General features: G+C 39.6%; 3 protein-coding genes and 1 pseudogene across 8 annotated transcripts in view; 1 reads left to right on the forward strand and 3 right to left on the reverse strand.

The window, feature by feature from the left end:
* Abhd10 (abhydrolase domain containing 10, depalmitoylase) overlaps positions 1-3,958 on the reverse strand; it is a 10,317-nt gene extending 6,359 nt beyond the window's left edge. Inside the window, exons 1-2 of the mRNA XM_070030265.1 lie at positions 3,788-3,958; positions 2,169-2,352 (exon numbers count right to left, since the gene is read on the reverse strand). Of these exons, the coding sequence (XP_069886366.1) occupies positions 2,169-2,352; positions 3,788-3,932 (329 nt within the window). The 5' untranslated portion in view covers positions 3,933-3,958. The remainder of the gene's footprint in view (positions 1-2,168; positions 2,353-3,787) is intronic.
* A 4,191-nt stretch (positions 3,959-8,149) lies between these two features.
* Positions 8,150-204,782, reverse strand: Phldb2 (pleckstrin homology like domain family B member 2). Of its 6 annotated transcripts, XM_070030266.1 has the most exons (24): positions 204,575-204,782; positions 137,424-137,482; positions 116,063-116,196; positions 112,047-112,176; positions 88,370-89,715; positions 69,259-69,642; positions 62,634-62,777; positions 61,041-61,178; positions 49,786-49,914; positions 44,318-44,473; positions 40,815-40,925; positions 37,988-38,077; positions 33,804-33,953; positions 32,992-33,174; positions 31,266-31,406; positions 29,527-29,626; positions 27,373-27,387; positions 26,342-26,362; positions 20,797-21,001; positions 17,443-17,533; positions 16,256-16,402; positions 13,896-14,115; positions 10,075-10,160; positions 8,150-9,199 (listed from the first exon to the last, which is right to left on the reverse strand). In XM_070030266.1, the coding sequence occupies exons 4-24, from the start codon at positions 112,129-112,131 to the stop codon at positions 9,059-9,061; spliced, it is 4,083 nt and encodes a 1,360-aa protein (XP_069886367.1). In that variant the 5' UTR covers positions 112,132-112,176; positions 116,063-116,196; positions 137,424-137,482; positions 204,575-204,782; the 3' UTR covers positions 8,150-9,058. The 6 variants fall into 6 exon arrangements, with proteins under 6 accessions (XP_069886367.1, XP_069886368.1, XP_069886369.1 ...); XM_070030267.1 differs by lacking the exons at positions 112,047-112,176; positions 116,063-116,196; positions 137,424-137,482; positions 204,575-204,782 and adding an exon at positions 105,055-105,216; XM_070030268.1 differs by lacking the exons at positions 26,342-26,362; positions 27,373-27,387; positions 32,992-33,174; positions 116,063-116,196.
* Positions 35,056-35,393, forward strand: LOC138832628 (large ribosomal subunit protein eL31-like; annotated as a pseudogene).
* Positions 204,783-212,485: 7,703 nt separating the features above from the next.
* Positions 212,486-260,634, reverse strand: Plcxd2 (phosphatidylinositol specific phospholipase C X domain containing 2). The gene is made up of 4 exons (XM_070030272.1): positions 259,899-260,634; positions 231,244-231,704; positions 225,185-225,426; positions 212,486-218,920 (listed from the first exon to the last, which is right to left on the reverse strand). Exons 1-4 carry the CDS (start codon positions 260,059-260,061, stop codon positions 218,761-218,763), a joined length of 1,026 nt encoding a protein of 341 aa, XP_069886373.1. The 5' UTR covers positions 260,062-260,634; the 3' UTR covers positions 212,486-218,760.
* Positions 260,635-288,358: the final 27,724 nt, after the last annotated feature.

A 288,358-nucleotide genomic window follows, 5' to 3' on the forward strand; every position in this document is an offset into this window, starting at 1 on the left:
GATGTTAGATTGCCAATTCTCAATTTGTTAAGAATTCAGTGTCTGTGTGAGGTGCAATAAAATGAGGTATGCCTGTATAAACTTAGTGATGCTGATGATTTATAAGTTAAAAATTGAACAGTTCACTCTTGCTAAAACTTATTCTAAAGAAAAAAGATAAAAATTTGAAACACATACAGAGCCTAGTACCAGTGGTTCATGCCTATAGTCCTACCTACTCAGGAAGATGAGATCTGAAGGTTAAAGCCAGCCCAGGCAGACAAATCGGAGATAATTATCTCCAAGTAACCAGCAAAAAGCCAGAATTGGAGGTCTGACTTAAGTAGGCTGAAGTGGTACAGTGCCAGCTGTGAGGGAAAAAGCAAAACCAGAGCTCAAAATTCTAAGTTTAAGCTCCAGTACAAACACAAAACATGCATACACACACACTTTTAAGACTTAAATAGTAACACAATTCTATTCTTTTAGTCTCTATCCAGGAACATAGTTCCAATTAAGAAATAATTATGAAAGGATATTGGCCTTATAAATGTGGCTATCTTCAGGAGCTCCAACAAAAATTATATTTTAGGCAAAGTAACAGGATGTTAAACTATTTTCATTTGATTATATGTATCTTTTTTTGTATAATACACTAGTGATTTCATTGTTAAACTCTACATTTCATAACAGTAATCAGTACAAAAGTAAACAGAATGAGGCACCAGGGTCTCATGCCTGTAATATTAGCTTTTCAGAAGACTGAGATCCAGAGGATTGGGACTTGAAACCAATGAAGGCAGAAAGTCTGCAAGATTCCACCCCCAATTAACCTACAAAATGCCAGAATGGAGGTGTGGCTCAAGTGTAGAATATCAGCAATGGGCAAGAAAGTTGAATAAGTACATGAGGCCCTGAGTTTAGCTCTGATGTGATGTGTGTGCAGGCACACACATGCATGTATACATATGCACACACACGCACACACATGCGCGCGCGCACACACACACACACACACACAAACAGATGAATGGGCTGTTAGTACTACAAAGAACTCAGAAGTTAAAATTACCTTTAATTTCCTTTTATTGGATGACAAAATGATATCCAGTGTTTGTCTTGTCAGTTACTAAATTTATTCTAGAGTCCATAATTCTTTTTCTAATATGTATTTTTTATTGTAAAGATTCTGTAGAGAGGGGTTAGTTACATGAGTGAGGTAATGAGTCCACAATTCTTTAATTCCAAAGCCAATTCTGTTTCTATGCTATATAGTGAGTGTGTGTACTTGTGTGTTTATATGTGCCCTACTACTATACTACTATACCCTACTTCCTTCTGGCAAATTAAAACACTAAATAAATGGCTTACAGATAAACCTGCTGAAAAAGTGAACAAGTGGATTTACTAAGAAAAAGTAACTATCAATATGAAAAATTAGGAACTGTCAAATTAAGTTTCAAACACAAACTTCTTATCCTTTATGCTCATATATTTACACAAGGGAGAAGTCAATTACACAACATACCTTTATAGTTTTTAAAAGTACTATATTATCTTTTTTTTTTTGGTTGTGGTGCCTAAACTATGGGCCTGGTGCTGTCCCTGAGCTCTTCAGCTCAAGGCTAGTGCTCTACCACTTGAGCCACAGCACTACTTCCAGCTTACTCTATTATCTTTAAATATATTTTTTGGGGGGGGCATGGTACTGGGGACTGAACCCAGGACCTCTGTGCATGCTAAACATACTCTACCATTGAGCTACACACTCAACCCTAAATACCCCTAAATACACATTTTTAAAAGGTAATAAAATAGTGGTCAAGTAAAGCCTTACAGCTTTATTGGGACCCACAATGTAATTGCAAGAGACTATAACAAATCCAAATAGCATAGGTTTTTATCACATATTTTATGTAAAGATCTTAGCTACCATTTGCTCCCTAACAATATATCACAATATTATTTGGAATAATACTTGTTCCCAGTATTGTCAATGTGGCACAAGGACTTTAAGATATTGTAAAGTTTGCTTTTACAAAGACTTAATCATAAGAATATTTACAAATGATTAAAATAAATTAATCTACAAAAATGCTGGCATTTATTTCACCTGGTTAGAGCAGAAGTAATTCTTCATTGCAAGTCTAACTAGTAGGGATATGTTCTCTGAAATGTATTTTTCCTACCTTATATAGGCGTGACCTACAGATTTGCAAAATTCCTCAATGGCCAATGCTTTTGTACCATTCATAGTAGAAAGATAACCAGGGATGAAGATAATTCCTGGTGTTTTGCCTTTTAAACTCTTGTATGCCAGGTTTGGAAGGTCGGGTCGATTAAGGAAAGAGAGTGATGCCATTTTCCTGCAAGCTAAACAAAGTATACAAAACACAAATTACACTTTGCAAATGGTTTTTGGAAACACAAACATTTTTAGTCTTAGCTTTCTTAACTCTCTGATGTGACAAAGTATTTCCAAACAGGCACTGGTGGCTCATTATTTTAATCCTAGCTACTCAGGAGGCTGAGATCTAAGAACTGCAGTTTGAACCCAGCTCAGGCAGAAAGAGAGGCAGACACTTAACTTCAATTTTAACCAGCAAAAATCTGCAAATGGAGGTGTAGTTCAAGTGGTAGAGTGCCAGCCATTGGGATGGGGAGGGGGGGTAAAAAGCTGAGCAAGAGCTCAAGGTCTGTGGAGTTAAATCCCCAGTACCAGCACCTAGATTTTTTTTAAAATTCATTTGACAGGAAAACCAAAACAGACTCCGTTGACATTCAGATTTAACACAACAGTGTTAACCCTGTTGTCTTGTTTTGTGGGATTGCCTTTTTTGCTTTATAATGTTTCAGGAATTTCATATCCTCTCCTTTTTGGAACCTGGGGAGAGGGGTTTGTTCTTCCTTGGGGAAATTATTTCAAAGAAGTGCTGACCCCTTTTACTACTGATTCCCACTCACCTATGAAATTACAAGCCATGGTAACAGACTCAAACTTTTACATCAACTGGGAAGGATCAACGAGCAACCGCTTTACAAATAACTTCTCATAGCTTGTAGCAGCATGGAGACAAGGTCTCCCAATACCATTCCAAGCACCACGCGTTTGACAGCTGTGTGCGCAAAACACCGAAAAGTATGATCCCAAGATTAACTACTACACATTCAGAGAGAAATCATTTACGTAGAGAAGATTCTGATTTGGGTCCCCATTTGAATTTCCTTTGTAAGAGTCATGACTATACTTTGTTGGTTTTTTTTTTTTTTTTCGGTAGAAAGCATGCGTTCTGTAATTCCAGTTACTAGGGGCAGGGCGGGGGGTGGCGGTTGATGAAGAGCCTCAAGGGGTGGTGGTGGTGGAATCCACGGCCGAGGGCAAGCCTGGAAAACGAAACCACAGAGGGCCTGGTGGTCGCTCCAGGGTGGAGCGCTGGCAGTCCCGAAGTTTAAAGCCCGGTATCCCCGAGGCAGGGGCGGGGAGAGAGGTGACAGGGCCCCAAAGCGGGGCTCAGGTCGTCGGCTTCCGTCCCTCGGACAGGCCCAGGCCCGCGACGGGAGCCATTGGGCCGACTCCGCGCAGGAACCGCGCGTCGCTGCCGAGGGCAGCGGGCGGAGCGCCACGGACGCCCGGCCCGGCCTTCCGGAACTCCGGAGGCGCCCTGCGCCAGGAGCCCCGACGCCGCGGGCAGCGGGGAAGGCAAGGCAGCTTTCCGAGGGCAGCGCCCGGGGCGGACGGGACGCCCGGGGCGGGCGGGACGTGGGGCGCCGCAGCCAGCGCCCCGCGCTCCAGCCACGCCACACTGACCTGGCAGCCGAGGCGGCGCCCGCTGGGGCTTCCGAGCCAGGAGCGTGCCCACATTACCGTGGGGGACGAGAGACGCGAAGACCCGGCCCCAGCTCCGACACGGAACCCAACCCACGGCGGCCGCCGACAGGCCCACGCCCGCCATCTTCCCGGCAGCCCTCGCGTCCCTCACCCGGCGACGAAGGCGCCGGTCGCAGAGCTTCAAGAATGCGCATGCGTCGCCCGCTGGGGGGCGGGGCTTTCCCAATGCGTCAGCGTTCCAGGCGCGTGCGCGTGCGCGTGCGCTGCAGCGCGCGCTTGCTGGTTCTGGGGTGGTTGAAGCTGTACTTTTCAATGGTTATTAAGTCGTTATACAAAGGAGTAACAGTTCCGTCAGGCACGTTAGGCGCACAAGGCTTCTCGGTCAATGTCGCCTTTCCTTTCTCCTACGTGGAACACCAGCTCATCATCTGGAAGGCTCTCCCGCAGAAGCGGGGATCCAGGCGTGCTCAGTCCCAGCGCCAGTGACTCCCACTTTTAACCTGTACTGGAAATGCTTCCAAGATCTGCCCTTTGTAAGGGCTGACCTTCCTATCTGGAGTGGAATCAGGTGTTCTCCACTCCCCAGTTTGTGTTCTAGTTGCTTCTGTGACCTACTTTTTTTCTTTTTTTCTTTGTCGGTTGTGGAGCCTGAACTCTTGGGTCCTGGGCGCTTTACCACTTGAGCCACAGCACTTCTGGCTTTATCTGTTTATGTGGTACTGAGAAATCGAACCCAGGGCCTCATGCGTGCAAGGCAAGCTCTCTACCACTGAGCCACCTTCCCAGCCCGAGGGCCCTACCATTGAATTCTGAGACTATTCTGACTTTTGCTTCTTGCAATATGCAGTAGGTAAATTATACATTATATGAACTTTAGGAGATTATTATACAATCTGGGAATCAAAGAGACCTTTGCTTTCCAAAAGTGTCAAAGAAAAAAAATTACACTTGACTATAAGAATTTAAACATTTCAATGGCAAAAGTCAATGTAAAACAAGAACCTGGGAAAGCACACAAGACAGCATGCATGCATTAATTCTATTCAGCTGGCTCTTAGAAATAAAATAATAATCCCAATAAAATTGACATGAAGTCTCACTAATTGAAAAGTAAAACATGGACTGGCAAAAAGTAAAAAGGGAAACTTCGCCAGGACAATGGTAACTGTCATCCACATAGGCTGCCATTGACATATTGATTTGCAAGTAATCTGGCCACACTGATTCTAAGTTACAGTATGCATTATTTTCCAATGCTGTTTGAGCTCATGTCTCCCTGTGTGGTTACAGAAGAACACAGCTTCCTAAGGATATGTTATCCTCTACTTGCAGCACTATTTTTAGAGGAAAACAGAAGAAAAAATGGAATGACAATACAAAAATAATAGAGCACATCGTAATACGAAGGTTTCTTGGGCTTTGCTTCTGATATACTCTGAAGTAATTCTTTGGGAGCCTCAAGATTCAAGCAGTAAACCTTATGTAGAATTTTATTCCTACAAAGTTAGTACAGTTAGTGGAATGTAATACTTTGTGCAAATCTCTACATCACTGGGCAATGATGGTTGCCAAGGTTATAGGGGCAAGTTGGACATTGTATCATTTTAGGAAGCAAGCATTTGGAGTTGTGCAAATCTGTTCTTTTGGGAACGTTGTAAGAGCAGGAGACATTTCCCCCTCAATGGGAAAAGATTGAATAGATCTCTTTCTTGAGGTGTATAGTACCTGTTAAAGAAGCTGATGGGTGGGTTACCTCACTCCTAGAACTAGCAAGTCTCCCCTCCTTTCTCTATCCTTGCTCTCCAAGAAATTAACTAATAGTCACCCTTCCCTGGAAAAAAAAAGGAGCACATTAATAAAAAAAAAAAAAACAAAACTACCCAGTCACAGGACCTTTCTTTAGGTGTACAGGAATGTTTGGTAATCTAGAGACTACATTGAAATCATGTAAAAAAAACTGATTAAGAACTTATGACTTCTTGGGCAGCTGTGGCTTGTACCTTACCCGAGTTACTCAGAAGCCTGAGATCTGAGTTTGAAACCAGCTGGGACAGTAAAGTCTATGAGACTTTTATCTCCAGTTAACCACCAGAAAATCAGAAGTAAAGCTGTGGCTGAAAGTGGTAGAGCATTAGCCTTGAGCGAAAAAGCTCAGGGACAGCACCCAGGCACTGAGTTCAAGTTCCACCACCACCAACAAAGGAACAAATGACCTTTCAGCAAACCCATAAATTGTTTCCTCATTCTTTTTTTTTTTTTTTTTGGCTGATACTGGGGCTTGGACTTAGGGCTTTTTATGCTCACTTGTTTTTTTCACTCATTTGACTTGTTACCTCTTTTTTTTTTTTTTAATAAATGGGCCAGAAATTTTAACTAACAGTTCATGAGTAAAAATCATTCCACTCTATTGATGAGATAAACTAAAACACTATAACCTAGAAGTCAGCAGATGAACAACATTAGGATTGCTTACAAGAAATGTATTCTAACACCAGATAAAGACTATGAACAAAAAATAGGAAATACTTAGTTTTGGCTTGTTACCTCTTAAGCTACATCTTTACTTTTGGCTTTTTTTCTTTTTTTTATGGTTAATTGGAGATAAGAGTCTCATGGACTTTCTTGCTCAGACAGGCTTTCAGCCCTGATCTTCAGGCCTCAGCCTTCTGAGCTAGGATTTCAGGTGTATGCCTGGATTTTCTCTCAAGTGTTAATAGTTTAAAGTGATTTTACTGAGAGTGATGGGCAGGCAGTAGATCAATTTGTTTCTTCTCTGGTCACCTGGTGTCCATATTTCTTTCATGAAGACACAAAAGGTTAAGACACACACAGCTGCAGGCAGTTTCTCTTTCTGAAATCTACAGACAGGGAATTTAGGGAGACAAGTGGGGTTCCCATATGTAAAGACCTTGATTTCACATTTGCATTATTTCCTCCTTTCTGATAAGGATAGACATAGCCCTTCCAATCCCTAGTAATAACAACATGACTGCAAAAAATATCCCCCCAAAATGACAAGTGGGTTTTCTTTGTTTTGTTTTTAAGTTCTGAGACTGGGATTTGAACTTGATATCTGATGCTTTCACTCATGACTAACACTTTTCAGCTAAGCCACACCTCCAACCCCCAGGTTTTTTTGTTTTGTTCGTTGTTTGTTGTTTGTTTTTTTTTTTAGGGTCTGCCTCATTTCTAAGTAATAGGAATGGTCCCAGAAATAGCTTCTATTTTAAGCCTATCATGATGTGAGTATATGACAACCTGTGTGTGGATTCAACAACTCATTTTCTTGTTGATTAATCCATGTCCCATCCTCTTACAGATATGTAACTTCTAAGGAAGGGAACAGTTTCTCAAATATGAATCAGGTCCAAATTCCATGTATTTTAATCCAAACTCAATATATTTCATACACACACTTAAAAGGTTTGTAACATGCAAATCGATTAGAATACCCTTACAATCCTATAGAAAAAGTACAGTACAGGAAAGTTGTGTCTTTACATCAATCAACAAAATCTTGACATTTCATTTGCTTATATCAATACAAGTATTAAGGGTCATCTCTTGCAAAATCAGATTTTAAAAATATCTTCTACAATCATGACTTTTGTCCTTCATTGTTCAAGTAAAATCTTATGTTATCCAGTTGCAAAATCTTATTATGGGTGATTTGTATACATGTATTAAAAACTACACAGCAATTTAAAAAATAGGTTGTATCCAGTCAGGCCTCACAACATTTTATAGGCACATCCAATCATTTCACCTTGTAAGGAAAGCATCATTATTTTTCACTTTCATTCATCTGCCACGTTTCAGAAAGAGTACATTCATACTTACAAACACACAAAACATGAAATCATGAGTAAGTGACATTTGAAAAACCATTATAAAAAAGAAGACTTTCCGGAAGTCTTTTGTTCAACAGAAATTAATTTAACTCTAAAAAACAAATACTATTTGTAAAGAATTACATAATAAGATGCAATAGATAATATGATGTTTGGTGTTGCTTGCTTTTTATAGGACTACACCATTTCTGAGAACATGTATTTTAATGGTTCTGTTCTTTGATGAAAACAGACAAGTGATTTCATAGTATTGTATGTGAGAGTGTGATCAGCAGGTGTGCTTCATAGCAAAGAGAGAAATCAGACAATTGAAAGTACACTAGTTATGTCTGCCTTCTTTCTCAGCACCAGAAATGAAGAAATATTTGGCAAAACTTACTAACACCAAATATTTTAAAATTGCACAGTGTGACAGGATATTGTCTAACATGGCTTTCCCTTAGTACCCACAGACTCCCCCCTCCCGCCCTCCCCCCCACCCACCCCCACCCGCAAATACAAGAAAACAACCCAACCATCTTGAACTCAGGGCCTCACACTCTTGAGTGCTTAGCTTTTTCCATTCATGGTGATCACTTTACCACTTGAGCTGTACTTCCACATCTGGCTAATTGGAGATAAAAGTCTCCAAGATTTGTCTACCTGGGCTCACTTTGAACAGTGATTTTCAACTATCAGCCTCTTGAGTAAGTAGGCTTACAGTCATGACCCACAAGTGCCTGATTATTCTTCTTATACAGAAGTGGTTTACTACACAGGCATAGTAGCTTATGCTGGAGATGACAGAGCAGAGCTATTTCCTGGGTACTTCATGACATCAGAATACCATTTTAAAATATAGAATAACACAGTGCAGTCCATTACTTGAAACTGCTGCTAAACAGAAGTCACGCCAAGTCTTTAGTTTTTGGTGCAGTATTTGAAATTTAAGGCAACATTCCTAAAACATATTTTCCTTAGAGTCCTTATTTAGTTATATTTATCAACTGCTATTTTCTAAGGGGGGGAAAACAACAGAAAAAAGGCCACGAATACTGTCAATCTAATGATTTAGGTGTTAACATATTCCCATATTTCCAAATACATATATACAGATATTTTGTAAACTGTTTAGTTGATTTAATCACCACCCATGGATAAAAAATAGGTTATAAGAAATGTTTGTAGAAGTGATGCAGTTTCTCAAAACAGTGTTTCTCATAGGAGCTTCAATTCATTTGCTCTTTATGATTAAGCTTTTTTTTTTCTTTTTAATAAAAGCCTTCTCAATGCAAAAGAGTTCCGAGTGCATACAGTTAAAAGGATGGGCTCTTAGGTCTTCCACCTGGGATTGACTATGGCTTCACTTTTGTGAGAGTTATTGCAGTCTGCCCTGAAGTAGGACTATTGCTTCATTTTATTACAATAAGAAGTGAGTGTAACCTTCCGCCCCAGTAACAATAACGTCCATCCAAATCCGCATGGCTTCTGGGGATGGGGCCACCATATAATAGATTCTGTCGTGTGTCTTGACACTGAAGGTGAGTAATGGATTAGGACTCTGAAATGCAAAGAGGAAAAGACTGTCTAACAAACATCTTGAAACTAGAACATTAAATAACATACACATGTTAAAGTTTCTTTTTTAATAGTTCTTCACTGTTAAGTATTTTTATGTAAGTATTATTTTTGCTCTACTATAAGGCCTATCCCTGGCCCTCAATACTTTTCTCAAGACTGACCATCTTTCTTGCCTTTTAGAACAAGAAATCTCACCCAGAGCTCCCTAATTCTCTTACTGGCTAGTCTGTAAAGCATAGTACCTAGACAATAAGAGGTATTGAGTAAATTGTAGCTGTTACTTTTTGCCTTATAACTACTCTCCTATGGGCACTGGAAGATAACATGTGTACTCCTAGCTAATAAAGAGACTTGAGATCTGAGAATCCTGGTTTGCCAGCTCACACAGACAAATCCAAGAGAATCATATGTCCAATTTGCCAGCAGAATGTGAAGTGAAGGCACGGTTCAAGTGGTAGGGTGCCAGCCTTGAGCAGAAAAAGCCAAAGAAGAGTGGGAGGCCCTATGTTCAAGCCTCCAGCACCAGCACACACACACACAAAATTATATTTGAAAGTTCTACTAAATTATGACCGATTCATAACTACAAAGTAGCTTCTGTTGCAAACACTTGCAGAGTCATTTTGTAGCATCTCTCAAACTTATATATCCAGACGATTTTCTCATTTCACCAGGACTTTTTTTGGTTTCAGAAAAATCAACCACTGGACCTATTTCAATGTTAATTTCCCAGTGCCATTCTGATCAAATCTGTTATGCCAGAACACAACATCTAAATTGCTTAACATCCCCAACTAATGTTTCCCTAACTTCATTTGCCTTCTAATTGCAGATATTTACGAAACTGATGTTTACCTTATTAGCATTCTTGAGGTGGTCATAATATACTTCTTCAATGGCTTGAAAGTATATCACTCCTTTTAATTTAGCTTCATGCTTGTCTGCAAAAATAGATGAATGTTAAATATTTTATCAGCACTGATAGGCAAGAAAGTGTAATTTCATGCTCATCATCATCATTAAAATACCTATCCACAATTTAAATTATCTAATAGTTAATTTAAAAAGCCTAGGCTAATGTATTAGTCTTGTTTTGTTTGTTTTTTTTAAAGAAAGAAACTATTTCCAGCTCTAAACCCAAGAGAATAGATGACTTTGTCTAAGACTCTTTGGTGAATTTATAGCAGTCAAAACAAAACCCACAAATGGAGCTAGAGTCAGGGTCAAGTTGTAGAGAGCCAGTTATGAACAAAGCAACAGCATAGGGCCTAGAATTTAAGCCTTATTACAGGCACACACACACAAAAAACTCCATCCAAAAACTTCAGGTTGTCTAATTAACCTTCAAAATACAAATACTACTGGTACCTGTACAAATCATTCCCACACATTCTCCAAGACTGTCTTTTTTGATCTATACTTTATATTTTCCTTACATTTCTTTTCTGTAAAACTTGTGTAGCATGCTTGATTTCCCCCATAAAATTAAAACAGAGTTTTGAACTGCCAGTAGTTATGTCTTTAAACATAGTATTTTCTATTTCATTTCCAAAGATTTTATCTAGTTTACCAAATGAATAAAACATACAAAACAACCAACACTTTAACCAAGCATTACTACATGGTGATCCTCTTAGTTCTTGAAATATTTTATGATTTAAACTTTGCAAGGATCGTAATGAATAATCAAAAGGACAGGGAGAGAGCAGCAAAAGAGACTATTGTAACAACAAATGGCAGCCCTTGTTCGAAGGCAACTAGTAAAACAAGAAACATTTGAAGTGCAAATATTCTTTCAATAATTCCACTTCAAAACTTTATTGTATAAGATTATTTATGCAGCCAAGCAATGGTAGCTTAGGCCTGTAATCCTACCTACTTAAGAGGCTGAGATATAAGGATCTTGGTTCAAAGCCAGCCTGGAGGAAAAGTCCAAGAGACTCTTATCTCCAATGAATCACTAAAAAGCCAGAAGTGGAACTATGGCTTAAGTGGAGAGCACTAATCTTGAGCATAAAAGTTCAGAGACACAATAGAATCTGAAACAACTGAGCTGTTTCTGTATAATCTTAAACTGGGCATGGTGGTGCAGTCTCAGCACTAAGGAGGCCAAGGCAGGAGGGCTGCAGACCATCCTGGGTTACATACGAAGTCCCAGCTCAGTCTGAATAACCATAAAACCTTGTTTCAAAAAGAAAATAAAACCAAAATAAAACAATTTTGAGATATGGTTGTGTAAAATAGGGTATGAGGAGATTGAATAATTTTGGCCCTAAGCTGTATAAAAGTAACATATTATAACATATAAATGTACACATATTATAACATAATTATTAATTACATTTATGTAACATAATCATATATTAGAATACATAACATACATATTATTAATATATGTAATGAAAAACATAAAAATCAATACAGAAAATCTGAAAGAATATTTCAGCCCTAATGGGGGAATAAAGGCAGAATTTCTGATAGGAAAGAGATTTGACTTTCATTATATATTTTCTCATCTTTGAATTTTTTATTTTGTGTAGGTTCTGGGGCTTGAACTCAAGGCCTAGGCACTGTCCCCGGGCTTCTTTTGCTCAAGGCTAGCACTCTACCACTTGAGCCACAGTACTACTTCCAGCCTTTTCTGTTTATGCTGTACTGAGGAACCAAACCTAGGGTTTCACACATGCTAGGCAAGCCCTCCATCACTCTGCCACATCCCCAGCCCCAGACTTGGTATATTTAATGGCAATGAACGCAGCATCTCCCTAACTCATTGGACCATGGACCATATTTTTGTGTGTTTGCTCTTGCTTTTCCTTGGGAAACATTGCTTCAATATCATATTCAGGGGATTCCAGCCAGTTTCAGTAACACAGCAGGTTGTGTATCTATTTTCTGCAGTCATTCATGAGAATACGGTAATACTTTTTATCTCCACACAGGTGCAAACTAAGATCTGGAGAGGAAAGTAAATGCCAGTTTCAAGCAGGCAGAAAACTGGAAAACAAAGCTTTTGTTTGCAGAACATTTTGCTGGTTACAAAGCAGTCTCAAAGCCTTACAAGAGATCAATGATGCAGTTATGCATTGAGGAGACAATGCCAGCCAGTCATTCTGTCTCACAACAGCATTATCCCTTCCATTTACACACCCACTTCCTGTGCCTCAGCAGGAGACTCTCCTCAAGTTCCCAGTTAATGTATTGGAGGTCAAGGCCAGAGGCCAGGGTCCAGTACAACACAATAGATTTGAGCACAGACAAGGCCATTGACTTTGTAGACAAGCCTGAGCTGCAATCGGGAGGGCTTTGTGGGGACTCATTTGGCCCTGTGCATGTTGGTATTTAAAGGGGATAGTTGGGGCATGGGGGTAAGTGCAGCCCCAATAGGTGATGGCCCTGAAGAGAATCCGTTGGGCAGCATTTATTACCTAGGTCTCTCTGTTTAGTTATGTCACACGTAAATGATTAAAAAGAAAAAGCTGATGGAATGTGAGTGATCTTTCAGAGTCCAAATCATGGCTTGATATTTAAGATAAAATTTTAAATAAAACCCATCACTGCAAACTTTAATTTGCAAAAGGCATTTCCTTGGGTCAGAAAGACATAGGCTAGGAAAATGAAGACCCATGGCGGTATTAGCCACATGGCTGATGGGTAACAAAACGAAGTTTACAGAAAAGAAAGTTACAGAAGTGTGCAACAGGTTGGTCTGAAGGTCTTTAAAACTTTTACTATAACATCTTTGGGTGAGGTGGTCTGCAGGGATGAGCACAGTGCAACATTTTGTTTCTGTATTTGAAAGAGCAACTGTAGGAAGTGGCACAGTGGCTCAAGTGGTAGAGCGCTAGCCTTGAGCTGAAGAGCTGAGGGACAGCATCCAGGCCCAGAGTTCAAGCCCCAGGACCGACAAAAAAAAAAAAAGGGCAACTGTAGTTGACAAACCACAGTTTACTATCAGTGACTATTGTCACTATCAGTGGCTATCAGCCTGGGCAGCTTCGTCATGTGGGATTTAAATAGAACATATAGAAAGAAATAATAGTGAAACTCCTTTTCTGGCCATATTCTGGCTATATTTTAATTTAAAAACATAAATTCAAAATAAGTAAAAATGCAAATTTCTACTTACTACATATTTGAACTCAGGTTATTTCAGAACGTGAACACACTAATTCATATATTTTATTTCATCTTATTCATTCTACTTTTTTGATTATTTTTAGTTACACAAAGGGGTTTCAATTCAACATGTCTGTTTATGTAGACAATTCACATTCTGATCAATTTAATTTATCAATTTAATTCATATTGTTTAAACTACCACAATTTTAATTTGGGTAGAAAAGAAATTCCTCATATTAAACTCTATAATCTAAATACAAAACAATGCACATCTATGAGGCTAATAGCTCCACTAACTTATGACTTCCAATTATTTATACTGAATGTCTACTGCATATATTTATTTTTTGCTTCTGTTCCTTAGAGTTTTTTTCTATTTTTCTTTTGGGAGTCGGGTGTTTACTGCATTGCCACCTAGGCTGGACTCAAGTTGGGCTCACATGATCCTTCTGTCCCAGATTCTTGAGTAAGAGGAACTACAGGTATACTGAATTTTAATTGTACTTGCTTTGTAATAAATTTGAACATACCAGTACAACATTTTTATCACCTACCTGCGTAATATGAAAATGTTCGTTTATTCCGATCAAAAACAAACCAACGTTTTTTCCAAGTTTTAATCTTTCCACCCATTTTGATGAGGAATCCTCGACAGGTCTTCTCTGTGATTGACACATGGTAACAGGTGTCAATATTGTGGCCAGCGGTCTCCACGTGGCTGCGCAAATCAAAGTCCTCCTTCCGGACAGGCAGATAGCGTGTCAAAGGACGAGCCTGGAAAAGTGCAAAAGGCATGCCATCTAGAGCTTTTAGGTCAAAACTGTTTAGAAACAGGAACTAAATGTCATTCAGGGAGCTCATGATAAATGTCTCAAGACTGAGAAGCAGATAGTAAAATGTCATTTTCTGGACTTCAGAGAGATAGCATTTTAACAAATGCAGGGAACTGAAGCTTGAAGTTGTCTGGGCTGTTCCATGAACACAAGATTCCATTACTGGGAAGTTTCCAAGAATTCTCCCTACTATAACTCAACAACAGCTCTTCTTAAGTAATTCCAGATTCACATGGTTTATTGAACACTGTTGAACAAGAAGAGACCCCATGAGGACCTTGAAAGTTGTAAACATCAACTTTCTATCAGCTCTTATCATCTTGATAGAAATTGAAGGTAGAGATGAACATTTTGAAAAAAAAAAAAAAGCTAAAGTAAGCTGTAGCATCATAGCTAGATCTAATATCATGAGCTGTTTAGGACTAGAAGCCAAAAGTATGGACTTAGATGTCTTTATTTTATGAATGGGGAGGGCTAAAGTTCATCTAATTTAAAAAGCATGTATCATCACCAAAGGTGATATTTTTAAAATGTGTTTATTTTATACAGTTAAACAACCCTACCGTTTTGTTCTGGGGAAAATGATCTAATCACTTACTGCAAGTCAAACTTATAATCAGTATTAAAACTGCTTTTGTTGTTGTTGGTGGTGGTGGTTGTGGGGCTTGAACTCAGGGCCTGGGTGCTATCCCTGAGCCTCTTTGTGCTCAAATCTAGCGTTCTACCATTTGAGCCACAGTGCCACTTCCAGTTTTTGAGTTAATTGGAGATAAGAATCTCATAGGTATCTTTCTTTTTGGGCTGGCTTTGAACCAAGATCCTCAGATCTCAGCCTCCTGAGTAGCTAGGATTACAGCTGTGACCACCAGCATCCAGCTTAAAACTGCTTTTTTGGTTTGGCTTTAGATTCTAAATAGGCATGGACAACCAACACTAAGAATTTGGCAGAGGTTGGGATAATGAATGAATGAACAAATTTTATGTTCCACTTTTACTCACTGTTTTACCTGTGGGACTTGATTGTAAACAGGTGCCCACAGGCTTACTGACACTTCACAACACACAAAGACAGTCCCCAACTTCTATACTGTCAAATAGCTACAAGTAGGAAGAATTATGCAATTATTCCTTTGCCTTTGAGTAGCTAACTCTGATAAAGCTAATGTGAGCTTTAAATTGTGTCATATTGAGCAATATTTTACTTCTGTTGTTTTAAATAAAATGTAATACTTTTCTGTATTATCTTTAGAAAAATATGTATCATGTAAGAAGCTATAGTAATAAGGACAGACATTGTAAATCTCTATGACCAAGATAGGAAGTTAAACCAATGAGTGACCAGTGTAATAATGGTTATACAAAGGAAAAACAACCCAAAACACTAACAACACAATCAAGAAACGGAAGGTAAATATCAATGCTTCAACCTACGCAAGAGGCTGAGATCTAAGGATTGTGGTTTGAAACCATCCCAGGAAGACAAATCTGAGAAATTCTTATTTGCAATTAACCAGCAAAGATCTGTTAGTGGAGATGTAGTTCAGGTAGTAAGGCTTGAGCAGGAAAAGCCAAGCAAGACCATGAGGCCTTGAGTTCAAACCTCAGGAGGGGCAAGGGGAGAGGAAGAAAGAGAGGGAGAGGGAGAGGAAAAAGAGGGAGGGAGGGATAGAGACAGAGAGATAGACAGGGAGGGAGTGGGAGAGAGGCAGATTTACTATTTAAGCATTGCATTTGTTTTCAGCAGCCAATGCAGTGGCATTTTTCAGAGCCATTGAAAAATATATTCCTTTAAAGGTAGCTTCAAGAAAGAATATAAGAAAAGTTGTTTCTCTCACCAACAGATTGCCTGTGAGTAGTGTCATTTGATTGATCGCTCCCTAGAAGTTGTGAAATATACTCATTTATTATGTGAACACACATCTTTCTCTTAATCAGTCTGTCAGGTACTAATGGAATAAGGAAGAAGGCCTTATGGGTACCTTTAATTGGTAAGGAAGACATTCAGACATAAAATGGCTGTCTTTTGTAGAATGACCACCAGGGGGCATACCATGTTTATGAATTCGAATTAAATGACAAACCTGTGCTCTTTGTTTCTCCCTTATTTTTACTTCCTTTTCAATTAACTTCTGCCTCTGGCTAGTTTCTTCCTGCAAACGTTTTTCCAGGATTTCTCGTCGCCGTTTTTCTTCTTCCAGAGCTCGTTTTTTGGCTTCCATTTCCCGTTCCTAAAAATTATTATGCAAAACAATTATTTTAAGACATACTGATTATAATTCAACAACTCCAGCTAATACCTAACTCAAAATTCTCTCAGGATGATTTCTGGTTTTGCATTCTAGTCTCTTAAGATAACAAAAGCTAACAAATCTCATAATTGCCTTCAGCATACCTTTCTAAGCTTCAATATATGCAGAAACACAATGATTACATTTAATTAACAATTCAATATTAGTCTTAAGTCATAAGTCCTGCTTATGATTATATGTAGTCATTATGTAGTCATTCTGTACCGGTGACTACAGCTTGTTCTTAATTAAAAGCCTCACAAAGTGTTATGAACACTAGTCATGAGGTTCAGTCTTTCTTAGGACCATGGTCTTCTATCTGAGGGCCATAGGTCCCTCCAATTCCTGCTGCTGCTCTGCGAAGCTTATTGGCTGAAGTTTGCAGAGGAAGTATGGGGGAAGTTAGGAGAGGAAAGGAGGTGCCCTTGAGGCAGGATGCAAAGGCATTTGGGGGATTCCTCAGGAAGCTTAGATTTTCGCCTTGAAATACATCAACAATAACATGGAGTTTTAAAATATTAAAATAGTGCAGTTAGCACAAACTGGGAAGGAAGGGAGAAGGCCTAAAGACACACCATTCTTCTCTATTCCTTGGCCCAACCACAGAGCAGCCATTCCAGGCAAAGTACAGTTCAAAACATCCATTTCAGTCAATGTCAACACTACATAGTCTATGCCAAGACATTTCTTAAGTGATAGAAAATGGTGTGGTAATGAGCCTTTACTTTTCAGGTAAGAAAGGAGCCTGAGACTCAAGTGGTAGAGCGCTAGCCTTGAGCTGAAGAGCTGAGGGACAGCGCCCAGACCCAGAGTTCAGGCCCCATGACTGACCAAAAAAAAAAGAAAGGAGCCTGAGAAAGGCTGAGTGGCTTCAGGGTCACAACACTAATTTAGGCTCTTGAAGGAGAGATGCTTTCTGAAGTCAGGAGCCAGGCTCCTTATACCAGCAACACAGGCTGGGATGAAGATACAAGGCTTACCCTGGATTCAAGCAGCCGGGTCTTTTCTGCATGAGCCTGTTTCAACAGTCTCTCCATTTCTTCTATTCGGGCAATATTAGAAGTGCTGGCACTGAATCAATAAAAAGACCTTCTAAGAATACTGGTTCAGACTGCTAAGTTCTCTCTTTTTCTTACACAGACACAGACACAGACACAGACCAACACACACACACACACACACATACACACACACACACACACACACACACACACGAACAAGGGAGGTGTATGACAAAACTCAAGCACACACATTTTAAGCACACACTAACTAACAAGTCATTGACCTGAAGAGGCAAATCAATTCAGCTCTGAAAACTCCAAGTGACATTGGCTTACAGCCATTAAAGAGACCAAAATAAGCTAGCAAAACAACATTAGTGTGAATGGCTTTTCTCAAAAAAAGCTAAAGCCAAATGCATCCTTCAAGGTCTAACAAGGGTAGCCCGTGAGAGATAGGCCTGTTAGTTTAAAGATCCACATCCTAGCCCAACAAGATCCCCAATGAAGTTCGATGCAAAAGACACCAAGGTCTGATGTCATTTTATTCTCTTGGGAATGTATATCCTCTAGCTCTTTCCATTATGAATTTAGATGTGACCATTTTACTAAATGATGATATAACTGAAAAACGACTCCTATAGGGGCAATAGTCAGTAAATGGCCAGTTTTGTAAGCAGCCCTCACCTGTCATATTAAAGAGGAAACGGCACAAAAGGATTCAGGGGAATCAAAATCCATGGTGAAAAAGACCTAAACCAGCAGAAAAGAAATTTATAAAAGTATAAAAAATGTATATATATATATATATATATATATATATATATATATATAAGAAATTTATAAAAGTTGCTGTATTCCTAGCAACTCAGGATGCTGAGATCTGAAGATCAAGATTTGAAGCCAGATTGGGCAGAAGAGTTGAAGTTACTCTTTCTTCAGTTAATCAGCAAAAAAGGTGGAAGTGGAGGTGTGGCTTCAGTGATAGACACTAGCTGTGAGTGGAAAAAGCTACATAAAACAGTGAGGTTCTGAGTTCAAGCCCCAATTACCAGTGCATGCAGGTGTGTGCACACCCCCCACACACACATTCTCTCTCTCTCTCTCTCTCACACACACACAAAGTATACATAAAAATAAATAAGCGGAGTCTGCTTGATTATAGATAACCTTGATTATAGATAACTTGATCAAATCAAGCCCAGGATGACTGAAATCTATAGCAAGACTGTTTTGACAAGATAAATGTACAGTAACACAGAGCATGTGGCTAATAAAGTCAGCACTGTTGGCCCCATTACAAAGCCTACTCTGGACAACAGGGGCTGTTTTAGGAAGACTGGATCCTTACAAGCTTAATAATGAAGCTGGGCTTGATAATGTTATTCTGTGGCTATTTTTAGCAAGGCATTTTCTCCTGAGAAAGAGGAAACCATGATTTCTTATTATTGTTTTCATTAGCTACTGGGAGAGGTTCAAAAGAGTGAGTTCTGTTCTGTTTAGCTATCAAGAATTAAAAAAAAAATCTTGAATTTATGTGGAGAAATCTTACTCCTCTTCCTTGGTAATGCCAACTTCTTCGATGGAATAGGCATAAATATCATTAATCTAATGAAGAAAGCTGAAAGTATTATGTGGCTGGAGGTCAGATAATACCACAAAATTATGTAGCTGTAGCATCATATATATGTCTTACATCCACAATGACTCACTGTTAGGTTGTTTAAAAAAAAATCACAAGTTAAAAAATAAAGTTGGGCTGAGGACGGAGTTTGATGGTAGATCATATACCTAGCATGTATGAGGCGCTGGGTTCAATCTCCAACACAAAGTCATCAATAGCCTACCCCTATTGGACACATTTTTGGTACAGTCCACATTGACTTAGATACTACTGTTTTACACATTATCTTTATCCATTGAACCTTCCTGAAGACTGTCACAAAGGACTTAAAATTCTACTGAGCTGAAATTTATTTTCATGATTTTACACTAAAATATCCCCAAATTATGAAAGAAGTAATACCACACTGAAATTCTAGCGACACCAACTTGGTTTTGTGGCTTCTTATGGCATCAAAAGCCACTTGCAGAGTGATACAATTGCTTAGTTATGAGGACATGTGCCTTTCCCTTTTGTGTTGAAACAATATTATTGTGACTCCTGGAAAGTCACGAGTCAGACATTGGTTTTGCTTTGTCAGCATCTTTATTTACACTGTAAACAAAATAGGTCTTAAGACTTAGCAAACAAGTAACTGAGGGTAAATTCCACACAAAAATCTCTATTCTGCTTAAACTGCTGGGTCATGTTATGGAATAATCCTGTAAATGCAATCTGAAGTGAAATCTACAATTTCTGTTGCCTTTATTAGCACTGATCGGCTTTGATCTTGGGCTCATGCTCTGAGACATGAAGAAAAATTATGGTCAAAGACTCGTACTGAGAGAGGTGCTAAGCCTGTCATCAGTAAGAAGTCCTAGATGAGATGGAAGGCAGGGCTGGGTCTGGAAAGCAGCATCTGGCTTTGGTTTTATAAACTAGGGGTTGGGGCATTCATTGGCAGAGCTCCAGAAAAGGAGAAACACTAGGACCCGTTTGTATTCAGATGTGGCTCTAACTCCCCAACACTGCTTTGCTTGCACTAGTGTATGAATAGAAATGTGGATGGCTAAATCCTTAAAAATATTTTAATATACAGAAGAGCTAAAGCTTTCCTTCTACTCAGGCACAAGGATTTAAAAAAAAGAACCCAAAAAACAAACACTGAAGGTATGACTCTACTGTAAATGATTTCTTCATTTAATCAAAAGCAGCGCAAATGGAGCTTGGAGTCCACTCACAAAGGTGCTTCATTATTGAAGCACTGCATATCCAAATTCAAGTGTAAAGAAATAAGATTAAGTAGAAAAATGAATCATATAATATCTGATTAGCTAAGTCATACAAGCTTTAAATTACTATGATTGTTTCCCCCTCACCCCCATACTGGAGATTGAATTCATGGCCTCATGAATGCTAGCCAAATTCTCTACCACTTGTGTCATCCCTCCAGATCTTTTCGGTTTTTCAGCTAAGGTCTTGCTTTTTCTCGGGCCACCTCATCTTACAATCGTCCTACCTCTGCCTCTGGGATAGGGGATTACAGACAAACTTTACCTTGCCCAGCGAAAAGATACTATGTTTAAGGGTCTCCTTAATAGTTTGTCCTCTTCTGACTCATATCTTGTGTCTTAGAAATTTGGTTTTGCACAATGTCTTAAATTGATGAGTTCATGTTGGAAGCCAGCTGGGGCTTTTCTAAAGCAGAAATTCCACCCATCAGTAAATCTTACCTAGAGATATTGTCAGGTGAACAGGCAGAGATGCTGGTCTCCATGCTATCTGAACTGTCCAGGCTCAGCGTGTCAAAGGCCTGGTCCTTGTAGCTGTGATCTGGGTAATGGAAACTATTCAAGTAGACATTTGACTCTGAGGCTGTGCGGTTGTAAAATTCAGATTTCTGCCTTTGTCCTTCACTCATCTGCTGGTGATTATAACCTAAGGAAAGAGCCATAAATATGTAAATATGCCTACATTATCAGACTTAGAATCTTGTAAGTGTGCAGACTCAAAACAGCAACCAGAAACATCTGCATTTGAAATTGGGGCCTTTGCTTCACTTTGTTTTGAAGCCAAGCAGATCAAAGGAAACAGCAAGCAAGAGTTCCTAAGAAATGGTCTTGTGTGCTAGTGGGATCATTTGGCACACATTTATCTCATTTCTAAGACTAGCAGCCCAACTGTGAATAATACAGCAGCACACACCCAAATTTAAAAGAAAATGAACCAGAAACCCAGTGAAAGCCTTGAATCCTCTTAGAACTATGTTCAAGTGTAGGCACAACCAGGCCTAGTGCAAGCAACAGCAGGTCAAAGGTCAGATACTTCTTCAATGCTCTTCACATGTCAGGAATCAGGAGTGCTCAATCTGGCCACTAAACAGCAAGTGGAGCTTTCTGGCACAGGAGTTGAGCGAAGTGTGTCTCATACTGTTCTGACTAATTGGTTGGGATCCAAACTGCATTCATTCTTTCTGTCTGTCTCTTCCTCTGTCTGTCTGTCTGTCTGTCTGCTTGCCTGTCTCTTTCTCTGTCACTCTTTGCTTGTCTGCTCTGTCACATGCTGTCTCTGTGTCTCTCTCTTTCTCTTTCTCTCCCTCCTACCTCCTTTCCACATTCCCTCCTTTCTCCTTCCCTCTCTAGCAGTTTCTCTACAAATCACTTATTTAAAAGATTCAGGCCTATCAACCCTTCAAATGGTTGAACGTTGTCCCCCTCTGCCTCACTGTGTATCATATAACTGTCTGTTCCCCATTTTAACATTCACCTGTTAGATAGGTGGTAATAGCTGTTGGAAAACATAAACATCAATAGGATCAAAAGCACCCTAAGTGCCAGGCCTTTTCTTTACCCTTCTTAGCAACATTAAGCAATGGGCCTAAATTGTGGCCTGCTCTCTGATAGCTGGTTTGGGCATTACAAATCAAATTGTCTATTTTTCAGTTCTCTTTATCATATACTCACAAAGCTGATACTCATAAACAAATCCCCAATTCATTAATTTTCTTTTCTTTATAATTTACTTCTCCTTAATAAAAATTTTTTCTACCTAAACAGGTATTATTATCCAGGGAATCAGTACCAAGGATATTAAGAATTTACAATTAAGCCATTTCAATTTTGCCTCTTCTCTTTTGCTCTATCTTTCTTTCTTTTTTCTTTTTCTTTTTTTGGCCGGTTGTGAAGCTTGAACTCTGGACCTGGGAGCTGTCCCTCAGCTCTTCAACTCAAGGCTAGTGCTCTACCACTTAAGCCACTGCACCACTTCCAGTTTTCTGGTGGTTAATTGGAGATAAGAGTCTCATGGACTTTCCTTGCCTGGGCTGTCTTTGAACTGCGATCCTTAGATCTCAGCCTCCTAAGTAGTTAGGATTACAGGCGTGAGCCCCTGGCACCTGGCTGCTCTATCTTGCTATGAGGCTTTTAATTAGCAATAAAATAGTCCAAAAAGCGGGCTAAGGACAGAAGGGAAGTAATTCTAATCTATCTTTCTGATTATTTGGACTTTGCTAGAAAACCATGCAGACATCGAGGTACAGAGATAAAAGATTTATTGCTGGTCGGCAAAACCCCTTCTCACAAGGGAGTAGTAAGAAGAATCACTTGCTATTGTGAGTGACCCATATAACCTAGGAGGTTTAGGAGAGACTAGAAAGGGCTAGGAGGCAGAGACCATGGTGTGGACGAGAGGACCAGGGGCTTCATCATGGCGGACTAGGATTTATGGCTGCTATCCAAATAAGGGATCCTGCAACTGCCCAGACTTGAAGGTCACTCTAAGGGGCTCTTGTTGCCTTCTATGGTGGTAGCTGCCCCAGAGAAGTGCCATCCCAAGGTAAGGGAGGTTGGAGACTGATTATTTATTGCCTTTACTAAATGGGCTTAGTGTTGCCTAGGAAGGGAGCATGTTAAGCTTTGGAGAGGGGAAGGAGTGTACTAAGCTATGGGAAGGGAGTTCATTTCTGTCTGTCTGTCTATCTGTCTATCTCAATTGCTTCCTCAGCAACTGATTAAAGGTTTTCTCATTCCTGGTGTCTTAACAAAGCATTATGGGACCACTGTTTCCATAGCTTCATACAAAGTTTCCTGCCATTAGTGTTTGGAGCAGTTTTAGAAATTTAAGTGAAACTATGATATTTCAGATGAACGTGTTTCTGGAATTTAAATTTCCTTTATTAATCTGCCATTATAAATTATAAACACCTATATGTTAAAGCCATATATTACTTAGCTGAAGAAAGATGCAAAACATAAAAGTACATTGGGAGACTGGATTGAAGATCATTATAGTAACATAAGAGGCAAGCCTAAAAGATGCTTTAGTTTAGCCTGTGAATTAACAAAAAGTCCCCAAACTCTGTATCTGGACCTTTCATCTGTGTTAGTCTCTGCTGAAGTTTCTTTGCACTCACATTGGGCTTCAAGAAATAGGAAATTCAGAGCTGGGAAGGTGGCTCAGTGGTAGAGTGCTTGCCTTGCATGCATGAGGGAAGCCCAGGGTTTGATTCCTCAGCACCACATAAGCAGAAAAAGCTGGAAGTGGTGCTGTGGCTCAAGTGGTAGAGTGCTGGCCTTGAGCTGAAGAGGTGAATGACAGCACCCAGGCCCAGAGTTCAGGTCCCACTACCGATAAAAAAAAAAAAGAAAAAGAAATAGGAAATTCACTGATAAGCACCTTATGGAAGGCAAACTGCTCTTCCCACTGATAAGGTCTTATCTTACAGAGAAAGCCGAAAATTTGGGAGACCATCTCGATCCAGTTCCGTTACAGTAATAAAGTGAAAACAACTGCTCTGGAATTTCTCCAAGGACAAAGACTGAGATAATGGCCAACTAAGCCACTTTGTGATTTGGAACTGTTTTGATAATGCTACCTTTCTCCTTGCCTTCCTCCAGTTTTCCATATTCATTCTAAAGTCCATGATGTACCTCAGAAGATGGCTGAAAGATGTAACTGAAATGCTATTTTCCCATGGCTGCAATGTAAAAAAAAAAAAAAAAAAAAAAAAAAAAAAAAAAAGGCCCTCTCTTTCTTTTGCCATGTCTTTATATTTGAGGATGACTTTGGGTTTTGGTTCTAAAAACTCATTTCAAGAAACTATTGTTGCAGAAAGTTTACATCAAGCCAGTGTCTTCCTAAGCTTTGTGCTTTTATTTTTTTTAAAGGCAAAGTAAATAATTATTCAAATATTTACTTTTTATAGTTGAACTCTTGGAATTTTTAATTGCTCTTTTCAAATTGTTTCCTAATACTCATTATGAAAAGAAGAAAAACAGACATTGTTTGAAAAGGTTACATGTGAATATTTCCGTATGATTTTGAGGCTGTGGCATAAGAAACTTCCATATTGGGAAGAACTACATGGGAGACATTTCCTTGTTGGAATATGAAAAAGAAAAAGAAAATCCCTCAAAGACAGTGTGAGGATTTATATCCCAGGCAGCGACCTGTGCCTGGCCACCATCTCCTCAGCTTTGTACAACCAGAAAAAGCCTGTCCCAGGGGTTGACTAATACTGAGGTTGGTCGAATGATAGTGAACATTTTTCTTCAAGTAACTGCATATATATGCTCTGCCTCTCAGATCTTCTAGAGCTGTGGTTTCTCTTTGTTTTGTTTTCTTCAAAAATATCACACAATAAGAAAATGACATCCGGTGAGTGTGACAGCCAACCAGGAGTCCAATGTGTCAGATTGCACAAGGATGTCCCAATGTATATGGTGAACATAAATTCATCACACCAACTTGCTGTGTGCCAAGGTTTGCCTCTACATCTGCAAGAAACTTCTAGTCATTTTGGTAGCAGGTCAAGCACCTTACCTGGTTTGGCAACTTAATTGACAGCTCCTATGGCTAAGGAGCTTATCTATCAAATGCAGGACTTCTATCTCCCCTAGATCCAGTGTGAGAGGAAGGTTTGCCTTAAAGGTCCAAGCAAGAAAACTGAAAAAGCAGATAAACTCCCCTCTCCTAGCATATCTCCTTCCTAATGTTAAATTACAAGATTAGGAGATAGAGGAGGGACTAGCTACATCTGTCTTACTGAAAGAATAAAAAGTATGTCTGTCTCCCAGAAGGGAGTCTGGAAGGCTCCCTGTTATTTTTGGGTGGGCTTCACCCATTTTATCCACGCAGAAGCCATTGTCTAATGGTTGAGATTGTTAGAAAGACATGACCACATGCATCCTGTCCCCTGCCCGCCCCCCACCAGCTCAAAAAGAATAAAGGCAGCAAATAACAGTTGTCCCTTTGAGTCTTTAACTCCTATCTTCTGTATGGGAAGCAGGGAATGCTCTATTTATCCTTCCTTTCTCCTTTTATACTTAAATCCTTGCTAAAACTTTCACCCAAAGTGCTTTACATAAATGGATCCTAAGACTGAGGGAACACCTCATCCATCCTTCTATAACAGGGGCATGGCCCTCACATCTGCATTCTGAAGAACTTGTTTTGGGATTTGGGCTCTGGCTTGGTCATCCATAGGCACAACAAATTGCCATACAGGAAAGACCACAGAAGAGGCTGGGACTAAAGAAGGACTTGGCTGGAGTTCTAGGGAGGAAGCAGCTACAGGCCTAGAACCCCACTCTGCTAACTGTCAAGGAGGATGATTTGAAGTCCTACTCACACAATTTATTTGGCATGTAGAGTCCACAAAATTGGCATTAATGGAATACACTCTTCCTCTGTAAATTCCAAAGATCCTAGTGGCTAAATAAGGAAATGGAATGCATCGACTGTTTGGAGTGAGGCACAAGAACAGACTTAAAAAAAAGGACAGCCTTCCTCTCCCCAACTCTACTTGGGTTTTGTTTTTATTTTTATTTACACGAACAGAATAATGTTCAGCAGAGTAAAAGCAACTACAAAATCAAAGCAACCTTGAAAATGCCCCAAATCCTCCCATTCTAATAGAGAGAGCTGCTTGAGAGAGCAATTGATAAGATTTATAAAGCAAGACCTTATATCTAAAGCTCATCTCATAACACTCTACAAAACAAGACCAACTCTCCTCCTTGCCTGAGAGAGCCAGCAGTTTAGATTCACAAGGTTAATTTATCATCAGTCTTATTTCTAAAGCTCATCTCTACGAATTCTGGACCCAAAAGGGACTATATAAATTAACTATTGTAAGATATGTAAAGTTTTGTCAATGTATACCAAATGTATGTTTCAATGGTTATCTGGGCCTTCATATAGAAAGTGCGAGGACTTAAAATCATAACCTAGGCTTAAAGAATAAAACTAACCAGGGTTTGTGACAATTCGGCCTCTCACCTGCTGAAGAATTCGTTCTTCCTAATGATAGTCCATAGAAGGATGAAGGCCAGGACAGGTCAGGAATGAAGGGAAATGATGGAGAAAGGAAAAAGTTACAAGATCAGAAAAGATGGTGAGAGGACAGAAAAATATATAGTACTTCCAACATGCAGTCTCTGATGGCTTTAACATTACCAAAAGAACCACTGAAGGATGCTCACAGGTTTAGACTCAATCTAAGTTTCAAAAAATAACTGAAGGAATTTTTTAATGACTTTATGATACATGCATAGTTAGTTAAAAAAGAAAGATTTGTTATTACGGAAACATTTTTTACTGTATTCATCCATCAGACAATCCAAAGCATTAAAAACAAACTTGTGTCCAATGAACACTTCTCTTTTCTCCACGCAGACAATAGCAAATAGTTTGTAAGAGCCAACGCTTGAAAAATGCCATTCTGTTATTTGAAGCACAGTCCATGGAATTTTATAACAAGTTTTTAAACATCCTATAGATAACTACCTAGCCTCAGTCATCGCCAGGATACAGATTTAAGACAGTCATTTAAACTTTCTTCACTGTCCTCTAAAACTGTCTTATTAAATAAGTTTCAATGGAAAGAATAAACAGAACGTTCTTAAAACCTTCCCTCGTCACGCTTGTCCCCTTCCTCATTTACTTCTACCTGGCCTTCGTGAGAGAGGGACGTTCAGTTTCACACTTAGCCTGTACACACCCCACTGCCTACTGTTCTTATGTAGATGCTAAACCTTCCAAGTTCATGCTTTGTATTTCTTGCATGGTGTGACTCTGGGATAGAAACCCAAAAAAGGAGAGTCGTGCAGCTGTCAGGAGAAAACAAGCAGCTGCCCTCAGCATTGTGTTTCTCACAAAAGTACAAAAATATTTTCTTTATTGTGTCAAAGGAACTAAAAAAATAATCCACCATGGTAAAGCATAAAATCTGATCACTTCTAAAGATGACTTGACAATGACCTTTTCATATTTGCTGGAAACAAAAACACCACACAAGGAGATTATCATACCTTTCCTGGACCTTCCTGCATTTAACAACAACAACAACAACAACGAAGAAAAAGAAAGAACAAAGATTGCATTCATTCTGAAATAGTTGACAAGCTGTACAAAAGCCAATGATCGTTGCAACTGCTCTCTACTTTTATCTCTGCTCTCAAATTTCTTTGTTGGCCTGGCTCACTTTGCCAGTGCTATGCAAACAGAGCTAAGGAAGGCTGTACTTACACCAACATCCTTGATGCATCCATTATGAATAGCAGCAAAAAAAAAAATGGTGCATGGAAATTAAATGTGTACGTAAGAAGTGAAAAAGTCAACGTTTGAGTTAAGGAAAATTTATTAGGTACATTTCTTTCCCTCCCAAACCTTGTAGTTTTAATTGCATTTTCTATTTGAATGAAAAGTCCAGTAAAAAAATTATAAATGTATAAATGATTCATTCTTCCTAGTTCTAGTGAGCCATTTCTTCAGCCTTCGTGCAAAATTCTGCCAACTTTGTCGTTTGCTATGCCTCTAAGAATTAGTCTCCCTGATCACTGTTCCTCTAGGTGGAAGAGCCAAAAGCAGCAAGCTGGCTTCAGAAGAATCATCTCTGTGTTGGCAAACCTATAACTGTTCTCTATTTTTTCAGAAGCCATCCATTCAGAGTCCTGAGAAACTTTTAGCAGAACATCAGCCTCAAAGCTGTAGCAAAGACTGGAGCTTCAGTCTTCTCAGGAACACAAAAGATAATGTTCATCAAGAATGAGAGCACAGAGATAAATCAAAAGCAAATAATGGCTTTGTGGATCTTATGTCCCTAGGTGAACTAGGAGCACTGGGTTAGCTTTCCTTTATGACGCTAGCATAGAAAAATGGATTCAAAGCACAAGAGATCAAATATTCCTTCAGATTCACTGTGTTCTCATAAAAATCCTCCTACAGGATAATGTTAACACCTCTAGAGTTTGATGTCTATCCACTTAGTGCAAAGGTCTAGTTTTTCTTGCTTTCTACTTTAAGGAAATATTTTCCATCATGTGTGATCCCTCCCAATTTCCCTGGTGTGTGCTCAGTCTTCCCCAGTGTGCCACTGCAACACATAAAGCATGTGTGCTCTGAATGGCCTTGTGTGCTCCACTGGCCAGGCTACACTTTGATGTCTTTACTCACTGGTAAAACACATTTAAAAGGAAGCCTATTCATAGCATAGAAGAAAGAAAGAAAGAAAAATTCTTCAACAGAAAATAAGACTCGATTCATATGTTCACAGTGATAAATCAAAGTCAAAATACAAAGACTTACTTATGCTTATTATTTAGCAAAATTAGGAGATATTTTTAGCCTACTGAGAAATTACGGAAAACAAAGAGAAGTTCCATCAAATGCATTTTATTTAAATATTACAAGGAAAAACCTGTCTTCTAAATTATAAACTTCTCATAAATGCTATAGGTTTCATTAATTTGTTTTTGCATTTTTTTTGGAGTTCTGACCACCATCATTTCCACCCCCAATAGTCAAACCATTTCTAGTAATCATTTACAAACTTCCTGCAAGTGATATCTGACATATACCCATATGTACCCATTATATGAATATACACATAAACTTTTATGTATAGTATCTCTAACTGTATTAATGTATCACAATATAAGTATATATTTGTATAATATGAGTGTGTGTATACATATACATGCACATATTTTCCCCTTGGTAGAAAACCAGTATTATCTCCGCCCCCCCACCCCCCCAGCACCATGCAGAGAAGCCCAACAGTCAAAATTGAATTTTAGCCTTCTCACAAGTATGGCTTCCAGCCCATCCAATCCCTGAATGTATTTAGAAGCCAGAAGTTGAGCACAGTAGTCTCCATCCCAGCTATGATGGAAGCCTACAGCAGGCAGATTGTAGTGTAAGCATGTGCCCAGCAGGAAGTGATACTCTATCTTAAAAATAACCAGCACACACAGAAAAAAAGGCTTGAGGTGTGTGCTTAGTGGTAAAGTACCTGTCTACCAAGTGCAAGACCTTAAGTTCAAACACAAGTATCACCACCAGAAAAAAAAAGATGAGTAAAATTGATCCCCTTTCTCATATCCCCAACTCTGTTGTTACTCCCTCTCCCTGAGAAATTTTAAAGCTTCTCAAAAGACCACTCTATGTAATGGCAAGGTACATACCTCTGAGCATCCGCCGAGATTCTGAGTCTTTGGTCATGGTTGCCAGGGAGTGTGGCAGCACGCTGCCACAGCTGTTGCTCTGCCCCAGAGGCATGTGAGCCTGTGATAATCAGGAGGGAACATGTCAGGCAAACATCACCCCAAAGTGTCCTTCAGAAAATGGTCACATCCTTGTTTCCACAGCTTCTATCTAAGTATTGAGGACTGAGAAGGTAGGTCTTCATGTACCATTTGTTGATACTAGATGGCCAAGGCCAGTCACTGTTCCTCCTAAGAAACTCATGGCAGTCTTAATGTCACAGCACTTCTCCAGTGGGGGAAGAAGCTATCTATTGGCACATGCGTGAATGGCCGAAAGTTCTTCATGCATTAGGAGCCGAGGGCAGAGACAGGGACAGGAATGCATGCATACCATGCAATAGCCCACGAAGACCTACACTTGTTCACATGCACCAATTTCTATTGACCTCCAGTTTTGCAAGAAATGGAAAACTGGAGAAATACACTAATACCCAACTGGTATGCTTTAAATATAAATATAAATAAAATATACTTGAAACATCCACAAAAAAATAAATGAAAACAAAGTTCCTTTGATTCCGGACAAAGAAGGGCCAGTAACTCCTGCATTAAGAACTCCCTGCTTAAGCTGGGTGATAGTGACACGTACCTGCCACCCTGGCTACTTAGGAGGCTAGGATCCAAAGGATCACGTTTTCAAGCCAAAGGCAGAAAAATCTGAAAGATTCTGCCTCCAAAATGCCCTGTAAGAAGCAGGACTAGAGGCATGGCTCAAGTGGTGGAGTTGATAGCCCAGCAAGCAAGCTGGGTAAGCTTGAAACCCTGAGTTTGAACCCTGGGTCCAAACAAAACAACAACAGAAAATAAACAAAAGAAAGAGAAAAATGAGTCTTCTCATCTTTCATTTGACTTGTCCTCCATGTCTGAAATGCCAGAGGGTGTGCCAGTAGAACATAACGGGGCGGGGGGGGGCACAGACATTGACTCCCATGGGCCCCCATCTCAGCATAATTAACTGCTCAAAGCTCTGGCATTGGTCACTTAGCTTCTTACACCTCAGCTATCCATACATATGAATGACACAGTAATCACTAAACATTTCTATTGCCTGATGATGCTAGGTTTTACGATGAAACTATTTTCCAGGCACTGGTGGTCCATGCTTGAGAGCTGAGGATTGAGGTTCAAAGCCAGCCCAGGCAGGAAAGTTGGTAAGAAGCTTCTCTCCCATGAACCATCCACAAAAGCCAGAAGTGAAGATGAGGCTTAAGTGGTTCTCAACCACTTGAGTGAAGCCTTGAGTTCAAGCCTCAACACCACCACAATAAATACATTAATTAATTAAAATGAGACTACTCACATAAAGGGCTAAGCCCAGTGTTAAACATGTAGAAATTGATCCAACAAACACTTGGGGCTGTTACTGCTGGAGTCCTAAGACTGGAGTTTAAGTCTGATCTTATTTCTAAATCTGGGGTGCAGCTATCCCAGGGGCCTGTCAGGTGTGTAAATTGGGACAATGAAAATACCTGCAACCACATTCTTTATCCCCAGAACATGTAACTCTAAATATCCTATGAATAGCAGAGAAAAGCTAGTCATGATGTCTGCCACACAGCAAATCCAATGCATGTTATCATAAGCTTTTTTTCTTCCAGGCCCCAGCACGTTGGTGAAAAGACACTGGGTAAAGGAACCCTTGGTTCTTCCAGTCCTACCTTGGGGGCGGTGCTTCTCCCCATGGTAGCACTGCTGAAATGTGGGGAGATGGACGGTGTGGTTTTCTTTCGAGGCAAAGTGTCACTCAGATAGAGGCCTTCTTTATGCTGTTTTTTCCTTTCTTCCAGACTTCTAAAGTGCTTTAAATGCAAATGTAAAGCAAAATGCAAAACTTGACTAACCGCAACAGATCAGGGAAGAAATGATGATATATATGCTTACACAGACATTTTCAAATTTTAACTGTGATTTTCTACTTCTGCTTATGTTGATGGACAGGTTTTGGTTAGCCTCTGCTGTTACTGAACAATGGAAGAATTTATTACTGAATCACCTTTCACTTCTGTAGTGCTGCCTTGGGGCTTCAGCACAACTTAAGAGTGATTGTGAATGTTGCTGTTAATTTGATGGCTTTTGGCATGCGGGTGGTGGGACAGGGTGTTGGAACAGCCAGTGGATCAAACAAGTAAACAATGGTCTGTCTGGATAGTTCAGTATGATGGCCCAGATCCCAGAGGCCAACAGGAAAGGACAGAAGGAAGTGGGCAAAGAGAAAGAGCAAATAAATAGAGAAGTTGGATGAAAGGGGTGATACTATTTCAGTGACATAAACACTCTCCAAATGTATACAAACTTTCCATAGAAGGCAACCTTCGAGGTTACTCTCCTAATCCACACCCCTACTGTAACTGTAATCTTATTTAACCCCCCCTTTCCTTCTCCACTCTCTCTTTTCCTCCAATTATCTTCACTAGTAAGGTGATTTCCTACACAACCCCCTTTTAGATCTGATCATTCTAATTTCAAACTCTTGAAATACATAAAAATTACCAGATGTGGTAGCACAGCATTTGGAAGGCAAAGGTAGGAGGAGCACATATTTGAAGCCAACCTCAAGTATTCCTTCTCCTAGCTTCTCCCTTATATCCATCAACCACTATGACCAATAAGAATAATTTGCTTGACTTCACAATATGTAGACGATAGTTTATGGAAGTATTTACTAGCATATTGAGGAAGATGTAAGATCAATTGTAGTATTTTTTGAAGATATGGAATTTGTTCAAATGCATCAGAAGGCAGAAGACAATCAAGATCTCAAAACTTTATAACAATCCTGTACCTTTAGAAGTACTAAATGTCAAGAAAGAGAGAGAGAAAAAGAGAGAGAAAAGAAAGGAAGGAATAAAAAAAAGAAAAAGAAAGAGACAGAAAGACAGAAAGAAAGAAAGAAAGAAGAAAAGAAAGAAAGAAGAAAGGAAGAAGCAACAAAAGATCTTGCCCTTCTAAAAATGACCTTTGAGCCAGGTGTTGGTGGTTCATGCCCATAATCCTAGCTACAAGGTCCTCAGATCTTGGTTTGAAGCCAGACTGGTAGCAAAGTCCATGAGGCTCTTATTATCAATTAACTAGCAAAAAGCTGGACGTGGAGCAGTGGCTCAAGTGTTTAGAGTACCATCTAGCCTTGAGTGGGAAAAACTATGGTACAATGCAAAGGCCCTGAGTTCAAGCCCTAGTACTAGTGTGCACGTGTGCGCGTGCTCTCGCTCTCTTTCTCTCTCTCTCTCTCTCTCTCTCTCTCTCTCTCTCTCTCTCTCTCTCTCTCTCTCTCACACACACACACACACACACACACACCAGCTTTAGAAAAGTTGAAGAAAAGATACCACTTCAGTGATTTTATTATCTCAATCACCCCACCACTCTATACAATTCCTGAATTACCTGTGGCTCCAGCTGCTGTTGCCTTCTGTGTTTCTTAGCTGGCAGAGGTGGAGGTGTGTCATTTAAAGGGAAAGGATCAGATGTAGTCATGACTTCAGGCCAAAAGGCTGATGGAGGTTGAGTGATAGTATGAGGAGAAAGAGTGGAAGGAAACATAAATCCAGAATAGACAGGTGATCTTTGCTTTATAGGAGAAAGAAAAAGTATAGATATGTGTCCATATATAATGAAAGGATAAGGCAAAGAAATGAAATTTACAATCAAATTGTTTTCTTTTTTTTTCTGTTGTTGTTATATGCTAACCAAAAAGTCAAGGTTGATGGGTCATATCTTTCTCTTTAGCCACTTACTAAACTCTACACTGCAAGTAACTTGGATGGGTATAAGGTATTTCATTTATTATTAATGACCACCCCCAAGAACGCTTTCAAAAAGCAGAAGATTCAAAAATAACTGAATGGCAAAACAAAGTAGAAAACAAAATCAAGCTGGAAAGGTGATTCAAACCAATGATTTTAGAAATATTTTTTTTTAATTTTAAGAAAATAGGTCAGGTTAGAGTGCTAAAGCATTGAGCTCATGTGCTTGAAGTTATTTCCATCCTTCCCCCTCTCTTTCTCATAATGATGTATATAAATACAATTTCATGGTGTCTGGCAAAATTGGTATGCTTTAGAAACTCAGCATCATTCTGCCAAACAGACAGCTGGCTGTCACACACCATCATTTTGCTTATTTTCGGCAAACAGTGGGTTAATTGTTGACATGAAGAAAAGCAGTGAATGAATGAATGAAATGTCATGCCCACACACCTCTGGAGTCTGGGGCTGGCTCCCCGGCACAGCTGAGGCAGGCTCAGTGACAGCAGCATCAGCGTCAGCATCAGCAGAGAACTGAGTGGAAGGGGACAGACTCGTGGAATGGCCACAGGGCTCATTAATTTCACTTACACTGAGATAGCCCTAAAAGGAGGAATTGAGAAGTTAACACAAAGAAAGCAAAAGCTGAGGCATGCGAGAGTATTAATGTTCTCAGTCCAATGGAGTTAGCTGACAGGGGCATAGCCAAGATACCTGGGGATTTTCAAAGGCTTCATTAAAGGAATGATCAGTAATTAAAATGAATGTACAATGTGGAATCTTGAAAGAAAATGATATTATCAATATTAAATCTAATTTGTTTTGGTAAAATCAAGATGATTCTGTGATCAATAACACAACACCTGCTACTTAACAATAATTAGAGATATTCAGGGTCATTCTGTGTAAGGAATGAAGTTGTCACAGTACATACATTGAAATCAACCATACACCAAGAAAATTGGAGGAATAAACTTGAGAATGCAGCAATTCCATTCAAGAACTTTCTCCACAGATCTTTACCCTTAGATTTTTCTTCTTTTGTTTGCTGATGAATTACCATGTCAGTAAAAATAAGCTAAGAGGTGCTGGGTTTTGCACTAAAAAATATTTATACAACAATAATTTATTTGGAGTAGAATTTAGCTTTTGAGCATCTGCATCTCAACCATCTGAGAATAAAAAGGACACTGTCTTAACATACTCAGACAGGCAGACACACAAACACATACATATATACAGACACACACAGGGACACACACAGGGACACACACAGGGACACACACACACACACAGCCCTAAGATGTAACTGAAGGCTATTTCAATTCAAAGCAGTTGCCCAACTCCAAATTCTTCCCCTGGGACAGAGAATACCTACTTGCTTTTGAACTCACTAATTCAGTTCTAGCTGTGGATTAGAGAAAGTATCTGTATGTCACATTCTCTATGAATCAAAACACCTATATATTTTATTTGTGGAAAAAGCACTTAGGAGTTTTCATAGGTAGCAATTATATAGATGAATCATGATTTTTGCCACACCAACAAAATGATATGAAAAAAGTAATAAAATGAATATTCTTTTTTTTAAAAAGTAAAACAGTGAAATCTGCCATTTGGGTTTCATTATTAGCTCACTGATGGTGGACATATCATTAATCCTATCAAAAAAATCACTGTGGCTTTCTGACTTGGGCCTATCAGAATGGCTCCCGCAAAGAAGGGCCATTCTGCCATCAACGAGGTGGTGACCCAAGAATGTACCAACAACATTCACAAATGCATCCATGGAGTGGGCTTTAAGAAGTGTGCTCCTCATGCTCTCAAAGATTTGGAAGTTTGCCAAGAAGGAGATGGGGACTCCTGCACATCGATATCAGGCTCAACAAAGCTGTCTGGGCCAAAGGAATAAGGAATGTCTCCTATCGGATGGACATGCAGTTATCTAGAAAATGCAAGGAGGATGAAGGCTCACCAAACAAGCTGGTTACTCTGGTAACCCCATTCAAAAGTCTACAGTCAATGTGGATGAGAACTAACTAGTGAGTGTCCAATAAAGCTATAAAATTGCTATTTTTAAACAAAAGTGACTATGGCTAGGGATAATGGCTCATACTTATAATCCTAGCCACTCAGAAAGGCAGAGATCAGGAAGATTGAGGTTCAAGGCCAGCCTAGTGAAAAACTTCCCAAGATCCTATCTATCTCAACCAGGTGATACACACCTGCACCTATGCAGAAAGTGTAAATAGGAGGATCTTCGTTGCATCCACTAGCCTAGACATAATGAAAGCAAGAAGAGCTGGGGCATGGCTCAAGTGGTAAAGCACTTGCCTGGCAAGAGCAAAAGCCCTGGTTTAAAACCTAGGACTAACACAGTGGTATGATATATTGAAGTCAAAACTTAAATCTAAGCTGGGAGCCAGTGGCTTACATATATAATCCTAGCTGCTCAAGAGGCTGAGAACTGAGAATCATAGTTCAAAGCCAGCCCTGGAAGGAAAGTCTTTGTGACTCTTATCTCCACTTAACCACAAGAAGATTGCAAGTGCAGGTGTGGCTTCAGTGATAGTGCTCCAGCCTTCAACAATAAAGCTTAGGGACAGTGCATCAGACCCGAGTTTAAGCCCCAGTACTGACACAAAACAGGGGGAAAATAAATAAATAAATAAAAAGAAAGGGAAGATTTTTATCCTGTCAAGAGAGGAAGGGGGCCAGGCCCTGGTGGCTCACTCTGGTGACTACTCAGGAGGCTGAGATCTGAGGATTGAGGTTCAAAGCCAGCCCAGGCAAGAAAGTCCCTGAGACTCTTATCTCCAATAAACCACCAGAAAACCAGAAGTGGCACTGTGGATCAAGTGGTAGAGCATTTGCCTTGAGCTGAAGAGCTGAGGGACAGTGCCTAGGCCCAGAGTTCAAACCCCATGATCGAAAAAAAAAAAAAAAAGAGGGGGAGGGAGGGACTGAAAGCCTCTCTAACTCCAATGCCACATCTTCCCTCTTACGCCCAGATGCATATCTTCCCTCTTCAGTCTGTTCTGCCCCCCAGTCTTCTTTACCTCAGAAAACAGTACTTGCCATCCACTCTTTCTTCAAATGATGTCATTGGTCTTGATATTTCCTTTATATTACTCTATCCCCACATCCAATCTATTAGTGGGAACTTTTGATTTTTGCTTCTAAAATGTCAAAAACCTATTTCTTTGTGAGGTTCTAGAGCCTCACACCTCCTGCCTACATGATTGCAATCATCTCCCTACGTGGTTTCCTGGATCTTCTTGTACACCTCTGATCCAGTATTCACTAAGTGTCCACAGTGATCCTCACTGTATGGGTACCTAGTGTCATCTTCCTATTTAGAATGACTTCATGGTGTCCTATCACATAAAGGAGAAAATGCAGTTTGTTAATATGACTTATTAGAGCCTGTTCCCTACCTACCTTGGTGACATTATCTTGTGCTTCTACAGTATAGTCACAATCAACCTTTGTTTACTGAACCTGCCCATTTCCATGTTCTCAGCAGTGGAGAGAAACTCTGAGATTGAATAAGCTAGCAAAGCTCTCAGCAAAATACATATTTTTTAATGCTTCTGAAGAGCTGGGTGCAGGAGCCTCACTTCTGTAATCTTTGCTGAGATCTAAGGACTGAGGTTCAAAGCCAGCCCACTGTAGACAGATCTAATAAATTCTCATATCTAATAAACCAGCAAAATGCCAAGAGTGTATGTTTGGCTCCAGAGGTAGAGCACCCACCTTGATTAAAAAAGCTAAGCGAGAGCTCAGGGCCCTGACTTCATGCCCTCATATGGACACACATACAAATGCTTCTCAGGAGCACATTTAGATAACAAGACCTATTATTGCAGTGAACATTTTATTTATTTTATTTTCACATAGCTACATGCAAAACAAAAAACAAAAAAACCCAAAACCTTTGCTGTGTAGGAATTTCTGACTCCCTTGTCCTTTCATAAGCAATTTGCACAGAAGAGTGGTTCTTCTACTTGTGCAATTGTTATGTAGAAGCTTTCTCCTTAGCTTATAAATATAAAGAAGCAAAAATACAAGGAAAATTGTTTCTTTTATCATTCAGCATTATAAATTTTACAAATCAGAGTTTATACATTCTATCTGCATAGCAGTGTAGCTCTGCCAAAGGATATTTGAAAAGGTGGCACTGGAGACTAGATGGACAGAGTCCATAGAGGTTGGTGGAGACAGGATCTCCCAAATAAAAGAAAAGTTGGCAGACAGAATATTGAGAGTCCAAAAAGAGAGAAAGAAAAGAAATAATAGACTATCATTCCCAATACTTGGGGGTATATAACGTTCTATAAAATTCAGAAGAAAGAGTAGGAAAGTGAAAAAAAATAAATAAAGAGAAAGGACCTACATTTTGTGAAACTCTAACTACTTCGCAATGTCACTGCCAAGCAATCTAATTGCATTTATACATGGATGCGTGCACACGTGTACATACACATACATACACACACATGCATTATATAAAGATAATCCCTGGACTCCTCTCCAAGCATAAATAATGAAGTGTAGGAAATCCGTAAAAGCATTGAGTGCTTTCATAAATCATTAAGTTACTGTGAGATGAGTGGTTATGTGAAATCATGGCTTACCTCTTTTAGAGTATTGGGGTTAACAGGAAACCCTTTTCCCCCAGAGAGGATGGTGTATTTCTTTTCCAAATTACAAAGATTCTCCTTTTCCTGAAGGAAGATAGAATCTATTAAACTTGGAGAAAACCTTGGGTATAATTAAGTACAATGACAGAATGAGAGATAAACCAAACCCCACAAATCGACTCATTTCCACATTTTCTCCTCATTCTTAGCAACAACTTGGTATTGTATGTGTCTCATCTCTACTGGCTGATGTGATGCCTGAGTTGTTCTCAAGTATATTTACCTAGATAATGTTTCATTCAAGATCAATTTTGTAAGTGATAACATAAGTGCACAGGGTGAGTGCTCTAATTGGAGCAAAAATGGAGGGAGTCCTAGCATCTCTTTTTGATGGAGCTTTTACAGCCCTCATTTTTTAAAAATATGATCTTTAAGTAGTTGTACAAAGGGTTTCAATTCCACATATCAGTTTATGAGTACAGTGTATTCTGATCAATGTTATGCCTTCCATCACTCTCCCCTGTCTCTCCAACCCCACCCACACTCTTGAGTTACCTAGTTCCAATTTCATGTGTGTACATTAAATATTATGACTATATTTGCCCATTCTTTCTCTTTCCATTTGTCTGCCTCCCCTCCTTCACCTTCCTCCACTCCCCCAAACACATATTTCAACTTCTAGATACTCATTTTGTTAAGCTATATATTAGTTGTTCAAAGGAGTTACACCCATGGGACTCTTCCCCTGAATATACCAGATAAATCTTTTTGAAAATAATTCTCCTAATTAAGAAACTGAGCTTTATAGTGATATACTATCACAATCCACTGTTCTATTTTCTTCAAAGAATTGTATGGTATTAACTTTTATGTTTGAGTCTAAGATCTACATAATTTGCTAATAACTTTTAGGAAAAAAGTTACAGATCATATTGCTTATTGTGGTATAATTCACAAACAGTGAATGCAAATATCTTTAGAATATTACTTGATGGCTTTTTTTTTTTTTTTTTTTTTTTGGGTCCGGTCATGGGGCCTGAACTCTGGGCCTGGGCACTGTCCCTCAGCTCTTCAGCTCAAGGCCAGCGCTCTACCACTTGAGCCACAGCACCACTTCTGGCATTTTTCTTTTTGCTTATGTGGTGCTGAGGAATCGAACCCAGGGCCTCATGCATGCAAGGCAAGCACTCTACCACTGAGCCACCTTCCCAGCCCACTTGATGGCTTTTTAAAAAAGTCATCAGCAAGCTTCTAGAGCTTATCAATAATTTTGGCAAAGTAGCAGGATATACAATCAAAACACAAAAATCAGTAGCCTTTCTATAAAACAACTCCATTTGCAATAGCCTCACAGAAAATTGAGAATAAACCTAACCAAGAAAGTAAAAGACTTTTATAGTGGAAACTATCAGGAAATAGACCTTCCATGTTCATGGATAGATAGAATTAATATTGTGAAAATGGCCTCTTTCTTAACCTAAAAGTAGCTATTAAAGAAATGCTCATTTCTTACAAATGGGACCATGGAATTCTGGATTTGATCTTCCTGCTGCACACTACTCTCACTCTATCAGGCATTTCCATGATCCCAGGTATCATATTTCTAGGTTAGTGGCCAGTATACAGAGCTCAGACCTTAAGACTTACCCCATCGACTTTGATGTGTGATATCTTATTCCTGAAATTGCATTAGGGACCATGCCAGAAAGCTGAGCTAAGAGTTGCTTTTTATTGGTCAAAGGTCTCTCTTTTCCTATTTAGTCCTTTTACTAAGATAGGTCCCTGAGGTAAGGATGATTTATTTAGCGATGACAAAGTCTAATTCCAACATGACGTTTTCCAGGAAGATCCACATTCATATAATTGGAATTCAAAACACTGGGGCAGCTGAGTCAACATATGTGACAGCAGTGAAAAAAAAAGTTTATGTTTTTAATGGGTTTCATACAGGCAAATAATGTACTTCAATTACTAAAACAGGGAAAGTAAGTTGGGTGCTGGAGGCTCATGTCTGTAATCCTAGCTACTCAGGAGGCTGAGATCTGAGAACTGTGATTCAAAGACTCTTATCTCCAATTAAGCCCCCGAAGTGGAGCTGTGGCTCAAGCATCAGAAAATGAGCCTTGAGCAAGAAAAAGCTCAAGGACAGTGCCCAGGTCCTGAGTTCAGATCTAGGATCTACATCAAAAAAAAAAAAAAAAAAAAGGAAAACTTAAAAAGTAGCAGAGGGAGTAGATATATACATTATTTAGGAATATATAGGTATGAAAATATTACAATGAAACTTCTTTATACAATTAATATGCACTAATAAAATTTTACAATTTTCCTTAAAACTACCCAAAATTGGTGTTATTAAAGTTTATCTTTCTAATGAAAGATATGATTCCTTTAAAAGAGGTAAATAAAAGAAAATACAAGGCTGGGAAGGTGGCTCAGTGGTAGAGCGCTTGCCTTGCATGCCTGAGGCCCTGGGTTCAATTCCTCAGCACCACATAAGCAAAAAGAAAAAAGCCGGAAGTGGTGCTGTGGCTCAAGTGGTAGAGTGCTAGCCTTGAGCTGAAGAGCTGAGGGAGAGGCCCAGGCCAGAGTTCAGGCCCCAGGACCGGACCCCCCCCAAAAAAAAAAAGAAAGCACAAATTTGCAATAGTTGAGATTTTCACAATGTAAAGCAAGCACTAAGAAAAAAATCCTTGCTGTTTTTCTGAATTGTGGTTAATCTTTCAGTGCATCAAGTTATTAAAGTGAAAGATTAGGTAGAAATGTACACAAAAGTCTCCTTTTGTTGCCTGGTAACCAGTACTGAATAGGAAATACTTACCCTTTGTAGCATCATTATTAGATTATTCTTTTCTTTCACAAAATGATCTTGTTCTTTCTGAGCTTGCTGAACAATATGATTGGCTTGCTTTTTCAATGCAGAAATTTTTTCCTGGAAGGAAAAACGGTGATTATAGAAAGATGCATATTAGACATTTGGTTAGCTATTCTGTTCTGGGCAAGACTGTAAAGATTTTGACAATTGTAATAACAGTACCCACATTTTAGCTGGAGGTGGGCAGTTATATTACCCAGAGACGATGAAGTTTCTCACCTCACTTCCTTCCTCTAGTCCAATATAGTTCAAGTGATTTAAAATCTATTTTCAAAAATATGGTTTCCCTTATTTGCAATATCTAGTATATGTATGAGTCAAGCTTAAGGTCAGATAAGGTGATGTTAGGAAAATGAACCCTAAGATATGTATTTAAATGTTTTTTTTCTATTCATATGGAACAATAAAAGACCCCGAATAGCAAAAACGCTCCTCAACGGAAAGAACACTGCTGGAGGAATATCAATACCAAATTTCAAACTCTACTATAAAGCCATAGTAATCAAAACAGCTTGGTATTGGCATAAGAACAGACCTCAGGACCAATGGAATAGAATTGAAAACCCAGAAATGAACCTACAGACCTATAGCCATCTAATCTTCGATAAGGAAGGTAAAACAATAGAATGGAAGAAAGACAGCCTCTTCAGTAAATGGTGCTGGCAAAATTGGTTAACTACATGTAGAAAACTAAAGCTAGATCCTTATATATCACCCTGCACCAGAATCAACTCCAAATGGATCAAAGACCTTGAACTCAAAGCAGACACTCTGAAAACATTACAGGATGGAATAGGAGAAACCCTAGGTCTCCTTGGCTCAGGTCGAAATTTTCTGAATAGAGACCCGGAAGCACAACAAATCAAAGAAAGGTTGGACAAATGGGATTGCATAAGATTGCAGAGCTTCTGCAGGGCAAATGACATAGCTGGCAAGATCAATAGAAAGCCCACCGATTGGGAGAAGATCTTTACTAGCCATACAACGGACAAGGGTCTCATATCTAAAATATACTTGGAACTCAAAAAATTAAACCACCCAACAACAAATCCTCAAAGAAACAACTGCCCAATAAATAAGTGGGCGAAAGACTTAAAGAGAAGCTTCTCTGAAGAAGAAAGAAGGATGGCCAATAGACACATGAAGAAATGTTCAACATCCCTAGCCATAAAAGAAATGCAAATCAAAACAACTTTGAGATATCACCTCACTCCAGTTAGAACAGCAAAAATCAAGAACTCTAACAACAACAGATGCTGGAGGGGATGTGGACAGAAAGGAACCTTACTTCATTGTTGGTGGGAATGTAAACTTGTTCAACCACTTTGGAAAGCAGTATGGAGGTTCCTCAAAAGACTTCACATAGATCTCCCCTATGATCCAGCAATCCCACTTTTGGGCATTTACCCAAATGTTTACAAACAAGACCACACTAAAGCTACCAGCACAACTATGTTTATTGCAGCATTATTTACCATAGCTAAGATATGGAACCAACCCAGATGCCCCTCAGTAGATGAATGGATCAAGAAAATGTGGTATATATACACAATGGAATTCTATGCCTCCATCAGAAAGAATGACATTTCCCCATTTGTTAGGAAATGGAAAGGTTTGGAAAAAATTATATTAAGTGAAGTAAGCCAGGCCCAAAGAAGCATAGGTCCCATGGTTTCCCTTATTTGCAATATCTAGTATATGTATGAGTCAAGCGGAAAAGGTCAGATAATGTGATGTTAGGAAAATGAACCCTTAAATATGTATTTTAATGTTTTCGTTTCTTTCATGCATGTGTTTCTAACGCATTTATAAGATTATTTCTTTGTTGCTTTGTATGTCCCTCCCCCACAGTGTAATCCCCGCTTTCACTATATTTGATGTCAGTATAACATGTGGAGGAGATGGGGAAAAACAAGTCGTTTAAGGTTTCAGGTGGACCTGTTGCAACAATGAGAAGTACAAAATGTCATGTCAAAACCAGCTTTACAATGTCAGTGTGTGGGGGGGAGGGGGGTATAATTGGGTGGGGGGAGGGGGGTAAAATTGGGTGGGGGGAGGGGGGAGGCGGGGAAGGGAAGTGAAGGGTAAACAAAGGAGGAGGCTGCAATGCTTGGTAAGAAATGTAGGCATTATCCTGCCCATGTAATTGTAGCCCCTCTGTACAGTATGTTCTCAAATAAAATAAAATACAATTAAAAAAAATGTTTTTTTTCTTTCATGCATTTGTTTCTAACGCATTTATAAGATTATTTCTTAGTTGCTTTGTATGTCCCTCCCCCACAGTATAACCCCTGCTTTCACTGTATTTGATGTCAGTATAATTTGTGGAGGGGAAGGGGAAAAACAAGTTATTTAAATAAGGATACAGGTGGACCCGTTGCAACAATGAGAAGTACACGTTGTCATGTCGAAAACGAACCTTACAACTTTGGTGTGGGGAAGGGGGAGGATTGGGTCAGGAGGGTAGGAGGAGGGGAAACAAAGGAGGAGGCTGCAATGCTTGATAAGAAATGTACTCATAGTAAGAAATGTACGCATTATCCTGCCCATGTAATTGTAACTCCTCTGTACAGTATGTTCATAAATAAAATTAAATTAAATTAAAAAAAAAGAAATGTACTCATTATCTTGCTCATGTAATTGTAACCCCTCTGTACAGTATTTTCACAATAAAAAATAAATTAAAAAAATTCAGAAATCAAGAGGAAATCTGCTAGGAAAATGACAAGCACACAATACGTGGTTCCTTCTCCCAATTTTACCCCTCAATTTTATCCTTAAGTCTTATCAAGGTTAATAGAAACTTTTTGAGTGTGATGAGATGATAGCAGAAAACTCCAACATAAACTTTCTTCAAAGAATTATCTGGCGTCTCCTTAATGTGATTGCAAAAGTGAGTGACCTTAACATAAATATTCAGTTACTAATTTCAATAATGTACTTTTAATGTAAGTGAAAAAAATGGGTGTTATTCATGAATTCATCAACAGAATATGTAACAGTGATTGCAACACGTCTCAGCTTGTCTGCTTCAGAGAATGATTCTCTGAAAGGAAGGCTGTATAATCTGCCAAATTTGATGTAATTAAATACACAAAGATACTCAGATGCTCACACACAGCTATCAGATAGATATTATGTTACACTAAGAAGTTTATCTGTTTATCTATTTATTGTTGGCCCGCAGGGCTTGATCTCAGTGCCTGGGCTCGGTCCATGAGCTCTTCTGCTCAAGGCTAGTGCTGCACTACTTTGAGCCACAGCTCCAAGGCTACTTTTCTGGTGCTAAATTGGAGATAAGATTCTCACAGACTTCCCTGCCCTAGGCTGTACTTGACCCGTGATCCTCAGATCTCAGCCTCCTGAGTAGCTAGGATTAGAGGCACTATCCACCAGTGCTTAGCTGGAGTTTAACTTTTTACATTAAATACCATCCGGCAGTAAAGTACCTTTCTGGTGACAATGTTCCGTTGATATTCAGCTACTTCACGCAGGAGCTGCTGAGTTAAGTTTTCCTTCTCCTCATCTAGACGGCTCTCGTGCTCAAGCTGCTGGAATTCCAGGTCTTCAAAGTGTTTGCTTTCAACATCCAACAGATCAGCATCCTGTAGACAAAAGAGAATAAACAGGAGACACGCCAGGATGGCTGCAATGTTCTTAATGTGAAGAAAGAAAGCAGTTGGTCCAAGAAAGATCATCGGTTACAGCCCTAAGTAGGGTGAGATCTTGACAATCTTCTTTTGGAGATAAACCCCAGGGCCGTACCTGCTCCAGTGGAATTGAAAGAAGTACAGTGGAGAGGACAGCATTCTTTTCATGATCGTCGATTCTCGTTTTTAATCTACTAAGTGGCTTTAATGTAGGTATAAAGTATAAAAACTCAGCAAGCAATCTAAATGGTATCTGCAGACTAAAGGCAAGATACAGTTTCCTAAGAGAAAATCCTTCTTTCAGACAATGAACTATGAAATGAGACTTTGTGAAATATGAAGGGAAACTGTAGTATATAGATAATAAAGTTCCAAAAGTTTGCATATACATACACACACAGTGAAAGATCAGAGGTCTATAAAGGGGATTTATGTACCCCAAATGGCATATAGCACAATTCATTAGGATGTAAAGTGAAAATTATGACTGTTTTTACTTGTTTAGTTTCTTTCTCAATTTTTCTTCCCTCTCTCTTTTCCTCCCTTCCTCTCCTTTTTTAACCTTCCTTTCTACCTTTCTCTTCTTCAATACAGGGTCTCCTAGCTGACTTCATGATCCTCCATACTTTCTCCTGAAAATTTGGTTTAAAGGTATGTACCACTACATTGAGCTAGCATACCTCAGCCCAATCTCTTGATAATGTTTCCAGCATACAAACCAGTAAAGTAACATATTATATAATTTTAAATACATTCTTTGGGCATTCATGAAATAACATATATATTATGTTATATATTATATATATAATATTCTTGAAAGTGAAGCATTTAGACATGGACTTTGGGTAATGGTGTATCTTAATAGTTTTGATAGCTGTACCCAGTGTACCACTCTATTGGAGTCATTAAGAATGGGGGCAGGAAGTATATTGGAAGTCTCTATATATTTGATCAATTTTGCAGTAAACATGAAACTGCTCTAAAAAATAAGGCCTACTTTAAGATCATTTGTAGATTGAGGTTTTTAAACTGGGCCTACATGAATCCTTCGCAATTATTTAGAAGTCTTTTTTTTTTTTTTTTTTTTGCCACTCCTGGGGCTTGAACTCAGGGCCTGGGCACTGTCCTTGAGCTTCTTTTTGGTCAAGGCTAATGTTCTACCACTTGAGCCATAGCACCACTTCTGGCTTTTTCCGTTATGTGGTACTGAGGAATTGAATCTGGAGCTTCATGCATGCTAGGCAAGCACGCTAGCATTGAGCCACATTCTCAGCCGATTTAGAAGTCTTTTTACTGCAAAGAGTAGAGCCAATGGTTTGGCAGACAAAAGGTAAACAAAAGTTAAGCAGCATTACTCTGAGAGGACATTTAAGGAAGGTCAGACACCATGAAAATGAAGTTCTAGAGCAAACATTCTCCAATCCTGGGCCCCATTTATTGATTGATTGATTGATTGATTGATTGATTGATTGGGTCAGGTCATGGGGCCTGAACTCTGGGCCTGGGCGCTGTCCCTCAGCTCTTCAGATCAAGGCTAGCGCTCTACCACTTGAGCCACAGCGCCACTTCCGGCTTTTTTCTTTTTGCTTATGTGGTGCTGAGGAATGGAACCCAGGGCCTCGAGCATGCAAGGCAAGCGCTCTACCACTGAGCCACCTTCCCAGCCCTCTGGGCCCCATTTAAATCTGAGACAATTGGAAACAGGATTGTAGTTGTACATATGCATTGTGCAGGGCTAGGTGCATGCTGCATGAATTATTCTTCAATTTCCTCTTTCTGAAAAGAACTCATTAACTTTAGCGCCTCTAACAGAATTATAAATGTGGTATGTGTAGAAGGCTTTTAAAAAACTTGGGAATTATAAATAATCTATGGCCAAAAGGAAGAGGTAGCTAGGGAATATAGATAACAGCTCTTCATGGAAGAAATAATCTGTGTACTTTTGTGGTTGTTGTTCAATTAAATCCTCAAAGAGAGTGGAAAAATTGTTATATAAGTCCTGTAGCATTATTTAACCCTAGCTTCTTCCAGTTTTTATTCAATGTTGATATGAGGCTCTTAATCAAGTGGAATATTTTTCTATCTTCTTCATTGAATTTCTTCTAAGAGTGACTCATGGAGGAGTTATTAGCTACCATGAAATTACTATAGCAACAAGCTATTATGAGAACAGGATTCTCAAGGTTGAAGAGAAGGAAAACAGGGTTGGAAACACGTATTCAAGGTCAGGCATCAGTGGCACATGTCTGTAATCACAACACTTAGGAGACTGAGGTACAAGGATTGTGAGCAGCCTGGTAAGACTCTATCAAAAAAAAACTATCAAAAAAAACAACAACAACAAATGACACTTTTTTTTCTAACATTTCTTAAAAAACTTCTTTATATTTTATTTGGCCAAAAGGACTAAGAATGTTTTGTGGTTTTAGCTTTCGTTTTGAGACTGTCTGAAACACACACACACACACACACACACACACACACACACACACACACACACACACACACACACACACACACACACACACACACACACACTAAGAATGTTTTGTGGTTTTAGCTTTCGTTTTGAGACTGTCTGAAACACACACACACACACACACACACACACACACACACACACACACACACACACACACACACACACACACACACACACTACCAGAAGGACTAAGAATGTTTTGTGGTTTTAGCTTTAGTTTTGAGACTGTCTGAAACACACATACACACACACACACACACACACACACAAGACAAACCCAAATAAGAACCCAGGCTGTCTTAGTTAAGCCTCACCAATATTGAGATTATAGGATTACACGTATGCAATACCACACTTACACCTAGCAAGAATGTGGTTTGATTCCGAGTGTTTGGCTGATATTTCCAATATATCAAGAAATGTCCAGTTTTTAAGTTTGTAATTCCTAAAAGAATTGAGTAATTAAAGTGATTGTGGAAATAAGAGATAAGTCAAGTATTGTATCTTGAAACAAATTATCTTCGGTCTTCAAATACTGCACTGGTTGATACATTTAATAATATGGGCACACTCACTCCAGGGTTCAAGGTCTTCCAAACAAGCTTCATTGGTGGTTAAAAATACCAAGAATAAAAAATAAAATTAAAGACTCTTTTTTTTTTTTTTTGCTTCCAAATTATCTTCATTCAAAATGCATCTTTGGGTCACAGTATGCAGTAGGTTAGCCAGTTCCCTACGCCACATCTGGTTAACAACACATACTATTTTAACCCTGTACAAGTCCTAGAGTCACTCATTTCTTTGTAGCTAATATTTAAACTTCTGCCTGCAAACAATAGCATACTAGTGAAGAAAACTGAAAATAAAGCTAAGCTCCACACTCAGATTGCAGAGGGAAAACCATCTGGTCAAGTCTTCTAAGTCATTAAAAATGTGGGCATAATAAACCCTGGAAGATAAAAAGTGTTTGAAACAAGGAGAAAATCTTTTAAAAGATTTTAGATTTTTTTTTTGTTTTTTTGTTTTGTAGCTTCCTTATATAATCTTTTTTTTTTTTTGGGGGGGGGTCGGTTGTGGGGCTTTAACTCTGGGCCTGGGCGCTGTCCCTCAGCTCTTCAGCTCAAGGCGAGCGCTCTACCACTTGAGCTACAGCGCCACTTCCGGTTTTCTGGTGGTTTATTGGAGACAGGAGTCTCACGGACTCCTGCCCGGGCTGGCTTTGAACCGTGATCCTCAGATCTCAGCCTCCTGAGTAGCTTGGATTACCGGTGTAAGCCACCAGCGCCCGGCTATAATCATTTTTTTTAAGCACAGAATTTCCAGAGAATTGTGATATCAAGGGAAAGCAAGTTTTATCTTACAGAAGATTATACTTTTCACAGTAAAACACAAAAAGGAGAAAGTACCTTTAATAAACAGTCTGATTCAATACTGTAAGTAATGAGACTGCAGTCATGTTGAAGTGTGACCTGTCTTCCCTGGGTTGTCTTTATTGAGATGGAGTCAACCTTTGCAACACAAGGGCTAGCTGAACTATAATTTCCCGTTATCTACTGATGTTGTATTAAAGATCATGTATAAAAATGTATGTGTAAAAACTGATTTTTCACCTTACTCATTCTCACGGGGATACAAGCAAGACATGAATGAAACTAACTTCCTTTTCTATTCATGTGAAATCACAGATCGTTACTTAGGATAAATGACCATTCCATAACTTTTTTTAGAGGTACAAGATGGTTAATGCCTGCTTTCCCAGGATCACAGTTGATTTGGACTGCCCATGGGGGAAGTTGACACAGTGATCACAAGTCTATAAAAGGTAATGCCAGGAATTTCTCTTTTCAGAAGACAACCAACAGAGTTGTATTAAACACTAATATCATTAAAGACAAAACAACTTTATAATGTTAGCTAAAAGGCAAATGCTTCAGTAAGTTTGTAAAACTTAAGAAGCTCCTATGAAAAGATGTCAAAGGCATTTCTAATGTCTGCTTCTTGTACCTTGGTGTGTGTGTGTGTGTGTGTGTGTGTGTGTGTGTGTGTACACACATGTGTGCTAGTATGGGGGCTTGAACTCAGGGCCTCATGTTCTCAGTTGGCTTTTTCATTCAAGGCTGTCCTTCTAACATATGAGCCACACTTCTATGTCTAGCTTTTTGCTGGTTAAGTGGAGATAAGAGTCTCATGGATTTGTTTTGCTTAGGCTGGCTTCAAACTGTGATCTTCGAGATCTTAGCTTTCTGAGGTAGCTAGGATTACAGGCATGAGTCACTAGCCTGGGTTTGAACCTTGGTATGTGTGCATGACTGCTACCACACTAATGAGCTCTATGCCAGGTAGGAGCAGAAAGAAAGGAAAAAAACCAGTGCATAAGGGTAGAGAGCATACCAGAGAACAGGGTAATTTTTAGACAGGAGTACAAAATTAAGCTAAGTAAAGACAATGAAGGACAAACAGTACTCACAATATAGCCCAGAATACAGAGAAGACATCAGTTGAATTAAATGTTACAAGTTAGGAGCAATCTCTCCTTAATTACAAAGAATGACTGCAGAAATGCTTTGCATTTGAAATTAAGTGAATTCTAACAAGAAATTAATGGGTTAGTATGGACTAATATACACTGTTAGCATGTATATTTCTATTTTAAAGTATCTAATTATCAGAAGTTATGCAAATTTATGCTATGTCGAAAGCAAAGGTCATAGGTAAGTGGAACTTAATCGGGAGAGGAGGGGTGGCAGAAAGAAAAACAACTGTTGCATTCCTGTTTGCTACTGACCCTCTTCAGTTGTTGCTGTAACTGTTCCCTCATGGACTCAGGACAATTGTCCAGCTGGGTCTTCTGCTCGGAGTAAAGCTCCTGAAGCCTCTCTAGTTTTTCCCTTTCAGCATCAAGCTTTACCTTCTCCTGAAGTTCAGAAATCAGAAAATAGAAGAATAGAAATTATCTTCACAGCCCAAGCAGTTGTGAGTGAACATTTTCCAATGGTAACAAAAACAAACACCAACTCTAGATCTCTATGAATGAACAAACATAGCATGTTAGTGACTACAATAAAGAGACACAAGTTGAAGTTAAACCAAGGAGCTCAGATCCTTCATTCTTAAATCATGGTCCTTTTCACTGGATACTGACCACCACCCGCCCTTCCTTCCTTCTTTCCTTCCTTCCCTCTCTCCTTCCTGCCACCATGTTATAACCAAGGGGAGGCAACTGAAAGATCGGATGTTGGTCAGTGGCCAACAAATAACAAAAGAAATGTCAACCACATTCCAAGCTACCTTGTGAAGAGTCACTTTGTCAGAGAACTTGACAAAGGAAAGGAGCCACTTATTTATAACCTTGAAGTACTGTTATGGTCTAATTCACTCAAGGCATTTGCTATGCAATTTTTGGAAATGATTGCAATTTGTTTAAAGATAAGATATGCTCTAAGTCATTAGTTGATATCTTGGTCATCTGAAATAGTTCTTGTTATTTGCAAAGCTTCAGAGCTCAAGTAACTAGAAAACATAATTCAAGGAAGAACATCTAATTCAGGTGCTAAAACAACTGCTTATTACAAATGCAAGTCAGGGAGAGGAGAATGAGGCAGTTTAGCCATACTAAGCTAAAACATTGACCGGAAGCAGAGATTACTTAACAATGAATGGCAACAAAACAAAACAAAAAATCCAACAACACACACACAACAACAAAATAAAACTCCACCAGATAGACTATGAAATAAAGGACTCATAAGCCAGAAAAAGAAAGAAAGAAGATGATACTAAATCCCTCCAAGTCACACATGCCAAAGAGATGCTAGATGTTCTTCAGGAAAATAAATACTATATACAATGATTATATGGCTTTACAATGTCACCTCTTAAATTCAGAAACAAGGTTTCAATTCATTTAGCACTAGGATTCTCAACTGGAGTTTCTTTTATGATGGTATTAACATGTGTAAAAACCTTGAGGTGAGATTATCTGTGAGCGTGTGATACTTTCAGTCTAAAGCAAAACATTTTATGAAGCAGTGCAATGGAATGACACTCAGTAAGCAAAACTTCCCGTAAGTTCAAACTGGTAAAAATGCAACCAGCCTCTAAACCTATCATATAGACATTTATTTTTAAAGGATGAAACTGTTAAACAATCCTATTACACTATCCCTACTGTAATTTCTTTTTATCAATGGCCAAACTTTCCTATATAAATATATATATTTAGGCTCTTAACAAAAAGTGTATGGCTTAAACTTAAAACTATATGACATCATACTGCTGCCAATCCACTGCTATCTACATTCTTTAAATTTAAATTTTAGATTGCAAGGTTCTTCTAGAAACATGTCTTTAGTTGTAGAAATACATGTTTCCTCAAAATAGTTAAAAGAAGAAATCATAAGCTTGAGAATCCTACTGTACTTATCAATCTAAAATGATTCTATAACAAGTCTTAGCAGCTTGTGGAAGAGTTTCTTCAACAATAAGTTTTGTCACTCATTACAGTGATTGAGTAGAAGTCAGAAAAAGGAATGTAGTAATTTGCAGAGAAAAGAATTCTGGAGGGGTAAGCCACAGTAAAGCTGAGTAAAATGGCCATGTAGACTTAGTCTTCAGTTTCAGAATTAATATTTTCCCTTAAGAAAACCATCAGTATTCAATGCCTGTTGATTTTCAGCTATGAAAATATTATTTTCTCTGTGTGTGGGGTCAAATGTTACCCAATTTGCACAGCAATTCTTTCATTCTCTCTCTAGATATTACATCACTAGACTTTGCAACAACTCTAGTTTCAAATAAACATTTAAAAAGCAAACAATACAAGTCATCAGAATTAAATATCACATGAGCAAAGCCTTAAAACCGAAAGTTATGTTTAACAGAAAACATCAATATAATATTATATAGTATGGAAAACCACTGTCCTGAAACAAAGATCTCAAATCTGGAGAAACTGCCAAACTATTGTGCTGGTGCTTTTAAATTTTTTAAAAATCATTCCTTAAAAAAAAAAAAACTAAAAAAAGTACAAAATACCTTATGTTTGCATAGTGCCTTCCTTCTGAGGCCCTGAAAGCATTTCACAATTCCATACAAGGGGGCAGTTAGAAGAATTATGCAAGCTGGCACCATTAGAACCTTCGCCACAGTTTATCAGTAGTGCACTGACCACTACCTGAGTCTCAGAGCTCAAGCTCAGTGAGGCCAACGCTAGGGCAAAGGAAGTGAGAAGGGAGAGGATAAAAGGAGGATTAGTAGCCGGTGGGGTCTGTCATAAATCACAGAGGACTATGGGGCTGATCATACTCCTGTGAGAGCCAGAAATGGATCAACTTTGAGCCAGAAAGAAATGAATACTCTTGTCTTCTACTTATAGCTCAGGAAGTTTTTGAATGAAAATTAGCCCAAGCCATGCATTTCATTTGAGCTGAAAGTATCATCCTTTACACTGAAGATGAAATTGATGGACAAATTAGATGAAACTGTGGCTCAGGTGGCATAGTACTCACCTTGAGTGAAAAAGCTAAATAGCAGCTCCCAGGTCCTGAGAGTCAAGATCTGGTACTGGTATAATAATTAATAAATTCATTAAGGCCTACCAGTTTTCTATCTTCTTAGTTGTGTTCTTGAAGGAAAAACTGAAATTTAATTTGTCATATCTACTTGAACTCAACACTATACAAAAATACCTTGAATACTAATGAAAATATCATCTTACCAGATAACAGAATGCAATATTCAGCAAAAAGATGGTTTAATGTTGGTTGTGCCAGTGACTCTTGCCTGTAATCTTTGCTACTCTGGAGGCTGAGATCTGAGGACTATAGCTTGAAGCAGGCTAGTCTGTGATATTCTGATTTCTAATCAACCATTAAAAAGCCAGAAGTGGAGCTGTAGAGTTCTAGCCTTGAGCATAAAAGCTCAGGGACAGTACACAAGCTCAAGTTCCAGGATGGGCATACACACAGACACAGACACATAGATAGACACACACACACACACACACACACACACACACACACACACACACACATACACACACACACAGACCCCCCCCCACATGCATGTGTGCGCACACGCAGGAACACACTAAAGGACCCTATGGTTTAATTCTGAAAAACATGCTTAACTTGTTAGCTTGTTGAGCCACCAGTTTAATAAAGAACATCAGTTGAATTTGTATTTTGACTGAGTAGTAAATGATCATTTACTATAAGTAAGTTGGGGACATAAATTAAACACTTACTCTCTTTATCTGAATTCCAATGTACCTAAGGTTCTTGTGCTTTTATTTGCTAATTCTGGCAACCCTATTAGGCCATACACCACGAAACTCTGGCTCAGGTTTAGAACTGATACAGTAATAATGTTAAAACTTGTCTAGAAGACACCATTTCTAGGAGTGGCCTGCCCAAAGTGGTTTCTTTCTAGTTCCCAAAAATCACGGTGTTTTGGAGTCAAGCATCTTCATGAGTTCATAGGTTAGTCAACTTTTCAGACCTATAATTATTTATCTGAATTTTTAAACTGGTGGAGATTGAACCCAGAGCCTCAGGCTTACTGGGCAGGTACTCTACCACTTGAGCTATACCCGTCTCTGCAATTCTTCTGCCAACAGCTTCATTGAGACACAGAAACTGTACATTTAATGTATTCACCTTGATGATTTTGGACACATGCATATTCTATTATACTACTTAAAGCCAGAAGTGTTTGAGATTTCAGAATGTTTTGAATTTTATACAAATAGCACATATATGGCATTTCCAGTAAGGTCTGGGTAATATCTTCTAATAAAAAAATGCTGTGATTTCTGTAGTTATACTTATTAATATTTAGCTTTACAAAGGACATTTTCTTTCCCAGAATACTTTTCAGATTTTGGAGCCACAAAAGAAAGATTAAAGTCATGTGTTAACAAAGAGTGACTATGGGGAACTTTGTGTTTTCTTTTGGCTCTGATATTTTAAATACACAATTAATGAGTCCTTAGTATATAATAAATTGGCAAATCAGAACACCGAAGACTTATATATAATAATAACATGGAATCCTACAATTTAATCCCCAGATTCCATAATGCAGTTCAACTTCCTTGAGCCAGGGAGCTAGCTTTGTAATGTAAGAAAGAGGCATGGGAAGGGCTAGGTCTCATCTGAACCTTGTCTGTGACCTGGCAAAGTCTATACTTGGGAGGCATTAACACTTTTGCTAAGAAGCCAAGCCAGAATTTCTCTTCCCCTGGCTCTAAAGGAAGGATGGGAAGGAAGTAACAGGTACTTTGGCAAGGTAATAATGGAGAGTAAAATTCAACCACTTAATTCAAAATAACATGTGCTTAATGTAGAAAAGTAAGGAAATCAAAGAATTTCAGATTTCATTCAGGAATGTATTATATGGAGAATGATTTAGACTTTAGCTCCTAGTTAAGTAAGCCTCCCTGTAACTGTGTGGAGGTTAGGATGCCTAAAAACTATCACAATGTATTTGTGTGATGGCACAAAATATTTTTCCTTAAAGGAAAGGATGATTTGAGTTGTAGGACTACAATCAGGGTCATGAAAGGACTCAGTGCACAGAAGTGCAGCCTTTCTCTCCGTGGTCATCATTTTTAATTTTAGCCTAACTGACTTTTGATTGATTGATTGTGTGTGTGTGGGTGGATCTGTGTTAAAGTGGGCAGATGAGACATAGATAACCCAGACTAGAGAAAAATTATAAAAACTATTTGTAGCTTTGAATTACTTTTTTTTTTTTTTTGGTGGAGGAAGAGAGTGGTACTGGCATTTGAACTCAGAACTTCATTTTTGCTAAGTAAGCACTCTGTCTCTTGAGCCATATCTCTAGATCTTTTTTCCTCTGGTTACTTTTTTTTTTTTTTTTTGTCTGTCATGGGGCTTGAACTCTGGACCTAGGCGCTGTCCCTCAGCTCTTCAGCTCAAGGTGAGTACTCTACCACTTGAGCCACAGCACCACTGCCGGTTTTCTGAGTGGTTTATTGGAGATAAGAGTCTCACAGACTTTCCTGACCAGGCTGGCTTTGAACCGTGATCCTCAGATCTCAGCCTCCTGATTTACTAGGATTATAAGTATGAGCCACCGGCACCCAACTCTCTGGTTACTTTTGACAGAGGGCTTTCATTTATTTTTGCTTAGGCTGGCCTGGATTGTGATCCTCCTATTTATGCTTCTCACTGTAGCTAGGATGACAGTATGTACTATCGTGCCCAAGATTTTCTGTTGAGATGAGTGCTTACATACTTTTTGTCTGGGCCAGCTTTAAACTTCAATCCTCCTGATCTCCACTTCTTGAGTAGCTAGCATTGTTACAGGTGTGAATCAATAGTGCCGAGCTGAATTTTTAACATAATCAGAAACAGACCAAAAAACCTATATAATAAACCTATATAAGCAAATGTTCCTACTTTTTTAGCAGTATGCTTTTGCCTTGAAATGAGGAGGGGATTAGATGGAAAGGGAAGTCAGATCCACAATCAGGCCTTGGCATAAGCCCAAGTTCATAGTACTAATACCCTCTGTGCTGTCACCAAGGTAACTGCTCCTTCACCTTTCACATGATGGTCTCTTTGCTTCACCAAATAAACATCTCATCTGAGTTAACATTTAGGTCACATCCTCATATTTATTCAGGGTTGGTCTATGCTTTAAGTGGTTTTCTCTGTCAGGTGGTTACTGAATAAGAATATAATAGGCATCTGGCATTTAGCTCATTTGGAAACAAACTCATTGATGCTCTAGACTGTAAGTGCCTAAGCTCAGTGAAAGGTCACCCCAAGGAACCCCTGCAGAAATGTTCAATAAACATATAGTAGCATAATTGTCTACATTTTATCCTGTATGTGTAGTTATACCCATAACTTATACACAGTAATATACAATAAATAAAAATCATGTATAAGTTGTTATTTTATGCTAAATTTGTAAAATAAAATACATCATACATCAGGTCAAAGAAATCATATGAAACACCAGTCTCAAGAGTGAAGGAAACAATGTCAATAATTTCACACCAGGATTTGAACTTCAAGGCATTATTAAACATTTTTTTCTATACTTCCCCACTTCTCTTTTAAAAAAAAACCCTAGGGCAAGATTACAGGATGTACTAGAAATTTCTGAATCAGAGCTTGCCCAAGAGGGATATCTGTTCAACTCAGTTTATATCTGATCACAGCAACAGGTGTATGGAAAGAGAAATGTGATCCAAAGGGGAAAAGGGTACTTCCTCCTTCTGTCTTATGCTTTGGCTTGATTGGTAGTGTGATTATACGCTTCTTGGCATGTGCACTTGGGAAGTCCACCCCAGCTGTTCTGGAACTTGGCTCCACATGGTTCTTTGGCAGGTGTTTGGCTCAGTATTGCTTGCAAAGCCTAGACAAGCTGTTAGCTAGAGAATCCAAGGACAATATTCCCATAGCACCCCAGCAGGACTATGACACTTACCACAGGCTGCAGAAAGAGTGGGTGACAAGAGCCTTCCTCTGTTTTTACTAACCAGAGGAGGAAGTAAATATTAATCCAAAACCAGTGGAAATCACACAACATGGTATGTAAAAGGACAAAAAAAGAACAGGACATCATTTCAACTAAAAAAAGGCGGGGAGAACACTAGGCACAATGACTCAAGCTTGAAATCCTAGCTAACTTGTAAGGTGGAGAGATTGGGGAAATTGCAGTTTGAAGCCAGGCCAGGCATAAAAGTTCAGAGACTCCATCTCAAACAATGGATGGTAATATACTTGTTGTTTCTTAGCTTTAGGGGAAGCACAATGGCTGGGTACAGTGGTGTGTGCCATCCATCCCCAGCAATTTAGGGAAGCACAGGGAAGAGGATTGTAGCCCAGGCCTATCTAGGCACAAAGTGAGATCCTACCTCCAAAATAATCAAGGCAAGAAACAGCTGGAGACATGGCCTTTGTGTTATGGTACCTGCCTTGCAAGCAGGAGGTCCCGAGTTCAATCCCCAGTACCACCAAAATGGAAAGTTAAGACAAGACAGGAAAGAAAAGGACTGGGGTGACCTTTCTGGAAACAACAGTGACCTGAGAAAAAAGGCAGGGAGTATGGTGAAGAATATTCCAGGCAGAGGACACCGTGCTTACAAAGAACATGAGGGACAGGACCTGGGGAGGAGGATCAATCTTAGAACAAAGAAAAAGAAGGCCATGGTGACAGTGGAATGAATTATGAAGCCAGAGATGACAGCAATGCTGGCTGGTGGCAGATCACAGTAAGAAACCTGTATTTATAGAAATTATAAAACGACATAAACCAAAATGTTACATCCTACTGCATTTTATTTAAACCTAAAATATGTCTATGATCAGGTTTTCTAACTATTTTTTAAATTACCTTGGCTGTTGTGAAGAGAATGAACTGAAAGTGTAAATGTCAAAAGGGGACTAAAGAAGAGATTTTGGTGGCTTCAAAGAGTATGCTGTTCAAGAAGAAGCAGAAAAATTAAAGTAATGGAGGAATAGTTTGGTAATCAATTTATGTGATAGTTAATCAAATGTCCAGATCAATGTCCAGGTTTCTACCTGAACAAATGGACTGGGGAACTGGAGGATGGTGGGGAAGTGGGTTATATGAATGGCCAGAAGGGTCAGATCAGGAGGTCAGTTGTAGATGTTCAGTTGGAAGTACAGATGACATTTGTGAGTGGAGAGGTCCGGTGGACTACAGAATGAGTCAAGTTCAGAAAAGGATTTGAGGACTAGAGAAAGCAGATGATAGACACCAGAATATACAAGTCATGTGAAGTCATGGCTTTATGTGAGGATATAAGAGAACTGGGTTGGGCTCGGAGCCAAGGCTCATGCCTGTAATCCTAGCTACTCAGGAGCCTGAGATCTGAGTATTACGGCACCAAGCCATCTCACACAGGAAAGTCCATAAGATTCTTATCTCCAACTAAGCAGCATGAGGCCAGAAGTAGAGCTGAGGCTCAAGTGGTAGAGCATTAGCTGTGAGTGAAAAGCTAAGAGAGTGCTTGGGTCTTGAGTTCAAGCCACAGTCCTGGCACAAGAGAGAGAGAGACAGACAGAGACAGAGAGACAGAGAGACAGAGAAGACAGACAGAGAGACAGAGACAGAGACACACACAGAGAGACAGATAGACACAGAGACAGAGAGAGGGAGAGACAGAGGAAGGGGGAAGGGAGACAGAGAAAGAGAGGACTGAATTAGAATCAGAGATAAATATCAGAGAGGTAACAGCAAGAGAAAGAAAAATTTAAATGTATGATTGAGAAGGCACAGATGAAGGAGGGAGAATGAGCCAAGAAAAAGAGTAGTCTTCTGTACTAATGACAAGATTACTAAAAAGCACCCAATGGGTTGGAAAGCACTGAGGACTTCAATCTTAACAGGAGAAAACTGCCATGTGCCGTGTGGCTCACCCTAGTAATCCTAGCTATTCAGAATGTTGAGACCTTCACAGTTTGAAGCTAGCCCAAGCTAAGGTGGGAAAAAACCCTAAGACTCTATATCCAGTAGTTAACCTGCAAAAATGATGGAGATGTGGCTCAAATGGTTGAGTACCTCCAATGAGCAAGAAAGCTGAGCCCAAGGCCCTGAGTTCAAGTCTTAGTACCAGAAACAAAAAAAGGAAGAAAACTGATGCGAGTCATGAGATTTAAGCTAACTGGAATGGGAAGAAAGGTTCTTTTTTGAAGGGAAGAAATAACACAGTGTACTCATAAAATAGAGAATTCTATGGTGAAGAGATGATGTGGCAGTTTGTATGATAAAAAATCTAAAAAAGAAAATAATGGTGGCATGCTGGCAGTAGAGATCGTAAGTTGCTAGAGTTTGTGCAGAACAGAGGACTTGAGAAGGTGGGCTGGGATGACACTGAGCATATAGGAAAAGACTGGTAGGAACATCAAAACATCATCTAGCCCAGCTCAGTCTTTGCTTCTACTCCTCTCATATTTGTTTTTGAGCTCCTTGCCCAAAGCTAGGTTCTGCCATTTTTTCTTTTTTGCACCATGTGATGACACCTTCCAGAACCATTTCATCCCTTGACAACTGCAGGAGCTCTTCCTACACTTCAGTCTCCTGCAGTCCTCTCTCCTCATATGGCTAATGGCAAGCCATTAGAGGAATAGAGGTGCTTCTTGGCTCATTTCTGTCTACATTCTTGGAAGTCTACTTCTCCCTTCAATCTGGAGAACTCAACACAGCTCCCATTGGGAAGTCAAACTTAGAATTTGGTTCAACCAGGGTACTTGTGTTCAGCATCTGATGCTAATAACATACACAAGTACAATTTGAACACTATTCTTGTTTTGTTTGCTTTTATGCATTACTGGGGCTTTGAACTCAGACTTGAACTTTGAGCTCTACCACTCAAACCCCCCACAAGTATAGTTTGTAGACTGTGCATAGGGAGCTGTGTACAATGAGGAAGGCACAACGAACATGATACCTTACTCTTACATTGCACAGGCTTTCCCATATGACATAACAGTATATGATTATTACAATATGACTTATCTAGTACTTAGTTAATAGTAAAATACTAATTAAGTACCAAAACAAGACATCTGATGCCTCCAGCAAAAGCTGCTGGCTGTTATCAATGAAGAGTGTGAGAAATCAGCCATTAACTGAGTCTCCTACATTGTAGATTTAGACAACTGCTTCTTTGAGTTGGTTGTGAGCTCCTAAAAAGCATACCCATGATGTGAATAGATTCTTTGGTATTTTGTAGACTAGAAATAGAATGAACAAACGTAATGTTTAACATTAAAAGAGTGTTCAATACCATTTTGTCACGTAGGTTACCAAGAAAAAACATTACAACTTTTAATCTGACTTCCATTTCTGACAATGATCATTTGAGCTCTTTTTTGTCACTAAGATCAAATGCTCTTGTTTTCAGGTTGTGAACAAATAAGAGGAAACAGGAAGTTACACTCAGCAAAAAATCTACACATGACATTTTCCATTTTTTCAAGCTTAGTAGAGAATACGGTAGACAAAAAAGAACGTATTAAATGTTGTTTGCTTTTCGCTTTCCTGGATCAACATTTTATTTTTAATTTATAGGTTTATTTCGGCTGTCACTAAGTCATAATAGAAGTAGAATGTGTGACATTTCCCAGGGTTATGGCAAGGGTTGGGATCTGATAAACAGACAAATCAATACCCTGAGTTCAAGAGGGTTGAACTCTGCCAATATTTCTCTCTGATTTCTTTAGTAGACATCAACTAACGTTCAGGTTATGCCTTGAATGTATAAGCAAGGCCTCATGCAAGCTAACAGTCACCTGTAGCTCTTAGTTTTCACTTTGCAGTGAGGACCCTCTGAAAACTTTTCAAAGAGCAGAGCACTTATACTGGAAGCAATAACAAGACAAGGCAGGTGAAATGAATGGTTTCTATTCACGCTCATAATAAATAGAAAAATTAAAAGAAATATGGCAATATTTTGTGAATATGCCTAAGCTAACCCCACAGGGTACCAGTCTACAAGTTAGATATCTATCTATCTATCTATCTATCTATCTATCTATCTATCTATCTATATCTATCTATCTATCAAACATTTCTACATACATAGATATATATATACTATATACTTACCAGGCTACTTGCATTATAGCTATATCTATACATTTAAATACATAAATAGATACAAATACATATAGATGGATAAAAATATCTATATTTATAGATATAGATACCATTATATCCATATATATTTTACAAGTCTTTCAAAAGGCAGTGAAATCAGAGAAGCAGAAAAGCTGATTTAAAAAAAAGCAACTCACTCATCTCTCATCTCAAGTAGTACAAACTGCCATAGGAAATACCAGCTCACTTAGCATCCACTGCCCAGCACCTGACAGCTCTTAGTCTGTCACAATTTACCAACTTAAGACTTTCCCCTAGTGCTACTTTCTCCAGGAACATGATACAAAACCCAGTCATTTCATTGAACACTTAAATTCAATCAAGTGGAACCCACCGCTTTACCCATAAAAATAGCATTCAAATTTAATTTTCTTTTACCTTGGTCTTTTCGCCAACAATGTTCTTTTCCAGCTCTGCTATTTTCTGGTTTAGATTATCCAAAGTCTCCTTTTCCTTCTTAAGTTCTGTTGTCTCAGATTTCTGCTCTCCAACCAAAAGAGCACATTCCATCTGCAACTGAGGACATACAAAACAAAGCTCAGAAACAGTTCACCCTCAAGAGCCTTTCCAGTGGCCCACAACAGACATTCATGTCGAATAGTTAAAATGTTCAAAACCTCATACAGAATCAGCCAGATTGTGGTGCGTCAACAGTAGTCCAGAAAACACATGTGATGGTCAGAAATTCCATATAAGAAAGCTGAGGCGCCCAGAATGTATGTGTTGAGAAAACTAGCGATCCTATCACTGAACCATTCTATTTTGCCTATTTTCTTAGATTCAGGCTCAAGCTCAAACTGCCTCAGGAGCAACTGTGCCTTGCTTGGTTCTTAATGTCTTGAGGAATGGAGGTACCTCAGCCTTGCACATGAGCTCTGCATTCCTAGTAAAGCCTGCAGGAGGGGTCACTGTAGAGGAGGACAGGTGAGCAGTCCCCTTTTGCCCTTCTACTTACCAGGCTACTTGCAGCATCTGTTAGTAGAGACATTCAGATTCCCCCTACAAGCTCCCTCTCACTTCATGGTGATAACATAAAAATGGCAAGAAGTAGAGTTATATTTCAGATCGTAGAGTACCAGTCTTGAGTAAGAAAGCCAAGCAAGAGTGCCAGGCCCTCAACTAAAGCCCCAGTACTGTGCATACTCGTGTGTGAGCACATCTCTCTCTCTCTCTCTCTCTCTCTCTCTCTCTCTCTCTCCCCCCCCCCCCTCTCTCTCTCTCTCTCTCTCACACACACACACACACACACACACTCACACAAATTGCTTTATCTTCTATAGAGTTACACTCTATCTGAGCCCTGTTTGTTTCTTCTCTATGTGTGTGCCGGTCCTGGGGCTTGAACACAGGGCCTAGGAGGCCCTGAACTTTTGTGCCCAAAGCTAGTCCTTCCATTTGAGCAACAGCTCCACTTCTGACTTTTTGGTAGTTAATTGGAGATAAGAGTCACTTGGAGTTTCCTGCTTGGACTGACTTTGAACTTCAATTCTCAGATCTCAGCCTTCTGAGTAAGATTATAGGTGTCAGCCATTGGCATTAGGCTTTGCAAATCCCAAGAAAGCTAGATTTATTAATGAATGTATTTATTGTCACACAGTTGCAACAAGATAACCAATGCCTAACGAGTGCTCAGAAAATGTTCACTGGATTTGAACATGTACACCTAAATATAGGATACTTTAGCTAACAGATGCTTCAAGCAAAAAGCACGGATTCAGTACTTGTCGAAAAAAATTAGTTTTATACAGAGTACATTAAAGATGGTTTAGTATGTCTTTCTCATCTGATTTTTAAAAAAAGAATGTAAAAGAAGTATTTTTACTCTATACTTAGTGCTAATTGAGTAACTGTTTGTGTTGGCCACTTGGTATTCAGATTCTTCCCCAGGTCTGAGCCTCAGTATACAGAAATAATTTTATGCTAAAGGAATCAAAGGAGGGAGAAAGCAAAAAGTGAACTTATACTTTATACCTCTCTGGAGGATTCATCCATCTGGTCATCTATATCCTTGATTTTTTGTTCAAGCTCCTCGAGGTTGTTTAGAATTACTATCTGGGCATCTTCCATTGCAGCCAACTCTTGAGCTCTCTGTTCTTCACTTATGCCTTCGGGAGTCTGTGATTAAGCAGCACAGAAATGGGTTATTCATGCTTCAGTGCTAGAGTGTCCTGGTTTGACTTAGAAACTAGCTGCAGGCCTAGTGTTTTAGTTTCTATGTCAGTGGGGTTGCTAAAAGCACTCCCCTGTTGCCTGTTTTGTTGAAATTCTGATGCCTTCTGCCACAAGATTATGACATTTGTGTTCTTAGAAAAGCTCCAACAAATAAATTTCACTTACATTTCATATAGTTGATTTGTTTTTGTTTTTGTTTTGCTGGTCCTGGAGCTTGAACTCTGGGCTTGGCTGCTGTCCTTGGGATGCTTTTTCTCAAGGCTAGAACTCTACCATTTGAGCCACAGTTCCATTTCCAGATTTTTCTGTGATTAACTGGAGATAAGAGTCTCAGAGACTTTCCTGCCTGGGCTGGCTTTGAATTGTGAACCTGAGAGCTCAGCCTTCTGAGAAGTTTAGGATTACAGGAGTGAGCCACTGTCACCCGGCTATAACTCATTCGGTTTTAAAGCTAAAATGACTAAGAATGTAAGAGGCAACCTAAAAGCTGATTTTGATGGGTCCATAAATTATCTTAAAGCAGGATCCAGCTATGTGAGCATCCAAGTCCCCCAGCATCTTGTATCTGTGTCATCTGATCTGAGTCTGTGTCTTCTGCAATTACTCTACAATCACTATGGGCTCCAGGAAAGATTAGATTCGCCCATAAGCATCTTGTAACAAAAGGAACATTGTCCTCCAAAAGGCAATGCCATCTCCTTTTATATCATCTTGAAGACAACCAGAAACTACAGAGCAAATGTCAGGCCTCCTGAGACAAAGACAGAGCTAATGGTCCGTAGCTCAACCAGACACTTGGGACTGTTTTAACTGTGTATACTTTTCTCACCCTCTTTCCCGAAGTCTCCTTATTTGACTTGGAGCTAATGTCTATACCTCTGAAGACAGCTGAGGGTGTACTGAAGCTCTCTCTTCTCATGGCTGTCAAGTAATAAAACTCCCTTTTCTGAACTTTACCATATCTTTTTCTTTGAGACTCTTGGAATTTGGGCCTGAAGTCTAAACATTCAGTTTCAAGAGGTTAAGAAGAAGCTGTAGTATGTAGAAATTGAAGTGTCAGAAAGTTTACCAGGGAACTAGACTGACACAGGACATTTGCATCTTCTTTGGGAATCTCCCTGCCCGCTGCTACCTTCCTCACAAACTCTATGTTCACTGCTATCTACCAAAGCCTGGTTAGTCTCTAGCCACACTGTTGGATCTCACTGCACATGAACATTTGTGTTCACTGTGAACACAATTTTGCTTTCAATGCAGGATGGAAAATCAAAGGAACCTCACTTTTGTGATGACTTCTTCCCTCTCCCCCCACAAAGAAAGATGTCGTTTTTCACTTTTAGTGTTGGAGTACTTTTTACTATCTTACAGAACTCCTTCCTGCTATCATGTTTAAGACACTAACCAAGCAAGGGGAATTTGTGACTGAAACCAGGATGACAGCTTCTTTTTTACTTTATGGAAAATCAGAGTTCCACCACTTGACAGAGAATGAGAAAGTCAGCAAAAATTAAAGTGGTAGAGAATTGGTTCAGTCTTCAGCACGGGAGAAGAAGGGACCATGAAGACCAAAATCACAACCCACATAAGACTTTCTGTTGTTTAAAAAGAATATAAGCCAGTTGTCAGTGGCTCATGCATGTAATCCTTGCTACTCAGAAGTCTGAGATCTGAGGATCACAATTTGAAGCCAGCCAGCTGGTGAGACTCTGATCTCTAAAAGCCAGAAGTGGAGCTGTAGTTCAAGAGGTAGTGCACCAGCCTTCAGCGAAAGAGCACAGGAATAGTGCTCAGGCCCTGAATTCAAGCCACATGCAGAAACAAACGAAAAAGAGAGTAGTCAATTTCAGCTTAGCTATTTTGGGCATCACCTAGTGAAGACTAGATTTTCTTGAAGACAAAAGATGTCAATAAAGATATATTATTTAGTTTTTAATCCATGAAAAAGAAGTCATCTTTTTCTGTGCTTGAAATCTGGGCTCTAGCTTTTCCACTGAAGAATGGCACTCTACTTGAGTAATAGCTCCACTTCCAGCTTTTTGCTGGTTAATTGGAAGCAAGAGTCTCACAGACTTTTTGGCCCAGGTTGATTTCAAACTTTGATCTTCAGATTTTAACCACCTGAATAATTAGGATTATCAGCAGATCCACTAATGCCTAGCTAAGATGTTTGGGAGGGTGTTTTCTTCTTCTTTTTAAGTAAATTATTAGACAATTTCACAATTAAAAAATGGAAAAAAAAACAGCAGCCCTGAAAATTAACCACTAATTGTTAAAAAAGAAATTCAGATTAGTCAAAGATTGAGTTGAATTAGACTAATTTGTTAACCAATCTTGGTAAGAACTTTTAAGATAAATATCTACCACATCTACCATATGCTGTATTCTCTATTCATTCTTTATCCAACTTTGTAGTTCCTTATACAAACTAAAGAAGTGCTAATTGTTTGGTTAGGAACAAAGATGTGTAGGCATCCCAAAGTTTGACATTTAGTTTTCTAATTGTCTTCTTAATTTTAATATATTATCAAAGAGTAAAGCAAGTGCTGACCTTTTTACACAAACAATACAACTCATTGTCTTAATACTCAGGGGTTCTCATTAGGCCACGAGGAATGCTTGCAATCCTGAATGGCATTCCAAAATCACTGACCAGTAATCCTAGCAGGAAAGCTTCCTCAAAGCCAGCATCCTGTTGGGTCAACATTACATATTAAGTTTCCACTTCCAACATGGTTTAAAAATATCTTTCTCATTGTGGAAGTAAAGCATTAAGAAAAGACAAAAATGACTGAACAACCTGAACAACTGCCTACTTTATAAATAAGCAGGGGGTAACAATAATAGTATGTGCATAACTCAAAAGCTTTTAGAAAGTTTATCACAGTAGGTATATTTAATATTTAATATTTAACATGCTGTGTCTAGCAATAAATAACATCAAGGAAATGTTTGAGTTTTTTTCTCATTCTTAAGAGATCGGAAATTTTCAAGAAGTGTTCTAAAACTGAATGTTTTCTTATAAAAATAATGTGAAAAATAATGTAATCTCAAGAATTTAGTCAAATCAAAAAAAGCCAAGGTGTGGCACTAATAAGTAACTTGTGTGTGTGTGTGTGGTGGTGGTGGGGGAATCATGGGGCTTGAACTCATGGCCTGGGCTCTGTCCCTGTGCTCACAGAACAGCACTCTACTCTGAAGCATGGCACCACTTCTGGTTTTCTGGTGGTTAACTGGAGATAGAAGTCTCACAGACTTTCTTGCCCAAACTTGCTTCGAACTGTGATCTTCAAATTTCAGCCTCTTGAGAAGATAGGATTAAGTGTGGGCCACCAGCCCCTAGCATAACTTTACTTTCATAGTGACTGAGAGTGAAATTTTAAATTTAATACTTTTTCTATATTTTACTAGCATTTCCCTAAACATTACCATTGGAAGAAACTCTGTATTATTTCTTACAACTGCATATGAATCTATAATTATCTTAATTTTTAAAAATCCGTTTTCTACAAAAAAATCCATAATGCCTTTCATTTTCATTTCTCTGTGATTTCTTTTTATAGTAATGGATCAAAAGCCACTGATATAGTGGCATATTTTAATGAATATATTATACATATATGTATATCTTTAAAAATGTAATCTTTAAGATAATTTCTTCCACAGAGGAAGAGCAGAACACAGGGACAAGACTTTGTACCTGTCTCCTTTCAAATCTCTCTTTAGAACTCATCTTGTAAGTTGGGCATGGTGACTCACGCCTGTAATCCTAGCTACTCAGGAGACTGAGATCTGAGGATCATGGTTCAAAGCCAGCTCAGGCAGGAAAGTCTCAAATTAACCACCAGAAAACTGGAAGTGACGCTGTGGCTCAAGTGATAGAGTGCTAGCCTTGAGCTGAAGAGCTGAGGGACAGTGCCCAGGCCTAGAGTTCAAGCCCCATGACCAACATAAAAAGAAAGAAAAGAAGAAGAAATCCTCTTGTAATCAGAGAAGAATGTAGGAATTTTCACTATGCATGGAGCAATTCCTCAGAAAGATAGGTGGGAACCTAACTTTAAGCTGGCTATTGCCCCAAATAGTAGCAGGCAGATTTGAAAAGCCTGATTAAAATTAGCATACTTCCAAGGTCCTGTGCATCTTTATGTGTTGGACACATTTCCAGACTAGAAAATGTCAGATTTCCCAAATGTCATTAAAATCCTGTGTAGTTTCATAAATTTCAAAGTGTTTTCACATTCCTCTCTTCTCATTTATCCATAAGTTGACTAATAAATATTATACTTCATTAAGAAAAGAAGTTAGTGGGCAGATTATTGAGAGAAGAATATAAATGCTAATACAAATACAAAACAAATGCTAAGGAAGTTCTTTGTGTATTTAAGCTCCCCTCTTTCCCTCTAATTTTCCCTCCCTCCTTCTCTCTCTCTCCTTCATGCTGATACAGAGGCTTGAACTCAGGACCTCCAGCTCTCCCTTGGCTTTTTCCACTCAAGGTTAGTGCTCTCCCTTTTGAGTCATACCTCTACTTTGGGTGTTTTGCTAGTTCACTGGAGATAAGAGTGCTATGGACTTTTCTACCCAGGCTGTCCACCTGAAATAGATAGGGTTACCAGCACGAGCCACCTTCTATTTCTTATCTTGGATTAGGACATGCCTGTCTTTGAAAAATAGTAAGTGAAAATCTATTCCTTGGAAGTCATCAGCCTCTCATTTGAACTCTAAGCTGTTGCCTGGTAACCTGAGGTACCTGTCATGTTTCCTGGGTCTAAACGATGCACAATCTAAGTCTCTTGTGACAATGGATGCTGCTCCTAGTTCTAAAGGCCTCCTATTCCACACGAGCATGTTTGACCAATTAAAACCATCTGTCAGGATCTACTTGTTTAGACAACAGGTTTCTTGTCCAAAGCTTCTCCAGGAGGAAATCTGAGTCCCAAGGGTTGTTTTCAGAAAGACCACATAGCTCAATGTCAAAATCCAGGCAGAGCTCCATAAAGGAAGAAATGTGGGGGGAAAAAAAGTTGAAAGGAAGTCATGGATTTTGGGAGGAAAAAACAGAAAAACCCCAAAGGTGATGAAAACAGCTCAAATTTTTAAATAGGTCATTTCTTTCTCAACACTGGGCAGCTTTTTGATTCCTCCCTGCTTTTTCTCTTCCCCATCCTATCTTCTAACATCTTCTAACTTCCTAGCAGTTAAGACGTATGTCCTGTTCATAGTTTCTCTCCACTGAATTAACAAGGTAAATATGGTCATTAGAGTAAAGACTGGATTGATGGATATCACATATTTAATACTTCAGTTCTCTGATGTGTGTTAGAGAAGTCAGAAGTGAGATAAGAACTTCTGACCAGGAACAAATCGTCTTGAAAAAATTAAAATCAAGTACTACACAAACTCTAAATACCACTCAATGTAATAAATTATTGCCAGAATTTAGCATGTTGGGTTTCTTTTTTTCCGGTATGTATCCTTCTCTTACAATAACAATTAACTAATGTATACTTTTATTGCTATAATTCTGTGCATGCAATTGTGAAGAATTGCAGAGTTGACCTTAATGGTAGGAATTATTTAATAGATCCTATTTACTCTATTTCTGTTGTTATTCTGCCAGTTCCAGCATTTGAACTCAGTACCTCACACATGCTCACCTTGCTGATTCAGCTGGTGTTGTACCTCTTGAGCCATGTCCTTAGCCTAGCTGCTTGCTGGCTAATTAGATATAGAGTCTGCTTTTGTTGACTTTGAACCATGATTCTTCAGATTTCAGCCTCCTGAGTAACTAGGATTACAGCTAAGAGCTACTGATGCCAAGGTTATTTATTCTTAAATAATTTTACCTCATAAATATGATAGTTTTTCCTTCCAACTGACACTTTAATATTAGTCTAATAAAATGTGTGTCTAGGCTGGGAAGGTGGCTCAGTGGTAGAGTGCTTGCCTTGCATGCCTGAGGCCCTGGGTTCGATTCTTCAGTACCACATAGAGTGCTAGCCTTGAGCTGAAGAGCTGAGGGACAGTGCCCAGGCCCAGAGTTCAGGCCCCATGGGCCAAAAAAAAAAAAAAAAAAAAAAAGTGTGTCTTTAGTTGTAGATAACTTCAAATAAATCTTTGGCAGGAAAAAAGATTAGGAGCTTTTTTAAAAAAAAATTGATTAAAAAAAATCTTAACCTGTACGGGGGTTTAAAAAAAATGTCGCAGAGAGTATCCTTGAACCTCATTTAGGAAATTTTCACATTCTCAAAGACTTGTCTGCTGGGACTGGCTTCAAACCAAGATTCTCAGATCTTAGTCTCCACAGTAGCTAGGAATCCGGGCATGAACCCTCAGCACTCAGATTAGTTTAAACATCCTCATTTGCTGTCATAATAAAATCTCTAGGCTCTAAGCCTAAGTCCTGGTTCTAACACCCAGCCATTACCTTTGGTAGGATACTTAAGTAAGAGGATTCGCTGGATGCCTTCAAAAAGGCAGAGGGGGATGGTACAGGAGTCCTGGCAAGGTCGCCCAGCAGTTCATCATTCCTGATGCTCCTGGGGGTGAAGAAGCTGGCACTGCTCTGACCCAGGCTCCCAAAGCCTGCCAGGTCAGCATCGTGGACAGAGTTCTTCCGATGGCACCGGTATCTTGTGTCAGGGCATGCCAGAGCTTCTTCAAACACTGACTCTTCATCAGACAGCTGTAGCTTCTCAAGCTCTTTGTTGATCTTCTGCACATCTGCCACCGTGGTGCCTGTAGACAGGTGGCTGTCAGGCTTGGAGTACTCAGCACAGAGGCTGAGGATGGTCTCCAGACGCTGTCTCTCCTAGAGCACAGGGAAAAGGAAGGGGAATGGAGACAATTACAAAGAAAAAGTTGAAAGAGGCTGGCCACCTGAGTCCCCATATCAGCACACTGAATGCCTGACTGCTGATAACTGTTCTTTTGTGTTTTTTTTCCTAAAGTTTGCAGGATCAATGTTTGTAATGCCTGATTTTTCTTCATTCAATTCTGGCTATTAGATGAGCACTGGTGGCTTCTGCTGGTAATCCTAGCTGCTCAGGAGGCTAAGATCTGCAGGATCAACGTTTGCAGACAAGCGAGGCAGAAAAGTTCACTAGATTCCATTTCTAATAACCAGTAGAAAGGCAGAAATGGAATTATGGCCCAAGTAGTAGATTGCCTGCCTGCCTACCAGGCATGGGTTCAAATGCCAGTATGGCAGTCAATCAATAAATCAATAAACAAATAAATTTGGCCTTCCCCTTTATCTTTATTTCCCAGGCTTATTTTTAGCATACAAAAGCATTAGTCTAAACTTCTATCAAGGTCTAAACACTTCAAGATTTATTTATTTATTTATTTATTTATTTTGTTGGTTGTGGGGCCTGAACTATAGGCCTGGGCGCTGTCCCTCAGCTCTTCAGCTCAAGCTAGCACTCTATCACTTGAGCCACAGGACCACTTCCAGCTTTTTCTGCTTATATGGTACTGAGGAATTGAACCCAGGGCCTCATACATGCAAGACAAGCACTCTACCACGGAGCCACCTTCCCAGCCCAAGATTTATTATTTTTTAATTGTTGTATTATATTTTATTTACTTTATTTGTTCCAGTACTAGGGCTTGAACTCAGGACTTAAAGATGGCACTCTTCCATTTGGGTTGCACCTCCACTTCTAGCTTTTGACTGGTTAATTGGAGATAGGAATCTCTCTGGGCTAGCTTCAAATTAATTCTCATATCCTAACCTCCAGTCAAAGATTTAAAAAAAAAAATCTTTGTTTCCTATCTACTCCTTTTGCCACCTTCTGCTTATTTACCTACAACAATATTAGATCTTTCCTAATATACACCTAATACTCATGCCTAACCTTAACTTTCTACTTCTTTACAGAAATAGTCTATTGTTAGACACAGAGTACCTAAGCTATGTTTCTTTGAAAGAGACATTTATGCCTTCATTTTTGTTTTTAAATGCTTCAAGTTTTTGAAACCTTTTAATGTCTAGTAACCATGTAATGATCTTTTTACTAGCTTCACATATGAATAATTAGAATTATGCAAAAGTGTGAATAGAAGCCAGGACCTAGTGTGTCACATCTGTCATCTTAACTACTCAGGAGATTGAGATTGAAGCCAGACAGAGTAGAAATATCAGATATACTTCATCTCTAATTATTCATCAAAATGCCACACAGGAGACATGGCTCAAGTGGCAGAGGGCCAGCTAACTATGTAAGTCTAGGAAGAGTGAGTTTGTAAGCCTACCAAGAATGAGTTTGAACTCTGAGTAATCACACACACACACACACACACACACACACACACACACACACACACACACACACACACACACACACACACACACACACACACAGATTATAACAAGGAATATTTCATGTCAAGTCCAGATAGAAAAACAGTAATGTGGCTCAAATCTGAGCTCTTTAAGTATGTAATTCATATATGAGAAAAATTTTAATGTTAAATTGTTGAAAAGAATGTATATTAGTTTCTCTGACCTCTCACTATACTCTCTGTGCAAAATAGTTATACAGTTATAATTTTTAACCTTAAGCAAACCATTAACATATTTGTGAACAATAGGAAATAATTGGCAAAAATCGTTTTCATAAGCCTAGACAGTATTATTTGGGTGGGGAACCTTACCATCTTCGCCCTTCATATTAACTCCAAGGCCCAAGTGAAAAAAGCACCCCAAACAAGAACCATCTGTGGCAACTGCATTTGCTACATTGAAAAGAGACTTCAAAAGCCCTCCATGGAAAAATACTTAAAACGGCTGATCAGTGATATCAAACAGGAAAAGATGAAGCGCCCCAGACTGCTATTTTCACTCTGAATTTAGTAATTGGTAAAGCCAAAATTCAGACACAGTCCTTAGTTCGTTTAGGTCATAATGAACATTAAAGTCAAAGAGTAACAAACCAATATAACTACCTGGTTTCCATGCAATATATTAATTAGGTAAGTTACCAGTCATTCAAGGCATTTATCTGACATTCTGCCCTTTAAAATATCCCTCCTCCCACCCAAAAGGAACAATAACCTAATCACAAAGTCCACTGAACCAATGACTAAATGCTCCCACCTCCCTTTCACTGCAGGAACATCTGTGCTCCAGCTCTGGCTCAGGCCTCATGGTGTCTTCCAGGGCAAGCACTCATAGCTGAACACCACCAGACACAGGCTCTTCTGCATCCTCCACCCTGGAGCCCTGACATTTATCTTTGCAGCTGCCACCAGCTGCCAAGCCCTACCCACCTCAGCTTTATGGGGAGGGAGTAGGGGGGACACAGTGTTCGTTTCCTGGTTTTCTAGTTCTCCCAACAATAAAGTCTACACAAGAAAAGCAATCAAACACAATCTGCAAGCACACAGAGACAACAAGTTCTATTTTATCCTTCCTCAACATCTTCTGTATGAAAGGTTAAATTCCAAAGGAAAAAATACCCTTTCCATTATTTGGCTAATTAAGTCAAAGCATCTAAACTCAGTCTTTACTTATCTTTGTAGATCATACTGTCCAGTTATGAGCACTGGCATTCCTTCCATTGGAGACCATCTGAAAGTTCTCCATTTTCATTTATAAGGGTTCCCATAAATGATGTTGTCTTCAAAAGAATAGAATACATAGTAACATTCTTCCTGCATCTCCTTCCCCCAAACAGTTTCTTTTGCTGCCAGTACTATTGCTTAATTCCAGAGGAAATAAATGACCCCAGCCTTAAGATGAATGCTATTTCAGACAGTGAAATGAAGTTTTCAAAGGCTTGCGCACAGGAAGTTTGGTCTGCTGGTGTGTCTTTCTCTCTATTCTTATCACCCCATTCAGAGCCAAACTGTCCAGGCTTGAATCACACACCCAGGCAGTGCTGCTGTGCACATGGACCTCAGAGAAATCTAGTCTGTGCTGAAACACACTGGCCCCATAAATGCAACACCAAAAACAAAAATAAAAACAAAAAACTGTATCAACAAGTACATCAGAAGAAAGTCTTCAAGGCATTTTAGAAAGCACTTCAAGAAGCCTTTTAAGGAAAGCTCTGAACAGACATTTGTCTCACTAGATGACTCTCCCTCGTCATTCTGTTGTCTGGATCCATCCAGTCATCATGCAGTATCTTCTACTCTGTGTAAAAGCAGGGCAACCTTTTCCAGCTAGGACTCTTGGAAAAGGGCACCATGAATAATAATGGTAGAGTATCAAGGGCAAATTAGGCTTTGTCATAGCACTCAGCTTCATAGCCAATTTCCTAGACTTCCATTTTCCCCAAAACTTTGCTTGACCACCAATAAGGCTGGGAGGACATCCTCTTAAGTTTTCTAACCCAGTAGTCTACCATCAATTTCTTGTAGACAGAGCATAAATACCTCAATTGGCTCAAAACATCACTTCTAAGGATTTAGAAAATAGGTCACGTTGAATCAGATTATTTAAAAACTTCCCCTTTCTCCCTACTTCAAATATGTCAAAAGAAACAGTGAAGAGGATGCAAGATCTTCAATCTTCAAAGAGTACCTAGAAAAATGAGTGTGCAATATTTTTTCCCTCACCACTGAAAAAAAACACGAGAGCTTGGAATATGATTTTATTTTAAGCTCCAGAGCTTCCTTTCTCTCCAAAGGAATGTGTCTGACAATGCCCTACCACAGTTTCATAGCTCTCCCTAGAGGAAACCAACAAGCTTCTCAACCCACCCAGTCCCCTTGGAATCAACATCAGCTAGTCTAAGCCACAGGACTGAAAAGGCCCTGCATAAATGAATTATGCAGAAAACTGGCTGGTTACCCATGATTCAGTTGAAAGAACATATTTTTTCCCCTTTTTTTAAGAGTTCTTTTTAACTGGCACATAATGATTTGACTTTTCTTTTCTTTCAACCCTATAGAGTCAAAATCTATGATTATCCATTGGACAAAGATCTAGAAAGTTCCTCACTGCTGCCTAAGAATGTGCTATCGAGGCATAGATGACACAAGGGAGCAGTTATATCCTCAAATTGTGTGTGTTTGTGAGCATGCAACCAATACTGGAATGCTTGAACTCAGGACCCTGCATTTTTGTTTGGATTTTTTTTCTCAAGCTGGTGGTCTATCACTTGAGTCATATCTCTACTTCAGATGTTTGCTGGTAATTGGAGGTAAGAGTCTCAGGGTCTTTCCAGCCTGGGCTAGCTTTGAGCCATAAACCTCAAATCTCAGCCTCCTGGGTAGGTAGGATTACAAGCATGAGCCACTGGAACCTAGCTATCTATCCTCACGCTTTTGCAAAAGGCACAAATAAGTCATCAGTCAAAGAGGTTCATATATGAAGAAGCAATACAGAAAAAAAAAAATCCAACAAGAAAGTAGAGTTGATTCCTCAAGCGAAACTGAGTTTATATGGTAAAGTGGGTAACAGGGCATTTCTGTGACTCAACCTCAGAGGCCAGTGGACAGGATTGAGAAAAATCATGATAACTCAGGGCTCAGCTGCAAGGATATGGCAGGAGAGAAGGTTCCAGATAGGTTCCTGCACAGAAATGGTAGAAATGGGCCAACAGTCTTCCTTTCTGTGTCAGGGCTTAAGACATCCCAACAGTCCCAAAGAAACTTTTAGAATACATTCCCAGGTTCACCAAGGTAGAGTCAAAGAGGCATGGAAGGTGAGAGGCATAACGGGGAAAGCTGACAGCAACTCTGCAGAACGTTCAAGAGTGCAGAAAAACATGTGGGTACCAATTAGATCGGACAGAGGATAATCAAGAAGAAAAAGAGGCAGTGACTGAAAAGTTTTGAATGTGAATCTATTTGGTTTTAGAGATAAATCCCATGGGAGTAGTAATGAGCTAGTCTAATTGCCTTTTTCTTGGCTTGGTGCAAGATGGCTATTTTCCATCCCTAAACTGAATACAATGCTCAGACTTCCACTGGCCACTGTAATGCGAGAAGCAGTACGCATGACCTCTGAATGAACAGCCAGCACATGATTCATCATAAGCCTTTCATTGTCATGGCACAGTGACCCTCCAGATGGTGTTGGCTTCATTCACTTGAGTCCTGAGTGAGAATGCATAGAGCAGAGGCCTTGGCCAAGCCATGGCTAGATCTGTTACTAGGAAGCCTCCAAGATAGAAAACCTCATTTATATATTTATTTTCATTAAAGAATTTCCAAAACCTGGCTTCTACCTTTGCTTCGAGAAGGCAATCTATATCATATTGGACTGAAGTGTCTTTGTTGAGGGGAGGACCTGATCATCTCAGGGTGAGAGTTGGCCATTTCAGAAAGTCAGTTCTGTGGTTTACTGTAGGAACTCTGAGCCATGGGTTCTCATTCAACCTGGAAACTAATATTAAACACAGAGGAAACCCATCAGTCAATAAATCATGACAGTGTGATGAAGTCTCCATATAAACTCTGGATGCTAGAACTCATGCAACTTTCCTGGTATATGTGTGTGCCGTCACACACCATGTCCAGTATTGGCAATGAACTCATTCCAACTCCAGCAGGAGAGGGAGGGCATTCAAAGTGGAACCCTCTGGACTCTGCCCTGTGTGGTCATCCTTTGGCTCTTCTCTATTTGTCCTTTCCCTGTAAGCAATAATGTCTGTTACTATAATACCTTTCAGTGAGTTCTTTGGAGTGTAGTGAATTTTCAGACCTGCGAGTTATTAGGGAAAGCTAGACTTTGAAGATGGTATTAGAAATGAGGGAAGAATTGCATGGAATCTGTGCCTTTAAACTTGTTATTGGCCTTCACCTTTACCTCAACCTTATCATAGTATGGTTTTGTTTTCTTTCTTTTTAACTAGGTTAAGACAAATAATCTGATTAAAATATTGTATGTAATAGTCAGGGGGTTTAATTGTTTGGCTTTTACAAATTATCTATATGGAAGTCAGTTTAGTGTCTAGTTAGGAATATCAGATCTATAGACTGAGAGTTTAACCTTCAGACTGGTATCCAAGGAAGCACAGACTGTGAATACAGTCTGGCAGTCAGTGACTCATGACTCTAATCCCAGCTTTGCAGGAAGCTAAGGTTTGAGGATTCAAAGCTGGACAAGGAGGAGGAGGAAGAGGAGGAAATGAAGGAGGAAGAGGAGGAAAAGGAGGAAAAGGAGGAAAAGGAGGAGGAAGAGGAGGAAGAAGGAGGAGGAGGACGAGGACAAGGAGGAGGAGGAAGAGGAGGAGGAGAAGGAGGAGAAAAACCCTAAGACTTCATCTTGAAAATAACCAGCAAAATGTCAGACCAGAGGTATGACTCAAGTGATAAGAGTGCTAATGATGAGTGGAAAAGCCAATCAAGACCTTGAAACTAAATTCAAGCCTGGATACTGGCGCTCACATGTACATGCGTGGGCACACACACACACACACACACACACACACACACACATCACAAATTTTGCCCTATCAATAAGGTTAAGGTAGATGGGCATATCTGACAAATAGAAGCATAATGACTTCATGTGACTGTCTGCTCAGAAATGAAATGCCAATTATTAGTGACATTAATTATCTGACAAATACTGATCAAACATTTGTGATGTGCAGATTGTTATAAAGATTTTGTGTTACATACACTGTTCTCCTCTGTACGACTAAATAAGCATGTACAGGAGGAGACATGCCCCAAATAACTAGAACATTTACAACAGTAGAACCACTCTAAATGAATTAAACAAACATTGCTTAATGAGATCAAGGCCATCATGCTTAAACTTCTGAGACTGCCCTTCTCTTTCTATCCCTATTGTGTGGCCTTCCTTTCTCCAATATACCAGAACCTGTAAGAGTATGAATTGGGCACAGATTGCTGCAATCTGAGTCTGGAACTGTAATTACTTGGGTGGCCTTAAACATTCTAGACATTTAGGTGCTCAATTCTTCCTGTGTAAAACTAGATAGCAGGAATAGCTATATTATAGAATTGTGATCAAGTTTACTGCTCTATTACTACGGTAACCTGAGGAGGAAAGATTGTTTTTTTCCACCTTCCACTGCTGTTTGGTTCCTCTGTGCTCATTTTCTCTATAGCACATTAAGTCTAGTGAAGTAGGGTCCTAGACAGAACCACCCTCCAAAATATTTACTCTCCCAGCCTGCACATACATTTCATCCTGGACCTGTCTGGGTTACTATTCATATTACCTTTCTTCCCACCCTCAACTTGAGAGCTCATGAGTGACTTACTCAGCTGAGTACAAGCACCATCCAAATACCTAAGGCATTTCTCATTTCCTACTTTTCTCGTACTCAAAGATGTTCAGTTCTTTTAACCTCATCTTTGAGATCAATTCCTCACACACACCTGTTTGTTTTACTGTTGCTCACGTGTGTGGCCACATCTTCCTCTCACTCCGTCATCTCTACTGAAGCCTTCAGCTGTATCCTCATCTCAGAAGGCCCTGGATGTAACTAGATGTAAATATTTTTAAAATAGATGTAATTATCTAATAAAACCTATAGTTTAACTATTTGTAACAAACATTATTAATAGTTTAAAATGACAATTTATTATAAAATCATAGATTATATGTAATACATGCCGAGGTAACATTCATTTTGATATTTTTAATTAATATCAAATTTTCCCCAAAGTAATATAACTTGTTTGAATTAATTCTGTTCATTTTTATTCAGTTTACTTTTCCCATCTGAATATCATTTGCATCTGTTAGATGCATATTAGTCTCTGGCCACAAGTACCTTAACTCTATATTTTAGTCCTCTTCGCAATGCTTTTTTTGTATCATTTTGGCAATTAAAATTAATTGGCAAATATGTTAGTTTTTTGTTTTGTTTTGTTTTTTGTCAGTCGTGGGGCTTGAACTCTGGGCCTGGGTGCTGTTCCTTAGCTCTTCAGCTCAAAGTTAGAGCTCTACCACTTGAGCCACAGCACTACTTCTGGCGTTTTCTGTTTATGTGGTGCTAAGAAATCGAACCCAGGGCCTCATGCACTCTACCACTAAGCCACCTTCCCAGCTCCAAATATTTTGTTTTTAAGGCATATTAAGTTTGAGTGTGAACTATTCTTAAAATGCTAAAAGGTATCATTTGAAAGGGAATATTCAATACTCAGCACAAAGAAAAAGAAATTATCTTGAAAAACTTTTTTGGTTTGTTTTTTGTTGTACTTTGTTTTGTTTTGAGTACTGGAGTTTAAACTCAGGGCTTTGCATTAACTAGACAGGTGTTCTACCTTTTAGCTACACCTCTAGCCCAAGAACCTTTCTTTTTCTTTTTAGTGGTATTGAGGGTTGAACATAGAGCCGTGTGCTAGACAGACAGGCACTCTTAAGACTGAGCCACGACCTCAACACCTTTTGCTTCATTTTTCAGATAGGGTCTTACGTTTATGCTTCACCTTTCATGAACTGCAGTCCTCCTATTTAACCTTCCCACATAGCTGAAACTACAACACTTGCCATAAATGCCCAGCTTTTATTAATACAATACAAGAAGATACTCTTAGGAGAACACAAAGGTACAATGCCTGAGTGCACCTGATCATATAAAATAATATTGATCAAAAATGAATTCCAGCAAATGGAAACAAGAGGGATTTTTCTCTGCTGTTTTTGTTTTCTTTTCCTTTTGTTTCTTTGCTTGTCTGTCTTTGAAAGGCTAAGTGGGGGGCAGAGAAATGGAAGGACAAAGGGTGAACAAAATGTAGCAGTGGTACTCACTAGACACTACGTTGAGAATGAGTTATGAAATTCGATGGGGATGGGAGGAAAAAACTGGGAGAGTGAGGGAAGGGTGACATTGTTCAAAAAGAAATGTACTCTTAACCCGAGCTATTGTAACCCCTCGATACATCACCTTCATAACTGCAACTTCTAAAAGATGATAGGATCTTATGAACTTTTGACTAGGTTGGCCCTTAACTGCAAGATTCTCAATCTCTGCTTCCTAAGTAGCTGTGATTATAGGCATGAACCACCTTTATAACATTCATGAAAGGACAAAAATCATACAAATGGAAAGATCAGTGATTACCAGATGCTAAGAGGGTCTCCCTGACAACAAAACTGTTCTATTATCTATAGCAATTTCATATCCTGCTTGATTTTGCACTATGCTTTGCAAGATGTCAACTGGATACATTATATGCAGTATCTCTCTGAATATTTCTAATAATTGCATTGAATCTGAAGGGTTTTTGGGTTTTGGGGGGTTTTTTTTGGTCATGGAGCCTGAACTCTGGGCCTGGGCACTGTCCCTCAGCTCTTCAGTTCAAGGCTAGTGCTCTACCACTTGAGCCACAGGACCACTTCTGGCTTTTTCTGCTTATGTGGTGCTGAGGAACTGAAGCCAGGGCCTCATGCATGCAAGGCAAGCACTCTACTACTGAGCCACCTTCCCAGCCCTGATCTAAAGTTATTTTGAAATAAAAAAGGGAGAATGTAGTCATAATAGTCAATGTATATTCTGCAAACTTAACAAAGTTGAGAGAAAGGGTTGGGTTGAGAGGGAAGGGAGAAAACAGTAAGATGAGTGACAGCAATCAAAATGTATTGTGTCCATTATTTCTTTGTTGCTTTGTATGTCCCTCCCTCACCATATAACCCCTGCTTTCACTGTATTTGATGTCGGTATAATTTGTGGAGGGAAGGGAAAAAACAAATCGTTTAAATAGGGATACAGGTGGACCTATTGCAACAATGAGATGTACAAGTCGTTATGTCGAAAACGAACTTTACAACTTTGGTGGGGTGGGGGAGGAGGATGGGGTGAGGGGGGGGAGGGAGGATGGGAAGGGATGGGAAGGGGAAACAAAAGAGGAGGCTACAATGCTTGATAAGAAATGTACTCATTATCTTGCCCATGTAATTGTAACCCCTGTGTACAGTATTTTCACAATAAAAAAATGTATTGGGTCCATAAACTGATTTGTTGAATGGTAATTTCTTTGTACAGCTACTTAAATATAATAAAAATATAATTATAAAATAGGTTAATGTTCCATGTAAGGTACCTTCTAGTAAGTCTTAGCCTGTGCATCAAGATGACTAAAGCAAAAATTTCCATTCATAAAGTGATGAATGTGTTCATGTTATAGTACTTCTTTGGGATTTTCTTTGCTTTCTGAACCATCAGCCTCAAACTTGGAAAAGAAGAAAAATTCACATTTTTTAATAAACTAGGGCCAACTAAAACCTGTCATCTGATGAGAAAATATTTAAACATAGCTCAAAAGTCAACTTCTAATGTAGATGTACCAAATAATTTGAATAAAAACAAGAACTCTCTTTACTATGAAGAAAGAATAGTTCTCCTTCAGTGTACCCCCATTTCTGTATGCCTGTAGGTATTAAGATAGTATAGTTTCAATGATAGGGTTGTTTGTATGCCTTTTTCCCATGATGTTTATCCATGAGCTTTGCTTTTGATTTAAAAAACAAGTGCCATGTATTGGTTTATTATTTTTCAAAATGATGCATAAGACTTCTTCCATAACTAGCATGGTTGCCACTGAAGATCTCTTCGTGTGAGCTGCCTTTTGTATTTCAGAATTTAGCCAGACTATAGAGCACTAAGCTGCTTCAAACTACACCCATCCAATTCCAAGCTGAGATTTTTTTTAAACATGTGGCACCATCAAGAGGCAATTGCTTGTATTGCCTCTGTAACAAGATCCTGGGTGTTCTGTCAAGGGTAAAGAAGCCTGCTTTTAATGGCCACTGCGACAGACTACTGTCATATAGGATTACCTTAAGATATTAACTCTGCCCCTCTGTCATGTGAAGTAACGATAAATTATTGCTCAGTGCTAAGTTTCCCTTCCCACTCCTTTTCTATCCATCTTGCCAATGGAAGACGAAGGGGAAAAAATAGATGTGGCTTTTCAAAAATATAGTCTCCATTAACTGAGGATGATGTACCATCTTTACTTTCTAACCATTAATTCTTTCAATATTTAATGAACATGTGCAAATATGTCAGCAATTTGCTGTTTGAAAGATGCAGAGAGAAAAACCCTTGCTTTACTGTCTAATGACCCAAGGTGGTCTGATGATAGATATTCTACTGCAGTATAGATCCAGTGGGTATATAGATAGATTTGTTCCTACTTTATTTAGAAACAGGGAAAGGTTGTTTAGAGACCCGGGGATGGGGGGAGGGGCTTATCCAGTAGATGATGCTTCATTTCACATGGGCTTTAAAGGCCTTGTTAAGTTAAAGGAATTAATATTGTATACATTGATGGTTTGCATTATATTTCTGAACTATAGCCTGTAAAGCATCCCTGCAGGGCATGAAAGTGACAGAAGGCCGGAAATGGAGAGCTGGCTGGCTGCTTTCAACAGAAGAGCTAAGAAAAGGCTCCACAGACTCCCTCTGAACCTGAAGAGTAAATCAATTCATGTAAGTAACAATGGCATTTCAAACTCAGAACAAAAAGAAAACATCTGGGCCACTAAGTTTATTTGGCTCATAAACCAACCTCTCACCTTATTTGCAGTTTGGCTGGCTCACTTCCCACCACTGCAAACCCTTTTTTCCCCCTTAATGAAATCTTAGCTGTCCTCTAGCAAGGAGAAGGGCTGCAGCAGGAAGGTGATTGCTTTCAAGTCAGACTGGAGGACAAAATAGTTTTCCACACTTAATGTTTTCACATTTCAAAGAGCCTTCTCTTTTGTGTGTGTGTGTGTGTTTCAGTACTGGGATTTGAACTCAACCGAGCACTTGCCAAGCAGGCAAGTGTTCTACTAATGAACCATTCTTCCAAGTCACTCCTCAAACTTAAAGAACTTTTTAAAATAAAAAAGATTAAAACTATAGCCAGGCACTGGTGACTCATGCCTATGATCCGAGTTACTCAGAAGGCTCAGATCTGAGAATCACAGAGAGGTAAATCTGAGAGACTCTTTTTCTCTATTTAACAAGCAAAAAAACAAAAGTGGATGGGTGGCTCAAGCAATAGAGTGCCAGCCTTGAATGGAAAAGCCTACACAAGAGTAAGCCCCATTATAATCACAAAAAAGGAAAAGACCAATTCTATAACTAAGCAACAATAAACATTTTCTCAATATTGACCATCCTACTTCTGCTACCCAACCAAGACATGCCATTAAACTTAACAATTCAGTCTAGTTCAAGCCAAAAAGTTCTGCATTCTTAAGTTCTTTTAAATTCCTAAACATTTTTTCCTAATGACAGAACTGAATTATTCCAGTCTATCTACTCTCTGGTCTTTAAAATAGTATAGCATCAGACCACCTTTAAAGGCTTAGAGAGCATATACATTCGTCATAAAAACATCAAAATTTCTTAAACAAATACCCTTCGTTATATGTTTTAGAATCATATGCTCTGCTCAACAGGACACAAGCTCGATTCTGAGGACTTCAGCCTTCATTTTTCTTCTGACCTGGGGAGCACCAATTCTTACCCCTCCCCTCCAAAAAAAAAAAACCAACAAAACTTGTGATGATGAATCTTGATTGCCAGTGTGTGTGAATTACATTCTTCCTGAGCAAGTGCATGAACTGAGGCTACCATTGCCTATGGACAGAGCTGCTTCAGCCTTTCAAGGCAGGCTCACACCAGTGACTCTGCAGGGAGTCCCAGGCCTTCAGCCTCAGGCTGGGATGTGTTGCTATTGATTCCTCTGGTTGAGACATCCAGCTTATAGAGTGAGTAGCCACCAGGTTTTCTAGCTCTCCAGCTTGCTAATGGCCATTTTTGGACTATCTAGCCCCTATTGTGTAAGCCAATACAATAACCCCTTTGTATAATTATATTCTACACACACACACATTCTCTCTCTCTCTCTCTCTCTCTCTCTCTCTCTCTTATGGTTCTGTATCTCCAGAAAACCTAAAATTTTCCAACTTAAAAAAAATGGGTGTAGGGGTAGTACTGGGGTTTGTACTCAAGGCCTCAAGCTTGCTTAGCTCTACTGTTGAACCATACAGCTATCTCTTTTTGCTTTCATTATTTATTTATTTTTTTTGTCGGTCATGGGGCTTGAACTCTGGGCCTGGGCGTTGTCCCTCAGCTCTTCAGCTCAAGGCGAGCGCTCTACCACTTGAGCTACAGCGCCACTTCCGGTTTTCTGGTGGTTTATTGGAGATAGGAGTCTCACGGTCTTTCTTGCTCGGGCTGGCTTTGAACCGCGATCCTCAGATCTCAGCCTCCTGAGTAGCTAGGATTACAGGAGTGAGCCACCAGCGCCCGGCTCTTTGATTATTTTTTGAATAAGGTCTCAAATGTATTCCAAGGCTAAACCAAGATCCTTCCATTTATGTCACACATGCCTGGAATACAAGGAATGTGCCACCTCACTGAGCTCTTTTTTATTATGATGATTTTTTTTTTTGCCTTGGCTAGCCTTGAACTGTGATCCTCCCAATCTCGGCCTCCAGAGTAGTTAAGAGGACAGGTGTGAGACATGACAGCTACCTAGAGAATTTCCTTTTTTCCAGAACTAAGTCTGCATTTATGCTGAGCTATAGGCATTCTTTTAAATAGAGCTTCATTGTTACCCAGAATTAAACGCATATTTACTGGAACCCAGAGGTGCACCCTACAGCCACATGTAAATGAAACCCCCATTACTGTACCCTTTTGACTGGGAGCTAAATGTGTATCACCAAAACAGACACAATTCCAGCCACTTGCAGATTAAAATTCTTTAGTTGTAAAGTGCTTTCAGAAGTGTTCCAATAACAAAACACCTTTCAAGCAGCAACAACTTGCTGACCTAAACATCTGACCCATCATGGAAATTTAATAGGTACCTGGAAAGAAAGCCAACCTTATCTCCAGGGAATCCATAGTGATAGGGAATGTAAAAACCCAGAAAGCCTTATTCCATGATGTCTCATGAGAGCTGGCATTCCAAGAGCACAAAATATCACATATGGCCCTGATGGTTCTATCTGGTGACAATGCTGTTTACTAAGGCTTTGAGATGACTGTCATTAGCCCAAAGAAAATATTTAATTGCTACAATGCAATCTCTAGGGCTCTATTGATTCTTCATAATAAAATGCAGATACATTTAGCAATTGGCAATTTATCCATTGGTAATCTTAACAGTGGAGGATGTGTTTTTATTTTCTCATTTAAAAGTGTTTGGACCAACTAGGTACCAGTGGCTTTTGCCTATAATCCTAGCTGCTACTCAGGAAGCCAAGTTCTGAGAAGCCCAGCTCAAAGCCAGCCCAGGCAGGAAAGTCCATGATATTCTTATATCCAATTAACTAGCAAGAAGCCAAAAGCAGAGCTGTGGCTCAAGTGGTACAATACCGGATGTGAGCAAGAAAAGCAAATGGACACCGCCCAAACCCTGGATTCAAGCCCCAATACATGTACACACAAGCACACACACAATGCCTGAACCATAAGATACTGTAAAGTAGCCCATCTCTGCTTTGGGATTCCTCGGAAGTATGTGGGCACCAAATGGGATGGAAAAAGAATATCCAGTTTGCTTCATAATTATTTCTCCAGCCTTTGACACAATTGATCAGTCAGAGTTAGCATTTCAGCCCTACTTGGCTCTGAATGAAGGAGTTAAAAAGACCACTGATGTCCCAAGAGACTGGATTCAAGTGTCTACACTTCATATGAGCAGTACAGTAACTAAGTTACACAGTAACATCATAAATCAAGGCTTGATATCTGGTTTCTGAAATCTCTCTTTCTTTCTCTCTCTCACTCAGTTACACACACACACACACATACACGCACGCACACACACACACACACACACACACACACACACACACACACACACACACACACACACCTACCAGTGAAAAAGCTGACAGAATGACAAAAGCATTAACTGGCAGCTGAGAGTAAGAAATAAGACTATATATTTTTAAAGATCTCAAATAGCACAGCAGTTGGAGGCTATTTAATTTTAACACAGATGCATAGTGAATTATTAATCCTCATTGAGAGGACCTTGGTTTGATACTAACTGCAGTTACCTGGAGTTTTCTATCAAAAATGAACAAGTAATAATAGTAAAAAAAACTATATATCCAGACATACTTGGTATAATCAACACTATAAACAAAGACTATAGGGATGCTTAGTGACCTAAGTTTTCTTGGGGTGGTTTCCTCCTCCATGGGTTAAATAAGGCTCCAGCAGCTATTTGTTGTACATTTATATAAGAGTTGTGTTGACTCTGAAATCTAAAGTGTCCACATGTAGTGTGTGGAGTTAATTGAACTGCACAGCCAGGTGTCCCACGGCATGGGTCCCAAGGCAGCCTAGGCCTGCCTTTCTTTGGCACTTGGAGTAAACTCCAAATGGCAGTAGAACTTGACCTTCAATTACTCTTCACTCTTGTAGTTGTGTTTTGCCTGGTTTGGTGCTGTTGTTTTTGGTTCTGACTTTTGGATGAATTGATAGTTCGGATTTGCTCACCTTTGTTAGTTGTCCCCAGTGGTGGCAGCTGAGTTTAGGAATATGGTGTCACCTCTTGGTGAGCTGTCAGGCAGAACTGAAATCTAGGCTTTGTCAAGAGCATTTGACAAAGCATTTGTTTTTGTTGTTTATTACTTGTCTCTGATTAGAAAAAGGGTTTGTGCCAAATAGCATTTGGGCAGCTTCTGAGGCTGACTGAGTGGCACGTGTGTGCTAGTATATACTTCTGATGTGTAGTTCACACTGCACAGCTTATGCTGAGGTTTCTGAGAAAAACAAAATCACTATGTATGGGTGAAATATTTTCCTGCTGGCTCAGTACAAAATAAACTTAAGTCTAATCAGCATTTAAGTAAGTCTGACAGTCCCAAAATTCCAAGAAAATAAAGTGAAATTTTGATACTTCATGTTTTCTACCTTCTTAAAAAAAGTACATTCTCATCACAACTGTGACTCATAGCATTGTTTTTCTTTCCACTAGAGAACAATCTATACACAATCAAGGCACATACTTAATCAAATCAGCCTGGGTTGATCATTTGGCTCAAAACACAGCTAGACACAATCATTTCCTTGTTTTATCCACATTTAGTTAATACAACTATACATAGATACGTAATTTTATTTTATTTTTATTTTTGGTAACTGGGGATCGAACCCAGGATGTTGCACTTGCTAGGCAAGTGCTTTGCCACTGAGCTACATCCCAGCCATGTAATTTTAATGGAATTTAAGTTTTTTGTTTTTTGTTTTGGTTTTTTGGTCAGTTGTGGGGCCTGAACTCTGGGCCTGGGCATTGTTCCTGAGCTCTTCAGCTCAAGGCTAGCACTCTACCACTTGACCCACAGCACCATTTCCGGCTTTTTCTGCTTATGTGGTACTTAGGAACTGAACCCAGGGCCTCATGCATGCATGCAAGGTATATTTTATAGAGACTATCCATCTGAACTTCTTTGAAAGTATAAATTTTAAGCACATATTTAATATCCTAGCAAACATTGCATTGCTTTGCTTAATCTTTTTTCTTCCTCTTTTCATTTCTTCCTTTCCTTCTTTCTTTCTCTCTACTTCCTTCTCTCCCTCCCTCCTTTCCTTCCTCTCTCTCTCTCTCTCTCTCTCTGTCTCTCTCTGTCTCTCTGTCTTTCTTTCTCTCTCTCCTACCAAGTAGCTAGGATTACAGATATGAGTTACACTGCTTGGTTCAAATACTATTTATATATTTTTATTTGTTATCTTTCTTTACTTTGAGCTGGGTCACAGACTACATCTCAATCAAGTTTTTAAAGGTTAAATTAAAAAAGTAGGCATGGTGGCACACAAATTTCTTCCCAGTTATTCTGGAAAAATAAATAGAATGGTGAAGGTCCAGAGCACTATTTGTAAAGTATCAAAAGTGAATAGGGCTAGAGACATGGTTTGAGTGGTAGAATGCCAGTCTACCAAGAGCAAGGCCCTGAATTCAAACTTTAGTTCAATTCCATAATGCATCCTGGTTTTCATTCACTATTCTTATGATAGTTGAAAGCTCTGTGAGGAGAGAAGATATTAACTTATTAAAAACTTGGAGTGATGTAAACCATTTGAACTTAATGACCAAGTTAATATTTTCTGTCCACAGTTTACCTGGCTTGGCATTAACTAATTTGGATGTGATTTAATAAGTTTATATTGACATACCTTCTCTTATAGTAACTAAAGCACTATGGAAATCTTATCCTTTCGTAAACCAGATTTCCATCCCATAGATTCTCTCATTAAGGAAATTAATCATTAATGAAGCAAAACAATCTCTGACATTTATTGATTCTTGAAGAAGAAAAACATGTTTAGAAGAAGGTGGAACAATTCAGTTGTTCTCTCTCATTAGTGGAACTCAAAATATATTTCTTCCCGTTATTTTAAACATTTTCCACTTTAGGCATTAATTCTCCTTCCTTCCTTCCTTCCTTCCTTCCTTCTTTTCTTTCTTTCTTTCTTTCTTTCTTTCTTTCTTTCTTTCTTTCTTTCTTTCTTTCTTTCTTTCTTTCTTTCTTTCTTTCTTTCTTTCTTTCTTTCTTTCTTTCTTTCTTTTTCTTCTTTGCCAGTCCTGGAGCTTGAACTCAGTGTCTGGGCACTGTCCCTGAGCTTCTTTTGCTCAAGGCTAGCACTCTTCCGCTTGAGCCACAGTGCCATTTCTGGCATTTTCTGTGTATGGGGTACTGAGGAATCGGACCCAGGACTTCATGCATAAGCCATGTTCCCAGTCCATATATAAATTCACTGTCAATGAGAAGCAAACTCAGTAAATGTGGGTGTGTCTTGTAGTTTTCAGTCACAGGTATGTTAAGAGGTGTGGCTGACATAGCATAGAGTATGTGTGTAATGAAGGAGGGTTGAACAGTTTGGAAACAATCCTTAACTTTCTTGACAACTTTTTGTACAAATGTATTGCCTAATTTCTAATGACATATTTTCCTTAACTAATGTCAAACCATGCACCTGCAACTTAATATGTTTCCTCACAGTCTTTGTGTGTATGTGTGGGTGCATGTGTGTGTATGTGAGTGCATATTTGTGTGTGTGTGTGTGTGTGCACGCATATTTGTGTGCACATGGGTGCCAGTACTGGGGCTTGAATTCAGGACACTGTCCCTGATTGTGTTTTTTGCTCAAGGTTGGCACTCTATCACTTGAACCACAGCTCCACTTCTAGCTTTTTGGTGATTAATTAGAAATAAGAGTCTCCTAGACTTTCCTGCTTAGGCTGGCTTTGCACTGGAATCCTCAGATCTCAGCCTCCTCACACCTGATTAGAGGTGTGAGCCACTGGTGCCCAGCCTTCCACAGTCTTAAAAGCAGTGTTTGTAAGATCTAAAAAAATCAGTAAAGTACACAATTACCTTTCTTCTAGAATTAATAGTTTACAAGAGATCTGTAGAGCAACTGAATTAACATCAGGCTCCAGTGGATCTTCCCATGCCCATAGGTGCTTAGCAACAATGACTTGGGAAGGGTTAGGGAACACCAAGAGAGAGATGGAGGGGACAGCAGAGGCAGATACACATGGAAACTCAACACCCCGTATAAGCCCTTGGAGTCTGCCTCCAAGGCTGCCCTGTTGATGTGGGTCAGTAAGACAGTGAGGTCAACAGATGAAAAGATTACCAGTCGCTCCATCTCCTGCTCCCTGAATCTCTCCTCCCTCTGTCGCCGGTGATAATCCATCAGGTCATCACGTCCTGAAATGGAGCTAATGCTGCTTTTCCGTTCTCGAAGGGCAGGTTGGGGAGTACCTGAGGCCTGCCTGAGGCTGTCCAAGTCAGCATCATCAAATTCCACAGATCCACAAGAGAAGTTCCTTCTAGCCAAAAACACTCTGTCGGGTTCTCCTGCAGAAAATGAATGACTCGGGCTGGTCCCCGAGTATGAGGCCCTATCAAAGTCATCAGAGGCACAGGAGGAGGTGGAGGCCAGAAGCATCTTCCGAGCCACCCGGGGGCTGGCAGGGACACTGAGGGTGGAGCTCACATAAGGGGTGCCCTCCGATGCAGAAGTCTTATAAGGTGAAGCACCTGAGCTGAGAGAAGAAAAATTAAGGTAATTGTCATTGTCTATTATGCTATGAGGTAGATCCTTTTCCCCTAGTCGACTTCGTTTAGAATTGCCCAGAGAGTTTCTTGGAGGCAAGCTGAGAGGCGTAATCTGGTTCTCTGTGGCTTTGTACAATCTGGGAAGGGATCGGCTATACGCCCCCATGTGACTCAGGCTACTCCCGGAATACTTCCGAGTTCTTAAACTGATGTGTTCAGATGGTGGCTCCTTGTGTCGAGTTAGCTTTGACGGAAGGATTAGGTTGTCCTGAATGGTCATTTTCCTGGCTTGCTTTGGGCTTGAAGGCATGCTTGCTGCTCCCGATCTGCTGATGGAAGAGGGGCTACTGTCACTCAGAGAACCTCCATTCCACATGGTCAGGAGTGAGCCTGAGGCCTTTCGTCCTTCAAGACCTCCGAGAAAGTAGACATTGTCATGTGATTTATTTCTAGAGCTATATTTGGAATAGGGAGGCTTCTCAGAGATCCTCAAGGACCTTTCACTGTCCCGACTAGAATAAGGATCAAAATCTGTTCTCCCTAGTGGATATCCACCAAGGGAGGCTGTGGTGCTGAGGAAAGGGGTGGGAGGTTTCATGGAAAGATTTTTCTCAGTTCCATCACAAGAGAATTGTTTACTTCCCTGGATTTTGGCCAAGGATGGGCTGCTTCTGACACTGGTGCCCGAAGGTAAAGGACTTCTCTTTGTAGGAACTGGCTGTGACAGGGTTAAATAAGAGCCAGAATAGTCTCCATTGGCTTTAAATTTCAGGCTGGAAGCATATTTCTTGGAGCTTAGGTTCTCCATGTTTTGAGGATTGTCGTGCAAGGAATGCTCCCCAAATCCTTCCTCTAAACTGCCATTTTGTAAATCCAGCTGTTTTTGCGTGTAGCTATTCTCTGCCATAATCTTGCCTGACTCTGTAAAGAGAGGAAAAAAAGAGAGAAAATTTTGCTTAACAAAACAGATGAAAAAGAATCGCCCCATGTCAGCCTTGTGGTCCATTATAATGTAATTCAAAAATAAAATCTGCTTTCTAATAACCTAATAAAACAACTAGACACAGAAGAAAAATAAAAAGCACTGATTATAGTGTTTTTTATATAAAAAAAGAATAACTCAAGATGATGACAATGATATTTGAGGGAAACAATTTCTAAGTAAGGAATGGTTGGCACGCTAAAGAAAAGACAATTTCCCTTCCATGTTGTTGTCCTTGGAAGGCCATCTGCTTCCTGAACATCCAGCAACTGCCTAAAAGAGACACTCCATGGGCTTTCCTTTAGCCATCTCTGCTAGAATGATTAATAAACTCAAAACTAAAGTCATATCTTGGCAGAGAAAAAAATGTTTTATGTTAGACACTGATTAAAACATGAAGGTTAGGAGATGGTTTGTTAGTGAGGTGGTATGGAGAGTTACCCTGTCAAAAGGAAGACTTTAGCTGGTGGCTCATGCCTACAATCCTAGCTACTAAGTAGGTTCAAAGCCAGCCCGGGCAGAAAAGTCTGTGAGACTCATCTCCAATAAACCACCAGATGCCCAGGCCCAGAGTTCAAGTCCCTGACTAACAGGAAAAAAAATGGGAAGACTTTAAAGCTCCTGAACTCATAAGAACTCATGATGACAGAGGAAAGAGTAATCCAAAAACTGTCACATGTTCAAGATGGAATATATGAAAACTCTAAACTGTTGAATTCTCAAAATTCCCTGGTATTATAAATGCACCATGATCATCACTGGGACCAAACACTGTCTAGCAAGATGCCTAGCAACATCTCACTCCATCTTGTATACCCATCAGAACCCAACCATCCCTCCATCAGGATTATATCTTTCATGGTTAAAGTTCCCCCAAAACTTACGTTGCTGTATAAATATGTTTTGGACCTTAGTCTGACTACCATCCATTTGAACTCTATTAAATGTCTCTGAATTAAATCTATCACTGCAGATAAAAACAAAAAAAAATCTTTCCATTGATAAAAACATTTTCCTTAGATTATCAACAAAGGGAAAAAAACAGTTTAAGTGTTCTTGTTGAATAGTGAGTCTGTTTTCCAACCTTCAAGAACCTCAGACTTTGTAATATATCTCCATCCAGCACACAAGAAGTACCACAGATGGCTACTGAGTGGTTTCCAAATGTAGTTGTCTCTGTACCAAGTTAAGAGAAGTCATGTCAAGAATTGCTATTTTGCTTTTATATATTTTAGAAGTATATATTATTTGTGCAATGGGTTTTTGTTGTTATTTCTGTATTAATTTCATCCGTAGTCGATTTACCCGATTGAAATTCCAGCAAACTTTGGCCAGTTCCCAGTCAAATCTTTCAGAACTGAGGAATTAAGGAAATAAATGGATCTTGAGAGGATGATACTGTTACTTATTATAATACGAAAAAGCACCCATGGGAGAGGAGTGAGGAGGGGAAAAACTGGGAGAGAATGAAGGAGGGGGTGACATTATTCAAAAGGAAATGTACTCATTACGTGACATCTAATTGTAACCCTCTGCATATTACCTTTACAATAAAAATTTTTTAAAGAAAGAAATATAGGCATTGCACAAAAAAAAGAAAGAAAGAAAAAAGAAAAGAAAGGAAGGAAGGAAGGAAGGAAGGAAGATAGGAAGGAAGGAAGGAAGGAAGGAAGGAAGGAAGGAAGGAAGGAAGGAAGGAAGGAAGGAAGGGAAAGAGAGAAAGAAAGAGCACCCCTATGCCCAACAATAGGATAAAAAAGGGAAAGAGATACAGTATTCACATGAGTATTATGTTACTTGTTTAAATTACAGTTTGAAGTACACTTTATAGTATGAAACACATTCATATAATGTACATTTAAAGGAACATATAACATGTACAGTTTTCTTACAGCCTCCCATATACATTGATTATGCACACACAGGTATGTCTTGTGCATATAATAAGTGCACTAAGGACAGTTTGTAATGCATACTTGCACCCTTACATACAGACACAAGGCCAATACCTCAGTGGTCATCATTAATCTCTTCCACTACACTTCCCTCTTCATTGTATCCATCAACAAAACCTGTAAACTTTACCCTTCAGATCTATTCTACATTTGATCACTTCTTGCCATTTCCACTGCTGCCTCTCCATAAAAACCAGCATTTTCTCTGTCTCGTATGCCAGTTCTCCACAGTGATAACAGTTACAGTGAACTAAAAGAAATCACATCAAAGATTAATCATGACTATAACTGGATGGTATTTTTAGTAGTAAGTGTTCATTCATTACCCTCATATCAGTTCAAGTTTTACACATTTCAAATATCTTGACATAGAAAATTACTTGGTACAAAACACTAGAATATAATCTTTAGTAATACTTTTTGTTGTATTGTTGTTGGTCATGGGTCTTGAACTCAGGGCCTGGGCGCTGTCCCTGAGCCTTTTTGCTCAAGGCTTGCAGTGTACTACTTTGAGCCACAGAGCCACTTCCATTTTTCTGGTAGTTAACTGGAGATAAGGGTCACACAGATTTTCTTGCTCAGGCTGTCTTTGAATCACAGTTCTCAGATCTCAAATCTCATGAATGGCTAGGATTACAAGGGTGAGCCACCAGCGCCCAGCAATATTTCATTTTTTACTTGCTTAGATTTTCATTTTTTTCTTTAGCTTTTGCCCAGTTTTTGGGCCAGATGCTGAATCTTCCAGAAAATGTTACTGGAAGGAACTTTTTGAGCAGACTAACTCAATATGCATGTATATGAAGACTGCAAATTATTTTTTCTAACTCTGTAGAATGACTCTAACAAAAATGTTAATTATATATACTTTAGGCATCTAAAAAACCAAAAACGTCACCAAATAATAAATACCTTCCCTAATATGAATAAAGCTAACAGAATGATTACCAAAAGAGTTTCCAGATGTTTACTGAATATAGCTTAGCCAATAACATTAGTGGCTTCATTTTTAAAAGGTAGCTGTTACAGTATTTTCTGATGTGAAGTGGTTCTGTTATTCTATAGAAGAAAACAGAAATCAACTTATAATTTTGAATATCAAATAGTCTATACCTCTGAAAAAAAGAACATCAACTTTAACTAACTCAAGATTACCTTCTGTCAAGATGATTACACAGAGTTTAACTTTTGACTCAGTGCTCAAAGATAGTGATGTCATCATAGATGACAAAATGTAGTTATACCTTTGAACTTGTTTGAAGTTGTAAATGTTAACCATCCTGAATGAAATATTACTGGTTATGTCTCTTCTTTCTTTGGGCTCATGAAACAATAGAGTATTGAACTACCAGAACTTCCTCGCAACCCCATATGGTATAACCATCTGTCTCTATCTTCTCCTTATACATATTTTTTCAAAAAATAAATCAACGAAGTGTATTATTGAAGCACTTCTATTGGTCAAACAAAATACAATTCCAAGTTTTCTACAATATTACAGGCTGAAAAATATTAGTTGTTCAAAAGCAAAGCTAGAAAGATATTCACAAATAATAACCACATCTGAGAAGGAGCCATGCAACATATTTCAAGCATGTGTTTGTAGGGAAAAGTTACTAATGACTTACTTAGATGGAAGAACATGCTGGCAAAGATTGAAAGGAATATTTATGTTTGATACTCTAGTTTTTGCTTCAACTTCATTGGGTCTACTAAGGATGTACAAAGGTTCATACATTTCAAGATTTTTATCATCAGGTACAGATACAGAAGTCATCCATTTCTTAAAGCTTAGATTTCCTGTCATGGCTTACTATACACATATGCTTATCTCAACTATATATCTCTTAATCCTAAAAATAAATTCAAGCCAGAAGATAAAGGATCAACCAGAATCTTTCTGACCCCATGAATAATATCAGTAACTGTTGATAACTCTCTCCTTTCCTACTTCCAGTGCACTTTTTTTCCTCTGTGGTGTGCTCCTGTGAGTGTAAGCCTAAGAAATGGGAAATGTAGACTGGTGACAGTGGTGCATGTCTGTAATTCTAGCAACTTAAGGGGTTGATCCTTGAGGACTGAGGTTCTGAGGACTGAGGTTAAAAACCAGCACAGCCAGGAAAGTCCATGAGATTCTTATCTCCAATGAACTAACAGAAAGCCAGAAGTAGAGCTGTGGCTCAAGTGATGGAGTATCAGCCTTAAGCAAAAAAAGCTAACAGACAGCAACCGGGACATGAGTTCAAGCCCCAGTATGGGGAAAGAAAGAAAGAAAGAAAGAAAGAAAGAAAGAAAGAAAGAAAGAAAGAAAGAAAGAAAGAAAGAAAGAAAGAAAGAAAGAAAGAAAGAAAGAAAGAAAGAAAGAAAGAAAGAAAGAAAGAAAGAAAGAAAGGAAAGAAAGGGAAGAAAGGAAGGGAAGAAAGGAAGGGAAGAAAGAAAGGGAAGAAAGGAAGGAAGGAAGGAAGGAAGGAAGGAAGGAAGAGAAGTGGGAAATGGAGACTAGCACTCAGAAATGTATTTTGATTGTGGTTTAAGGTGTAGACAAAGGGAATAGAAGCAGGAGGTGGGGGTGCACAATGGAAAACTGTGGACTGAATTCCCCAGGCAATGATGTGGGAGGGAAGTGATTGCAGGCAGATTACATTAGAGACTACAGCTGACTTCAGAGAAGAGGAAGGATGAGGATGGTGGAGGTGAAGAAGTCTGCAAAAAGACCTTGGCATGGTGACAAATTGAACAGAAGGGAGGAGGAAGAGGAGAAAGAGAAGGAAGGAGAGGAAGAGAGGGATCTGAATTAAAATGTATAAGAAATGATGAGGGAAAGAAAACTCCAAAGTTTAAGACTTGTCTTCATTATTTGCATTGCTGTGTTAATTTTGGGTTTCTGGTACATTTTATATGAACAAACAAGAGTTCTCAGTGAAGTGGTAAGATCCCTACATTGTGTTATTGCAAAAGCAAAACAATCCTAAGAGATTTAACAGCTACATGCATTAGTCCACACACATCTACAGAATGGCCCAGGAGAAGGAGAGAATGCATCTGGTGGCCATCTGAGGGAAAGGCTACTATTGGGAAGTCTAAACAGGAAAGAAGCTAATGCCTGTTGAAATATTCGTGTTTACTTTCCAATCCATAAATTTAATCCCTCCATGACTCTTGTTATTTAACCACCTTAAATATGGATCTATCTCATTGTCAGAAAATGCCAGAAATTCCCAGAGAGATTTCAGAAATGAATGCCACCACACTTTTTGTTCTAGTCAAAAAAATTGCTTAAAACACAATTTCAGGGATTATTTTTTAATTTTTTCTTTAGAGATCTCTTTGGTACAATTCTAGCATTTGTTTTAAAATACAATTCTCCAGTTCCATATATACCAGATAGCACAATCAAACTCATCCCCTTCAAATATAAGTGACCAACAGTGAAGTCACAACACTGCCAGTGCCAGGCCGCAGACATCCTGGTTTTAAGATAATGAAAACAGTCTGAGTGCCTGTAGCTCATGTCTATAATCCTAGCTATTCAAGAAACTGAGATTTGGCGGATCATGGTTCAAGTCCAGCATGGGCAGGAAAGTCCATGAGACTCTTATCTCTAATTAACCACCAGAAAACTGGAAGTGGCACTGTGGCTCAAGTTGGTAGAGCCCTAGCCTTGAGCTGAAGAGCTGAGAGACAGCACCCAGGCCCCACGACTAACCAAAAAAACAAAACAAAAGGAAGTTCATAAGACTCTATATCCATACTCTCCCCAGCCCCCCAAAAAGGAAAAACAGCAAAAAACTTGGGTCAAGGCATGGCTCGGGTAGCAGAGCACCAGCCAGGCAAGCTAAGCTAAATGTATGCATGGTCCTGAGTTCAAACTCCAGTGGCATCTGAGAAATCAAAAGATATTGAAAATACACTCAAAGCTTTGAAAAACAAATTAAAACCAAATGTTATGTTGTTATGTTGAGAGGATGGACTTAAAGTGTGACCTACATGATTGCACTTGTCCACGTGATTTATCCAAGCAATGTCTGAAGATTCCTAAACTATCCAGTATGTACTTGTATTCTTACATTATCATATGTAGACACTGCCTAGAGTCACTCAACATGGCAAGAATTCATCACAAAAATATTGTTAAGGCAAGAGTAGGAAAAGTGGAATCGTTTTATGTTGTTGGGAAAATAGGAAAGATGTAAGTAACCAAGACAATTTGAGAAAAAATAATTTCAAAATTAAAAAAAATTAAGGTGTAGATGAAAATATCCACATTATATTAAAGTTTGAGTACAGTTCTTGCCAGAGCTGTTGGAACTGAAAAGCTGTCTCCAAGACAGTAAGTACTTTGGAGCCGACAGTGGTTGATGCCTGCTCTTCAAAGCTGTCCCAGTACACTGGTGGTCCCCAGGCTGGTCTCCTTCCGCACTGATGTTTACAGTATGGCTCTGTTATGAATAAAGCATGTACTGATGACATGTAATTGAATTCAGACCTGGCTTACAACAGTCTCTTCAGTGTCATTCTTCCTAGGGACTCTGGGGGGGGGGGGGGAGGGGGAGGGAATCAATAGTGGCCACCAATGGCAGCAGGGGGAGCCTGAAGAGACTGAAAGGGAAAAACTGAGGAATCCATTTCAACCCCAAAGTCTAAGCTCCACAATGAAGAACAATGGACACACAATCCTCCCTCTCATTTCCACTAATCACATCAAACATGAACAAGAAAAAGAGGGGGAGGGAGGCTAATTAGAAGCTTCAGAAACAACCATTTCCTTTTCTGCAATATTCTCATTCCAGAAATCCAAAGGAAGTCTATTCATCCCTTGTTCCAGAGATACTATGCTTCTTTAAATCCTTCCTCCCCACAAGTCCCCCTCGGCAAACAAATCTTCTTACATTACAAATGTTTCTTCTCAATCCTTGAACCCTCCCTCAACCTCCTCCATCTCTGCAAACAAGCCTCACCTTTCCACATATCGCCATACCCATCTTCAAACATCTCCTTCTGGAAAATACCAGTCTTACTTTTAAATAAGTCTAGATTGCTTTCTATTGATTTTTGTTGTTGTTGTTATTAGTCATGGGGCTTGAACTCTAGGCCTGGGCGTTGTCCCTCAACTCTTCAGCTCAAGGCTAGTGCTCTACCACTTGAGCCACAGCCCTACTTTCGGTTTTCTGGTGGTTTATTGGAGATAAGAGTCTAATGGACTTTCCTGCCGGGGCTGGCTTTGAACTGTGATCCTCAGATCTCAACCTCCTGACTAGGATTACAGGCATGAACCACCAGCACCTGGCTCTGTTTCTATTAATTCTTAAGAATCTTAGGTGGTTAGCTAGCTAATCAAGAGCCTGAGGTCAGATATTCCTTGTTCAAAGCCAGCCCCAGCAGAAAAATCTTCATCTTCATCTTCAAGAAATCATCAAAAAACCAGAAGCAGAACTGGGGCTCAGGTGTGTGTGCTAGCCTTGAGCAAAAACACCCAGGGACAGTGCCAAGGCCCTGGATTCAAGCCCCAGTAATGGCCCACCCATCCCCAAAAGCAAAAAGTCCAGTAATGAATTAGTTATAGGATTCTTTAACAAAGAGTTTTTGTGCTACTTCTTACAATAAGACTTGCTTGTTAGAACTTTAAAGTCCAGCATAGGGGTACGCACCTCCCAGAATTCAGGAGAGACTGAGGCAGGAAGACTGAGAATTCCAAGCAAGCTGGAGCTACATACTGAAAGTGTGCTTCAAAACACAGACAAAAAGGCACTGGTGGTTTCATATCTTTCATTCTAGCTACTCAAGAAGCTGAGAGCTGAGAATCACAGTTCAAAGGCAGCCTGAATAGAAACATCCATGGGACTCTTATCTCTAAATAACCATGAAAAAAGAAAAAAGAAGTGGAGTTATGGCTCAGGTAGAAGAGAACCAGCTTTCAGCAAAATAGCAATGGGACAGCATTTAGACCCTGAGTTCAAGCCCCAGTTCTGGCCCTAAAAATAAATAATAATAAAATAAAATACAAACAAAACAACAAAGTCATTGCTTCAATAAGGTAGAACTATTTACACCCTCTCACACATATACTACATAGTTATGCTAAGAAAGAAATTTATATACTTTTTAGAATTCCTTTTAAATTTTGATACTATTTCACTGAAAGTAAAGCAATTATTTAGGTAGAAAATCACAGACCCATTTTATCAGTTTCTTCACTGAAACTTCAAACCATTCTAACTCATGATACAAATTTCTGAAAAATTCCTAAATTAATGATTTCCAGATGTTTCTATCCCTGTTTTTAGTGATTCAACCAAGTTCCCCATGTGCCTAGAAAAATCCTTTTCCATTATACAATCCCTCTAGGAAAGAGGTAAAGCTTAGAGAGGTAGTCATAAAACAGCCAGGTGCTGGTGGCTCACACCTGTAATCCTAGCTACTCGGAAGGCTAAGAGCTAAGGATTAAGATTCAAACCTAGCCTTGGCAAGAAAGTCTGTGAGACTATTATCTCCAGTTAACTATCAGAAAACTGGAGTTGTGGCTCAAGGTGGTTAGATCTCTAGCCTTAAGCGGAAAAAGCTCAGGGGCAGCACCCAATACCTGAGTTCAAGCCGTCTAACAAAAAGAAAAAAAAAAAAAAGAGAGAGAGAGAGTCATAGAACACCTGACTTGAAGGTCTTAATATTTATGTATGATATGCACACTTTCCTGACCAGAGAGAAAAGTACCCCCAAGTCCTTTATACTCAAAGCTAACATGAAGTAAGGAAAATATCAACACTGGTATCACACAGAAATAAAGATGCTCTACTTCAGCTCTGAAGCTACCATCACAGTCATGAATTAGAAGCTCTGCCCATGAAAACAAAGTTTTGTCCATGTGTTTTGCTTAATGATGGGAATACAATCTCAGAAATGAATAGTTAGGTGATATTATCAATGAGCAAATATCATAGAGTGTGATTGTGCATACAAGGATGTATTCCCTATTACTAGGTGATAGAGTCATAATGGCCATCATGTATGAGGTCTATTGTTGATCAAAACATTGTGATGAGCTGCACAATTCTACAATAAAATAAGAAAATAATAATGAGCTGAGTGTTGGTGGCTCATGTCTGTAATTCTGACTACTCCCGAGATTGAGATCTGAGGGCCTTAGTTTGAAGCCATCAAGACCAGACAAATCTTATCTCCAATTAGCCAGCAAAAATCTGGAAGTGGAGCATGGCCCAGGTGGTAGAGTGCCAGCCTTAAAGGGCTGGAGAAGCCTAGTGAGAGCATGAGGCCCTGAGTTCAAGCCCCAGTACCAGTATTAAAATACTAATGATAATGATACTACCTTACTTAATAGTTGATTGTGCAGAATGTATATTATAACACTTAATTTTCCCCTTCTTAAATCTATGTGTTTGATTATTTATTGCCTGGAAGTATAAAGGGAAAACTTTTGAAGCAGTTAAGATCAATAAACAATTGGCTAAGTTTAATTTAATTTAAATGAAGGCTAGCCAAAAGACCTAATAAAGAAAAGGGTTATATTAAGATGTTATTGTTAGGGTTATGGTTAATCCACTATTGAGAACACTGGACAGACTGCCAAGGACTTGAGTCAGGAGACCTGTCCTGCCAACTAACAAGAGAAAGACCTGAAGCAAGTCACATCAGCTATCCTCATCTTGTGCAAGCCAGGGTTCCTCCATATTTAAAATGATGAGAGTAAAACATGTGCTTTCTGCTCTGACTTTCTGAATTCCCTTAGGTACCAGTTAAATAACAGAAGAGTGTCTGTTACATAATGCAGGAAATGGAAATGACCACAGTACACAAGCATGTTTTACTGATAAGCTTACAGCTACCTAATTGGTAGAAGTTTTCACCAGCTTGGTTCACCATGACATTCCAAAGGGCATGGTTAATTGTTTCTGCATAACATAACTGGTCAGAATGATGTTAATGAAATATAGTACGGGGAGTTGATTCAGTGTGCTGCTGTACAAGAAATAATTTGTCTGCATTCCCATGGCTTTCAATTTCCTTAATAAATCTTAAGCTATTTTTGAAAACCTACTTTGGCAGTGATGCAAGCACTTTGGGAGCCAGACATCTCTTTCCAGTCCCTTCTGAATATCTCTTGGCCATAAAGCACTATTCAGATTGCGTCTGGATTGGTCAGAAGAATGCAGGACTTGGCCTTCTTTTCTTTTCACCTACGCTCGTTTTAGCAGGCTAATCATGACAAAACAATTCTTAGGGAACTTTTGTAACACTTAGCTTTTTGGGGGTTTTTTGTTTTGTTTTGTTTTTTTGCTATTTCATAGGTCATGTCCATAATCCTATTGTCATCTGCAGAAGTCACATACGAGGTTTAAAAAAAAACATTCTAAATTTATCAAGACCAACTTTCCACTAGGCTTAGTAAGATTTAGGAAAGGCTGGTCCTGTTTAAGGGGGTCAGGAATAATTTTAAGATTGGATTCTATTCTTAAGGTGCAAAATGAAGAAAAGCAATTAATTGAATCAACTTATTAACACAGTAAATAGAAAGCTCCTACAAAAATCTATTAAAAGCTCCATACAACAGCCTGTTACCTATATGTAGTTTGTTCATTTCTTCATATGGGAAGTGCATTCCTTCGCCTCAGAAATAGGATTATTATACTTGGGTTTCTTTACCACACTACCTTAAAAATCTTGCCTCTAAAACAGATAGACCACAAAACTGCTTTTCAATAATGTCAAAGAAACCTTCCTAAATATCGTGAAAACCGTGTGCCAATTAACCCTAGTAGGGTAAATTCCTGGATGTCACAGAGACAAATTTACCTTAGTGAGTAAGTGTTTTAAAGAGATTTGAAAACCTGAACTACTTTTTTTGGCTTTATTTTCAAAAGATAAGTCACATTAAGGTAATTCTAATGAATATTTCCAGACATGATTTTACTATTATTTTATTATTATTATTCACTAAGTCTTCTGTACCAACATGGAAGGGGGAGGAGTTTGGGGGCAGGGCAGGGAGAGGTTTGATTAATAAGAATGACCAGATGGAAGGTGGTAATGAAAAGGCTCCTGTTCTCCTTAGAGCAGAACCTGCAGGGGGTAGACCTATTAAAAGACTCATTGCTTTGGAGTCATTTCTAAATAGATTACAAGTACTTTGCTTTGAGGTTAACCACTTGGCTGATTGTCAAGATGATCAGAACGTCCTCAGTACCATTCAGAGCTCTGACCTCTCCCAGAAAAGGCACTGAAACGCTTCGGTATTGTGAGACTCTCCCAGATTTCAAGAGTGGATAAAATCATTACTATGGCAGAACCACTGGGCACACGGGACTGGAATCCATCCTCATCTAGCCTAACCTCAACATCATACTATAAATGTGAGAGTATATATGCTTGTAATTGATCCTGTACAACTCCTCTGATAATCAAAAACTCATTGAGATAGCTCTTCTCTAGTAACAGAGCCATTCACAAATATTACACTTTTTTGTGTGTTTTACAAGTACTATACTTATTAAACTTTCCCAGGAAAGTAAGAATAACTTTAAACTACTCATTGTTTCCTTTATGATCAGCAAACAGAATGGTGGAGACTTTAAATATAAGAAGGTGCAATTGAATAGAAGAATGACTTGTTCTGGACAGTGGTTCAGTTAGATTTCTTTTTTCACCAGAAGTATTTTGGATACCTAGTCCCCCCAACCCCACCCCCAAGCAGCCTAGTTTAAATTGCCTAATCAAAGTTCTATGTAATTCCCAATCCAAGTTCTATGCAATTCAGTTCATCTACGAGACCCACTCAACCAATTTGTGGATTTCTCCACAATTGCTCGAAGGATGATCATTTCTTTAGATGGATGCCAGGTGGCTGTTTTCCTCCACATTCTGGAGGCCACTCTCTTTCCCTTCTGTTCAAGACAACCCTGCCCATTCATGTGCTCTATTCGTAACTGATAAGACAGGGAGAGATGGAAAATCATGAATGTTCTGTTTTGTACCTGCATTCAAAAGCAGCATCTGCTATGCCTGTGGAGCCATCTGTTACCCATTTTGCTATGGAAAGGATGGAGCTGGACTCAGAAGTGGTGTCACAGGTCACAAGATGGCATTATCTCCTTCTTGAGGTGGATGTACACCAGCTTATGGTTCAATCATCATAGCTAATGACTCTCTCCCACCCCCACCTATTCAGAGCAAGATCTGTGCTTCGAAACATTTCTGTAGAAACAAGTCCTAAAGTTTGTTTTAATTCCCATTTGCCCAAATATTGATTTTTTTAAAATTCTCTCATCCTGAAATGATGTTTGTCCCTTCTCCCCTAAGTTCTTAAGTCTCCAATCTGTGCATCTGATTTATAAAAGAAAAAAAAAATCAAAGGGGTGAACTTTGAACTCAGTGATCTTGGAGGCACGCCTGTGCTTAAACACTGAAAATTCCTGTGATTTTTAAGCCAACTCAAGTGCATCAAGGAACACAACTTCCTTCACAACTAGGGTACATTAAGACACTTAATGCCAAGTGCAAGAGTCTGCCACAGCCAAAAAGGCTTCTATGACAGGATCTCTTTGTGTTGAGCAACAACAGTGAAGTGAGTTCTTAGAGGATTTAAATTAAATTAAAATCTCTAATCTTGTTAATATCTAACCCTGAGGTAATAGAGAGTCTGAAGCTGGACAGTTCTTTGTGCATCCCCTGCATTGTAGGAAGTTTAACAGCATCCAAAGTCCCTATTGACTAGATGCCAGTATTACTCTCCAACCACAAGTACCACAAGCTGAGACAACCAAAAACACATTGTGCCAGTCCTTGTCCCCTGGAACTCTTCCTTTACCAACTGAGAACCATTGCTTCAATTCACAAAGCTCATCACTTTGGTGTCTGTGGGTGCCACTACACAGTTAACTAAAGTCCAGCAGGGATTTAACAGTCAGATTGTAAAATATAACCAGGCTTTGGTGGCTCACAGCTGAAATCCTAGATACTCAGGAGGCTGAGATCTGAGGCTCTCAGTTTGAAGCCAGCTTGGGGGAGGACTGGGAAGGGGCAGGAAAGTCTCTTGAGGCTCTTATCTCCAGTTAAATACCAAAAGAGCTAGAAGTGGAGGTGTGGCTCAAGTAGAAGTATTCGTCCAATCCCAAAGTTCAAGCCCCAGTATTGATACAAAAAAAAACAAAACATAAAATAAAGCAAAGGTATTTTACTCGTGTTTTCTAGGTTATTCCTGTGCATATAGCCTTCTTACTAAGGGATGCATTTGGCACAACTTAACTTCAACTACTCAAACGTAACTTCAATTACCCTCTAAAAGTTTCCTAAAATAATCACTTCTTTCAAGTCACTTCTCTAGTGCACTTAGAACCAACTCTGCATAAACTTTCCAAAACAGGTTTGAAGAAGATTGTGTAAAACAGTTTTGTTTAATCATTTAGACTCCTTGTCCCTATTCTCTGTGTGTGTGTGTGTGTGTGTGTGTGTGTGTGAGAGAGAGAGAGAGAGAGAGAGAGAGAGAGAGAGAGAGAGAGAGAGAGAGAGAGAGAGAGAGTGCACTCACAAACAAATGGTTCTGAAAAGGTTGATAAAGCGGTTGACTTTGACAAGGTAAGGTTGGTGAAAAGAAGGGTTAGCAATTGTTTTATTCCTGTTTTCCAAGTATTCCTACTTCAGGATCCTGGCGACTGTCCCCTACAGTGAATCCCCCCTCCCCCAAAGAACAGCAGCTGCCAGCTATAAGCAACAGATTGAACCTTGCAAATGGACTGAAATGATGACTACCCTTGACCAAACATCTCACTTTTTCATTTGTGATCTGGGCTGGGGTTTGCCTCTGAGTCTCAGAAGGTTCGAAAGGGACACTAGCTGGGAGCAAAAAAGGAAGATTCAACTTCCCTTGATATTAAAAGCCCTACCAGCTATCCACTTTTTTGAGATGCTGCAGTTTCTTAAAGTATGCACAATGTTTAAAGTTCACAGTAAATGTAAAAGAAGAGAAAAGCCTTATAAACAACTATGTGGAGGCTACAAAACAGAAACCATGAAAGACACAACTGTTACTTTTCAAAGAACCTTAGCTCTATATTCAAACAAATATTTACACAATTGGGAGCAATGGCACCAGGCATATGGCCACTCTGTTAAAACAGTGGATAACTCTGAAGGTTTATTTATCCCAAAGCCAACGACTCTGTTGCTACCCTACCACGAACAAAGAATTCAAGTGCTCCAAGGGCAAACGGTTAACCTTCTGAATCTCTGAAACTGCTTTAGGTGTTAAGAGCTGGGAGACAAATTTCAAACTGTATAAAGAAAGCCGAACTAGGGAGCTTAAAGTTCACATCCCACACTTGAACATCTACATCTGTAACTTGCACACTGATGTAACTGAAGGGAAACGCGGCTGACAAATATTTACATTAACAGGACTCTACAGTTTCATGCCTCTTCCATTTCCCCTCCCAGCTGCGCTCGGAAGAGTCTAGTTTAGCATCCTAGAACTTCAGAGCGGGGCAGATGGAAGACTTTCAGAGAAGGCAAAGCCAGCCAAAGATCTACAGCCCAGAGCCAGACTGCCTCAAAAGCTGTGGTCCCTTTCCCTCTTTTACATGAGAAAGGTAAAGGAGGAACCGCTGGAAGCAAGTTCCAGAGTAAAACTCTTTCCAACAGGAAACCCCAGCCCAGGAAGGGACAGCCTGTCAGCCCTCTTAATTTCCTGGCGGTGGCGGGAGTTAGCCAGGTCCACGACGCTTTAATAAGTAATGACTACTCGAGCAAAGTTGTTCAATGTACCAGCAAACAATATCAGCTCCTCCGGTGCTGTGCGGAGCGCTGGTGAAAGAGTTGAAATTCTCCCCCAGGGCTCCCCTTCCACGAAGTTAGGCGAGGGACGGCCACGCCTAAACTTTGAGGGGCTCTCTCCATGGGGAGCCTTAGTCTTAAAACAAAAGTAGAACCCGAAGCCAAGCTAGCCAGACAAGTGAGTGAAGAGGGTCTTCTCTGAGCCGCGTCCTTCCCCCCATCCAGCAGCCGGACGTCTCATTCCCAAGGATCTAGCCCAAGGACCCCGATTGCTCTCTCCTCGAGCATTAGAGTTGTTCCCCCCCAAAAGTTGTCTCCAGAACCCCCAAATACTTGCCGCCTGTGGCTTACGATCGCTCTACCAGGATACCCCTTTCCCTCCAGAATCCTCGCCCTCGGAAGTCCACCCAACGCTCCCAGACTCATGCACAATGGGGGTCAGGGTCCCCAGCTCTGGGCTCTGCCCACCCCAGCCGGGGCTTTTGTCCCTGAAGCTGGCAAGAGAAACCAAGGGGGGAAAAAAAGTCTGCGCCCCGAGCGCCCACTCACCATCTCATCTTCCTTGCCAGCCGCCGCCGTCCCCGGGCCTCCCCGCCCTCTAGGCTGACCCAGGTTCAGGTAGGTCCCTCTCCGGTCCTAATGCAGCTGCAAGCCCGCAGCAGCTCCAGCCACCGCCGCCGCCGCACGCCAACCCGAGGCTCCCGACGCCCTCGCGCCGCGCAGCCAGGGCGCCCCTCCCGGGCCGCGGAGGCCACTGCCTCCTCTCCGCCCCCAACCCTCCGCTGCGCAACCGGCGGAGACCAACTCCGCGGCGGGGGAGGCGGTGTCCCCGAGGCGCCACCCGCAGGCGCGCAGCCGGCGCTGCGCCCTCCTCCAGGATCTACTACCGACCCTTCCTCCTCCGGCGTGGCGGCGTGACCGGGTGTCCGCAGCTAGCCAGGGAAGACGCGCGGGGTGCGTCCCACCACCCCGGAGGGTCCCCCTCGGGCCGCGATGGTGGGCTCGGCGCGGCTGGGTCCCGCTCTCCCGATCGATCCCCTGGGAGAGCTCTGCCTGGGTACCTGGGTGGTTGGAGCCCCGAGTTCGGAGACCGTTCCTGGCCCGGGCAAGCTTGCTGCTGGGGCTTTTCACTGCTGCCTGGCGTGTTCCCCATCCCCCGGCGCCACTTTCTCAAAGCCGCGCTCACAGCCACAGGCTTGAGAGTTTCTGGCTGGCTTTTCCACTGTGGTGGAAGAAGGGCGCGAGAGTTGCATGCCCATCCCGGGGTGATGAGTTCCTTACCCCAGCCCGGTGACGTCGTTTCTGCGGTGGAAGCTCCAGGTGACGGCACCTCCTCCGGACAGGTTAAGGAAGGGCGTCAGGTTTACCAGATGCAAGTGGCAAACAAACAAAAAGTAGGCGACCTCAGGCTAGGATTAGGGGTCTAGAGCGTTTGTACCGTTGGCTTCGTAGCGGTTTAAGTTTCTACGTTTTCCAACCTTTTTTTTTTTTCCTTCTGAGCTTCAGCCACCAATGAAAACGCAGCTGATGTGAAGATCTGCCAGCTTTGCATCCTAGCAAGACACAAGGATGGACTGGCCCTCAGGGTGGGCCACAATTCACCTTGGCCTGGGGGAAAGGCTAATCTCCTCAAAGTTCCCAGCTAGAGTCTGGGGTTACACCTGAGGAGGATTACAGACCTGGAGGAACTCACAACATCCAGAAAGCTCAAGGGAGAACAAATGGTTTACCTTAGGATAGTGTGCAGGCAAGTTTTAGATCCTATAAACACTGGAAGTTAATAAGCTTCTGTGTAATATACCATGAACCTACCCACAAGTCACTTAACAAATAGCTCGTTTAATAAACATTTCACCCATGTAAAGAAAAGTCTGGCAGCTTATTTCAAAGAGAACCTCACCTAAAGAATGCTTAGGGTGTTGTAGGTCTTGTTCTTCTCTCCCTGTCTTGGATTTTTGGCCCGTGGAAATATGCATGGGCAAATCCAATAGTTAAATGCTTCATTAATTCTTTCTTCTCTTTCCTCCTCTTTATTGGAGCATTCTCATTATTTCATCTTTAAAGGGCAAAAAAATTGCTGACTCCATTCCTCCTACAGCTAGTTGTCCTTTCTTTCTGTTCAGCTGTAACAAAACTTGAAGGAATTGTTAAGCTGCCCTTGATTTCTCCCTTTACATTTTATTCCAGCCAGTATTGGTTCCTACTGTTTCCCTAGAATTGTTCTTGTTGAAATAAAGCGGTGTTATTAAAAGGTTGCTTCAAAAGATAATAAATAAATAACAGATTGCTTTTTTCCAGCCCTTCAGGCCTGTTATCCCAAGTTGGGGGGGAGAAGGGGCTGAAGCAAAAGGAACACAAGTCCAAGGCCAAGGTCGCTTATATAAGGGGTTCTAAGCCAGCTGTGACTACGTAGCCAAGCATGTGCAGGGTCTTTGGTTTGAGCACTAGCATGGGTTGGGAGGGGGGTGGGGGACTTGCTTTTCACCTTTCATTTTAATTCCTTTTAATTCCTTACAGCTGTCAGCAGTAATATGCACTTGATCACATTCTTCTGGAAACACTGTATTTGACTGCATATCATACTTTCCTGGTTTTCTTCCTACCCACTGATTACTCCTTTTGCTCTTTATACTGTCAGAGCACTGAGGGTCCAGAGTTCAGACTTTGAACTTTTTTTTATGTACTCTTACTCCCTTGGTGGTCTCTGGTTGTCTTACTGCACTAAATACTATCTCAGTCTTACCTCCAGCCTTTCTCCTTCTCCTTGATTTAGAGATTAACAACTAAGCACTTGTATTTGTAATGGACTTCTCCACAAAACATTTCCAACATTAGATTCTTGAAATTCCTCCCTCTGTCCCCTCCAAACCATTCTTTCTCAACTCATCTCCAAACCAGCCCTAAAACCTTGGTGTCAACCCTGACTTCTATTTCTCTCGAATCTATCAGGAAATCCACCCTGTTCTGCTTCCAAAGTAAATCCAGAATTCAGCTACGTCCACTGTGATTCCCACCCAGATCTAATCTACCACATTGTCTGGATTTTCCTTCTTTCTACTTCAATCCTCTGGCAGGATATTCTCAGCACAGCAACCAATGATCCTTTTAAAACTTCTGGCAGCACAAACCACTGCTCTGCTCCAAACACTGATGTGGCTTTATCTCAAGCAAAGCTAAAGTCTTTGTTAGGGCCCAGGGAAACACCTGATCTGTCATTCTCTGACTTTATCTCCTACTGCCTTCCTTCACTGAGCTCTTACCACAATTCCCTCCTCAAATTTCCTAGAGGATTCCTAGAGAGGCAGGCTTCTAGCTATCTCAGGGCATCTCAATTCTCTGCTCCTCTCTTCCCAATGTATCTGCAGACCTGGCCTTCCTTTGAGATACTATTTAAATGTCACAGTGCTGCTCAAGCCTATCCTGAAACTCCTTAAAATTTTAAATGCAGTTTCCATGCTATAAGCTTTCATTGTTTTGTATTGACAGAATTAACACCTTCTATTAGGCTTTTGTGTCAGCTGGCTTTCTATGACAGTAACAAATACCTGGGGTAATAAATGTTGAGAGAGAAGATGTCTATTTGGCTCACAGTTGGGGGGGTTCTGTTTATTTAGGTTTGTGGAAAGGCAACCCATCATGGTGAAAACATTAGAGCAGAAATCCTGGCTTCATGGCCAAGGAATAAACACAAAAGAGAAAGGAACTGCTTGGGTTTTGACAGTTCAGAAGAAGAACCAGGATTCAAAACATTTGAAATGTAAAACAAAAAACGGCAACTTTGCTAAGCATCCATTTGTTGCAGACCAGGTGAATATTTGTAAAAGATATAAACTAAAGCATTTTATGGTACATCTCTGTAAAGACCTTATTGCTCCATGTAATTATAATGTGACAATAGTGTGTGTGTGTGTGTGTGTGTGTGTGTGTGTGTGTGTGTTAATGACCCAAATAAGTATGGAAAAATGGGAAGTTGTACCCATGAGTCCATGAGGAAAAACAGCTTATATGACCTTCCTGTTGCAGGAAAAGTGTTTTCTTGGCAGGGGTCTTGGCATGAACACTGGAGGAGAACAGAGCTTGGGAAGGTTTGGGAAACCATGAGTAATCCAGCTTGTCCAGCAGACTGCTCTTGAGGAGGGAGAAGGGGAGATAAGGCCTAAGAAGCTGGGCAGGACTTGGGGGGGGGCATGAGAGGGGAGACAGGGATTGGATGTTAGATATGATGTCATTTCCTTGCTCTGCACTCACACTGGCTCTTCCTTGCCTGATAAATGCAGGAAGAGCCAGGAGTTGTGTAGGAAGTACAGACTGTAGAGGGCTAGGAGGAAAGCTGAAGAGGAGTTCCAGACACGAAATTTAGACTGTTAAAAGCTCTACAGATGCTATTTTCTGTGTTAAAGGTCTGAATCTCAAGTCAAGTCTTCTCAACAAAGTATTCATGAAGTTCCAATTAAAGTGCTGAATCTCTGCCCACTGCCTACTGCATCTTTTTTTTTTTTTCCTCCCTGGTATGCTAACTCTAAAGTCATAGACTAGCATTCAGATGGGAATGATAAAGTCAATTAAAAAATCATTATATGGCACCTAGCTCCTACCAGACTTTAGTATTAGTGTCTGGGATAAGTTCTAAATGGTTGAAGAATTCCTTCCTCCCTCTCTTCCTTCTTTCTTTCTTTCCTTCCTTCCTTCCTTCCCCCCCTCTCTCTTTCTTTTCTTTCTTTCTTTCCTCCCTTCCTTGTTTCTTTCTTTTCATTGGCTCTGGGGTTTGAACTCATGCCTTCATGCTCTCTCTTCTTGATTGTTTGGCTGGTACTTGCACCACTTGGACCCTGCCTCCAGTCCTGTTTTTGCTGGTTACTTTGGATATGGAGTCTCACAAAGTTTTCTGCCCTGGCTGATTCCAACTGAGCTCATTTGGATTTCTGACTATCCCCAAGAACCAAAAGTTTCTGTATATTTCAAATGTGCATAATAAATGTGATTAATGAAGGTGATTGAAATTTATCCATTGTTGAACTAGAGACCAAGACAAATAAACAAATGAGCAATAAAAACTTTAATATTTATTCTGTTTGATTATCCAAGGTTGATTCCCAAAACATCTCCAAAACTTTAACATGGGTATATTGATATACTAGTCCTTTAATGTTAATATTAGATATAGCCTTCTAAAAATAATAACCCAACAATACACTAGAAAAAATTTACATGTATTGAAATGAATTTGATGGTCAAGAAGTGAATAGGGTTGTATTTAAAGGCTGTAATACTCTTCTTCTATACCAGAAGTATGGGCTGAGCTTCTGAGACTCTATTTCCTATTCCTCTAAATAAAATTCCAGATAGGGTGCAGAGTGGTGGTTCATGCCTGTAATTCTAGCTGGATTGGATGTGGTGGCTAGCCTAGATTAAAAACTGTGAGACTCTTTAAAAAATAAGTGCAAAAGAAATGAGCGCTTGCCTAGCACAGGGCCCTAAATGAGTTTCAGCCCAAGTACCACCAAAATACCATCCCCCAGCAAAATACCGGGTAAGGTCTGAGGATACCTCCCTTCTTTCCTCCACTGCAGAACTGGAGCTCTGGCAGAAGGAAATGCCCTAAAAGGGTCTCACTCTACTTGTTTGTTGAACTTTGACAAGCAATGTAATCAAGGCAAATCTGATGTACTATTCTGTTTTCTTCCTGTTAAAAGCTAGCGTTGTGCCACATTCACAAGCTGTTGGAGTAGTTATTCAGGTAGAACATTTCTTTTTTTTGGGGGGGGGTCCAGTCTTGGGGCCTGAACTCTGGGCTTGGGCGCTGTCCCTCAGCTCTTCAGCTCAAGGCTAGCGCTCTACCACTTGAGCCACAGCGCCACTTCCGGCTTTTTTCTTTTTGCTTATGTGGTGCTTAGGAATCGAACCTAGGGCCTCAAGCATGCAAGGCAAGTGCTCTACCACTGAGCCACCTTCCCAGCCCCAGGTAGAACATTTCTTATACAGGAAATTGTGAAGGATCCCTATCAATGAAGTTATCATTACATGTGATGAATACTTCATTGATAGTTATCCAAAGAAAGTTACTAGTATTGCATGTTAAATGTTCAATGACTATGCACAGTTGATGCTTTCTTTTCACTGGAAATATTCATCCTTGGTTTTCATTCCAACCCATGAGATTCTCAGGACAAGGAAGTCAGACAGATACACAAGGAGGAGGGTGCAGACCATATCCACATAGAGATGTCCTTTAGGTAAGTAGACTCAAACTTCCCAAACACTGCATGTAGCCCCCGCTGGGGGTCTGGAAGTAAGTCTATTACAGCCAGTCAACCACCTCCACAATCTGACATTTTTATTGTGCCTCTCATTCTTTATTAACCAATCTATTGCCAATTAATTTTTGCCAAATTATATAGCACTGAAACAGAACCCAGAACCTGCCACATGCTAAGCACATATTCTAACACCAGGGCTTTATCTTCAACCTTCACTTGTATGTCTTAAATATCCCTTAGTTTTCCATCTTCTTTGCCTTCAACTTTCACTCCTAGATATGGCCAAGAACAAGCCCGAGGTGAATGTGTGTGGTGGACAATGATGGAGCCTCATTAAGCCTAAGAGTGAACGCTTCTGCCTGTGTAGTAAGCAAAGCAAAGGAATATGGAGGGCCCAAAGGGATACTAAGATCCACATTTGGAGAAAGCATCTAAAGTACCCAAGCTAAGACCATGGGTATTTGGCCATAAGGGAGTCCAGGAGTCCAGGATATATGTTTGTTGCTGGACAATTAGTTTTTGAAGCTTACTGATGGTGATGATAGTGCTAACTATCCATCCTCTTGTCAGACAGTGGAATTATAATTTCCTAAAGCTTCTTGTCTCAATAGCACTAAATAACAATTTCAATTATTTTGTCACTCTTTTCTTCCCTCCTTCTCTTCCAAAAAATTCTAGATTGGAAAGGTTGTATCTTATTTACTTTTATATTCCCAGTGCAGGAAGGCAGGCATAGGAGTAAATATTTGTTGAATAAGTCCACAAATTGGTGGCAAATAATGATAACCTAATCTCATCTCTTCAATGCTTAGAATTCTTCCTTGACTCTCCAAAGCCTTTGGGATAAAAATAGGACAGGAATTCTCAGTTTAGCATGAAAATAAACAAAATAAGCCATCTGGTTATTCCGAGTTATTTTCCACCCCTCATCTAATAGTTTACCACTTCCTTCTTCTTCTTCTTCCTATAAAAAAAGGAATGTTTCAACCACCATTAACTGTTTGCAGTCATCATATGTATAACACTTATTCACTTCTTTCTTCATGATCAGTTTAGCCAATAATAGTCAATTCAAAAATCACCCTCTTCAGAAAGCTTTTTCCCAACTCCACGCCTCATGGTGGTTAAGTGATAACATACTTCACATTGTCTTGTGGCATTTCTTTTATCTTCCATATCTATTCAAGATACACCTAGACTCCTAGGATTATACCAGTACACACTAGCTCCCTCCCTCTATACACTTCCAAATACTTGCTGTACATCTGTGAATGAAGTACTCACCAACTGAGTTCTCACCAAAATGGGATGCATCAGTACCTCCATCTTCCTTGGGTTCCTCTCTCTGTGTGTCTTTCTCCTCCATCATAAGCTTCTGCTGAGTCTCAAAGGAGACACTGGGACTGAAGCCAGCCTGTACGGAACAAGACAAGAGAGATGGTTGGGAAGCTGAACCAACCTCTGAAAACTGAAGGTCAACAGAACTTCATTTGTGAAACACAGATGTTCACCATCTGGGAAACACTGCTATTGAAGTTGAAAAAGAGACATCCTGGGTCACCATACTATCTCACCACTTACTCTCCTGTAGAATGATACTACTTCAACACCACTACTATCACCGCAACAACAGCACACTGTGGGATAGAAAAAATACAGATATTTTCTAATGCAAATAGTATTGAAACTATCGTGTGTGTGTGTGTGTGTGTGTGTGTGTGTGTGTGTGTAAACACTATATTTTCTCACATGTATACATAGCTATAGTAAATTTTAATCTATAAATCAGGCACTATTTTATTAATAATAGAACAATTGTAATAATATATGGTAAATACTGTATGAATGTGACTTTTTCTGCTTTTACTCTGTCAAAATAACTCATTATTTAGCAACTTCAGTCTTTTATCTCTCCCTACTTTTCTTTTCTTTTCTTTTTGTCGGTCATAGGGCTTGAACTCTGGGCCTGGGCACTGTCCCTGAGCTCCTCAAGTACTCTACCACTTAAGCCACAGCACTACTTCTGGGTTTCTGGTGGTTTAGTTGGAGATAAATGTCTCATGGACTTTCCTGCCCAAACAGGCTTTGAATTGCAATCCTCAGATCTCAGCCTCCATACTTTTATTAGGTTGAATGATACCATGTTTTCACTTAAAAGAAGCTCTTTATGGCTCCTCACTGGCATATCCAATCACCACTATCACTACTCCTGTGTGAGGAAACCATTACTAAAGAAAATAAAAGAACACAAGAATAAAAGAACAAAAGAACACTGCAATGCAGCAGCAATCAATATAGTGTTTCAGACAGCTACTAAGTATAAATGGGTAAGTATCATATACAGTGTGGACACACTGGACCAAGGAAGGACTTGTATCCAGGCAGGAAGGGCTGTGTAGCTTGATATGTAATTGTACTATTCAGAAAGTTATCAGTTGTTTATTTCTGGAATTTTCCAATTAATATATTTGGACTACAATTGTCTTTTGTTCATGGAAATATGAAATTTGGATAACAAGAACTAGAGATCAAAAGAAAGACCAGTTTTTTTGGTCTAGTTGTGTTTGTTAGGATGTGTTGTTGCTTATTTTCTATTTTTCATTCTGAATCTATTTTTTTAAAATAGGTCCTGAGACTTGAACTTGGGGCTTGCCTGCTGTCCCTGAGCATTTTTTCTCAAGGCTAGTACTCTACCATCTTGAGCCAGAGCTCCACTCCTGGTTTTCTGGTTTTTTAATTGGAGATAAGAATCTCACGGGGACTTTTCTCCCTGTCTGGTTTTGGACTGTGATCCTCAGATCTCAATTATCTAAGTAAGTAGGATTACAAGTGTGAGCTACTAGCACCTGGATGAATCTATTATTTAACAATAACTTTCTCAGGAACCTTGTTGCTATAGCATCTTTTAACTTTGACAAAATTCCATATTAGGAAGAAAGAAACCAGCATCTTTATTCTCAGTAGCTTCCTGAGGAATTTTTGACTTTCAGTTTTGACTTTCAGATAAATCCCTCGCATTTGTTGTGCATGTACTATGCAAATATTTTTTCACTGCATTCTCACAATAACTATGACTAAGAATTGCTATTTTCATGTAATCAATGAGGAATTAGTCTAAGGAAAACTAATATTGTAGAAAGTTACAATAATGGAAATGTAACCCAAAGAGTGATTAACTCCCATCTTCTTTTCAAATACTGTAATAGTATCAGTACTTGTTTAAGTTATTCTTTTTTTTTTCTGTCAGTTATGGAGCCTGATCTCTGGGCCTGGGTGCTGTCCCCCAGCTCTTCAGCTCAAGGCTAGTAGTGCTCAACCACTTGAGCTACAGCACCACGTCTGGCTTTTTCTGTTTATGTGGTGCTGAGGAATCGAACCCAGGGCCTAATGCATGCACTCTACCAGTGAGCCACCTTCCCAGCCCTTAAGTTATTCTTGATGTAATAGGAAGGAAAGACTTTACTGGTGATAGAATTGAGTATAGAAAGACAGCTGGTGGTTTGCAGAATGCAACTAAGGCACAAAGAAAACACAAAGAAGTTGTCCAAAGTCAACAACAAGAAAGAGTGTCAAAGTCAACAACAAGAAAGAAGTAGAAGCCGGGCGCCGGTGGCTCACGCCTGTAATCCTAGCTACTCAGGAGGCTGAGATCTGAGGACCGCGGTTCAAAGCCAGCCCGGGCAGGAGAGACCATGAGACTCCTATCTCCAATAAACCACCAGAAAACCGGAAGTGGCGCTGTAGCTCAAGTGGTAGAGCGCTCGCCTTGAGCTGAAGAGCTGAGGGACAGCACCCAGGCCCAGAGTTCAAGCCCCACAACCGCCCAAAAAAAAAAAAAAAAAAAAAAAAAGAAAGAAGTAGAGACATAATGGGACAGAGAACTGGTTGGGTTGGTGGTGGCGGTTGCTGCTTCTTCTCCTCCTTCTCCTCCTTCTCCTCCTCCTCCTCCTCCTCCTCCTCCTCCTCCTCCTCCTCCTCCTCCTCCTCCTCCTCCTCCTCCTCCTCCTCCTCCTCCTCCTCCTCCTCCTCCTCCTCCTCCTCCTCCTCCTCCTCCTCCTCCTCCTTCCTCCTCCTCCTCCTCCTCCTCCTCCTCCTCCTCCTCCTCCTCCTCCTCCTCTTCCTCCTCCTCCTCCTCCTCCTTCCTATACCTGGGGCTTGAACTCAGGCTGTCCCTGAACTTCTTCTGCTCAAGTCTAGGACTCTACCACTTAAGTCACAGTGCCACTTCTGGCTTTTTCTGAGTTGTTTATTAGAGATGAGAGTCTCATGGACTCTCCTGTCCAGGCTGGCTTTGAACTGCAGTCTTTAGATCTCATTCTCCTGAGCCACTGATGCCCAGTCCCTTGGCTTAATATCTGCACTTTGCATTCTTTGCAGTGCTTTTCCATTTAACTCCATCTTTCTAGATTTAGTACAAATCCCAGCATCTTTAAGGCCTTTTCTTTTTCCCAGATACATCTATGATAGCATTTGGGTGACAGAATTTTTATCTCTGTAGTTCTAATAGAGAATTACGAATCTAATGCATCCACAAGAAAGAATTGTAGATGAATCCATCAATGAATGAGAATTCTTATCCTCTCAATCAGAAATCCTACTGTCAGATACTCATACTTGGAAGGCCTAGAAGCATGTCCCTTGCTCTGTATAGAGTGATTTCCTAATGCTCAGAACACTAACTGATAAAGAGCTGAGAGTTCAGGAGGGAAACACATTTCTTCCTCACACTCCATATGAAAAAATTATACACAGAAGAGAAGATAAAAAAAAAAACTGTTCTCAACTCTTTTATGGAGACAATGCTCAGACTTATCTTCTGCCAGGATGGTTCTTTCAGGAAATGTGATCTTGACTCAATTCTCCATGTAATAACTAATTCTCCATTTAATAACTATTCTCCATTTCCTTTCACAGTTCCCTCTTCCCCTTGACATCCACTGAGAAATGAGTGAATACAACTTACAGACTAGAAGGTGCTAACTGTAAAAGGAAATATAAAACACAAGCCTTGCGCACAAAACTTTTCTGTGGCCTAGTCATCAGAGCAAAATGCTGGAGATTATTAAAATTGACGTAACAGGTCTTTCCTGAGGTTGTTTTAGTATTTGTACATAGGTGTATTAATTATATTGTGAGAAGCAGTGGAAGAGGAACAGTTATTTATAAGAGAATACCCAATGTTTATGTGAGTCTACCTTGTGTTAATTGCAACTGTTTCCTATAAACTTTGTCACACCACTTTTGTGATATATTCTTCTATATGAAGGGGAGAAGAGGAAGAATATCTTGTCTAAAGTTACCCAGTTAGGAAAGGAAATGAGCAGAAATGTCCTCAAGGTTTATGAGTCTTAAGTCAAGTCTCTCCAGCTCTATTTCTACTAGTTGCCTTGTCCTTTCTGTTATCACCAAATTCCTTTTCAAGGAAGTTCTTTTCCTAAAGATAACACAGAGGAAAAAGATTTTAAATGTGCAAGCATGTTCACAAGCAATGACCAAATACCAATGCAAAACACTAAATTCAATATTAGAAAACAAAATTCAATAGTACACTGAGAAGATATACCATGACAAGATAAAATTTACCTCTGGAATTCAAGGATGACTCATTACAAAGAAATCTATTATGAATCCCATACCAATAGATAATAAGAAAAAATATATGGATATTGAAAGATGCAAACAAAACAAAACTTTTGACAAAATTCAGTACTCATTAAAGAAAATTAAAAACACTCAAAAAATAATAATTAATGCATGCTTCCTGACATGCCATTTTGAGTCTGTAACCAACGTGAGGAAAAACTATTAACACTATATCTATTAAAATTAGGAATGAGGCTCACCATCTCTGCTTCTGTCAAGTATTTTTTCTAGCGATGTAAGGAAAAACAATTAAAATAGCAGATATAGAATAAAAAAGACATAAAACTAATCTCAGACGATAGAATAGTTAATTTAGAGAACCTAGGAAAATCAATGATCAACCAGAAAAACCTCAAGAAGGAAAAACAAAGAACATTTTTTTTTTCTGAGTTATGCACACAGTGCTCATGGCCACTGAATACTTCATTGTGTAATCCTTCAAACAAGGACATTCTCTAGATAACTGTCATACAAGGACCCAAATCAGGAAAGTATCACTGACACACATTGAATTCACAAACTCCATTCAAGTTTAACTATCCCAATAAGCTTCTTTGAGGAATCCAATTTGGGAACATGTGTTTCATTTAGTTGTTGTGTCTCTATAGTCTTTTTTCAGCCTGGAAGAGCACAGCCTGGGTGGCCCTCATAGATTTATTCATCCTCATTCCTATCCCCACTGAGTTAGGAGTGAGGAAAAAAGCAATGGAGCAACCACAAACAAAACTTGTCTCACCAGACATATAAAATGAGTAATTGCTTGAATGTATAGAGAAACGTGGAAGTGATGTCACACTTTTATCTTATTTTTACAATAGAAGCTTTGAAGTTGACTGTAAAGATAGGACTTTTGAACTGTGGAATTCTGCCTAGATAGAATGTTCACAAGGAATACAAATGTCTTGTTTCCATGAAAGTTCTAAAATAATCGCCCTTTGATTTAGTGATGTTTCCCTTAGATCTGTGCATTTTTTAGGTTGCACTGATTTTCTTAATTAAGAAATCTGTTCCTAGAACAAATGTTAAACTGAAATATACAGCAAATGTGGCAGCAGTCAAAGGTATGCTGGGACATATTTTCTACACTATGGTTCTTGTAGGGTACAGATATGAGACAAGAGTTGGCGTGGAATAAACTTGAAGCCAGAAATGCAGAGTCTAAGCCAGACTCCAGAGCCAACATTGAAGGAAGCTGTATTCCACATCTTTCCTGCTGCTGCCTTGTTGCAAAATTGGAGAGAATTTCTCTCTCTCTGGCACAAACTCCTTTACCCTGTTGGATAGCTTACATTATCTATCTGGTCTACCAATTATTGGCTCTGGGTCTTCTAAAATCATCAGATTTGGGTATTAGGACAAAATCTTACATTTGAAACTAGCATGCATCAATTTAGCTAACTCTACCTTGAATTCATTTGTATCTTTTACCTAGGGCGTATCTATCCTACATCCATATCTATATTTATACTTTTCTTCATGTTAATTGTATTTATGTATCCATTTAGATGACTATAGATAGATATTTCTGCTTGCTTACTTTTATATGGAACAATCAGTATTTTTTCTGATTTGGCCTTGAATGGACATAGTTAATGGAACAAACATATATTATAAAAATGGATCCTATGTAGGGGTATAGTAGTGTGTGATAGTGGCAGGGTTTTATTACAGGATTTTTGATTACTTCTCAGATAGGTTTAAATTGATGCTTGCAGAAGAGCCCCAACTAACTGGTTAGTGACTCTGGCTATGTGCTCATGATAAGGCTTCTTTTACTTTTATAGTTCCCACACATTTTGAGAAAAAGGAAAAAATGAGATTTAAAAGAAGTAAATATTATTTCTAAAGTCTAATGGTATTTTTTTAAACATATGAAAGCCTCTTTTTAAATTCTGTTCAATACTCAATACACATTGCATCATATAAGTATAAATGATTTTTTGAAATGTTAAAAATGTAGTATGTAAACTGTTTTACTAAAGTTTCTACAATATTTCGGTTTCCATGATCTATGATTCCCTTTTGTTTGTCTTATTTCCCATAGGTCCTTAGTAAACACAGATATTTAAAAATTCTGGGTCATTATCTCTCTTTTTCTCTCCTTTTCTCTTTATCTTTCCTTCTCTCTCAATTTACAAAGCAAAGTATGCAAATATAAGTTTCTTAAAGCCTCGCAGTCCTGCATGCTGATTCTGCTGTGATTAGACTCTGGACTGTGTTGTCCCTTTGTCATTTTCCTAACTCACAGCATTTGGAAACAAAGAGTTTATATGTACTCATAAATGACAAGTATTTTTCCTTAAAAAATCACTACTGTCACTCAGTATGATATTTCACAATTAAATAGAAAATTATACACAAGGGAAAGAATTTTAGATAACCTTAACTTGTTCACGCTCTGCTGAGGAGAAATACCAGCATTAGCATGAGGCCATGCATTTGCTTCATGAAAATGGGAAGTCCCTATAGAAACTACATGCTATGTCTACCATTAATCTAATAAACACCTGAAAGTGAGAGGAAGAAGAGAAAGAAATGTAGCAATCAGGAAGAATTCAGAGGATGTGAAGCTCTACTCCACATTTTAGTAGTTTTATGGGCATCATTTAGTGTACGTGGGAATGAAATAGGGAAGCAAAATTGCAAATTCCTCCACAAAAGTAGAGCTATGAACGTGAAGCTGAGTCTTCTCTCTGAATATGAATCCTTAAGCAATTTGAGTCATACCTAATGCTTGATGATAAGATGTAAGATAATAGGAAGTTAAAAATATTGTTAGTTAAGGATTAATAATATAGGCAACCTTCCAGAATTTGGTCACTGAAAATTGAACAAGTTGCTAGAATATACAATGTCAATATATGTTTTGAACAAAGAATAAAGAAAAATTCAGGAATCCAGGATAGGAGATTAACTATGTTACTTCCATTCAGAGAGATGAGACAATCTTATTTGTTCCCTATGTTGTTTTGCAATGTGGAGATGAATTCGAATGATCCATCCAAACACTTCCACCCAATTCCTTTCTTTACCAATCACAAGCTCTAGTGAGATGAGGCAATATCTAAGAGATAAGGAACGATTGTTGGCCTCCAAAGGATGTCCATGACCTTTCACCCTTGGTATCTTGGCTCTAATTGATGCTGATGACAAGAGAAGGCAAATGTTTTATACTCTGGGTGAGTAGTCCCTTAATTTTCAAGAAAACATTTGGAAATTAGACAACTGTAAATATTTGTCTGTGCTCCTTTTCATCTTGCTCCTTTTCATCTTGTTTCCTTTATTCCATTTGAGAAAGGATGGAAAGGCTGAAGAACCACCGTAAATACAGCCTTCATAGTCTATAGTGTTTCATACTTGGCAGAGACTTAATAAATACATTATAAGTTTAATTGAGTCAACTAAAAGGGAGATAAGTAGAGTTATTTAGAAGCTTAAATGTTTTAAAAATCTGTATAAGTAAGGTTTATTTAAATACCTGTTCTAGCACTAGTGTTTATAGAACAGAGGGGATTAGAGAGGGAAATCAAATGATTGATCCACTCACACTTACACAATATGTGTGTGTGTGTGTGTGTGTGTGTGTGTGTGTGCGCATGTGCGCGTGCGCGCACGCACGTTGGTCCTGGGGCTTGAATTTAGGGCCTTGGAGCTGTCTCTTAGCTTTTGTGCTCAAGACTATGGCTCTACCACTTGAGCCACAGCTCCACTTCTGGCTTTTTGGAGGTTAACTGAAGATAAAAGTCTGATGGTCTTTCCTGCCTGGGCTGGCTTCAAACTGTGATCCTCAGATCTCTGCCTCCTGAGTAGCTAGGATTACAGACATGAGCCACTGGCGCCTAGCTGGGGATATCTTTGTGACCCAGTTTTCTGGCCATTTATGGGAAATATTACCCACATGAACATCAATCAGAGGATATTGGGATGGGGCAGGCCAATTTCCCTTGTTGCATGTTAACATGTCTGGACATCAGTTGCTGAAAACCTCTTGGCCTCCTGCCCCCATTTGACTCACTCTGTCCCTGAGGAGAAGAGGTAGTTCTTTCAATGGTGTGTTGGGAAATCAACTCTTCTCAGACGGCAGCCAGCCAAACTCAGAAGCTGAAGTTGTTTGACTCCTTTGAGCTGTTTCCAGAGCAGGCCCTGGTGGGGATCTGCACTCTGGCAGGTGGAGCGCACCTTGAGGAAGTCCTAAAGTCATGCATCTAAATCAAGTCCTCCTTTGTAAGCATTATGGTCATGAAGAAGACATTTTTTTTCTTCTTCTGCCAGACTTCAGTGTCTATCTCTTAGTTGCTTTCAAATAGTTAGGGGAAAAAGTACTATTTTTGGCTATCAAATCTACATACATACAAATCTATGTGTTTTCAATCTGGTTATCTGATATTTCTCAGACAGAAACTGAGGTTTATCAGACTTGTTTTCTCCGTTTGTTGAAATCTTTGCTTTGCTGAGTCATGACCAAGTAGTTTGGTGAGGGGTAAGAAGTGTTCAAAGCTAAGGCTAAAATGCTCAGCCAAACTCAGTTCTGAAAAGCCCCTAGCCCTTAACTTTACCTCAGATATCACAGGTAACTGTTCAAGGGATAAGAGAAAGAATTAGGTCACTCAATAATCCTAAATAAGTTACTTTGATAGGCAGGTGGATCAATTTCAGGATGGAAAATTGAAAGAGAGCAGTTTACAGATCTTTCAAGGTAGGAGACTGAAAGAACATGATTTGGTAGCATGTTGACTTATTTTGTTTTTTCCTCATTTTTTCTCTTATCATTCTTAATATGTAGTAAGATAAACAGCAAGAGAAAAAATATTGCCTCTGATGGGGGGAAGAGGAGGAGGAGGAGGGGTGGGAGGGGAAAAGAGGAAGGAGAAGGAGGAGGGGGAAAAGGAGGAGAAGGAAGGAGAAGAGAAGGAAGTGAAGAAGGAGAAGGAGAAGAAGAGTAGGAGGAAGAGGAAGGAGGAGGAAAATGAGGAGGAGTAGAAGAAAAAAAAGAAGGAGAAGGCCAACATATATTGAGGTTCCCACTTTATGTATAAGGAAGCTAAGTGTTAATGGGTTGGTATTGCTCATCCATGGGTGTATAACCAGCAAGCAGCAGACCTGACCTTAAGCAATGTCTCTTTAGCTCCTATTCAGATACTGTGCTTTACAGAAAGCTCAGATCACTTCACAAAGCACTTTCTTGGACAATGTATCATTAGAGTTTTAACAGGATTCTTGGGTCAATTCACTCCAGATTTGCTTTCTCATTAAAGAATCATATATTTAATAAAAGAGTTCCTAATGTACTTGAAATCACAAAATAATGATTTCTACTCAGATGATCAAAGTAGTGGAGTTTTGGCTCAATTGTAACAGTTAAATTATCATTATATTACCAACAAATAGCTGAATTCATACAGAGTGAATTTTAATTTTAACTTTTGCTGTTGATGGGACTTGAACCTAGGGCATTACACTTGCTAATCAAGCCTTAAACCACTGAAGCACAACCTCAATTTCAGTTGTATCTTTAAATATGTTTCCTGCAAAGTATAATTAAAATAAGAACAGAGCAAGTGAGTCTTTTGCTTTTGATTATTCATTCAACATTCAACAGAGCACCGTTTATGTGCTACGCACTATTCCTTTTACAAGCTTAGAAGATGATAACTGATCATTCATTCTGGTCTGCTCTGAAGGGCATTATAGTCTGCCTTCTCTATAAATAATCTGAGTGAATGAAGGCAAAGGAAGTGCTCTATACTGGATCCTGAGCCAAACTTTAACAACTGCTTCTATTCTTTTTTTGATGTTTTTCCTCATATTCATAAGACAAAGGTAGGCTGGGAATGTGGCTTAGTGGTAGAGTGCTTGCCTAGTGCATGCCCTGGGTTTGATTCTTCAGTACCACATAAACAGAAAAAGCCGCAAGTGGTGCTATGGCTCAAGTGGTAGAATGCTAGCCTTGGGCAAAAGAAGCTCAGGGGCAGTGCCCAGGCCCTGAGTTCAAGCCCCAGCACTGGCAAAAATAAAAATAAATAAAATAAAAAATAAGACAAAGGTGATCATACTGCTTTATATTCCTTTAGCATTGATATGACAGATATCCATTTATCTAGAACTAGGAGTGCTTTAATGTTACTGTTAGGATTGCTCACTCCACACTTCCTAGTCTTGGATAGAAACTCCAAAGAGCTGTAATGATAAGTTGTCTTTGCCAATGAATGGACTTGTGCTTGTAAAAGGTAAAAGAACTAATGATGAAGGTTGATTCCAAACCACCCATCAAGCCCTGTCTGGGTTCCATCCTATAATTAGAAATTGCAGATACACAGCCCTGTTTTGCTGCCTGAGATAGCCTGCTCCCTGAGATACAGAGAAGCAGAGCCCTCTGGCAGAGCTCTGATTCAGCTGACTAAATCTTCACCACGCTTTACCACATGACCACACCTCCCTTGGCAGAACCGGCAAAGGAATGTGGAATGGTGACGTTCTTGCATTCCTACCTTGTCATGGAACAAAATTTCGAAATTACTATTGGGCTCCAAGGATCTCCCCTCCGTTCTGCTATTATCATTTTGTCTTCTATCCAGAACTCTCAATATTTGAGGCAATAGAGTCCAATTCTTGATTTATCTACCAAGATTCTTTAGTCCTCAGGCCACGGAAAGAAAAAGGACATGAGTGTTTGGGTTACCCACATGCAGATATAGCTTTCCTTAATGTTTCAGGGTTATTCTTTTGAATAATTGGGTATTTAAAAAATGTCATTTGAAGGAACTTAACCTAGATGATATATTTTTGAGGCCTAAATTTACAATTCTATGTGACAACAAGATATTTAGTTTTATAACCTTAATATAAATAATAAATCTATACAGGTGAAATGACAAAGATGAATGAGTTAAAGATCAACTAAATTTTGTTCCAAATAATTTAATTCTTCTTAAATTAAGCCTCTTGGGGCTGGGAAGGTGGCTCAGTGGTAGAGCGCTTGCCTTGCATGCATGAGGCCCTGGGTTCGATTCCTCAGCACCACATAAGCAAAAAGAAAAAAAGCCGGGAGTGGCGCTGTGGTTCAAGTGGTAGAGCACTAGCCTTGAGTTGAAGAGCTGAGGGACAGTGCCCAGTCCCACGACTGGACCCCCCCCCCACAAAAAAAAGTTCTTATTAAATTAAGCCTCTTAACCACAGAACAGCTGGTTGTATTTCCACCTTTATTTACTTTTCCTTCCTTCCTTCCTTCCTTCCTTCCTTCCTTCCTTCCTTCCTTCCTTCCTTCCTTTTCTTTCTTTCTTTCTTTCTTTCTTTCTTTCTTTCTTTCTTTCTTTCTTTCTTTCTCTTTCTCTCACCTCTTCCCTCCTTCCCTTCTTTTCTTCCTTCCTTCTTCATTCCCCTCCCTTCTTTCCTTCCTTCCTTCCTTCCTTCTTTCCTTTCTTCCTCTTCCTTCCTTACTTCTTTCTTTCTTTCTTTCTTTCTCTTTCTCTCTCCTCTCTCTCTCCTTCCCTTCTTTTCTTCTTTCCTTCTTCCTTCCCCTCCCTTCTTCCTTCTCCTCCCTTCTTCCTTCCCCTCCCTTCTTTCTTTCCTTCTTTCTTTCCTTCCTTCCTTCCCCTTTCTTTCTTTCTTTCTTTCTTTCTTTCTTTCTTTCTTTCTTTCTTTCTTTCTTTCTTTCTTTCTTTCTTTCTTTCTTTTTTTCCTTCTTCTCTTTTGTAACAGGTCTTGCTATGCTACTCAGGTTGTCTTTGTAGTCAAGACCCACCTCCCTTAGCCTATTGGATTATAGGCTTATACCAGTGAACCTGGCTTCCTTCCGTGTTCCTAACCTTCTAATACAGTAAAGATTTAAGTGAGCCCCAAACTGAGAACATCCAAGTAAAACTAAAATAATGCAGAGGTTACCAATAGAGAAGTGTGGTTTGTATATTCTTTCAATTGAGAATATCTATTTATCTCTTTCTATTCAATGATTTTCACACTGTATGAGCCCACATTGAAGAGTTAAAAGATGAGAACTTTTTGAAAAAATAAGTATCTTAAAATCTTAAGGATCTTTTCTTTTCATGGTGTAAGAATCATCACATAGCCAGATGCTGTTCACTCACACCTGTAATCCTAGCTACTCAGAAGGCTGAGATCTGAGGATCATGGTTCAAAGCCAGCCTGGGCAGCAAAGTCTATGAAACTCTTAGCTCCAATTAACCACCAAAAACTGCAAGTGGTGCTGTGTCTCAAAGTGTTAGAGTGCTAGCCTAGAGCAAAAGGGACATTGTTCAGACCCTGAGTTCAACTCTTACAACAACAACAAAAGAAACATTATATGTTACTAAAACAGATATACCAACAGAAATAAGAATATTGATCTAACATGTAAAAAGATGACAGATCTTGTATATTTGTTCAATTGTACTACAGTGATTTTTGTTCACGCAATTACCTGGATATGATACCCAAAGAGTTTATGCACATCTTTTCTTTTTGATATTTCTGTTTTCTTACTTATGCTAATGTTAAAAGCTAAGATATATTTTCTTGGAGTATATGATGGAAAGTTTTACTTGAATTTAGAGATAAAATTGTAGTTCTTAGAAGATGAGGCCATTAAAACATGGCACAGAAAGTTAAAGTCTATACAAGCAGAAATGTAAGGAACACTTCTGCCATTGCTTCAAGAAAACTCAGGTGTAATAAATTATTTATGTCTCTATAACTGAAAAGGTTAAATTTCCCACAGCCTTTGCAGCTAGGACATATCATTAAGTGTCTAGCAAAGTTTGCATCTGTTCGGACTCTTAATCAAATTAGCTTAGACTATACACAAAGTCATTACTGGACATTGTAGACAAACTGGGCTTCAAGCTCATTGACCCATGCATTTTCCCCAACTTTGATCTCTGTTGAGAACTTAAAGACTATTCTTCTCCTAGTTGCATGATCGCTGCAACCTGCCAGCTGCAGTCAGGGTGACATAGCCTTACTTCCATTTCCAGTATAAAGAAAATGCCCTTCCTGAAGGATTTCTCAAAAATAAGGACTTTTGAAAACTAGAAACCTCTACTTTAATTGGCTTACATGCACATTCCAGATTCACTGGCAAAGAAAAGTTATGAGATAAGCGTTAAAACAATCAGGCCAGTAAGGAATGTGGGATGAGTTAAAAGGAGTGGATACCTTTCCCCCAAATCACATGGGGGAAGAAAAAGATGCTAAAGGCAACAAATGACATACATTCCCAGGTTCATTGTAGCAACATAGCTCTACAGTAAGTACAAAGTGCACCATGCACATTAACACACACTAAGATTTGAAATTGAAGCCACCAAATGAATCAGATAAAAATGTTTTTGTGTAGAGATATACTGCCTCTGATTTCCTCTGACAAGCATGGACGACAGCAAGTCTGGCAGGTGGTTTCGGGTCCAGACTTCCAGGAGGAACTGGGCAGACAGCCAGTGGAGGAGAACCAGAAGGCATGGCAAAAATGTGCTCTCTTCTCAAGAAGAGGAGAGGGTGGTACAACTAGAGAGGCTGTAGAGGCATGATCCTGCGGCTGACTGCCCTGCTCTCAATTATCTTTGGTATCAGAATTTTCCCTTGTTGAGGAGGCTGCAATGCTTGGTAAGAAATGTATCCATTATCCTGCCCATGTAATTGTAGCCCCTTTGTACAGTATGTTCTCAAATAAAATAAAATACAATTTAAAAAAAAAAAAAAAAAAAAAAAAAAAAAAAAAAAGAATTTTCCCTTGTTGTGGAAAGCTCCATGGGATGATCATTGCATGTGAATGATTCCTGAAATTTCAAGACAATGAATTGCTTCAGCTTCTGCCTTCCAATAATAGAAGACAGTAAGTCATAGATTTATTGCACATGGTTTGACCAGAGCAATGAAAAATTAATAAATAAGAAGACATTTCAAAGTCAAAACCTAAATTCAGGTGAATGCATTATACTGCTCAGTAGATAGGGAGGATTTCTTAGTCAGTCCGGCATGAAATCAGTTCAGTGAGAGGCTGTTAGGTGGTGGAGGTGGGTGTGATGTACAGCAATGCTGGATAGAAGAGATGCAGGGTTGTTCTGCTTCTTGTTTAGGATGCTAGAAGGAGGCCCAATCACAGGACTCAGAAGATCCTGACTCTGTCTTCAGAGAGAACATTTGTTTCCCAAGTCTGCTAGAACAAAGAACCACATACTGGGTAGTTTCAAGCAAGACAAATTTATTGTCTTATAGTTTTGGAGGCTGGAAGCCAAAGCAAAGGTGTGGACACAGCTATGCTTCCTGTGAAGCCTATAGGCTAGGATTCTCCCCTATACTCTCTTAGCTTCTGGGTACAGCAATTCAGCCTCTGAAAACATCTTTATCACATGATGTTTTCCTCTTGGTATCTGTGTCTCAAACTCTTCTCCTCTTATAAGAACACCAGTCCTATTGGATTAAAGGCCTACTTTATTTGTATGACCTCATCTTAACTAATTATATTTCAGTAACCCTACCTCCAAATAAGGCCACAGTCTGAAGGTACTGAGGATTAGGGCTCCAACGTTTTGTTTGGGGAGGTTACAAATAATGACCAACCCAGAGTCACATGGAAGTATGGAGACAAGACAAGAATTAGAATTGTTCTCAAGAGGCACAGACAGATTTGGAAATTCCTACTTGCTGCAAGAATGAAAAAAGTTGGCTGAAACTCACCAAGATGAGGCTCAGCTGGAGCTGAGACTTGTAAAGTCATGTTAGAAGGACAGTCAGAGCCCAGGTGGACTCCAGTGCTGGAGGAATGAGGAAAAACGGAGTCATTAGTAGAAATTCTGGGGCCCAGATGAGCTAAGAGAAGCTGACTATAAATCACAAATTCCTGCGTCTAGAGCAGCAGTGCCAACAGAACCATTGGCCTAGTCTGGGAGCAGCCCAGATCAGCCACTGCAGGGAAGAGACCAGTAAAGATCCGGGCAGTACACTATAGATCTAGCAATAGACCATCTCCCAGCTACCTCCAAGTATGTTGTTTCTACAGTCGAACCTAATCTTGAAGTTTATATGGGAAAAAGAACGAGGCTTTGAAAGACTATGCATTTTTGTGAGTAATCCAAGACTAATTTACAACTGAGCACTGGTGGCTCCCACCTGTAATCCTAGCTATTCAGGAGGCTGAGATCTGAGGACTATAGTTCAAAGCCAGCCCAGGCAGGAAAGTCTGTGAGACTTTTTTTTTTTTTTTTGGTTGTGGGGTCTGAACTCTGGGCCTGGGCACTGTCTCTCAGCTCTTCTGCTCAAGGCTACCACTCTACCACTTGAGCCACAGCGCCACTTCCAGCTTTTCTTTCTGCTTATGTGGTGCTGAGGAATCGAACATAGGGCCTCATACATGCAAGGCAAGCGCTCTACCACTGAGCCACCTTCCCAGCCCTGTGAGACTTATCTCAAGTGGTAGAGCCACTGTGGTTAGCTTTGAGCTGAAGAGCTGAGGGACAGCACCCAGCCTAGAATTCAAGCCCCAGACAGACAGACAAAAAAAAAAGACTAATTTACATAAAGAGACAGAACTTCAAGAGCGAACCAAATCTCTATTCTCTCTGCCACTCTCCCCCTATTTCCTCCCTCATCCATACATCTATACACCCCCAAGGCAAGGGTGCTAGTGATGAACACCCGGTCAGTCCTGAAAAATCAAGAAGATACGTTTTCAAGCACAGTATGGGAACAATGCTCATTATGATTCTAAAGATCCTACTCTGTGAATACTCACTGCCCTGTGAGTTTTATACGTGTCTCCAGTTTTCAGGTTTGTGTACAGATGTGAATAGATAGGGCTATGAAAGTCAGCAGGGTATTTTGTCAGTAGAAATCCAAAGGCTAATAAGAAAGAAGTTCATCCAGTCTCCACTCCACAGGGTGGCTGGCTACTTTAAGAAGACTGGAGAGATCAGTGATTAGAGGTGTTATTTGGCTTCAAACCTTATCTTCTACAGACACAAGGGTTCCACAATTCAATGACAGACACCTTTCCTATAAAGCATTATGATTCAGTACAACTTCATTTGAAAACTTTTAACTATTATTTAGTAGTATTTCAGTGTGTCAGAATGGACATTTCCTTGGGCATGCCATCCCCTGGTGCTAATTTGAGACCAGAGACTGTAGCTCTGTTCAGTGAGAGCTGTTGGAATTTCAGCCTTTTAAAATGAAGAACCATTGCTCCAAGTGGAAGAAGTGATGAGGATACTTCATTACTCTCATCTTCCTCCCTGACCCTGAGGCCTTGTTACACTCAGCTTTTCTGGAAATTGCTCTAGTTGAGAACCCTAACAGCACTGTGAGCCCACAGACTACCAACCTTCTACTCTATTGGTGCATCATCTCAGAGGCTCCTCCCAGGAAAACAAATTACTTTAGGCTGCAGAGGTCCTTTCCTGGTTTAATCAACTGTGGATGGAAACTATTTGGGAAATAAATAAGTATGAACTTTTTTTGGTCATTATTCCCTCAATAATAGAGTGTAACAACTATACAGATTTTGCTTTGCTTTTGATAGTATCAGTAATCCAAGCATGACAAAGTATTCAGGAGAGTGTACATAGGGTGCATGTAAATAGTATACCATTTTACATAAGGAACTTGAGCAAGGTCAACTTATTTTTAGTAACATTACTCTTATTTTTAGTAGTATTGCCTACTGTTTACTCCAGAGCATGGGCCTGGTGAAACCACTGTAAGTACCTAGATATTTGGTCAATGATTTTGGTATTTAGGAGGAGTTTGTAGAAGCAATCCCCTGTGAATACCTAAGGACAAAAAGTTTCATTCATTTTAAGGGCTAAATAAGAGTTCTTTAAAGGCAACGAGGGTACTATGTCCTTATTCACAGAGCTATGTCTGATATATAGTGTGTGAGCCAAAAATGAAGAACATAAGAAGGAAACTAAATTTCTGGTGATTTTTGGCATTGGTCCCAAGGAGGGAATTTCAACCCAAGTGAGAGGAAAGCTGAAGTCATCAGTTAACCCCTCTGACACGGACTTCCTCTCCTGCAACAGCCATTCCTTAGAGCTCATAAGGAAAGATTCTGATCCCTGGCTTTGGTCTTTCACTGGGATCTTCACTGTAATGGACACCCTCCCTCTCCCCAGGATTGAGAGGAGTCTGGAAGGTACCTCTTATATGCCATCGTCCATTTTTCACAAGGAGATCAGACACTCCAACCCAGGAAATTGTGTCATGTTTTGTGTATCTTTGGTTATTAGGTCAAACTTTTTTGGTCTTGTTTTTTACCTTTAGGAATCAGTGACATTGTCTTGTATTTAGAACTGGCAGCAATGCAGACAAAATGTGCCCAACAGGGCCCTAAATAATTGGTACTTAACTCATGTTATTTTCAATATACTTAACATTCCTACACAGCCTATACATTTCTTTAAAAAAATTCAGTTTATATCAAAGACATGATATAATTTGATCACTTCCAAGTATTCATAAAGTATGGCAAATTTTATTTGCATTCTTAGGATCTTGAGAGAACCCTTAGTGAATCCATAAATCCATAGTGAATACACACACACACACCTCTGCCTCCCACATTTCGTGTGTATGCACACACACATACCTACATATGTGGAGATATATATTTTTATATAGATATAGACACTTTTTATTTCTGGTGTGAAGTATAAAAGACTTAGAGAAAAGCACCATGTGAGAAACTAATACTTCACCCCTTACTGATCTAGCCTTGGAAGGTAGCTGGAAAGGCAATCAGTATAATTATAAATCATGTGGCTTGCTTGTATTTATGGGGCTTGATAGATCACCCCAATTTGCAAAAATATAAGATTTCCTGACAGCTGAAATTCAAACTCTTCCTGTGAAAACGTGGTCATGCTTAGTGAAGCTGCTACCCCATGGAGACTATATATCTTTCTAGGACAGAATATTTTTGCCTTCCAGCCATCTGGAATGGAAATAAAACCTGGAGTTTCTGACCATTAGTCAGACTGATGGGCTTCTCTGAGGTGGCTAAAACTTTCCTAGGTAGAATAGCAAGAAGAGCATGTTCAAGTACACTTAAAAAAAAAAAAAAGAACAGCACTTGGCAAATTTATAGTACCATTTATAGTACAAATTTATAGTACCATTACTGGCTGCTGTATTTAAAATCAGATTCACTGTCACAAAGCCTGTGATGGTTAATTTCATAGGTCAAGCTGGCTGGGCCAATGTATGAAGATACTATTTGTTCCAATGCTCATCTGGATGTTGCTGGGACAAGGTAGTTTTTAGAATATGTTAACATATAAACAAGTAGACTTTGAACAAAGCAGATTCCTCACTGGGTGAGCAGACCTCATCCAACCAGTTAGAAGTATGAGGAGACAAAAAGCCTAACTTTGTCTGAAAAAGAGGGAAGTTTGCCAGCCTTTGGGTTCTAGCTGCAATCTCAGTTCTCTGAGGGTCGAGCCTGCAGGCCTACCATGAAGATCCTCAATTTATTAGCTTTTATCACTGCATAAACCAATCCCTTAGAGCAAATCTTTTTCTTTGTCTCAAATTATGTAGATTCTATTTTTTTTCCTAGAGTACTCTGAGCAATACAACGTCGATTACACATTCTCTACCACTTGCACTTGAAACTATGGAATAGACAATCTCTTGGGAACTTACAGGAACCATGAGTCTGGGCTAGTCAGAAAAAACAAGCATGTAAAATCCATCCATATGCTTTTTTTTTTTGGTCCTGTCTCAACAGCTGGAGACAGTCTTAATTAAGCTCAGATTCACACTGAAAGCTCAGAATTATTCCCATTGAAAACAGACTTTCCTTGAGGTCTTTAGGGAAGGATAATTTCAAAGCCCCTGGCATTAAACTCTGTTTTGGATCTGCACTCTCCCAGCTAGCATATTTTAGCTGCTGAGGTTTAAAGGCAGAACTCTTTCAAGACTCTGGAATTTGTTCTAGTGATATGCTGCTTTTTAATTATAAAGTGTGTTAATATCCTGACAACTCCTGGTGTTGATAAACTAAAGCACCACTTACCCAGTCATCCCTTGTTATCTCTGGGGGTGGGGAGGAAGATTTGTTCCAGACACCCCATGGTCTAGCCAGCAAATGCCAGTGATGGAATTTGTGAGTCAGATAAAGGTTTTGAATATCTGGCCACTGAATCTCCTGCCAACTTTAATTGGGTGTGGGAGCTAAAGGAGGATGAGTATGGTCAGCATGCAAATCTACAAATGCTAGAGGACTAGGGGTGTGTTTCAAGTGGTAGAGCAACTACCTAGCAAGTGCAAGATGCTGAGTTCAAATCCCAGTCCCTCCAGTCTGCTTGTATACAATGGAATAGTATTGGCATCTAACTTGTGTATACTTTAAACTCTCTCTAGATTTCTTATAACACCTGACACATTTACATATATTATATTATATATGTACATATATTATACAACACAAACATAGTATAATATATATATATATATATAGTACTATATTCTTTAGAAAATAATGATAGGAAATAAAGTCTGTGCATGTTCAACATAAGTGCCATTTTTCCTTTGAATCCCTGGATATACAGCTCAGAAATACAAAGGTCCAAATATACCTAAGCTAAAGGATTGCTAGCATAGGTGTCACATAATTGAGAGCCTCTTTCTGGTGATGATTTTCTGGCTATGCTTTTGTGGATCCACTCTTCTTTTCTCCCCCCTGATGCTACCACACACTGAGGACTCTAGATTTGGAAATGTGATGCCCTTGTTTTGGCTTCAGGGCCTGTGAAAAATCTGTTCTCTCAGATAAATAAATAAATGTATATCTGAGAGGTAGTTATAGCACTACCATGTGTGATTGAATTTCCAGGTATGGACTTACATGAAATATAGCACATATGAGAAGCAATACAGTGCCATATGAATCTGGGATTAAATAGAAGAGGGTTTCAGTGTGAAGCAAGCTTTCCTTGCTTCACTATGTTCTTCTATAGAGTTCTAAGGGGTCTAACCATTTCAAGAAATTTGAAAATTCTGATGTTAAGACTGTTTCCAGGTAGTTGTAAAGGTGTTATTAGAGTTGGAAAATAGAGCATATTTCTTTGGTCATTGTAAAACTTAATCTTTATGTTTAAATATTTACACATAGTAACTGGGCATCCATTGGTATTCTAGACCATCTGTGTCAGTTATTATGATAGTTAAGAATTTATGTACAATAGTGAAAAATTTATGGCTTGATTAACGTTTTGGGAAAGCTGATCACTAAGCCCTAAGTCCCTTGCCAACTCTGGAAGTCTACATGAGGTAGTTAGAGACAGGCAGAAGAATATGATCATGCCCTCTAAAGAGCTCAAGGAAAAACAAAGATGACTAACCTCAAGCCACTAGGGCAAGGGTGGTTTGATGTTTTCTTTTGGTTAGACTTTCTACTTGGACACTAGTCTTCAAAACTTCATGACCACTAAAGCTTGCAAGATATTTCATACCAGGTCAGATGTGGTTGCTAAATGAGGTTTTGCCTGCTTTGCTTGGTCTCTAAGTCAATAATTTATTTGATAAACAGATACATATCTTGGGAAGTAAAATCTCCACTACCAAAGACATTTGTTTATTTTTGAGATAAACAAGAAAAAAAATAAAGTCAGAGAAAACCTTGGTATGAGAGTGGGTTATCTTTTGAAGGATGAACAGCATTGGGGTTGAAGAAAATAGTGGATTTGTTTCCTGAGGGGAAGTACATTATATCCATAGAGAATGTACTAATGATATACCCAGATACCCACTTTGGTTTTTTGGATATTCTAGCTAGCTTTTCAAAATTCTTTATTGTAAAAAGAAGAAAAAAAAGCTCTTAGAAATTGCAATAAAGCTCTGCTACCCAGTGTCTCCCAGGAGGACAATCAGTGTGGTAAGATATCTCTTGGTCTGTCATGTATTGACGATGAAGATAGGTCTTTGCCTTGAGATGAACAAATGAAGTGAATTCAGATAAATTGAATTCAGATGGTTTATTCACTCTTTTTTATTCTTTTGCAAAACAGCTATTTAGAACTGTATATCATATATATATATATATATATATGTATATATATATATTTTTTTGTCGGTCTTGGGGCCTGAACTCTGGGCCTGGGCACTGTCCCCTCAGCTCTTCAGCTCAAGGCTAGTGCTCTACCACTTTGAGCCACAGTGCCACTTCTGGCTTTTTCTGTTTGTGTGGTGCTGAGGAATCGAACCCAGGGCCTCATGCATGCAAGGCAAGCACTCTACCACTGAGCCACCTTCCCAGCCCTATATCACATATGACCCCTGGTTTATGACAGCCTAATGATTCTCTCTTTCTTTAGTCAAATATTGGTATGAGAGTTAAAAATAAGTGGAAAAATGTAAAAAATTAACTTGTCTGACTCTAAGTTATTTATGAACTTTCTCTGAAGAAAGTTAAAAGCAAGTGGTATTATAGAGTGCCCCAATCTATGTCCATCTTTCACTGTCAGAGGTGAAATCAGGCAAGCAGTGATTTGCCCAAGATGACCCACTTTAAGCCTGAAGCTGGTTTGACATGGGAGAAGACACACACTGAGAATGCTCTACTGAGGTCACGATTCTTCCCTTCTGCACTGATTCCCTCCAAAGTTGAGCAATTTCATCATCAAACTTTCTATAATGAAACAATCATTTCATTGATCCTTCTATTGGGCCATCAGATAAACTTGCATATCAATAAATGACTCAGAAACAATATGCTTGTACTGCCTCCCCCATTTCCCTTTCATAGTACTATTCTTGTTTGTTTATTTGTTTTGCCAGTCCTGAGGCTTGAACTCTGTGTCTGGGCATTGCCTCTGAGCTCCTTTTGCTCAAGGTGAGAACGCTACCACTTGAACTACAGTATCATTTCTGGCTTTTTCTGTGATTTGAGAGTCTCACAGGACTTTTCTGCCCAGGCTGGCTTTGAATCACGATCCTCAGATCTCAGCCTTCTGAGTAGCTAGGATTACAGGCATGAGCCATCAGTACCCGACCATGGTACTAGTCTTATAAAGTGCTAATTTTTATGCTTATTGATATTTTCATAAAGTCACCATCCAGAGCCTCAGACAAGCTCCATATTCATCAACTAAAAACTAACATTGATTCCAGAAAGATGTATTGGACATAATAGATGATTTCTAGATAACACGGTAGGAGAATTTTTTCCCCTTGTTTCTTGCCTGAAACATAGGAAAGGAAGAACTATGGAAATGCAATTAGAGATAAAACATAGGCAAGCTCTTGGGTTTTATTTTACCCTGACTCTGTTCCTGTCTGTCTCACTTTCTCTCTTTAATCTGAATGCTGGAATTCAGATTCTGAAATCACAAAGACAAAGTTGGTAGCAGAAGAAAGAGATCACAAGGTTCTGGGCAAATATTTGGAGGAATTTCCCTGTCCCCTTCATGTTTTGAACAGTCACAAAATTACCAGTCTAAGTAGGACAAAGACTACAAAAACAAGTACTATTTGAGCATTATTATTTCCCTTCCCTCCTGAACTTTGTTATGCTGGCCTAGTCCATGTGCATGGTAGGGACTAAAAATATTTGTTTTTCAATAATCTGCTGCAGATAGCCAGTAATAAAGGCCTAATTGCATGCTTTGTTGAGATGAGCCTTAAAAATATATAATTAAAGGATCTGAAAAGCAAGACTTTAGAGCCGGGTACTGGTGGCTTATGCCTGTAATTCTAGCTACTCAGAAGGCTGAGATCTGAGGCAGTGTGGGCAGGAACGTCCATGAGATTTCTATCTCCAGTTAACCACCAGAACACGAAAAGTGGCACTGTAGCTCAAAGTGGTAGAGCACTAGCCTTGAATGAACAAGCTTGGGGACAGTGCTCTGGCCCTGAATTCAAGCCCCTATGAAAGACAAAAACAAAAACAAAGCAGAACTTTAGAGATTATCTAGTACAGTGTTTCTCAAAGTGTGTGTGTGTGTGTGTGTGTGTGTGTGTGTGTGTGTGTGTGTGTGTGTATGCACGCGGGTGCATATGTGTGCACACATGTGCATACGTGTGTGAATTTATTGACTATCTGTATCATAACCTTGGATGCATGTAAGGGAAAAATCCAGATCTTGCCATGAACAATTAAAGCAGAATTTTCAGGGAAGGGGAAGAGCTACAGCTCAAAAAGCTATTTCAATATATTGTTCTAATACAACTGATAATTATGTACACTAGTCTGAGGCTCACTGATTTAGCCCATGTTTTCATTCACAGATGGGGGAACTGGGTCACTTTTCTATAAAAGCTGATTGGAGCAAAGCATGGATGAGATCAGCATTCTGACTTCAGTCCAATACATTTCCTTTATCATTTGGTGAAGACATTTAGACATTTAACTAGTTTCTGTCTCATTCAGTGAAAACATCGGGCCTTGAAAAACCCCTCACTGAAGTGGTTTCCAGTTTTGCAAGCATTTTGATTTTATCAGTAAAACTGCTCAAAGGAGTACATTCTTAAACAGACATTAACTGGTAAAACCTGTTGCTTAAATCCCCCTAAGAAACATCCTGATGATTCAGGATGAGACACTCTCTGGTTGAGTCTCTTCTTTCATCCCAGAACATGTTTACTTCCACTCTGTTGGATGGCAACCCTAAGGTACAGCTGCTCTTACGGATTTTTCTGTTTGAGAACAAAAGTTGCTGCTGGGGATTTCTTTGGGAGTGTATTTGAACCATTTGTACAGAATGGTAGCTCTTCAGAATCTCCCTTGTGCTTACTCACAGAGCTGCTTTGGGGCAAATGAATTACCCTCTCCCCCTTTCCACTATTTTCATATTTCGTATTAGGTATCTTTGTGAAAGTAATGTTTTTGAACAAAACATCTATTATCAAAAATGAGGCAGTTGAGCTGAGCACAGTGGTACTCAGCACTCAGAAAGTTAAAGCTGGATGACATCAAGCTCAAAATTAGCTTGGGCTTCATATTGGGACCTTGTATCAAAACAACACAATAAGAGGAGGAGGAGAAAGAAAAAGAGGAGGAGAAAGAAAAGGGAAAAGAAGAGGAGAAGGAAGAGGAAGAGAAGGGAGAAGAAGAAGGAGAAGGAAGATGAGGAGGAAAAGCTGAAAAAGGAGGAGGAAGAGAAACAAAATGATAATGATGGCAGTGATATAAGAAATTTCTACATGTTTTAAATGCATGTTGCTTTACAAAGTAAAATGGGTCTCTGTCTTTAAGAGTTTCTAAGTAGGTTGCTCTTTCATTGGTATGTTCTCCATATATTTGCTTTCAGGAAGTAGTAAAGGTTAAATGAGGTTGTAACAGAGGCAGAGGAGTTCTAATCCTATTGGATTTGGTGGTCATATAAGAAGAGGAGAGGGCTATCTCTTCATGTGCATGCACCTAGGTTAAGCCACATGAACACACAGTGAAAGGAGGGCAGCCTCAAGACAAACAGAAAGCCCTACCAAGGATTTCCATGAACCCCCTTGGTCTTTCCAGAACTGTGAGAATTAAATTTCTGCTGTTTAAGCCACCCAGTTGACAGCATTTTTTCATGAGTAGTTGACATGAGAGCCATGAAGAAGAAGACACCTGGCTTCAACAGCACACAAAACAAAGCACAGTAGAATGGCTCCACATCATCCCTTTCCTGGATATACTTCCCATTCCAGAGATGTCCAGGGTCTGGTCCAGTGGGTCTGATCTCTGTGTGAGGGATCTTTCATTGGGCTCTTGAGCCTCTAGCTTCTGTCAGCTCCCCGTGTGAGTGACAGTGATATCTTTTCTGAGTCTTCCTATGATTTTTCAGTATGACCAGATGCACTGAATCCTGCCTCATTATATGCTTAAGAAAAGCCTCTCCAAATGCATATTTAAATGAACAGTGTTAACTATAGCACAGAACTCTTGAACTTATTTGCCTTTTTTTTTAGTGAGCTTTATATTATGTTTTACTTTTGAGGCAGTATCTGACCACCTTGATTTGTAATCTCTCCTTGATTACATCATAACTGCTGTATTTAAATCTCTGCAAGTGACTACACCAATGAGCTTAAAACAATGCTTACATCACAATTCTTTCAGCTTTGGCACCCCAGAAAGCAGAACTTCTGTATCACTGGTAGATCTGCCAAGAAATGAGAAAGAGGAACCTTATTGAAATTTTCTCAGGGGTAACAACCTCCTATACAATTTTTTTTTCCTCCTATACAATTTTAAGTTGACATAAAAGAAAGAATTCATCTTCGAAAGTGAGGAACCGAGTGAGTGCATGGAGGCCTGGAGGAGGAAGAGGAGGAATCGGGCCTGTGTGGCTGGGAAGTGGCTTACGCCGGACTGCAGACAGACCCTCCAGAATTACTGACATGCCACAAAACCACAGGCTTGGAGACAGTCTTCTCATAAGGGAAGAGGTTGAGCGCAAGGTCATCCAAAGGGAGAAGAAAATGTTTATTTTACTATTTAAAGTTGTTTTCTTTTCTTTAAACAAATTCTTCTTTAATTCCATAGCAAGAACTTTCTCCCGCACTTCTAGTTCATGTGAATTTATTTTTCCCAGGAAGCCACAGACTCACTTGAGGGTATTCTACCAGGTATAAAATTTGTAAGACTATACTTGGTCAGTTAACAAAGAAATTGACTAGGACCTGATAGTGTCTTAGCTATGAAGAATAATAATTTACTAATGTATAACAATTTCTTAAATATAATGGCAAGTTACTTCTGGACAGGGTAGACTGAGTCATTACACTTCTTGGGAAATGATTTAAATATATTATTTAAATATATGAATTAAAGGTCAAATGCATCGTTTAGTTGTATGTACCAATGATTTTTGAGAAAGACCTACGTGTTTTTAGAAGTATTTTTTGTTTGTACTAGAAGTATAACTGTAAGTACAATCTATCCCACCCAATCATTATCTTAGACATGAAAATCAGAACACCATAGCAACAGGAAATATCTTAGGGTTCATAAAATAAATCCCACTCATTTTAAAAGTTAATGCTTGAAGATGAAAGTGGATCAAGACTTAACCAGACTTCATGAGACTATGGAACGCAGCACTTCATGAAGATTTTGTGTGACTTGTTGGAGTCGTTTCTCATGAGGAATGTGCTTTTTTAAACATCAATCTCTGACTGAGGGCTGAACAGAGGTCGCATCAAGTGCTCAGGTGGAGGGCACCTCTGTCCAAGTACAAATAGTGAATGCCACATATAAAGCCATTGTGCTTGGTGTATGAACATCCACCACAGTGAGAATAATTAGAAACAATCATCAATGGGTCAAATACCTGGGTGGGGACAGAAAGGCTCTTCTTAGGCGACAGAAGTGGCATGCTCTAAACAGTTTAGGTCACAATTTTGAGTCTATTGCCTAAGACCTAAGGAACAAATCAAGTTTTAATTCAGCCATGGTTTCTTTGCAATAGTTGACAAAGAAAACTGAAGTCAATCTTGTCCAGCAGCACCTCCTGTGACCAATGAAATCAGAATTTCTGAGCTGGGGTCCAGGCATTGGTGATTTTTAATGTTAAGTGGTCATCATGTACAGCTAGGGGTTGTGCCTAATAAGGCTGTTGAGCGTGGCACCCAGTTAGGCAAAAAATCAAAATGTACTTTTTACCAAGGAAATAAAGCATTGATCAATCAGTTATACTTAACAAATCATTCCCCTTATGACTAGATCTGGGATGCATCCTTCCCTTTAAATTTAAATGAGTCCAAGTTTAGACTGTAATCTTCAATTACCAGTATGTAGGACATTCCCTCCTTAACTATGCCCTTTGTCTTGATGCAATGTGCTCCAAGTGATTTTCCAGCCAATAGTAACCATCATTTAGTAATGATGGTAAGTTATCATTTCCCAGTATTTGCCTAACCATGTGTTTTGTACTTCGTAAACTTAGTTTATTTCTCACTACAGAGCTACATAATAGACATTATTACCTTTATTTGATATAAGGAGAACTGAGCTTCAGGGAAGTTCTTAGATGTCTAGAATCCATAGGTAGAGATAACACCAACTCTGGTGTATGTTATCTTGCTCACTGGGTCCTGATAGTAGCATAGTTATTGTGGAGGAGTCTTGGACTGAGTCAACAAATACATCTTTTTTTATGGATCAACCACTGGCAGGACAGTGGTCCCACAACCACTCTGGACATGAGTTCTTTCATCTTTAGAACTTTGTAAGGTAGGGAAAAAATATTAAAAAGCACAAAAAAGAAGCCAGTCACAGGAGTTCAGAGTGGGCTCTCAACTGGATTTGGTTTTTGGTGTATAATAACGAGAAGAAATCCTATAACTCTTCACTCCCAATGGGAGAATATATGCATGTACAGGCAGTCCCAACTTCAACTATAGGTTACATGTAAGTGTCCTGAGCATAGTTAGGACAGGGTAGGCTAAACTATGAAATTCAGCATATTCAGTGCATCGAACATATTTGGAACTTTTTAGGATTTAACCTCTACTATAAGTCAAGTAGCAACTGTGTAAGGTATACTTCAATAAGAGTGAAAAGCAACACTGGGCCTCGCTGTACAGGTGACTACTTATAAGGATTTTTTTTTTTTTTGTCGGTCATGGGGCTTGAACTCTGGGCCTGGGCGCTGTCCCTCAGCTCTTCAGCTCAAAGCGAGCGCTCTACCACTTGAGCTACAGCACCACTTCCGGTTTTCTGGTGGTCTATTGGAGATAGGAGTCTCACGGTCTCTCCTGCCCGGGCTGGCTTTGAACCGCGATCCTCAGATCTCAGCCTCCTGAGTAGCTAGGATTACAGGCATGAGCCACCAGCGCCCGGCTCTTATAAGGATTTTATAAATACTATTCATATATCTTCATAATGGATGCTTCTCATTCCTGAATCTTTAACATTTTTTTTAAATTTAATTTTATTTGTGAACATACTGTACAGAGGAGTTACAATTACATGGGCAGGATAATGCGTACATTTCTTACCAAGCATTGCAGCCTCCTCCTTTGTTTACCCTTCACATCCTTTCCCAGCCTCCCCCCTACCCCCCAATCCCAATCCTTCTCCTCCCCCTCCCCTTGTAAAGCTCGTTTTGGACATGACAACTTGTACTTCTCATTGTTGCAACAGGTCCACCTGTATCCTTAAACAACTGGTTTTTCCCCATCTCCTCCACAAGTTATACTGACATCAAATATAGTGAAAGCAGGGGTTATACTGTGGGGGAAGGACATACAAAGCAACAAAGAGATAATCTTATAAATGCGTTAGAAACACATGCATGAAAGAAAAAAACATTACAATACACATCTAAGGGTTCATTTTCCTGACATCACATTATCTGACCTTTTCCACTTGACTCATACATATACTAGATATTACAAATAAGGGAAACCATGGGACCTATGTTTCTTTGGGCCTGGCTTACTTCACTTAATATAATTTTTTCCAAGTTTTTCCATTTCCTAACAAATGGTGCAATGTCATTCTTTCTGATGGAGGCATAGAATTCCATTGTGTATATATACCACATTTTCTTGATCCATTCATCTACTGAGGGGCATCTTCCTTTTCACGCATCCACCATGACTATACAGTTGATAAGTCTGAAGAAATGTGTACATATTTATCAATTACAATTATCTCTATATAAAACATGTCCATGTGCTCCCTTCAAAAGTTCCCTCATGTCTTTCTCTACAGCTTCACTCTCTCTCCACCCCTTGCTCCTGGTAATGCTGACCTGTTTTCTGTCATTAGAGATTAAATTTGTTTTTAAATTTGTAAAGACAAAAGCTCTCTGTGTCTGGAGTCTATCACTCACTGAGTCTGAGATTCATTTGTGTTGTTACATTTAGCAGTATTTCCTTTTTCTTGTTGAATAGGTATTATATTGTATGGATCTATCACAATTTGTTCTTGACTATTACAAATAAAGCTGCTATAGTTGTATTAAAAAATGTAGACTGATGTTTCAGTTCTCTTGGTAAATACCAATACCTAGCAAGAGGTTTTCTGGGTTATTACATCACTGTGTCAACTTAACTTGTTAGAAAAAACAAAGAACTGCTTTCCAAAGTGGTGGTGTAATTTTATATTTTCTCCATCAGTTTATAAAAGTTCCAGTTGCTTCACATCCTCACTGCTATGGTTATTATAGTTCTTTTATTACTATTTTCATGTTGGTGATTTTTTTTATTTTTCTAAGAGTGTTTTGGTTATTTCTTGTTTTGTGCTGGTTCTGGGGCATGAACTCAGCCTGGGTGTTGTCCCTGAGCTTTTTGGCTCAAGAGTAATGCTCTACCATTTGAGTTACAGCTCCATTTTCGGATGTTTTGATGCTTAGCCTTAGATAAGAGTCTTATGGGCTTTCTTGCCCAGGCTGGTTTTGAACCATAATCCTCAGATCTCAGTCTCCTGAGTAGCTAGGATTATAGGTATGAAGCACTAGCACCCAGTGGTGGCTTTTTATTTCACCAAATCTGGTTATTATTATATTATTTATCCTAGTTATGAGACTATGACAGAGAGTCTGTTCTAAAATAGAATCAGGCATATGTTTTCCACAGCCTTAAACAAAAAAGAAATCTCTCAAATTCTTCTAAAACTTTTTATAGCATAGACCACGCATCTTCAATGGAAATAATACCACCCTTCAAAATTATTCCACTCTGTTCTTGGGAAAGTGTGTTGAAAAAGTAATTATTTTCCTACTGGTTCTAGAGCTCACACTCTGGGCCTGGGTGCTATCCTTGAGCCTTTTTGCCGAAGGCTAATGCTCTACTATTTGAGCAACAACTCTACTTCTGGCTTTTTGGTGGTTAATTTCCTGCTTTGAACTGAAATCCTCGGATCTCAGCCTTCTAAGTAGCTAGGATTATAGGTGTGAGCTATCAGTGCTAGGTAAAAATTAATTTTTTAAAATGTAGTAATATGATATATGCATATATTAGAAACAGTTACAATAATACAAATCTGATATTAAATTTCATGGAAGAAACTCTCTCAAAATGATCATTAGGGGGTATGATAAGCAAAAGTTTAGAAAGTGGATCTGGGTATTGGTGGCTCATACCTGTAATCCTATCAACTCAAGAGTTTGAGATCTGGGCAACCTGGGCAGAAAAACCCATGACACTCATCTACAAAATAACCAGCCAATGGCTGAACTGGAGGTGATGCAAGTGGTAGAGCTTCAGCTCAGCAAGTACAGCAAGCACAAATCCCTGAAGTTCAAGTTAACAACAACAAAATCTTAAAAAGTGGAATGGGCAGAAAATCAATAAAGAATGGCAGATTCTGATCAAGTCAAATGTCCTAAATTGAGCACATGAATTTGGTCTGGAATAAACTCCATAGAACAACCCTCCCCCCTGCCCCAATCACCACCTATTCTCAAGAATCTGCTCAGTCTGAAGCCATCAGCTTTGGAAAAGGAATGAAGAAACTTAAGATTTCTGTGTGTATGTCATTTTCTCTTAAGACTTGGGGCTGGGATATAGCTGGATGGTAGAGTGCTTGCCTAAATCAATGCAACCCTTTGGGGTTGATTTCCATCATCTCCAAAAAAATTGTGAAAAGATATTGTTATTTGCATTTTTTATAGGGGAGAAAACAATAGCTCAATGAACCCCTTCAGATACTTCAAAACGCACATAGTGGTTTCTAAGAAGGAAGAGTAAGAACCTGCATATATTTGATTTTAGGTCTATGATTGCATCTCACAGTCACTGATTACAGGTGAGTGCCATGATGGTCCCTTCTCTTATCCTGAGTTCATTGAAAACAGATTCAAATTTGATGTTCCCTCCTGGTATAAATTCCAGGGATGGCTAGTGGGTGAGGTGACGCTGTCCTGAGCTACCTCAGGAGCTTTGCAGGCATAGGGAGAAGCTCCTTCTAGGCTCAACCAGACTGGAGCTAATGAAATCCAAGAGGTACAGTTGGCAGAACCCATGTCAGGATTGCAGAGACTTTGAGTCCCGACCCTGCTTTCCATTCCATATTATTCAGCGAGGGAGGTAAGGGAAAGGCCCTCTGATCCACCTAGGTTTGATCGACCTAAGTTGTTCAACTTTTGGCTAACTGCTAGTCTCTCTGCTTCCAGCATAAAGGTTTGTTCTTGTGTTGTCCACTCCCAAGTAGCCTGTGACTACAGGTTTTTAAATTACAGTGGTGCTGGTGAGCTAATGTCTCACGTCTACAACCCTAGCTACTCAGCTACTCAGAAGGTTGAGATCTGAGGGTCATGGTTTGAAGACAGAACTGAGAGACTCCTATATCTAAGTCACTAGTAGAAAGAAGTAAAGTTATGGCTCAAGTGGTTGAGCACCATTCTTGAGTGAAAACGTTAAGGGACAGTTTTGCATGATTGTCCTTTAGCCTAGATCCTGACTTCAAGCTCTAGTTCTGATAAAGTAGCTCTATGGACAATAAACAGATCACATTCTGCTCTTCTTCCTGTACCTAGCAATTGCAAGGCATCCTTAAACACATTTAGGGTTAAAATTTTAACTTCTGGGAAATGCAAATAAAGACAACCCTGAGATACCACCTTACCCCAGTCAGAATGTCCCACATCCACAAATCAGCCAACGACAAATGCTGGAAGGGTTGTGGAGAAAGAGGAACCCTATTACACTGCTGGTGGGAATGTACACTTATACAACCACTTTGGAAAGCAGTCTGGAGGGTCCTTAGAAAGCTAAAGATTGACCTCCCTTATGACCCACTTCTAGGCATCTACCCTGAACAACAGGAATCAATATACAAGGACACGTGCACCTCCATGTTTATTGCAGCACTGTTCGCAATAGCTAGGATATGGAAACAACCCAGATGCCCCATCACAGATGAATGGATCCAAAAATTGTGGTATCTATACACAATAGAATATTATGCAGCCATTAGAAATGACAAAATAATGGCATTTGCAGGGAAATGGATGGAGCTAGAAGGAATCATGTTGAGTGAGGTAAGCCAAGAACGAAGAGACAAACGGTACATGATCTCCCTGATAAGTGGATGCTAAATCCAAAATGTTAGGTGATACGACAAAACTAACAGGACTTAAGAAACAACTCCCACTCATCTGGTTGAACCACTACTAAATATCCCCATGCTGCTGATCACATATATGGTATATAACATGTGAACACCATTATATGTTACAGACTATGATAGACAATTTGCTCCAGGAAAGTTAGAATGAACTTGTGACTTTAAATGAGCATCATTATTCCACAATACTATGAAATTCTGGAAATTATGTAATCACTTAATCACAATCAAAAAAAAAAAAAGAACCTTGGGGAAGGTAGGGAGGGAGGGGATGGTAGGGGGAAAACAATGGAGGGGGTAACAATGTTCAAGAGGAAGTATACTCATTACCTCACTCATGTAACTGTAACCCTCTGTATAGTATCTTTACAATAAAAAAATAAAAAATAAAAATAAAAAAAAATTTAACTTCTGTATCATAGTGTTCTCTGTCATTATATACCTGTTTTGTTTTATATTTCTTTTTCTTTATTCTTCCCCAGTGAGCGATTGCTATTTTAACTATAACCATAGTTAAAATTATTTATCCTTTGAGAGCAGGACTTCCACCTTAAAGTTTTCCTGACAGGACAAAATACATGTGTTCCCTTTACCCTCCTCCTAACACTGCATCGAACCTCTGTGAAACACACACACACACACAGAACCAACAGTGTAAGAAAAACTGCTTGCTTGCTTCCTTTGGAAGAAGAGAAAAGAGAAGATTAGAGATGGAGATTCCAGGGCTATGACCATTTCCATTTAAAAGAGAGATGATGTACAATGCTTGCCTCCTCTGTAGTAAATGAATGCATATGAAAAATATAAAAGGAACCTCTGAAATCCTTCACATAAGGGTAAGGCACACTTGTAGTTATTTTACTATTGGTCAAATCTGTAGAATGTTTGTCCTGAAGGACAAATACCAAGCATTTCACAAGAGGTTATAAGTCATCTTGTTCCATGCTAGCCTGGAAATAAGACTTGAAAACACAGGAAATAAATAGTTCAGGGAGTACTCCAGAGGCACAGTGGAGGTGTTGCTAGATATTATTGATTCTCAAGCAAAGCCTAAAGGACTAGTGTTACTTGGATGGAGTTTAATCCAGAAGAGAAAATGTAGAGCCTCTCAAATGGGTCTTACCCCTGCCTTTTCTCTCCTCTGTTTTATACAAGATTGTGAATTGAAAGTGCACTCTTTATGAGTTTAGGCTTTTGTGGTTTCATTCTTTTGAAAATAAAAGACTGAGAATGAATATCGTTAAGGTCACTTTTGTACCTAAAGTTCTCTAGTTCTGTATCAAGACAGTGCTATATGAAAGGCAATGAGGTTGGTTGGTTCTGTCTCGGAGTTCATCTGAATTAGTACATCTTTCTGGGAATCTTCATCTGACCTTTCTCCAGTCTAATTTACATCCCTTCTCTTTTGCTCTCTTATCTCCTCTGTGTTATCTGAGTCTTTTTGAAAGCAGAGTTTATAACACAAAACTTAATTTCTACCTCTCTCACTGTATTTTATATACCTTAAGTCAGATATTGTCAGATTCCAATGAGGTCATAAAGAAGTTGGTATATATCCAGGACTCTGTAACAGTGAGCTAAATGAACCATCAGTGAAAAGGATAAGGATCTCATAAAACTTTAGTTTTGAACTTAAATGTAGCCAACATTTTTAATGCCCTATTAAGACAGATTTCTGCAAAGAAGCCATTACAGAGAACAAAGACATTTAAACCAAAGAAAGTCTTTAAAATAAGCAGGGGTTGAATCCAATAGTAGAAATGCCACATAAAGGATATATTTTAAAAACACATGGGTAGGACATAGAGAACCAAGGCATCTTTGTCTTATGCCATGACAGACACATTTTGTACACATGAATTAAATTGTTTTCAAGCATGGTGGTCAATAATGAGGTGGAACAGAAAAGTGTGGCAATGTCAAGTCTGTAGTCTAAGATGAGAATTAGGACAGGGTGGGGTGGTCCAGCAATTTCACTGTGAGTTCCAAAAAGAGAGAGTGTGTGTGTGTGTGTGTGTGTGTGTGTGTGTGTGTGTGTGTGTGTGCGCGCGCGCGCACGCGCGTGTGTGCTCTCATGTCAAACAGAATTAAATAATTTTCTGCATTCATTGCTATTATTTTGTTTTTGGTGGTTGGTACTAAAGTTTAAACTCAGGGCATCCTGCATTTTAAGAAGTTACTCCACTTCAGCCACTCTGCCAGACCCTTTTTTTCCAGTTACATTTGAGACAGGCTCCTGCTTCCTGCCTAAACAAGCCTGAAAGGCAATAGTATTTTGTACTTCCACCAAGCCATGGGTCAAGACAGAGTCTTGACAATCGTTTGTTGGTCCATACTGGCCTCAGAGTGCAGTCTCCTGATCTTTGCCTCACAAGTCTATGAATTATTTTGGGGAGAAGACTGTTGGTATTTGTTAGGCACTTGATGACATGCAGTTAGTGGGGAAAACAGATACTAGATCAACGAAGGCGATAATGAGAATCTCAAACAGGGTGGCTTGTTTAGGTTATAGACTCAATGAAGATTCTCCCTAAGGAAGTAGTACTTGGAAAAGACATGAACAGAATGGGTTAGGAAGCAGGAAGGTAGAACTAAGCCTGAAATATAAAATCTAGAGGCAGTTTGAAAGACAACTAACCAATCAAATAAGCAAACATGCACAATGTGGTTGTATTGATCACAAAAGGATGTAAGGTGGGAAAGGCTGTAGGCTTTGTGGGCCTTGACATGGATTTCACTTTCATTCTTTTAGTTCCTATTAATTAAGGATGTGACATAATCTGATTTGTGTTTTTAAAATTTCCCACTGCCTGCTCCATGGAGAAACAGAAACGAGCAAGTGGGGCCACAGAGATTTGCTCAGGGGGATGTCATACTGTCCATATAAGGACTTTGGCAACTTGGAGTAGGTGACAGCTCAGGCACTGGCAGAGTCCATTGAAGGGTATTATAATCAGCACAACAATGTTTAAACACCCGTGGGATTTTGTTTTCTTGTTCTCAATTTCCTTTACATTGTCCTCTCTAGAACTGGAACTATAAACCTAGTTCTCTCACCCCCTCAAGAAAACAAGCCTTCATTTAAGAAAATGAGGCAAGCTGAGGCATACTGTAAGAGTATCCAAAAGGCATTATTAGTGGGAAAGCTCAGGGGCTTTCCCAAAACTCAGGGCTCAAGGGATGTGGAGTATACGGTTTTATGAAGAACACATGTACTTTCTAAGGTATCTGATCCCGCATGGCTCACTGGCAATAGCCACATCACTGTGCAAGTCTGCGTGGAGGGCTCTAACGAAAGATCCTCAGCTCCAGCTGCATTCAGTGGACCAACAACAAGGCGTGGGCAATGTGTCCTTCCATGGTATGCTGAACCTCCTAGTCAAAATACTACATCTCAACCATGACTGCACTTATATCATCTTTGGGAGTTAGAGAGGACTCTTAAACATAACTTGGATATAATTTACCTGGCCTGGAGGGTAGAGGTCTAATTTGGCATGCTTATTCAAAACAAAGAAAAATAATGGTACCTAAGGGTAAGGATCTGCTCTTATTTATTGGCCTGAGGCCTATGGCATCACAGAAAGAAACCAGACATAATTTTTTTAACTGTTTATGGTGATAGCAGTAGAGGACTGGTAATTTTAGAATAGCATTGGAAATAAAAGTGGAGAAAACATTACAGAAAAGGAGACTATGCTGGAATGGTCATGGAAACAGCTGGGGAACATGTGGATCTCTTCACACATGGGCAATGTCAAAGGCAATAGTGGCAGAGGCATTCCAGATGGTTCTACCCCTTCTGTTTCACATCCCCACCTCCCAGTACCAGAGTCAAGTGGACAGGCCTTGAGCAGAGATGAGCATGGCAAGGGTCAACCAAACTCTTGTCTGCTCGTGGATCAAGGACAGAAGTTCCACAGACCAGAAGGACCCTTTCCAATAATCAGATTTACAGAATGATTTAAAACACAATGAAATAGGCACTCATACATTTTGGTGAGAGTATGAATTGTTTATCTTTTCTTCAGGGCAGATTTCTTGATCTATAAATATCCTCCTGATGTTCATACGTTCATATCTTCCTCTGGTGCACAGAAACGAATTAACCATAGTCTTGGTTTCTCTCTCTCTCTCTCTCTCTCTCTCTCTCTCTCTCTCTCTCACACACACACACACACACCACCTGCATCTGTTTGTTTTCTTGCATGTCTATTAGTTTATGAAAAGTCCTTAGAACATACCAATCAAAACAAATACTCAGACCATGATGACATTGATATCTTACAGCAAACTCCCTGAATTTTATCCCTCTGCCTGCTTCCTATCTGAAGTAACATGAGTCCCAATTTCCTCCCTCCAAACTTTGCCTGGTATATAGGAGATGAACCATATATGACTACAAAAATGCAAAATGATATTTAATACAAATACAAATCCAGAAATGTAAATTGTGATTATAATAAAATAACATAGGCATTTCATTGCTAAACAGTGAGAAAGTCTGATAATACCAGTAGTCAGAGAGGCTCTAAATCCACTGCCTCATGCATTATTAGAGATTTTTGAGTTGTTGTATAATTCTAAAGAGATAATTTTGCATTTTCTCATAAAGGCATGAACCCATCTACTACACAAGGTAACTATACATCACTTAAATCAAGATGATTTTACAAACCAAAAAAGGGCACTGTTAGGGTAAGTTTGCAGATATGCAGATGTTAGTGGGACTGATCTGGGGAAACTAACCATTATTGGCATTTAGCTAAAACCCATGAAGTTACTCTTGGGGACAAATCATTTGCCCAATAGGATTCTTGAGGCACTGTTCACTGCAGCCCTACTCATGGGGATACAATCTTGTGCTTAGCCTTTCACTCCACAAATCCAATATGTAGGAATTTATTATAAGGAAAAAAATATTAGCTAAAGACAACTATTTTCTTGTTATTTACTAATGGTATTTACTAGTCTAGTTTTATAATACGAAGAATCTGGAAACGACATCAATAATGACATTTCACATTTGGTTTAGCAGTTGTTGTATATTCATAAAATGAAATATTAGCCAAGATAATGCTATAGAGAAATGCTTATGTCAGGAAAAAGTCAATTACAAATCAGTACACTTATTATTAATAATGCTATTTTTATAAAGTGAATATGAACACTTAAAATGTGAATGTATATAGTTGATCGTTTATTATACAAAGAACATGTTGGTGGATCTCTGAGAAATGTCTAATTATTTTAACTTGTTTTTCTCTAATATTGTTTTTATATAGCATAGATTGTATTTATATAGATATATTATTACTATATTCTATGTTATTATGTACCACTATAATAATCATGGATGTTTCTGTTAGTAAAAAAAAAAATACCTAGGTGAAAAGTAGATGGATCTATCATTTCAGAATAGTTTTGGTTAGAGGTTACTCTATTTTCATTGTCTGGTGGCATGTAGTTTTGTGTTCAGATTATCTTGAATAGGCAGGGTTCCGTTTTCTATCTCTATGCTTTGCCACTCATAAATCAGCCCACACACCCTATCCAATCACTTCACATTCAGTAAAATTCAGGCCATATTGAAATAGGTGCTGGTATAATTTGTTGAGATCCACAAGTTCCTACCACCTCTGTGGAAGGTTCTCTCCATTGCTAAAAGTAGTGAGTATAGGTGGCCACAGATCTAGGTTAGTGCACTGATGTGGTCTGACCCTTGAACTGCAATCACTCAGCGACCTACAGAAAACACTACTGCCTTAAGTGCTTTGAAGAGAGTGTGAAAAGAAAGTGAAGAGAGTGTGGCAGGGACAGTGTTTGGAAAGTGAGTATGAACTTGTCAAGGACTGTGGAAGTTCTTTATCAGAAGAGAGACAACAGAAGACTTTTTCGCAAATCTGATTTGGTGGTCAGCAGTAGGCATATTGGAGCCTTCCTGGAGTCAAAAGGCAGCTCAAGGAACTCCCATATTGCCTTAGGAGCAGGCCTTTTTTCATGGTCATTTTCTGAACAGAAAATGTGCTTCTAATAGCAGAAAATAAATATTTGGAAGTGACTTTGTCAGGTCTGTGAAAATGAAAACACAGCATGGGCTATTAGCAAAAACAAATGTTAGGAGATCAGCCTTCTACCTCCTGGGGGCTGATTAGCCGGAACACCTTTGAGGTGATGATAAGACCCAGAGGCAGTTCAAAGTTCTCCTCCTCAAGCCTGTGGAGACAAGAGGGCATCATCTGGGGTGGTATAATTCCATCCCAAAGCTCTAAAGGGGCCAAAGATAGCTGGATACCCCGTATTGTGTGAAAACCACAGACTTCACAATACTGTGTTGGTAAGGATCAAAGCAGTCATTGTTTCCAAGATTTTTCAGGAACTTAGGTTTCTATTATTCAGTTGGCCAAAGACAAGGCTAAAACAAAAATGCCCAGAACACAAAGTCCTAGGAATAATAGCCTGGCTTCAACTAGACAGTAGTAACCACTTTTATATTAATTTTGCCCAGTGTTAGATGCTCTGTGCTCTCTACCCATATTAAATGTCATTTTTCTATCATTCTTAATCCAATAAGGTAATGTGCTACATTACCATTTTAATGATGAAGAAAAATGCAACTCAGAAAGGTTAAATCATTTTCCTAAATTCACAAAACTGGTAAAGCATCATGAACTCTGGACCATCCCAATACAAAGCCTGCATATCTTTTTTTTAAATAGAAAATATACTTATTTTTATTTCTTTAATTTCTAAAATGGTCCAGATAGGAAGATCTCAGTTAGTTATGTGACCAACCATAAGTTGTTTCTTTAATTGTTGGTTAAACAAATAACTGCCCTGCTCCCACAGATAATACTGTCACTCCTTCTAAGAGCTAATAAAGAGTTCTATTGAAGTCTACAGTCTTTTGTTTTTCAAAGGAGCTTTTAATCTGATGCCAAGAATCTGATAGAACCTTGAACCTCAGGCATAATCATTACTCAACTGACTGAGAGTGGGGTGCATTGTTTTGTCCATGTCCTAGATCAAAACTCTGCTGTGATACTTGGGGAAATAAAACTCAGTCACCAAAAAAGTCACAATGGGATTTTGTGTACAAGTTTGTGCTTCTCCTCTGTACTTTGACTCCACTGAAGAGAAAGTTATGTCATAGTATTAATAATATTTCCTGGTTCACAGTTCTGCAATGCAGTCTCTCTGCTGATAGAGGATGGAGACAGAGGTCTTTATTGAGTACTGATTATGCTGCGTGATTTCCACAAGTTGTCCTCTTAATCTTTAAAGCATTCCTCCATGTAGTTATAGTGATTCCAATTTGCTATTTTACCTCAGACTCTGGATTTCCAGAGAGAACACATAAAAACTAGATGAGAGAACTAACAAATGAAGAGCCAGAGGACCTATAGAAGGCTCCTCATCTTTTATTTAGGGAACATTTGATTCATGTCATTTAAATATTGACATACCTCTTTCCCTCTTAGTCTTTCCCACCATTGGAAGATAAAGGCTTTGACTTTAAATATCAGGACTGATATTTGTAAGTTTCACTTTGTATTTCTGACCAGGTCTGAGTATAACAGTGGTTTTCTGCAGTGCTTAAGTTTCCATCTCTTCCATCACTTTTAAGTTGCTAAGAAAGAATTCTATCTTCCTGGAAAGTAATGACCCAACTTGATCAGAATCCATGAAGCCATCATATAGGATAAAATGGCGACAATCTGTGACGAGTAATCTTAAGCCATTTCCCACTCAGGTTCTCATTCTAGTCTCTACAAGATTAAAGAATTTCCTATCATCTATTTTTATTTACATTTATTATGTTTGCTGCACACTTAACTGACTTAGTCTCAAAGGTTTATTCTGGAGCTTTCCAAACTCTATATTTATTTGAAAAAAAATATTTAGTGTTCTATTTTAGAGAAATATGTAACTGGGTTGGGTTTACCCCAGAATAGCCTGGGTGGACTATCAGTTACTTGACCCTAGGGTGGTCTTTTTTTCTTGTTTGTGACTGTGGAATGCATCCCTCTCTACCATGAAAGCTACTGTATTTGTTGAGGGGAGTTAGACCAGAAGGAAACAGAGTGCCAGAGAACTAGGAAGAAAAATCCCAAAGTTAGCCCAGGTTACCATTATAGATTTAGAAATGAGTAGAAACAAGAAGATCCTAGCTCACAAATGCTCTAATTTATGTCATATTGTAAGCCACAGGAATCCATCATGAAAGTCAAGAAGAAGGTCTATGAATAACTAAGTGGAAGAAGCACTCATTTGCAACGTTTCTAACACAAGTGCAGTAAAATATCCAAAGAGTAGTAGGACCATTTGATTTAACATTACCTGCTCTGTAATGAAATTCTTATATTTCATGCTAGCATACTACTAGCTACTCAGGAGGCTGAGATCTGAGGATCGTTCAATGCCAGCCCCAGCAGGAAACTCCATGAGACTCATCTCCAATAAACTACTCAAAAAAAAAAAAAAAAAAGAAACAAAACAAAAGCCAGAAGTTGTGCTGTGACTCAACTGATGGAATGCTGACCTTGAGCAAAAGAAGCTCAAGGACAGCACCCAGGCCCAGAGTTCAAACCCCCGGACTGGCAAAACAAAAACAAAAATAAAAACAAAAACAAAAAACACCACCACCAACAATAACAACAACAAAACACCAAGAAACAGTCATGAGGCTAACAACTTTAAACTAGAGTTTCTTACAATATGAAGTAAGGAAAGGTGTAGTATGAAACTATAGTTAAAAATGCAGTGCATATTGGAAATTGGTGAGGAAAATAGACCTTAAGTGCTTTGCCACACAGGTTACAATTGCATGCAAATTTGTGAAGTATTAGTAGCTATTTCATACCTATACAAGCCAGATCACTATCATCTGAGAACTTTTAAAAAGTGAAAATTCTTAGGCCCCAACCCAGACCTACACAAAATAGAAAATGAGATGTGGGCTCCCAGCTCTATTCTGAGACTACTGCCTTAAGAATGTTTTACACTTTGCTGGGAAGGTGGCTTAGTGGTAGAGCACTTGCCTTGCATGCATGAGGCCCTGGGTTCGATTCCTCAGCACCACATAAGCAAAAAGAAAAAAAAAGATTGTTTTGCGCTCATAGGCTGTTACCTATTTTGGAACATGTTTTTATTGGAACTATAGCACTGTGGGAAATAATCATGGGCCAAGGCCCTCTTCAAACACTATGCTATATTAGCTACTGTATTTTTTTCTTGCTTTCCTCTTGCTCATAAATTGTCAATGTGGGAATCTCAAGTAATTAATATATATTAATTATATATAATACATTATATATAATGTAAGAATCCTGTCCTAATTGCTTACAGCTCTAAGAGAAAGTTACCCTCTCCAACATGTAATAACAGTTAATCCACTTGCCTTTGAACCCACCAATCAGTAAACTTTGCCATTATATAAATCACAAAAAGTGATCACTTTTCAATAGTACAGATTTGTTTGGATCTGCTCTAAAATAAATGTCTTTTGATTGGGTTACTAAAACATATAAAGGATGTCTCTTGGGGTTTTATTTTATACCAATCAAGGAAATCTTAGATGAACCAGCAATCATAGCAAATGCTTACAGAAAGGATTTATGGAGCTATGATTTACTAGACTGGACTTCCAAAGGCTTTTAATTTTCCAACAGGCAGTCATGAGTGAGCCTTTTCTTCAAACCTTGAGTGTATCGCTCAGTATTTGTGTTTTATAGCTAGCTAATAGGTTGTTTATAGGTGTTGGGTTGTTGCCCTGATGGAGTGTATGGAGGAGGTGTAGTGAAGAGGGTATGTGGAAAGGTATGATGGAGAGGGTATGGTGGGGAGGATTTGGAAGAAAGGATATGTGGAGCAGTTATGTGGAAAAGGTGTGGTAGAGAAGAGTTGGTGGAGAGGGTGTGTGGAGAAGATATTTTGGGGAGGGGAGGGTAGGTAGGAGTAAGTGGAGAGGATATGGAGGAGAAAGCAAATGCTTGTGAAGCATGCAGAGCTGGAGAAACTCTTAGGCATCACAGACTCAGTTTAGAGACTTGGATAGAAGGCATCTATCTCTGACACGATGGTAGTTAAACACCTCCAAGAAAATTGTTTATGTAGTAGCATAATTGTGGGTCTATTAGGTTGTTATCATTACCAGACTGTGAGAGTCCTAAAAGGACAAACTTCATTTTAATCTGCGTCTAGCAAAACAAGTCCCAATTTTTTCTAAATTTTTTATTCTTTTTGTTGGTTGTGAAGCACTGTCCCTGAACTCTTTTTGCTCAAGACTAGCAGTCTACCACTTTGTGTCACAGTGCAACTTCCAGTTTTCTGGTGGTTAAAGGTCTCACAGGCTTTCCTGCTTGGGCTGGCTTTGAACTACAATCTTCAGATCTCAACCTCCTGAGTACCTAGGATTACAGGTCTGAGCCACTGGTGTCCAGCCCCAACTTTTCTTTGATGAATGATGAAGTGATGAATGTGTAAACTTTGAATTTAACCTGTGGAGGGAAGATTGGTTGTTTTTGTGTTGTTTATGCTTGTAGAGGGTTACAAGAAGGTAAGGCATTGAAATAAAGAGGGTTTATGAGAATGGGCACATGAGTTCCTATTTGGAAATCTGTTTATGCCATTTATCTCACCCATTTATTAGACAGAATTATAGAGTCTTAGGCTTGGATAGGACCCTTGTATTACCTAGTAATGATATTTTAGTGCTACTCTTTCATTTTATAATGACAAACTGTGGTCCAGGCAAGTTAGATGGCTTGCCTAATGCTCTTCTCCTTGCTGTGTGTTGGGGCCCAGACTCACACACCAGCTCCCTAAATTAATGTTCCTTCCTGTCTACTCATGCTTTTTTTGGGGGGGAGACAAGGTTTTGAAAATAAGAATGGCAATTTATTAGAGATTTCTTTTGAGGTAAATCAAAAGTTTGGAATGAGAGTATCTCAGATTTTAAGAGGAGATTTAGAGAACATCAGTCTAGGCAAGGATCTCTTCTTCTTAAAAGAGGGGCATTTAGTTGAAATTAGCGATATTGTATGGTCTTCTAAACAGATCCAATTCATATAAACTTTTTCCCTTTAAGAAATAAAATATCCACTGCTATTTTTTTTAAAAAAAATTTTTGTATCAACTGCTGATACTAAAAAGGAATAGAGTAAATCTAGTCCATCATGGAAATCCTTTCCAAATCCGAATACAGTTTTCATTGCCAACATAAATTTCTTCAAGCAATGCAATCCTTAAACCAGTCTTCAAAAGATATGCCTTCTTAGCTAGCCATTAGTGGCTCATGCTTATAATTCTATCTGCCCAGGAGGCTGAGATCTGGGTAGGAAAGTCTGTGAGACTTTTGTTTTTCTTCTTTTTCTTTTACTTTTGTCAGTCATGAGGGCGTGAACTCTGGGCCTGGGCCTGGGCGCTGTCCCTCAGCTCTTCAGCTCAAGGCTAGCGCTCTACCACTTGAGCCACCATGACACTTCTGGTTTTCTGGTAGCTAATTGGAGATAAGAGTCTCATCAACTTTCCTGGCTGGGCTGGCTTTGAACTGTGATCCTTAGATCTCAGCCTTCTGAGTAGCTAGAATTACTGGCATGAACCACTGGCTCCCAGATTGTGAGACTTTTATCTCTAGTTAAGCACTAAAAAGTGAGAAGTGAAGCTGTGGTTCAAGTGATAGTGTTTTCTTTGAGCAAAAATTTCAGGTACAGTGCCCAGGCCTTGACTTCAATTTCCAGGACTGGCACAAAAAATAAAATAATAAAAATATGCCTTCCAGAAGTACTTTTGTATTAGTTGACCTTCTCTGACTATGGTCCAGGTTGCCCATGTTCAAATTGAATTTTAGATGTATTCTAACAGAGAATGCATGGAGTTATTTCTCTCTCTCTCTCTCTCTCTCTCTCTCTCTCTCTCTCTCTCTCTCTCTCTCTCTCTCTCTCTCTCTCTCTCTCTCTCTCTCTCTCTGTCTCTGTGTGTGATATTTTTGTCCAGAAAGTTTAACATCACACTAATTTGTTTGATAGAGAATTTGAGCTGATTGCTTCTTGTTGAGTTAAAAACTCTAGGTCTTAGGCTAGGGATGTAAGCTGGTATTCAAACATTTGACCAACATGTGCCAGGCCCCACATTTAATCCTCAGCACAGTGAACAAAAACCAAAAACCCTGAAGGCCTTTTTTCAGGGTGAAAAGAAAGGATGCCTATGACATAATATTCATAAATACATTTTGATTAGATTAAAAATATATGTAGACATAAAATACTTGAAAGTATTATATTTTAAAATATTTATTTTATTTGGAGATTTGAGAAGACATTCTAAGCATAACCTTAAAGACATCAGTGACTTTAGAAAGGTAAGTAGATTTGCCAACTAAAATTTGAACTCCAATGTGGAAAAATGTCATATATAATAGTTGAGATTAAATAGTAAATGAAGAAATACATTTACAAAATATATGATAGAGGTCAACAGACCGTATGATGGAATACTTTGCAAATTGACTATAGTTTCAGGCAGAAAAGAAGGACAAAAAATAGAAACATGTGAGTTATAAATGAAAAAATAAAATGATCACAAGCATGAGAAGAAATATTAAAAAAAAATCCCAACACCGAAAGTCACCTTTCAAATTACAATGAAAACAATAACCCATATGTTTGTAGACAGTATATGAAAAACAGGCTTTTTCACACATAGCTGATGACACCATATATCTTACATTATTTATTTAGGCCAATTTTTATATTTATGTGAAAAGCCTAAGAAAAAATACTAAGTGTAACTCCCTAAATATTACTATTTTTACTCAATCCTAAGAGAAATATTAAAATATGTACAGTGTTATAGTAGTAATAGATATCATATACAAACAGGAAAAAAGTTCTAACAATAGATTTTGGTGGGGTTAATGTGCAAAACATCCAAATGTTATTATTCTGCTACACAATAGATGCTGTGTAAATACATTACTTCAAAATATAATGAAATAAACTGATACTCTACAAAAACACATGATGACACTTTAATAACAGGTATATGTGATACATATGCTCTGAGAATCTGGAAAATACCAGATTTATTACTCAAAGTAGATTGTGCAACAGTGCCAATCCTCAAATCTCAAGGATTTAATGCCACAAAAAATTTCGTCTTTTCATGTTACAATACAGCTTACTAGACAGGCTTTTCACATCATGCCCACTGAGATGGCAGATGGAAGCTCCAGAAGCTTCTAGTACCATTGAGGCAGGAAAATGGGATGGTGCAACCTTGCCAGGACTCTTCTGCTATTTTGTTGTCCAAAGAAAATCACAAGACCACATCTCACTTCAATGGGAGCGAAGGAAAGGCACATGTCAATGAGCTCAGCAGAGCTACTTTTTTTTTTTTGACCAACAGTGCTAATGACTATCACATTGATAGGTTTTTAAAAAATTATTTTCTTTTTTCTATATTATTTTCTGGTTTTTCTAAATCAACATGTATATTACTTAATAAAAATCACTATCCAGGCATATGTCCTTAATCAAGAGGTTGTAGCATGTTGACTGTCATGTTTTTATTGCTTGTTAAAGTATTTCTCAATCCCAATCCCAATTCCATCATCCAACATATTTTCCTCCCAGTTTGGTACTTTTCAGTTTTGAAAAATGTCATTTAAATCATCATAATACCAGGCAGAGTAACATGAGAGGGAGATGATTTTTTTCCAAAGAACCTGGATTCCCTGAACATTTAATTTTAATATGTTCATTTGGTAAACATTGAATTCACTCAAATGCATTTTCATATAGTTTTCTGTTTATTATGTTTTAGATCCTAATTATTACAAACTTTGTCAACAGCCTTGCTGGAAGCTCTTCTCTTTGGTATTCATCTGATGTTCTGTTTTAAATTCATATCCCTTGATCTTTTTTTTTTTTTTTTTTTTTTTTTTGGGTCCAGTCGTGGGCCTGAACTCTGGGCCTGGGCGCTGTCCCTCAGCTCTTCAGCTCAAGGCTAGTGCTCTACCATTTGAGCCACAGCGCCACTTCCGGCTTTTTTCTTTTTGCTTATGTGGTGCTGAGGAATGGAACCCAGGGCCTCATGCATGCAAGGCAAGCGCTCTACCACTGAGCCACCTTCCCAGCCCCATATCCCTTGATCTTATAAAAGCTCCTTTGGGATCAAGACCAGCTCCCTAGGCCAAATGTTCACAATTTGAATATTTAATATTCATTCTGCTATCAACACTAAGCTTATCAAGCTCTAAGTCAGAGGAGCACTTTCCTAGCTGTGAAATGCACTTACATTTAGTCAGATATCTCTCAAATATGTTTCTCTTCCTGGGTGTTTCCTAATCAATATTTAACTCTGTTCCAATGACTCTGTACCTGAAGATTTGAACACACAGTAAATTTTGTTTCTTCCTAATCTCATTACCTTTTTGGTTTTTCTGTTTCTTCCTAGCAAAGCTTAAATGCTCTTTTCTTTGTTCTTTTATCTCCTCTTTCCCTCCCTTTCTCCCTTCTTCCGGTTTTTCCCCTCCCTCCCTCCCTCCCTTCCTTCCTTCCTCCCTTCCTCCCTCCCTCCCTCCCTTCCTCCCTCTCTTCCTCCTTCCTTCCTTCCTTCCTTCCTTCCTTCCTTCCTTCCTTCCTTCCTTCCTTCCTTCTTTGTACAGGAACTTGAACTCAGGGTCTTTCATTTGCTAGATGGGTCCTCTGCTACTTGAGACATTCTACCAGCTTTTTTTTCTTATTGGTTATTTTTACTATAGTGTCTTGCTTTCTGCTCAAACCAGAATGAACTGCTTGTCCATTGGATCCAATCATTGGTTGAGATGGAGTCTTGTGAACTTTCATGACTAGGTTTCCTTCCAACTGTGATCCCCTAGATCTCAGACTCCCAAGTAGCTAGGATTATAAGCTTAAGGCGTGTACCCAACCCAATCCTTTCATTTTAAAGAATCTGGCACTAATAAGAAAAATGGAAGCCGGACACTGGTGGCTCACGCCTGTAATTCTAACTACTCAGGAGGCTGAGATCTGAGATCGCCGTTCAAAGCCAGCCCGGGCAGGAGAGACCGTGAGACTCTTATCTCCAATAAACCACCAGAAAACCGGAAGTGGCGCTGTAGCTCAAGTGGTAGAGCGCTCGCCTTGAGCTGAAGAGCTGAGGGACAGCGCCCAGGCCCAGAGTTCAAACCCCACGACCGACCAAAAAAAAAAAAAAAAGAAAAGTGGAAGTAAATTCCAATGCAGAGTATACTTTAGATGAAAACTGTCAACTGAGGCCATGCATTTGAGAGACAAATATGGTAAGCAAAGGGAACTAAGTGTTGGGTCTTCAACTATTGCCCATAGAGGTTTGGCATGAATTCTTTGGAGGGGCTCCAGGAATCTCCTTAGAACAGTTAAGTTTTTCCCATGATTCTGGTGTTGAAGCAACAGATTTCTGAATCCTGCTAACATGGTTTCTAGAAATAAACATGCAAAGCAAGAATTCTTAAAAATTGAAGCACAGAGAGCTTTGGAATTTTCTGAAATGTTATCCTAGAATAGCTACTTGGGAAAACAGAAAACAGCTGAAAACAGAACTAAGAAGAAGGAAAAACAAAATCTAGAGATAAGACAAAAATATAGATGGCATAAATAAAACTATGTGATACCATGTAAATATATAGATAGATAGATAGATAGATAGATAGATAGATAGATAGATAGATAGATAATCCTGAAAGAAGGAAAACACTATAATAGAAAATATTTCAAAAAATAATTTTTTTTGGTCCGGTCATGGGGCCTGAAGTCTGGGCCTGGGTGCTGTCCCTCAGCTCTTCAGCTCAAGGCTAGCTCTCTACCACTTGAGCCACAGCACCACTTCCGAGTTTTTTCTTTTTGCTTATGTGGTGCTGAGGAATCGAACCCAGGGCCTCATGCATGCAAGGCAAGCACTCTACCACTGAGCCACCTTCCCAGCCCCCTCAAAATGTTTTATTCTTTGAATAGCTTTAAGAACAAAACCAAAGCTCTATTTATCACCTCATGCATGCTAAGCCCTTGCTCAATATGATGAGGAAAGGGTATTGTGCTGTTGGCATTTACCACTCAACAAAAAGACAATTCATTCCTAAGCAGGAGCAGAAGTATGGTAAGTACCTGGTTGAAATCAGTTCTTTGGTGCTAAAGAAATAAGACCCAGCAGGAGTCCCTCTCCACCCCTAGTTCAAAGAAGAGAGAGAGAGAGAGAGAGAGAGAGAGACAGAGACAGAGACAGAGACAGAGACAGAGACAGAGACAGAGAGACAGAGACAGAGAGAGAGACAGAGAGACAGAGAGACAGAGACAGAGAGACAGAGAGACAAAGAGACAGACAGACAGAGAGACAGACAGACAGAGATCCCAAGAAGGCCGTTTAAACAGAAAGAAAATATAAGAATTTGCCAAGCTAAAGAGAAAGGTGGAGAATATTTCAGACTTAGGGAATGGTAAGAACAAAAACTTAAAAAATCAAATGAGTTTAGTCTTGAGCTTTTGGGCATCAATTGTTGTCAATATTTTGAGGGGACTCAATGTAGGCACAGAGCACCTCTCTGTATTTTCATACCATATTTGCATTTCATAACTGAGGAAACAGTCATGCTCACTTTTGACATGGCTGACAGGAACTTAATGTCCTTTCCAAGTGTAATCCTTTAGCTCAGAACAGGAGCTCATATATAAGGTCATATTTAACAACAACCTGAACATTTGAAACCAACTAAGCAAAGTCATTTCCTATGTTTTTGTTCCATTAGTATTTTTTGTTATTTGGATGCAAAAAAGAACTTTAGCTTCTCAGTGAGGTTTTTTCTCTTTATATAATGCCCCTGTATCTCAACCCTGGTGTTCAACTGCTAAGATAATAAATAAATTACATCAATAAAATTTGGCATTCTTTTCTTGCCTTAGTAAAATTCAAAACAGCAGGTTGAACATTGGTTGTTCATTTTGGTGGTTGTTGTTTTTCTGCTTTATCAGAAATAATAATCTCATGGATTTTTCTGCCTTGGTTAGCTTCAAACTTGAGCTCTCAGCCTCCTGAGTAGCTAGGATTACAGGCAGGCATAAGCCACCAGGGCTCAGCTTTTAGACAGACTGAGTTTGGTACTAGAAGTAACATGGCTTCTGTCCCTGGCTGCCATCACATACTTCTAAGGAACTAACTTCAATTTGCACTAAACAGAGCTTTGGAAGGCTTGCAAACTTCTCTGGATTCTTTTGTAGAATGAAAAAAACAAAACAAAACAAAACAAAACAACAATAATAACACTCCTCCTCCCAAACTATACTTACTGTGCTTAAGAATGTGAGAGCTGAATGTGGTGTGGGGTGAAAGGAATGCATCTGCATAGCAGAAGGCAGAAGGAAATTCTTGCTTTCAGATTGAAATTGTACTTGGAAAATGAATATCATTTCGAACATGTACATGAACCTGATCGTTTTTGTGCATACTCACAAAAGAGATTCAATCATGACTTGATAAAAAAAAAATATTTGGGAAGTAAAAACATTTGGAAACAAAGAATTCTGATATAAGAGGGTCTTGTAATGAAGTCTTTACTGTTGGAGAGATGCTGATGAAGCTACTCAAATGAAGTTCTGGATTATAAGGGCTGCCAAAAGAGACTGCCACGTGGTTCAGGCAGAAAACAGTTTATTCGGGAGAACCAAACTGCCCAGAGTAGGATGTAGCATGTAGCAGCTCGAACTAATGCCAGAGAAAGATTAAATAGAGAAGGTAGAGGAGGAGGTATGACTGGAGCAGATGAGGAAGTGCCCTCAGAGCTTAGGGACCTCCCCAGGTATGCAGCTATTAGCTACCTGGTGATAGTGACAAGTGCTGGGTCCTCTAGAGAGGGCCATGAGCAGTTTTGCAACTGCAAAGAGACAGAACAAAGGGGGAGGGGTCTATGTGTATGGTTTCCCATGGAGGGAAAACAAAGAAAAGGGACCATTTTTTTTTTTTCTGGGTGGACTGAACAAGGATCAGAGCAAAATATGAGTATTCAAACTCAGTAGAGCTTTAAGTAAAGAAATTCGAAGAGAACAAGGGAAACAGATGCAGATAAGAGTCATGGGGCAGGATTTTCTTGAGCCACTCCAGGATTTAAGAGCAGGTAGAAACAGGGAGAGCATTCAGAAGTGACTATGATGGTCAATATTTGTCCTTCGCAGTTCTTCAGGAACTCCAACCAAAAATGAGAAGTTATATCTTGAATTGTTTAGCAGTTAATTTTTCTTGGTTGTCATATCACTCTGCAATTTGGCTATAAAGTTGACAGCATGAATTAGAAAAGTTGAAAAATAACCAGAGTAGATTCTACATATTCTGATGTTGAGAGAGTTAATGAAAAGGTTCTAAGTAAATATACAAGTATTAAGGATAATCACAACTCATATACTTATCAAATGCATCTACTATGTATATAACTATATTTGACCCAAGGGAAAAACCAAGATTGTTGCAGAGAAATAGACAATCTATTTGTAAAGTTAAACAGCTAATCTTGAAGGTTGAATTAATATACCCACATATATGAACACATCTATTGTGGTTTGTCATAAGATGTTGTCTCAGTTGGGAGCTGTGCATCTCATCATTCAGGAGGCTAAAGAAGGAAGATATATATCCTCAGCTATATACAAAATACTATTTAAAAACAAGTCCAAAAGATTGTTTTTATTCTGATGATACATTTTTCTGCTAATGTTTAGTATAAGCCAATATCTGAGAACCAACATGTAATTTTTGGTCGACATTTTGCAAACTAAATCCATGTCAGAGTCTCTGATTCTATTCCATCTAAAAAAAAAAATTGGCAGAGTTATGAGATGATAAATAGCCACGTGTTGGGTTGCATAGCTTGGCTCTTCATTGGTTTCAACTAATGGAGACACTTTTCCTAAGTATTACAATTTGGAGGACACCCAGAAGCATATGTAGTTAAAGGCAAAAAAGGACCAGGGTCAAGCCCTTAAGTCTCTGTCCCTAATTCCTATTCTTAGGAATATAGACTTTAGAAGTGTGAAAGTTAGTGAATAAATAACTAGTTAAATATAAACACTAATATTATATTATGAGAGAGTGGTTCTTGAACTTTTGCCCACGTTACCAGTAACATTAACATCTCCCAGAAATATATTAATGTTTCTCCTGCCCTATGAAATCAGAAACTCCAAGGGTAAGGCTTATCAACTTGAGTTTACATATACCTTTAGGTGCTTCTGATGTAATCAATTTTTGTGACCCACAATTGTAAAAAATAGCCAAAGAGAAGTTACATGAGTAACATTATGGACCACAAGAGAGCTAAATGGAAATTAGGGAGACAAGACTGAAATTGTGAGTGGTCAAGACAGATTAGACTACATATAGAAAAGAACTGGCCCAAAAAACATTATCTTCACAGGCCAGTGCTGGTGGCTCACACCTGTAATCCTAACCACTCAGGAGGCTGAGATCTGAGGATCATGGTTCAAAGCCAGCCCTAGCAAGAAAGTCTATGAGACTCTTATCTCCAATTAACCACCAAATAACCAGAAGTGGCACTGTGGCTCAAAGTGGCAGAGCACCAACCTTGAACGAAATGTTCAGGGACAGTGCCCAGGCCCTAATTTCAAGTGCCATGACTGACAAAAATAAAAAAAAAAAATGTACTTTCACAGAACCCTCAGGTTCTTTGTCAGGAATGCATTAAAGTAATTGCTATGTTTTCTTCAGGGTCTCAGAGTTGACCTTGGTTTTTTGGGACCAAAATGGCTTGACTTGAGCCCTTACTGGTAAGAAGAGATATTCTATACAAGATCTCTGGACTGTAAGCACCATCAAGAGAACTGAAATGTACTTCTTAGGAGAGCAAAGATACCTTTCATGTTCATGGAGACTAAGGTCAAGCACACTGTTCTAGGGAGAGTAGTTAGAACCCTGTAGCTAAGTGGATACCTGACATGTTTTCTAAAATCGTTAATATGATCCAATGAGGTGAATTAATGTCAGTTTCCTAGAGCACCACAAACTGACTGGACGGATCTGAAAACTCTGGTCCATGGTTCTCTCTTTGGCTTGTCGATGGCCATTATCTTGTTGACTTTCCCCTTTTCATAAGAACATCGGTCACAATGGATTAGGTTTAGCCAAATGAGCTCATTTGAATTGGATACCATTGTAATAACCCTGCATCCAAATAAGGTCACATCTTGAACTTTTGGGGATTATGAGTTCAAATACAAATTTGGGGGAACAAATTCAAACCATAGCACTATCTATCTTTGAAAGGGTCTGTTAAGTGGTTTGTACTTCCTAGAAGCCAGTCCAAATTTAGCAGGAAGAAGAGTGGACAATGCTATAGAAGAACATGCAATATCTATTCAGGGCTAGAACACATGTTTCACATCTAAAACTAGTTGAAAGATTTAGCACCCATGATTTTTGCCCTGTAGAAAAGTGCCACATATTTCTTTGAAGTGGGATCAGATGAAATCCAGCTCACATGATGGGACTGCTAATTCTGCTGAACAGATGGCATCAAACAAGTTGGGAATATGAAGCATAAAAAGGTTACCACAAGCTAGCATCTTTGGGGAGAAAAAAATGTGGCACATAATTGAAGGAAATCATATAAAGATGAACCAAGAATGAAAGAGCTGATTCTAGTGATCTGGAACCAAAGTGCCTTTTAGCCCTTTTGTTCTCCTAAATGTTCACATTTGAGATTTAACTTGTCTACTTTACAATAGTGTACTCAAATGCCCCTTTGTTAGAAAACTACAGAGGAGAAATACCAAAAGTTCTGAGCCTAAGTCTTAGAGCTGCATAGTCATTTCACATTATATTCTGCATATTTTAAATGGGTACATGGGTGGGGGGGGGAGAAAGAGAAAGGAATGAGACAAAGGAAAGGCAAGAAAACAACTTTTATTTCAGAAATCGTAATGTATTTTAATAATTAGCTATAATGCATCTCATTACTGAAGAAACTAATAACTCCTTCAGCATTTTTAAAGAAAGAAGAGTGCTTTTTCTGGGCCTCAAGAAGATTCTCTGCTGTTTTTCTAGTGAGTTCACTGTGCCATCTTCTCCACAGAACTTAGGGCAAGTGACAGTCCTGCCTTCTTATCACAGTCCTCCGTCTAGCCGTCCTGTGTCACTGCATGTGACTGTCTCTCAGTTTACCTTTTTGATATTCCTCTATAGACTGTTTGGTGGCCTTCCTTTCTTTGGCTCGTTAATCATATTTACTTGTCAAATTTGCTTAGCTTGGCCATTAAGCCCCTCAGAGATACAAATAAATCTTCTGTTTCCTTGGCAATATACTTTCATATCTACAGAAAGTATTTCTATCTCTTATGCCAAAAACTGGGAAGGAGCAAGTACCATAACTACCAATGGCTTCAGGACCAATTACTAATCTAAAGGCAGTGTCTAGGAAGGCAAAAAGGTACCATCTAGAGAGCATGGTAACTTCCTTCTGCCCTTACACAAGCCTAGAGTCTTTGAGTTCTATCTCTGTGTATATGAAGTATTGCAAATGGCTTCCTTGCACTTTCTGGCTTTCTGGAACAGGGTGCAGTTGTTTGGTGTTTTGGCAGCAATGATTTGTTCTAAGTAAGTTGGATTTTCTGGGATGTGGAAGGATGATGCACAGTGGATTGACTTCTAGTGTGAGGAATAATGGGAGTACTGTGCACTCAGAAGGTAAATTAATATTGGACTTATAACTAGGGAACAAAACACACAAATCATAAATACTTCAGAAACAGGTTACAAGAATAAGCCATTTCTTATATTGAAATAGCTAAATAATAAATAATTTTTTTTCTTTTTCCTTTCTTTCCCAGTAATTCTATTTAATTGACAAAGAGAGACTTAGAGTGAGACTCCTGAGGAGCATATATGTGACTTATACTTTAGCTCACTAGATAAGTCCCTTAAAGATCCACATATGAATAAGGTCTATTTTTCTTGAGGGCCTATCAAGTAACAGTTACCAGAGGTTATTGCTCCGGATATTCCACAGACTTCAGCTCAGAGCTGCACTGTGTTGTCACTTTGTGCTTAAGAATCTCTTCCCTTTGGTATTGCTGTGAGGAGCTCAATATATTAAAAAATAACAACAACACAAAAGCTAAATATATTTGCAAAGCCTGCACCAGCAGCTCTAAGAATACTTCAGAGCTAATATTATAGCACAGCAATGACACATACTTAAAAACTTATTGGAGAAATGAATGCTTCTGTCCATAAACTCTGAGAATTCTGAGCTCCCACTAATTTAGCAATACACTATAAAAGGGCTCCTAAGTATGCAGCTGTAGGAATATGAAAAAAAAAATCTGTGAGCTGGGAGCCGGTAGCACACGCCTGTAATCCCAGCTACTAAGGAGGCTAAGATCCGAGGATGGTTGTTCAAAACCAGTCTGGACGGGAAAAGTCTATGAGATTCTTATCTCCAATATACCACTCAGAAAACTCGAAGTGGCGCTGTGGCTCAAGTGGTAGAGTGCTAGACTTGAACTGAAGAGCTGAAGGACAGCACCCAGCCCAGAGTTCAAAAAAATATCTGTGAATTTATTTATAAAAGCAAGGCATATTTAAAATAAATATTTTCTAGGTAATATGTCTTGCCAAAATTTCATGGAGATGAATTGGATGATATTATAAAAATGTATTATTAGAAGGTCTGGAAGGGATTGTGGAAAATATGAACAAACTATTCTCTAATTATTTCCAAGCCCCTTTCTATTAAACATCCTTTCTGCTTTTAGAGTGCCTTGGATTACAGGAAATTCAACATCATACCTACAGCACCCATATGCTTCATTCTCCAGCTCTTAATTCTTGACTCACTAGACGCTATAAACTATCATCTGCCTTCACTCCTATGTGATTTCCTCTCAAGATTGTTTGGCTTTTTAATCTGTGGAATAAATCTTTGCAACAGAATAGATTAGACTTGGATTCTTAATGTTTGTTTTCAGGGGTGTGGACCAGCCCCGTAGCTAGCAAAATGAAAGGCTTAGTCTTTTCCCTTTGATCCTTGTGCTCCTTGGTTTCAGCTATAAATGGTAGTGATGATGATGTTGATGATCATAGTTTGTACACCTAAGCTTGTTAGAATAAAGATAGGAGATATCTTTAAAATACCATGTAATACTCAATGCTCAATAATTGTCAACTATGACTTTTATTATCATTCTTAGTTATTCTTATGATGAGGCATTCATTTTTTACATCATACCAAACTCTGTTAAATATACTTAATTTCCTTCCAACTCATTCTCAATACTGCATCCTTGGCAGTAAGAAAGATGAAAGACAGAAAGGAAGATGAAATCTTACCCATCTAGCATATTTTCATATTTTTCAGTCATTGTGTTTGGTTCTCAGCAGCACAGAGGGATGCTGAAAAACCACACCCGAACTGTGGAGTTGATAAAAGAGCTGGATCGTGAAAATATTTCTTTTAGGGCTAGGTTTGGCAAACCCTCTGTTTAAATGAAAAACACCATGAATTTGGGGCCTTGTAAATTGATGGTGTTCTTGGAAATCAAAAAGAAGTTACCAGGACAATGCATGTACAAGTTAGAATACACACATGATTGACGCTATTTCAAGTCAGCTTTATTTCAGCAGTTTTTGATTTTGATTTTTCAAAGATAAAAACAAAAAAGGGTTATGAAAGCCATTTGAAGACCTGGCAGTGGTGCCCTTTCCCAGGGCCTTGCATTTCTTCTCACATTTCTTCCCCTGGCACTTCTTGAATCAGTGTATCAAGACCAGATGTGGCAGGCCACTGGGTACATGCGTTTCTAGCACTTTGCTATCTGCTCTCCATCAACTTCCAGGAGATAGAGTGTTCGTTAGTACCAGGACTTGTGCTTGAATTCATATTTTTTTCTTTCTGACTTTATTAACTTTCCAAATCAGCAAATGCTTCCTGAAGGGTCCCTGACAGTGAATTTGGAAAAATACTTGCTGAGAAATGTATTCCTGAAGCTCATCCATCATCCAGATGTCTCTCCCAACCTTATCTGAGAGCTACCCAGAGCACTCAGCCAGGAAGGGAGGAGGGGAAGGAACGCTCAACATCGAAGGAGCTCCCTCAGTCACTGCTTTCTGTTCTCTGGAGTCCCTATAAATAGGGAACAGCAATATGTGAAGGGCTATATCTCATAATGTCACAAGTAAGCCATCCAAAACCTTGGATGTGGAGAACTCACAATAGTCCTCAATACACATAAATTAAACATCATTTGGAGATTTCTTTTCTAACTCAGCCATTTGGCTTCTTCCTGGTACCTGTGGCCAGGGCAGACTTTCCAAGGATGAGTGAGAGGAAGATGCATGAGCAACTTCCAACTCAAGAGATAATGAATGTGTAGCTATGATCCTAACTACTCAAGAGGCTTTGACCTGAGGGTATCTGGCCCAGGTGGTTTTGCCTCCATTAATCAATGAACAACCAGATGTGGCGCTGTAGCTCAAATGACCCTGAGTGAAAAAAAGCTAAAGGACAGTACCCTAGCCTTGAATTCAAGCTCCAGTAGCAAAACAACAACAACAACAAACAAGATAAACAAACAAAAGATAATGGGATAGCATTTGGGAAGAAAGTCTACTTTTGGAGGTTTCAGCAATAAACCTAAAGATTTAACTAAATTTGGTCTTTATTAACCTGTGTTCTAATAAACCTCCATTTTCTGAGAATGTTCCTAAGCTCTTTTTTGCTAAGTTTCTGATGGACAAAGCAGCTAGGTTTATTTATTCAATCAACAATAGTTCATTAAGAACAGGTACTCTTCCAGGGCAGTGATATATAAAGATAAAAATATAGTAAGCCACTGTCAATCTGAGAAAGAAGTTCAGGTAACTAGATTTTGATAACTCAAAGACATGGATGATAGGTGAAATTCTGGAGAGAACACACACACACACACACACACACACACACACACACACAAACTTTGTCAGAGATGCCAGGAGTCAGGATAGATAAAATCAACTATCTGCAATGCTATGATTTTAGAGGTGCTCAAAGGGCCCCAAAGTATATGTTGGGCTCCGTGTTCACACGGTCTTTGGATGCCCGGTACAAATTTGTGTTATTCATGGCTTTCAGGCTTTAATATGCGTTAGGCTTAATTTAATATGCACTATGTACCTGAAAAAGTTGTTAAAAATGAAATTCATGAGCCACACTCCAGGAACTTCTGATTATGTTGGTTTGGAGCAGAGCCTGGAAAACCTTGTGAATTTTTATGAGCAAGCTTTTCAAGCGATTCTGTTACAAGTATTTTTCAGACTGTCTTTGGAGTTACTCTGTCTGAGTGCTGAAGTTTTACCAAGGATTGGTCTCAGATCATTACAATTTCAATTCTTGCATTCCTATATTTCTCTCAAAATAGTACTTATCTATATGTTTACCAAGGTTGTTATGCTTCTATGCTAAAACCCAGGAAGGAGAGGCCTGGAATTGGATGTTTAAAGGTGAGGAGCTGTTGGCCTCTTTCAAAATGTTGCATCTCTCTATGAAGAAGACTGCAGCTTTCCTTCAGGAGTTTAGTCCCTGGCAAATGACTTTATAAAATACCCTTTCTTGAGTCCCATAAACACACAAGGGGCGTAGATGAGAAGGTGTTCCTGGATGCTCTCATGTGAGAAATTTTATGGGTGATTTTAATTGAGAAAAATGCTAATGGAAACTCAAGAGTTCAGAGTTGAATATGTCCCTGGTACAAATGCCATGCAATTAGCCTGTCCTCATCAGTGTCTAGCCTGGCAGGCTTAATATAGGCCTGAGACCAGATAGTAGACTCAGCCTAAAAGAACATTGGGGCTAACCCCAAAACATATCTATAGAGTGAATTGTTTATGGTTCTTTCTTTCATGGGTTTCCTCTGCTTCCTCCTCTCTTCTTTCTTACTGCTGATATCCTCTAAGGCCTACTTTTCCCCTTACTATCAAAAGAACTTCGTTTAGAAATGAGAACATATTGAACTTTATCAAATTAAGAAAGGACTACCAAGTTGGAAGACCTTCCTCTGAAAAGGATCTTCTTTTGAATAATATTAACAATAATGAAAAGACCATAGGTTTTCAGTCATTTTAAGTAAATTGCTTGTTTTCAGTAATGTGGATGGGTGGAAGGTCAGAGTCTAAGCCAGAGAGAAGTAATCATTCTTATAATGATGGAAATGTTCCATTTCAGTATAGCACTTAGCATTTGAGGGTGGGTACAGAATATTCTATCTGAATTCAAAGGATCATTTGTATAAAAACAAAATTATGCATGCCAAGATTAACTGTTTAGGGATTTGGGGATGCTTTTTAAAGAAGAAACAATTTTCTTCTGTGATACTGGTTGAACTATGTCTTCCTAAAAGATCCTCAATTCTGAATCCCAGTACTGGTGATAGCGACCTTATTTGGGATTTGGGGCTTTGTAGATGATCAAGTTAAAATGAGCCTTTATCCAGTTTAACTGGTGTCTTCATACAAAGGGGCTATTGGACCCAGCACAGTGCGCATGCGCTCACCCGAGTGCGCACGCACGCGCGCGGACACACATACACACACACACACACACACACACACACACACACACACACACACACACACACACACACACACACACACACACACACACACACACACACACACACACACACACACACACACACACACACCACAGTGAACTTGAACATGAAAAGGTCATGGGGTCCATTCATTTCCAAGCCCCCCCACCCAAAAAAGAGCCAAAGGTTATTAACAAACTATCAGAAGTCAAGGGGCGGGGCGCGGGGACAAATTTCCTCTCACAGCTCTCCAGAAGTGAAAGACATTTCTGTTGGTTAGCAGCTCAGTTTGTGAAAGAGAAGCCCTAGAAAATGAATAAAGAAACAGCGCAGGTTGCTGAGATGCTGATTATTTATCTAAGCAGGTTTAGATTCAGCAGAACTTCCATCAATACAAGGGCCCACTGAACACTTGTGAATAAGCAGTCTTGGGGAGGCAACCCTGGGTGTCCTGAGGCTGTTGGACTTCATTTCTAGCCTCATTCCCAGAAAAGCAGCCTAGCTGCTTAGCTTTGGCTAGTTGGCTCTGTATTCATCACTGTTTGTTTTAGGGTCACTATCCTCATGGTCAGAACCCTGGCTAATTTTTAAGTTTTTATTTTTTAAATTATTGTCTCTGTTTTCTTATCTTCGGAGCCTTATCACATATCCTGACAATCCTAGGTTGAAAACCAGATTTTCTAATTTTGATTTTACATCTCTGGTGTAATATTGTAATATTGGAGATGTCATTTTATCTGAATATATTTCTTCATTCATAATAACATGTAATTCCTGAATTAATATCAGATACATAATGTAAAACAAACATGTTTCTATAGCCCTATAACCTGGTGTATTGTGTGTGTGTATGTGTGTGTGTGTGCATATTTAGACCAGAAGATTATTGCTTATGGGAGAAAAGTAGCATGAATTTTACATATTCTCCAAGGACTGCCATGGTATTTGCAGTAAAAATAAATTGTCAAAAACAAATTAATTGTCAAGATAAATTTGCAAAGTCTTACTAATTGGTAATCTCTGAGGAAAGGGACAGATGAGTATGCAGACACATAGTCACAGACAGACACATACACACACACACACACACACACACACACACACACACACACACACACAGGCTAAAAAAATAATGAGTTCTTCCACAAAGATTTAACTACTTGCTTAGGAATGGTAAATATTTCCCCAGGCAGCATTTCTATATCCCACGAGAGCTTGGTATCTGGAAAAAACACATTGATGTCATGAGAACCCTTCCAGAGGAAGCACCTTCTGCAGTGGGAAACGCGGGCCTCTGGACACAGCCCGTGATTTTCAGCTGTGTGGTTCTGGCATGTCTCACTCATTACCTAAGTTTTCCACTAATGAATACTTTTTCAGAACACAAGAAAGTTTTGTAAAATTATATGAGAAGCTAAAAGGTAAAATAGCTATAATCTAACAAGAGATTCTGTGGTCTACATAGCTAAAGTAGTTGTAATCATTACACAAATACATCTAACCCAGCAGAGTTCCTAATCTTTACCTATCTAACCAGACCTGTTATATTCATTGGCATCCATCTGTCCAAATACTTATTGAAATTGGTGGCTAAAAATGATACAGCTTGGAGATGAAACCAAACAGAGGGAGTTGAGAGGAAAACTCTAAAGCTGCAGATTATAGACCGTGTGGCAGAGCCAGAGTGTCAAGGACTTTGATGGGGCACTTTTCAGTTTAGAAAACTTTAGAGGCGAGAAATAACAACTCTCAGACACCCTCCTTTCCTGAAGCTGAACATTCGTTACCTTCCTCTCCTCACTTGGTCCTAGGCTCTGGGGCTTGGTGACGGATGGATGACCCTGCAACAGTTACTGGAGCTGGGCGATGTTCAGAATGGAGAAAGGCAGATGATGAGTCTATAGGCATGGCAGGAATTTGTAAGACAAACAAGTTTACATATGTAAATTCTAGGATGGTAGAAAATGGGGAGAGGAGGGTGTCTGACAGAGCTGCTGAGTGAGCATTTCAATCCAAGTGAAAAATGTTTATTTGTGTTTTGAGCTCTCTCTCAGATCATTATTACCTAATTTTCCTCTTTCATAGCTCAAGTGTCATATCCAAACACAGGACTGTCACATAGAGGATTGGAGTCACTCATATGTTAAACACAACTCAAGCCACAGGATAATGGATGAGTGCTGCTCTGAAGTCATAAATAAAGTCCTGTTAAATGTGGATCTTCAGAAGCAATTTCCATCTGGCAACGCTCACAGCCACGTGTCTGATGGTAGGTCAGAGGTGAAAGGGAGGCCAAAGCTCACTATAAAGGCATTGTTTTCATTGGCCCATAATTACAGACATAAGAAATTGCTCCTTGATGGCCAGAGGGTTCTACAAGTACTTGTAAGTCTCTTGGGGCACAGATGAGAGTGGGAGTGAATGTGGTGGGATGTTTAAGCATTCTGGACATGAATCCAAGCATTGTCTCAGGACATTGCTCATCAGCCCAGCCGGGCAATGTTTACGAAGCTGGTGAGATAGCGAAAACTCTAAGAACAGGCAGGGTGGATTTGGTGATGAGATTGTCCAAGAAAGCACTTAAAACCTTGGCAATCACGTGGACCTTTATTCAGCATGGCCCATTCACAGTGATTCTAACGTGTGTAGCAGCATCCGGGGGTGTAAGGGAAGGAAGGACTGAATGGCTGGCTGATGGTTGAATCTCCCACACTCCAGAGCTCCCATAAATTCCTTGGATCCTTACAGCCATTCATGCCTGTTGTCATCACCCATGGGCTGAAGCTTGGTCAGAAAATGAGTCTTCTTTATGCTGTATTCTTAGCACTACAGCTCTGAGTAGTTGCTCTTGCTCCCTTTTATCCTCTACAACCCAATTATTACACTAGTCTGCACTTTGTAAAGAATAGTCTCCTTACATTGATGTCAAGACATTTATCACCCATTATAGTTAGATAACCCAGCCATTGAGTCCAAGTTGTCTTATCAGAATTTTGTGTGCACGTGTGTGTGTGTGTGTGTGTGTGTGTGTGTGTGTGTGCGTGTGTGTGTGTGTGTGTGTGTGTTCCTATAATGTGGCTTGAACTCAGGACCTGGTCGCTAGTCCTTTGTGGTTTTGCTTAAAGCTGGTGGTGTTCTACCATATGAGCCACAGTTTCACTTCCAGATTTTTGGTGGCTAATTGGAGATAAATGATTCACAGTTCTTCTGCCTGGGCTGGATTTTGATCATGAATCTCAGATCTCAGCCTCCTGAGCAGCTAGGATTACAGGTATGAGACATTGGTACTCCGCTTTAACAGGATGTTATGCAGAAATCCCTTAGTTTTTCTCTGTATTTACTATCAACTCATAATTTAGGCTCATACAGAAATTACATTTTCTTTCTAGAACCTATGATTTGTCAAAAATGCTTTAAAACTGAATTAGGTCTTGCATAGCTATTACTTGGACTCATAACAGAAATGGCTTCCTTAGGTTCTTTCTCAGGACAGGAAGTGACCCTATTTGCTTTTTGCTATTTCCTAGTTTTCTTCTGGAAAATCCCAGTCAGGAACTATGTACTATCTCATAGTGCCACTCAACTCTTTCAAATTTAGCTTCAGAATCTGTCTTTATCACTTCCCTTCATCTCTTCCCAGTTTCTATCTACTTCCTCTATACAGTTGAATTAGAAACAGAAATTTAACATCTTTATAACATCTAATTTGGGGGCCTTATCAAAAATGATTTAGAGAATAGACACACCAATAAAGCATATTCCCGTTGTCAGTACAAAAAACAAAAACAGCAATCTGGCCGTGGGAAAGGGTAAGGCTATTGAGAAGGAAATCAATAACTAAAATTACCATTTTTCTTGAGATTTTTTTTTTACCATGAGTGAAGCACTTCCTATGCAGTATTTCATTTAATTTTTCAACAATGAAATACAGAAGTTATGATTACCATACCAATTTTCGACAACAAAAATGATTTTTATTTCATTTGTCCCACCTAGAATGTGGTGGCTTTATTCGAACCCTGGATTGGCAGGAATTCTTTCAAAACTTCTCTTCATAATGAAAGTGTCTTTTTCCACTTTTATGACCTCAGATACTTGGTTTGTGCATCTGGTGGCAGTAATCAACAAGACACACACTTATTAGACTGTAGGAGAATGACAGATATTTACAAATGTCTTTTCATGGATATGAGAGATTCAGGGAGGCCAGGAGGCCATGAGGACACAAGACTGAACACAGGTTTCCTTTCCTCATTGTACCTAAGCCCTTGCATGTATTTAGTCCTGGAGAAAAGATCACTGAGAAAAGGCCCTTGAGATTTCTGTACACCGGTCCAATGTGTACTTCAAATCAGGAATAACTATACTACCCTCCCCCCCCCCCCCCCACCTAACCAGAATAACTACAGACAGAGCTCTGAGGTCAGCTGTCATATGGGTTGACCTTATTCACATAAAGCTTGTGAAAACACTCCTTTGCCCTAGTACTACTGGATTGCGAACTCACAAAAGATAAGGAACCTGAGTGCCTGTAACCCTAGCTACTCAGGAGAATGAGAGCTGAGCACTGCAATTCTTGAGCTGTGGCTCAAGTGGTAGAGCACCAGCCTTGAGTGAAAAAGCTAAGATACAGTGTCCAGGTCCTGAGTTCAAGTCCCAGTACCTGTGCATGTGTGCATGCACACACACACACATACACACACACACACACACACATGCACGCACGTACACACACACACACACACACACACACACGAAACAAAGAAAAAACGAAAGAAAAAAGAAAAAGGAAAGAAGAAAAAGAAATCTGTGTACCTGTAGTACTAGTAATACTGTAGTACTAGTAATAGTCTAGTAATAATATTAGCCTAGGATGAATGACTCATCCTAATTTATGCTGTGTCAAGAAAATATTGTATTTATGTAGGCTAGAATATTCATATTATATAAACTAATTTCAAGCAAGTTTTAAGATGGGGGTCTTTAGACACCTGAAAATCCTTTGAAATTACATAGCACACTTTCTCTGTCCAGGTGAGAATTTTACTGAGGGTCCCAAGCTTCTTTATGACATGCCACAAGCTCTTACTAATTTTCTATCTATTTCTCCCATATGACCAAATCAGGACCTTGAAAAACATCAAGCGTAAATTATTACAAAAATTAACAATGGACCAGGTGGTGGTGGCTCACACCTGTAATCCTAGCTACTCAGAAGGCAGACACCTGGGGATTGCGATTTGAAGCCAGTCCAAGTAGGAAGAGTCCATGAGACTCTTACCTCTAATTAATCATCAGAAAACTAGAAGTGGTGCTGTGGCTCAAAGTGGTAGAGTCCTATCCTTGAGCAAAACAGCTCAGGGACAGTGCTCAGGCCTTGAGTTTAAGCCCCACAACCACCATTATCAACAACAACAACAAAATAAACAAATACATACATACATACATAAAGAAGGAGGTTCTTGGACCAAGTTACTTACTGCTTCATGTTTACAAAGAAGTTATACTGTATTATCTTTTATATGCTTATTCTTTTTTTCTGGAACTAGGTCTTGAACTCAGGGTCTTGAACTCTCATTCATCATGCATGCTTATAGTTGGCACGCTATACTTGAGCCATGCCTCTAGCCCAGCTTTTGGCTGGTTAATTACAGGTGGAGTCTTGAGTATTTTTCTGCCTAGAGGTGGTTTCCACAAAACTGTCTTCTAGGTCTCAGCCTTCTGAGTAGCTAGGATTACAGGCATGAGTTACAAGGGCCTGGCTCACATTGTTATTTAGTTTTAGTGTACAACAAAACAATTATAAGGGAGACATTATAATAACACCTGGTTTGTATAAGATGACAATGAGGAAGATGGCTCAGGTATTAAATAAAAAGTTTGAGTGTTCTGACTCTAGACTTTGGTCCTTCCCTTTTGTAGTAGAGGATGTATTTGCACGTGTTGGGGGGAAGCAGCGGTGATTAAATGTGGAAAGGTCTCTGAATTATTGATTAGAGGCTAACATTTTCTTCACCCTAAGTTTTAAGGAATGGGGACTATTCATTTTTCTTTTCTTTTCTTTTTCTTTTTGTTGGTCATGGGGCTTGAACTCAGGGCCTGGGCACTGTCCCTGAACTTTTTCACTTAAAGCTAGTGAGCAAGTGCCCCTTCTTGTTTTCTCATGTCTGGTTGATGGCCTTCTGCCTGGCTTTGAACTGCAATCCTCAGATCTCAGCCTTCTAAGTAGGTATGAGCCTCCGGCACCTGGCTAAAAATGGGACTATTTCTTCCCATCCATCCTTCAGCTTCAATTCTCAGGGAACTACTAGATATAGGCTAGATGTGGCCCTCACCTCAAGTCCTGAGGATTCCGTCAGTGGTCTACCTCAGCAGAGTAGGTCAAGAACAAGGATAAAATACAGCCCCTTGCTTCTAAGCCTTGCCTTCTATATCTGTGTAATGGAGTTTACCATACCACTTATTCATCCTAAATGCAGTTTGCTCACCTTTTAAAAGCTGCTAAAAATAAGCAATTCCCAAATGTTTTCTTCTGTCTGCATCTGAGATACATTCTCTCATATGAAAACTGAGCACCTTAGGAACAAATTCTTTTGGAGATGGCTTTTAGCTTTTAAGTACTCATACTATGGAGTTGTGGAACAGGCATGTAGGGTAGGGGAAGGATTAAACGCATAAAGGGCAGCCGCCTGGTTAGGGTTTATGGAGTCATTATTTTCCACAGCCTCCTCCCACTGGAGTCTGGGTACATCTTTTCCCCTTACCTTGAGTGCTAATGCTCCCACCTTCTCTGGGAAATACATTAGTCAGAACTAAGGAGCTTTAAACACAGATGTGGGTAAGGGTGATTCATGTCTATTCATTAAGTTGTTGAACTCCAACACTGCTAGGAAGCCAAAAGCTTCAGATTTTATCCCTATTAACAAAAAGCAAATCAGAGCTTCCCTTTCCTAGTATGTTCCCCTGGGGCTCTGGAAGGGCTGGGGATGGGGTAAGATGGAGACCTGTGTAGGGTTTTGAATTCTCAGAATCTGTGATTTTGCAATTCCTCTTATGATGTTATCACTAGAGGATTAGAGTGCGCTCACTCAGCAAATATAAATGAAAGCTTGGGAAACCATCTGACTAATCAAAAGGAGGGAGGTCAGGGTCTGAGCCTGAATAAATGACGCTTGTTTCCTGTGCTCTGAGGCCAGAGCTATTCTGCTGCAAGGCTGTGCTTATTGTGTTATCTATTGAAAGCACTGATAGAGCCCAGGAGAAGCCCACCTTTAAAATAATCTGATAGAAGCAGTGTTCTTGGAGCTGCTTCAAGCACCTTTATTTCATTACATGAAATTCCATATCATCTAGAAATTGAATTGTGAAAGTTGAGATTACTTTTATTTGGTTTACTTCTTATGAAATCTGACAAAACCCCATCTTACCATTCATATGCTGGGACAAAAATATGTGATTGGTCAGCCAGGTGACTCATACTTGTAATCCTACATACTTAGGAGGTTGAGATTGGGAGGATTAGGGTTTACAGTCAGTTTGGGCATACTTGTAAAACCCCCTTCTCAGCCAATCACTGGGTGTGGTGGTGTCTATTCTCTTAGCTTCATGGGAGTTTCACCATTCCAGGCCAATCTGGATAGAAAAGGCTTCTAAACTCAATGGAAGAATTAAGCCTTGGTGGTGTGGGCCTGCCATTTGAGATACTATAGGAAGCATAAGACAGGCAGAACATAGTCCCAGCACAGGGTAAGCAAAACGTGAGGCCCTATCTCAAAATATCAGTGGGAAAAATTGCTAGAGGTATGCCTTAGTGGTAAAGCTCCTTCTCCCTAACAAGTAGGAAACTCTGAGTTCAAACCCCAAGACCACAGAAAATAAAATGTGACTGATAAAGAAAGCTAGATTTAGGAAGAGGTGATGGATGATTTAAGAGTTATACAACAACCCAAGTTTAAATAAGAGACATAAAAGTGCATGAAGGACTGTGCTATTTTTTACCTTGCCCCCTGTTATTTGAAGAAAATATATTTGGTAGGAATGTCAGACATTGGAATTATTTTAGTCAATTCTATCAAAGAGAACAGTTGCATTCCAAGGCTGAAGACCAACAGTCAAGTGCTTCCCAAACATGGCTATATTAGACTCTTCTTGTAACTCTGTAAAGTAGGTGATATTTGCATAGTGTAAGCAGAAAGATGGGTTTCACAATGGTCTGTAACTTGCCCAAGATCATACAACATAAGCAGCATTGTCAAGGGTCAAGTTTAGGCCTATGAGATTCCAAAATTAGGCCCTTATGAGAACATTAAATGTTTACCTTTCTCCTTTATGTTTTCTCCTTCCATTCCTTACATTTTCCTGAGCAACTATAGCCAACACTGCTTATCTGTATCAAAATTTCCTACCTTGGTTGCTTAGAAACAAGAGAAATGTATCTCTCATAGTTCTGGAGGTAGGAATGTTTAGAGATCAGGGCATTTAGTGCTGGAAAAGGGACTGTTTCCTGGTTCCTGGATGGCACCCTCTCACTGTGTCCTCACGGAGTGGAAGGGTCAAGACAGCTCTCTGATGTCTTTCATAAGGGCTCTCTCATAAGGACACTATTCTCAGTCTCAAGAACAGACCTGATTGTTTCCTATTAAAGTCACCCTGGGGGCTCAATATTCAACATATTGAATAGGGCAGGTGAAAAAATTCCAATCAGAGCACCAAGCAGTAAGGGAATAATAATAATAATAATAACAGCATGTGTGGAGTTTACGGTGTCACTCAAGGAGAACTGTCCATATGGTACCCAGTGGTCTAAGACCATGCTAGGCACTCTGTAAGAAGTTGGTTATCTAGGAGAAAAGAATTCTGAGCAAACCTCCAGAGTTCCTGGTTTCCTTTACCCAATTGCAGGAAAGGGCATAAAGCTCAGTGTTGCTGAGGCTTCAAGTTTTCCTTAGAGCTCATTGTGAGAGGTCTGGAGGTCACTCATTATTGGGCTGGAGGTATAAAGAGGACTCTTAGACTTCTTGATCTTACATCAAATGAATAGCTAGTTTTCAGCTTCCTATCTCATTTCTTGCTTCTTTGTCACTGCTTTCTGTTTTCCAAAGAAATGAAATTAATTCTTTGGAATTCTTAGGCTTCAGAGGGGCTTGTGTCTATAGTTTTTATAAATCTGCTGAAATCACTGGGATACGAGGCTTCTTTTTATTTTCGCATATGAAGTCATATTTTAACCCAAACCAAAAAGAAAAAAAAAAACGGAAAAAAGATCATTTGAGAGTCTGTGGGGATTCGAGCTGGTATTGTGTTACAAAAATTTTCCATTTCAGACACAAACTGCATACAGCAGTACGGGAGTCAAAACAGGCTGACAGAGGCTCCAGGAGGGCCTGAAGAAATAACACCACTTCCTTTAATCCTGAGGAGTGTGGCCAGGTTCTTGGGGGGCGGGAAGGGCGTGTGTGCAGAAGTTCTAGATTGGATCACACTCAGCTACCAGGGATTAGAATGATGATCATGGGTATTCCACAGGGCACAACTTCAGAGAGCTCTCCAGGGGAAGAGCTCTCTCTTGGGGAAGGTCTTTAACCCCTCAGAGCCTCAGTTTCCACTATCTAACCATGGGTTGAAGCCTCACAATTTGTTGAGGGTATGTTGGCTATGCTATAGTGATAGGAGAATGCTAGGCACGTATAGCTGAAGATGAGCCATTGTGTAAGTCTTTTCAAAACATTACACCCTTGATTGGATGAGGTCAGGTGCATTACACTTGCGTGTTTATGGTCTGGACATTGTAGTTTGGAAACGTGATTAATGTGAATAATTGCATCACTTCAGGTTGTAAGCTGGGAACTCAAGGCCAAGTCCAGTCCAGCTCCAAAGTCCTATGAGAAAGAGAGCCCCTGGGGGAGAGGTCCTGAGAGGGAAGCTAGAGAGCGAGCAAGGAGGCAAATTTTGTTGGATAAAATGTCTTCCTCTGACATTTCATCCTGTCTTTCGCCAACTTCCAGTTCTGGTTAACATGGAACCCCCCCCTCCGCTTTTTTTTAAGAAACATGATGCTAGCTTTCCAGGTGAATATGTTAGTCTTGTTCGGGCTTAGTTCTGAAATCAGCATTTCCTAAAGCCAGGGGTTCTTTAGGAAAGATTGCTCTCCCTGGAGAACACGACCTGGGAGCATGTTACAAGAGCATATGCCTCCAGTCCCACCCTCCGCTACTGATCAGAACCACCACCGTGGGCTCAGCTGTCTGCTTCAGCACATCCCCAAGGCAGTGAAAGTTTGACAACCAGTGACCTCTGGATAAAAGGGAGAGTTAAATAAGGACTAGAAGTCTAACTGTGATTCTTAACAGCTGCGAGTGACTCATCTGCCCTGTTTTTTTTTCCCCTTCAGAGTTTCTGTCCTTTTTAGGATGAAGGATTTACTCCTGTCTCATCTTGTGTGATAAATTTCATCAACTGGGTCCCTTCCTTTCTGAGTTGATGCTGTGTCTGAAGAGGTTGGGCTTTGTCTCCCCCTAGGTTATCTGTACTTGAAGCCACTTGTTCCTTTCACAGTGGTTATAAGTGGTCCTCATAGCAAGAGAGGAAAAAAAGCCATGTCCAATGTAATTGGAGTTTTACGTGGAATGGCTCAATTGCAAAGCTGAGATTAGTTTCCAAGTGTACTTTGTTTCAAAGGGTCCATGCAACGCTGTGGATGAATGAAAGGGCATCGGTGCCACTACTTCTGTCTTGCCTGTGACTCCCCACTTAGAATTCTTCTCAGAAGGTAAAAGAACTGCACTAGAAAAGTGAGGGAAGTCTCTACCTCTTTGTGTGTGTGTGTGTGTGTGTGTGTGTGTGTGTGTGTGTGTGCACGTGTGCACGCGCGCGCACGCTTGCATGTGTGTATGCACATGCACGCCAGTAATAGAACTTGAATTCAGAGGCACAGGGCCATTTCTTAGCTTTTTCATTCAAGGCTAGCATTTGACCAAATGAGCCACATCTCCACTTCTAGATTTTTTTGGTGGTTAAGTAGAGGTTAGTTTCACAAACTTTTCTTCCTGGGCTGGCTTTGAACTGAGCTCCTCGAATCTCAACCTCCTTCTGTTTCTCAGTATAAATATAAACTCTGACCTCAAGTTTTACCTGCTTCTGGCCTCACAGGTTTCATGTATTTTCAGGAGTAAAATCAAAACTAATATGCACATTGCAGAAAAAAAGTAAGATGGGTTCCACATTGTAACAAACAAGTCAACTTTTGCATAACTGTGTAAGCATAACTTTCCAAAAAAAAATAAATACAACTTTGCTAGTTTGTTACCAAAGCCTTGCTTGTTATCTGAGATGTCTGCCCTAATTGAAGAACAGTGGGAAATTTTCTTCAGCTTTGCCAGAGAATGGTTATTGATGTGACTGATATTTAGCATCTTTCGGCTAGAAGGACAGCTAAAAATAAGTCTAAACAAAGATTCACTAACATTAAGTTCTGGTTTGAGGAGATCTCTGGAATCTATCTTACATCTCCAAATAAGGTAAAATAAAAATGTGTAAAATGCAAACTTGGTTTCTGCTTACAGAAACTATTTTTTTTTAATTTGAAAAGAGTTTTGCTCAGCGTTTTGTGCTGCTGTCTGGTCATACTTTAATTTACTGCAGAAACATAGCAAGAGTTATGCGCTCAAATCATGAATTCGGGTAGTAACCCACTAATGAAGGAAAGACGTGTCCAGCATTATTAATCCCTTATTTAATACAAGTAGAACCTGCCCAGCAATGTCTTCCCTAAGATGTTTTGCAGAATAGTTAATAGCCTCAATTCTGTAAGAAAGAATGAAGAAGCTGAGACTTTCCACAGCCTTTCTAGTTTACTTTATACACCGAGTTGTCTGCCTCTAAACTCTCTTGTCTTGCAAATTCATGCTATTATGAGAGAGAAAAGTCTTCATGGCCACTCACTTACAGAGTATTAGTTCGTAATAAAAATTTGGAGAGAGATAAGGTAAAGTCTGAAACTGGCTTTATCTTTAGCTATGATGTCTTTATAAAGCTCTGTGTGTGTGTGTATGTGCAGTTGTTTATTTATTTGATAGTCCTAGAATTTGAATTCAAGACCTTGCACTTGTTAGGCAGGTACTACTTGACTCCTCCTACCATTTTGCTTTAATTTTTTTTCTTTTTGTTGATTTCAGGGCTTGAATTCAGGGCCAGGTGCTGTCCTTCAGCTTTTTTTGCTCAAGGCTAGTACTGTACCACTTTGAGCCATAGCTCTACTTCTGATTTTCTAGTAGTTAATTGGAGATAAGAATCTCACAGGGTTGGGGATTATAGTTTAGTGGCAGAGTGCTTATTTAGTATTCTGAGGCCCTGGGTTCAGTTCCTTGGTACTACATAAAAACAACAATGAAAGAAAGTCGTTAAGTAAATCATAAAGATAAAATCGACTTAAGAGAAAAAGAGTCTCATGGACTTTCTTTCCTGGGCTGGCTTTGAACCATGATCCTCAGATCTCAGCCTCCTTAGTAGCTAGGATTAAAGGTGTGAGCCATGAGCACCTGGCATCTTTCATTATTTTGAGATACAGTCTCTGTTTCTTTCTACCTTGGCTGGCCTGGACTATGAATCTCCTATTTATCCTTCCTGGAGTAGCTTAGATGATAGAAGCCTGTTACTGTACCTCACTTTTGATTGGGATGGAGTCTTGAGAACTCTTCGCCCAGGGTGATCTCAAAATGCAATCCTTCTGATCCCTGTCTGGGATTCCTTCCGTTCTGTAACTAGGGTTATTGGCATGAGCCACTAAATTACAGCGTGAGTTATTGAACTACTCTGAGACGTTTTTCTACCTATAAATTAGGGTTAGAAATTCTTACCTCACAGGGCTGTTTGACTTACATAAGGTCCACTACTGGTTTTCAGTAGATGACAATAATTTTTGCTATTGTGAACTCAGTTGGTACAAATCTACATGCTAAACAAATATTCCTTCCTGTACACACACACACACACACACACACACACACACACACACACACACACACACACACACAATCGACGAATGTACTGCATATAAATAACCTTAATACCTGCATTTGACTATTTGTCTTCCAGGATTCCCACATTAAAACCTTGTGCCCAGTGAGATATCACAATGTGGGGTCTTTAAGAAGGGGCTATAACATGAAAGGAACTCTCTAGAATAGGATTAATGTCCTTATAAAATAGACCCCAGAGAGCAAGTTTGCCTTTCCATCATGTGAAAACATGATAAGAAGGTCCTCCCTCTCTTTTCCTTCTCCCCCTCCCCCAAGACTAGGGAACTGGAACTTGGTACCTGACTCTTCATTCATTTTCTAGCACTCTGCCAACTGAGCCACACCTCCAACCTCAAGAAGGTACTGTCTGTACATGGGGAAGCAAGCCATCTCCAGGTATTGAATCTGTCAATATCTTCCTCACAGACTTCCCAAAGTCCAGCTGTTTATAAGTTAAAAAGTTGATGGAGCCGGGCGCTGGTGGCTCACGCCTGTAATCCTAGCTACTTAGGAGGCTGAGATCTGAGGATCGCCGTTCAAAGCCAGCCCGGGCAGGAGAGACCGGGAGACTCCTATCTCCAATAAACCACCAGAAAACCGGAAGTGGTACTGTAGCTCAAGTGGTAGAGCACTCGCCTTGAGCTGAAGAGCTGAGGGACAGCGCCCAGGCCCAGAGTTCAAGCCCCACGACCGACCAAAAAAAAAAAAAAAAAAAGTTGATGGAAAAAATTTTAAAGCAACCAGAACTGACTCCCTTTCCCCCTCCCCCATACACACATTTTTATTCTAATAAGTTCTGGAAGGCAGCACATTTTCTTCTGTTTTTCTTTTGTTAAAACATCACTGACTTATTCCTGGCATCCTGGATCCTGGCCCACATTGATAGGATCTGCTGATGAGCAAAGTACAGCTTGTTGTACATGTCTGCCCACTGTCTAGTAGACTATTAAAACACTTTCATTGTTTTATCATGATTGTTGACTTACCTTCTTATGGATTCAATTCTATGAACAATGCATTGGGAATATTTTGTTCGATACTAATTTAATGAAAATTTGATGTTTCTAATACATTCTGATTTTGATATTAACATACACATATACATACTCTTAATAACTCATAATGTATTAACATCAAAATTATTTTTACTTAAGGTATTATTGTTTTTGTGCTAGTACTGAAGCTCGTATTCAGGACCTGGGTGCTGACCCTTTTAGCTTTTTTGTTCAAGACTGGCCCTCTATCACTTGACCCACAGCTGTACTTCTAGCTTTTTGGTAGTTAATTGGAGATAAGAGACTCATGAACTTTTCTTGCTTGGGCTAGCTTTGAACCTTGATCCTCAGGTCTGATCTTTCTGAGTAGCTAGGATTACAGTCATGAGGCACTGCTGCCTGACAAGTTATAAATTAGGTTTTTATGAAGTTGGCTTTGTGAAGTTGGCATTTAGGAAGCAAGAACTTTTTGAGAAAAGAGAGTGGAAGACTTTTTATAACTTATTAGGGTACAGACATGTCCTTTTAAAATGCAAGTATACACTTAAAGACAAGAGGAATAGACACAGAGAGCAAGGAGGCAGGGAAGGAGGAAGAGAAAGAGGGAGGGAGAGTAAAAGAGATTAAGAGGAGAGAAGAGGGAGAGGGGAAAGAGGCATTAAGCAGCAGAGTTTCAAGGGTGGGGGTGGGGAGAACATATGAGGTCATCTGCTTCAAGCTGCCACAGTGAGATTGTCCTCCATGTGCTGGTTTGAGTTCCTGTGGTTTGCTCAGATCTTGACTAGTTTTCAGTCCTTTTCTTCAAGGTCTTCCAGGCTAGTTCACAATTATTTTGCACATTCTGTCACATGCTTTAGGGAGATCAGCCACAATCTAATAAGCATCTGGATATGTGCACTGAGATGTAGCTTAGAGTCTTCTCCAATTTCAGCTTTTTACTTCACTGCAGCAAAAGCTCTTTACCTCCTTGGGATTTTTCCCAGGCACTGAGTGTTTTAACTCTATCTACTGTACTACCCACAAGGGACCCCAAGATTCATGGTTTGTATCTCTGAGAGCCTTTGTAAAATGAACTAAACAAAGGGCAGTGGTGACAAGTAAGAATACACAGGTCATAAAGTCCTTCAGAGTGCCAGCCTGTTTTGTTGTGATTCATTTGACTCTTAGGTCCTACATGGTATTTCTTGAGGGTTCATTGTGGAGAGGATTGGGCCATAATTCTTTGGCTCTGAGCTCAACAAAACTTCCTGTCTGATCTACCCCTGTGTGATTAGTTTTTTTTTTTATACTCACACACACACACACACACACACACACACACACACACACACACACACACACACACACACACCTTTGTCAGGTATGCTTTATTCTCTCCTTCTTCCTCTCTCTCTGTCTTTCTCTATCTGTCTCTGTCTCTGTCTCAGGGCCTGAGTGTTGTCCCTGAACATTTTTTGCTCAGGGCTGGTGCTCTAACATTTGAACTACAGCACTACTTCTGACCTTTTGGTGGTTAATTGGAGATAAAGAGTCTCACAGACTTTCCTGTCCATACTGGCTTTGAGCCACAATCCTTGGATCTCAGCCTGGTGAGAAGTTAGGATTACAGACATAGCCACCAGTGCCCAGCTTTTCTTTTCTTTTCCTTTTTTCTTTTCCACACTCAGTATTTGTTTAATGATTTATTTGATGAGATCACTGCTTGACTTGGAGTCATTTTCACCAACTCTCAGAAGAAAATAACCACCTGTGACAGTTTAAAAGTGCATTTGTTTTTCCAGGGCCTGGGATGGGATACTTTCATGGTTTATATCTTCTAGTAAGATAGAGAAGAGGAGATCTTTACTTTCGGGAGACTTGGACTGAAATAAGTGTTCTCTCACTTCAAATTCACACATATCAACACATATGCACACACACTTTGAGGTCTCAATTGATGAATTCCATAATTTCTTTTTTTCACGTCTAACCCTGATCTTTCATTGCCCTCTCAACTTCCAGAGAAGCCAACTATATTACTCAGCCGTTATTCATGAACTAACCTAGCATTTCTTTCTTTTTTATTTTCATTATTGAAGAATTTTCTCTAGTATTTCAAGAGATTTAATCCCTTCTCTGAGACTCTGGTAGGCATCTTGAGAGACCTGGTAATTATCTATCTATCTATCTATCTATCTATCTATCTATCTATCTATCTATCTATCTATCTACACATCTACATATCTATCTATCTATATATATATATATACACATACACACATATAATTCTTCATTTGATTTAACACAATGTTTTGTACGCAGTAGTAGGGAGTCTTTGTTTCCAATTTAATTTCCCCTTTGCCTATCAAGATCTTTCTGTAGGAGTAAAATATATTATTTCAACCCATATACCAAGAGGTATAAGGGCTGGGAGCCCTCTTGTCCTAGCTGGTTGCAGCTGTTATGTACTCATATAACCCGCTAATCCTTTGTAAAAATTTAATCGGACAGCTGCCTTGATAATATGCAGTTTCAATGACAGCCTCTGTTGGGAAAATAATATGGTATTGTAGTAAGTATTGCGGATTAATGATGTTTCTCTGCAAAGAAATGGCTAATGGACAGGAGTTCCCAAAGTGGGAATGAAAAGTACATGCTATGAGAAAAAAATTACCTTTAATATCTGCCCTGAGTTGGAAATGCATTCTTTGAATTTAAAACTGTTGGCATCATTGTTATACTAATGGTCTAATTAGACTGTGTCAGTGTGGCTGAGCAGTTCTTTTAAGTGCTTTTAACAAGGATACTATTGTCAAAGAAAAACAGTTCTTTCATTTGAGCCATTAAAATTACAAGGGAGAAAAATGGGGGGAAAACTCACTGCTGGCCACATAGTTTTTCATTCAGCTGTGACTTCTCAGCCTAATCACCAGGAAACGTGTGCCAGGCAATTCTTGTTTACTCAGCAGTTTGATTTGGATTCTTGTAAAATTAAACATAGGTTGACAAATTAAATTCAATACCACCACCCTGCAGGCCATTGTAAATGTGAAAGAGACAAAAATAACAAACATGAGAAATGTTATTGTAATGGACCAGTGTGAAATCAGATTCAATAAAGCACAAGAATCTTGTTTATAAATATAGTTTAGTGCAAAGATCAACCAATGGTTACCATTATTTTTAAAATATATGCCTCCATCCTCTTTCATTTACTACTAAAACAGATACTTGTGTTTCTGCAAAGAAAAACCTACCAGAGACATTTATTTGGTACTTGAGTTAAACAGTTCACTGTTGCATTATCATAGTTTCAAGAACTTATGAAACAAACATTTTATATTGTTGGTGATTAATTATATTAAAACATTCAGGCTCCAAATCTAACCTCAAAGTAGTTTTGTTTTTAACAAAAGAAAAGACTTGCAGGTAATCAGAAACTGATAGTCTATTAGAATTTAACTGAAAGACTTTCCAGCCTTGTTTATGTTTATTCCAAAGTCTAAATAAAAAGACTATAATAATCTTAAATGCGAAATCAAAGTTTAAAGTCTGATATTGTAAGAATAGGAAACACACACAATATCTAATACTATGAAGATATAACCAATCTAATACAATTACCTTAACTGAAATCTTCTGACTTTAATAACAGCAACAGCAAAGGTTTACAATGAAGAGAGGCATGAGTTGCTGCTTTGGACATTTCTCTCTGCAGTTTCATGGCACCCCAGCTGCATCTGTCTAAGAAACTGAGTCTTCATTGAAGAATGAAGGCATCCCGGGGATTTAGAGTTGCTTGTGGCTGATGGAACTGTAATTGGTATTCATAGTGACAATGACAATGACCATACCATGCACAAACTCCTCTTGGTGTGCCATTTGGTACTATTTTGGTTCCTCTGTTTCCTTTCATACACCAGATCTTTAACTCCAGCCTGGGAACAATTTGCTCTCCTTTCAACAAATGGTTTTCTCCTTATAGCTTGAATGACTCTATTTATGGAATCCAGAACCCTGAGTCAAGCACCAGGGTTTGATCTCAATACTTTAGGATCAGAGACTCCAGTGTGGCCAATTGCCTACAGGTAATGAGGATCTTGTGTTTATAGGAAATAAGAGACTTAAAACTAATAGTACAGATGCATGAGTTAGGTTGTTAAATATGTTATTCTATAATGAGAAATGGGAACTCAGAGGCAAGTAAGAACACAGTTTCACTGGTCTTCACATTCTGCCCTGCGGGATGGGCTTTCTGGAAAGCCAAAATAGCCAGTGGCTTCTACTGAGAGAATGATGAATGCAGTCTAAGCAAGGAAGCATGGGAGGGGACACCAAATAATAGTCCCTGAGCTTCTCTGTCCTGGTGTTGCTACAATGACTTCTCCCTTGTAGCTCTACAGTATCCTTTAAATCTCTTCTTTCAATATGTAAACATGGAAGAAATCATACATTAAGTCATTTGTCAGACAATTCCCCAAATTTCAATCATTGATGTATTTTCTTCACAATTTTGCTATAGTGACCTTCTGTTTGTTCTACACTATTTCTTTTCTAGGCTTAAATGGAGAAGGTGGTTAGCTATATCTTTTGGGGACTCATAGGAAGAAATCCATAGTTATTGGTGGATATAATGGATTATTAACTATATTTCATCAACTTATGTTCCACAGAAAAGTTTAAACTGGGCTTTTTAATATTGCACGTGGAGGTTGCTTTTTTATTTTTTTATTTTTATTTTTATTTTTGTCGGTTATGGGGCTTGAACTCTGGGCTTGGGTGCTATCCCTGCACTCTTCAGCTCAAGGCAAGTGCTCTTGAACCACAGCGCCACTTCCAGTTTTCTAGTGACTAATTAGATAAGAGTCTCGCAGACTTTTCTGCCCAGGGTGACTTTGAACCGTGATCCTCAGATATCTCAGCCTCCTGTAGCTAGGATTACAGGTGTGAGCCACCGGCGCCTGGCTTGCTTTTTTATTTTTAAAGTCTGTTGCTGACCCAAGATATCTATCTTCTAGATGAACCCATGATTTATTATTTGCATTCACTCAGCCAGGAGCCATGTAATTTGTATTCCTTACAAATTAACTCCCCACCCCAACCCCCACCTTTAGCCAAAGGATCTTATTTTCTCTTCATCTTTGATATTTTAAAAGATCAGAAAACTGACTTGCCTTTAAATATTTGTTGAGCTAGACAATAGTATTTTTAATCTAAGTTTTTTCTCTTTTAATTTCTAGGTAGTATCAGGGACACCTGTTAGGTGTCCACGTTTGGATCTGCCTCTTTGGAGGTTGGGTGATTCATCAGAGCTGGTTAAGAAATAAAAGCCTCTTTGTGGGTTTGAAGCACTGGAAGGTCAGGAGGAGTGGAGCTTCTTGAGTTGTCTGCCAAACTCAGTGTTCAACCCAATGTACCATGGTTTAATTCAAAGCATCATCATACCTCATTACATCAAACCTCTGTCTGTGTGTTCACTCAGGCTATTGAAAATTTGTACTATAAATAAACATGACACAGATATCTGTGTAATGAGTATATTGTACTCACTCATTCAATCACTAAATCAAAAGTCATCTATATGAAAATTTTTCTTACATTTAGTGGAGTGATGGTGACTCACGCCTCCAATTCTTGCTACTCAGAAAACTGAGATCTGAAACCTGATCTGGTTTGAAACCAACCCAGGCAGACAAATCTGAAACTTTTATTTTCTCTTAACCAGCAAAAAGCTGCAAGTGGAGCTGTGGCTCAAGTAGCAGAGTACCAGCCTAGACCTGAAAAGCAAAGTTGTAATGGACCCTTTTACCAGCAGCAATGTGTCAAAACACCTGTCCCCCACATACTTATTAGTAATACTTGATAGTAACCAACTTTTGTTTCATTTGACTTGATTTGATTATAGAGCATGTACCTTTCTTCTTTTCAAATTGCCAGTTCACTTTCTGCCATTATTTATTGTTCAGCTGTACTTGGGCTTGAACTCAGAGCCTCATACTAGTTAGGGCTGATGCTCTTTACCATGGAACCACACCTCCAGCCCTGTTTTTTTTTTTTTTTTTTTTTGTCTGATTAGATTTGAAATAGGGTCTTGCTTCCTTCCGAGATATGTGACTGGGTACAAGAATAGGTAGGCTAACAGGCACTAGCCACACTGTGTCCAGATCCCATTGAGAAACATGGGGGGGGGGAGTTTCACTTTTTCAAACTACAGCCCTCCCAATCTCAGCTGCCCATTAGTTATTGCCTATAGCTGGTATGAGTTTGTAAAGACTCTTCAGGGATAGTAACCTTTTGCTTGTTATTTATTTTGCAAATGTACTTTTCTATTTCCACTGTCTCTATTTTTAATCTTACAGTATTTGTAAAAAGAGCTTTAAATATTTATGTAGTCAAATCTAGCTTAATTGCCTCTTGCATATATTCCTTCTTTCCATGGATCAAAAAAGGAAAGCAACATGGAAGTTGCTCCATTAGGAGGTTAGTTTATAATCTATTTCTGAAGGGATTAGACAACTGTACAATCTGTTTGTCCTACCTTTGGATAGATCAAAATTGTTTTAAGATGTTGAAAGTGTTCACTTATACATGAAATGTTTACCTAAGTCAATTTAAGAAGGATTTTCAGGCAGGCAATGTTGAAAGTCACTAACTAAGCTTACCTTCTGACTTATCTTCTGTCTCAAATGTGTATTATACACAGCAATGTTGGATTTGGATGTTAATATGGACCACTGGATAGGATCTGGGTTGGTTAGCCCTAGGGTTTAATCTTAAGCTTCCTTTCTGGTGCCAATTACTGGCATTGGAAAACCTCACTGACATTTCTCCAGTGACAAAAATGGTCTTTATCCATAATTTCTGTTCCAACTTGCTCCAGGGTAAATTTAAGTCTTAATGAATTCAGTGTACAACAAGATTGTCCATCAGGCAAAGGTTTCTAGGGCATGGAGGTTGTGTGAGGCCTGGGCTACAAAGCATGTTTCTAAATAAGCTCCTGGTTCAAGAGGTAGGAATTAGGGACAGAGCAAAGTCCTAGTTCACCATTTTCCTATTTCTTGCATTAGAATGATCTCTGGATTCTATTTTTGTCTTCCTTTTTCAGAGATCAAACTCATTTATGCATAGCTATCATTCTCTCTCTACTCTTGTCATTGATCTTTCTCAGATTATTACTAAATGGTAGCAGATTTTTTTCCTCCCATCTAATTTTGTGTGTGTGTGTGTGTGTGTGTGTGTGTGTGTGTGTGTGTGTGTGTGTGTGTGTGTGTGTGTACTGGTAAAGGGGCTTAAACTCAGGCCTTGTACTTTCACTCAACTTTTTTGCTCATTGCCGCTACCATTGAGCCATGCCTCCACTCCAGCTTTTGAGCTAGCTTGATGGAGATAAGAATCTTGTGGACTTTTGGGAATGGGTTGGCTTTGAACAGAGATCCTCAGATCTCAGCCTCCTGAGTAGCTAGGGTTTCAGCTGTGGGCTACTAACACCCAATTTAACATCTGAATTTTTTTTAAAGGGAAGGATGCAAATCTGAATCCTTGTTTCTTTAAAATACTGTTGAACCTCAACCCTCTTGATATAGTCTTTCTCAGGATCCATTGGTAAGTTGTCTGCATTGTGTTCATTGTCTTTATAGCCCCAAGGTTGTGATACTGCCTCTTTTACTGCTCATCTGTTTAGGAGATGTTGGTCTTCCTTTGAGGCAGAATTGTGAACTCCCCAGCTCTGAAGATGCACACTCAGCAGAGTCCAACAGGCATTGGGCATCCTGTAAATATCTGCTTAATATATCTGTGTTAGAACAAAGAAAAGATTTGACTCCAATGTGCTGTTAGAACCTTGGCTTGGGGAAAGTGGAAGTTAATTTCTTTTGGTATAAACACTTTGAAAAAAAGAGTAGTATTACAATTGGACATTAATTGGATAGCAATTAAAAAAGAAATATGATGACTCTCAGATAATTCTTTTAGGGGAAATAGCAAAAGAATTAAGACATGGTTAGACTATGTGTCTGTAGAAAAGAAGAAAATAAACTCAGAGAGTAAGCAAAGGGACACAGTTTAACAGTGATGCTCTGGTCACTGGATCATTGATCAGTTTAGCTAGATTTCATTAATCTTAAAACATCACCAAAATAAAGTGGATAGTAATGGGTATGTAACCCACTAGGCCAAAAGTTAATTAAAGACATCTGAAGTTCACATGATTAAATAATCTCAAGATTCATTTAGACATCACAAAAGAATTTTTTGCATACCAAAATATCTTGTAGAACAGCTTTTCTAAAAATGCTCAAAATGTGTCACCACAATTTTAAAGAGGAGTATATTGTCAATGGACGTCAAAGGCCAGTGTTTTAGACAGACACTAATTAATTCCAGAATTTAACGAGTATTTTGCATTTTTGTGCAACCCACATGCAAGAATAGACCAGACAAGATTTTTCTTATTACAAAATTCATCTAATGTCTTTGCAGAGGATTTTTTTTCCATTCAATACAGACATGTACACTCATGCACACCTACACACACACACACACACACACACACACACACACACACACACCCCAATTGTAAATTCTTGTACCTCTTTAATCACAGCAAGATACTTGAAGTCCTTAAGTGCATACAGATTGCCTCTATGGTTCAATGGTCAGTAAAAAAAGGGACAATTAGGAACAGTCCTATATCTTACAAAATCCACTGGATAAGGTTTTTTGTCCTTACTGGATGAGCAGATACATGTTCTCAGATGGGAGGTCAATTGATTCTTAGTTCCTTGACAATCCCTGGGCTAAGTGAGGGCTATGAGTAGCTGTATGTGAAATTGGGTGTTTTTTCCAATGTAGAAAGGAAAGTAGAATTCTAGTTTACTTCATGCTCAGAATTCTTTTCTCTCCTGGTAGAAAACTAGCCAGAATGTAGGGCTTGGTGTATGTCTCCAGTGATACGAACTCCTGCAGCTGAGATCAAGTTTCAGTACTGCCAAAAAGAAGAGAAGGTGGCGGGTAGAAAGAGACAGAGACAGAAACGCAGAGGGAAACACAGAAGAACACAGAAACAAGTTTGTCATTGATATTGATTGTTAGATCAGAGACTATTTTGATACTTTGGCTTTGTCATGAGAGTACAAGGTTGAATCCCAATCCCTCTCCACTTCTGCAGGCTTTAATTGAAAGCGCATAGTGGCTAAACTCAGAGAGCCTTTTAATAATTACTGATTTGTTGAGTAGCTCCTCAAGTGTGACTGTAACCAATAGGGTTGTGGACAGTGTCAGCTGAACCTCATTTATTGTGTTACCTACCTCACTCTGAGGCTAGATAGATAGAAGAAAAATAAAAAGAACACACTTAGAAATTAAAACAGAATCAGGAAGTAAAAGCTGATAAACCAGAGCAGCCAGCTCTACATCCATTATCTCCTTTTAGATGCTAAATAAATTAACCGAATTGGGAAACATAGAACAAAAGGCATGTTTGCCTTTTGGATGTTAAGAACCTACAAATTCATTCAAATAAAAGAGAGGAAAGTAAAGGGTATGCCTGGCAAATTGAAGTCCTAAACCTCATTCCTATTGTCCCTATATTTTGGGTAAAGCCAGACCACTTGGCATAGTAACAGGACCTACATTTTGCTACATCTTGCGATAGACCACCTTCACCCATTGTCTCTAGTTATTAGGGGATGCATGATGGTGTGTATTTTCCCAGATCAGAAAATAACGACCATAGCAAAATAGCCAGTTCTTTTTGAGTATGTCTGCTCTGACTCCTGCATTTCAAGTCAGAGGTGTTCACTTTTCTTTCTTCCTGTTATCCCCCTACTTGGTCCTTTTTTAAGAAAATAAACCCTTGCTAAACTTCCACTTTAGGAAATTCAGATGTGTGTGTGTGTGTGTGTGTGTGTGTGTGTGTGTGTGTGTGTGTGTGAAAGAGAGAGAGACAGAGAGAGAGACAGAGAGAAACTCCTCAAAATGCTGTTTCCTTCTTAATCCTGTAAACTGCAAGGAAACCTGGAAACTAAGGGACTCCTTTTTCCCTCTCCCCTTCATTCCTCTAGTAAACAGCCCTAAGAGACTACCTAAGAAGAACCTAAAACTTGATTAGGAATGAGTAAAAGCTGAGAACGGGGAAGCTCTGATAAGATTTGTGTGTGTGTGTGTGTGTGTGTGTGTGTGTGTGTGTGTGTGTGTGTGTGTTTGTGTGTGTGTGTGTGGAATACTATGTAAAGTCACTTGAAGGGAGACTCAGTTTCTCTCTACTAAAGCCAGGGCATTTCCCCTTCTCCAGGAAAGTGTTCCATGATGATTATCATGAATATGTTGCTTCCTCTTTCCTCTTCTAAAAGGAACAAAATGAAACAGCAAGGTAGCAAGGTGATTTAGAAACTAGTAAACGTTTTTGAATCATAATGTCTAGTATTTTTCAGTACCTTCTTATTGAGTTAGTTGGGAATATGGCTGCTCAATGTCTTCGGTTTGAGGTGGTAAAGTAGGTCTTAGGATAGGTTTGAGGTGGTAAAGTAAACTAGGTGGGCAATGGTGCTATCACATTTTCTTTCTCTTAAATTTATTTTTATTATAGAGACGATGTACAGAGGGATTACATTTACATGACTCAGGTAATGAGTACATTTCCTTTCTTACAGTGTCATCCGTTTCCTCATTCTCACTCATTCTCTCCCTCCTGTCTCCACCTAGGAGTTGTATAGTTCACTTTCACCAGTGTCTAGTGAACTCACTGCTGCACTTTTTCTCCCGTTTTCCCTCAAGTTTTGTGCCCCCCTCCCTCCCAAAGATACACACATGAATACACCATGCATATAGTAAAGAAGACAGAATCATCCAAACTAAACACTAAAAAAAGAAAAAAGAAAAAAAGTCTTTTGTGTCTGTATCTGTTTCAGTATGTATATTATTTTATATAAATATGCAGAGGTGCTTAGGCATTGTGCCTTTGTGATTCTCTCTTAAAAGTATCCTCTTTTGGTGTCACTGTATGTGAGAATCTAAAATCCTGTATGATTTGTCATAACCCAATACATTTTAGATTTAACTTCCACATATCAGAGAGAACATGTGCCCTTTGTCTCTGATCTTGGCTTACCTCATTTAACATGATTTGTTCTAGTTCCATTCATTTTCCTGCAAATGACATTACTTTATTTTTTTCTAATGGCTGTATAAAATTCCATTGTGTAGGTTCCATATTTTTTTTTTGATCCACATATCTTTTGTGGGGCATCTGGGCTATTTCCATATCTTAATAGTGTGGCAATGAACATGAATACAGCTTTTCTTTTCATATTCTGGTTCATGATGTTCAGGGTAGATGCCTAGATATATCACATTTTCTTTACCAGAACTTCTGGCCATGTAATCAGAACAAGTGCTTTATTCTTTCCTTTTTATGCACAGAAACAGAAGTGAGATAACCCCAGAGGCAAAAATAAGTAAATAAAAAAAATATCAGCACTTGGGAGGGAATTTCATTATTCTGTAGTCATCTTGATGACTACTCATTCTTGCAAATTACAAGACAGAAATCAGTCTCTCCAAAGAAAACTGCCCTTTTAGTTCAGAGCCTCAGGGAAGATCTTTGATGAGCACTCACTTCCTTGATGTGCCCTTCCTTCATTACAAATCACTTTTCATGAAACTTACAAGAAGGGACACGAGTGCAGGCACCCAGTTAGTTGCAAGCAGGGTGAGTAAGCCTGGGTGGGGCACTTAGGGTGCCTCAGGAGGGGCAGATGGACAGGGGTAGTCTCTGGATTCAGAGAAAAATTTTTTCACAACTCTTGATCATTGTGTGCTGCAGAGGAGAAATGTATCTGTCCTGTGCTCTTCTGTCTTTTGCTTCTAATGTCACTTACTCCCTGTGTCCAAACATACACAGTTCATCTGACTGACTGCCATGTGCTGTAACCTGGGGTAAATCACATCACCTCTAACAATTTCTGCCAATTTATAAAGGGAGTATAACAGTTGTGACTAGCTGCTCACTGGCAGACTTTGAGACTTTGCCAGTGACACATACGTGTCCACCTCTGGACACCCATGCCAGGATTCCAGCTAGATGTGTGAACTCAGATGCTTTCTCTTCACTTTCTCAGCTGAGTAGGATTCTTCTTTATAAAGATCCATGTTCTCAGAGTCCCTAATGTATTATATCCTCATGGTTGCATACCTGAGATCTGACCCACCCGTTCATTTACCTAGGCCATGGGAATGATCACCTGAAGAGACTAAAATAATTTCCATGTCTTCTTTGAAATAGTTTCTGATTTTTACTCTTCCAGTTTTTCATAGGGAACAGAATATTAAAATTAGAAGAAGCTAACTGTGATGATAGATGTCTATAATCCCAGACAAGGTAAGAGGATTCACAAGTTTGAGGCCAGCATGGACAACCAAATAAGGTCCTGTATCAATACAACAATAACTAAAAGAGCTTAATCACCATTACCACCAATAATAACAAAAAAACATAAAACATAAGTACTAGAGGAGACCTTGGAGATAATAGTCCCAACCTCCTGTCTCAGCTGTGAAAAGGGGAATAACACTGACATGACTTGCTTGTGGTTAGCAGGGGTAAACAAGACCAGGCAGGGTCTCCTATCCAGAAGCAAGAAGACCTTCAATGCACACCATTGGCTAGTATTTCCAGTCCAAAATCCTGTCGTTCATGAGGCTTGAACTCAGGGCCTGGGCACTGTTCCTGAGCTTTTTTTGCTCAAGACTAATGCTCTATTACTTTGATCCACAGCTCTACTTCCAGTTTTCTGGTGGTTAATTGGTGAGAAGAGTCTCAGAGACTTTCCTGACTGGTCTGGCTTTGAGCTGTGATTCTCAGATCTTAGCCTCCTGAGTAATTAGGATTACAGGTGTGAGCCATCGGTGTCTGACCTCAAATCTTTTAAAATATCACTTTCGCCATGAAACTCGGTTGTTGTTTTTTTTTTTTTTATCAATTTTTACTGAAAGTTCATAACATTAATAACAATCATTGTATTAGTGGTTAAATACACACACATGCACAAACACACACACTTATGGGACTAAGGAAGTTGGGGTTTGATCCATTTGGTAAATTTAAATTTTAATCTCTGATGAATGGCAAGATTATTTAATTTTGTTTGAAAGCAGGTCTAATGCACTTATGAGAAAGGGCAGATTGGGCTGGGAAGATGGCTCAGTGGTAGAGTGCTTGCCTTGTATGCATGAGGCCCTGGGTTCGATTCCCCAACACCACATAAGCAAAAAGAAAAAAAGCCAGAAGTGGCACTGTGGCTCAAGTGGTAGAGCGCTAGCCTTGAGCTGAAGAGCTGAGGGACAGCGCCCAGGCCCAGAGTTCAGGCCCCACGACCGGACCCCCCCCCCAAAAAAAAAAAGAAAGAAAAAGGGCAGATTATTTGCCAAACTAAAGATAACCCATCAATGAATGTTTGTGATTATTTCAGGCGAAAACACAGAGGACTATATAACTAGAGCTGAGCCAACCCCAAAAAGTCTAAAAACCAGCAGAAAAAGAATTACAATGGTACCTTGGGATAAAGGTGCCTTTGTTGGGCTGCTTAATGTTCCGTTTGTTGGACTTTAAGTCACCAACGCAAATATATTCTAATACAAATATGTCCCAAGGAGAATGGGGGTGATTTCTGTTACAATGAGAAGCAAGAAGAGGCGAATTTTGGTAGAGGACAGTGAGGTTCTGGGATGTCTAGTGAATGGTCCTGTTTATGGTCAGGATTCTTAGCTAGAAGGCACAGCTAAGTTTCATGAATACACGTTATTCACGTTGAAGGTCCATTTCCTTGGAACTAGTAAGCGTCAGATTGGGGTGCTGGTTTTTCTTGGGTTTCCTTTCTCACACCAAATCTTCTTTTTTTCCCTCTCACTTTTCTCTCTTCTTACAGTCTCCTAAACCAAAGTGTTCAGCTGTGTTACCTTGTGGAACTAAATGAGATCGTTACAAAGTGCTCCACTGGAGGACAGCCATCTTTGCACAGAAATGCACTTGACTGCAAGATAAATGCATTCAAAAGGTTTATCTTGAGAAATACATCCCTGAAAACATCAGACTAATGATGGCAAAAAATAATTCTGCCTATGAAGCATTCTCTGCAGGAAGTATTTCTGATAATGGTTTAGCTTAATGACAAGAAAAAAAAAAAACCCACCAGGATTTCGGGTCACTGCAGTGCATAGTGAAACTGCAAATTCAAACTGCTTCAATCCTGTCCTCCAAACAGAGAGGTCATCTGTGAAAACAATCTTATTTTCGTTTAACTTTCTGGGAACCCCTCCAAGGCACTGTGGATCGCCAACTTTTTTGACCTTCAGCCTCCTTTACTGATCCCATAGGAAAACTGACCTTGGAACCATAGAGAGGAGGGGACCAATTTTCAGGATGAGGTGGGGCCAGAACAGAGGTACTGTGTTTTCTACGTGTTCATTGGCCAAACACATGGGTTCTCCTGCATCAAGGTCCACAGAACCGCTGAGGCCTCAGAAACATGGACAGAAATTATGCAGAAGATGTCCATGAATCCTAAAGCAAGATGTGGACAGTCACACTGTCAAATGGGATGAAGACTTTGGCAGCCATCCAGGAACAATTCTCTGAAGCATTAAGAAGAAAATAGTTTCTCTCCTCTAGATGCAAAGCTGGTGGAGGGCTCCATAATTTTCAGAACCTCTTAGGATTGAAGTAAAACTCAATGAACTCAAGGTTGCCTGTTAGAACTGCTTCTCCAGGCCAGGAAAGTACACTCATAGATTCCCACTATGTACAAGGAATTCCTTAGGTGCTCAACTGTCCTGTTTGATAATTAAGAAATAATGTCTCATGGGACATCCATCTGCTTATTGAGCTTACTAGGAGAGGACACACACACACACACACACACACACACACACACACACACTTTTGAGGTACCATGGGCTCTGTGTATTCTCTCCTTAGACACACAGCAGATTGGAGGTCAGTCTTTTTAATCTTCTTCCTATTGTGTGTGGGTGTGGGTGTGCGCGCATGCAAGTGTGCATGTGTGTGTACATGTGTATGTTTAGGTGCTGGAGCTTAAAATGAGTCTTTCTTGCTCAACTTTCTCACTCACAGCTTGTGCTCTATCACTTGAGCCATGTTTCCAGCCTGGCTTTGTGCTGGTTCATTGGAGACCAGTGTTTCCTTTTGATTGTCTGTCCAGGCTAGCTTCAAACTGTGTTCTTCCAGGTCTCCCGAGTGGCTAGAATTACAGGCATGAGCCACTGGCGCCTGACTCCTGATATGTCTCTTTTTTTTTTTTTACTTTGTTCATCGGCTCAAGGCATCAAAGCATTCCGCTATTAAGGCAGATTTTATTAAGTAACAATATCTTCATTTTCATTACCCACTGAAAATCTAATTAGTGTGACAGCATTACTACTGTAACCTGACAGAATTCTAGCCAAAGGCTAAGAAGTTGCTCTTTGAGTGGGTCTCTGTAGCCTGAAAACAGGCCTTGTAGTATTTTTAATTTCTGAAATTAGCTTGTAGAAACCATCCTTATCATTTGTAGGTCTTAAGAATCCAGAGGACTTCTCGTGTATTAGAAGAAAATTGCGAAGGATGTGGAGCTTTGCTTCTTAGAGGACTTGTTACCTGGGTGACACTGAGAGGTTCACCAGCATTGAGTCTCAGGTTTCCTATCTAAAAGATATCACCTGAAAACAGTGCTTATCGCACAGGGTTGCTATGAAGATTAAATAAAACAATGAGAAGACTGGAAAGCTTTGAGGAGTATAGCTTTGGTGGGAGTGGGGAGCAAATTTCACTGTAGAAATCAACTTAGTAAAAAGCTTGGTACAATAGATTTAAAATAAAACCCTGTTTCCTTTTTATTACATTAAAAATCACTCACACAAATAAAACTGTGAAAAAAAGAAATATTTCTGAGAGCTTCATAAAGGGTTAAAATTAGTGTATATGAGTATGTGTGTGTGTGTGAGAGAGAGAGAGAGAGAAAGAGAGAGAGAGAAAGAGAGAAAGAGATACACATTTATAGGTATTCTGTGGCTACTTTCATGGAAGAGAGGAAACACTGTGATAATGAGGGTTTTTTAGGATTGAACTCAAGGCCTTGCACTAGGTAGGCTGGTACCAGTCCAGCCCTAGTGTTCATTTTTTGGATAGGGTCTCACTTCCTGCTTAGTTGCCTGCGCAAGTTAACATGCTTCTACGATGCTTCCTGTCATTGCTTGGATCACACACATGTGCCACTGCATCTAGTTTCCCTTCCCTGGAAACAGTGTCATGCATTTTTCTGACCAGGCTGGTATGGTACTGTGACCTTCCTGTCTCTGTCTCTCATGAGGCTTGGGGTGACAATTTCAGAGACACTGTGCCCATCTATGGATTGAGAAGGAGTCTCACAAAATTCTTTTTGTCTGGACTGGCCTTGAACTGAGCTCCTCCTGACCTCAACCTCCTGAATAGCTAACATTACAGGTGTGAGCCACTTGTGTGCCTGGTTGTGATATTGAATTTTAAGCCTTTTCACAGTCAAGAGCATCCAGTAAGGACAGAAAGAAGGGACTAAATATGAACTCTGAGGATCCATGGAAACAATTTAGAAAGTATTCCTTGTCTTTTTAGGCTTACAATGCACACTGTGGTGTGAGCCTGTTTCCCAGAACAGAGCACTAAAGATTGTGGGATTCCAAATTGGATCAACGTTCAACTCACATTTCACCTCATTAACTCTGTGACCTAAGAAAGTTATATAAGTTCATTATGAGAATTCGTTTTTGTTTTTTTTTAAAGTGTAGTTAAAAAGATGGCTGTTCATTTCCTGGGCATACCAAACCCTTGATGGGGATGGAATGTAGTGAGTCCACGTGTTTCAACTTTACCTTTTCCTCTTTCTCCTAGTGTGGTAGGTAATATGAATCATAGTTTATCTCCTGTGGAACCAGTTGAATAGAAAGGGAACTAGGGGGTGGGGTGATGTCCACACAGATTCCTATTTGTAAGGCCTTGGCTATCACATTCTTCAGTTGAGTTTGAGGCAAGTCAGTGAAAACAAGAAACCTTTTGTTCAACCATGTTTAGCCAAGTACATTTCGCGATGGCATTTCTTTATCTTAATCTTCTAAATATCCAGGAACTACGGCTGTTTTAGAATTTTTGCAAGAAAGATATTGACATTGTCAGGAGACATATGTATATTTGTATATAAATATATATATATGAACAAATATATATATACGTGTATATATATATATATATATGAACAAAAGTAAGTTTGGAGTTGAGAAGCAGGAATTTTTTTTTGTTGTAGGTTATTCAGTTACTGCTTACAACAGACCATTTGAACACTAAGCTCAAAATGAGTGTTCTTTGAAGATCCTGAGAGCCTGCTGATGGTTCCTCTTACTTTAAGCCTCTTTCTGTCCGAATTCCTTGGATTTAGCTGGGATGATATTAGCTGATGGACACAAGCTATTACATTCTTGACTTTCCCGAATAGAATTGGAGTGAGGCCACTTTTCTCTGGAAATAGGTGCTATAGTTGAATTGAGGCTCGTGGATTTGAGTCCATGGGCCTAGATAGTGGCAGAGATTTAACCTTATAATTAACTGGGTTCACTAAGAAAGTATTCAGAACTGCAAGACTCCATTAACAACTATTGGAAACACTTTGTTTGGCTCCCTGTCTATTCTTCCCTTTACCTCCCATTTAACAAGGTCTGATCCAGTTGTCCAATGTTGGCATTTTGGTTATAGTGGCACCTAACTAGTCTCAGGCCTGGCATATCCAAATGCCAATGAGGAAGCCCTGTGCTGGCCAATCTTGTTTTCCTTAGCAACATTTCCATTTGTGTTCTGCCAGGTGCTCAACACCATGACCTCATGGTAAAAAAATCAAAGGACTAGAGAACAAGGTTGAGCTGAGTAGAATCCTGACTTAGTTGTTGACTAACTACAAATTGACTTGGACGAATTGACTTCTATGTTTTTACCTTCCTAATACACAAAAGTTATACAAATTCCAAGCTTATCTAGTCCATTTCAAGAATAATGTCCCTCTAATATGCAATATACATATATATGAAATGGAAAGAAAAATTGACTATACTTTCAGAGTTTTCCAGTATGTTTTTGAATATCAGACATGCTGAAGCTGAACAGAAAGCCAGTCTTGTGTGTTACTATAGCACTGTGGAGAAACCTGGGCTGTGCATTTGAATGTCCTGAGACCCTTCACCTTCTTCAAAACCACCTCCACCACTTGTGTTATCAACAGCTCATTCCAGATAAAAGCCAGACAAACATTTCACCATTTCTCTCAGAGCTTAGCACCTTCATAAATTCAGGTTTCCATAATTCTCCATGTCATTCTTGGGAAGTCACCCGGGTTTACAGCAAATCACACGAGAGAGCTTAGTGTCTATAATGGCTTCACTTCTTGAATCGAATTAATTGCTCCAGCCACTATAACTTCTAGCACAAATCTGACATAAGGAGATTTGTTTCACCTACATAAGTAACTGACCAAAATGTCAAATGCTTATGCAATTAAAGGAGACATATTAAGACCTAAAGAAGAACAGTTTCTGCTCATTAAAAGTTCCATAATATATAAGTATGAAGAAAAAAATCCCGTATTTTCTTGATGATTGCTTAAGAGTCACTCCATAACTTGTTTTCTAGTTAGTCAGCATTTTCCTGAGGTTAAACCTCCAGGGAGAGGAGAAGCTCTTTCCAAAGCCACAGCTCTTATGCCTGAGGTATCAGGTTTGCTAAGAGTCATGCTCAAGTTTATTAATCACTGAACTGGGAGAGTTTTTACAGTACTTTTTACCCTGCGTAGGATAAAAACTCCCTCTGGATGGTAACGAATATGGGCTATACCTTCAGAGAAGTCTATTTTCTATCAACTATGCAGCAGCTCTAAAGAGGGATTCAGTTAGGCCAGAGCTTTAGGTAACAGATTGCCTTCCATCAGTAAATGATTGACCTGGCTGCCTGAAGCGGTAAGGTTAGGTAAATAGTCTTGATTCTGCTCCAGTAATTTCAGGATGTTTAACTCCCTGGATTCCAAGTCAGAAAAATGCACATAGCTTCCTGAGAGATCCTGTCTTTGGAGATTGATGCTGCTCTGAATGGACCATGTGTCCCTCAGAATTATCCACATGGAATTATAAACCTCTCTGGGTTATTTTGTTAGTGGAAACAATTCATAGCTGCAAAATTCTGGAACAAAGTCATGTCTGTAGGATCAAAACCCAAGGAAAAATTTCTATCTCAAATGTGATTCATGAGAAGGAATGGTTAAAAAAAATAAATCATCCAAAATTTCTAAGTAAGGAGCACCATCACTTTCAAAGGGAAGAAAATATGGAAGGAACTATAGCCTTTTTCCCCAGAATGTTCTTGAAATGCTGACAAATGCTCGAATTCCTCTGACACACATTTAGATCTACCCCACCATGTCCTTTGGCATATCATCAAGAGACGTTCTGTTTACCAGGCTAGTTCCAGGTGCTTGTTTTGTGATCTTGAGAAAAAGGCCAACAAAAAAGACAGCTTACCTACCTTCCTTGCTGTTTTTCAATGCAGATTCTTCTGTAGTTTTCTTCCGACTTAGCAGTTAGAGTACGTGGCTGTTCCAACCCTTGCTGGGAACATTCGGGACCTTGAGAAGAAGCCGGAATACTTGCTGCTTCTCTTCCCAAGCAAGAAAGTGAGCTTTTCCATTCCCTTCCTCTCTCTAACCTCTGCAGACAGTGGACACAGGCAACAACTTGCTTGCAACCAGGTATGTTGACACATGTGAAGGAGGGAGTCTGCGCTGGTCTCCACTGCTGGCCTAGCCAATCATTGTACACTAGACTAGGCTCTTCATTTCGCCCAGTCTAGCCAGAGAACTGGAGGACAAAACCAGAGAGCAGGACAGTAAGAGCCGGAAAGCAGGCTGAGAGCTGACAATCCAGCAAAGTGATTACCCTGTCGTTGGGTCTGTGAAGTGGAAAGGGTCCCCTCATATATTTTAGTAGTCTTAGAAGACAGTCTGGAGCTGACTTGATCAAATCTCTGGTTAATTATAGATTATTTTCTATGACTCCTTGTTTAGCCAAAATCAGGTGGAAGTTTTTTGAAGTTATACATGTTTATTTCACATTTCATATAATGCGCATTGTATATGTATAATAGTTTTATGTGTGTAATATATGTGTAATATAAATAAATAATGCAATATAAATATAAATAAATTATGCTTATAATATAAAATAATATGTGTAATATAAGAAATTCTCACCATAACCTTGGGATATTGTTCCTGCTTAATAGCTGAAAGTAATGATCATGTGACTTTTGGGTGCTGAAGCTAGTATTAGAATGCAGATCAGCTATAAAACCAAGGCCAGCAGCAATAAACTTTCATGATATGTTCTGTGGCAGGCTGAATAATGGCTCCCAAAGGTGTCCAAGACTAATCTCCATAATTTTTGAATATGTTACCTTATATCGTAAATGGAACTTTGCAGATGCCACAAAGGTGAGAATCTTAAGGCAGAAGATTGCATTGGATTGTTTGGTCCTAGGTAATTGCAAGGGGTCAAAGTCAGAGAGATAACAGAAAATGTTTGGCTTCTAGCATGGAAGATGGAGGAAAGGCCACAGGACAAGGAATGTAGGGAATGCAGGCAGCTTCTAGAAACTGGAACGGCAAGGAAATGCATTGTCTTATAAACACAGTTCTTCCTAGTGACTCATTGTAGAGATCTGAAATTTAGTAAGTTTATGTTACTGTGACTTACTAAGTAGTAGTAGTTTGTTTTAGTAGCTAATACACACATGCTCAGAAATACTCTTCATGATAATGAACTCATGATCTCACAGCATTCTATGCCACATAGGAATGCTCTTGTTAAAGCAATTTACACATTTTTTTTCTGATACTGAGTTTAAATATAGAGCTTTACACAGACACTCTGCCACCTAAATCATACCCCCACCCCCTTCTGCTTTAGTTACTCATCAGATAGGGTTGCTTGCCCTTCTGCCCAGGCAACCTTGAGCTGTGACCCTATTTATACCTTCCACAGAGCTGGAAATGGCATGTCCCACCACATTCAGCTGATACAACTCCTTAAAAATCTTTAAAGAAGCCTCGCCGCTTCTCTCCCATTTGTCCGAGTCCCAAGCCCACTGCCTCATTTCTTATGTGGCATTACTTCAGAACCCTTCCTTCTTGGTGCTCTTTCATAGTGTTATATGGGAATTCAATGAGTAGATACAGAGAAGCCACAATTTTAGAAGTCGAAGTGTAAGTCTTTATTAGAAAACCAGCAAGTGTGTGTGGACACATGTGCCCAAAACACTTGTAGGCTCAAATATATAGGCTCAAACAGAGCCATGAGGGTAGTAAAGAAAGAGCAGAAAAACAATCTCAACACACCTGATCAACCCTAATGGATAGTTGAAGAGACGCACCTGAGGAGTCAGGAGAAAGGTGTGGTGCAAAATGGCCGCTGAGTTGGTGGGGGCCTAAATCAGGCCATGGTTAGGGGACAGGGTTACAGGGAGCTCAAGATTTCAATGAGTCTGGAGAATTCATGGCATAGGTCTAGTCACATATTGTCCAAGTCCCTGTCTCTAGGAATTCAGACACACCCATCACCTGGGGGTGGGACTTCACCTTTATCCACCAAGAAAACAAGATGTCAGTTAGACCCAATTTCCTTATCTACCACATTGCTAAGATGGCACCCATTGGACCCAATATCCCTATTTCAATGGGAAGTCTTCAATGCATTTCTTCCCCTCTGAAATGCCATATGATGATCTGCCATAGCCATTCCCTGTCTTCCAATTCTTCCTGTTCCCTGACCTTTCTTGCTAGGTCCCACCTGATTATCCTTTAAGATTTGTGGACTTGCCTTAGCCTGTTCTTTTTCCTTAAAAAGAAAAGAAAAAGATCAAGGCTTTATAGTACAAGCTTCAATTAGTCATCCTTGCTTGCTTAGCAGAATTTTGATGATAATTCCTTCTTATAAGCATTTAGGAGGCAGTGGTTCATAATTTTGTAGGCTCATAGATTCCTTTGAGAAACTAATAAAAAAAGCTATGATTCCTCTACCAAAACACACACACACACACACACACACACACACACACACACACACACACACACACACACACACACACACACACACACACACACACACACAGAGTGTATAATTTTTAACATTTCTCCTGAAATAGTCTACTGGTTTCTCTGAAGTATGTCAACTTAATGCTACATTGACAAAGTTTTTACTTTTGCAGAACTCAAGTTACTGTCTTTTAAAACTCTTTACTTCCTTTTAAAACTCTACAAAGGCCCAGAAATGAGATCTGGATTGAGCGCACAGCAAGCAAGGATCAAGACAGGGAAGTTTTCAGATCAAAAAGCAGCCAAGATCTCGGTTGAAACAAAAAATAGCTTTCAATAGCTTGGTTTTGCCATTTCTGTTTCTTCATAGGACCTTAGTCTACAGGATCAATCCTATTCATTAGGTGCTCAGCCCCTTACAATAAAGCCACCTGAGGGCCTAATAAGGGTGCTATCACGTGATGCTCTGAACAGAGGCTGACACCTTTGTACCCCCTCCCCATGCTATGCAAAAACACTTCCCAGCTGTGAAAACACCCTGGGCTGACTAGTGCTTTTGTTTTACTGGCACTTGTCCAGGCCATCCAGGGTGAGGTTTGAGTCACATGGTCTTTGGCCACTGTCGCTGCCTTGTATACTCCCATCCTCTCTGGGAATAAAAGGTTTCAATTTTTCAAAATAATAACATGTCTTTACTCATAGTGAACAGATTTACAGAGGAGTAAACAAAAGCATACTGCTGATTGGGAAGAATTCCTTTGGAAAAAAATATATCACCACCAAAAATCCAGGACATTTAGGCATTTAAACCTCAGGGACTCACAGAAAAGGAATCATTTCCCAAGCTGAAGAAATGCCCTGTTTACCCAGTATGGGAAGCTGTGGGATTAACTCCAAGACCTTTATTTCTCAAGTTTAAATTGCTCCAAAGGACAATATGGAGATTATCTAAGCATGAAATTGTACAGAAAATACTAAGAAACTTCCCTCTGAGTAAAAAGGGAATGCTTTCTATCTCAAATAGTATTTACATATTAGGTGAATAAAGAATCTTTAGAAAGAGCAGAACCAAACCCAGTTCAAGATGAAAAGTTATATTGTATCGTTAACTACATCTTACTCCTAAAACATACATGCGATCTGGACTTGGAGTGTACGTGTGGCTCAAGTGGTAGAAGTCCTGCCATTTCAAACCTCAGTTCTGCCAAGCAAAGAACAAAAAATGACGGAAAGAAGGTAGCCACAAAAGAAATCCAATTTAAACAAAATAATATTAAACATCAAGTAGAGGATAGTTGTTTTATCTTTTAGATGACAAGAGATAGATAAGTTTCATCGCTCACCTGAGATTCCACTGTTGAACAGCCAGATCTGAATGATTAATGATGTTCATGCTATTTAAGGTTGTGGCCTTCTCTATCCAGTGACATCATTTACTCCACCAGTGGTGTGAACCCTGTTTTCTTATCAATACACATTTGGTCCAGTAGTTTCCCAACTGGCTATGTACCAAAATCCATATTTATATTGCCCCCTTCTGATATCTACCTTTTTTACAGAAGAGAATTTCTAAGGGTTAGGTCTAGAAATATATATTGTTAGCACTTCCAGATTTGGAAGCTTCTACTGATATATGATGGGGGGGGGGGAGGTCAGAGGGACAGAGACAGAGAGCAGAGACAGAGAGATAGACAGAGAACATGACCTAGTCTAAATAACCAGCATTGTCCATATGCTTTGACTATGTACTATAGAACAGCTTGAGTCTAACACAGATCTTACATTCCCTTTATTCATCTACACAATCTCTCAATTTTGGCTAAATCTTTCACTTATTTATCTATTTCCTTTTTGATTAATTAATTTCTGTAAATCATTCAACCATCCTGAAGGCTAGCTGTCAATCATGTGAAAGGCAGTCCTGGGTACTGCTTGAAGAGAGTAGGTGTGAAGTTCAGCTTCTGATACTAAGCTATATGGATAGTTACCATTGTTTACTATGCATCATGCGCTAAAATGTTTTGCATACATTTAAAATTTCTTTTGCTACCAGTCTTACCTGGTTTTCTATCTTCTTATTTTTATTTTATTTTTTGTCAGTCATGGAGCCTGAACTCGGGGCATGGACTCTGTCCCTGAGCTCTTTTGTTCAAGGCTAGTGTTTAACCACTCTGAGCCACAGCTCCACTTGCATTTTTTGAGGGGTTAATTGAAGATAAGAGTCTCATGGAGATTTTCCTGCCAGGCTGGCTTTGAACCACAATCATCAGATCTTAGTCTCCTGAGTAGCCACTGATGCCTGGCTTCTATCTTTTAAAAAGTCATTTATTTTATTTTTTAATATATATTTTTTATTGTAAAGATACTGTATGAGGGGTTACAGTTATATGAGCAAAGTAATGAGTCCATATCCTATGGAGCATTGTTACCCCCTCCTTTGTTTTTCCCCTACTATCCTTTTCTCCCCACCTCCCCAACTCCTCCCTCCCTCCCCCACCCCAAGTTGTAAAGTTCGTTTTCAACATACTGTCTTATACATCTCAATATTACAATGGGTCATCCTGTATCCTTATTTCAGCATTTTGTTAGTTCCCTTCCCCTCCCCAAATTAGAAAAATGTATGTACAAGATGCAGGACACCTAAATCAAATACAGTGACAACAGGGGTTGTACCATGGGGGAAGAACACACAAAGAAACAAAAAAAAAATCACATAATACATTATAAGTACATTAAAAAGAATAGCAACAAAGATAAAAACCTCTTGTGTCCCTATCTTTGGGTTCATTTCGCTTAGCATCAGGTTATATGGTCAGATGTACATAGCTTTTGATCTCTTCTGCTTGTCCTAGACATATACTAGTTATTGCAAATAAGGGAAACCATGGGACCTATGTTTCTTTGAGTATGGTTTACTTCACTTAATATAATTTTTTCCAAGATTTTCCATTTCCTAACAAATGGGGTGATGTTGTCCTTTCTGATGGAAGCATAGAATTTCATTATGCACACATACCATTATTTCTTGATCCATTCATCTACTGAAGGGCATCTGGGTTGGTTCCATCTTAGCTATTGTGAATAATGCTGCAATCAACATAGTTGTGCTGGTAGCTTTAGTATGGTCTTGTTTGTGATCATTTGGGTAAATGCCTAAAATTGAGATTGCTGGGTCGTAGGGGAGCTCTATGTGGAGTCTTTTGGGGAACCTCCATACTGCTTTCCAAAGTGGTTGAACAAGTTTACACTCCCACCAACAATGCAGTAGGGTTCCCCTTTGACCACATCTCCTCCAGCATCTGTTGTTATTAGAGTTCTTGATTATAGCCATTCTAACTGGAGTGATGTGGAATCTCAATGCTGTTTTGATTTGCTTTTCTTTTATGGCCAGAGAAGTTGAGCATTTTTTCATATGTCTATTGGTCATTCTTATTGCTTCTTCAGAGAAGTCTCTCTTTAAGTCTTTAGCCCACTTATTAATGGGGCAGTTGTTTCTTTGAGGATTTGTTTTTTTGAGTTCCACATGTATTTTAGATATGAGACCCTTGTTGGTTGTATGGCTAGTGAAGATCTATTCCCAATCCGTGGGCTTTCTATTAATCTTGCTTGCTCTGTCCTTTGCCATGGAGAAGATCTGCAGTTTCATGGAATTACATTTGTCCAACCTTTCTTTGATTTGTTGTGTTTCTGGGTCTTTATTAAGAAAACTTTGGCCTGTCTGGCTTCTATCTTTTATAGAAGGTATTATTTACCTGATTTTCTGTATACACACAGAAATATAGAATTTGCCTAAGGTCAGGATGTGATAGAGATGGACTTGGGATAGAAACCCAGTCCTGTGCATTTTCTGTGTATGTAACTAGTAATACTATGGCAAATTAATCAGTGATTCGAAATTAAAGAGTCCATACATGATATAAGGGCTTGGTTTTCATAGAGTCAATGTCTTTGCAAAAACTTACAACTAGACATTGAACTACGTAAATAGTACCTCTGCATCTGGACCTGGTCCTGTTAATATTGTGTGATTTGTTATTTAAAATCAAATGGAAATTACTGAATATGGTGTGCATTAAAGCCAATCAGATGTCAATGTCATAGACAGTAATTCTAAATACAAGCATAAATTCTGGCCATGACTATGGTTTTAAGATCTTGTAATAACTTAAGTAGATGTATGATTATTCTTAACTGCCTGTCCCAACACTTGACCATGTGAAATGTTACTGCTTAGACTTTGTTTGACCTCTGATAAATTCATACAAAAGACTTTCTTACCATCCCATTATTTTAGGGAAAAAAAAGAATAAAGAAAACTAAAAAGAATTCACTGAAATTGATATTTGGTAGTCTATTAAAAATATTAGGAGTAATGTTTAGTGCCATTGGCTCATGCCTGCAATCCTAGCTGCTCATGAGGCAGAAATTAGGAGGAAAACACTTCAAACCCAGCTCAAGTATAAATAGGAGACCTTATTTCAATCAATAGCTAGATGAAGTGGGAAATGTAAACAGGTGGATAGTAGTGTAGGGAATACAAAGGAGAACTATTTGAAGAATAACAAAGGCAAAAAGAACATGGGACTGCTTGCCTAGCAAGCACATGTCCCTGAGTTCAATGACCCCCACTCAAAGGAATTAGAAATGAGGAACTTATTGGAATTTCCTTTGCAACAGCAATTACAAGACCATTCTTATTTGTAGATGGTAAGCATGTATACATCATTTCTCCTTTGCTCTATTTCTAGGCACCTAGTTGTAGAGCACATGGGCAGCAAAGATGGCGCTGAGAGGGAGTTGAATGGGCAGAGCCCGTGGAAGCTTAGGTGCATAATAGGGTGTGACCTTGACAGTGATTGGTTCCTCTTCCTCCCCTGCCATGCCACCTGCTCTTTTTGGCTTTAAAAAGGGCTGCTCTCTGTTAAACGAGTTTTCTTCCTGCTTGACTTGGCTCCCCGCTGTGTCTGATTGTCTCCTGGGCTGAGGGAAGCTGGGGAGCACTGCACTTACCTTTCCTCGGACCCGTTGGTCTTTCCTGGGGGACGAAGGCCCAACACCTAGTGATCACTTAAATTGATATGGGCCAGAGATAGCAATAAATGGGAATATGGATGTCATTTAGTGAAATGTAGTCTGAGCTTAGTGGGGAACTGAAGTGCTAAGGATGAAGCGTGGAAAAGCCCGAGTGAGGTAGTTGTGTACATGTTACACACTGTGGAAATGTTTACTGATCCTAATATGCTGCATGGGGCTAAGAAGCTTTTCATCCAATTTTATGTAATGCATTTGATTTAGGATGAGAATAAAAACAGAAGTGGGTCAATAATAAAACATTCATTCACACAAAGAAAGGTGCATGTCCAAGTTTTCTATTTATTATTAGGCTTAAGCCTAGTTAAATAGGTCAAACCAAAATACAAGGAAACACATCATGTCATATGTCTATTAACATGTCTTTCACAGTTAAAATGAGGTATTCTGCTTTTACAATGTTTGAGGTTGAATGAAGCAGTTCAATCAATGCCACAAGAAAGAAAGAGATACACTTGAACAATTATTTCCTAGAGGAGAAAAAAGCCAAGCAAAATGTGTATGAATGAGATAATTAAGCCACAGAACACATTTTAGAGTATCAGTTAGTATATATGCAAAATTTTAACCCTAACTTTAAAATTGGTACAATTTACTATTATTATTTAACTTAGTAATAACAAGCAGCTTTGTAAAACAACAGAGAACAAAACAATGACTATTAGAATATTTATTAGATACATGTATCATTTATTTGAATTGATCAAGACTTATTTTAACCATTTAAATTTCTATATTTTTAAACTGCTGATCAGCAAGGTTAAGTATTATGTTTGGCATATATACAATACCAATAATGCTTATACAATATGAATTTAACACTTATTAGTATTTGGGTATCAATGAGTAAGTATTATAGCAGCAAGGTAACATCATTATGAGAATATATCCTAAGATTTATCATATTGATACATATAGATTCATAACTGCACTATCACTAGTGCTATAAACTAATAAAATTGCAAATATACAGAACTACCAAAGGCCTATATTTGACTTTTCAAAGTGCTGTGCTTCTTATTGGGCTTAAAGCTTGTGAGCAAGCCTGTGCTATTTGAATGAAGTATTGGTCCCAAGTTCTGGGCTCCAATCAAGTATACTTCCAGTGATTGAGTGATGGTGAGGGGCAGAATAATGCATTTGAGAAAAGTTAAGAAGCAATGATCACGATGGTAAGAGTGTGTTAAGCAATCAACACATACCATTTAACCATGTCTTTTGCCAGCCTTCTGGGATTAATGGTGATCAGTAGATGATGGAGGACAGCCAAGAGATAAGAGGAGAAAATAAGTTTTCTCCAAATGAGGTGGGGAAAGATGGACATAGAAAATGACTAGATCATTGATGGCACCGCCTCAATAAACTATGGGCCTAAACTCCCAGAAAATAAAAGGATGGAAATAGTTTTATCTGAGTTATTAACTTAAAAATGAGCTTGCAAAGTCCTAAAGACAAGTTTAAAGATGGCAAAACACTGGATCTCCAGCAGGATAGCATTATCATAGAAAATTTTTACAGCACCCAGATGTGTGCTCTTTAAAGAAAATCGGTAACCTTTTTGTGGTCTATGCTTCTGAGTTAAGTGTACCTCAGAAATGCAGTGCTATTAGGATCACTGATTCTAGCAGGAAGGTAGTGACGCCTAAGGAGATAGTGGGTTCATAGGGGGCAGTTCAGAGCTAGTCAGAATCATCTGGAATTAAAGATTAAGTTTCTAAGCAAAACCACTTGTCATCCAATTGGTTCACTCCTGGGTGTCCCAATGAAACACCAGCGAGTGACAAGGTATGGTGGCAAATGCCTGAAGCCTTGCTGCAGCAGAGGGCCAAGATGTATTGGCAAGTTGATGGAATTTAGAGAAACAGTCATGCTCTTCTATGCCATATCAAACGAACTTCCAGTCACTTTTGATTCTATCCATTTTATTGGTTTCTCTTGACACAGCAAAGGCAAGGTCCCATGTGTTAAAGAGCCCACTTTCAGGAACCCACATATGCACGGACAGATTCCCTTGAGCCCTACGCCTTTTATTATGCAGACCACAGAAGGTGCCATTTTGGTTAAGTTCATCAACTGATACTTCACTTTTGCTAAAAAGTCCAAGTAGTGTTCTCTACACACATGCATGGAAGGAAGAATTACCAGAATTACCCCTGAGTGTAAAAATTTAGTCTAAACTTTAGGAACCTTATATTTTCGGGTGCTAGTCAAGCAAGGCTTACAAAACACTCAGCACTGATATGACACACACCATCTCCACACAGATGAAAAGCAACAAGATGACTTGCCCAGCTCAGGGAGGGGAGTCTCCTGGTTGTACCCCATTCCTATGCTGATTCTGTTTCCTAGAACTTAACAATCAATAAAGAATACTACAAAACTTCAACTGTGGTATGCAATCAATCTTATGGCCTGATTTTCTAGTCCTGCTACCTTCTTTCTTGGCAAAGAAGAAGTAGCTTCACTTCTGTCTAAATTTCTCCCATGTTGTTAGTTTTGTGCTAAGCCTTTTTTTTTTAAATGCTGGGTTTTATCATGTCTCTTTGGGAGCATTTTCTCATGGTAAGATACGTCATAACATATTAGAAAATATTTAATTTGGGAAGATTCTACTATAGTCTTTTTTGGTATAGAAGCAAACAGCCATGGTACTGGGCTTGAATTCAAGACCTTACACTCTTGTCTTGCTTGCTAGTTTGGCTGGTGCTTGGCCACTTAAACTATGCTCCAGTCCTACTTTGGAGGTGGGAATCTTTGGAGATGAGAATCTTAAGGATTTTCCTGCCTTGGCTGCCTTCAAATCTGTATCTATTGGACCTCAGCCTTCGGAGATTCATAGTCATGAGCCACCGATGCTGGAGAACATAAATGTTTTGATTTGACTATGAGATCATGAACTAAAATTCCTAAGGTCTATCACTAGTTCTGCTTAGATCTTGTGCTTTTCTTCAAATTTATCTAAAATCCTGGGTTTGAACTGTAGCTCCACTACTGTAAAAAAAAAAAAAAGTTCAGGGTAGATTCAGCACTAAGGAAAATGACTAAACAATATAATCTACTGCAGCAAATGTACAACCTTGCATGATGCTCTTTTATCTGCCATAATACAAAATTAAATCTCAATAACTTATTGTTCCTTTCCATTGTCTATTCTCTCTCCCCCCCCCCCCCCCCGCAAGAGCATCATCTTTATCCACGATTCTACATCACACCTCTAAGAAGCTCCTAGTTCAAACCTTTATAGCTTTTAACTGAAATCTGTGATGGCCCTTTTGCCATAAAAGTCATGGAAATGTGGTCATTAGAACAGTCCAGGGAGTACATGAAAAACTCAGTTTTATTTTAGAATAAATATGACACTAAATTCTGTGAAACTATGTCCTCATAGCCTCAATCAAGTAGCTTTTTTAGCTGCTCTTGAAGTTATTATCATCATTATTTAATTTTATTTTTTGCAGTGCTGGGGGTATACATGTCAGGTGAATGCTCTATCACCGAAGCACTGTTACTCTTCTTGAAGTAAACTCTGAACAATTATTGAGAGCCTTGTTTTGACCTGAAAGGTTCCCAGAACTTGTGAGAACGAGTGGTGTGGCTGGGTCACAATTCTTACTATTGGCTGTGGCAGAAAGATTCACTGACCTTAAGTCTGTTTTCTCTTTGTCCCAATTGTCTTGAGTTCTCCTTCCTGCCTCATGGCCAAAGAGCAGAATGCACCCATTCTTTACAATATGGAAAACCTTTGCAATGGAGCAGAGATTAGAGTGTTTGTTAGGGGAAAATTGTAAAGAATCCAATTTCTACCTCCAGGACTCATGTGCAGATTTCCCGAATAACACCAAGGCCAGTAACCCAAAGCAGCAGGAGTGAGCGCCCGCACTCACCACGCAGCACAGGGCTCCGGGCACAGAGACCTCGGGAAGGTTTTGTTTCTGCGTCATGCTTGGTAACTTTTCGCTTAGCATGCTGACACTGAGGTGCACCTAAATGTTACAGTTCAAGCAAAGCACAATTCTACATTTAAAAACTAAGGAATAAAATCAAGTAAACAGTTCATTGAACAGTCACTAGCCATCGAGCCTTGCGGGCAACCCATGGAGATGCCTGTCGACGCTCCTGGCCTTATAGCACCAAACACCTGGACAAAGCTGAGGCTCAAATAAAACAGAGCAGAAGAATTCTCCTCTTGCCTCCTTATCTCTTTGCCAAGTCACAAAGGGTTAAAAAAGAGGGAAATGGTCTCGTTCATAGCAATTGGCCAAGATTTAAACAACAATGACAACAAAAATGGAACAATAAGAACATACCTAGACCCTGAAAGTAAGCCAGGGATTTCAGAGTTTGTCGTTTGGGTTTCTTACAGAATTGAAGGAACATTAAGAAAATGAGGAGACTCATTGTCATGCTTCAATCCAGAGAAAACTCTACTACATTGGACCTTACTATCCCAGAAATTCTTTGGGAAGGGATTTCCAAGGTGAGAATGCAGGTTTCCCCAGAGGCATTTGTATTGTGACCTCCTCAAGCTGTGGAAGCAAAAAGTCAGGGTTTAAATCACTTCACAGAAAGTAATGACTAGAAGACCAAGCATTGCGGGTGTGTGTGTAGGGACCTGGGGGTGGGGGTGGGCATGCATAGGCCTTCAGTGGTTCCTGAAGATATTCTCCACTGCAGGCAGCATGCAAAATCCAGCTAGGAAATCACAGGACAGAAGTGAGAAACGACTGGGACCAGAGTCCAGCAATCTTTATCATTCATAGACCCACCCAAGATTCCACGAATATACTTCGCCTCAAGAATCTGGAAGCTGACCCTTCCTTGGAGATTCTTAGATAAGGTCAAAGTGTGTTGAAGTGGACATATCCTCCTGTCCGACAGTATTTCTATGCCCCATTAATTTCCAACACTCTACTGGAGGGGCTACATTAAGAACTCAGATGTCTTCATGACAGGTTTCATCTTCTGTCCCCAGGGAGTGGTGTCTCCAGTCTGGACCACATCCACAAATGGACACTGTCATCAGCAGGACCGGGGAAGCCAGAAGATCCGCAGTAGATCCGAAGTCACTCGCAGCCCTGAGACAAACAGTCTTGTGGAGAAAACAAGATCCTGGCAGCATCTGCCTAGGGTGAAAAAAAGTCTAGTAGTCAACCGTGTGAGGGCTCCTGAGGTAAGAAGCAATGCAGATCCTTAATGTCATAAATAAATAAATAAACAAATAAATAAATAAATAACGAAAGCAACTGAAATACAAGAGGGCTCATTGGAGATAAGCACCTCTTCTCAATAAAAATAAAAATTCCCTCTTAAGAGTGTCAAGACCCTCATGCAATGGTGATTATTAGTAGGCTCAGAAGAACCTATAGGAAAGAAAAGCATGGAGATAAGAACTGGAAACATTCCAACGCTGCACATCTGTCACCTGATGACACACAAGTCATCTGAAATATCCCCGAGGTAGTCTTGTTTTCAAGGAGTTGCAAAGGGCTCCAGACCCACTTGGAGCTTCTTCCCCCTTTAATGCCATTGCACATTCCCACACATCCCGTGTCAGCCTCCGTGGAATCACAGGCAAGGTGCCTCCCACTCCGCATTGTCAACCACAGTACAGTTGGAGGCCTGGGCTGGCCACAGTGAAATGCAATTCCAACATCTGGTTTGTACGCCCCACTCCAAAGAGGACTCTGTCAAATGATGCAGGTGCTTACCTGCCAGTTATTTTGGGGGGATGCTACAGAATAAAATCAAAGAAGTCTGGTATGCAACAAACGTGCATGTCTGTCTCTTCTTGAACCCACACTGGGAAGATCTCCCCTCATTGTGTCTTTCACTTTTAAGAAGGAGCCAAAAAGAAAGTGGAAAGGAATCAATGCTTTAAAATTCGGAAGCACATCTCTGATACCAGGAGCAATACGTACTGTTTACTCTCAATTCACCAGGCTATGCATGAATAGCCCGTGGGAGAATCACCTTGGTGATAAATACAACTTACTCTCTAAGGGAACAAGTTACGACATTCAGCAATCCTATAGAAAGTTCGATTTTGGCTCCTTTCTGCAACAGAGTTCCTGGTTGATATTAGAGCCTATACAATGTCCATACCTGCAAGGAAAACCATTCTTAGGACCTGTTCAACCTCCTCACTGGCTCAAACACAAAACCCTGGGAGACAATAGGGAACTGGACCAATTAAGTAATACTCCATAACCCAATGGAACTTGGAGACTACATTTCCACATTCCATTTACCATTCAGAAGTTAGCAGGGAAATCCTGACTTTGATCACATGAAACATGCGTTCTTCCCTTAGACTTAAATTTTTTTTTTAAAGTCTCATTTGGGAAAAATGCAATTAAAAAAACCCTGTAATTTTATCCAAATGGCCATGTGAGGAAGGAAAAAAAGAAGCCATCTTCCTCTTATGCACTATCACTGCCCAGGGGCCATTCTAACAGGAAACCCTTCAGAACACCACCCTGGATCAAGAACTTCAACATTAAGTTAACCAAACAACAACAACAACAAAATAAAGTCAGCATTTAGTCACAGCTCTGTCCTCCTGTAGAAGATCGTTGAGCTCAATAACAGTTGTGGCAAAATCTACCAGGTCTACAAAGTCAGATGTGATGATGTTGACACCCATCGTTCCAGGCTTCTGAGTCTTCACCCAGTCTAGGATGGCAGGAAGATTCCTACACAGAGGAAGGGGTTGGGGGAAGACAGAACAGACCAATAAGAAGTCTAGAAAGAAAGGCTCCTCCAGAAATGGAAACAACATTTCTAGTTCAACTTTATGACTCTCTTAAGAATGAAGAAGTTGCTATGCCATCTGAGAACTACATTTCCCAGGGTTTCTCGTAGGGGAGAGAAAATTATTTAAATGACCCAAGTACCAAAAAGGATAAACATGTCAATGGAACCTTGAAACATGACGCTCAAGAGCTTCATTACTGGTGGATTTTTAGATCATTTTAATCATGGAAAAATATAAAATATGTCGAAACTGAAAATACGTTATTATGTCGACGGCTCACATTTTACTATGCTTGCTTGTCATGTATCTATCCATCACTCCATTACCATCTTTCTATCAGCCCATCTTATACCTTTGGCCTATTCCACTTGCAAGCGTCTATATACATCCCCTAAATGTGTCAATAGGTATACTAGGGGGTCAACCCTTGTTTCCTTGGGAAATTGAAGGTATGTTTAATAAAAAGCACAAATCTTAAGTTCACAGTTTTGTCAAGTATACACAAATAAACCAAAGTCATCCCAATGATAACACATTATCAGCACTTCCCGAAGTCTCTTCTGAGTCAGTTCCTGCTCCATTTTCCCAGAGGCAACAACTACACAGACTCATCTTCCATTATAAATTAGATTTGCCTGTTTTAGAGCTTCATGTTCACCATGCATATGTATACATATGTATTCTTGAGTTTTCTTTTGTGTGGTACAAAATAGTTTTGAAATGTATCCTTGTTGTTGTACATATCTGTATTTCTTTTAACTATTGCATAGTTTTTCATTGTGTGAACATGACATAGATTGTTTATTGTCTGTTTCCAATTTTTGGTTTTCAATTTTTATTATGAATAGAACTATCGTGGGCATTCTTCTACAATTCTCTTTTTTTTTAAATGGCATTTCTTTACATTTCTCTTGGCTAAAAACCAAGGCATAAAATATCTGTCTAACAAAGTTGGCTTACATGTAGTCTTATAAGAAATTACCAGACCTTTTCACAAGGTATATTCCGGCCAACAAACCAGATAGCTCTGTTTGCTTCTGATGCTACCACTCTTTTAAATTCTAATCATATTAGTGGACATGTAGTGAAATCTGTGTGTATTAATTTGTATTTCCTGATGAATAATCTTTTTGATTATTCATGCTATGTCTTGTTCGACAGTCTTATTGAAGATTTTTTGCCTATTTGTGGATATTCCTGGAGGTTTCTGTTCAATACTGTATTGTTTTTTCATTTTCCTTTTCTTAAATGTAAAGTTATGGATATGATTTACAGATTATTTACAAATCATTTGAAGGCTTTCTACATGATAAACACTTTCATCCAAAGAAGCTCTGAGTTTAGTTTCACAAACCAGTAAGTGGATGTGATGGTGTTGAGGTTAGATGCAAATGTGAACACCATCAGCAGAAAGAGGCATGAAGCATAAAAGCATGCTTACAGTTTCACAGTCTACTAAATACCCAATAGGTTCAAAATAGCTTCAGGAAGATACAACCTGGTGCGTCTGTTGTGAATTATTGTCTTAATTGTCCCTTCACCCTTCTTTTGGTCATACCCACTTTGGTTGTTATTTTTCCCTTTTCTTTCTCCTTCACAGCTCCCTCCTTTTTTTTTTTTTTTTTTTTTTTTTTTAAAGAATGAGTCATGACTTATCAGTCTTCTGAAAAAGCAAGTTATTAAATACTTGATAGCATTTTTCTCATTCATGATGACAACTATAATCCATCCTGGGTCTGTTCCTTCAGTGGAACCTACAGTTGGTCATGAGCTAAAACAATTTACAGTGTTATAGTTATAGCTGCCTTGTGACTTAGTAGACTACACATTCCTCAGAGTACTTCCTTTTTTTTAGCTAGACTTCTGAAGACTTAATAAACTCAATATGATTTTACTCTCCCACTGTCCCTCATCCTCTCTCCCTGTAAAATAAGGATCATAATGATATAGTAGATAGATTTTTAGAGGGATGAAGTACTGGGAATATAGTAAGTACTGTGAGGGCATTTGGCAGAAGAAAAGGAATCATATTGTGGAACTAAGGGTAAGATATTTCCTTAAAATACTAAGACCTTGCCACCTAGGCAACAAAACATCATAGCCTAAGAATGATGGAGGCAGAGACTATGCTGGGAATTACACAGTGGCTCCTGAGCCTGGTGTACTGAAGCTTTCCCACAGTCCCTAGTCAATGTTTTAAGTATGGAATGCAGGCGCCATCTGCTGGTCATCATGGGGAGATAAGATTTGAAGGCCTAGTGGCCCAGCTCCAGAAATCTGCAGCTTGGAGCCCAACCAGAGCCTGAGCAGAGAAATGTAGGAAAGGTATGTACCAGTGATCTCCAGGGACAAAAAGCCTTGTGTCTGTTTTGCATTATACCTGCCAGCCTTCCCCAACGCTGAGATCAAATAATCAGGATTACGTACAAAGAAAGGGAAGCATTGAAGCAGCCACTCATTCTTTTCTTAACTCCTGGCTTTTACCAGAAAGAGAGATCCAGCAAAAAGCAGAGCCAGACATTTCTGACACCAACAGGCTACAGAGTGTACAAACTTCCCTTTGACCTTGAGGCCCACTGGAGAACAATGCTGGGTCCGCTGCCTTTCTAAAGTGTTTCTTCACCAACATACCTACTACTTTGTGCCAGGCACTGTGGTAGGATTTCCAGCTTAACTCTACAGTTTTGTGAGGTATTATTAACCCCACTTAACTTGTGAACGAAGTCCCAGCACAGAAAATTTATCCAAGGCTGCCTGGTTGCTAAGAGACCATATTAGTTTGCTGGCTAGGGCAGCCATGACAAATACTCACTGGTTGGTTTCAAGGAGTATAGTGAATTTCCTCTTGTTTCAGAGGCTAGAAGACTGAAGACAAAAATGGCCAGAGGTATGATTTCTTTCCTCCTTCCTTGCCTTGCAGATGTTACCTTCCTATTGTCTGCTTCCTGGGGCAGCTTCTATGCACATGGCCCTGCGGTCTCTTAGTGGGTAGCACCTTGTAAGGTGCTCTTACTAGTTGAGCCACACCCCATGCCCTTAATTATGTCTTTTACAAAAGCCTTTCTCCAAAAATAGTCCCCCGCTGAGGTAGTGGGATTAGGACTTTAACATATGGATTTTGGGAGAAGAGGCATACTGTACCACATATCTATCACAGGCCAGTCCCAGGCCTTCTGATTTCAGTTCACATCTCCTAGATGCCTTGTGCCCCGGCTTAGGCAAAAACTCAACTTTGGTCTGATCTCAGTGAGAGTGCTAAGAATCTGAATTTCAGGATTTTGCAAATCTGAGGGCAAACGACTATCAGAGTTCAGTCTGAATATCTACAAATTTTCTGTGGTTTCCTTCCAGAGTGATGAACCAAGGTGATGAAACAAGATTTCAGGTATGAGTTTGGGAGCTAACTCCCTGCTTGAGAAAAGGATCTCTTTAGTTGAAGGACAACCAACCTTCCCCTGGGTTTGAACTGATGATCAGTGTTCAGGAACAGCTGGAGAGCATTCCCATGTGGCTGATCAGTGAGGACAGACCCACTGGGTGATGGTACTCAAGGAAAGGACCTATGCTTACTCAGCAGTTCAGAGGAAATGGCAGCCACGTGTTGCCCTGGCCCTGGGAAACACATTCTTGGCCACGTCTGCATTTTCCTCTTCGGCAGATGTGTACAGGAATGTGCTTGTGACCAGCAGAGGTGAGGATGACAAAGTATCTTCCAGTCTAAGGAACATCTGCCTACCAGTTGGGCAAGCATTCTGCCATACTGGGAGACCTTGACTTTGGGCACATGGTACCATCATTATCACTAAACAAGGAGCCTGACATTCATCTACAGCCAGATTAATGTTGTAAGAATTTTGAAGTTTATACACAATTTACTTCATGGGTCATTTTTCCTGACTGTGTCTTATCTTAAGTGGGGAAAATAATGTGCTTTGGACAATGTGCCCTTCTAGAGACTGGCTTGGATTTAAGAAGCAAATGAAATCATTCTCAAAATAGTACTTTCTGTTCAGAATACAGAACACAGCTATAACTTCCTTATTCTCATTAGCTCTCAGCAAAGACTTTTATTAGTGTGATTTTCGCCTTACTTTACAGGAATCTTTCTGTTCATTTTTCCTATGAGCTGGTGAGTTTCAGAAGTCAGAGACTACATTTTCTATCTGTTATCTTTGTACCTGCCCTCTCTTTGATACTCACTTTAGTGAATAAATAATCCAGTAATATTAATTTATACATTTATAGTTATAATTTATACACTATATAAATTATAATCCATACATTAACTTATACATTTATGGATGCATGACAAATGCTATAAAATGAGTTTGTAATTCTAGATCCTTAGATGTCATACTAGTTTATCAAATTCTTTTTACACTTGGGTGCAAACAATTCAATCAAGTCTTACAAAAGCCACATAGAGAGAGGTTACTTGTTGTGTTCATTGTCAATATAATCAGGAGGCCTCGCCAAAAGGAAAACTGTAGCTATCTCTTGTTTAGGTAAATTATTGTTATTTGAACTCAAGCTATCTAACCTCAGAACACAAGTATGTATGAATGATTTTCTTACTACCTGTACTGAAAGTCAGGGACTAAATGGATTCTTACAGATACCTTTTGTTTTCTAAAACATATTTGCTTTCTGAACTTGGATTGCAAGAGATGCCCTGCTATCCAAATATATTTATAACATATAAATCGATGCCCACATACACATATCTATTACATACATATACACAATGCACATATATACACATATATATGCATATATATTTACATACAGATGTGTGCATATATACCCATATTCCTTCATAAGTACATACATATAAACATCTATACACACATACATATAAGTATACACATAAACACATAGGCATACACACATGTAATTATCTTTTTCTAGATAATATCTATCAGTTGTTGGTCTCCAGGATGATGAATGGTAATCATCTCAGACAGAATGACTGAATGTCTCTGTAAGATGGTACAGTCATGCTTAATTCTTCCCTGAGGACGTATCTGTAGCTATGGCATGATTCTCAGGACTCATAGTCACTATGGAAGGGAGAGGAATGAATTCATTCCTACAGGGCTCACTTCTAAGTCCCTATCACTCATCAGCACAGCCAGCACAGTGTTTAATTATTCTTTGGTGAGGGAGTACCTACCTGGCCAGCTACAGGGGTGTGGGCAGAGATGTGTGAGAAGAGAATAAACACTACAAGGGGCTCAAAGGGCTTTGCCTTAGAATTAAAATTTAGGAAGTATTTATGGAATAGTGCAAACATTTTAACAGAGTGCTTAAGAATCCTTCAGGTACTTTTAATACAATCTTCCCCAAATCTACATTTTTTCAATCCGCAAACTTCATTGTCAGAAGAGAATGAAGATTAATGACCTTGAAAAACCTTATCAGGAGGTGACATTATTCAAAAAGAAATGTACTCATTACCTGACTTAAGTAACTGTAATTCCTCTATCACCTTTACAATAACAATAATTTTTTAAAAAAACAATTAAAAAAAACCCCAAACCCTACCAGGGCCAGGCACTGATGGCTCACGCCTATATTCCCATCTACTTAGGAAGCTGAGATCAAAGGATCATGGTTGAAAGCCAGTACAGGTAAGAAAGACTGTAAGGCTCTTTTCCCCAATTAGCCGTCAGAAAACTGGAAGTAAAGCTGTGGCTCAAAGTGGTAGAGTGCTAGCTTTGAGCAAAAGAGTTCAGGGACAGCACCCAGGCCCTTAGTTCAAGCCCTACAACCACTATCACAAACAACAAAAAGTTATCAGGGGATAGGTGCCATGGCTCATGCCTGTAATCCTAGCTACTCAGGAGACTGAGATCTGAGGATCATGGTTCAAAGTCAGCCTAGACAGGCAAGTCCAGGAGACTCTTATCTCCAATAAATCACCAGAAAAACACAGAAGTGGTGCTGTGGCTCAAGTGGTAGAGCACTAGCCTTGAGCTGAAGAGCCAGGGGACAGCACCCAGGCCCAGAGTTCAAAAAGTCTTAGCAGGGATGGGGGTGCATGCCTGTAATCTCAGCATTTGGGAAGTAGGGAGGCAAGAAGGTTGTAAGTTTGAAGGCACTCTGGGCTGCATATGGAGACTGTCTCAGAAAATATCAGCAACATGAAGAAGAAAACCACCACCAACAGAAACCTCACTTTTAGGGTGGAAGTCAACGTTACCTGTGAACCAGAGTGTTTTTGAGGCCTCCAACCAGGCCTCTGGCGATGGTCTTCACTCTGGGGGTAAGGATGGCCTGGGACACGTGGAAGGAGCCGCGTGGCGCTCGCTCACTTAGTGTGGTCTCCAGGAAGAGGATCAGTTTGCGCACACTTGTGGTATTCGCCCAGGGAGCCGGGATCTTCTTTCCTGGCCACAGGAAGGGGTATTGCTTGTAGAAGGGACAGTGATAGAAAATAAGAACCTGAAATGTTCAGAGCAGGGAAAGGAAAAGGTTGAATGTTAGTTTGTTTTTTTTAATTAATTAATTTATTTTTACTCTGATTGCTGGAGGGGAAGTCAAACAAACAGATGTAGGAATTCAAGGAATGCTACATCTATTTAAAGACAAATCAGCAAAGATGTAGTGAGCACTTGCTATGACTCAAACCTTCTCAACTGTAGGTAGGTGTCAGTGGCTCATGTCTGTCATCCTAGCTACTCAGGAGGCTAAGATCTGAGGACCCTGGTCTGAAGTTGGTCTAAGCAGAAAAGTCAGTAAGACTGCTCTTATCTTCAACTAACGAAACATCTAGCACTAGATTTGGGTCATTAAAATTAAGGTACACACACACACACACACACACACACACACACACACACACACACACATACACACACACACACACACACACACACACACACACACACACACACACACACACACACGTGATTTTTTTAACTTTGTGTTTTACTATGAACAGTTTGGGAAATACAGTAACATTACAGACCAGCTTCTCAGAACAGTGTTCTAAATAAAACCATAAACTTGACCAGATTACAAAGGAAATAAGGGATATGGAAGTATGCCTATTTATATTACATAAATGTGAGATGATTAATGTATGCCCTTTGCGATATACAATCAAATTATTTGTCGAGATTCTGAGTTCTATATGTAAGTCAGTGCTAGTTTAAGCTCTCTCAATAATTGTGCAGTGACAGATTCACACCTATGAGAAAAAGTAACAGGTGGATCCAATGCTCAGTGTAGGAATTTTTAGTTAAAAGGTTAGTAAAAATGAATATGAAATCTTTCTTTTGCCATCCTAATTCAGTCTTGTTAAAATCTCTCCATACACCCACCCAGGGAAGCTTTTGGACCTCAGGCTGAATACATCAGAAGTTTCTGGGTTGAGTTGGTCATAAGGTTTTTACAAGTTATGTTTCGGGGGCACTGGCACTCAGCTCTTAGAATTTAGTTTATGTAAACACAGAGAACTAATTTGGGGAATAAATAGATTTTCAACTGTGCTCACTGACTCCGAATGGAATCCTTCTCCCCAGGAGAGAAAGAGGGTGAGCACAAAGTCAAGGAAGAGTTCACACAGGCAGTGGGTCTCCAGTGGGGCTCACGATGGTGGTAATTTTGAAAATAATTAGCAAGCCATATCCACAGCATTAATTAGTTTCTGGGAGGCAGCCATGGGACAGGAATTGCTATTTTGATCGTCCCAATTCAGAGCTCTACTGAGCAGGTTTCTAGAAGGAATACATATTATTTTCCCCCTATGGGCACCAATGATCACTTCCCAGAGGAATGGTGTGTGTGTGTGTGTGTGTGTGTGTGTGTGTGTGTGTGTGTGTGTGTGTGTGTGTGTGTGTGTGTGTGTGTGTGTGTGTGTGTGTGTGTGTGTGTGTGTGTGTGTGTGTGTGTGTGTGTGTGTGTGTGTGTGTGTGTGTGTGTGTGTGTGTGTGTGTATTTACACTGCCTGACTGTAGTTCTCAGCCAGCGGACAGGATTATCATCCAGGCTCCCAGAAACAGAGGCTCTGTGGGCCAGTCTTGTTTCTGGTGCATTCAACCAGGGAGGAAGGAGACTGACTAACTACTCCCAGAAGGCTCAGAGCCAGGGAGCACCAGATTGGAGTGTACCACGCAGGGGGATGGATGCTCTTGTTTGTAATGGTTCTGAGTAATGCTGTCTGACTACTAATGATGTCGGTGGTAAACATGCAGTGTTAATGAGGTTAATCACAGGCTCATCTTAAGCAGATTGCCTGGGAGATGGGAGGATTTCCTCTTGGCTGTGTAATTGGCTAGTTGGGAAGGCTGAGTCCTGTGAGGTGAGCTGCCCTGGGCAGTAGGCCAGGGAGAGGCAGGAGTTTGTGCAGCCTAGTGACAGTCTGGCTGCACCTTATCCCATGAAGGTGCCCTAGGGCCAAATGTCAGAACAAGAGAGGCTGGTGCAGGTTCTGCCCTAGAAAAGGTACAGAGAGTAGATCTCTAGGGCCTCTTGGAGCAATTTGTGAGAGTTTGCAGCATAATCTTGGTTGACTGTGGGAGGCTGGGCTGGCAAGCCAATTCTCAGGGTACAAGAATCCAGGTACAGTGACCGTCAATTTCCAAGGACTGCCTCCCCCCTCCTCCCGCCAGAATATTAATATTTCTCTGAAATAGTCTCCCCTCCAGCTCAGTAGCTCATGTTTGGTTTCTTTTGAGACTCAGTTTAAAATAAAAATCTCATTTTCTTTAAGGATAATTCCTTGAGTGACTTTATTCTGATCTTTCCTTTGTTGGAGCCAGAATAAAGATTTCTCTCTCTCTCTTTCTTTCTTCCTTCCTTTCTTTCTTTTTCTTCCTTCCTTTCTTTCCTTTCTTCCTTTTTCTTTCTTTCTGTCTTTTTTTTTGTCAGTTGTGGGGCTTGAACTCAGAGCCTAGTTGCTGTCCCTGAGCTTTCTCTGCTCAAGGATAGCAGCTCTACCACTTTGAGCCACTGCACCACTTCCAGTTTTCTGGTGGTTAATTGGAGGTAAGGGTCTCATAGACTTTCTTGCCTGGGCTTGCTTTGAACCATGATCCTCAGATATCAGCCTCCTGAGTAGATCAGATTACAGGCAGGAGCCACCATCGCCTGGCCAGGATACAGATTTATGCTGTGTTCTACTTTTCAACTCATGTATTGCAAAACTCACTTTCTTCATAAAGCATAGAACATTTGAGGCAGTGCTATTTTACAATGATCTATTGATTATAGTCCACTAGTTTTTGGCATTGCATTTCTCCTTCAATCCTAATACTTCCGAGATGTGGGTTAAATTTTCTAATCCATTGTACCTTTGGAACTCTTATTTGCTAGTGTGCCAGTGTGTACTTGTGAACTGTGATGTATTTGCATGCTGACCCAATAGGTAGAAACACACTTCCTGTTATTAAATTATAGTAACAATATACTCAGGAGGTATATGAAAGGTAGTTTGACCACCAGTGCAGCAAGGCCCTAGTTAAGTGACTGGTAAGTATCATTTAGATCTCTGGTTTCAGCTTTCAAGAGTCATATCTGAAAAAACAAGGAAAGGAAGGAGCAGGGAAGGTGTCTTGGGATTTAAGTTGGTGACACTCAACCTTCCACAGGTTCTTTCCATCATGATTTAGGAGTATTTGTAGTTTGATGTGTGACACAGTTAAATCAGCCCATATTAACCATGATGATAGATCATCATTCTGCTTTGAGAAATTCAGTATCTACCCTATTTCTTATTCCTGAAGGTACACCTTTGTCCCAAGGATTGCTAGTCTATTTAATATGCAGTTGGTCAATCATTGAGAATACTAGCTTTGTACACAAATATACAATTTTATCCGGACTCCACTTAAACCTTACCCGAATCCCTATATTCAACAGCCATCCCTCTAATTTACAAAGAGAAAGTGCTTTTAATGGCAGTGCATGGAACAGCAGTTGTGCAAATCATCAAATGTGCTAGAATCAGAAGCCCTCAGCATCTGCAGCCAAGGGAGCTGGAGAGAGGCTGTGATTGCATCCTGCCTCTGACCTCTTATGAATAAAAGTAAGTGTCTTCCTCAGTTTCTTCATATGTACAATGGTGATAATAACAAAATACTTACCACAGAATGTTGTTGACAGGATCAGGTGAGTTAATCCATGTGTCTACCACACTGTTACGGTTTAGTAAGTGATAGCTGCTAGTGGTTGCTATTATTTCATAATGTTAGAGAAAACCTCTACTGGGAGTAAGTCTCCCTGGGTTAAACATGTGAGTCTGGATAGATATAAACATAGGTTTAAGGGTAGAAATATAATAGGTATTTGGCAAAGTATTCTTTAGAAAGCTGCCTTTTTTTTTTTTTTTTTTTTTTTTTTTGCTACTGTAGAGACTTGAATGCAGAGCTTCATGTTCTTGCTTAGCTTTTCACTCAAGGCTGGCAAGAGTGCCACTTGAGTCACACACTTTCATTTCTGGCTTTTTGCTGGTTAATTGGAGACAAGAGATTCTCAGATTTGTCTGCCAGGGATGGCTTTGAACTAGGTACTAGGATGAGTTCATGAAGTGTATTTAGCATGAAAGACATCGCTTACTTTTGCTGGTGTGATTGACAAACTGGTATTTCCAGTTCCTCAGGCCCAAACCTTGGACTACCCTGGAATCTTTGCCTTCTCTGGTACTCAGACTCTAACCTATCAGCCTCCTGGCTCTACCTTTTGATCTATTCACAATATGTCCACTTGTCCCTGAATCTCATTGTTTTTCCCAGTTCTTCCTGATCTCCTGCTGTTTTCCTGGTACAGCAGCCAGAGGGTACCATTAAAACCTGAATCAGGCCATGAGCTATGCTCGAACTGTCATCACAGGCCACCCTCGGTCTCTCTAACCTCTTTTTCCCTGCTCTACCCATCTGCTCTCTATCCATACCATTCCTACTTTTCTTCAGTGTTATCAGGGAAATTCCTGTCTTAGGGAATTACCAACACAGTTTACTCTGTCCCCAATTACCAACACAATTTCCTCGGGCAAATGCTATGTTTTCAATGAGAGCTATGTAAAATTGCAATCAGCTCTCCCACCCAAAACCCCTGGTTCTTTCATACCTCACTAGATCTTTCCTTTGTATATAGCTCTAGAAACATACATAATGTATTTGTATATGTTATCGTTTTTTCCTTTTACCTTCTCTCCCTCCTGTCGAATGCAAAGTTCTCATTAAGGTAAGTGCTTTATTTACTGATTTTCCCGAATCCATAGAATAACCATTCTTTTAACTCCTTGAGTTAAAAGAAGATGGATTGCTTAATGTGTCTACTAGGCAAGTGAGAGACCTTGCCTTTTCTTTTCTTTTTATTGTAAAGAGTCTAGGTTGGGGGGCAGGGAATGCAGCTTAGTGGTAGAGTGCTTGCCTAGCATGCATGAAGCCCTGGGTTCAATTCCTCAGTACCAAATAAACAGAAAAATCTGGAAGTGGTGCTGTGACTCAATAGCAGAATGCTAGCCTTGGGCAAAAGAAGCTCAGGGACAACACCAGGCCCTGAGTTCAAGCCCTAGGACTGGCAAAAAACAAAACAAGAGTCTAGGTTGGAGGCTGCCCTTTTTCTTTAGAAGTTCTTCTATGCCACTACCATTCCTTGGGGGTAAGAATGGGATTTACCTTTTGTTCCATTCCTTTTCCTGAGCAGGTCCTCCATGGGCCTTAGTTTGGAGGTTCTTCTCTACTTCTGTTAGCTTGAGGAATGCTATCATAATCTAGACCCCCCCCCTGCCCACCTTTCAGTAGGTTCTCCTTTACCTCTGTCTCCAACAGTGACCTAAATTCTATGAAGAGGGCCTGAAAAATATTAATACTCCCGTGATGAATGTCTTCATATGCCTTTGTCAGTTAATGCTTTCCCTTATCCCTCAGTATCTTGGCAAGAATCATCTGAGTGCAGCTGGCCTGTGAAGTTCAATAGACCTTAAGAAAAGAAGAATAGCAATGACCCACTGGCCCATTTCACAACTTTGCCTTGGGGTATATCTGGTCAGTGCATCTGAGGTCAATTTAGATGCCAAACAGATTGCAGACAAACTAAATTAGATGGCAGGTGTTAAATCCAGTTCAACAGGACTCATGGAAGCCCTTGAAAGTTATCCTGGAGCTCCGGGTCCTGTCTCCATATGTTCAGTACTTCCAACAATCTACCCTTCTACCTCTAAGCTCTGGGTGCAGCTATGTTACAAATGATAACCCAGGAAACGCAGAGGGTTAGGTTGTTGCCCTTAGGAGCTCAACTCTTCTTCCCACCTACCTGATGCTTCTGTTCCCACAGGCTTCGCAGTGTCATGCTTTCCACACTGCAGGCTGGGCACAGCTTGCTTCCAAAGGCTTCCTGGATTCGGAGAACCAGGTATTTGTGATGAGCTTCATCCATGGCATAGAAGTGGTTGAAATCCAAAAAGACAATCTCTTGAGGGTGTTGAGTGAGGAATGCATCGATCTCCATCAATCCATCCCAGACCTTGATGCCAAAAAGCCCATGGATGAAGTAAATTTCCTGGTCAGCATCTCCTGGCTTAGAAGAAACGCGCAGGTCAAAGTAGCGGATCCCAGCCTCCAGCTGTTCGCGGAAGGTCAGGTTCTGAGTTACAGACCATTTCTTCATCAGCTTCTTTACCAAGGAGATCCTGGCCAGGCGTTTGATAGCTGGGGTTTGGTCAGGCCCCACTGGGGACTTTTCATCTACCCAATAGCTGAAAGAATCATGGGAGCCTGTACAAAGCGATAAAAAAAATGAGGAACACAGATGGAGCTGGAGAACCAAGCCAAGAAAATAACTGTGATGATTAAGAACCAACTACACAAAAACTATCACAAATGAATACTTGCGAAAATTCCCAAGCCTGTGAGGAGGGAAATAAACTCAAATAAAAGTAACACAATCCTATTAGCAGCTTGTTAAGACCAGAGCAATTCTATAATTCTCATATATTGTTGGTGTAAGATAAATTAAGAAGTACCCTTGCAGAAAACCATTTAAGAAATATGCTTAGAAACTGAGCTTTAAAATATTTATGCCATTTTGATCTAGTGATTTCATTTCAGGAAAGCTGTTGTGAAGGAATAAACTCAAATGTTTGGAAAAACAAAGATGGATGCTGCAGAAAAACCTAATAGGTCTCTAGTGAGGGTTGCACTTATTTATTTATATATTTGCTTGTTTATTTATTTTGCAGCTCTTAAGACTGAACCCAGGAGTCAGTATTCATTCTTGCTAGTTAAACACTGTACGGCTTGAACCATGCCCCTGTTCTTTTTACTTTTTTTTTTTTTGTTGTTGTTGTTGGACATGGAGCTTGAACTCAGGGCCTGGGCGCTTTCCCTGAGCTCTATCACTTTGAGCCACAGCTCTACTTTCTGTTTTCTGGGGGTTCATTGGAGATGAGTCTCCAGCCTGTCTGGGCTGGCTTTGAACCATGATCCTCAGATCTCAGCTTTCTGAGTAGCTAGGATTACAGGCATGAGCCATCAGCACCTGGCTCTTTTTACTTTTAAAATCCTATGTGCATGATCATTTAGTGGTTATACAAAGGAATTACCATGTAACACATCAGGTTATGAATGCAATGCATCTTGATGGATGTCACCCTTTCATTGTTCTCACCCACCCTTACAAACCCACCAACTTGTCCCAATTTTCTTAACTTTGTAGGATACGCATTGATTACTATGACTGCATTCTCTCCTCACCCTTGCTTTATTCATCTATCTCCATCCCCAGCTCTTTTTAAAAATGATAATGTTTTAGAGACAGGGTTGTATGCTAATGTTAGCAGAAGAGGGCTCCGAACTTGCAATCCTCTGCCTGTGCCTCTTGAGTAGCTAGGATAACCAATAATAAATATGTGTAGGTGAACATAATTTTTAACAAATACTTTCAATTTCATCATTGCTTTCTTTCCAGTGTCAGCCGTTATCATGATTGCAGGCTGCTTTCTTTAGCACAGTGACTGGCTCTGAGGTGGGACCGCACACAGCCTGGATGCACTTTGTGTGCCAAGGCAGGAGAGAAGCATCCTTGCTCTAACATTGACACCCTTGTCCTCCACTGCTCCTCAGTCATGTGTCTACACGTAGTACCCGTTACGAGTTCTCTCTCTCTCACTGAATTTTAGAGTATGTATCTCAGACACAACCCTGAACTTTATAAATCTACCACATTATGCTATATTTTTCCATTCTTTTTGAAAACAGAGCACTCTCTTCAGGCTTTTATTATTTTATTATCTTGAAAATGAAGTGGGAAAAAAACAGGTAACAAATAATGCTTTCTTCTTCTGTTAGGTGGAAGAGATTCAGTAAATAGTAAGAAAAAAGTGTATTTATTAATCCTTTGGCAAATTCAAGTTCACAAGTGAGTAAATTGCCAGCATACTTCAGGTTAAAGATTGTCATTACTAATGACATGTCCATGTGGATGTTCATATTGTTGTTGCTGTTGTTTTTTTTTATCCCAGCCCTGGGGCTTGAACTCAGAACCTGGGCACTATCCTTGACTTTTTTACTCAAGACTAGTGCTCTACCACTTTGAGCCACAGCGCCACTTCCAGTTTTCAGGTGATTAATTGGATAGAAGAGTCTCACGTACTTTCCTGTCTGGGCTGGCTTTGAACTGTGATCCTTAGATCTCAGTTGCTTGTGTAGCTAGGATTACAAATGTGAACCACCAGTGCCTGGCTTTTACATTGGTTAGTGCTGCTCATGGGCTCACTGGGTGCTTGCCTTATGATCTATTTCCTTTTAATGCACATCAGCAAGAAATTTTTATACCTTCTCATTGAGAGACTGATAATGAATACCTTGTATATACATGGGGAACAGCCAGTTCTCTTTCCCTTTTAAATTGTATTAACAGCCCAGCTGCTCAGGCTTCAGTGTGTGACATAGAGTGAGGCACATATTGGACTTAATTCTTCCCTGGGCACAGGGAACAGCCATTATCCAAACATAGAGGAGAGACAAGTCCCCTAGTGTGTGCTTGTTGGTGCTGAGCCCAGTTTCAACTCCACAGGGAGAAGTGCTAACAACCTCCAACACTTTTCTCTCTGTCTCAGAACTGTGCTGAAATGTGGCAGCAACAGTCCCCTGGGGGTGATTCCCACACGGTGCCCAATCCTCCCCACAGAGGGAGAGGGTACACATTCTATGTCTCTATGTCTTTTTAACTCTTTGCTACGTTTTCATCTCTCCATCCAGTAGTCGTATGCCTTCTGATACCCTGTGCTGTCTACCTACCCCCCACTTCTACAAGGCAAGACTGTGGAGCAGACTGCTTGCTGAATGACACTTAGTGAAACTGGCCTACTTAGACCCACAGCCGACAAAAGCAACCCTTCCCTGGTAGCCACTATCAATAATTTTTGCCTTTCTACTTACTTGGTTTTGGGGGAAGCTTTCACCTGATAATAATAAGTAAAGAATGTCATTCACTTAAATGCATTTAATTTTTTTTTAAAAAAAGATCAAAACAAGCTAAAAATAACCTCTCTCCTGCCCATTCAACATTTATGTGCAATGCATTCTTAAACAGTGCCTGTACAAATCCTATTACTTTATAATCCACATTCATTATCAGTAAGTTCTCCCTTTCTCCACTTTCTATGGAAGTTATTTTTCTCCTTAACCACCATCTATAATAAGAACAATTCCCTCTCTGCCCTGGGATAATGAATTAAATCCCCCCACTCCCCAGAAGAGGAGAAAATACTGGTTTATTGGTCCTTGTCTTATTTTATTTTCAGAGAACTGGTGCAGAAGAATATCTAGGTGTAGGAGCGTCATTCATTCTGGCTTGTTTTATGATAAGGGCAGAACACAGAACAGGAGCTCATGTGCTGTGATTTCCTGCAAGTATTTTTGCTCCAACGACACAGCATTGCCTGTGTACCTTCACTCCACTTCATGTTTCCTCTCTCTTTGCCTCAAAGAGTACCACTTTAATGAGGTACTACCTTAACATAAAACAAAGCACACTGCCTCATGTGTCTTCCCTTTGATACTGCTGGCTTCTCCTTCCTCCCTGCAGTCAAAGTCTTCAACTTCCAGGTGGGGCTGCAGCATTAGTCTGAGACTTCCCCAAGCCTCACCAAATCCACCTCCCACCCTCCTACTGTTACTCTCCATCCCCACAAGCTTCTCGTCAACATATCCAAAATGATGTTACTCTCTGAAGGCTTGCCAAGTCAGCTCTTTTCTGGATCCTTCCATTCTCTTGTGCTCGGTGATGCATCTGCATATTTCTGGGTGTTTCTATCTCTTCTCCACTTTTCTCTTTCCATCTCCCTTGCTTGCTCCCCTTCCTCCCTTCTTTTTGTTGTCAAGGTGATGTACAGAGGGGTTAGTTATCTTCCTCCTTTTGGACCCCATATTTAATGTCTTCCTAGGATCTCTTTCTTTTTGCTTTTTTCCCCCCTTTTCCTGGCTTGGGAGAGTCCATCCATTCCCCTTTTACCACAGCAGCATTATGTAGGTAACACCAGAAACTTCTTTTCTGGCCCAGATTCTTCTAAGTTCTAACCTTCCTACAACTGGTCCTCCACCTGACAAGAATGCCCACATAACAATTTACATTTATCCAAAACCAGCTACTCATGCAGTGTTAGCCTCATATGGTACCTCTTCTGAATTTCCATTGTTAACCCTGTCACTCAGACTTCGAGCCCTTGGATTGCACCAGACCCAGCCAGGTGCTCATGGCTCACATCTGTCATCATAGCTACCCAAAGAGGCAGAGATCGGAGAATTGTAGTTCAAAGGCAAACCAGGAAGAAAGCCTGTTAGATTCTTATTTCATATTAACCAGAAACAAATTGGAAGTGGAGGTGCAGCTCAATTGGTAGAGTGCCAGCCTTGGGAGTGAAAAAGCCAAATGAGATTGGGAGCCCCTGTACACACACACACACACACTGTACACACACATTGTACACACACTGTACACACACACACACACACACACACACACACACACACACACACACACACACACACACACACACACACACACACACACACACACACACACACACCAATCACCAAGACCTTCGGAGCCAGATAATCCCCAGATGATTTTACTGAACTCCAGGCTTGACACTGCTATCAAGGCAACCTTTCCCTTTCTTGACAAGGTTCAAATACTAATCTGGTGGGAAGGCCATCCCTATGTCTAGGGAACTGTTTTTCTGTCCAATCTACTGTTCTGGGAATGCTCGCTATAAACAACTGAGTAGTCACAGCTTGATAGTGGATAAAAGAGATATTGGAAGGTCTTATTTTCCTTATTGTATCTTCTAGGAAGTTTTAGATGGAGTTGCTCAAGTTTAATTAGGGCCTTTGGGATGTGTGCTGGTCACAGAGGTCAGAATAAAGACTGTGAAATCACGAAGGAAGAGAGATTGGCATGGGGAAAGTTAGCAGGATCCATGTTCAGTGTTATTGTTATTTCCTCTTGGATGGCCCTGAGATACAAGATCATCTAAGAGGCCAGGAATGGAAAGAGTGAGCTGGCCTGCTGACTTGCAGGGGCAACAGTTCAGTTTGTCTTTATCTGGAGCATAAATTGCTGCTTGATTCTTCCGGTAGTTTGGTATCTGGGAATTAGAGATCTCAAGTGAGCACGAGGCGGTTTTTAGTTAAAAAACTTTCATTGCCCACTTTTTGCAAATTGGAGGCATAGCCATTTTCTGAACTCAGTTAAAAAGAACTTAAGTGAGCTTCCTGAGAATCTGAGTTCTAAATACAAAGAAAAGAATCTAGTTTCCCTACTCTGAATAATACATTACAGTACAGTGGCATTTCAGAAGATATTCCAGGGTGTTTCCAGATACCATGACCATCCCCATTGCCACAGAGCGAAGAAAGAGAGAAGGATGCCATTGAAGCCACAAGACAGAGGGAAATGTCTTCATGACACCTCTGGTTGGCATCTAGGGAGGTAGACTTGAGGACTCTATGTTGAAGTACTCTTGACTTCACAGGTTCAAGAAATGTTCTGTCTCCGTTGACCTTAGTTAAGTACTACTCTGCCTTTGGTGAACTCTCTGCCTTTGAAGCTCCCTTAGCCCCTTCAGAGTTAGATTGCTGACCTTAACCCTCCCTAGCTGAGTTTCTTCACACCATTCCCTCTATCTGTGCCTTCACCCTTTAACACCATAAAGACTGGTTGTTTGAGGGTGGAAAAAATTTTTTCTTTTATGTCTAAAGCACAGCTATCCATACAGTCCCTAACACATGTGCAGTATAACTGTTCTATTAAAATTCCACAGGGAAGATGCGATTAAGATAAAATGTTTAAATAGACTACACTGGGGAAGGTTCATCGTTCACAAAGTGCTGAGATACACTGCTCTAGACTTAGGTCCAGGTCATCTGGTCTGCATCTCTGATTTTGTGCATCTTTTTACCCTCAAACTCTTCAGCAACTGTTTCCCACTGAACACCCATCCAAAAGAAGACTCAGTACCAGGAAGTTGTGTTCCTCTCCCTCCCCTAGAGCACTGATAGGTTAGGAAGCATTCAGTTCCCTGGGTTTCAGTTGTCATTTAAATATTTCTACTTGTCATCTCTAGAAGCAAGTAATGTCTCTGTTTACTCAGACCCAAAGGACCTAAACTAATAGTTTACAAGATGTCAGTGTAGGAAGCAGAGATTTACAAAATGATGTGTCCTGAGTTCTGAGACTAATTTAGGGATCTGTCATAGCTCTGAAAGTTCCCACAGTGGCCCAGAGTATCAGATCCAGTACTTGGCTGTGTGAGTTCATAATTCTGGCCTCTCACTGCTTGCTAGTGATGTGAAAAATGTTGTGGCTCAGTTTCCTTAGCTGCGAAATGGGGATAAGAGCAGTACCAACTTCACTGGTTTGTTGTAAAGACTAAATTAATTAACTTAGGTACTAAGCACTTGGAAGAATTCCTGGACAGCCAAAGGGGCCCATATATATTATTGCTCATTATGAAGGGAACTGTCATCTCCTACTTGGATGAATGACATTAACTGAAAAACAACTGATATCTCATAAAATATTTATATTTAAGGATCTTCTGTGACAGTTACAATTTAAAACTGAGAATGAAGCTTGAAGTTTAAGTGATTTCTCTTAGGTTACCTCTAAAATTAATATCAAAAGGAGTAACTTTAAATCATGGTATTACAGAAATTAAGTTTGAATTGGCAATAAAATGAAACATCAACACTGGGCACTCAATCAATCAATCTGTTCAGTCAATTTATCGTGTATGTTATTAAGACTGAAATGAAATCAAGAAACATTTAAGATAACAACCTCTTATTTTTATTTATTTTGAAAAAAAGGGTCAATTTTAGTAAAATGTTTTTAACCAGTATCAATGTAGATCTCCTAATAGATGTCTATAATTGTTCTCCAACTATTCTTTTAAAATGTAAGTATTATTTTATCATTATTACTTGATCACTTTTGAAAAAGTTATGCAAATTCCACATTAACTCCACATTTTTATCAGGACTTCATAAAATGATTTGTATTGAAAACTAAGACCTGGTAAGCTTGTCCACGGGAAGCTGGGGCTGAAAACACATTCTGAATGTGCATGTGTTTTCTATTAGGAACAGTCAAGTGTGTGGACTTAGGGCTAGCCTCTGGTCTGAATTCTGCATAATAAAATATGTATGCTATTTTTTTCTAGCGATTAACCTATATCTTATCTTTCTTATAGACCAAAGTAAAGCAGGCATCTTTCAATACAACCAAAACAAACAACCCACTTCTGAACCAGGTTCAGAGGACTTTCTGGTTATCTACCACAGCTGAAGTATAAAATTGTCAAATTTGTTTTCTCTTAATATAAAATACATCGTAAGTTATATTCTTGGAAAAGTTACACAATTTTAAGCATTCTCATCCAAACTGACAATAATAAAATATTAAGCACCTGACTTGTTGCTCACACTTATCTTAGTAAAGCTGGGTCATTCACGTGATTCCACTTACCAGAGGTGACTGAGCGGTAGTAAGGGCTCTACTGGGTCAGAGACTACAGTGCAAACAGCAGGACATAATGCAGTGTCCTGCTGTAGAAAGAAAATTGGCTCTGACTAAGCTATAGAAAGAGAGTAATTTGCTCCGAATCTTTTAAGGAGGAAAAGAATGGAGAACAGACCTCAAATGGAATTTGAATCAGATGCTGAGACACTCAGTTAAAAATAATAGCTTCTCTTCATCCTGACTGTCCAATTTTGAATTTCAGAGATGATGGACTGGTTACCTGTTGAGCTGTTTTCAAATAGTAGGATTTTTTTTTCCTGAGAAAATAAAGGATTTCATGCTCTGATTTAAATAGCCATCAGAAGACTTGGATTTCATATAATTTCTATAAAGAAATCTCTCAACAATTTTTTAGAACATGAGCCAAATAATGAGGTTTAGGTTCTCAAACACATTATCTCACTAAAAGTGGTGTCTGTTAAAATGAGATAATTTTTCTTTTTAAGGGGTGTGTGTGTGGTCCTGGGATTTGAACTCTTGGCCTGGGAGCTGTATTAAGCTTTTAGGCTCAAGGCTAGTGCTGTACCACTTGAGCTCCTCTTCTGGCTTTTTTTTTTGTAGTTTTTACTGGAAATAAGAATCTGACAGATCCTCAGATCTCAGCTTCCTGAGTAGGTAGGAATACAGCCGTGAGCCACTAGCACCTGGCTTGACCTGATTTTTTTAAAAAAGGAAATAAAAAAGCTTTTCAAATATACTAAGGTGAAATCAGTTGAAACATTCCCACTCAAGATGATTTAATCAAAACGTTGGCTAGTTTTCTAAGGTTGGGAAAGGCCACTGATGGATTTCACAGATGACTGACCACACGTGGCTCAGTATTCACAGAAAACTAGTCAACAAGGCCCAGTTTCTGAAAGAAGAGCCACTTAGAAACTGCTCACTGCCTTATCATGACTCTCCACTGTCCAACATGGGGCACTTTTCTGAACTTTCAGAGGACACTGGCCAAGCTGGACTCAGACATCTTAGTGTCATCCTGACTCCCCATGGAAATCCTTACCAGCTCCCTCCCTATCCAGTATCTTCTAGGCTATCAAGGACAATAAACTCTGTCAGCTCTAATAGCTTCCGGCTGTGGCCATGTTCAGGGGCATCCTAGCAGAGCAGTGAGAGAGGAAAAGTCTATCCAGGGATGTTAAAGCCTTGTTTAAATGCAGGGCCAGGTGATGTAGGTTTTACTTCGAACTCCTTACAAACTAGATGGCAAAAACAAAGAGAGCTCTCTTGCACACACATAGCAAACTCCTTATCCTAAAGATCAACACATGATGAGAATGCACGGTCATGTGCAATCCCTACTCTTTTCCCCAAGCAGCAGGATCCCTAGTCACGTTGGTATCTTCTGTCTGCTATGTACAACGGAAATATTCATCTGTGGCATGAAGGGCTTTTGATACATTTGCAATGGCATTCATCACGGGGTGGGGTATGCACGTGTGGAGGCAGAAGCTCAGAAAGACCTCAGCCACTCTGCTGACCAAAAGGAGAGCAGGTGGGAGTTGGGAGTATAAGCTGAGACATGAAGGGGGAAAAAGAGAGGCGGTGAAAGGGAGAGATTGCAGCTGGGGAGAGTAACTGGGAAGAGGAACAAACTGAATGGAGATGTCTCAAGGATGCAGTACAACTTCATTTCTAACATCTCTCCTTCGATGATGAATAAATATTTCGCAAGTGACCACTTGAAGGTATGCCCTGCTATTAAGCCACTGGAGGCACACGCATATCTGGGCCCAACTTTACTTCGAGGACACTTTCCATTCAAAGCTCTGCTTTGTGGGATCTTCCCTTCTGGCTTACTCATACCTGAACAGGAGGGGAAGAGAACATAATGCCACAGGACATGACAGGGAGAAGTAGGTCCAGATAGATGTGTTCAAAAGGCCCTTTTGTGAACCATGTCTTTGAACTTAAAACTATCATAAGGGCTAGCAACATAAGCATCATAAGCAAGATACACAGTATGGGGAAGGGTATTCTAAGGAGAAATATGATGGACCTATAAAGGTACCAAGGCACAATATAGAAAATGAGACAAAAACCAGGAAGAGCATTTCACAAGTATTTTTTTTTTAAATAACTACCACAACAAGAAGGTGTACTGTTCAATTCCTCTGAAAAGACAGGAGACTTTCAAGCATAGAGACAGGAAATATCTTTTCACTTGTTGGCTATAGATTTATAACCAGGAAGAGCACACAGGAACCACCCCCACCCCCTGCCCCACAGGGTGCAGAGATCACAGCAGGTCTGCACGGCTAGGGGCTCCCAGGATCCTGCTCCTGCTCTGTTTCTCCACAGCCACAGAGGCTGATGAAGAACTTCCTATAAATAATAAATGCTTGGGCCTCCAGGGCTGCATTTGCCTTGTTTAAAGGTAACAGATTACCAGAAAGTGTGAGTGAGCCACTGGGGCTGAAGGGCAAGGCTTGCAAACTAAGCAGCATTTCATCTTTTCTTGCAGGGTAATAGATTCCATAAGACTCCCTGTAATTATGCTACTAGAGGAAGCATTCAGATAGCCGAATTCTCCCTTTTCTTTGGTTATGTAAGAATAAGATGGAGGCACGGATGTATTTCTTTCCAATCTCTCTCTTCCCTGTTTATACACTATGGGACTATTTCCTGAAATTCTCCAATAGGCAGGTGGCTATGGAATGGCCAGACTACACTTCACTGACATTTAAAGGTTATGTTTCCTCATATTACAAATAATGATATTTCGCTCCCGCACCTACAAAGAGGAGAGCTGTAAGAATGACTAGGGGGAGGAGGGGACCTTTCAAAGTTCAATTGAGGGCAAAAAGACTTGATTTACTGCAATTGTGCTAAACATTTTAGTTGAGATACTTTTTATGTCACAGAGTTGAAGAAGAGCCAAATCAAAGGCTAACTCTATCTAGTTTCTTTAAAAAACAGTCTTCTTTAAAAAACAAACAAAAAAAACTTTTATTATTTAAACTGATTTTAATAGGCTTGGTCTCTTGTGAGTCTGATCAAAGTATACTGTTTGCATACTTGGACATGTTAAAAGGAAACCTCCATGTACAACTAATTGATGCTAATAAAGTATATGTGGAAAGCAGTTAGCTTCTCAACCAGTAAGGATTTTAGGGGGTTGTTTTAGACAGAAGTAGGATCCAGTTTTCTAATTGTTTTTCAAAATACAGGTGCTTTTTATAAAATTATCCCTCATTTTGTTTGGACTCTTAGCATTGGAGATCACAAAAATTCTTTCTGGAAACTTCCATCTGAAGGAAGGCCATAAGGCTTAGCACCACTTAACATTTCTCTATTCAAAAGAGAAACCTGTTTTCAAGGACTCACATATCTAGCACATATTTCTTTAAAAAATTACCTCTCTTTTCCCTTATCCTAGCGATCCAGGAGGCATTTTCATCCAAAGGCTAAAACACATTATTTCTATCTCCCCTAACAGTGTTATCGCTCATTCAGTTTTATCATTAATTTGCTGGCAATTCCTAGCAGAGGCTTTTGTCTGAAAAGAACTAAAACAATGCCAGTCTATCTATCGACCATTATCAAATATCGGGCTGGGCACTTAGAACCGCTCATTTTATCTCTGCCACAATCCTGCAGGCTTTGGATTATGTGCCTGCATTTTATAGATGAGGAAACCGAAGCTCAGGCAGGTGTTGGGAACTAGATTGAGATAAAAAGATTGCAAGATTGTAGGATTGTATCTTTGTGTAGTTTGCAGTCTATACACAGATACAAGATCATTGCTTCTCTATCCTTCCTGCTTAAACAAGTCAAATACATTGCTCATTAACTCCCATTAACATTCCTTGGCTTGTCTTTAGAGTGAATAATCTTCCATCCTCATGGGTGAAAAACTGAAGGCAACATGAAAGCTTATTTTAAATATTGCCAAGACCCAAAGAATTTCCATGTAAGAACACAGGAGGGCACTCTAACATCCTTACAGTCGAGAAAACAAGGATTTCCTTTGAGTTCCACTAAGTCTGGACCTCCCCACCCTCTCAACTCCCGGTGCTGGTTCTGAGTACCTGACTTTATAAACTTGTATTTGAGACCCAGTATCTCTATTTCTAAATCCAAAAAGATAAGGGAAATGACTCTCAGAGCCGCTTTTATCTTAGCTAGTTATTAACTATTCGTTAAAGGAATGGATGTCCATATTTAGCAAGTATTAATAATTAGAGACAATCTTTCATACTTGCTATATTTAACAAAAATGATCTTTGTAGATTTATGTTATTAGATATTTGCTTAAAAAGGGGAAAGCAACCCCTAAACTTGCATTGCATTTATTTCTCTTTCTGGTTTCTAAAGGATTTCATCAAATTGCTGAAGAAATTCTTCCTTCCCTTCTCACGGATTCATGGGAGTGGGGTAAGAAAGGAAATCTCCCAGTTGGCTGATACTGGGTCTATACTGTTAGGTTTTTAAAAAGAGGTGGCCGAGTAAGAACCACAACATGCATGTGGTATTCAGGTAAGGGGAAGGTTTATTCAGTAGACCTACTGGGACCAGGCCAGGTTGGCACTCCACATCTGGCCCTGGGCTAGGCCTTTTCTAGGGTAGGGGCGGGGAAAAGTGTGGCCAGGCAAAGGGAGGGGAGACCAGGTAAGAGGAGGTGGGACCAGGTGGGGGACAGGTGTGGCCTCATCAGATCCAGATGTGACCTCAGCGGATGCGGATGTGACCTCTTCCAGGTGTGCTAGTTGCCTAGGTAACACAGGTACTGGGTGGGGTCTGCTCGCCATCCAGGAGTGGACCTTATATATACCACATTGATCCAAAGCACTGGTCATTGGTTGGAAGTTCACTTCCTGTTTAGGATTTATATGACCGTTTCCTTTACTCCAGAGTCTGGGGAATTATTCCTTTAATGGGTATTTTATATTATTTAGTTTATTTTTTTATGTCTTTATTTTTTAAGATTACTTGTTTTGTTGTTGTTGTTGTGTGTGTGTGTGTGTGTGTGTGTGTGTGTGTGTGTGTGTGTGTGTGTGTGTTTGTCGGTCATGGGCCTTGAACTCTGGGCCTGGGCGCTGCCTCTCAGCTCTTCAGCTCAAGGCGAGTGCTCTACCACTTGAGCTACAGCGCCACTTACGGTTTTCTGGTGGTTTATTGGAGATAGGAGCCTCGCAGGTCATTCCTGCCCGGGCTGGCTTTGAACCGCGATCCTCAGATCTCAACCTCCTGAGTAGCTAGGATTACAGGCCTTAGCCACCAGTGCCCGGTCTAAGATTACTTTAAAGTAGTTGCACAAAGTGGTTTCAATTCAATGTGTCAGTTTTTTTTTTTTTTTTGTTTTTGAAAGTATTCTTTTTTTAAAATTGTGAAAATACTGTACAGAGGGGTTACAATTACATGGGCAAGATAATGAGTACATTTCTTATCAAGCATTGTTGCCTCCTCCTTTGTTTCCCCTTCCCATCTCAGTTGTTGATTACATACACCTTGAATAATGTCACCTCTTTTCCATCATACTCCCCTTCCCACTCCTAACTCCATCCATTTGAGGGGTACTTTTTTTTTTTTTTTAAGAAAGCTATTATGGGACTTTGAGGAAGAAATTCTAAACAAAAAGTCATCTAAAGATAGCTGAATTTTTCTCAGGGTAAAGTTAAGAATGAGTAAGATACAAGGAAGCTTCTCAGTTAGCTCCCTTCTAAGACAAGTGAGGTCTTTTGTTTGTTTGTTTGTTTCTTTCTTTCTGTAAATGAAAGACTAAGCCAGGCACTCTGACAGAGGAAAGGGAAAATGGAGTAGGGAAAATCCAATAAGTAGCGGTCTAAATTCCATGAAATGATGGGTGTAAAGGAGATTTGTACGTTAAACTCAGCAGGGAAATTGAATAAGAACACACCCTACCTTCCAAGACCAATATTCTGAGAGCATGCAGACCTGCTAATGCCTCGTGTACTAGTCTTTCTGTACAGCAACAGAAAGATTTTTTTTCTTTGCTGGAGCCTTGCTGGGTGATTACTACACAGACCACTTAAACCATTGGGTTGCTTTTGTTCTGAGTCGATAAAAAGCTTCCCAGATTCTCTGATCTTGAAAATAAAAATGTGACTTGTTCAGTCTGAATAGGTCAGCAAGCCTGAAGGCATAAGCATCCTCATGGGTGCTCACGAATTAGAGTCCTGGCACAGAAACAGACAGTCAAAGATAAAAGAAAACACCCTTTATTGCAACCAACCAAAGGAATGGAAGTTTTAGCCCTATACTAGATCTCTATCTCCATAAATGTCTTTCATTTAAATTCAATGAAATGAATTTGGTAAGACCAAGTTTTCACAATCATAGTGTTATCAGGAACTTTTCTCAAGCTGTTTAACCTCTTTGTGACTCAATTTTGTCATCTGTAAAATGGGAACCATAATAGTATCTACATCCCTGAGTTGTAATTTTGTAGATGAACTAGGTTTGTACAAATCAAGTAAAACTACCTTGGGCACCTGTTAATGCAATGTAAGTGCTATTGAACAGGTTATTTTTCTGCTTTATTATTATTATTTCTTATTTTAAAAGCTTTGGGATATTTTAAGAAGACTTTGCTATGCATTTACAAGATTTAGTTTTACCCTAAAAATCATTACTTGCTTCTGCATGTTCTAGTTTATCCTTGGTTTAACCTTAAATATTGCCTCTTTATATTTAAATGCTTTGTAGGTATTTCAAGATTCTATGTTTCTCTGTGCTTATTCCAAACCAGATACCAAGTATTCACTGAGCTAAACACAGCTGTGTATGGCAGAGAGACAGGACACTGTCCGAGCAGGGAACACTGTGTCTCATCTGTAATGGAAGTATGAACAGAAGTCATTTTTAGCTATTTTTTGAAAGTCAATTGAAGTGGGGTATGGATTGAGTGCAGGGTGTTATAAGAGAGTAAACTGAAGTTGAAAGACTGGGGTAATTAAAAGGACAGTGATTTCTTTCCAGAGTTTTCTTTAGACTGTAAATTGTCTTTGTTCCCTATTAGGAACAAAAAACAAAGCACATGATGCCCAGAACAATATGGAACACCTCTTTGATCTGGGTTATGCTTATTTTTACTATATTTTCTTAGTTTCTTTCTCCTGTCACTTTTATGAGGGCACACAGAATGAGAGAAAATGTTTGCAAGCTATCCAACAGATCAAGGATTAATACCAAAATATACAAATAGCTTTAAAAATTAAACAGCAAAAGAACAAATAATCCAATTAAGAAATTTGCAAATGAACCAAACTATAGTTCTCAGAGTACAAATTAATAAAAAAAAACTGAAGAAATGTTCAAAATCCTTAGCCATAAAGGAAATGCAAATCAGAACTACATTGAGATTTCATCTCCCCACAGATTGGCAGTCGTGGTGATAAAAAAAAAAAAGTGCTAAAAGAAATCCTCATACACTGTTGACAGGAATATAAATGAGTGTTACCATTATAGAAATCAGTATGGAGGCTTCTTAAAAAATGAAAAGTATATTTATCTTATTACCCTGCCAGACCACTCTTGGGCATATATCTAACTCAACATCTAACTCTCTCTCTCTCTCTCTCTCTCTCTCTCTCTCTCTCTCTCTCTCTCTCTATATATATATATATATATATATATAACTCAACATATATAACTCAACATATAAGAGAGATATCTGCATACTCATGTTTATGTAAACACTATTCACAGTAGCCAAGTGGTGTAATCAAACTAGGTGTCCAACAACTGATGAATAGATAAAGAAGAGGTGATATGTACAGACTATGGAGTATTATTCAGATCTAAAGAAGAATGAGATTATATCATTTGAAAGGCAATGGATAGAACTGGAAATCCTCATGTTCAAGCTAAGCCAAATGAAAAAAGCCAAATATCTACATTTTTTTTCCTATGTGGAATCCAGATCTCAAATGGTGTCGTTGTTGTTGCTGTTGTTAATGATGAAGATAGCATAATAAGTCACACTAAATACTGTTTGGAAAAGAGATGGTTATAGGAATATAAGAGTGGAGGCAAACTTGTTTGAAACATACTGTTAGGCATCTTTGGATTTATCACAATGGAATCTCTAATACTATTAATGTACATTAATAAAAAAATTAAGATCATATCTAGGGAAGGTTTGTGTGTGTGTGTGTGTGTGGGGACTTTGGGAGAGTTCTTTTTCAGATAATTTTTTACTATGTAGTCCAGGGCTGCCTTCAGACATGTGATTGTCTGGCTTTAGCCTCCCAAGTGCTGGAATAGGGCAATATATATAAACATTTTGTATCATAAGTATTTACTCTCTACAAGTATTGTTATAAATTTGATAGGAAAATATAATTTTGTATATTAAAATATTTCTGTAGCCTGAGCTAAGAACATAGTAATTTACAGTTTTATGAATAAAATGGTGTTATGGTTATCAAATACTGCAAAACAATATTTAAAAGAAAGAAAAAAATCTACTATCCTGTCTGTGGTGTTTCCATTTTAATTACTTTCATGTCACGCCATTGAAAATCATTAGTTTATGAGTCACCTGACCCTACCACACAAATTCATCCACCCTTTCCTCTGTACTTCAATGCATTTAGCATGAATCGAATGAACTCAGGACCCTGGTAGTAATTACCTCCATATTTGTCTCTTGACTGTAGCTCTCTGAGGGCAGGCTCATGTCTAATTCATACGACTCCACATTTAGAAGTCTGCTGTATAAAAGACAGACTAAATACCAGCAAGAATACTTGAATAAACAAAAGTTTAGGACATTGTCTAAGGCTGGTAAGCCAAGATCTACTGATTTTTTCCCATACTTCTCTTTGATCCATCCATCTTCTGTATACAGGCAGCATTCACTCTCTCCACTTCTTCAGTCCTAGCATCTGTTTACTCCCAGCACCATTTATTTCTATTTGTCTTTCTACCTTGATTTATGTGGGTCAATGAAAAAGAATGTGCAAGGAAAACATAAGGGACAAAAATACACCAGAAAAGATGACTGAAAGAGTAGCTATAACAAAATACAAAACCATTTATTATTATTTTTTAAAGTCTGAGAGAATAGATTCCTTGAAATTTATATCTATGTAAATGTTTTGTGTGTATGTGTGCCAGTACTGAGGCTTGAATTTAGGGCCTCATGCTCTTGCTTGGTTCAAGACTGGTGCTGTATCACTTGAGCTACACATCTATTTCCAGATTTTTGCTGGTTAATTGGAGATAAGAGTATCACAGACTTCCCTTCCAGGCTGGTTTTGAACTGTGATCTTCAGATCTCAGCGCCCTGAGTAGCTAAGAGGGAGCCACCAGTGTCTAGCAGTAAGTTTCTTTAAGATTATTTTATTGTAAAGATGCTGTACTGAGGGATTACACTTAAATGAGAAAGGTAATGAGTACATTTCTTGTCAAGCATTTACCCCCTCCTTTGTTTTTCTCCTAGTATCCTGACAGTAAGTTTCTAATAACATCTCTTTGGGATCTCCCACTTCCCACCCCTGAATTAGGTCCTTTGAAAAATGCAGCATTTGTAAGGAATTTGACTCCACATTCCTAAGTACAAAAAGGCTTCATTAGGATGACCTTCCAACTTATCCAACCCGAATCCACGATTCAGGGGAGCATTTAGTAGTCACCTTTAGCCAAAGAATAGCATCATTATACCAAAGGGATAAACTTCACCTACCCGGCTTGATTACTTTTCATGAGGCATGTGAGAGTGTTAATAACAACCATCAAACTGCTAAGCACAATCGGAGAGAGCCATGTGGCCAATTTAATTTTTAATCAGTTGCCTATTGAATTCTTAATTGTTCACAATCCAACAAAGCGATGTGTAGGCAGACATCTGGAAATGGAGGATGTGGATCAACTTTTTCTTTTTTTTTTTATGTGAGAAATTAAGAGGTGTCCAAGCCTCTGAGTTCAGATAGCTGCCTGGGTTTCTTGTCTATTCTCAGCAGCATGGATAGGGCCAGGGTAGAGTAAATTGGAGGATTTCAGGGTACATCCCAAACCTAAAAGATTTTCAAATGAAATATTTTTGTGTAAAATAGACACAAGTACAGCCTTTCCCATTCAGGGTCCATCCTGCGAAGCCTCTAGTCCTACACTGAGATATCTGGAGAGGCACAAGGTGGGTACCACCTTCTTCAGGGCTCTGCAGGGCACACGAGTATCATCTTATTGAGTCTATTATCAACTTCTGCATCTTATGATTTTTGAGGCCACAGCGCCTTGAGTCCCATACATAGGAGGCATATTAAAGCTCTCTACCTATGGTTGGTGGCTATTCTCTTTCAAAAGATCGTTCTCATCCCCGCCCCATACAATACTGTATAGATAATTCACGAATAAGAATTTCTTCCTATGTTCTGCTGTTGTGCTCCCTGCTTTGTCTCCAGACAGATAGCAACAACATTTGTAAAGCACAGGGGTATTTCATCTTCCTTTGTGAGGAGGCTTTTCAGCTCTGAAGTGATCTTATTTTCTTTAGCATTTTTTTTAACACACAAGAAAGAATGTTACTAAAGTTAGAGGAAATCAGGAAAATCCTGAGATTGTAAGAGAAAGTTATATTAAATATTTGGCTACAAAACTCTCTTGCTTTCATGGAGCTTCTTGGTGTACTCCTGATGTGAATGTATGAAAGAACTGAGGTTTGATGATTGTGGTAAAGCAACCAGCCAAAAGTTTTCATTTCACAGCTGGATTGTGGTGTAGTTTACCCAACTTCTTGCCCCTAGCTGCCAGCAAGGCAAGCAAACAATTAAATGAGAAATGGCAGAACAAGAAAGGACTGAACCAGAACCAGGGAGAGTGGGACACGGCATATATTTGGAGTATTTTTCCTGAAATAGGTAAAATCTAGTTGAAATCTTAACAGATTTATTTAAAAAATGAGGATGCCAGCTTTAAATAAAACTATCTGGCATTAGTTAATATCTGTGGATGGGCTAAATGGTGAAATGTATGACTGAGCTCCGAAATAATTTCTTCTGGGTACTATTTTGCCCTTCCCCCAATACTGAAATGTTCCATAGGGTATCTTAAATTCAGCAAGGCCCAGACAATGCATATCTGCTTCCTTCTACCATCTAGAACCTGCTGTTTCTCCTGCACCTGAATTTGTGGGAATGCCATGTCCTTCATTCCCATTACCCAAGCCAGTTGTGGCTCTCAGTCATTCTACAATTAGTCAACAAGTTCTGTTGACATTTTCTCCTAAATGTTTCTGAAGTCTATCCCTTTACTTTTGTCCAGAGAGATCACCTTCCACTTAGATGACCTCTAGCTACCTGACTTATCCTGATTTCCATATATTTTGTGCTGTAGCCCCAACACAAAGTTGACCTTGTCATTGATCCTACTTAAAATCCTTCACACTCCTGTCAAAGCCTAGTTAAATTCCTTTAAAAAGGTTTATTGCCCTAAATACCACTTCTCCCCTCTTCTAGTTTCCTCTTTGTAAATGATGATATAACTATAATGAACTACTTTGGTTTATTGATGGGCCATTAATGTCTTACTTCAAGGTATACTAGGAAGAGAAAGAATACAGAGTATCCTGAGGGCTAATTCCTATGTACTGTTTTCAGAGTTTAGATTATTAGCACTTCCTCCAGGAGGCCTCAGACTCCCAAATCCTGTTAGAAGGCCCCTGTCATATGCTTTTTTTCTTTTTTCTTTTGGTTGTGTGGCTTGAACTTAAGGCTTGGGCCCTATCCTTGAGCCTTTTTGGGTGCAAGGCTGGTGCTCTACCACTGTGAGCCACAGTTCCACTTCTGGTTTTCAAGTGGTTGATTGGAAATTAGAATCTCATGGGAACCTTTCTGCCCAGGCTGGCTTTGAACCACAAATCTCAGATCTCAGCCTCCTGAGCATGAGCCACCAGCACCTGGCTGTCATATGCTTTTCCAGCTGCAACCTATACATATCTTATACAGCATATTATGTTGTAACAGGTGGATTAAATGTCTGTTTCTCCAAATAGCTCCTGGAAGGTAGGAACCACTTCTGTATTAAATTACCAGTGCCAGGGAGACAGCCTGGCATATAAAGGGCAATTAACACACAGGTTGAATAGAGTGAAAGAAACATTGCATGCCTCTTCTTGCCCTCACTTTCTCTAATAACAAATGGTTCATTTTGTTTCACTAAACTCTTACGGAGTTTATTTTGTGGGCTTTTACCCCTTCCTGACATGACTTTCACTGGATGCTATTTGCCTTCAGGATAACATTCAATTCTGGCATGACAAATGAGGTTCATTAGGATCTAGTTTCTGTCGACTTTTCTAGCCTCATCTCCATTCCTTTCTTTTCCCCTTCGGGAACTCTATTGTCTGTCTCAATCAGACTGCCTGGGTTTCTTCAGGTCACCTATCTTGCACTTCTCAGTCCCTCAGTGCTCTTCTTTCCCCTGTAATGACTATCTTCCACTTCTTTATGACTCAACCAGAAGGTCAACCAGAAGGTCACATTCTCTTGAAAGCCCAATCTACCCCAACCAGACTTTCCTCCACCTTCTAGTAATGGAACTAGGTATGAGGGTTTTAGTAACATCTGCAGTGTCCTATCTTTTTGAACTTTAGCATTTTTTTTCTAAGATAACAATTTCATAATGAACATGAAAATAAATCTCACTCATCTTTGTAATTACTGTATCTAACACAATACAGCACAAAAGATAATAAAATATCCATCGAACTAATACTTTCCTTTTGTTTTCTATATAGGCAAAGAGACCCAGAGAAAAGCCAAACAAAGAGTAAAGAAGGACCATCTTCTTTTAAGCCAAATCAGTATCGTATATTCACATAATTCTCAGAAGGGATCAAATGAGTACTTGTGCCAGAATCTGAACTCAAACCCAGGAATGATGGATGGGAACACTTACTCTCACCTTTATGTGTTTGGCTTTTTGGATTTTAACAATCTGGCTTCAATTGTACTCAAGCATATTTCTTCCAATATATAAGCCTGTAAATCACACATATTCATAAAATATTCATTTCAGCCTGACAGAATCTACTTTTTCAATTCCACCATTACTGCAGCCTGTAAGTGCACACTAAGATTTTTGCATTGCAGGACACAAATGAGTTCTATTTTCTCCTTTATTTTGCTATTGATGGATCTGTGCAGAAAAAAACGCATACTGATAGAATGTTCTCTGCGAAGAAATCATCCTTTATAGCTGACAGTTCGAGTAATTGGAAATTAAAGAAGAAAACCAACCTGTTATTCTCTTAGAAAATTACAGTTGCTTGGTAGGCAATGTACCCAGGACAGACTAACTTGTCTCACTGATTCTACATTCTGGATGTCTCCTTTAGAACAATAGAGCTACCATGAGATCAGCAAATATGCTCCTTCCATGTACTGAGCTTATGTGCTTTTTTTGTTTGTTTGCTTTTATTTTGGGGGGGAGAAAATACTGAGCTTGAACTCAGGGCCTGGGTGTTTCCCTTCACTTTGTTTTTTCAAGGCTGGCCCTCTCTACCACTTGAGCCAAATCTCCACTTCTGGCTTTTTGGTGTTTAACTGAAAATAAGATTCTCATGGACTTTTTTTGTCTGGGATGGTTTCAAACCAAGATTTTCAGATCTTACCCACCTGAATAGCTAAGATTACAGGTGTGAGCCACCCTGTCCTGGCTCATGTACTGTTTTATCCTCACCTATGCCCCTCAATATAACCCCAAGTCCTAGCAATACTTAATGATGTAAGTGGGAAGGGACAGGGCTTCTGTATAAATACTCAAACAGATTTCATCCCAGACCCTTCTCGTCTAATTTTGTTTCCTGATGTGTGTTCAAAATATTTTCACATGCACCAAACACACCTATCTATAACAATGTCTATAAATAATCCTTCCTCTGCAATCCTGCCTTGAAACTCTAATAAGGGTTTTGCAAAATGGCTTGTGGATTTTCCCCAAGGCAAAGTTACAAGGTGCAGAAATATTTTACTGACATTACCTTCGTTGTGCCTGTGCTCAGAAGCTTCCAGTGGCAACCTGTCATATCTAGTGCAGGTCATGGCTGACCACGTATTAGAGGCCAAGTCCTTGCCTTCAAAGGAATGTCTGACAGAGAAGCATGAAGGTAAAGGCAGCATGCTGATATGATCTGAAATGTCAGTAGTCATGATTCTGAAGAGTAACAATATGAAGCACTAGAATTTGGTACTCTGAGAGTGTGGCTAAGGTCATAGCCAAGTTGTGTGTGTGTGTGTTGTGTGTGTTTGTGAGTGTAACGTGTGTGTATGCGTGATGCGTATATTTGTAAAAGTGGGGAAGGTGCTCAAATGGGGGAGGAGCAATCAAATATGTAGTCTCATTGCTAAGAAAGCATTCTGTAATACTCTCACTGTAGAGTTCGATACAAAATGCCTACATTAGGACAGCAAATGGTGGAGAAAGGAGAATAAAAGCAGAATTAACAATATGGCCTATCATAGCATAGAGGGCTGAATTTTCCCCCATAGGATGTGAAAGTCTGCAGATGACAAAGGTGACAACTGATCTTGGAAAGAGTGGACAGGATAGGTAGAATACTAAGCTATGTCTGGCTTTCTGATCAGTTGCCTTCATACTTAAGACCCTTGGTTCTCACACCCTGGGCAACCCTCCCTGTACCCTTTGCCTAACCTTAATACACATCCCCCACCTCGGGGTGGGGGTGGGAGGCTGTCAAACTGCCCTAATCTGGTCACGTAGAATTGTATGGCTTAATTGGATAGTCAGATCCTTAACTAGATTGTGATTACCCGAGAGGATGGAACGTGTCTAATATTATTTTTGTTGTTGCTGTTGCTATCTTCTCTGTCCAGGCACAGCATTTGATTTTAAAAAGATATATAATAATTATTATATAATGCTTTATCTTATACTAAAAAGTTTATTATATTAATTAGCACACTAGTAAGGGGGTACAATGACCATCTCTGTTATACAGAAGATAGTGAGGCACAGAGAGTTTAAGTAACAAGTCCAAGGTTATACTGTTTGTTAGGGGCAAACCCCGGCATTCTGGCCTCAGGACATTTATCATCTTAACCAATCTGTGACTCTGACTTCATTTTTGCTGAAGATAGAATTCAAAGCCTTGAACATTTTAGGCAAACACTGCTCCACTGAGCTACATCCCCAGCCACAGATTTTCTTTTCTTTTTCTGTTTTTTTTTTTTTTTCTGGTGGATCCCAGGGCTTGAACTCAGGGCCTGGGCGCTGTCCCTGAGACTCTTTGTCCTCACGATTAGTGCTCTATCACTTTAGCCACAACGCCACTTCTAGCTTTTTATGAGTAGTTTGTTGGAGACAAGAGTCTCCAGCCATGGATTTTTGAGACAAGCTCTCATAATCGTTTAAGCTGGCCCAGACTCACTATGTAACCCAAACTGGTCTTGAGATTTTGAGCCTTTAAACACTCAATTGCTGGAATGAGTGCCACCATGCCAGGCCCATGATCCTCTTTCAAATAGATGTACATGATTCCTAAAACTCTGGGGCTTTTGTGTGATGTGGGAACTGTACTCAGAAAGTGAAGTGCTCTCTCAGGAGAGAAAGCTGTTCATGGGAGCATCAGAATTACAACTTCTTTTTAGTCTTTACCATGACCATATAGAGAAAGAAAAAAAGAGAGAGAGATGAAGAGAGACAAAACAAAAATAAACCATTCCTGTTTAAGAAACCAGTTTGGTCTCATATGATTTTTTTTTCTTGGTTGAGTCAGACCTGGCAAAATCAGCTTTGTCCTTGGTTTTCCACAGCCTTAAGTCCTGTAAAAAGATTTGTTCTTAGGCCAACTCACAGCTCATGCTGACTTCTTGTTACACAATTGCTTTTGCACATTTATGGTAGGATCTTCACATCTGTTTAAGATATGGGAGATCCAGTCCAACTTCCAAAAGCAGGATTTGTGTAATAACCCCTTCATCTTAGCTGCCTAGTGATTTTATTTCTATGTCACCCATGTGGGAAAGATAACCTGGGCCCACTGAGAAAGATATATAGAAATGATTGAGTGGTCATGGGAACAGCCGCATAAGGAACTGACAGGATCCCAGAAGGGAAGAAAGAAAATAAGAGGATGGACACCAGCAACCTGAGATGACAAAGCCATTGGGGAACTGGAGAGCAGTGAAGAGCACCTGAGGAACACTGACCCTGAAAAGGAAAGAGAAACAAGGCTAGATCAGTGGGAAGAAGGGGACAAGGGGACAAGAAATGGGAGAACGAAGAGGCAGTAGCCAGGCAGGAAAGATGAGATGACAAGGAAAAAAAGAAAGACAGAAGGGATGCTAGGTCAAAGAATTACTTTCAGAAGAGAAGGTAAGCCAGGGTTCTGCTTCTAACTCTCCTAACCTTTCATCTGCCTTACAATTGTCTTCTCTAAGGGGTCTTCTGATGAACCTTTGATGGAGCTTCAGGAATGTGGCAAAGAACAAGGAATGGGTGGGAAAATCTTCACATGGCTTCATGTGGGCTATGCGTGAATGGTGAACATGGCCAATTCATTCAGTTTAGTCTTGATTGCAATGGGAAATGATGGTGACTATGAGACTTCTCCAGCATTCTCCCACATTCCCAAACATGCAACCGTCACCAATGACTGAGATATTAACAACTATTAGGACCTAGGATTATTTTTTAAGAAGTCATATTTACTATCTGCAAATTGTTCATGGGCTCATAACATAACAACATGATAAGTGCATGATACAGGCACTAAGTAGGGAAATGGAGGCATAGCAGAGAGTATGTCCTTCTCCCACCAGTTCTTACATATATTCTCATTATTTAGCTTAATTGCAATTAACTAAACCTGAATTCCCAACCCCAACCCCAAATTCCAAGCCATAGCTCTCAAATCTAGAACTTTTCAAATCTAGGTTAAATGCCATTTTCTTACTGAAGTATTTTCTCATCTTCAAACTGTTCTTTCCCAGTACTAAATATGGTAGATATATAGAGAAAGCTATCTATCACCAGATTGTAAACTTCTTTGGCAGTAGGGTTGACTCATCTTTTGGTATCCTGGATATGGAAGATTCTTAAAATGCACACATGATAAGAAGTGAAAATTCCTTTAGATGAACTTTTAGGATGCTAGAGTCAATTCCACTTTAGGAGAAATCATTCTTTGGGCAATTGTGAGTTCTCTCCGGCACACACCAACAAGTCATTTTTAAATAACCTTTAAACCTGAACGCAACCAACTATTCTTTTCCTTTTCTCCTACATTTGGGAAAAGAACAGACAAAGCAACAAGAGCAACAACAATAACAACAACAGCAAAACAAAACCCTCAAATCAATAAAATAATTTTTAATTTGGATGTTATATTTCAGTTAACTCAATATCATAATCAGAAAAGAAAGAACTTTAGGTGCTCCTTCAATATCACAACTCAAATGAAAAAACAGATGTGAGACCTTTAAGTTCCAGGGTCTGACAAAACAGTTTCCTTTAATAAAAAAAGAATAAGCATAGTTTAAAGAAAAATTATATAACATAGAACAGATAAAAAGCAATTCTTTGAGATTCAAAATATATTTAAAAAAATATTTTCTCTCTTGGTCCATTTGTCCATAGGAAATATCTTGCTTTCTAACATAACTGGTGCTGGGCACCAGTGGCTCACGCCTCTAATCCTAGCTACTCAGAGGTTGAGATCTGAGGATCATGGTTTGAAGCAAGCCTGGTCAGGAAAGTCTGTGATACTCTTATCTCCAATAAACTACTCAAAAAAAAGTCAGAAGGGGCACTGTGGCTCAAGTGGTGGAGCACTCACTACTTGAGCAAAAGAAGCTCAAGGACAGAGCCCAGACCCAGAATTCAAACCCCAGGACAAGGGATAAAGGAAAAAAAGAAAAAAGGTAAGTGTAGTTTAAAGCTTCGATTTAATTGAATTAAAAAACTATTCAGACATCAATGATTCTGTACAGTTGGCAATGAAAATTATTCTAAGGTAATTCTCTAAAATATTTCAATATGTTTGGATGGCACTGGTATTTAACAGGTGTTCCTGACAGGTACAGAAATAAAATAATACCTGAAGGCTCTGTTGAGAGGCATACTCACACATGTTCTTGCCCATCACAACCTAGGCAGGTGCATGGAAATCTAACAGTTCACTCCATCTCTGCTCTGCTAGTATTGACAAAATCTTCTGCCTTTTCCCTGACCTTTCCCATGCCACTGCTGTCCCAAACCCCCTGATAGACCTTCCCAGACTTACAGATGCCACAGATCAGCATGTGCACGCTCTGTCTCTGTCTCTCTCTCTCACACACACAGATACACAAGCATACAAATCAAAGCAGTAAAGTTGAATTCAATTTTACTGGGTTTCAATTCTAAACAAGGGTATCAGTCTGTATATCTATATAGGTATCTGTCTACGTATGTATGTATATATGTATCATCTACTTTCCTATCATCTATCATCAGTCTTTTAGATATGTAATATGTATACATTTATCTAGCTCCTTTTCTCTGTCTAATCTTCACAAATGCTTTTTCATCACTTATATAAAAACCACCTGGTTTTGACCATTTCTTTCACTGACTGCAGAGTATAGCTCAGGAAAGTTGGTTTTCAGTAAAAGAATATCTCCATTGTTCTGGGTCCCCCTCCTCCACTTCCCAGGTCCCTCTCAAGGGCTGTGACTTTAGCTACAGAAGAGTTTAAATGCTAGTTCTGCCACTTTGCATTTGTGTGGTCTGGAGGCAATCACTTAAAAGTTTCTAGCCAGTTAGTTCCTCATTTCTAAATGGAGGATGACAATACCTACTTCTTCATCGAAATGGAAGGACTTGAGACCATACAGGTCAGTGGGTGCATAGAGTTCAGTGAAGAATAGATATTATGATGGAAAGGAAGAGAAAGATGATTGTCCCACTTCTGGAATAGCTTAAACGTTTCAGCATTTCTCAGCAAGGCTTTGCAGGATTTGACTGCAAGCCTTTATATGGGGAGAATGACACTCCAGGTACAGAAAGAAAAACTAGTAGAGTCCACTAATGGTTAGTACTTAATAAGTATGAGATTCTCCTGTGTGAGCTGACATATACATGGACTTATGTCCCTTCTACTCCTGCAAGAAGGACATTTCACAGTAGTGAATTTAGCATCTTTTGAGGAGTCAAAGCCATTTTTTTCTTAGCAGGATTTGACTTCAGAAAGCAGAGTAAACAAATTCTTGAACAACTTCCCACCCCAGCAACTAATCATAGAATTTCCAGGCACAGCAGCAGGCCCTGGCTATTTTCTTCCTATGGCAATTCTGGTAACGACGAGTAACCCTACAGGTCGCACAATAAATGCCCAGCTTGTTTCTAGAATCTTAGTCAGGTCACTGAGCAGAGCTGTTGTGCTGCTGAAGTTGCCAAAGTGTAAGGAAGGAGGAAGTCTCAACCTATTCCAGACATGCCATGAATGATAGGGCCATTACGGCTGCCCTAAGATGCCATTCTGTTTGCGCGCGCACACACAAACACACACCCCACAACCTGCCATATCACTCAGCAAAATAACTCCACTGAAAGCCTGAAGGCAAATGACTAATGTTAAAGGTATCCCATGCATTACTGTGGTGATGACTCCACAGGCACCAATTAAACATGGAAAAGGCATGTTCAGAAGCACCGTCTGACATTTCCCAAGGAGTTGTAGTCAATGGCTAGTAAACACAGAAGTGATCGTAACTGTAAAGACATTTATCAGCTCACTCCTTGCTCCAAAGCAACAAGGGCTCATGAGGACAATGAAACTGGAAAACCTCCAAAAGAAGAGGTGAGCAAGGAAAAGTCTGCATCTGAAGCCAGTGCTATCCTTCTTCATGCATAGAAAGCAAAAATGGGGGTTGGATGAGGTCATCTTTGCAGCTACTAAAAAGGCAGACAGGATCAGGGAGTGCTTAGGAGTTTGTCTGGTGGTCGGTCTGGAGATGAACTTCAATTTCCAAGAGAGAGAAAGGATTGGCAGCCGTCCATCCCTCCCTCACTCCTTGAGTGCTTTCCAAGCATCAGCATTAAAGGACTTTGTGGGGAATATTAGGCCAAGCTTGCTGTAGTCTAAGCATCCTTCCCTAGAAACCCCGGCTTAACAACCTTTTGGGTGGAAAGAAAAACACACCTTAACAAATCGAATGAATGTGATGTCCAGGTGGAAATGCCTGAGCAGACAGGAAGTGGCTGGAGCAGAAGTGCTTTTCAAGGCAGCAGTTCTAGCTCAGCCAGACAGACACCTGTGTTGTGTATACATAGACGAGGCTTCAAACACCCTCACCTCATCACACCTAATGACTACCTGTGATGAGAGCTTGCAGTCTCTATTTCTGGCTTTTCCAACAACAACAACAAAAAATGTATGTTCATACCCGGGTTCTGAATCTCAACCTAGTTCCTAATGCTTATCTGGTTTTGTTGTTGTTTCTTTCTCCAATATACACAAGGTCAGCTATGAGAAAGGAAATTTTTTTTTTCAGTTTCAGTGTTGATCCTGATCTAAAATTATTAATGACTTTTATTCACAACCTACAAATAAAACCTCTACCTTTAATTTTTTTTTTCTTTCAGTGAGCCAAGTAATTACCCTCTTCACATACCCTAGCCCAACACTGGGAAGGTTAACATTCTTAGAATGAGACTATTAAGTAGACATGAACCCAACAAGACAACAGTGCAGTGATCCCATTTCCAAGAGTCCTTTCTGCTAAAGATGCAGGGTACTCATCTCTTTCAAGGAGGCTTCTTCCCTGTTAAATTTTGGTTTGGGAAGCCCAAGGTGGTCAACTGACAATTATTTTCTCAGCACAATAGAAAAAAAAAACACCACCCACCCAACCCATTAACCACACTAAAATGGCAGAACCAAACACTGGGTTGAACAAGTAAGCACCGAGGAATACCTGGGATCGCCAGATTGGAGAGGGGGACGTCGTAGAGGTGAGGGGGGAGCGAGGCCATCCAGTCGGCATTGCAGACCTCCGACGCTGTCTTTGTCCCGCTGGGGTTGGGGGAGCAGATGGTCCCCATCCTGAATTTCCTCCTCGCTCTCCTAATAGCTAGCATCCCTCTGGTCCACACAAATCGTCCAAGGCTGAGCCTAGACGCTGTTCACTCGGTGACCATCACCAGCCCTGGACATCTCCAGGGCCACGTCTGTCAACGCCCGGCTTTCCCAAACGCCTAAGGAGACGGAGGGTGGCGGGGCGGCTCCTCACCCCGACCCCGGCGCCCCGAGTCCCCACCCTCTCGGCCCAGCCCCAGCTCCACTTCCTTAATCTGCTCAGTCCCAGCTGCTTTGAAACTTCTCACGTTCCACTCCGTTGACGCGGGGAGGGAGGCCGGGACTGAGACCGGACGCGGGAAACCCGGGGGTCCCGGGAGCGAGCCACGCCCGGAGCTACTCACACGACAGGTGCCCCCGGCCGCCGGTAGACCCGCCTCGGGGCTCCTACCCACGTGTGCGCGCCCGGCCGCGGCATCGCCAGCTCGATCGAGGCTTCCGTAAGGGTCGCCGGGCTGCTCACACCCGCTGGGCCTGGCCTAACCCCTCCGTTCCCGGGCGGGTCGGCACCCACGCCCGCTCCCGCCCCGCCCCAGCCCTGGGGTCGTCTCCCGAAAGGCGCTCGGCGGCAGAGTAACCCGCGGCCGCGCTCGGACTCCCGGCAGCCCCGCCCCGCACTGCCGGGCAGATTTGCCCGGAGAGGCGGCCTGTGATTGGCCGCTGGCGCAGCGCGCTCCGATTGGCTGGCTGGCGCGCTCCGGGGCTGATCCTGCATCCCGCGCCCTCTGCTCGCTCCTCTTTTCCCTGGATGCCAACTCCCCGGCTCTCCCTGGGTGCAGACAGACAGATGCCCCTGCAGCCAGCTTCTGCAGACGAGGGAGCTCGCAGGCTTTGGCCAGTCAGACAGCTCCCGCCACCTCCCCCCACCCCCGACTTTCCGATAGTCGTTACTCACAGTACGACCACAAATGTTTTCTTTCCACGCCTCCCCTCCCCAGCAATGAACACTACCCCCCCCCCCAAAGCACTACATTTTCCATAAACCACGAAAGCAAAAAAGAGCTAGGAGAGGTAGAGAAACCGAAAAATATGATGTATCTCATATAACCCATCAAGGATGGTTATATGAGATACATAGCCATATAAACCATCAAGGATGGTTTAGGTTTCCAGAATTACATAATTACGGTTCATTCACTGTACATACTATTTGGTAGCAATTCTGTGCCGTGATTGCCATTTTCCAGGAGAGTCAATAGTGTACAGCCACATTGGTACTGCCCTGCTTGGAACCTTCTTTTGAATTCTTGGTCCCATTTGTTCCTTTCAGTGTCCTCCATGCAGGGAGAGTCACTGCTACGTGTCCTTTTTAATGAAACACTGTCTGGGAACTTCAGGACCTGGGTTAGGCAGCAGGCACTATTTGCAAATCTCATTTTGGAATGAAAGTTTTAATTGGCCCATGTCAATATTTCTGATCGTGTAAGTAATTAGTTTGCGAATCTGGACTTAAAGGTGCCCTGCCTTCTGTAGGTACGCAAACACATTTTCCTCCTTCCTGCAATGTGCTCTACTCATTCAAATGGTGGTGCTCAGCCATGGTGGTGAACTACAGGCTTTCTAAGGTAAGGGAACTTTGGGAATTAAAAATCACTGAACAAACATAAAAGAAAACCATAAAAAAATCACTGAACATCTTGGCAAAGGTGCTAATTAAGAAAAAACAGCATGGCCTCCATGGTAGAGCACTGAATGACTTCTAGGCCAGGCAGAACCTCTGGGCCTCAGGAGGGCCTCAGGGGAAAGACAACAAAAGTAGGCCTGGACTCCAGAGGCTCATAAATGGATCTAAAGGTTAGCCGGTGTTTCAGCACCAAGTGGCTGCACTCTATTTCCAATGTCCCAAAGCCATTTTTCTAAGTGCATAATTCCTACTACATATTGCCTCTTTTTTGATATCCTGTTAAAATTTCAGCTTCAGGATTACTCCTTAAAACAAAATTTTGTATGTGTGTACTTGGAATATGTATCTATCTATCTGTATATATAGATATATGTATACATACATATAGATAGATAGATAGATAGATAGATAGATACTTAGACTATATATCCAAAGGAAACCCAGAAAGGTGGCATATTGGCATTTATTAGTTGTACACTGGTGTTTAAGTATCATTAGTATACATGCATATAATGAACCTTGATAAAACTCCCTCCTTCCATTTCTTTTCCTCACCTCTCTTCCTCTTCTTAAAACAACTTCAATGGGTCTCACTGTTCTATTTCATGGACTTACATGCATATAATATACTCAGACCATATTTGCCCTCATTGACTTTCTCTTCTGGCATTTCCCCCTTCCCCAAGCCTGTTTGGTCTTTTGCCATTTTTTCTGTTTCAAATAATTGCACGAAGGAGTTTTGCCATGGTAAATCACAATTACATATATTATAATTAATTAGTCAAAACCTCTTTATCACCCTCTTTGCAGTCCCTCCATCCTTCTTTTGTTCAATAGCTTTCTGTGAGTTTCCTTATGCTATCTTCATTAATGGACACTAGGTATTTTATTATTAATGCGGTTATTCTTAACATTTATTTAAGTGGCAGAATAATTTTTATTGTCTTTTTTTGTCTTCTATGGAAGAATATTGTTTGGCAGCCCATTAAAAGAAAGTCTTGATATTTATCATGTATGTTGATGTTCAAAGGGCACTATAATATATTGGTCTGCAGAATATTGGAAATATGTCATGTAGCTGTTTTGAGCCAACAAAATCTCTTTGTTCTGAAAAAAAAATCATTCTGTGAACAAAACATCTCAAGATGTTTGTGTTCAAAGTGCCACCTTTCTGGGTTTCCTTTGGATACATATTCTAAACATACATATGTATGTATATTTCAAGCATATACACACATATATTCTAAGTACAAAATTTTAAAGGCATTAAGGCAAACAAACTCCATTCCTTAAGCAAAACCATTAAATAGGTCTGGAAGCATAGCTCAGCAAAAGAGCACCTTTCTAGCAAGTGGGAAGCCAAGTTCAAATCCCAGTGCCACCATGTCTTTTCCTGTTAATGAAGGAGCATCTTAAGAAAATGTCAAATTTTGAAGACCAGAGGCATTACTAAGTGAGCGCTAGAGGGCAAGAGAAGTAGGACCACTTCAGAGCAAGTTGTTTTGCATCTAGTTCAAACTGGTAGCTAAATCACTTGATTTACCCAAAAACAGTTAAAAAAGAGGGCAATACACGGTGTATTCCTGAGTCATTCCTTTGCAGATGAGAATAGCATCTATTATAACAACACTGAGGGGCACTAAACAATAGATGTGGATATTTCCCATTTCCCACACAAAATTGCAGGTCCTTGAGATCCACACATGGAAAATATTTCAAGGGGTCTCACAACAAGGAGAATCTCACAAGGGGAAAGTTTTAGCAAAGTTTTACTTTAAAATAACAGGTTAAAACAGGACGAGAAAATGAAAGAAGAAACATTTCTTGTACTGGAAATGGAGGTGAAAGACATTATTATTATTATTATTGTTGTTGTTGTTATTATTATTACCTGTAGGCTTTATACTTCCTGAAATGAGAGATTATACCCCAAACCTTAAATGATAGCTCTGGTGAGAGATGGAATCCAGCCCCGCCCCCCCAAAAAAACATAAGGATGACAGGTTAGTTTCAGAACTTCCTGTTGTGAGTCAGACCTTCAATTCTCAGGTCTTTACCTGTTGTGAAGTTTATAGGTTTAAATAACTGTAAGGAGAGGGAAGATGTAAATTATCCATTTATGTCTCCTATTCTTGGAACTTAGTATCTAAAAACAGACTTGGTGGGAAGAGGAGTTATTTGTTTTCAGCTTCTGCTTTTAATGTCTGCATCTGGTCCTTTTTATATTACTGATTGTAATTTAGCTCTCTCCTCAACTATAAATCCTGACACACGTGGCATGTAGGAAGTCTTCAATCAATATTTGTTGGAAAGAGAGAGATACTTGGTAAAGCATGCTCTTTTGGGCTCAAGGTGGCTTGCTTCTAAGCAATTCTTTTTTTCCATTTGTAAGGTAAAAGTTGATACTCATAAACTGGTCTGTGATGGGTCAAATATTCTATATTTCTAACAAGCTTCCAGATGATTCTGGTTCTGATGGCTTACATTATGCTTTGACAATAGACGTATTAATAAGCAGGAGTATGTATGAAGTTCCCCCCTCTTTTCTAAGATTTCATAAAGTTTCTATATCAGCTCTAATTTTTTTAAAGTTTTCTTTACAAATCCAGGTTAATAATGGTCTTGGGCTAAGAGAATGATTTCTCTGCCCTACTATGTAATAGTAAATTATCAGTGCAAAATTTCTACTTTAACTGCAAATGCTTATGAAAAATAATTCTAAAATAAAACTGAACATTCAGAATTTCAATTGTTAATAGTTATATAACAATGACTTGTTAGATTATCCAAGAGAGAGGAGACTGGAAAAAGAAATTTTAAAGCAAATCCATGATAATAAATCACAACCACATGGAGTTCTTATGAAATACAAACCATTCTGGTAGGTGCTCGAGATGGAAAGAAAGTTAAATGACAGTCAAATAATGTGTGGCCCAGTTAAAAAAAAGACAAATTTGTGAATTACAAATTGTAATATGAGACAAAATGAAGGTATAGCATAAGCAGGTGAAGATACAATAAACAGGTATAAATTTCAGTGTAGAAAGGCCAAGGGAGGCATGAATTATTAGAGGAGGGGGCATTCAAGCTAGATCTTATATGCTGTGCTCTGGGAAGAGCTTCTGCTTGTGGAAAATGAGGGGGTGGTTGTGGTATAGAAAGGGATGTGCAGCTGAGAAAACATAAGCAAAGCTATGACAAGAGTGGTAGATGTGAGAAAGAAAATAGTCTAGAGCTTTGTGCGCAATAAATGGAAATCCAACACAATCACTCTCTGTTTAACCTGGATAAGAGCCAAACCAGTTATGGCTATCGCATTTCTTGGTTAGAGCTATGTAATTCTGTCTAGGACCTCACAGCTAGTTAGTGGCAGACCTGTGACTCCAAGTTTTTCCATTATTGGGCCAAAGGCTTTCCATTGCACGTTACCTATCATTACCATAAAGCAGGTTTAAAGCTGGTTATGTCCAAAGCATATTAAAGAGCTTGGTTTTCTTTTCCTTTCTATGAACAAAAGGGACCACTGTAGGCTTTTGAAAAGGGAATAAAATGATTCATATTACACTATAGGAAGATTACTATGGTGGAATGGAGAATGGTTGAGGAAACAAATCTTTCAGTTTGATCATTCAAATCAATTATCTAAGGAAGAAAAAGTGAGAAAGTATGTGAAGGCCTGGTGCTAAAGGTCCTTCCTTAACTCTGATTCACTTATTACTCCAAGAACCTGTAATTCTAGGAATAGAGTGGGCCTTCTGTATACCTTTGAAATGATATTTGTATCACTTAAAAAGGTCATCAAACTCTTCATTCATTTTTATTCTATCCAACAAACCCCCTTTCTATAAATATCTCTACAAATTCCATTTTTTTCTGAATTCTTTTCTAAGTTCTGAGGAGCTTATTGAGTTCTTACAGAATTGAATGCAACATTTGCCCTAATACAAATAGAGGCTATACTATAGTTGGAAGTTTCTGTATTTTGAAATTGGTTTAATTAGTTTGACATTCATACCATCAATGAATAAGGCTAGTGGCTTCCTGATTACCACTCAGGGATATGTGGCTGGCAGGAAGAACTGGGCTGGATTTACTTGACTAAAGATACCTGGAGATCCTCAAGGAATCTATTGACTTAATGGTGTTGGGTCTGAGGTTGCTTTTGACCTCCAGAGCCAAGACCTTCTGTAGCCTGACCTTCTAGGCTGTGTGCCAGAGGGAAAGGAACAGAATCAGAATCCAGGCATGTTTCATCCAGGGGCATCACCTTGAGATGAATGAGGCTGTATGATGCTATGAGTTCCATTGTGATGTCTCATTCACAATATATGTATATATGGTGTTTTTCTGCCTTTGAGGTGGGTTGGATGGGGAAGAGGGTAAGGGACTGAATTGGAGATCCAGGTTATGAAAAATAGGAAGAAATCTCTGCTTTGTTTTGTGGCTTCATCTCAGCATAGTTTATTCCTAGTCATTCTCAACTTCCTTCCCCTAGTTCAAACTAAATGCTGTGTGATAGGAATAAGAGTAGAATGAATAAATGTCACCAATATGGGTGGTGCTGGGGACATGACAGCAGCATCAATTACCTCAGGAAGAGTGACATCATTGCAACACCGGAGGGCCCATAGGAACACATGAGGACAGCCAGCACCCAGGACCTATGTCTCTTCAATGTGTGACATACAGTCAGAACATTGGGTCCAGTTATTTTGCTATTAGGCCTAAAGCTAGAGACCTCTGTTTTGTCATTGTTCTTGTGACACATTTCCTGATTACACCCAGGTGGTGTGACTCTGAGGAACTGGGTAAGACAGCAATGGAAGATTTAGCAGGAACTAGTCATGTATTATCTCATGTTTACCTGTGTTTATGCCCCCCTACTGAGACTGTGTAATGAGACAAGAATGAGAGCATCCATGGCCAGATATAGGATTGTTTTTGTCTCCCCCCCCTCCCCCCCCCCCCCCGATTTAGAAGCTAAGTGTGTTCAGGGACATCCTAATAGTTCCTCTTTCCCATATCTCTTAAATACATCAACTTTATCGACATACATAACTTTATCGACAATGCAGTGTTTACGTAATATTTTTGAGAAGCACCACTAATAACTGATGGTTGCAAAACTTATTCCTTCTACCTCAGCCTGTTCTATCACCTCCCTCCCTAGCCCCTTACTCCTAATAAATTGAAGGGCAAAGCCTCTGATTTCAAATGTTAGGGTGCCACCTGCTGGTTTAAAAGGCAAACTTCATACTCTCTCATACAAACACTCACACACACACACACACACACCACACACACACACACACACACACACACACACACACAATTACACACATACACACACACACACACCAGGAAAATGGAAGTGGTATGGTGGCTCAAGTGGTAGAGCACTTGCCTTGAGCTGAACAGCTAAGGAACAGCCCCCAGGACCAGAGTTCAAGCCCCACGACCACAATTGTGGACACAATTAGACACACACACACACACACACACACACACACACACACACACACACACACACTTCTTCTTCTTCTTCTTTTTCTTTTTCAATTCCTCTAACATGGCTAAACCACTGGTGCCAGAACAAAAGGAACTTATGTCAAATGCAGATTTCTGGCTCAAATGACAACCTTCCTCAGGTCCTTTGATGGTGACATTGTTTTTTGTCTTTTAAATAAGGTCCCAGAGGATTTTTATTTTTATGTCTCAAATATTTGAGTCCAATGGTTTGAAGTGTCAAACAACTTCTCAAAAGAAAAGAAAATTTTGGTAGAAATAGTTGATCTTAATCTGGCAAGAAAAACAAACCACTCTGCCTTACCCTTTTATTTTCTGTAGGATATCCTATTCCAAACGTTCCTGAAATTATAGAATTACATCAATTACTAGGAGACCTTGGTCTAATATGTGCATTAGCAAGTACTCAAACATTAGTCACAAACAGAAAAATCTCTATACATTGGTTATCATTTCACACATTCAGTCATAAAAAAGAATGAATTGTTCTAAGCCACCTAATTCTGCATTTGTGGTTTCTGCCATCAGTTAGAAATACTGTGAGGTTACATCATCTGTGGAGTAAATACCATGGGAATTGAGAGCAAACATTACTATTCTCTTTCAACTATTTAAAGATAAATATTAGAAGTTGTATAAACAACTTTGACCGACAAAAATAGCTCTGTTTTAAAGTCAATATATTTTATTTTATTTAAGCAAGCAATCAATCAATCAATCAATTATTTTTTTGTGGTTGTGGGGCTTGAACTCTGGTCCTGGGGGCTGTTCCTTAGCTTTTCAGCTCAAGGCAAGTGCTCTACCACTTGAGCCACCACACCACTTCCATTTTCCTGGTGGTTAATTGGAGATAAGAGTCTCAGGGACTTTCATGCCCCGGCTGGCTTTGAACCTCCATTCTCAGATCTCAGCCTCCTGAGTAGCTAGGATTACAGGCGTGAGCCACCGGCTCCTGGGAAAGTCAATACATTTTAATAAAATTAAAAATAAATCTTGTCTGATTATTGGTGGTACAGGTCTTTAATCCCAACGTTCAAGAAGGTGAGGCAGGAGGATCTCAAGATAAGACTAGCTTGGGCTACATAGTGAGAGCTGTCTCAAGAAAACAAAGCAAGACAAGCAAGCAAAAAGAATAAAGCGTCTTTAGTGTTCTTTCCTGTCCTACTTTCTCTGAATAGTTCCTTTCTCTGAATACTTAAGTTGTAGTCCAAACCTTCCACCTGGTTCTTGGTCTTTTGATGCTTTTGATTTGGAAGATTCTGAATCTGCTTAATTCTCTGTAGCTAACTAATCCCTGAACTCAGCCAAATGTCTGGTTTACTTTTATGACTGAAGCTGGTCATGGAGGCATTACCCAACAGTTAACAGGGGTTTTGTTGCTCTACCTAGGTAGTAATCATGGGTAGATGAAGAGAAGCTCTTCTAGTGCAGGCAATCCTGGGCCCTTGAGTGTCCAAGATAGAAGTGCTGGACAGGCAGATCCAGGGGCTTACTACACCACACTTGGAGAGCTAGGGGTCTATTGCTTCAGGTGTCAGAAGGCAGAGGTATAGTGCTGTGGGTTTAGAGCTATAGACAGAGGTTTAGAGTAAATGGGAGGTTTATCACTCTGCACCTTCACCATCAACAATCCTGGCACTTGGGAGTTATTGGAATCCACAGTGTCCAGGAACAGTAGATAGCAGAAGATAGCAATAAGCAACAACAGTCAACAGTTCCACTGACACACACCTTGTGTCAGGCCTGGGACCCTCACTCCCACAGTGGTATCACAGCTTTCAGGCCTAGGGTGTCTGAGACTTTTGGCCATTAAGGGTTTGAAGCTTTCTTCCAGTGACCAGTGTCCACACATTTTCATTTTCAGCTCTTCATACTCCTTACTGTCCTCATCACCGTGACTCCCTGTTGTTTCTGGCCTGACTGCTTTCTCTGGAACTCTTGAGATATGCTCTTGTCACTATTGCCTTTTCCTTACTGCTGCTGCCTTGGCTACTGCTGCTGTTCTTTTGCTACTTCTGTCATCTTCTCTTGAGGATAAAGATCAAAAGTAGGCAAGGAAAGACCAATTTACAGAAGTCATTTAGAGGGCCTAATGTTGCTACACTAGAGGCTAGCACAAGAGAGCATCTCCCAATGGACTCACAAAGTGAACGGAACAGACTGCTTACACAGCCAAAAAAGAGGCATGGCAAGTTTGTCTGCACCAATCTTGGCAGTCCTTTATGCAAATAAAGGATTATGTTTGCACCAATCATGGCAACCCAAAGGAGGGACTCTGCTTGTACCAATCACAGCAATCCAACCAATCACTGCATTCACCCACACAAATGAAGGATATTGTGCGCACCCCTCACATACCTTTTGTTGCATCATCAGGAAAAGTGCGCCTCCTCCTGCCTGCACATAAATGACTGAAGAATCATCTGGAATTCACTAATAGTTATGATGGCACAAAGTCTAGTTGTTTGAAACACTCATAGCTGGGACAGTGCCTTCAGATACTAGAGTAATGTTTTGGCAGCAAACAGCTATGTTTGCTTTGTAGCTTCCAAAAGATGTACATGGAGTGTTTGAAGATGCTGGTGCTGCCTGGCTGACTGCTTGGCTAATCAACCTAAGCTCAAGGCAGCCAGGAAACAACAGTTGCCAATTTATGAACTAAATTGACTCTTGCAAACTTGCTCCCTATAGCATCTGAAAAATATAAGTGATGCTGATAATAAAGCCTATTATTAGCCTAACAGTCACTGAAAAGCATGTAACAGTGTTCTGACAGTATTTAACTTATATCTTAGAACTCATGGAAACCCTGTGGTCCTTGTAATCTGTCTAAGAGGAAGAGATAATTTATTTTAACCATCTAACTGAGACCACAGGTTCCTTTGAACAGAAGAATTAAAAGTGAAAATAAAGCTCACCCCACACATATTTTATAATAAAAAGAAGCCAGAGGGTAGGCTCTATAATAAAATAGAGAGGGAACTGACTCTCTATGACTAGAAATACTTAAGGCAAAACTGGTAAGAATGAGACCAGTAACGTGGTAGAGTGGGTTGAAGCATTTGTTGAGAGATTGAACTAGATGAGCTAGATGACACATCAGTAATTCTGGTCCTATTCTTGTTTTTTTTGTTTTGTTTTATTATTTGTCAACTGTGAATACCTTGACTCTTTGCACAGATAAGGCTTTTATTTAGTTTCTCTTTTCTCACTCACTCCAATCATTACTTCTTTTGCTGGAACTAGGACTACTAGAGCTTCCTGTACATAAATACGGACCTGAGCATCTCAAATCATACTGATACCAGAACAGGTGTCCAGCTAAGGTGTTAGGAGTCATTTTCTAGTAAAGTCTCTATATTGGTCACACATCTAAGCCTTGTGTAGATGGTATGGTATGCTCTGACCTCAGGGAGCCAGCCTATGAAAACATGGAGGGAAACTCTCTGAGTGAAACATATGAATGGCGTGGATAAGAAATTACTGTTGGTGCTTCTGATACCTTCACATTGGGGAGATTGGCAGTATGCAGCCCTTGGGCAGAGCTTCTCAATCATTCTACCACAGATGATGCCCTAACCTTAGAAAAGATAAGTGTCAACTGCCTGGAGCTCCATACCCAACCACTAATCATGGCATTTCCTTCCATTTACATTCCCTATTTGCACAAATCAATTTAAATTGTATTACATACGTGTCACTTGAGTAAAATAGATGATCTAAATGTACCACCTTTATTCTGTGACTTTAAGTCTTCCTAGCATGCTCCCCATATTCTTGATTATTTATGTCCCTTTATATCAAAGTTTCAAGTTTGGGAGGAAGGTACCAAGAAGTAAATTAGGCACAAGAAAGGTTTCTTGGTTTACTCATGGACCAGTTCAGTTTAGCAAGATGGAGGATTAAAGGCAGATCTGAGGACAAATCTTGAACTAGTGTACTTTCTTGCAAACCTTAAGCAATGTGTGGCAACAGAAGATGGAGAATCAGGGTCATGGGTTACATTTCTCTTCTGTCTCCTGTAAGAGAATAAAGCACTGAAAGCATCTTTTTTTTAAATCAGTTGTGGGGCTTGAACTTTGGGCCTGGGTGCTGTCCCTGTCCTCTTCAGCTCAAGGCTAGCGCTCTACCATTTGAGCCACAGCGCCCTTCCGGTTTTTCTGGTGGTTTATTGGAGGTAAGAGTCTCAGAGACTTTCCTGGCTGGCTGGCTATGAACCTCCATCCTCAGATCTCAGCCTCCTGAGAAGCTAGGTGTGAGCCACTGGGGGCCCAGCCATCTACTTTGTTGTTATTGTTGTTGTTGTTGTTCTTGTCCTGGAGCTTCAACTCAAGGCCTGGGTGCTGTCCTTGGATTTTTTTTCCCCTCAAAGCTACAAGACTAGTGTTCTATCACTTGAACCACAGCTCCATTTCTGATTTTTGGTGGAACTGCCCAGGCTGGCTTTGAACCTTAACCCTCCTAAGAAGCTAGGATTACAGGTGTGAGCTACCAGCATCTGTGCTTAGCCCTCTACTTTTGACTTGATAATGTTTCACTTGCAGGGCTCAACTTAGTGTTCTGGCACTGAATACACAATAGCAAAGTCAGATGACTTTTCAAGGGAAGTAAAAGAGAAATGCTCTGTGTCCCAGGTTTATGACTTTCATAGCTTTTCTGTCACCAGAAGAAATGTTTCTGCTTTTAAGATTTCAGGCCACAGTCTATCACCTAGATAGTCTGGTGGTCGTTTACTTAGTTTTATTTCTAACTCTTTGGATCTTTTGTCTTCTGCAAATCTGCAGGTGCCTGTCTGGTTTTACTAATCTCAGTTAAATAAAAACTGATTAGTCTAAGACATCTGCCAGATCTCTCAGATTGAGGAGCTGACCTTTCCTAGAAGATTGACCTGTGAGGAGAAGAGCATTGAGAAGAACAGAGATTTAAAGTGGATGCATTTGTCTATGACATGGACTTAGCCTCTCATACTTGAATAAGAGATTGTTGCCCATTCTTGACATTTTCTCTGTTCTTAGACTCTCTCTACATTTATTTTCTCCTGTTGATTTGTGATCCATCTTTCATTCATACAGTATTTAATGGAGCACTAACTTGTACAGATTTCATCTTCATATTTGGGGTACAAGGCAACTTGGGGCTGTGTAGAACAGGTAAGTGCCATGCAGGAGTTTACTGCTGGCATTTCCTCAACTGTGAGTTTTAATTTAAACAGTACACCAAAGCAATAGAAGTAAGTTAAACTTCATCTCAGAGGAATATAGAGTATAAAGTAAGCATTTATTGGACAGGCTGTGTACCATAATTTTGGTAGGTCCAAGCCTAAGGAATGCTAACCTGCAGCTTTGACCCACTATACTGGGTGTATGGGATCGGTTCCAACTGCCAGCTGTTTCTATAGTTCCCGCTAAGGTGCATCAGAAAACAGTGCTCAAGGGGTTTGGGAGAAGAACTGAGGTTTCTTGGGTGAGGTCTGGGCAGACAGAGCTTAGGCTCCTTTGAGATGAATGGTTTAATGGTGAGAGGATAAGTTTGCCCTGGAGTTCTGGGAAAATCAAAGCATCCTATTCATTTCCTGAAGAAAGAAAAATTGATTGAAGTTTTGGTGGGCCCAGCCAGTACCTAGGGCAGAACAAGAACCAGAGAGGGAACAAAGACAGTGAACTTGCAGGATGAAATCTCATTTATTTCCTTCTGAATTTTTCAGAATAAGTAATGCTCAGAGAAATGAGAAAGGAAACTCTCCCAAAGGAACAGATCTGTGCATTTTGTCCTACTAGGGATAACAATGTTAGAAAAACAGTCTAGTTTTGAGTCAAATTAATTATCCATTATTAGGGCTTTGCTAATAATTTGATGTTATGAGAAGAACTTTAGGATAAATTTCTAAAGAGGAAGATAGGTTTCTATACTCACTGAATTCAGGGAGTAGGTCTATGTTTGTATTAAGTTCTTAATTATAGACTGTATAAACTTTAAACCTGTCACCCTATAGAAGTATCCAGCAATACTGTCTGTCATTCTTTTAGTTTCTAATTTATAATTATGGTAAATTCAGATTTACTGGTCATTAAAAAACTTCTCTTTGAAAAAATGTATTAGTTATGGGTAGAGTTGTCTGTATTCCAAATCAGGCTGGTGATGTAAAAGTGGTTCTACTGTAGACAGAATTCTCAAATCCAAGCTATCTTCACATGCATCATAATAGATATTTATGTTTCAAAGGGAGAAAGTACAGAATAGAGAGATTAACTCTTGGATATTGTTTGCAGGATATCAGGCCTATTCTCCTAAAGAATTTATATAACCATTGTCCTGTCTTCTTTACCCTGCCTTTCTAATGTTTTGTTGAGTTTTTTTCTTTTTTCTTTCTTCTTCTTCTTCTTTTTTTTTTTTTTTTGGTAAATGTGGAATGATGTAAAACTATGGTTAGTTTTATGTAATGTCTTCTTCATTCAGTAAATGGGGAAAGGTCCAATAAAATTGAACCCCAAATATACAAAAGTTATGGCCTCATCTATATCGTCTTCTCTTGGTTATGACATTAGATTTGTTTTGCTTTCTCTTTGTTAACCTCAGTGTCTTTCTCCTCAATCACAATTTCACAGAATTTATATGCAAATATGAAGAATCTGAGAATTATGAAAGAATGGAATGGAGATAAAAGGGTTTAAAGAGACTGGCTAGGGAGAAAGATTTAATTCTGTTTTTTTTTTTTCCCCAATTGGGAATTTTTTTCCCCCAATTAAGGTCAAATAGTTGGACCAAATAGAGTTAGAATAATTCCAAAAGTCTTTCGTGGCCCCAACCTTACCTAAGATCATATTCTCCCACTCCCTGCTTGGGCCTGGCTGGATACAAGTTGGAGGCGCATTAATGATCACAGAATCCAGGAAAAGTCCCTTTGCAGTTGTTGGGAAAAGATCTGCCCTGCTCCCACCATTTCACTATGTGTTTCTGGCTTCAATAATAATGTACTTCCGCCATGTCTTTTTCTCCTCCATGGAAACTTTTTGCTCACGATTGCAGCCATCTCTGCTGGACTCATTCTTTAACTGGTTGGCATAGCCACAATTGTTGTTGTGAATCTCAGTAACACTAAAGGCTGTTTGTTTGGAATGGGCTTCCTTCAGAGCCAGTGATCAGTGTGGGAACCACATGCCTTTTATAAAGGATTTTGGAAGTCGCACTGTGGCCATTTCTAAAGTCTTATTAGCTATACCAGGGCTAAACCAGGACATTGTTTTCAAGATTATTACAAGGGTGTGCTATTGAGCATGAATATCTCCTTCAATTTTATACCTTAGGTGCCTCACCTACCTCACTTTAATCCCAGCCCTGATTTGTAAGTCATCTGCACTCATTGTTTGAGGTGACTGTGCAGGGTCTGAGTAGCAGGAAGCAAGAATCACTGGAGGTCCTCCCAGAACTGGCCACTACATGAACCAAGATTTTGGTCCATGACTGGACTTGCATTAGTTCCAGTTCACCAGTTCTCCATGTGGATTGACCAAGTAGTCATCAGAGTGTTCACTCCTCAGAGACATCGATTTAAGCCATCAGGAGCAGGACAGCCATAGAGTTTAAAAAAATCCCACAAAACAAGCATATCTAAAATTATGTTCATGTGCATTCATGGATAAGGAGAGAGCCAATGTACAGCAACAACAAAATTCCTTTAGGGACTAAAGTCCACATAGAATTCGCCTGTCGTGTCTGTCAACAACATCTGTTCTTCTCTCCTGGGTTTGGGTTTGGGGTAACAAACTGTTGCTGAACCTAGAGCATTCTTGGCTAACTAAATTGTTTCTCCAGCACCCATGCACTTGGCTTGAACTGAGCAAGCTTGATCTATCCGTGTTAATCTATTGATCTATTTCAAGACAGATCAAAACAAGTAAATGGATGATCAGGAAAGCTCTGGGTAAAAATAAACCTTCTGATTCCCATTATGAATTGCATTTACCCATTATGAAAAGCAATTACCTAACTGCTTGCTTACTTAGATTATAGTTTGGTAGCAGTCTGAGACACACCCACACACATACACTCACACAGAAGTAAAGCTGGGAACTTGAAGCTCATATACTTGTAGAGACCAGTGAAACCTTACATTTAGTAGATCACTTGGTTGTTGGCTACTTATCCCTTTGATCCTTCCTCAGCTTGATTCACATGCAGCACCTCGGTGGAACATGGTACGGTCAAGGCTGTATTAGGATGGGCAATGGGGTTTTGTTCAAAGTTTCCTGGTGTGAGGAAGGCTAGCTGCACTTCCTTAATATTTAAAACTCTTGCTAGAACTTTTACATTTTCTTTCTGTAGTTTCCTCGAGGCATGCACATCAGGATTTTGGCAATTAGTTCAAGATATTGGAAAATGTCCAGAAGAAGTTCTGCTATGGGCATATGCTTGAAATCACAGTTGGTTCCTCACTCAGAAAATTAAAATGAAAACAAAAACAATGCAATTATTTTTAAATGACAGCAGCCTAATGTGAACCTGTTATATAAGCAAGAAAATCCTTACCATTTGCATTTGGGTAAGAACATAGTTATATCCTCTCGTTCTTGGTTAAATTTTCAGGTATTAAATTTTCAGATGAAAGAGGGCAGGTTGCTGGGAAAACAGGTCATTCTCTTCTGACACGCATTTCAGTTGTGGCAGAGGCTCGACTAGAGGGGGATCATATAAATAAAGCGCAATATCTACCTTTGCAGGAGGATTCCAACAGTGCTCTATCATATGGCAAAGTCTCAAAGGGTGAGAACATCTTCATCTCATAGTAAAGCAAATCACTTTTAATGGACTCTTGGATGAATGGTACTTGGTGGTGGCTTGAAAGATGGGGAATCTTTCGCATTTAGGAATAAAACATTGCTCCTCCAGTGCTAAGAATGTGAGGCGGCATTCTCTTTTTTTCTTTTTGTGTGGGCCAGTTATCAGGGTTTAAACACAGGGCCTTGCACTTTCATTTGGCTACTTTGCTTAAAGCTAGTGATCTATCCCTTAAGCTACACTTCTAATTTTGGTTTTAATTTTTTTTTCTGGTTAATTGGAGATAAGGGTCTCACAGACTTTTCGATCTGGCTGGCTCCCAACCACTTTCCTCAGATCTCAGATCTCAGTCCTGAATAGCTAGAACTAGTCATGAGCCACCCACACCCAGCTTAAAGTTGAATTCTTTTTGTGAAGGAGGCAGATTGGCCAGGAGCTGGTGGTTCATGCCTGTAATCCTGGCTACTCAGGAGGCTGAGATCTGAGGATCGAGCTTCAAAGCCAACCCAGAAAACAAAGTCCAGGAGACTCTTATCTCTAATAAACCTCCAGAAAAACCGGAAGTGGCACTGTGGCTCAAGAGGTAGAGCGCTGGCCTTGAGCTGAGGACTAAGGGACAGTACCAGGCACAGAGTTTAAGCCCCATGACTGACCCCTCCCCCCCAAAAGGAGGAGACACATTAATAAGAAATAGACTCTTTCAGTAAATTCAGATGTTGTGATGGCTTAAACTCTGTGTGCTATCAGCTCTTTGAACATTTTTCTCACATAGTATCAACTTTAATATTTATGTGGTATTTCATAGTTTATAAAGTTTTTCAAAATCATAATATTTTATTTTGGACCTAAACATTGAGCATTATTGTCACTATTCTACAGATAAAACTGAGGCTCGGGGGTTTTAAGATACTAGCTTTGGAGAATCAGAACCACAATTAAAGTCTTTCAATGGGAATCCTTGATCTCTAAGGGTTTGCCTCCTAAAGGAGGAATTTTCTTTTCCTACAAAGACAAAAATTTAAAATTCAAGGACTTATGCTGAAGTTTCTCAAATAGCCCCTTGGTCAAGTCAACCTTTAACTTACTCACATATTCAGGTCATCTGTGAAGATCTGGTAGGCATGTGAGGTAAAACTTTTCTGAATCCCTAATCCAGCTGACTGGATTAGGACCTGAATTCCTTGTGTTTGAGTCAGTGAACATTCTTAAAATTGGCCTTCTAAGAAAACCAAGTATAGTTCATGTTAGCACAATTTATTTCTGTCTGAAATGCATCAAGCATCCAGGTTAGTGTGAGATTGCTCTAAATGTTCCAGTTACCATGAGGGTGGGCAACAAATGTATCTGTAGGCATCTTTATGGCCATGATTCAAATACCTCCATGCCCTGGCAAGCTATTACATATAATCTACATATGCATTTAAATAGAGAACAATTAAAATATCAGGCCATTTCAGATTCCTATTTGCCTATTTTAATATAAGGGCTCCCTAATCCCTGTTACTTGTTACCTTGGTTTTTGGATGTTTTCATGGAGGCTTAAGTTGAATTCAATTCTAAGCAATTTGTACTTTTCAGAGAAGTTATGAGTATCATAGGTTTTTTTTTAAAGGTAAATCTGTGTTAAAAAAACAGAATTTCTAACTACTGTTTTAGTATTTCATTCATCATGAAACATTCCTTGAATGTGGCTATAGAGCAAAAACTAGAATATGTTGCACAATGGTGACTGTTAGGTGTGAGAGTTGTAGGAAGCATGTGCGACAGGCCAGCTGTGTATATTACAGGTCTCTTAAAATTATGGCCTAATCTAGATGCATCCCAAGTAGCTGAGTCCAGGAAAGCAAGGATTAGCTTTATAGGCTACTTTAGATTGCTGGGTGGAGAAGAGTTTTGGAAGACTAAAATGGGAAAACCCAAGCAACTCCCTTTTTCCCCTTGGGAAAAACAAGAAGAAAAAGTGCAGTAAGCACACACTGATGAAAAGCAGCTGGAAATCTCTTAAAATTACCATTCTCACTCAATTTCACACTTGAGCATCTGGGCCTAGCTGAGCCCAGGTGGTTTCAAAGATGCATGAAAATGGAAAAATAATAAAGATTGAAAGACCAACTCAGTTTTGGTTTTGAGGTGAGGAGAGGCTCAGTTCTCATTTCATGCCCACTGACTTGTTGCATCGGATGAGCAGTACAGTCTGAGGAGCTGAGGAGGCCAATGCTCAGTGGGCTCTCCAGTCCCAGATTGCGTGTTGAGTCTCCACTGTGCTGCTGGGACAGCTATGTGATCTCTTACATGTGCTACTGTCCATTCAAATATGAGAGGAATGCCATATCGTGAATTGCTGTGTACTGTTTTGTGGAAACATTTTATTGTGAAAACATATCAGTTCCTGATTATTATTATTATTATTATTATTATTATTATTATTATTATTATTATTATTATTATTGCTGGTCCTGGGACTTGAACTCTGTGCCTGGGCACTATCCCTGAGCTTCTTTTTGCTAAGGTTAGTGCTCTACCACTTGAGCCACAGCACCACTTCTGGCTATTTTGAGTAGTTTGTTGGAGATAAAAGTCTCATGGATTCTCCTGCCTCGGCTGGCTTTGAACTGCAATCCTCAGATCACAGTCTCCTGAGTAGCTAGGATTGCAGGCATGAGCCACTGGTGCCTGGCAGTTCCTATCTATTTACTTGCATTTCTTTTTGGTACTGGCACCATTTTCTCTACTCTAAATCCAAACAATATTATGCAGAAAAAGAGTAAGAGCTGTTACAACCACAGGCCAGGACATCCTACTTGGGGGCTTATGACCTACAGGAGATCATACAAGGAGATGAACTTTAGTGCCAAACATATGAGGCGGAGGAAGTGGCGGGAAGAGAAGACCAATTAAGCAATTTCTTGAGGGCCAGGGTGTGGTTCAGTGGTAGAGTGTTTGTTAGCATTCAAGAGCAAAAGAAAATAAAAATTTAATGAAAAATCTTGTTCAACTTGAAATATGTTTTGCCAAGGGTTATGGGGGAAGGAATTGACTATAATCATGCTTATGTTTAAGTATAAAGACTATGGCTTTTCATATAAAAAAGAATAACTTATCAGGTATGCATGTCCTTTTAATTACAAATAGGGGCATAGTTTACACGCTGTTCTTGTCTCTAGCCCCTTTTTTCTCAAACAAATAAAATAAATAAACATATTTGCCAATGGCTCACATCTGTAATACTGGGTACTTAAGAGGCTGAGAATGGAGAATTTCAGTTAAAGGTCACCAGTACTCATCCACAGGAGTCCCCTTCTCAACCAATAGAATGCATGCTGGTCATATAGTAAGATACAATATTTCACCTCCAGAATTTTAGGAAAATGAAAGAAGAAAATGGTTTAATTAGGTCTTGCTTCAATGGCTGTATATTTATTATCTTCCAAACACAGAAAATGAAAACATTGCCTCAATCATGTCTGAGTGAATAAGCAGACTGCCAATGTTGTTCACCCCTAAACTCAGAAGTTTACTTATGGAGTTTGTCTCTTAAAGATATTGGTAAGACCTGAGTTTGCAGCTCCATTGCCACGATGTATGTAGGATGTCACCCTAAGGACCTGTTACTGACCTCCCATAGAAAAGGTAGCATGGATCTCCAGGTGGAGATTTCACCAGTTATGAGCACAGGAAACCTGGAAACAAATGATTATGCTCTGCCCTTCATGAGGAGGCTTTCACCTTACTGAACCCTGGCTCTCTTGCGAGAGTTAAGGATTCCATTTGATATTGACAAGATTTTTTCAGTTGAATCACAGGAATATTCTTTGCTCCATCAAGCTTTTTGTTGCTTCAAGCGTTGTCTTCACAGGCCTGAAATGTAGCTTGCTACTTTTCACCTGACTAATTCTTATTAATTTTTTAGATTTTAATTTAAATGTAATATCTTCAGAATATTTCCTGTTCTCCAACTAAAATTAGGTCTCTCAGTTGGACTTTGACAATACATTGTCATAGTTCTGGTCACAAGTTTAATTGCATGGATATTTATTTCATATGTACATCATCTCTAATAGAGTATAATCTTTAGGAGGACATGGTCATCACTTTATGTCCAAAACAGCTGGCACTGTGTCTGGTAATAATCACTTGTTAAGTGAATAAAACATAAACTCTATCCCCAGTGGCAAATGACTAACTGGCGATGTGGTTGTGGCTACTTGTTAGTATATCAATTGGCAGTGGTAGAAGCTTCTGAACATTCTCTGGTTGTGCTGGTGAAGACATAAAGAGAATATCTGAATTTGTCCTGAAAGCCAACATAACCCAATCAAGTGGTATAAAAATCATTATTCGATTTATGTTGTAGTGAAAAGAACATCCCTACTGATTCTGAACAAGATCAAGAAGATGTTCCTGCCATCAATATAATTTTCTTTTTTTCACTTTTTTATTATTATCTTTAAGTACAAAGAAGTTCCCATTCTACAAAACAGTATATAAATACAAGGTGACTGACCACATTGTCACCCATTGCTCATTCCTTCTCTCACTTTTTTAAAAAAATTGAGATTAGCTAATCATATAAATTTCACATATTTCACAGTATTGTGGAATAGTGATACTTAGTTAAAATTACAAACACATTTTAACCTTCACAAGGCAATTGTCATGATCATGGTCTATACAGTTTGTGAATTCTATGAGCTTAGACAATACAAATTATTTCTTCCACATCAGGTGATGTTTACATTTCTTTCCTTTTGCTTAGTGTAGGCTGTTCCTTCTTTCCCTCTCATTCCTCCCTTCCCATCTCTGTGTTTGGGTTGCTTAGTTCTTTTTCTTCTATGTCCAGTGCAGCCGATGGGCCCCTTTGTTGTATGTTGTTCCATTTCCCACTTATTCTGTGTCCTCCTCCTGGTTTCCCTCCATTGTGTGTACATATCTACCATCTATATGGTCAAGAACATGGAGTCATTTAGTAATGATATGACAAAATGAATGGCTGCTTCGTTTCTTGAGTCCTGTTTACTTTATATCTTCTTGCATTTTGGCTTTAGCATCCACATATCAGGAAGATCATGTGCCATTTGTCTCTGTTCTTGGCTTTCCTCGCTCAAAATAATTTGCTCTAGATACACCCATTTCCCTGCAAATGCCATTATTTTGTCATTTCTAATGGCTGCATAATATTCCATTGTATATAGGCACCACAATTTTTGGATCCACTCATCAGTAGTGGGGCATCTGGGTTGTTTCCAAATCTTGGCTATCATGAATAGTGCTGCAATAAACATGGAGGTGCATGTGTCTTAGTATACTGGTTCCTGTTGTTCAGGGTAGATGTCTAGGAATGTTATGGCTGGGTCATAGGGGAGGTCTATATTTAGCTTTCTGACATACTTCAGACTGCTTTCTAAAGTGGTTGTAGTAGTATATATTCCCACCAGCAATGCAGCGTTTGTTATTGGCTGACTTGAGAATGTGGGCCATTCTGACTGGTGTAAGGTGGTATCTCAGGGTTGTTTTTGTTTGCATTTCTTTTACAGCCATTTCTATCTCTTCTTCTGAGAAGTTTCTCTTTAGCTCCCTTGCCCATTTCATTATTAGTTTGTTAGATTTTTTGAGTTCCCTGTGTATAATGGGTTAGTTTCTTGAGTTCCCAGTGTATAATGAATGGATATTAAACCCTTGTCTGATATATTGCGGGTAATTTTTTTTCCCAATAAGTTGGCTTTCTTTCTAATTTGGTTGCTATTTCTTTATCTGTGCAGAAACTTTTTATTTTAAGGTAGTCCCATTTATTGAGTCTCTCTCTACTTTGTTGTGACCCTGGGACTCTGTTCAGGAAGTTCCTGCCTGTGCCTATAAGTTCAAGTGTCTCTCCTATTCTGTCCTGCAGTAGTTTCAGAGATTCAGGTTTGATGTTAAGGTCTTTAATCCATTTTGAGTTGATGTTAGTGCATGGTGACAGGCTAGGGTCCACTTTCAGTTTTCTGCATGTCTGCCATCAATATAATTTTCTTATTAAGGACCAATGTACAGCAAGATGGGGATCCTAGAATCTGTTTAATAGCTAACAAAGTGAAATTTCCTACTGGTTTAAAGAAGAAAATCACATATTTGCAAATAATAAAACAATATATGCTAAAGAATCTCTAAGAAAAATTTTAAGTGAGATAGCAAAATGCCAGAAAGAAGATCATTGGAGAGGTAAGTCTATATTCCTATCCTTCTAGGGTAACAGAGACACTGATGATTAAAATACTGATTCTCCCCACCCAAAGATTCCTTGGAAACATTAGACTAGACAAGTTAATGCTGACTGATTATTCTACTCCCAAGGGGAAAATTAAAAATTGAAAGACATTTTTCACGAATATAACTTGTCAAAAATGCGACTGAGCAGATTCCATTTGGAAATAAAGTAAAATGTAGGGCATTGTTTCTATTTTCTTTTGAGTAAATGGAAAAAAAACTTTGGTTCTATTCATTATCATCTTCATTTGCAAGATGCACTTTTAAATGTCACTCTGAGACTGGCTTCCTATCAGCTCTTGTTTTTCCATTTGTGCCCAAAGCATGGCTTCCCACGTCCATAAATATTCCCCTAATACTTACCATACAATGTTGAGCCTGAACCTGACAGGGCTGAACTATGTCTTTCACTGAGTATCTATGAAACTACTAATGGAAGGAGATACTGGAAACAGTCAATCAAGTAAAGTTTAGTCATTATATTTTCTCTTCTTAATTGTGAATTGGATCATTATTTAAAAATGTACCAGTGAGTACTTAGAACAAACGCACTGAATTTTTCTAAAGTATAGATTTTATTGTGCCAAAATAAAGTTAAGAGTTGAGGGGAGGTTAGTGCTTCACATGCTTGTAATGGAGAAAGTTTTGATCATTTACTCTGCTACAGTTCAAAGGTACTCCTCCAAAATTCAAGTGTTGCCACTATGAGGCAGAGCCTTTAAGACAAGCTATGAGAGCTCCTCCTTTTATGAATGGAATTAAGTCCCTTATAGTTTTTTTTTAAGTTAAGTTTGCACCTTCATTTTCTGCCATGTAGCTACAAGAAGTTCTTCACTAGAGTTCTTTTCTATGTTGGCTTCAATTATTTTATTATATCTGTTAAGAATTTTAGTGTTCAGCAGAGACAATCAAAGCAAGAAGAGCCTGGAATGATGTATGCCATGCCCTAAAAACAAACAACTATCAACCAAGAATACTGTACCCAGCTAAACTCTCCTTCATAACTGAAGGCCAAATAACCTTCCATAGCAAAGAAAAATTGAAACAATACATCTCCACCAAACCAGCCCTACAAAAGATTCTTAAAGATGTCCTACACATTGAAAACCAACAAGACCACAACAAAGGCCAAGAAACTGCACCCAAACTGAGAATCCAAGAACCATAGGAAGAACCCAGTTTTCGCAGCCCCCAAGAAGGTGGATAACATGGCAGGAACACCCAAATACCTCTCAGTCCTATCTCTTAACGTTAACGGACTGAACTCTCCAATTAAGCGACATAGACTGTCTAGTTGGATTAAAAAACAAGACCCTTCTATCTGCTGCCTGCAGGAGTCACATCTTGCCTGTAAAAACAAACACATTTTCAATGTTAAAGGCTGGAACAAAAACTACCAAGCAAATGGCCCTCAAAAACAGGCGGGAGTTGCAATCCTAATATCAGATAAAATAGACTTCAAATTAAAATTGGTGAGAAGAGATAAAGAAGGTCGCTACATACTAATTAAAGGATCTCTCCTTCAGGAGGATATTACAATTCTAAATATCTATTCGCCAAACAATGGAGCACCCAAATTTATCAAAGAAACACTACTTTCCCTCAAATCCCATATAGATCCAAAGACATTAATTGTTGGGGATTTTAACACACCCCTCTCCCCACTAGATAGATCAACTCGGCAAAAACTCAACAGAGAAACCGCAAATCTAAACAGCTGCATAGATCAACTAGACTTAACAGACATCTACCGAACATTTCACCCAGCAGCATCAGTATACACATTTTTCTCAGCAGCACATGGAACGTTTTCTAAAATAGACCACATTTTAGGCCACAAAGCAAACTTGTCTAAATTCAGAAACATTGAAGTTATACCTTGCATTCTCTCTGACCACAAGGGAATAAAATTAGAACTCAACACCAAAAGCCACTAAAGAAAGTCCGGTATCACATGGAGGCTGAACAACACACTGCTGAATCAAGAGTGGGTCATGGAAGAGATTAGAAAGGAAATTCAAATGTTCATGCTATTCAACAAAAATGAACACACAAATTACCAGCTCCTCTGGGACACAGCAAAGGCAGTACTCAGAGGGGCAAGTTTATAGCTCTGAGCTCCTACATCAACAAATTGGAGAGATCTGAAACTAGCAATTTAATGACACATCTAAACCTCCTTGAAAAAGAGCAGCAAGATAAACCCCAATCCAGTAGATGGAAAGAAATAATCAAAATTAAATCAGAATTAAATGAATTAGAATCCAAAAAATCTACAGAAAGAATCAACAAAACAAAGAGTTGGTTCTTCAAAAAACTTAACAAAATTGACAGACCCTTAGCAAATCTTATCAGAAAAAGAAGAGAACACACCCAAATTAATAAACTCAGAGATGAGAATGGAAACATCACCACAGAAACAACCAAGATTCAGAACATTATAAGGGAATACTTCTCAAAACTTTATGCTAATAAGTTTGAGAACTTGACAGAAATGGACCTTTTCCTAGCAAATATTGACATGCCAAAACTAAACCAAGATGAGTTAAACCAGCTTAACAGGCCCATATCAAGCATTGAAATAGAAACAGCAATAAGAGACCTCCCAGGTAAGAAAAGTCCGGGACCAGATGGTTTTACAGCGGAATTTTACAAGGCCTTCAAAGCAGAGCTCACACCAATACTCCTCCAACTCTTCAATGAAATTGAAAGAGAAAGCTCACTACCCAACACATTCTATGAAGCCATCATAATCCTCATCCCAAAACCAGTCAGGGACTCATCAAAGAAAGAGAACTATAGACTCATTTCTTTGATGAACATTGATGCAAAACTTCTCAACAAAATTTTGGCCAATCGACTTCAACAATTCATCCAAAAAATCATACACCACGATCAAACAGGATTCATTTCAGGGATGCAAAGCTGGTTCAATATACGCAAATCAATTAATATTATTCATCACATCAACAGGAGCAAGAATAAGAACCACATGGTTATCTCAATAGATGCAGAAAAAGCATTCGACAAGATCCAACACACCTTTATGATGAAGGTTTTGGAAAAATTAGGAATCCATGGAACATTCCTCAATACAATAAAGGTTGTATATGATAAACCTACAGCTAGCATTATACTCAATGGTGAAAAACTAAAGCCATTTCCTCTTAACTCAGGAACAAGACAAGGATGCCCACTCTCTCCACTTCTCTTCAATCTAGTATTAGAATGCCTAGCTACAGCAATAAGACAAGATGCAGACATAAAGGGGATCCAAATAGGGAAAGAAGAAATAAAACTCTCCCTCTTTGCAGATGACATGATCTTGTATTTAAAGAATCCCATAGACTCCACTCCCAAATTACTCAAGCTGATTCAAAACTTTGGCAAAGTAGCAGGTTATAAAATTAACCCCCCAAAATCAATGGCTTTTCTGTATGCCAACAATGAGAAAAGTGTGGCTGAAATTAGGAAAGCAACTCCATTTGTAATAGCCCCACAAAAAATAAAATACCTAGGAATTAACTTAACTAAAGAAGTGAAGGACCTCTAAAAAAGGAAATCAACACAGAACTTAAAAAATGGCAAAACCTCCCATGCTCCTGGATTGGCAAGATTAACATCGTGAAAATGGCAATACTTCCCAAGGCTATCTACAAATTCAACGCGATACCTATCAAAATTCCACCCTCATTCTTCAAGGAAATAGAAGAGGCAATCCAAAAATTCATATGGGACAATAAAAGACCCCGAATAGCAAAAACGCTCCTCAATGGAAAGAACACTGCTGGAGGAATATCAATACCAAATTTCAAACTCTACTATAAAGCCATAGTAATCAAAACAGCTTGGTATTGGCATAAGAACAGACCTCAGGACCAATGGAATAGAATTGAAAACCCAGAAATTAACCTACAGACCTATAGCCATCTAATCTTCGATAAGGGTTCTAAAACAATAGAATGGAAGAAAGACAACCTCTTCAGTAAATGGTGCTGGCAAAATTGGTTAACTACATGTAGAAAACTTAAGCTAGATCCTTATATATCACCCTGCACCAGAATCAACTTCAAATGGATCAAAGACCTTGAACTCAAAGCAGACACTCTGAAAACATTACAGGACGGAATAGGAGAAACCCTAGGTCTCCTTGGCTCAGGCCGAAATTTTCTGTATAGAGACCCGGAAACATAACAAATCAAAGAAAGGTTGGACAAATGGGATTGCATAAAGTTGCAGAGCTTCTGCAGGGCAAAAGACATAGCTAGCAAGATCAATAGAAAGCCCACCGATTGGGAGAAGATCTTTACTAGCCATACAACAGACAAGGGTCTCATATCTAAAATATACTTGGAACTCAAAAAATTAAACCCCCCAACAATAAATCCTCAAAGAAACAACTGCCCAATAAATAAGTGGGCGAAAGACTTAAAGAGAAACTTCTCTGAAGAAGAAAGAAGGATGGCCAATAGACACATGAAGAAATGTTCAACATCCCTAGCCATAAAAGAAATGCAAATCAAAACAACATTGAGATATCACCTCACTCCAGTTAGAACAGCAAAAATCAAGAACTCTAACAACAACAGATGCTGGAGGGGATGTGGACAGAAAGGAACCTTACTTCATTGTTGGTGGGAATGTAAACTTGTTCAACCACTTTGGAAAGCAGTATGGAGGTTCCTCAAAAGACTTCACATAGAACTCCCCTATGACCCAGCAATCCCACTTTTGGGCATTTACCCAAATGTTTACAAACAAGACCACACTAAAGCTACCAGCACAACTATGTTTATTGCAGCATTATTTACCATAGCTAAGATATGGAACCAACTCAGATGCCCCTCAGTAGATGAATGGATCAAGAAAATGTGGTATATATACACAATGGAATTCTATGCCTCCATCAGAAAAAATGGGATTGCACCATTTGTTAGGAAATGGAAAAACGTGGAAAAAATTATATTAAGTGAAGTAAGCCAGGCCCAAAGAAACATAGGTCCCATGGTTTCCCTTATTTGTAATATCTAGTATATGTATGAGTCAAGCGGAAAAGGTCAGATAATGTGATGTCAGGAAAATGAACCCTTAGATGTGTATTTTAATGTTTTTTTTCTTTCATGCATGTGTTTCTAACGCATTTATAAGATTATCTCTTTGTTGCTTTGTATGTCCCTCCCCCACAGTATAACCCCTGCTTTCACTATATTTGATGTCAGTATAACTTGTGGAGGAGATGGGGAAAAACCAGTTGTTTAAGGATACAGGTGGACCTGTTGCAACAATGAGTAGTACAAGTTGTCATGTCAAAAACTAGCTTTACAAAGTCGGTGCGGAGGGGGGGGGGGAGGGGGGAAGGGAGAGGGAAGGAGAAGGATTGGGTTTGGGGGGGAGGGGGGAGGCTGGGAAGGGATGTGAAGGGTAAACAAAGGAGGAGGCTGCAATGCTTGGTAAGAAATGTACGCATTATCCTGCCCATGTAATTGTAACTCCTCTGTACAGTATGTTCACAAATAAAATAAAATAAAATTAAAAAAATAAAATAAAATAAATAAAAAAAAATTATACTGGGAAAAAAAAAGAATTTTAGTGTTGGTGAGAGAGGTGAAGAAAAGACAGTGTCTGTTTTATGAATTCAATGGGTCTGAAAATATTTGAATAAAGTAGAAATTTCATGTTTGGAAACATAAATTAGAGTCAGCATGAAGAAGAGATGGACAATTCTTATATCAATTGCTCTCACAGGAGACAGGTCTTCCTAAAGAATGCATGTTCATAAAATCCTTTGAAAGATAGAGTTGGCTACCTCCAATGCATGTCTTACTAAAACAACACTCTACTTAAAGCTCATTCCCTCACATCCTTTAAACATCTTAGTCTCAGAATGTATTACACATCAGCTTCTCTGTCCACAATTTTAATCTCTCCTTGGCAGTGTCTCGGTACAACTATGTTACTATTGATGGAAATATTTTGTGTTTTAAGGCTTCATTGTGTTTGTTAAATACAAGAATTAATTCCCCTTTAAGCCTTTTGAGCATCTCTTTTCATGAAAATCAATAAGTGAGCATTACTTTGACATTTGGATGGCAAATACCAGCTTGATCAATAACCTTATCTCATACATTATC

The sequence above is a fragment of the Dipodomys merriami genome, unplaced genomic scaffold (assembly GCF_024711535.1).
Source record: "Dipodomys merriami isolate MVZ:Mamm:240054 unplaced genomic scaffold, mDipMer1.0.p SCAF_2, whole genome shotgun sequence".
Taxonomy (NCBI): Eukaryota; Metazoa; Chordata; class Mammalia; order Rodentia; family Heteromyidae; genus Dipodomys; species Dipodomys merriami.

What these genes read in the sequence shown, in the direction of transcription:
- Phldb2 (XM_070030266.1), bottom strand. Translation starts at nt 112,131, where the DNA reads ATGATGGAGGAGAAAGACACACAGAGAGAGGAACCCAAGGAAGATGGA. An exon ending in AAGAACGAATTCTTCAGCAG is followed by an intron (nt 21,002 to 26,341) that starts GTGAGAGGCCGA and finishes CTCTTTCCTTAG; the next exon opens with GTTATAATCACCAGCAGATG. An exon ending in AACATTTTCATATTACGCAG is followed by an intron (nt 10,161 to 13,895) that starts GTAGGTGATAAA and finishes CTATTTTTGCAG; the next exon opens with ACAAGCATGAAGCTAAATTA.
- Plcxd2 (XM_070030272.1), bottom strand. Translation starts at nt 260,061, where the DNA reads ATGCTAGCTATTAGGAGAGCGAGGAGGAAATTCAGGATGGGGACCATC. An exon ending in CTCCAATCTGGCGATCCCAG is followed by an intron (nt 231,705 to 259,898) that starts GTATTCCTCGGT and finishes CGCTTTGTACAG; the next exon opens with GCTCCCATGATTCTTTCAGC. An exon ending in TGTGGGAACAGAAGCATCAG is followed by an intron (nt 225,427 to 231,243) that starts GTAGGTGGGAAG and finishes TGAACATTTCAG; the next exon opens with GTTCTTATTTTCTATCACTG.